At 40.2% G+C, this 283,770-nt stretch overlaps 23 protein-coding genes, 1 long non-coding RNA gene and 1 other non-coding gene across 44 annotated transcripts in view; 15 read left to right on the forward strand and 10 right to left on the reverse strand.

The window, feature by feature from the left end:
• Positions 1-34,404: 34,404 nt before the first annotated feature.
• cks1b (CDC28 protein kinase regulatory subunit 1B) lies at positions 34,405-37,212 on the reverse strand. The gene is made up of 4 exons (XM_038725185.1): positions 37,058-37,212; positions 36,728-36,795; positions 36,430-36,557; positions 34,405-35,637 (listed from the first exon to the last, which is right to left on the reverse strand). Exons 2-4 carry the CDS (start codon positions 36,784-36,786, stop codon positions 35,588-35,590), a joined length of 237 nt encoding a protein of 78 aa, XP_038581113.1. The 5' UTR covers positions 36,787-36,795; positions 37,058-37,212; the 3' UTR covers positions 34,405-35,587.
• A 2,031-nt stretch (positions 37,213-39,243) lies between these two features.
• Positions 39,244-50,164, forward strand: pbxip1a (pre-B-cell leukemia homeobox interacting protein 1a). 3 transcript variants are annotated; one of them, XM_038725476.1, is made up of 11 exons: positions 39,244-39,566; positions 40,397-40,524; positions 41,653-41,737; positions 41,881-41,948; positions 42,708-43,344; positions 44,881-45,114; positions 45,494-45,517; positions 45,913-45,956; positions 46,139-46,234; positions 46,392-46,572; positions 46,738-50,164. In XM_038725476.1, the coding sequence occupies exons 2-11, from the start codon at positions 40,453-40,455 to the stop codon at positions 47,763-47,765; spliced, it is 2,469 nt and encodes an 822-aa protein (XP_038581404.1). In that variant the 5' UTR covers positions 39,244-39,566; positions 40,397-40,452; the 3' UTR covers positions 47,766-50,164. The 3 variants fall into 3 exon arrangements, with proteins under 3 accessions (XP_038581404.1, XP_038581402.1, XP_038581403.1); XM_038725474.1 differs by lacking the exon at positions 39,244-39,566 and adding an exon at positions 39,597-39,809; XM_038725475.1 differs by lacking the exons at positions 39,244-39,566; positions 45,494-45,517 and adding an exon at positions 39,599-39,809.
• A 918-nt stretch (positions 50,165-51,082) lies between these two features.
• On the forward strand, positions 51,083-53,168 carry s100a11 (S100 calcium binding protein A11). Its single transcript, XM_038725479.1, has 3 exons — positions 51,083-51,241; positions 51,346-51,492; positions 52,839-53,168. Exons 2-3 carry the CDS (start codon positions 51,364-51,366, stop codon positions 52,971-52,973), a joined length of 264 nt encoding a protein of 87 aa, XP_038581407.1. The 5' UTR covers positions 51,083-51,241; positions 51,346-51,363; the 3' UTR covers positions 52,974-53,168.
• A 1,173-nt stretch (positions 53,169-54,341) lies between these two features.
• s100u (S100 calcium binding protein U) lies at positions 54,342-61,776 on the forward strand. Its single transcript, XM_038725477.1, has 3 exons — positions 54,342-54,498; positions 57,149-57,279; positions 57,613-61,776. Exons 2-3 carry the CDS (start codon positions 57,160-57,162, stop codon positions 58,129-58,131), a joined length of 639 nt encoding a protein of 212 aa, XP_038581405.1. The 5' UTR covers positions 54,342-54,498; positions 57,149-57,159; the 3' UTR covers positions 58,132-61,776.
• A 150-nt stretch (positions 61,777-61,926) lies between these two features.
• Positions 61,927-64,889, forward strand: s100s (S100 calcium binding protein S). The gene is made up of 4 exons (XM_038725478.1): positions 61,927-62,061; positions 63,407-63,453; positions 63,806-63,959; positions 64,194-64,889. Exons 2-4 carry the CDS (start codon positions 63,440-63,442, stop codon positions 64,383-64,385), a joined length of 360 nt encoding a protein of 119 aa, XP_038581406.1. The 5' UTR covers positions 61,927-62,061; positions 63,407-63,439; the 3' UTR covers positions 64,386-64,889.
• A 3,499-nt stretch (positions 64,890-68,388) lies between these two features.
• Positions 68,389-80,181, reverse strand: LOC119907798 (SH2 domain-containing adapter protein E-like). The gene is made up of 6 exons (XM_038725480.1): positions 79,208-80,181; positions 76,502-76,628; positions 72,120-72,350; positions 71,441-71,675; positions 71,046-71,165; positions 68,389-70,175 (listed from the first exon to the last, which is right to left on the reverse strand). The coding sequence occupies exons 1-6, from the start codon at positions 79,691-79,693 to the stop codon at positions 69,992-69,994; spliced, it is 1,383 nt and encodes a 460-aa protein (XP_038581408.1). The 5' UTR covers positions 79,694-80,181; the 3' UTR covers positions 68,389-69,991.
• A 737-nt stretch (positions 80,182-80,918) lies between these two features.
• Positions 80,919-86,060, forward strand: pygo2 (pygopus homolog 2 (Drosophila)). Of its 2 annotated transcripts, XM_038724519.1 has the most exons (4): positions 80,919-81,129; positions 81,896-81,960; positions 82,570-82,622; positions 82,761-86,060. In XM_038724519.1, the coding sequence occupies exons 2-4, from the start codon at positions 81,909-81,911 to the stop codon at positions 84,414-84,416; spliced, it is 1,761 nt and encodes a 586-aa protein (XP_038580447.1). In that variant the 5' UTR covers positions 80,919-81,129; positions 81,896-81,908; the 3' UTR covers positions 84,417-86,060. The 2 variants fall into 2 exon arrangements, with proteins under 2 accessions (XP_038580447.1, XP_038580448.1); XM_038724520.1 differs by lacking the exon at positions 81,896-81,960.
• Positions 86,061-87,299: 1,239 nt separating this feature from the next.
• Positions 87,300-108,743, forward strand: cgnb (cingulin b). 2 transcript variants are annotated; one of them, XM_038724518.1, is made up of 20 exons: positions 87,300-87,491; positions 92,049-93,195; positions 93,287-93,375; positions 93,479-93,548; positions 97,103-97,200; positions 97,397-97,529; positions 97,833-98,045; positions 99,472-99,599; positions 100,771-100,891; positions 101,083-101,295; positions 101,497-101,595; positions 102,323-102,580; positions 102,673-102,843; positions 103,392-103,553; positions 103,789-103,878; positions 104,011-104,094; positions 104,206-104,324; positions 104,548-104,656; positions 106,959-107,122; positions 107,392-108,743. In XM_038724518.1, the coding sequence occupies exons 2-20, from the start codon at positions 92,065-92,067 to the stop codon at positions 107,537-107,539; spliced, it is 3,600 nt and encodes a 1,199-aa protein (XP_038580446.1). In that variant the 5' UTR covers positions 87,300-87,491; positions 92,049-92,064; the 3' UTR covers positions 107,540-108,743. The 2 variants fall into 2 exon arrangements, with proteins under 2 accessions (XP_038580446.1, XP_038580445.1); XM_038724517.1 differs by having other exon boundaries at positions 87,300-87,467.
• LOC119906998 lies at positions 101,205-113,400 on the reverse strand. 2 transcript variants are annotated; one of them, XR_005445068.1, is made up of 10 exons: positions 113,336-113,400; positions 112,978-113,090; positions 112,852-112,901; positions 112,601-112,759; positions 112,411-112,505; positions 112,285-112,318; positions 112,100-112,201; positions 104,179-104,274; positions 102,244-102,559; positions 101,205-101,314 (listed from the first exon to the last, which is right to left on the reverse strand). It is a non-coding gene; the product is annotated as an uncharacterized LOC119906998 (long non-coding RNA). The 2 variants fall into 2 exon arrangements; XR_005445067.1 differs by lacking the exons at positions 112,285-112,318; positions 112,411-112,505 and having other exon boundaries at positions 112,566-112,759.
• A 773-nt stretch (positions 113,401-114,173) lies between these two features.
• On the forward strand, positions 114,174-119,555 carry LOC119907453 (integrator complex subunit 3-like). Of its 2 annotated transcripts, none has more exons than XM_038725217.1 (6): positions 114,174-114,644; positions 115,762-115,836; positions 115,959-115,993; positions 116,301-116,413; positions 116,541-116,695; positions 119,097-119,555. In XM_038725217.1, exons 4-6 carry the CDS (start codon positions 116,360-116,362, stop codon positions 119,287-119,289), a joined length of 402 nt encoding a protein of 133 aa, XP_038581145.1. In that variant the 5' UTR covers positions 114,174-114,644; positions 115,762-115,836; positions 115,959-115,993; positions 116,301-116,359; the 3' UTR covers positions 119,290-119,555. The 2 variants fall into 2 exon arrangements, with proteins under 2 accessions (XP_038581145.1, XP_038581146.1); XM_038725218.1 differs by having other exon boundaries at positions 116,393-116,413.
• Positions 119,556-123,534: 3,979 nt separating this feature from the next.
• On the forward strand, positions 123,535-142,977 carry tuft1b (tuftelin 1b). Of its 5 annotated transcripts, none has more exons than XM_038724827.1 (13): positions 123,535-123,770; positions 125,210-125,269; positions 136,698-136,778; positions 136,880-136,978; positions 137,086-137,160; positions 137,346-137,411; positions 138,062-138,151; positions 138,884-138,994; positions 139,999-140,219; positions 140,649-140,754; positions 141,082-141,165; positions 141,396-141,490; positions 141,639-141,780. In XM_038724827.1, the coding sequence occupies exons 1-13, from the start codon at positions 123,660-123,662 to the stop codon at positions 141,709-141,711; spliced, it is 1,272 nt and encodes a 423-aa protein (XP_038580755.1). In that variant the 5' UTR covers positions 123,535-123,659; the 3' UTR covers positions 141,712-141,780. The 5 variants fall into 5 exon arrangements, with proteins under 5 accessions (XP_038580755.1, XP_038580756.1, XP_038580753.1 ...); XM_038724828.1 differs by having other exon boundaries at positions 125,213-125,269; XM_038724825.1 differs by lacking the exon at positions 123,535-123,770 and adding an exon at positions 124,930-125,106 and having other exon boundaries at positions 141,639-142,977.
• Positions 142,978-142,981: 4 nt separating this feature from the next.
• Positions 142,982-146,023, reverse strand: LOC119907178 (protein C1orf43 homolog). Its single transcript, XM_038724830.1, has 7 exons — positions 145,658-146,023; positions 145,460-145,561; positions 145,217-145,325; positions 145,060-145,113; positions 144,406-144,572; positions 144,232-144,290; positions 142,982-143,791 (listed from the first exon to the last, which is right to left on the reverse strand). The coding sequence occupies exons 1-7, from the start codon at positions 145,718-145,720 to the stop codon at positions 143,584-143,586; spliced, it is 762 nt and encodes a 253-aa protein (XP_038580758.1). The 5' UTR covers positions 145,721-146,023; the 3' UTR covers positions 142,982-143,583.
• Positions 146,024-147,909: 1,886 nt separating this feature from the next.
• On the forward strand, positions 147,910-180,686 carry ubap2l (ubiquitin associated protein 2-like). Of its 5 annotated transcripts, none has more exons than XM_038724879.1 (30): positions 147,910-148,009; positions 149,336-149,473; positions 150,355-150,432; positions 151,324-151,434; positions 152,465-152,639; positions 154,031-154,132; positions 154,278-154,323; positions 157,206-157,250; positions 158,112-158,218; positions 158,555-158,614; positions 158,713-158,765; positions 158,891-158,976; positions 159,564-159,744; positions 163,519-163,717; positions 163,873-164,198; positions 164,310-164,482; positions 165,005-165,107; positions 166,910-166,949; positions 167,087-167,276; positions 167,427-167,493; positions 167,778-168,108; positions 169,351-169,439; positions 169,565-169,618; positions 169,738-169,819; positions 170,344-170,561; positions 170,921-171,026; positions 172,313-172,438; positions 176,223-176,290; positions 176,461-176,655; positions 178,939-180,686. In XM_038724879.1, the coding sequence occupies exons 2-30, from the start codon at positions 149,378-149,380 to the stop codon at positions 179,032-179,034; spliced, it is 3,603 nt and encodes a 1,200-aa protein (XP_038580807.1). In that variant the 5' UTR covers positions 147,910-148,009; positions 149,336-149,377; the 3' UTR covers positions 179,035-180,686. The 5 variants fall into 5 exon arrangements, with proteins under 5 accessions (XP_038580807.1, XP_038580806.1, XP_038580810.1 ...); XM_038724878.1 differs by lacking the exon at positions 147,910-148,009 and adding an exon at positions 148,018-148,188; XM_038724882.1 differs by lacking the exons at positions 147,910-148,009; positions 172,313-172,438 and adding an exon at positions 148,018-148,188.
• Positions 180,687-182,535: 1,849 nt separating this feature from the next.
• Positions 182,536-184,792, forward strand: hax1 (HCLS1 associated protein X-1). The gene is made up of 7 exons (XM_038725506.1): positions 182,536-182,707; positions 183,065-183,321; positions 183,706-183,926; positions 184,026-184,089; positions 184,169-184,302; positions 184,493-184,613; positions 184,696-184,792. The coding sequence occupies exons 1-7, from the start codon at positions 182,643-182,645 to the stop codon at positions 184,767-184,769; spliced, it is 936 nt and encodes a 311-aa protein (XP_038581434.1). The 5' UTR covers positions 182,536-182,642; the 3' UTR covers positions 184,770-184,792.
• Positions 184,793-188,577: 3,785 nt separating this feature from the next.
• aqp10b (aquaporin 10b) lies at positions 188,578-193,509 on the forward strand. The gene is given in 8 exon segments (XM_038725576.1): positions 188,578-188,616; positions 188,618-188,709; positions 188,711-188,798; positions 189,581-189,707; positions 191,366-191,503; positions 192,668-192,786; positions 192,961-193,178; positions 193,299-193,509. Coding segments are annotated over 8 exon segments (993 nt in total). The 5' UTR covers positions 188,578-188,592; the 3' UTR covers positions 193,486-193,509.
• Positions 193,510-195,183: 1,674 nt separating this feature from the next.
• Positions 195,184-205,332, reverse strand: znf687b (zinc finger protein 687b). Of its 4 annotated transcripts, none has more exons than XM_038725581.1 (10): positions 205,251-205,332; positions 202,161-204,509; positions 201,118-201,380; positions 200,840-201,024; positions 200,316-200,492; positions 200,014-200,176; positions 199,272-199,628; positions 198,931-199,031; positions 198,352-198,439; positions 195,184-197,148 (listed from the first exon to the last, which is right to left on the reverse strand). In XM_038725581.1, exons 2-10 carry the CDS (start codon positions 204,493-204,495, stop codon positions 196,540-196,542), a joined length of 4,278 nt encoding a protein of 1,425 aa, XP_038581509.1. In that variant the 5' UTR covers positions 204,496-204,509; positions 205,251-205,332; the 3' UTR covers positions 195,184-196,539. The 4 variants fall into 4 exon arrangements, with proteins under 4 accessions (XP_038581509.1, XP_038581505.1, XP_038581508.1 ...); XM_038725577.1 differs by having other exon boundaries at positions 201,118-201,413; XM_038725580.1 differs by lacking the exon at positions 205,251-205,332 and adding an exon at positions 204,817-205,051 and having other exon boundaries at positions 201,118-201,413.
• Positions 199,789-199,925, reverse strand: LOC119908209. Its single transcript, XR_005445236.1, has one exon. It is a non-coding gene; the product is annotated as a small nucleolar RNA SNORA13 (small nucleolar RNA).
• Positions 205,333-205,599: 267 nt separating the features above from the next.
• Positions 205,600-209,995, reverse strand: LOC119907890 (26S proteasome non-ATPase regulatory subunit 4). Its single transcript, XM_038725584.1, has 10 exons — positions 209,899-209,995; positions 208,922-209,062; positions 208,693-208,807; positions 208,471-208,557; positions 208,246-208,314; positions 207,890-208,105; positions 207,373-207,481; positions 207,130-207,261; positions 206,968-207,020; positions 205,600-206,099 (listed from the first exon to the last, which is right to left on the reverse strand). Exons 1-10 carry the CDS (start codon positions 209,922-209,924, stop codon positions 205,929-205,931), a joined length of 1,119 nt encoding a protein of 372 aa, XP_038581512.1. The 5' UTR covers positions 209,925-209,995; the 3' UTR covers positions 205,600-205,928.
• Positions 209,996-211,496: 1,501 nt separating this feature from the next.
• Positions 211,497-223,596, reverse strand: LOC119907889 (phosphatidylinositol 4-phosphate 5-kinase type-1 alpha-like). 2 transcript variants are annotated; one of them, XM_038725582.1, is made up of 16 exons: positions 223,442-223,596; positions 222,951-223,113; positions 219,188-219,222; positions 218,889-218,975; positions 218,277-218,407; positions 218,019-218,136; positions 217,575-217,727; positions 217,184-217,483; positions 216,879-217,087; positions 216,658-216,741; positions 215,694-215,742; positions 215,514-215,598; positions 215,030-215,188; positions 214,704-214,893; positions 214,076-214,163; positions 211,497-213,982 (listed from the first exon to the last, which is right to left on the reverse strand). In XM_038725582.1, the coding sequence occupies exons 2-16, from the start codon at positions 222,997-222,999 to the stop codon at positions 213,977-213,979; spliced, it is 1,743 nt and encodes a 580-aa protein (XP_038581510.1). In that variant the 5' UTR covers positions 223,000-223,113; positions 223,442-223,596; the 3' UTR covers positions 211,497-213,976. The 2 variants fall into 2 exon arrangements, with proteins under 2 accessions (XP_038581510.1, XP_038581511.1); XM_038725583.1 differs by lacking the exon at positions 223,442-223,596 and adding an exon at positions 223,252-223,337.
• A 1,388-nt stretch (positions 223,597-224,984) lies between these two features.
• Positions 224,985-226,871, reverse strand: LOC119907891 (extracellular matrix protein 1-like). 2 transcript variants are annotated; one of them, XM_038725585.1, is made up of 4 exons: positions 226,711-226,871; positions 226,359-226,615; positions 225,494-225,699; positions 224,985-225,341 (listed from the first exon to the last, which is right to left on the reverse strand). In XM_038725585.1, exons 1-3 carry the CDS (start codon positions 226,781-226,783, stop codon positions 225,496-225,498), a joined length of 534 nt encoding a protein of 177 aa, XP_038581513.1. In that variant the 5' UTR covers positions 226,784-226,871; the 3' UTR covers positions 224,985-225,341; positions 225,494-225,495. The 2 variants fall into 2 exon arrangements, with proteins under 2 accessions (XP_038581513.1, XP_038581514.1); XM_038725586.1 differs by having other exon boundaries at positions 225,484-225,699.
• A 3,351-nt stretch (positions 226,872-230,222) lies between these two features.
• LOC119908103 (IgGFc-binding protein-like) lies at positions 230,223-240,234 on the forward strand. Its single transcript, XM_038725848.1, has 12 exons — positions 230,223-230,338; positions 231,403-232,653; positions 233,257-233,603; positions 233,704-234,286; positions 234,384-234,985; positions 235,078-235,911; positions 235,991-236,332; positions 236,504-237,071; positions 237,632-237,831; positions 238,583-238,954; positions 239,376-239,647; positions 239,987-240,234. Exons 1-12 carry the CDS (start codon positions 230,233-230,235, stop codon positions 239,994-239,996), a joined length of 5,487 nt encoding a protein of 1,828 aa, XP_038581776.1. The 5' UTR covers positions 230,223-230,232; the 3' UTR covers positions 239,997-240,234.
• Positions 240,235-244,844: 4,610 nt separating this feature from the next.
• Positions 244,845-255,577, reverse strand: LOC119908172 (IgGFc-binding protein-like). The gene is made up of 13 exons (XM_038725941.1): positions 255,438-255,577; positions 255,067-255,128; positions 254,281-254,558; positions 252,624-253,200; positions 251,497-252,092; positions 250,074-250,641; positions 249,727-249,986; positions 248,355-248,699; positions 247,121-247,688; positions 246,825-247,024; positions 245,850-246,224; positions 245,458-245,765; positions 244,845-245,190 (listed from the first exon to the last, which is right to left on the reverse strand). Exons 1-13 carry the CDS (start codon positions 255,455-255,457, stop codon positions 245,181-245,183), a joined length of 4,167 nt encoding a protein of 1,388 aa, XP_038581869.1. The 5' UTR covers positions 255,458-255,577; the 3' UTR covers positions 244,845-245,180.
• Positions 255,578-265,848: 10,271 nt separating this feature from the next.
• hcn3 (hyperpolarization activated cyclic nucleotide-gated potassium channel 3) lies at positions 265,849-275,440 on the forward strand. The gene is made up of 7 exons (XM_038724058.1): positions 265,849-266,649; positions 270,375-270,804; positions 270,933-271,094; positions 271,915-272,133; positions 272,687-272,833; positions 273,441-273,681; positions 274,391-275,440. Exons 1-7 carry the CDS (start codon positions 266,174-266,176, stop codon positions 274,591-274,593), a joined length of 1,878 nt encoding a protein of 625 aa, XP_038579986.1. The 5' UTR covers positions 265,849-266,173; the 3' UTR covers positions 274,594-275,440.
• Positions 275,441-276,413: 973 nt separating this feature from the next.
• Positions 276,414-282,607, forward strand: ndufv1 (NADH:ubiquinone oxidoreductase core subunit V1). The gene is made up of 11 exons (XM_038725032.1): positions 276,414-276,493; positions 277,999-278,108; positions 278,198-278,280; positions 278,495-278,665; positions 279,229-279,412; positions 280,331-280,520; positions 280,711-280,923; positions 281,295-281,461; positions 281,550-281,631; positions 281,735-281,880; positions 282,344-282,607. The coding sequence occupies exons 2-11, from the start codon at positions 278,004-278,006 to the stop codon at positions 282,425-282,427; spliced, it is 1,425 nt and encodes a 474-aa protein (XP_038580960.1). The 5' UTR covers positions 276,414-276,493; positions 277,999-278,003; the 3' UTR covers positions 282,428-282,607.
• A 345-nt stretch (positions 282,608-282,952) lies between these two features.
• LOC119907279 (zinc finger protein 354A-like) overlaps positions 282,953-283,770 on the forward strand; it is a 3,273-nt gene continuing 2,455 nt past the window's right edge. The window contains exons 1-2 of the mRNA XM_038725033.1: positions 282,953-283,031; positions 283,501-283,636. Coding sequence (XP_038580961.1) covers positions 283,537-283,636 — 100 coding nt within the window. The 5' untranslated portion in view covers positions 282,953-283,031; positions 283,501-283,536. The remainder of the gene's footprint in view (positions 283,032-283,500; positions 283,637-283,770) is intronic.

The following is a 283,770-nucleotide window of genomic DNA, read 5'->3' on the forward strand; positions in this document are numbered from 1 at the left end:
GGCGCGCTAGGCACAATGAATTCACTGAATCTTAGTCATGTTGTTTTCATTTTCTCCTCCTCTCACCCGGCCCTTCATTGGCTCTGTCAGTCTGTAAACGACGACTGAATGTGTCTTTCCACCTGCTCCTCTCATCATCAGCATGTTATCATCGCCTTAACACTCATTGCCTCCTTTCTCTCCTCTGTCTCTCTTCACTTGTCCTCAACCAGTCCCTCTCCCTCCTTCCTCCTCCCCTCTTTCTCTTCCTCACCATTTTCTCTCCCTTTATTCCCCTCATCTTTTTTGCCTGAGCGGCATGTGGTGGGCAGGTAAATAAATCACTAAGCAGCTCTGGAGAAGATAACGAGGCAACGGGGGATACTCTGCACTCTGCAGATGTGTGCAGATGCTTTGCCTGGAGCCACATGGAAGAGGACCATGCCACTTGATATATACACACCAAATATCTGCTACGCCCCTAGAAAAACACATGGTCTCTAATCAGAAGCTCCAAATAAACAGTGTTTCGAATGCATGAAGCGTAATATTTTGCTGGCCTGCCTGCATTAGATTGGGAAACATTTGGAGGGGCAGCAAAGGGGGCAGAGAAAAGGAGGGATAGAAATTTGCCCATATTCAACCTTTTCTTTCATGCTCTCTGCATTTACCATTCTCCCAAAATAATTCATCATCTCCCAACAGGAGTCCAAGGAAGCCAAGAGGGAGGTTAAGAGATGGTGAAAATATGCCCAGGGTGAAATTTCACTCTGGGTGATTTTACATGCAGCAGATACAGAGAAAATCACCAACACGCAAAGGCCCAATTACATTTTCTGAAAAGAAGAAGAAAGAGACAAAACTGTGACGTTAGGATAATGAAGGGAAAACTTTGCTAATGAGAAAGAAAGACACAGAAGGAGAGAGAGAGAGTTTACTTCCATGCTGGTTTAGTGACAGACAAAGGAGCATAGTTCAAGAACAGTGAAAGACTCAGAAGAGGACTTTTAACTTGCAATTAAATCCTTGCTTTGCAAAATGTATTATTCTAGCCTTGAGAGAAAGAAAGCTATAGCTTTCATTTAGAAGAAAAAAAACAGCGGGGAGACGAGGTGGGAAATATGAGGAGCAAAGTGGGGAGTAAAGTCTGCCATCAGAGAGATATCCTCTTACCAAATGACACTAATAAGCAACACAGAGAGCTGAGAAACACAGGGACAAATAGATCGATTGTCCAACCACCGACTGAATGTTGGGCGAGGAAAAAGATAAATGAGTGAGGAAATATTATCACAGCACATTATACAACACACAGTTTGCCATGATTGCATTATAGTGTTATAATTAATGTTGGGGTGGGTCTCCAATATGAAAAGGAGGTAATTATTGCAGAAATTGCCAGGGTATGTGTGTGTTTGTGTGTGACGCTGCACATAGAAGTTTATGACATTGAGGAGTTTTCTTCCTGCTGATTAGGCAGGTGAAGTGCTACAGTACATTAGGATTTGCTCAGCTAAATGCTTCATGGCATCCAGACAATGGCTTATTTATTAACACTTCTGCCAACCATTGGCAAAGCAAATGGAAGCTCAATTAAAGCGAATAAATTAGGATTAACGCAGAAATGCAGCGCATTTTCATTTTAATTAAATGTGTTTATTATTTATTTCCAGAGGCGTTGCAGGGGAGAAGCAGGGGGAATCAGACGCCTCACTGCTTCCTTACAGGATGATAGACTGAAGGAGAGTTACCCAGGTAGAGGTCTTTGTAATCAAAGTGGCTGCTGGATGATACACATTGTGCACTTTCACATTTTATGACAATATGATATGGTTGTCATTATAATGATAGAAATTCACAGAAAATTCTCATCCCACAGCCTGATCCAAAATGCATTTATGATCCCTGCAATGCGACAGAGGGAGCCGAATCAACACGGCCCTTCCATTTCATTCTTTTAAAGTTACGCTTGGCGAGGTTTTATGAGCTCCTACACAAATCATATTAGACGAGTTGCCACCAAGTCATTTCTTATATATTACTGCACCTCATCACATCCCCAGAAGGAGAGAAGGCAAGAAATACAGTGAGGGCCCCACACGGAGCGCCACATCTCTAAATGGCAGAGAGACAGCGGAGGGGTGACACATGTCGTGTCATCGATGTCACGGCAGCGCATTCCCGCTGTCTTGTACGGTATAATCTAACCAGCCTGGGTGTTAGACGAGCTTTTTCTGCCATGCCAGCATGGGTTGTTGGAATGGAGGTGCAATGACAAGACAGACAAAATCAGGGACATGATGCAGGCAGATGCACAAACAGACAGACATAATCAGACACACACTGTATATCCACCCACACACAGACAGTTATATCCATCTCAGACTGAATTATGGGCCTCTGTTGAATGGATTCCCAGAAATTCCATGCCCATTATGTAGATTGTTGGCATATTTTTCTTCTATTTGTGGACAAATGGCCAAACATAATTGGTATAAAATGACATTGCAGTGCTGCTACAACTAAGTTTAAAACCAGAAATGTTTTAAATTTCACTTAAACTTCATTAGGTCTTGAAGACAGCCATGAATCAGCTCTGTAGAATCAGACAGCAAGGTTCTTTTTTTATTTATTCACCATTTCAATTTTTTTATGTAAGTTCAGCATAGAAAAACAGTATTACTACAGTGCAATTTTCTACAATTGTGGAAATAAACTTGAATACAATTCACACAATATATTCTATATTCTACATATTCTATAATCTATATGATTAAGAGACTTTTTGGAGAGGAAGTATTCCCCCTTTTCCTGTTACCAAATTTCACTTTTCGTAATCACTTTTCCCAGCTACACATACCTATGAAACAAACAAAATGAGGACAAATGATTCACTAGAAATGTGTCACTGAATGCAGACAAGTACACTTGAAGTGAAGTAAGGGTGGTGTAAGAGGAAAGCAGATACAGCATTCATGTAATTTACAGTGTATCATCAAAAACAATTCTTGAATCAAAATCTTCATTAACATATAAGTAAATACCCAAGAATGGATTTCTTTTTCTTGGAACTTACTTCACACACCTCTTCTTCTTCTTTTGATATTGTTACAAGGCGACAGTCTATACCCACAATGCTCAGTTTGCTTTACCTTCTACACATAACACACCCAGATTGGTACACTGTAATATTGCCAGAGTGAAAGTGGTATTGGACAGATAGGCAACAGACGGAGGCATCCAAATCTCTGGTGCAAATTCCCCAAGCTGCAGGGGAGAGTGACATTTTACTGAAATGACCAGAGCATAGCCAATCACTATCGCTGAGCAAAATCTGTCAAAGAAACATGCATAGTTGTACATGGTCGAGGGTCCACCCTACAAATGAAAAGGGCATCCTCTCAGTTTAGTTTAGTTTAGTTTAGTTTAGGCTAATTGTCTTTTTTGTTTAATTTTATACAGGAGTAGTTTTTCAAGTGAGAAGGGTTAGGGTTTTAGGACTTTCACTATAGCTGTCACAATTCAAGACTAGTAAATGTGTTTTTAAACAAACTCAAACTGGAGATAAGTGTTTCACTTGGAGCTGGTGGAGGTAGGTTGCTTATTACATAATTACATAAAACGTAACCCTTTGTTGTGCATTAGCTCCCCTCCACACCTGAACCCCGTAGGAGTAAAACTGTAGCCTCAGCAGCACTTTGCTTTGAGTGGTATAAATACACCTATACGTCCATTGTCTTCTTGGATAGATACAAGCATGAATCAGCTCTCCATTAGACTTTCATGAGGGAGCAGAAGGACAACCCACAGCTTTTATTTCGTTTACATTACCTTTCCGGTCACAAAGGTAGAAGGGTGCTTTGCAAACAATGACATATGGCACATACCCACACAAATGTATTATCATAAAGAAGAGCCCTACAGTTATTTATCACAGGAGAGAGCCCTGAGACAGACAAAGATCAAAGCCCTGTGGTATTCTAAACACCAAGATTGGGAGGCTGTCTGAATAGAGCCCATTTCAGTATTGGGTTAAATTAGGTATTAATTCTGTGCAATGAGACTTGCATATCAAGTCACGTTGACAGAGGCTGGCGACAAAATTAACAAAATAATGAGATTTCAACAAAGAGAAAGGAGAGAAAGGGCAAAAGAACCGGATGGAAGGGACAGATGAAGGAGAAAGCTGTGAAACAGACAGACAGACAGAAAAAAGGAGGAAAGAAAAAATAAAGATGTCATACAGAGGAGAAAGCAAGACAGTTGCGGAAAATGAGGAGGTAAATGCAGTGAGAGAAAGGGCAGAAAGGGAGCCATAAACTGCATTTATAAACACGTCTCTATAGTAACCAACTGGTAATTTCACTAGCGGGAGTGCGGGGGAGGAAGAGGGGGGACAAACTGGGCCACCATTTACCAGAATCACTAGAATCAGGCGAGTTATTACATTAAAGAGACACGGAGAAGGAGAACACTGGGAAAGGCTGGGCATTAGAATTTAAACAATAAAACTGACTTAGAGGTTGTTTGGAATCAAAAAAGAAGAAGAGGAAAATCCTGGACTTGCAGATGGAGAAAGAAAACCGAGGGACGCTCACTCAACGCTTTTTTCTTTAAAAACGAGCAGAAAACAGGTCGTGCTCCATAGGTCTCCAATATTCTGTGATTGGTCTGCAGTTTTACCCTGCTGGGGGAGTGATTCCATCCTTTCCTTTTACTGTGAGCAGCTTCCAGGGTGCTCTAAGCCGCGCTGTGTAAAATCACATGCAGTTACAGCCCACCTTTACTTCAGTAGGTAGGTAATAATGTTGGCAGAGTAAAGACAAAAAAAGGTGAGACTGAACATGGAAGGTAGAGGTCATTTTTCCTGTATCAGTACGTGCTCCACATACTGTACAGAGCTGCAGCACTTTCCTACTATGTACAATTACCCTTAAGCTGTGTGATTGCACATAGTGATTACTAGGTTTCTGTGCGCGCAAATGTGCATGTGTGCAAGTGTGCATGTCTTTTGCTGTTGTTGTTCTTTCATTATTGAGGCTCTGCTGCCTGAGCCACAATGTTTTTTAATGTACTGTAACAAACAGCCATTCCCCGGTACTGTGTGTGTCTTTTCACCTCCCCTGTGACTCTGTCTTTGTCTCCCTCAAACACACACACGCTTGAATACTGCACACATGAGACACAGATCATACAATACACCATTACGATCAGCATTAACAACCACTTCCACTAGTAAATCTCAAAAAACGTGTCTGAATGAAATCTTCATATGCCAACCCTGACAAGGTGTTACATCTGGAGTGACTGATATACTGTTGCATCGAGGTTGCTATCCAGGACACTCAGACAGCAAGAGAAAATTTTTAATCTACATTCAAATTTATCACAGTTTCCATTGACCAGGATTATTTGAGCCCGAGGGGATGAGGCAGTATTCCTATACTTTCAATCTCTCTTTGCAAAGCTGGAGTAAAGACAATCCCCATGCCCCATCCCTCCCTCTAACTCCTCCCCCTATTCCCTAGCTCCCTCTGTCTTTCCTGACAAGACTGCAGATAAGACAGCAGTGAACAACAATGGGAGCACGGTCTCGTGCAGCCCACGGTGTCACCAGAGACCAAGGAGGAGCCCCCCCAGGGACTAACCAGGGAGCAGATAAATAACAGTGCATGCTTGACTCTTTGGACACCATGCAGACTAGAGAATTAATCACCGGCAGTGCAGCCACTCCTTGAGCCCTAAAGACCAGCTGAGGCGTGCTTGCAGGTCCTTGACATGCACTACATTCATTTACACGCATATACTGTCAACAACCCAGACAGGGACAAATACACACACAGCAACACACAAACATGTGCACACAAACAAACTTGTGCATGCATGGTAACAGAGGGCAAAGCAGCATTAGTCTCCCCGCATGACTGTCCTTGTGAGTGACGGCAGTGGCATATATGGCCTCAGGTGAGGGTAATCTCACCACTTTACAAACTCTGCTGGGCTATAATATGGCACCAACATGGCTAATAACATGCAACCCCACCCCTCCTCTTCACAGTTCCACATCTCTCTTTCTCACATTCACACTTTGGCTCTCTCCCGCACTCGTGTAATTGCTCTCCTCCCATCTTTCACTGGTCTCTTTCTGCTCTCTCGCTTCCTCTTTGCGGCTTTCTGCTTTGTACTTTCTTTTTCTCCCTCTTTCTGTGATTTCTGTTACAGATAAAGTACAGGAAATCTGTTCCACGGGGGACCCTTGAGGCAACATGCAGAAAAATGAATGCCAGGACCATATCACACAAGATGCATATAGATATACAGTACTTAAGTTGAGCAGTGTACAGCACACAGGCTGCCATAGAGGACTTATGGGGATTTTGCCTGCAACAAAGCATCTGCACTCTAAATGCCTGTGTAAGAAATGTACATAATGTTAAAAGAACAAGAGAAATTTAATGTCCTCAGAGGGAAACATTGTGTTAAATCAGAGGAGCATGGGGTGCAATGACAGTGTATCATTAATGCAGTCTCACATGGCCGATCAACCAAATAAATTACTGGTTTATGTTAAGGCCACCTACTTTATTTATTCTTTTATTATTCATCCTTGCATACATTTCTAATAATTCACTGATTAATAGCAGTGTTTCTTCTCAATATCAGGACCGCCAGTTGAGAATCAGATTATGCAATGCAAATTCATAACACTTTATCAACGAGACCCTGTGAAGCGCTGGAGCTGAAAGCAGGAAAATTCTCTTAAGGAGAGGAGGTGAAAGACCTACTTATGGACTCAAACTAGAATTCATTGCACCTGACAGAAAAAGCTTGTCCATTTTATCATCGATAAACAAATACAGGAGGGCGAGACGTAGTGCTGAACCCAGTCCTGAGCAATGTTTCACTGAGACAATGCTGGGCCCCCGTTCATCTGGTCCCTGCACACAGGTCCAGCTGCCAGATTTTGCCTATCTGTCCAGGAGGGCCCAGTCCTATCACTGCTGCGTTTGGGCTAATCCAGCTAATCCTGCCTATCCCCACAGACACCTCGTGTCTCTTGGCTCCACTCCTTTGATCCAAAGTTGCAGGAGGAAAAAAAAGCCTCCCTTTCTTGTGCGTTTTGTCTTTTGCACTACTTCTCCACACACACGTCCACTTGGAGGAGGGGGAGGAAACTTGGCAGTGCAGCTTCCCTCACTCTCTCATTTCCGAAAATATCCTGTTCCCTAATCCGGCTGGAGACGAGGGGAACAGAGCAGGTTGTCTTCCAAGGTGGAACATTGGATTCTGCCTGTTGCCCATCGCCATTCTGCAGGGACCAACTTTGCGTGATGAGTAATCAAGACCTAACAGAGAGGAGATTCCCTACTACAGCACTGCACAGTTCATGATAAACACTACAAACTGAAACAATGACACCACGGCAGTGATACTATTATACTGTCGTGTACAGCCCACATATTCTCACCAGTCTGTGAATGTTTTTTTCCACACCACACAAAAAAGAAAAACTCTCCTTGAAGACTGAACGTTAAGATGACTGAATGCTGATTTTAGACACAAAGAAAAATGTTTTTGAATAAACTAACACCACAGAAATGTCATGTCAGCCACTGGAGTAATTGCTTGTTTGTGCACTGTTGGCTCACCTATTTTCTTCCCAGATCAATGCATACAAATATAGAGCTGGCACACTCACATTTGCAGTCCATTTTGACAGATGAAGTTAATGAGGAGCACTCTGTCATCATTCAAGGATCAAAGGGCAAAATCTAATTTTATTCAGACCTTGAAAAGTGTAAATCCAATCAATAGCATTTGTTTTTCTGTGGTATTGTACGTTTATTTCATGTTTACGTGAATTAAAGTCAGTCTGTGAACTGTGTAAGCTTCCATGCGCAAGTGTATGTGCATTTGTAGATGCTTTTAAATGTGTCTCGCTGTATGTTTGCTAGTGTATGTGTCTGGGATTGTGAGGGACAGTGCGATGTCATTCAAATAGCGCACTATGAGTGCTGTGAGGCTGCGATAAGCGTAAAGATCTGATTTCACTTCTTAGTCGGCCTACCGCTTCGGCTAATTTTCATAATTAATTAAAAAGCCAGTAAACATTACATCATGCGGCTGATAAGGTTCCCTGTTGTTCTTCTTGCTTCCCATTAACTGTGCAGTGTGCAATGTGTTTTGCCTCTGTACTTCACCACTGAACTTCAAAGGAGTGATAGTATGGACTAAATGTTTGACAAAACAGTGAATTGACACAGTGTGGCCCCCATCAACCTGTCAATCAATGTGATTAGATTGAAGCTGGCACCGAAGACTTCATAACATGCCTGGTAGATGGTAAATATACACTCACTGGCCATATTATGCAGATAGGCCCATTTTGTTTTCCATCAGCAGCTTAATGTTCCCTAACATTAACTTGTAAAGGCTTAAAAGTTGATATTCCCTCAAGATAGAGAGAAATTTATTCACAAATCATGTTGTGTTATTATCGGCTTCCTTCACATCCTTTCATTAATGAGCAGGAGGAGGAGGCTTCCATTTACACTGTGTACGTTTACTGCAGAGAGAAAAAGAAGAGGAGTCTTTTTTAATGTTATTTTTTATTTTAATTAAACTTCATTTTTATCCAAGTTACTCCCACCATGATCTAGGATCTCATTTACAAGCCAAGACAGCAGCTTCACATTGAGGCACAAACAAACCAACAATAAAATAAATAAAATAAACAATTCATAATAAGTGACATGCAATCTAAGCAAAAGGAAGCAGGCGAGCAAAGACAGGGGGAAGAAAGATGTTAGAGAGGTTTCAAAATGATGTGCTAGCAGCTGCCTGCTGTGAACAAGCTCTCTCAGCATCCAGGTCCTCATTGGTTAGGATGACTTAGAGTGGCGCCACGGGCCCTTCACGCTACTCCACCACCATCCTCCATCTCCGTCTTCTCCTTATTAATCTTTCACTCATATTCCTTCTCCTTCTTCCCCTTCCTCTCACTTCTCACTCTTGAGTCTTTTCTACTCGCTCTTCATCAGCCAAGCATCCTCTTCACATTTTCCCTTTTCTCTAAATATCTTTATCTATCTCTCTCTGTGGGTGCCATTACACTTGATACTAATCTAGATTGCCTTACTGCTTTATTACTCTCTCTTCCTCTCTCTCGCCCTCTCTCTAGCCCCCACACACTGCTCTAGCTGTCAGCCTCACCCACCCGTAGCAGCTGCAATGTTTGCTTTGGGCCTTGGGCGAATAAGCAGGTCTCCTGTTGTTCGTCCATCTCCCCGTTGCCCTGTGTGTGGAGTGTCGCTGTCAGGATTAAGGCCTCATAATGAAGAGCAGAGGGAGAGCCACGGACCTGAAGGTTGGGTTAGAACAGTACTCCAACGGATTAACGCAGCACGTAAGTGTTTGGTTGCACCACAGATCGTGATTTGACAAACTCAATCCCAGGGAAATACTCTCTGTGGGTTGCTGCGAAGCCAGTAATGAACACAGTGAGCCTGAGTGAGATTGGCACATCTAGAAAAACAGATCAATGCCATTACAAAGAACAACCTCTACATGTTGATATGGTTTCTTATTTCAACACTAAGCTCGGCTGTAAAGCAATCCAGGAAGATATATGATATTCTGTGGCATGTCATCTAATTGTTTATAGGCCATATGCTCAAAATACTACTTCATACATTAGTGGGAATGCCTACAGAGAAAAAGATTAGGGAAATAAAATGTGCTAATTCCCCCAAGATGTCCCTCACACATACCTGGAGGCAACAGAAAAGATGGCATGGAGCATCGAAAAACTCCAGAGTCCCTGAAATCCGGTGTAACCCTAATAAATTTGGAGCCACACGGCGCAGAATAACTGTCCACTTTAATTGCACATTTTCCCACTGTAATTGACGGAATAATTAAGACTCGGAGGAGTCACCGAAACCATCTGTGCAGGTAAAGAGAGGATGTCCAAGAGGGGCAATGGAGTGGAGAGAAAGAGAAACAGTAGCACTAGCAGAGAAATGAAGAGGATGAGTGTGCATGAGAGAGACAGATCGAGACAGAGGGCAAGACTAAGGAGAGAAACAGATAGAACAAGAGTGCAAATGTGGAGCAAGAAGGAGACGGAGAGAAAAGAGGAGTGGAAGAGATGAACTCATTAGTTTCAGTGTTATTCACAGTGGAGGAATGCTCTGCCAAATTCAACTTCCGCCAAACAGATAAACCCATGATACAGATAGCTGGGTAACGTTTCCCTGTAGGTGTGTGTTTGTGTGCATTCTTATGCGCATGAGTTCATTAACGTACAGTATGTGCGTATGTCTGATCATCTTGTCTATATGTGCACATATATGTGTTTGCATTGGAGTTACAGGTACTTGTGTCAATATGATCAATCAGCTTAGAGGACAAACACTGGGACACACCAGACAAGCAAGAGAGCACAAACAGAGATATGAAGAAAATAGAGGAAGAGAAAAAGATACAACCATCACTCTTCTGATGCCTGTTCTGATGTCTCTTCTTCCTAGCTTGCTAGCTGCTGGAAACACCACTGGTCTCTCTTTATACATGCTAGTTTTACAAATTCTTTGGCAGTGGCCGCTGATCATGTCACAGCAGACATGCCTAACATCATAACTTGCTGACAACAATATTAAATAGATTTGCTTTCCACCATGTTACGATGTTTGTTTTCTGTTTTGTTTTTCCTTCTAGGCTCACCCCACTGTGCATTTGTGGCTACATTCATATTGTCAGTATTTGAGATTGACAAGCTATTCACTAATGAGAGTAAATTTCAATCTGTGGTGCAGAGCGGAGCAGAATGAAATGAGAAGTGTGTGTGTGTGTGTGTGTGTACACGTGCAGGTAAACTCAGTTAGCTCCCTTAACCAATGAATAATGCCTTAGCTGTTATTAAGGTCTGTAACCATGGCAACGTTTAGTACAGACTAAAGAAGGTGGCTTCAGCAGCTACAGTATTTTTAACTCACCTGAGCAGCCAAGCTATCAGAGGAGTGTGCATGTCCATCACGTGTGACACTGACCCCAATAAAAAAGTGAGCTTTTTTTGTCCAGTTAATTCATCATTACAGTGTGTAGTCCACAGAAATGGTGGAACCACAATGAAGTGGTATAAATTGTCTAGCTGTCTAGTGCAGATCTAATACGCATTGCAGATAACAACTGAGTCGGCACTCAGATTTGACACTACCTGAAAATTTCAGGTCCAATGGAGTTGTCACTCTTTTCAAAGTCCAAACTGTGTGAGAACTGGATCAAGCACAACCCAGAGGAGTGACAACTGTATTTAGCTGTGGTGTGAATATACTGTGTGTAGTGTATTGTTTGTAAAGCTCCGAATCTCCTAAAATTTCAAAGATTTTATACAGAGTGAATTTTTTAATTTTGTATTGCAGTTTTCTTGGATCATTCAGATTTTAGTTCCCTAAACTTGCCACTAACCTTAACCAATGTTGTTTTTCACACACTGATGAAAAAAAGGCTCATCCAATTTGTGCCACTTTTCATAATCCAAATCATACTATTGTCACATAATCCAATTTTGGGAGCAGGAATGTAATCTTGGCATTATTCGGATCCACAGCACATAATCTGCATTTCAGTTTTATGAGACTGTATTCCACTATGTCCCCTCTCTCACTCTCTGCCTCATGGTGTCTCTCTTACAGTTTCGCGGAACCGAGACATTAACCCACAACAAAGGCAGGAAGAGTGAATCAACAGGGGAGGAAAAACATTATAAAAGGACGGGTGGGGAGGTAGTCAACAGGCCTCAGCTCCCACAACATCAAGGAAGTCCCAGGAGTAAACGAAGAGGAAGGGAGCCAGGTCCATAGAGGCCTGCGGGGAGGGCCAGAATACATTACTGTCATTGATGGCACAGTTCCCCAGACTCACAGGGCTAAAAAGTAGTGTTGAAAGTGAGGAGAACGCAGAACACAACGGATTCTATGGAACTACAAAGTGTTATAGCTGTCACTGTGGTTGTGAATGATGTAGAGGACGGGATTTGGGGGTGTTTGCATGTATGTGTGTGTGTGTGCTAGTGTGCAGTATAGCCACGTACTGTAGGCTCATAGTAATGAACGACAATAACAAATATGATCTCATTGATGAATTAATGGTTGAATATCTGAATAGCTTTCATTTAAGAGTGTCTGCCTTATTTCTATAGCATGAGAAAAATACAGATACCATTTCAAGCAAGTAGAGACAGAGGCGTAAACAAAATAACCTCATTCCTGCTCCTGCTCAAGAGCCCTTGAGCAAAACTTAGAATCTGTACTAGCTCCAGTGGTTTGCTAAAGCTTAAAGCAATAGTTAGACATCTTAGGCTTCACTGTCTTGCCAAGAGTTAGATGAGATGATCGATACCACTCTCATATCTGGCCATTAAATATAAGGCTACAAGCTGTAGCCAGTTAGCTTAGCTTAGCACAAAGGCTGGAAACTAGGGGAAACAACTCGGCTCTGTAAAAAGTTACATTTACAAATGAAAGTTTTTGGTTTTATGGGGGATTATGCACCAGATATATGCCTTGCACAAATCTTGGTCAGGAGCTGAAGGCTCCGCTGTTTGCTTGGCAGACTCACAGAAAAGAGCGAAGACTTAAGGAAGTTACCGCTACTGGCCAAGACTGTGCTTAACGCCTCATAAAACCACGTGTCATTTTTACATGTTAATTAGTGAGCATCTGAGATGCCAGTAGGCAAATTTTGTTACCCTTGGACAGAGCATGCTAAACTAAGCTAACGGGTTGCTGGCTCCAGCTTCATATTAGACGGTCAGATATGAGAACTGTATCAAACTTCTCATCTAATGCAAGGAATCGAATAAGTGTGTTTCCTAAAATGTAGAACTATTGCTTTAAAAGAGCACTCCACTGAGCATTGCAATCCTACTGTAGTGGAGCTAACAGGAATATGCTCTGGGCAACAGTACTTAATAAGACTTACTTGTAACCTTTTTTACACCTATAACATTGTCATGATGGACAGTTGTCGGAAAAAACTATACAAATTAATGCATCATCCTTTTTTTTTACATCACTAGAGGCAATTTATCTGTCTTTGTGCAGCTTTCTGTGGAGTCGCTTTTTAAAAAGTTTTTTCACATATGTAGACTTTGATGTGTACAATTGGTGGAGTTCCCCTGCACTCTGACTATAAGTGTCACATTAGTCTTAATATGGCAGGGAGCAATTTAAATTTACATTGTGGGATACTACAGCATATTGTTAAACTGCCAATCAGTCCAGCTTATTAACTGATGAAAGTGTCTGGCTGCATATGACACTTTCTTGTAGAATTTTCTTTTGTTAATACTCTCAGCAGGTATTTGAGATATGATATCTATAATTTCATTACAAACTCATTTTAAAACTAGAAAGATGAAAGAGACAGGGCTACTGAAGTGCTCGCATGTCCTTGTGCAGCTATTATTAACACAAGAAAAATGAATATAGAACTTGAGATCAATGGGATTAGTGTCTTAACGCTGCTCTTTTCAAACATTAGCTAGATCCGACAGTCCCTGCCCTCTCCAGGTTATTAAATTGCCCATTAAGGGCATCCATCTCTTCTGATAATTATGAGCTGCCTGGAAAGATCTTCCTTTTATTTAACAATTACATGTCTCAAAGACAGTCTAAGTGTAAAGATATATTTTCTCCTGCCTGTGCCTAGTTCTATCTGGCCCAGTTTTCAGCTGCCTGCTCCTCTCAGATCTAAAAAGCTCCAGCAACAGAAGGGGGCTGTGAAGTCTTTAAAGCAACTCTGAATCTCAGAATGTCTAAAGAAGTAGGGAGCACCAGGAGGAAGAGAGAAGGGATAGAGGGATAAAGTAAAGGAGAAGTGTACATGAATAAAAAGGATTGGGAGAGGAGTACAGAGATACAGAGATACACATACAAAGCGTGTCCGTGAGAGATGGGGAGAGGGAGGGTTCAGCACAGTCAGGGCAGGGTGCGGTGACTGTGAAACTGCTTAAATAAACACTGGAAGAGAGCAGGAGGGGCAGAGGGAGGGGGAGGGACTGGGCCCCTCCGAAGGAGAAAGAAAGAAGAAGAAGAAAGGGAAGAAAGTGGATGCAGGCTATTTTTTAAAAGAAGCAAGAAGGAGAAGAAGAATAGAGCCATTAAGGAGATGGACACAGAGGTAAAGAAAGTAAGGTAGATGCTGCGTGTCACCAAAAAAAGAGAGATAAAGAGGCAGATTACAAACCAGACCGTAGAGGTGGAGCGTCTTAAAAGATGGAGGCATTGATGGTGAAATCCAGTTGGTATAAAAGGTGAACAGGCAAAATAGAAGGAAAAATAGTGAGTGACTGAGGAGAGCGAATCGATGGAAACAGAAACGATGACTGCCAGAGGGGGGAAAATGCCTCAGGGACCACTTCAACCTTAGCTCATATAACGCTGCTGTGACAGAAAAACCTTTTATCTCCAATCACTGTGATTTCCATATTCACTTCAGCCAGTATAAGCACAGTCTGTTACGTGAGGAGCTAGTGTCATGACTCTACGGGGATTATACAACCTATTTAAACTAACTGACATTTACAAAAACAAATGGTAGTTTAACTGAGAGTGCTGTATAAGGTATGAAGCTCTTCATCCAGCCCAGAATCTTTTTGCTAGCGTTCTCTGTGGTGCTTTCGGGGCATATATGGTTTCTGCATTAGTCCTCGCAGATACAGATACATAAAATTATGCATGTATTTATAAAGTAAAGAACATTGTTTCATACACAACACATGGATTATTAATGAACAGTCGACTGTGTATATGCATGGGTTCGTTGTTAATTCAGAACATATGAAGTCAGTCAAGTATTTTAATGCAGATTTCAAATGATGCTAAAAGCCTTGATAATAATTGATCTTTTCAGCTAACTTTTACAAATCCCAAAGTGGATTCTATTACTATGGCCTCTTTCCAGACCTATGAATTACTAGCCACAATTTATATTTTTTTAAATTTGAAACATTTTCGATCTTTGCTCTCAGTGAAGGCTGTTTTCAGTAGTTGGGGAAACAATTGACCAATCAGCAGAGGTTAGTAGGCGAAATTAATAACAATGACATAATGTTCCTACATACCTAGCTAGCTACTTGGCAACATTTGTGAAAAATAGAAATAGAAAATGATGATTCTTGACAAGTAAACAAATGTATTTCCCAAAATGTTGAACTGGTTCTTTAAGGTTCTCAATATGACCAGATAATACTTTTCCTTTCTCTTGTCGGTAGAGAAAACTTTATGCATTATCCTTGTTGTAAAACTATGGCGCCATAGGAAAGACAAACTCAGCTCATTTTCTCATTACAATGACAAAAATCTCTCATGAGATACTTTCACAGTAAAAAAGATTTTTTTTTCTTATTTCATTTTAACAAGAAACCTTTTTGTTATAACAAAATATAACCTTTACAGCTCATTAAAGCTATTTGGATGAAACGTAATAAAAAAAGAATAATAGTAGAACGATAGTAGAGACAGGAAATGTGAGGGAGAGAGGGGATGACACAATGTTTGTGCAGGAGTTTTTAGTGATTATTCTCACACCTCTTAATCATGTAGGAATTTCGGGCCTCAGATATTTATGTGTGATTTATTTGAACATGTATTTCCTTTTCTTTTCACACAAGCCTGCGCTGGGTTGAAACACTGCACAATTAAAACTGGCTTAGTCACAGTGCAGTTATTGCTTTTACAACACTAATTAGAAGCACAAGAGGAGGAGGTTTGTAACATTGTCTTAATTTTAAATATTACATCATATGTTCATACACACATTTCTTTTATATATGGTACTCCTATATTATAAGGCAATTGTACACACATTCATACACAGATGATGCAACATCTGAGTGTGTGTGTGTGTGTGTGTTATATTGGCTGTGTTTCTGTATATGTATATGTACCCATGTGTGTATGGGCGTTGCTGCTCCAGCTGCCATTTTCTGTCTGCTGTCTTTGGACCAAAGGTCAGCAACTCAACTGTCACATTTAGTCCATCACAGGAGCTGCTCTGTCTTACAACAACGGTGCGAGGTTCAAGCTCCGCTGACAACACTCGACACTCCAGCGTGGGCTGCATGTGAGCCGGGGCCAGAGTGACAGGGCCCGAGCTGAGAAATGGCAGCTGACACAGGGGTCACGGAGCCAAAGGGCCATGAAGAGAGTCACAGGGATGGAGAAAACACAGGCAGGGTGATGGGACAACTTCTCTGGGTAGCATTTTTTGTCTCTCTCATGCTCTCTTGCTCCGCCCATATTGCTCTCATACATACCTGGCTCTGCCTCTCTCTAACCCCACTGCCTTTGTTTTGTGTTTCTCACTTTCTCTCTCTCTGCTGCTCGCTCTACTGCTCTGTTGGCTTCAGGCAATGCTGTCCGTTCCCCTCTCTCACTCTGTGATGGAGGGATGGCTTGTGGAGTGAAGGGGCGATGAAGCGATGGAGGCCTTCAGCACAGTGAAACACACGCTTCCTTCCCTCTATTGCCGTCTTTTGCTGCCCCTAAACATCATTCTGATAAATTATTTATTTTCTGTATGTCAACCTTCAGAATATCGCTTGTTACACTAAAGGGTCAGTTCATCCAAATAACAAAAAACATTTTCTCTTTTACTTCTAGTGGCATCAAGCCACAGAGATTATTTTGGTTTTATTTGTCCAGGTTTTGAGATACGGGGGTCTGAGATTTCTGCCTCTATAGAGGTGAATGGAATTTTCTTTGTGGTGGTCACAGCACTGAGAACTCTTACCAGAAGCAATGTCTGGATAATGCACAGAAATGTGATCATAGGAGTTGTCTCCTAGAAACTACTGGTACTGGTGAGAACAAACCAGTTTGGTGGGAACAAAGTACCATATTCTCATACCAGACAGAGGCTAAGGGAGGTGGTCAGTGTGGCTGGTGGGTGTACAAAGCGCAGGACTATGACCTCGGACACCAAGATTTGCATCCTAAGTTTGGTGTGTGGTTAGGTTTAGACAACAACAGCCCTTTAGTGGACTTTAGTTGTGGTTCAATTAAATGTTAATGAGGTAAACACATTGTGTCTTGTTCCTCAAGTCACTGTTGATTTTTCTTAATATTTAACAAAGAACACAATCTTTCCGCAACCTTAACAAAGTGCAGTGTGTTCTTAAACATAACAAAGTTTTATCATGCTATTATGTTTAAATGCTGGAAGAGGATACTAAATTTCAAGAGCTGATATTGTATGAAAGAAATTTAAATACTTTTTCTGCGAACATTTTACTGATATGTTCAGTATCAACATTTTGCGCCTTGCCAGTTAATTAACAACATTTGCTAATTATATTGATAAAAAAATGCAGCATTACCTCAAAACATTTTTGCTGATGCAAATGAGTTGTATATAACTGGTAATATTTTATAGGAGACAGGGCTGAATGGGGATTTTTGCTTTTATAGAAAAAGGTGAGGAAAACATTACTAGAAATAACTGATATTTGAAAACTGGTAGTGTAATTGTAATTGTGTGTGTGCGTGTGTGTGTGTGTGTGTGTGTGTGTGTGTGTGTGTGTGTGTGCACGTGTGTGTGTGTGTGTGTGTGTGTACGTGTGTGTGTGTGTGTGTGTACTTTGCATGGTGTTTGCATGAGTGCTATTTACACATTTCTACCATGCTTTGTTTTCTCCTCACACACCTTAATGAGCCAGTTCTTAAGGATTGGACCAATTAGTCTCAGTAATCTAGCCATTCTGCCTTCTCCTCAGGGTTTTTAACTCCTTGAAATCACGCTAACGCTCTCCCATTCGATGGTTCAGCATTGAATGGGGTGGAAGAGAAGGAGAAGAGGGGTTTGTGTGGAAGTGGCTGTGGGTGGTGATAGGAGAAGGGGGGAAGCTATCGGCCGTTCGATATCATAATGGTGCATTACAGCTCTGAGAGCTCCCAATGCGCAACGGCTAGCTACACCCGAGGTCAGACAGAGTATCATTTAGCTTTGATAGAAGCATATGCAATTGGAGCAGCGGGCCTCGCTCTTTCTGTCTTTCCATAGGCATTATCGTTTAATTGCAGGTGTGGCGGGTACACAGGGTTAGCAAGGGTTATCCGTAATGCGAGGCATCGTGGTTAAAACCATGTATCACCATCACTCTCTTCTCCATTAGACTGAACCAAGTGCTGGGTTATCGATCTTCAAGCCTCAATTACATCCAATAGGCTGCACAATTATCAGAGCTTTAATGAAGATTTTAAATCTGCATCTGGATCTGTTGTGACCTCGGCAACAATACGTGTGGTCCATTGCCTTATGCACCTTCGTAATGACCCTCGCTCCCCTCTGTCTCATTACTTGGTGACATCTGTGCCACAAGCATAACTTCAATCTAGCATAATTAGCTCCTACCTATAATTAAGGCACCTCTTGTGGCTCTTCAGTGTCTGATTGTTTTGCTTTGGTGTTATTAACTTTGCAGGGGAAAAAACTCCCCAGCTCCTGTTTCTCTGCTGATTGTCTCTTCAGTAAGGTGCTTACTTAAACTTAAATGCTTCTGGCGTATATGTTTTGAAATTCTTTAATATACTTGTTTCTGGTAATTTACTCTCCTCACCTGTGCACATGGCAAGGAGAAACCAAGTATACCAAAGGGATGAGTGAAGAGGTAAGGTATAAAAGGTATAATTCCATTAAACAATAAGATATGAGTTACTTCTTAAATCTTTTTGGGTCCAGCGGTTCTCCGACACATCGTCTTTCACTCTGCTGTATTTTAGTTGTGCATTATTGACTCTCTTTATCAAAGTGTACAGTGGAAAAAATGAGCAGTTAATTGAGATACAGAGTGTTTGTCTTGGACTGAATACACTAACATCATATCGATCGCAAGGCCTTGTTTATGTCACATTTGACTGAGCATGATCAATTCTGTCCTGGCACTTTGATTGATCACCAATATGCTGTCACAAGTATTGATTAGGGCTATGGTTAGAATAATGCCACCATCTTAAATGGGAAGGATGAAGAAGAACATGCTGAACTGGCCTGATTTGTTTCTGGACGGTCCCTTCTCCCACTAGAGTCTCATTTCTTTTTTCCTCTCTGTCACACATTTTCTGAATGTGCTTATTTTTGCATCTCTCTGCACACATATCTTCCTCTCCTCTCTAAATTCTTTCCAATAAACGTCCTCTTTTTCCGCCACATCTCCCTCATGGCCTCAGTCTCTCCCTTTTGCACACAACCACACACTCCTTCCTCTCTGTCATTGCTCATTATCCCTCCGTCCCCAACTTCTTGACTTGTCATTTTTCCAAAGCCTCTCCCAGATCTCCTCTGTGCATCTGTGAATTGTCTCTCTCCATGGCCCTGCCCCTGTACAGCCAGACTCTTCACTCCATCCATCTCTGTCTTTCTCCTGCCTCTCCCCACTCCCCTCATCCATCTCTCCTGCTCCTTTATTCATATCCTCTGAGCTTTCTCTCCTCTCGTCTTTGTTGCGTGTCATGGCAACCAAGTTTCTCCTTGACCCTTTGCAGCACACACAAGCACAAGCACACGCACATGCACACATTACTATGACATACGTCAATACATATAATACGAGTATATAATTTATTTTAAAGTTATGTATTTTTTATTGCTCTCAGTGTTACATTATGCTACATCCATTCACCTATCCATCTATATTTACCACTTACCACTATCTATCTGTCCCACCTACTACTAGCTTACTATACCACCTACTACCACCACTTTCTTCTATACTCTATACAAATAGGACAAAATATGTGGACACTCAAACATTACAACCGTAAGTAATTGTTGAACATCTGATTCCAAAACTAAAAGCGAAGGGAAGAGTTTATCCTCATTTTAACACAAATCTATGCAGAGTCAAGGGGTTGCTTAACAAGCCAGTTTCAGTAGTGTCTGACTCAGCTCAGTTATGTCAAGTTACACAAAGGGGCTGAGTCCAAACTTATAAATTCAGAACTAAACAAAATACATGTGGAAAAGAGTGTAACCATACTTGTGATCCTATAGTCTTATCTATCTATGTGTAACCCTGAATTCTTGATTGGTAGCATCAGTGCTAACACAGGAAGTCAGTAAACACCCAACTTCCCGTTCTCAGCATTCACATCAGACTCTCGATTCTACTGTTACATGCACAACTGTGCCCCATAATACAGCACATCAGAACTAAAATTTCCCTGACGCAAGGGGACATGACTGATGAACTACTACAACGTTTTTCAAAATTCTCTCATTCGCTTTGTTGCCAAGAATTGGATGAGACGATCAATACCACTCTCATGTTTGCACGGTCAAAATGAAGCTGCTGCCAGCAGCTCGTTAGCGTACTGTAGCTTAATTTTAAGACTGAAAGCTAGCTTGGCTGTGTCCAAAGGTTAAAAAAATCTGCCTACCAGTACCTCTAAACAGTCTAATGTTTGATATGTGCAAGAAATGGACTGGATTGTTCTTTATGCTAAGCTAAGCTAACCATCTCTTGGCCCCAGTTCCATATTTAATGGTCATATATGAGAGTGGTATCAATTGTCTCATCTTAATCTTGGCAACAAAGCAAATACGCATATTTCCAAAAAAGGCAAACAATTAATTTAAACGGTATACATAAACAATAGCAATAATTATAGTGCTGGAATTGATGAAATAATACCTATTTAATAATACAACTCTGCAACAGTGTACTATATAGTTGAATTATTCCAACATAATCTACTACAGTATATTGTACTGCTCCATTACAAAACATAACATAGTAAGGTAAACTTAAATAAACTGTAATGAGTACAGTAACTAAGGTTACATAGCTCTGTGAACAAATGCATACACAACAGCTTGCTCATATACACATGCAGCCAAGCAGACAAAAGTCCAGTCATTCCTTTTCCTTTTCTTCTCCTCCCTCTTGTGTCTGTCTCCTCTCTTACTAGCTGTTCCTCCTTCCCTCCCTCTCCACAGAGCAGGTCCAATTAGAGAACATCCCGTGTTCCTTCTTGGCTCAACCAAGACATTCTCCAGGGCCGCTAATTAAACACAAACCTCCCCCCTTTCTGTCGCTCTCTCTCTCTCTCTCTCTGCACTCACACCTCTCTCCATCTGCCTCACATCCTCTTGCTCTCTTCCACCCTCCCTTCCTCCCAGCAACCTCTTTCCATCAATTCACTCATGTTTCCCTCTTTTCGCAACTCTCGCCTGGCCCTTCATCCCTTGTCCTCTTTGCCTATTTGTCACGGTAGAGGTTTGATATTCACATTGGGACAGTCTTCAGAGTCAATCTGTACAAAGCACCAGACTTGTTATTCTCTTTTTCCAGTGTTAACCATGCGCCCTGTGACCTCAGCCATGTACACTTTAGGAGAATGTCCAGATCTGACAGTGCTGCTCATTTTTAACAATGTTCCTCAGCACCTACTGTTGCCCACTGTCCACATCTGAGCCTGCTGACACTGACAACCAGCCCTGTTAATGGGCCAGTCATAGTTACCCGCTGTATGGCTTTCTCTCTCAGTCTCCTTTTTTTCTTTTTTCCCCCCATCACTTAATGTCAGGGCACAGTATGAAGAAATTACATGCAGCTTCATAGAAACACTCACCTGACTTGGAAGAGTGTCAGTCAGGTCTCATACCTGTAAATTTTGGCATTGAAAAACAGAAGACATCTAACATTACCATATGTTTAGAGAAAGGGTTTCATCCAAGAAACTTGATTAGCCAAAAATATGATCCAGCCGTGGTGTTTATTCCCACTGAACATGACTATTTGTTCTTGTTTTGGCTGCTATGCAAAGTCTCTAATAACAAGGGAGCTAGTTAGCAATATTTCTTGTTATCTAATTTTTCCTCTTATATCTATACAACTTTGAAGAAAACTTCAGACAACACAAATTGCGTCATTTTATACCCTCTATCAAAGGAAAGAACACCCTGTTGAGCACTATTTCTATGTTAAAGGCTCCCCTGATGGCCTCAATAAAAGGAAACAAATATCTCTCAAGCAAATCTTTAATTTCCAAGGCAAAATAGGAGCAACAAGAGATCCCTGCCAACTGAAAAAGGAACAGCTGTAGATGCTCATTCTGATTCATGTGCTGCAAACTAGTAGCCTAACTTGTTTTGGACTGATGGAGGTAATTAGTCATGATTCTTAGGGATGGGTTATCTCCAGAAAACAATATAAATTTGAATCTGCAGATGAGGTGACATGTTCCATCTTCTGGTCAGTCACACTCTGTTTTACAAGCAGGCATAAAATTAATATATAACAGTGGTTCCCAACCTGGGAGAGGAAAAAAACATACATCTGCCACATAAGTTTTCAGAGGTTTCTCTCGTTTTTTCTGTTTTCTTCTGAAATGCTGGATAGCTTTACCATTTCACTTATTCAAAATAACAACAAGAGAAGGCAAAAACTCAAGTTACTTCAAGTTATCATAGCTTATAAAAATATTCACAAGCCAACAAGACTAAAATGCTAGAGGATCTGATTCTTTAGGTTAAAGGTTAATGTCAAAATGCTAACTTGCTCACAATGACAGTGTGCTACGATACTGATGCTAAGCAGGTATAATGTTTACTATGTTCACCTTCTTAGTTTAGCATGTTAACATGCTAACATTTTGAAGTTAGCACTTAACAGCTGAGGCTAAATCCATTAGTTTTACAGGTGTTCAGTAGTCTTGAACGGAGATATGATTATATATACGGGTTCTTGGTCACTGACTGCAGGTTCAACCCTTTTATTTACCATGGCATCATTAGTCATAGAAGTGTGCTGCCACTGACGTCCGGTAAATATACACATCGAAGAGGGTCGGGAGTGCTGGGTGAGAGTGATTGTTCTGGGTCTCACTTTGTCAACAATTGATTGATAAAAGGTTTTGTTTTCATGACGCCACCCAGATCACCCAACTCCCTTTCCCTCATTCAATCCCCAGCCCCTGAAGCAAAACTAATCCTAACTAAACTCCCAGGATTCCTCCCATCTCCCATCCCACTCCTCTTTCTCTCACTCCCCCATGTTCTGTCATTCCTCAAGTGGCACTAATCCTCCCCCCTTCTCTCTTTTTTATTCTCCTCTTTCCTCCCCTTCGTGTTTTTATGATCTGTCGTTACCAGAGCAAAACTAATCCACCCCCCACCCCTCTTTCCGTGGTGGCTCCAGTCCTCCTTGCCCCCTGCTTGTAGCCTCTTAGGCTCCCTCCCTCCTTCCCACTCTGGACTCCCTCTTCTTCCTCTGACACCCAACTGTTATTCACCTCAGACCATAACTGTATTTACCTCGCTCCCCGCTCCCTCCCCACCACAGCACATATCTCCTACTCTCTGCGGGCAAAGTTATATTGACAGCCAAGCCTTTGGAAAAGAGGCTCAGTTGAAAGCAGCCGCCATGTATGTGATGTTCCCCCCACAAAAAAGCTTACACAAATTGACTTCATCTGACACTTTGTATCCACCAGCTGCACTAGAAGAAAGAAGATGTACCATGTAATAGTGTTCTTCCACCTTTCAAGTAGGAGACTGTGGCAGTGCAGCAGGAATAAAAGCAGAGGCAAAGATTTTTCCCAGACACACCCGCAGCCTTGCTGGATTCAGACATACTCCGACATCTCATTCATATACTGACATACAGTCACGAGTCCTAACAATGCAGACACACTCAGAGAGCAGCACACGCAAATACGCATGTATTTGTATTGAAAAAGGCCCAGCAGTTTTAGCTGCATCTCAGAGTCCGTGGAGGGAGAGTGGACATAGAGAGAGCACAAGGCTGTCAGCTCATTCTTCACATCTCTGCCACAAATGTGTATATCTGCTGTAGCAGCATAATTACAGAGTTATCAGAGCCTTTCTCAGGTCCTCAGCTAGCGACAGCATATGAAAAGACCCCAATTAAGCAATTATCTTTAAAGGTAGAGCCTAATTCAGTCATTTGAGCTCCAAAGACACATTGAGAAGGAGACCACAGTGGTTGACAGCTAATTCAGAAAGTGGAGCTAAAAGCATTAAGGCTTAGATAAAAATTGAGAGGGCTTGTCATCATGTAATGCTCTGAAAAATTGCTATAGCAGCACCAAAATGGCAGACTATTGCCAAAAAAGATTATAGTTTTTGTATGCATGCCGTGGACATTCGCGCCACTTTATCATACATTGTCCAATACTGTGGCTCTTACTCATGGAGTTCAATTCATAATTCACCACATTGGACAATTCATTATGGAGATTCATTTATTTTTTTGCTCTTTAATGGCGACTCAATAAAGTGCCCTTTCTGCAGCATGCCACCTTTTAGCTCTGCTGTTTAACAGTGGCTAAATGCTGCTTTCATTTTTGCAATTAGTTTCTCACACTTTCTCTCCTTTCCCTCTCTGTCTTTGTCACTATGGCTTATGTGAGAAGTCCTCCTCCTAATCACTGTCCTCACACTGTAATGATCCTCACACATCACCACCACTTACGCAATTCTGTCTTATCAAACGAAAGGAGAAATTGTTACAAATGTGTGCATTTTCTTTATACCCATCTGCTTTTCGCTTTGTCTAATGGCTGATGTGATCATTTGTATCAACAAGTCTGTATTTCACTTTGCGTATTCTGGTATATCCACTCCTTCTTGATCAATTGAGCCCAGTTGTCCGTAACAGAGCTTTCGTGAGAAGACAGTGCTGCTGCTGTGGTCTGCTTTGTCATGTCCAGAGCTTTCTGTGTGTCTCTACGGTTATATCAATCTCAATTGTCTGTGTTATACTGTTTGTCAATGTGTCTACACTACTGGGGCAAAGAGAAATGATAGACGATTTGACTACCTCTTTGCCTCTTGAGCTTACAGCATATGGGGAAGGGAGTGACAATTGCAGTTCTGACTTTTTATAACTTTCTGGTATTGTGCTACAGGATTGGAACTGCGAGAGACTGACAAAGTATATTTTGCTGTTGGATGTAGAGCTAGAGCTGTGTTGAATGTCTTTTCATTTCAACAACAGCGCTCTGGCTCGTTCTGACAATAATCAACACAATGATAGCCAGACATATTGTGATGCATTATTCATTTTTGTCTGTGTCTGATTACCCGCTACCATTTGACAACCATCACACTCAAATGTGTTTGGATTACAAGCAGTGAGGAGTGAAAAGGGGGAAATGGCTCATATATTGCCTATCTATCATGCAAAGAGGGTCTTTTGCAGCATCCAGTGAGCAGAAGTAAAGATTCACTGACTCACTGGGAATATAGCTCATAAGCACAAAGCTCAAGTTTGACACAATGTCTATCCTGAGGGAGGGTAAGTGGCCTCACAAGTGGTCAATAAGTCAGACAGTGCTCCATAATCCACAAAGATAAATCCACAGTACCAATGCAATTCATAACATTTGAGTTGTGTGGGGTCATTTAACCATTTCCATTGATTACTGTCATTTTGGGAGTGTGTTGCCATCAAGGGGCCTGAATGGAGAGGCTACTTAAGACTCGACATGCTGATCAATAGTGCAGTCTCCAGGTCCAGACGGCCTCTCACACATCAAGGCCATGTGGAAGTCCTCCCCAGCTGGATCAATACGCCATGTATACCCACAACAACACACACTCCATTTGCTCATGATTTGCTCAACATCCCAACAACAGGTGCAGTTTAATATGCCTCATTTATACATGTGAGTCACTGAATCAGCCTAGATTGAGTCGCCTTGTTCTACATAAAGAGAGTAGTCAAACGCTTCGACCGCCACTCGCCAGTGCAAGAAATATACTAATGTTTAAAAGACCCCTAAAGGATCTGCCAAGGTTGAAAATCAAGATAAAGTGCTCAGTCGATCCTAAAATTGATTTATAACCCACCTCTCACAACGAGCTCTTGGAAATACATGAGCCAGTGCCACAGTGTTTAAGGCTGATTTCATTTTGAACTGTATTCCCTTTGAATAGATATTGCCTGAATAGAGTCTCAGGACGTAATCCAAAAATATGGTTGGATAATATTTCTGTCAGCCTTGAAGCTACCTCTGTGGGAATGATGGAGAGGAAACTAAAAGACCCTGAAATGCTGTGTATTGTGTTTACAGTGCAGCATTATAAGGACAGGCAACTTGACCCCTGCTGCTCATATCGACAGACATTACTGATTTTTCTGCTGTAGGACTCAGTGTGCCGCTAGAAATCCCAACAGACCAGCTCATGAAAGAACTCTCACTGCCAATCTCTGTATGCTTTTCAATAGGGCCAACTCATAGAACGACTCTTACACAAATACGTCATAAAGTCCAGTGAGCAGAGTCAGGTTAGATCAATACAGCTAAACAGCAACGTGCCGGTGACCAAACATCTTAAAATCTGTGTCACCAGAGGTGCAAGAGTCGCTCCTCAGACTGGATCAATGTCTGACCGGCTGACTCCATTAGAGGACCATTTTATCAACAGGAATGATTGGTGGAGGTGGATGAGTTAGAGCTGGCGCAGGCACTGGCTCAGGCTTTAACCTCTTGCAGAAGGTTTCTGTTGCACTTAAGTAGATGAACTCATTTGAGATGTTGGTGGAACTCCTGCCTGTTTCCCAGCTAAGCTCAGTGTTCACTGAAAACAAGGACAAGAAGATGAAATGGTGAGGATGCGGTGTATTCAACACGACACCTGATTCTGATCCTCACAGTCAATCGGATGGATTTCTGGCAGGTTAGGGGATTAGCATCAGAAATATAGGTTGGTAATTTGAGCCTTTCCATGGTCTACTTTCCCACATGGCTACTGTAAAAACATCTCTTATAAACTGTAGTTGTTTAATATTAATAGTACATATGTATTTAATTATTCTTGTTTTGTTGTCTCGTTTGTATAAACTTTATTTGAAATGTCACCGCAAAAAACCGATCGGTGGTTCTGTGCTTACTTTCAGTGAGAGCACTGCGTCGCCGGTAGATTGATCCTTACAGATTCTGGCTGTGCGGAAAGTCTGGTTAAAACATAACATACAAGATAAACAAAAACACACAGTGTCTGCACATCTTTACACACAAGAAAGTTTCAATCTGTAAATAAAGCTGCTCTAATCAACATGTTTATATTAACAACTGGATCAAGTCACATTGCTCCACAGCTTTATAGTTTTTTAGCCTCTTTCCGCTCATTGTTTTGGGATTACGGACAACAACTTCACTGTTTTGGTTCGCTAACACCATGCTCATCAACCTAAAGAGACAGTTATTTATCTTAGGAGTTGGCAGAGACAAAAACAAAGCTAAAGGAGAGTGAATATTGGACTTACATTCGTCAGGTGACCAGAAACTCTAATAGAATTGCTTTATAAACTTCAAAAGATGATGATACGTCATGTTTACAGCTTGTTGTGTCATCCCTAATCAGCCAAAAATCCAATGCAGGTTTAAAAGGCTCAATTACACACTATAATACTAGAAGATATCAAACCTTAGTCAAAGCAGTTGATTAATATATTGATACTTACACCAACACCAATCTTTTATTTTGTTTGTTTTGAATTAAACAGCCTCTGCTTGACCATATTTACAGACAAGCATCTTACCAGGAGTAAAATGGGAACCACATATTTTTGGCATGAAAATTAAAATTTTAAAGACACAACAGTGCTGAAAATGTCTGGGCATTGGAAACTTTGTGTTGTGTGATGCACTGTACTGGCCACAGGGGAGTGTTCTCCACTTAGCTGGAGGTGAGGTAAGATAAAACAATTACTGTGAATACTTTTGTAAATGTTTCAGATGAAATGTAGAATGACTTCAGAAGCCTTAGAAAATATTTGACTGAACAAAATGTCATTGCCTTTGCTCAGAGGTCTCTGTATTTGCAATGTGGCTCTCCCCTTTCACTCAGTTTTTACCGTATTGCCACGGTTCGACAACATTAATGTGGTGTTAAACACAGCTTCTTGGAAGTTTAATTTATGTCCTCATTTAGTCTTGCAGCACTAATTCTCTGTAAAACTGGAACTGTTAAACACCAGACTGAATCTATGATTAGAGAAAACTGTTATGACAAATGTGTCTTAAGTGTCATTTTAGCCAAAGAGTAGGGTTGAAATTTGAGCAACACAAACTTGAATCAGGTTCCAAAGATTACAAGTTGATTTATTATGTTAACAATTGCCTAAATAACTGACTCACACCATATTAGATACACTACTTTGTCATTACATTTATTGAAACTTGTCCACTGTTACATTTGGACAGGGTTTTGGAAAAAGATTAAGCAACTTGTGACAAGGTTATCTAAAACTTTCATTTTGTAAAAAAAACAAAAAAACAAAAACAAACCATGTATAAAGTTCACAGTGGGGATTTTTCATATATTGTATTAAGATTTGAAGCAAGTTATTTTCTATTTCTTTTTGTCTTCTATAACGTGCTCAGCGGTGTGCCTTTGCCTCTGGACAGATCCCACCAGGAGCTTTAATTTATTATATGACACCCATTTTTTTCCCTTGCTCTTCTGGCACCATGGTCTCATGTCATGTGTCATACGGGGTGGGAGATCATTTCATATTTTCATTTTCCCTGACAGTATCAGTCTGAGGCAAATCAGTAAATCGCATTAACTAAATTATACATTTTGTGAAATGTATTATTCAAAGATTAATTTATAACAGACAGTTTGTTGTTTCGCAGAATATTAACCTTTGAATGAATTGCTGGTTTTTTTTGTATACTTTGATAGATTAGTCTTATAAATTATTTTGTGCTGTTCTAAAATTCATTTTTAGAATATGATTCTCTGGACAGTCTAATGGAGCAATTTTGGGCTCTTTGTTCCATCAGCTGTCTCTCAAACAGCAGCTCTCTCTTCTCTAGCACTCTGTATCAAACTTGGCTTCCTTTTAGAAGGCGTCCCGCTGTGCCGACGACACCCAGACATAAATACCCCTTCTCGCCAGAGCACTTTCCATCTCCCTGTCTGACCTTCTTTCTCTCCTCTCTCTCTCCCAGTGCCTTTCTCTTTTTGTGTTTCTGCTACCTGTAAAGACTTTTGCCCTGTTTGGCTCTCTTTGTCTCACCGCCTTTTTTCAGTGTCAAATTTCCCTCTGTCATTTCTCTCCTCAGGTCCTTAACTGAACACATCTTCACACCCCGTTATCCTCAATCACACTTTCTTCTGAAGGCTTTTCATTTTAAATTATTCATATACCTGGCTAAAGTTAATAACTCTTCAGAGTTTTCTTTATTGAATGGAGGTACAATGTCAAGCACCAATACCAAACTAGAACAGTGATACAGAACCAAACCATGATTCTTTGTCATGCTGTATAAATGTTCATAATGTAAGTTTTGGGGTTCGAACTCTTACAATACAATGAGTTCTCAGATTTTATGGCACACAGCCACCACAATGTAGAATGAAATGTCTTTTAAGCTTTATTACTAGTTTACATAAAAAGGATTTACAAGACTACAACGAGATTAAAAAGATTGTTAATATGATTGCATGTATATGCGCTCTGATGTTGCACTGCTATCAAGATTCAGGTTAGCGATTTAATATATAACATGTAAGGAACAACACAAACAGAATTTTTTTAAAGGGAAGAAAAGTGAGATGTCACTAAGCAAAACTGTTCTCACAAAGGCTAGAGAGCAAGATGTCCATCTGAGAGCCTTTTGTTCGTAAAAGCTTTAGGTTGCATTTCTCATTTGCACAACATAAACTTATGAGAACCATGCATTAAAAAGAGTGTTGTGTTTCATGATCAGGTATTTTGAAATGACGCAATAGCTGGCTGTGACCACGTGACACAGGTTACATATGTACACATACTGTATGTCAGAGAGCTCAAACAAAGACTTGAGGAGTCTCCCCTCTCAAACAGTTTAATTTGAATGATTTGAGTCCTGAAGATCTATGAGTCTGCAATATTTTGTATAGAGAGCAAGGACTGGAGAAAAATAAACTTAATTTTGTGTAGCCGTTTCTATTTTCTTGTTGATCATCGTGCAAACCTTAGGGAGGCCCAGAAACTACTAATAAAGATAATGTTATTTCAAAAGCTCAACTTTGCACTTTTTGTTTCCACAGTAGATGAACATTTAATTGGTAGGGAATACAGTTTTTTTTCCTCACTTCCAGTGGCAGGGGTGGTTTAAAAAATACTAATGTAAATTGGTTTAATTATCTTCCTTCATTTGTTATATTCATTCAAGCAATCTGTCAACCAAAAATGCCAAAAATTCATGAGTTCCAGCTTCTCAAATGCAAGAATGTTCTGCTTTGACTATTTTGTAGACTAAACGATCATTTGATTGACACAATGATCAAATTAATCAATAAGTGAAATAAAAATGTCAGTTAGCAGCCACATTTCAAACATTGTTTTTATTCAGCATCAAACATCCCTCTGAAGAGTTTTTTTTAAATGAGCATGATGGTATTAGTAATATAAGTGAATAATGCTGATTGGTAGATTTTCAATAAAAAGGTAATTAGGCTGATGAACTGGTTCATTATTTTTGCTGCACCTAGCTATTCTGTAAATACAGATTTAGGTTTTCATTTACCTTTAAGGCTTCAACAGGAACCAGTTTTCAGCATGATTCATACATACCTCTGGCAGACGCTCAAGCTTTTTTCCACCTTAGGCATCAAACATCTTATTCTGCCCACCACACATCTCTGGATCTCAGCAGGAGGCTCAGATTGCTGACCACCACAGCCTAGTGATTACCTCGGCAACATTTCCCAGAAAATCTCCCTGTGATTCACAAAACATTTCCTTCCTCCATTACCCGTGACTCCCAAAGTTGTGCAGTTACTACCCGCGGTGTCTTGACTGTCTCCACAAGCTCTGCTTGCACCCACTGTTGGTGTGTGCGCATCTGGGACACACCGACTAACAGATTTCCTTTTTTTAGATCACATTAAAGAAATGTTTTTACAAATGTGAGAAAAATGGAAAGCATAGATTAAGTCTTAACATAAACATTTTGTTTACATTTTGTGTTCAATGCAGCATATATGCAGAAAGCCAACTGAATTCATGTAGATTGTAGCCTCCTTTTTCGTAGTTGTGTTGTACTGCCCTCCACAGTCTAAAGTGTGAAACTCTTTTGGGCTTTGTTTTTAACATCCTACTGTAGTTTGGAAGGGGAATTTTAATTTTTGCATTCAACCGTTTGGTCTCACTTTTGATTATTAGTGTCTAGAAGCATTCAGCCTGAGGCAACTGGACATGCTGGCAAACAGGAAGTCTTCTTTCATTTACATATTCTACAACCACAAATAGTATAGTAAGACAAATAAGCTCTAAGACATTTATCCCTTTTGGGGTTGGACTAATTTGAAACAAACTGACTATTTTTGATTGCTAAACCATTCTTATTCTGAACATTTTACTCTTATATTGTACCTGAATTATTACGGGGCATTATTTTAAAAAATGACCAAAAAGACAAGAGTCTACTCGTCTTTTCTACTCTTTTATACATTTAAAACATGTCGATATTCATATAACTTTTCATAGTACAAGCAGTACACGAAAGTTCAATATTGTGGAATGGTGTAAAAGGGTAAGTGTGACGCATCTGTCTTAATAACATGGCCAACATACACCATGATATAACAAAAGAATTACCAATTGGTACTGTATACCTACTCTATATCCCACAGCAAAAAATAAAAATAAAAGGCAACCGGTTTACTCCAGCAGTGGAATTGAGAAGCGATGAGATGACAGACTGCAACACTGGGACCCCCACCCTGATGAAATGAACTGAGTACAGTATCACCTCTCCTCTCTTAACAGCCTCCTCCAGCTTGAAGTTCAGTGAAAGTATTACCCCACTTTTTGTCCCACTTGCAGCAGCCCAGCCTCAGCTCCCACAGCATCCATGTTTTATGTAAACTGGAGGTGCTACTGCTGAAGCAATCTTTAGAAGTGAACTACATTAATTACTTAAATGTCCGCTTATAAATTGCTAAAATATAAACAGTAACTAAACCTGAAACATCTGACAGAGAACTTACAAACATTTTGTTTTGTTTTAAAAAGCTAATGTGTTAAAAATTAGAACTGCAACTAATGATTTTAATTATCCTGTCGATTATTTTCTCAACTAAATTGATTAGTTGTTAGGGCCATTTTTTTTTTTTTTTTTTTTTTTTTTTTTAAATGTCAGTGTCTCCCAAAGCCCAAGGTGACATCCTTAAGTCTCTTTTGTCCACAACCCAAATATATTCAGTTTACTGTCAAAGAGGAGCAAAGAAACCCGAAAATATTCACATTTGAGAAGAAGTTGAATTCAAAATATGGACTTCTTTTTAAATTAAAAAAGATTCCAAGGAATTCATTGCTTATTTAAAAAGTTAATTTAATAGTTGACAACTAATCAGTTAATCTACTAATTGATTAATTGTTGCAGCTCTACTGAAAATGCAGTGGTTCCAGCTTCAAGTGTGAAAATTTACTCACTTTTAGTCTTATATATAAAATATTAAACTGAATATAATTTGGTCTGCGGGTCAGACAAAAACAAGACATTTAAAATGTGTCAACTTTGTGAAGACTTTACAGACCAAATGATTAATTAATAATAAAAAAAAGATTGGATAAAAGGGAGATAATGCTGGTTACAGCCATAAGAGGAATATTACATTTCAAATTCTTGCTTTAGTCAATGTACAGTGGCATGTTTGTGTTTTAAGTGGAATAATTTGTTGTGCCATTTGCTGTTGTAACATTTTTATGAGCATGTGGCTGTTAAAGAATTTGGCCTCTTACTAAGCAACTGTTGCAGCTTAAGTTAGTTCATAGACAACTTGCAGGGTTAAAAGAGGGCTAGACACCTTTTTAATAATAAGTCTTAGAACAAACGTTAATTTATGTAGAGCCGAATAGTGTTTGACACCTGAACCAATATAACATATCCTTTCAATTACGTTAACCTCAGTGTTTGTTACTGGCTGTTCGTTAAACCGGCAGTACAGCAATAATCCACTAATCGTTTACACAAAGTATAACTTAAATGTGTGGCAGATGCTGTGCCTGCCATCATAATGACTTGCCCATCCAGTAAAACATTTTGTCCATTAAGCGCAGAGACATTTACCGGTAGATGAGACATATTGCACATGAAATGGGAGACAGTGGAATTGTTAGATTGGCAACATCACAGTCAACGAATAAGAAAATCAAGAGTCCGGTCAGTGCCAGACAACAGATGCAGTATCAGTGTGCCGCTGGAAGAGCACCTACTGTGCACCACAATCACATTCATGAGGTGTGCTGTCTGGCATACACAGCCGCGTGTTTTGTCAGTTCACAGCTTCATCCCAGCAGGGCTCACATTATACTACGACAGGTATGGTGATGTTGCCCCACACCTGATTATTGTATACATGGCCAGTTTTGGCTCACACTTATTCCAGTAACACACACATGTTGAGTTGTAATGAAGCTGTGAATACATTGCTAATCGCTTCTGGGGTCATCCAGGAAAGTAGTACATCATTAAAAGCGGTATTGGACCCCCAGGGGTCCTTGAGGGGATTCCAAGGGGTCCCCAGCAAAAAGGTTTCACTGCATTTCCATCCATAACTAACACAGAATGTATCGCTATTCTGGTCATGGGTTTCATGATCCAATTTGTCAGTTTAGGGGTCCTTCACATGAAAACGTTTGCAAGCCACTGATTTAAAGCATTGTTGCAGTAGGACTGATTGAATTTCCTGTGAGGCTTCTTCACAGATCACACCCACAAGATTTTAAGGATTAAAGCATGAGACCGCATGCGTTACGTGACTTGTTTCAGTCTGCATAGTAGGTGCACGTCAATTCATTTATTCAATGGTTACTTCGTCCAGCATGGATTCATCATGCCATGCAGCTCATGAATTAACAGAATAGTTGTTGGTGTGATCTAATCGCTTTTGAAAACAGGCAGTCAGGAAGGATGCAGAGAAGTAGGGGTGATTCCGGTCACATTTCCCACACACACACACACACACACACACACACACACACTGTGTGGAGATTAGAGAGACAGAGCCACTATGATTCATGTGGTGCAATAAAACAAAAGTGAGCTGATGCTAGCAAGACTATTTTGCCAACCTGAATTTTATTTCAAAAAAAAATCGCCTGCGTTGTTAATAAAGCCATTTTTTACTGGGTTAAGGATAAACTTGGGAGGGAGTGACAGAAAAAGTTTGGGAACTATTGAGTTAAGTAAATGTTTCCATTTCGATGCAGCCATGTACCGTTGCATTGCAAGAATGGGGCGTCGTCAATTCCACACCCCCATCTTTGTAATTTAATATTCGGGTGTTATAGTCCAGTGACTAAACAAGGTCAAACCTCATCTAACATACGTTTAAAAAGGTACAGGATTTTGTCAAACACCCATTTCATTTAATCAAAGACTGAATGCATCATAACTTTGCCAATATTGATTTTTTAATAATTCTGAAAGGTAGAACAGCTTTATACCTACACGTGTAATACCTGACAAAAGGCACAAGTTCACAGAACAACTTTTCAAGGCAATATTTTAGCCTCAGTGACAGCAGAGCAGCTCAGCATGTGGTAGTAAAAAGGGAAAAGAAGGTACACAAACATGTCAGAGTGGGTAAGTATTCAGGAGTTTGACAATGAGTGTCTTAATTCAATATTCCATATCAAAAAGAAAAAACCAAACCCACACAACCCATTTCCCCAACTTGTCATTCAATGATCCAGATTTATTCTATAAGCATGTTTAGGGTAGTGTCTGCCATCTATGCTATCAACTGCCCCCCCGATTTAATTTCAAGTGGCGCTTTAATCGTACAGCAGTTGCAAACTTCCAAAACTGCCAAAACCCAAGTCCACACTAATAACATTTAAAAATCATTTATTTCAGAAAGGGCAACACATTCATAAATACTGAGCAGCTCACTGGTACAAATCAGACTGTTGAAAGGGATCTGTCTGAAGTAGGCCAAAGCTAATATAATATGCCCTTATGGAAAAAGGGATCAAAAGTAGTTTCTAGGAGACTCCTAAAGATGCGGCTTTCCATACACATGACAAAAATTGTTAAATGCCAATTTAGAGGCCATTTAAACCAAGCAGCAACATGTCACTTAAAACCGCAATTTGATGTTCTAGAGTCAAACTTCATTTAGGATCCAACTATTCTGTCTGGTTTGTATTCTGACCCGAGCTTGACCCAGAGTCCACTCCCGTTAGAATTACTCAAATGTTTTGAACAGGTTTCACTCTCCACATCTTATAACAATCTAAAAAGCTGAAATATCCAAACAGGTTCAGCAAGTTGGACAGATAGGTAAAGTCAAAAAGACAGTAAGATGATTTGAAGGTCTAGCAGACAGCGTGTCGCTGTGAACACATGAAGAAGTCTTTTCCCTAAGAGAAGGGTGAGGATTTTCTTTCTTCCATCAATGTATACTCCACAACCACTGTTCATAAATGTGATAGTCCTTCTCCAGGTCCAACATGATCAGCCCAAATCACCTACCACACAAGAGCTTGGTAGTTGACAGCATGATCCCTAGTCGAGTTGATCTGTGGCACATAAGTAGGACTGATCTTCCAAGGACCCAGAGAATCTCCCCCTTATGATTTTTGGCTGGGCAGAGGGCGCCGGAACAGCAAGATGTGCGGCTCTGCGGGGGAGGGGGAGAACAAGGTACACAATATATAAGCAGAGATAATGATACTGAACGGCTGTGATGCTTGATTCCTTGTGGGGGAGCTTGACTCCTATTCCATTATGAAGGGTGCAGCTGGGTTTGACACCTGCCGTCCATATGCTTGTGGTCACCAAGTCTATTGAACCGTTTACCACTCATTTGTACCAACTCCTCAAAAAAGGTGTAACTTTATCCATTATAACATCACACTCCGACAATAGACTTTGCATTTTTCATCTTGTGTCTGAAAGATATCATGGTGGGTCACCATAGCAACTGCGCCAAGTAAAAGGAAGGGGGCAAAAGGCTCCAACTTTCAAATTACCATGTATACTTCTAGATTAGAATCCCATTTTCACACTTAATCACAACAAATGCATTGGGACATGCTTATTTAGTATGGTAGTGTACATTTATGAAACCCAATACATACATACTTAAGAATCTAACATTACAAATAAAATTTTCCATCCCGTACCCAATCAGGTCCGTCTTGTCTACTGTCAGTGTCACCAGTCCCCAAAATCTCAGTCTCAACTCGTGGGTCACCGATACTGACAGTGAAACTAAGTTACCACACCCACAGGTGTCCTTTCATGAATGATAACTTAAGCACACATGCTGAGTTTTCATCTCTGCAGAGCACAGCAACAGAAAGAGCTACTATTTAGATATTCATATGTTTAGGACTTCCTTGTTTACTACTGGTATCTTTTCAAGTAGTGTTGAAGACGTTGTCCCTGTTCTGGCAACAAGATAATATACCTGGCTGGTGGATCATGTAATGCACCCATCCTTGGCTCTGCTGGACCCCAAGGTTCCTCCACTCGGTCTCCGACATCAAATGGGTCTTGGGTACACGTTTCGCTATTTCTTTGGGCAGCATCACATGCCTGTAGACAAACCAAATAAATATAACTACGATGCATCGTGTTACATAACTGACGACAGTTTCGATACAATGCCACCACGGTAAGATTATTAAATTCGTCTTAAAACAACATTAACACTGACAAAAGTAAAGTACATGGTGTAACTTAGACATAAACATGAGCCTACACACCTGTACTCGTATTTCTCATCGTCGTATTTGTCAGAGTAGTAGATCTGTTTGTGAGACATGACAGGAACCTGGAGAAGTTTTTTGTTTTTTTTTAATTAGTCAACATTTAGAATCAGATATAAAGCACATTTGGCTAAACATTATAAAGGCAAACGCGACAGCAACCTATAACGTTAGTTTGCGTCGCTAAGCGAGTGAGGCTAACAGTTAGGCTAACGTTGCTCAAGTTAGCCGAGAGCGAGCGTTATCTTTGACAACTTACATTTATGTAAACACCAAACTAGATGTTTCTCCTGTTGTGCGATGCAAACACTTAGGTTTCAAAGTTACCTTATATGATTGTAAAAAATATCCTGATGGTGGGGGGAAAGTCAATTACTCCACTTCTTTTTGCGTCTAAGCGTAGCGAGATGTCCACTCCTTCTTTGTTTCCCTCTCGAATGTTTGCAAGCCCGCTTTTCATCGTTCAAATAGACAAAGTCATATCCTATTGGTCAATCGAGCTAAAGAACTCTCTTACCATTGGTCGGTTCTGTCTGTCTCAGGATATCTGCGTAAGTGCAATGGAGCCTTCTAATTGGTTAGCAAAGAGTCCCCCCCAACTTGTCTTACAGGAAGTCTGCAAGACAGTCAAGCGAAACTGTCCATCCATCGTCAGCCGCTTATCCTGTGTACAGGGTCGCGGGGGGGCTGGAGCCAATCCCAGCAGACATCGGGCGAAAGGCGGGGTACACCCTGGACAGGTCGCCAGTCCATCGCAGGGCCAATCGAAACTAGACATACTTAAATGTTGTTGCATAACCAGTGACTGTTTTCACTGCATCATCACATTCGTAGATTTTATGTGTCTTTAGTGAATTTTGACAATGGTTGCATTAGAAAAACTCTTAGTTCTAACGCTCTTAAAGCTCTTAATACAGCCGTGAGTTTGACACTGTTTTGTAAGGTCACAGTATTAATATTAATTATATATTATATTAATCAAAGAGACAGAAAGGATAACATGATTCTTTCAGAACAGGTAAAGTTGGACTTCTAATGCAATGGCTTCCATTTTAAACTGATGACAACTTTGAACGTTTTTATTTTCTTTTAAGATCGGCTGATGAAAAATTGTAATTAAAGTAAATTACAGTAAAATGTCCATTAGTTTCAATTTACAACAACAAAGGGGACTGACAGTCACAGAGTCTGACTGTAATACTGAGGATCCATAGCCATACCAATTGTGAAAAGTCACTAAATAAGCCACATACTTAGCTCATGTATTGTGTACACTTCCCTTCTTTACTTGTGCTTTTCCTTTTTATGACACTTCTACAGTTAATAGTAACTTTTCAGATTGTTTACAGATGTCACATACAAAATGAATATGCTCATCTTAGATAGTGTGAAGCTCTGTTAGATATAAAATGCTGCTTACACATTAATGCATCAGTATACTAATAATTAAACATTAAAAATAATATACAGAATAATATTACACTTGCCATACCTTTACTTTTTGCTTCCATTTAGGAGTGATATATAACACTGTGGTATGTCTATTACTCCTTTATGTAGCCTGAAATGAGTCCATCTTACACCACTGCAATCTACATATAAAATAATTTATCTGGAGCCATAGAGACTCCATTTCTCTTTCATGGTGTTATTTCATGTTTGTGTGGGTTCTCATTTCAGAAATGAATCAGAATCAGCTTTATTGCCCAAGTTTGAGTATGTACACATACAAGGAATTTTACTCCAGTTTTAAGTTGTTCTCATTGTACTTACACAAAGAACAGTTTACAAGATAAAAATAGACATAGCTGAAAACAAGGAAAACAGAGCCGAACAAAGATAAATATAGGCTATACAGTATATAAAGCAACAGAGACAAACACCATACAATATCTATACAAGTCAAATGTTGAGTAGATTGTAAACAAACACAAATAGTGCAAAAGAATAAATATTGAATGTGTAAAGCACTAGATTACTTTATATACATGAAGTGGTTGGTTATGTACAGCCTATATGCATGCAGGTCTGTGGTTAATGGTTGAAGTAGCCTATATTTATTTGTCATTTTACAACACAGAGCTGCACAATGAAAGTTGTAGTAGGCCATATATATGAAGCATGCAGAGTTTATAGATAGTGATACAAGCATGTTAAACTGTAAATATATTATTATATAGGCCTATAATTTGTACAATAGGCTACTAGTGGATGTTTTTGTGTTACAAGGTTAGTGATACTACATCACATATGCGCATTTGTAAAAGTAAATGTGCCTCTCACAGACAAAACACTTAACAGACTCTAATTTTAGAAGAAAATAAGCCAGATGATGAAATAAATGTCCACACAGGAGCAACCGGAGAGAAGGGGTTGTCCGCTGTGTTAAGTCCCGCAGTTCAAATATAGCTCTGCAGACGTGTCAGTGCACTGCTGGTCCTGGTAGCCTCTGCCCTCCGTATATATAGCCTATGTGTGTGTGTGCACGCCTGTATCTTGAGGGATAGGTTCAGAAACTGTATTATTAAAAACCATGGGGAAGGATCTGCGTCCATCACCTTCCACGTTCACCTGCGGGCGTCAATCATGCTGGGATGTGCGTCGTTTCCCAATCTGACACGACACTTGTATCTGATTGGTCCAGCTTTGCTTCAGGGGTGGGAGCTCGGTAGCCTCTGCTGAAATCCCATTGGGTGGAAAGCGCCTTGGTTGACGTGACGCAGCTTGGAATTCCCAAAGTTCCCAAGTTCAGGGGAAGAGAGGAGCGTTGTTCATACTAAAAAAAAAACGTTTTGAAGGGGAAAAACAACGAGCGACTGAGGTGTAAGCAAGTGGGGTAAATAAACCGTCTTCTTTGTGTTTAATTTACAGTCGAGCAGGTGTTTATAGCGCTTGCGAACATTTGGGCCTGATTGAAAACGCGGAAGAGTGGGAGTGGGAAAAATAAGATACTGCCTACCATCCTTTGTTTACCATCACGAGTGAGCCTTTAATGTGGTTGCCACAACAATCATAGCGTCTTTATTTAGTTTCTTACATATGCGAAAAAGAAGCTTTGCGCACATACTGTTGTCGACAAGTGAGTATTAACCGCTGCTTGCTAGTTTCTGGATCAATGGACTGCTCGTGTCTGGGGTTTTGACCATTTTTGGTCATTTAACTGCCACACAGATTGAGTGAAAGGAAGGATCTGAATGAATGGTTGGCTGGAAACAGCGGCGGCGGTGAATCCAATCAGTTTCTTCTGTCTGAACCCTTTGTTTTACTGCGCAGCAGTGTAGTATGGATGCCACTACACCGTTACATAACTTGCATCTACGACGATCTTATCTTTATCCAATGCGTTCGCTATATTAGGCCCCAAACTGTAACGTTTTGGCATCATTGTGTCCTCTTACAATGCTATCTACATAATCACCACTGAAATACTGCAGAAAATTACACCTAGATTGACATTTTGTGTGTATTTTTTCACATCGTTTTGTGTATTTTACATGTTCAGAACTGTGCATACGTGAAATTTAGGCCATTGACCTACATTTAACTGTAACAATAACCAGGTTACAGTCAGATTATTACATCTAGATCATTTTATTAACTCCCGTAAGGCGTATAGTGTATGCTCCAGACAGGTTCAATGAAGCACGTTTCTGTCGTCGTCTGCAGAATTTCATAAAGCTGAATCTGCACCGCGCTGTGCCAAATTGAGCCTGGAGAGGGCGATGTCTGACAACAGCAACAGCACAGGCAGCAGCGGATCCTCAACCAACAGCTGGACCCTCCTCTCCCCCGAGGTGAGCCAGAGAAACCGGCTCAGTAAACTCTGCTTGAAGCTCTGTATGCCTGAATGTATTTTGGAGGAATGTTATTTGTCTTGCTCAAGACATAGAATTTCATTTAAAATAGAGCTTACCGCAAATGTAAAGTACCAAAAAGTGGTGGAAGAAGTACTCAGAGCATTCATTTAAGTAAAAGTAGCAATACCATAGTGTATAAATCCTTTGTTACAAGTCCTGCATTCAAATTTTTACTTAAGTAAAAGTATGAAAGTGTTAGCATCAAAAGTACAGAATTACTCATTAGGCAAAATGGCTAATTTCAGAATAATGTGAATTATATTATTGCAGCTGGTAAAGGAAGGGCTTTTTCAAAAAACTATAAATACTTTCTGATAGTGTGTGGATTTCACCAAGTGATCAATATAGTCTATCTTAACCTATGATAATACATCATCATTTATTTGTTGACTATTATTATTTTGATCTATTAATCTGGATCTGCAAAGTAACTATAGGTATTAAACAAATGTAGTGGAGTAAAAACTACTATATTTCTCTCTGAATTGTTGTGGAGTGAATATAAAGTAGCATAAAATGGAAATACTCAAGTAAAGTACGTGTACATTGTACTAGTAAGTATTGTGTACTTTCCACCACTAGTACCAAATGATGACCCATTTGTCAGATACTGTTATGTCTCGATTTATTTATGAATGTGTAAGGCACTGGCTCGTCTCTTCTTCCACAACTATTGTCTGTTCAAGTTGTATGTGCAAGTATTTGTGGAAGACTGTATGTCTGTTTTTGTTCACCTCATTTATATCAATGAGTGTAGACCTAACATGACAGCTGTGTATGCATGTGTAACGATGACATCGGACAATAAATGATTATCAAGTATTTCAGAAATCATTATGGGAGAAATCTGACTCTGTATCTACTTTATTGTTACTTAAGACAACAAAATGGCACATCACACGTTAAACACGAAAACAAGATATATTGTCGTGTTTTCTAGCCTGGGCTTGTGTGCATGTGCATGCATGCTTGTCTTGGGTGTGCTGTAAATGTCAAGGGCAGTGTTACCAATGAGGTTACTATAGATGGTGAAGCCTGATCTCCTGGGATCTTCTCTCGCCGCAGGAAGCTGCCATTGAGAATGTTGGGTTGGTAGACGATGGCACAGAGAGCCTGGGTGACGTCCCAAGTCTCTCTGAGGAGGTGACAGGTAAGTCAAGATCTGTGGGTACTGGTTGAAGGTTGTGACGTAAATAAGAATTGACTTTTAAGGTAGAAAAGGTTGCTTTTCAACCTAATCTTTGGTTTCATGTTTTAGTCTTTTTGACAAGCATTGTTTGAATGTTATTTCAGGAGCTGCTTTGGAGTTCAAACCAAGTGACATGTCAATAGAAGCTGTCCTGTCTGAAGAAGGCCACCAGGTTGGTATACAATAAACTATGCAATTATCCAATCAAGGCTTGTGTTACAAAAATAAACAAAGTCATATTAAGATGACAAAAATCCCCCTACATCATATTGAAATTGGGGATGTATTACTGTGTCTAATTCCTTGTTTGATGTTGTATTTCTTTCTTATAGACCTCATGTTCTCACTTTCTGCCCACATGTAGACAATGTGACGATATTAATTTCCAGCATAAGCGCAGTCGAGTTTGACAGAACACTTCAGATGTTAAACATCAATTTCATATCCCTGCCTTTGTTGCCACTACCTCAGAATCAGGAAGCAGCTCTCTTTCTATAGTAATCATTTTACAGCCATGTTTAAGAACCATACAGGCTGAAATGTGTCACACAAGTTGTTGTGTAGCGATACACTGAAGGTAGCCTCTACTGAGGTGTGATGATTTTAGCCATGTCAGATGTTTTTTTCCCACTCACCTTACTGAAAACGCAACTGCCTCAGTCTTATATTGCCAATGCCTACGCTTAATACAAATTGAGAAGTTGAGACCTGTTCTCTTCAAATTGTCAGCCATCACTCTGGGCAGCATAGGAAGCCATTTAATGAAAGAGAAGTACTGCAGACAATGGGAAATGGATGAGCCTGAAAAACAAAATGATACCACTTTATCACAAAATAACACCTTGATTGCAATGAATATGACAAACAAAGATTACATGAAAGTATAAAAGTATTCACAGATAAGTTTCTTTCTTACTGCCCTTACTTCTAGGTGTGTCAAGAGACTTCTCCAGAGTCTAGTGAGGGTCCCGTCCCTTCTAGTCCAGCCCAGATGAGTCCTCTTCCACACATCTCTCTTGACCCTCCAGACCTCGACACAGAGAGTCAACCGCCAGTCATCCATGACATCGTTACTAGCTCCCCCAGTGACAACGAGCACCTAGGAGCCACACCCTTTGTCACCACCATTGATTTGGGGGCTCCGCTCGATATTCCTGCTGCTGAACTCCTGCCAGAGGAGCCTGAGGAGTCCTGCTCTGCTCCTCCCCTGACAGAGATCCCTGTCACTGTAGAACAAGTGCTTGACATGCCTGCTGATAGTGGGTTGATTCCTGCCAGCCCTGCTGGGGAGAGTCCTGTCTTCCCTGCTGAACCTGAGGTCAACATCCCCGCAGAGACCCTTACAGCCGCTGATCCTCCCTCTCATGTTGAAGCTGATATCAGTTTTGCTCCAGAGAGTCCAGAGCCGCCAAGCCAAGTCCCGGAGAGCCTGCTGACAGAAAGCCCCATCAGTGATAGTCCTGCACCAGAGACTGTTGGTTCAGTAGGGGCAGAGGAAGAGGCAGCTGTGGAAGAGAAGATGGAACCATCTGAGACAGTGACACAGGATGAGAGAGAAGAAGAAGAAGGTATGGGATCAATCTCGATCATCGCAATGGGTATTAGGGATTTTTTGTACTTTAATTTTTGATTTTTTCTTATAAAATGTATAAATGTATGCTTTCAACTCTTCAGGCCTTCAAAAAAATTTCAGATGAAACAATGAGAGAAGGAAACGGCACAGTTTTGTTGGGCTGCTCATAACCCGCGTCAAACCTAAGGCCGAAGTCTGTGACAATAGTTTCAAGTAGACATTGCTCTGTTTTAAGAGGTCTCCTAAATTTATATAGACATTCCTCTAACAACACTAAACATCTCTACTTTCTGTTAGCAGCCCATAGAGACCACCATGGTCAATACACTGTACACCCCTGGCAGTTTGGCCAGTAGTTGTTGCGAAATCTTGCTCTGCATCATAGTGTTGGACAAGCCCACATCACCATCCTCACGCTTCATTACTAGCTGGACAAAAGCCCCCCAGAAAAGACGTATGATAGTACAATAAAACAAATGCCTGACAGGAAGGTTATACAGCATGTCAATGAAACAAGAAAATGCAATAGAACAAAACAAGTAAACAAATAATCCATCATTCATAAACACCAGCTCAGTTAGCACTGGAAAAATGGACAGCAGAGTCCTTTCTGACAGTCGTGGCTAGAATATCCTGAAAATTAGTTGCTGGGTTCCTACTAACCCCCCATTTATCTCATAATCTGTGTATTGTGTACAATTTTTCTCTGCTGGCCACTGGTGGGCTATGTGGTAATATGACTAAACAAAAACTAATTTAAGAATATGCACCATATAAGCATATTAGCTGAAATAATGAGGGCTTAAAGCTAGATTTTGACACAGGCCTCCTCTTTAAGACAGGGCCTTGATATCAAGTAATAAAGCAAGACAAATTTAAAGACTGGGTCTGAGGCTCCACAGCAGTTAACAGCTTTGCCCAGTTGGTAACTCATCTCTGGGGAAAGTAAGTGGTTTATGGCTCTTTGTAATTAGTGCTAGTCGATAGAAGCAGAAAACGAGAATCCTCTTGCAGAAGAATTGGTTAACATGTTTCTTATCTGTGTCACTCTAGCAGCTGGAAAGTGATTTATCAGAATGACACTGAGGCGTACGCCCCGCTAAGAAAATGAAGAAACCCCCATGCATGAAATTACTGTTTTTGTAATTTAGTGGGAAAATGTCATCCAGTGCCACAAGCAGCAATGACTTTCTGTCAGCCTCTTTTCACATGCTGTTTACACATTGTTGTGTTTTGCTGTTCATGTATTCACTTAGGTTTTTGGTATTTTGTGTGAGGTAGTCTGCCAGTAGATAATTATGATTTTGGAAATATCTCCAGTTCTGACACTTTTCTAGCTAAAGATGTCGGGATGATTTGTTGAAGTGGCTCACGGCCACATTGGAATACATGTGGTTTAACTTAAGGCTCAGAAGCATTGTCTTTCACAAAAATACACTATAAAATGTGACGCCACTCTGCTGTCTTGCCATTGCTTTTTGAATTTCGTGTTTCATGTGTTTTCCTCATGCTATATTTCACCCTCCCTCAGCGCCATCCAGTAGTTTTGATTTGGGCGACACAAGCAGCTTTGATGACGGACTGAGGAGGAGGAATGCTCCATCCTTCGAGGCACCAAGACCAAGAACATCAGATGAGGAAGACGAGGAAGAGGATGTGGAGTTCAAGCTGGCTGAGAAGAAAAAGGAAAAGGCATGGCTCTCCTTGAACAAATGCATTGCGGGAGCTCTGATCCTGCTTTTCTTAGGTTCCCTCTTCCTCTCAGGTAAGTTCCTCTAACACCTGACTAAGCCTACTAGCTTGCTTCCGCTTTCATGGTCAGTGCAGTAAAATTAAAATCATGTTTATAATATTTATTACCTAATAAAGATGCTTATGTTAGAAATATCTTGAAATGAAAACTTGTGCTTACTGCACAGCATCTTTTAGAAATCAGATCACAATATGCGCACCTGCTTACACCTGTTGCATCAGAGGTTTAAGTTGTAGGGTTCATTGTAAATATTGTCAAAAAATAACAGTATTACACATTTGACCGTAATACCAGTATTTACAAATTACATGCAAACATTTATTCCCAGTTGTCAGCAGTGGACAGATGTCTGTTTTTAGATTTTGTCGACTAAGCTGTACTATGTCAACAGGTTTCCTGTCTGACCTGGATAATGGTAGGTCCAGTACTAAAGATAAGACAGCAGTGTAAGCTTCTGCGCTAGGTGGCTAATGCTCAATAGCTTGTCCAAGCGCTTATCTGGCCTGACACTTCATGCAGTGGCAGCAGAAAATGGCTAATAACACGCATTCTGACTTGTACAGCAACACTCTTTATCACTGTGTGGAAAGACTCTGGATGTTGAGGGTGCTTAAGTTGGTGGCAATTTGCTTGTTTAGGTAAAAACTATCACAATTTTGGAATGGAATAAAAATAAATAATAGAGCTTTTAGAATGCACTTCACAACAAAAGCATCTTTTGCTATTGTAAAATAGCTCGTCAGCTGTTTCTCAATAAAAATGCCTGTTGTAAGACTTGTGTGAAAGATGTGTTGTTTTCTTGTCTGACAGGTGACTTTGACGCCTCTAATCTGAGTGATGGAGAACAAAGCCAGGTCTGTTCCTACCATCGCTCACTTCCCTTACTCAATCTCAGTGTTATATGTTGTCCAGCATTTGATTCTACTATAGAGTATTATTTAAAGAAAACTCGAGTATTATAACTCTCTTGCAATGCTAAAGATAGGATTATTTAAAAATATGTTTTTTATTCATTTGCGAACGATATTCAATCCAGGACTGGCTTAGCAGTGATCCACAGGATATGAAAGAGCTATTGGATAAACTGACACAGGAAAACCAACAAATAGCTCAGCTAGAGGCTCAACTACAGGTCAGTATAACAGATAGATTGATGCTAATGATGTTGTTTTATCCTTCCATGACGTTTTAATGCACTGCAATATAGACGGCGCATTTTTTTAATACATATTTCCTGTTATTGTGAAAGTTGTGCAGAACCCAGGTCCCTATTTGTCTTTATGTCTTAGTCTCAAAAAGAAGAACTCGACTCAGCTCTGATGGCAGTAGCAGCGAGCGGTGATGGAAAGCGTCAAGCTGATATGGAAAAAGAAAACGCGAAGCTGAAGGAGGAGCTGTCATCTCTGCCTGAGCTGAAGAAAGAGCTGGAGAGTCTGAGGGCCAGGGTGACCGAACTCAGCCAGCTCACAAGTACGATTGTGCAAACGTGAATTAAATCTGTGCTGCTGCATATTGAATTCAGTTAATATTTAATGATTTGATAATGCATATGGACAGGCACTGTGATATAAAATCTTTTGACCATTCTGATCTGATTAACTACCAAAACAATAATAACTTTCAAATCTTTCACAGCTGATGAAATGCCTCCAGCCACCTCAAGCTCAGCCCCTCAGTCTGGTGACCAAGATGGTCAGAGTAACCAGAAAGCAGATGGACCTGAGAGCAGGAAGGAGGGAGGAAATCTGAAGGAAGAACTCCAGAGGCAGAAAGGTCTTTTGGAGGAGAGCAAGAAGAGACTGGAAGGGATGAAAAAAGATGGAGGCGGAAGGAAACGAGTGAGGGATAGTTTGGAGGAGATCCAGAAGACGCTTTCTGAGAAGGTTGAGATGTGGAGTAAGAAGAAGCCAGAGGAGTCCAAATGGAAAGGGAACAAGGGCAAAACCAATGAGCGGGACCACTGGAAGAAGGAAGAAAAGAAAGAGTGGAGAGGAGAGAAAGATTTGAAACACAGAAAAGAGGGAGGATGGAGGGACAAAGACGAGAAGAAGGAGAAGGAGTGGAAGTCTCAGAAGCAAAACTCTCACAAAGAGGCGTGGAGGAAACACCAGGACGAGTGGGAGAGGAAGAAGGTGGAGCGCAGAATGGACAGAGAGGAGAGGAGGAAGGAGAAACCGTGGCACAGCCGGCCTGGTAAGAACTCCCATGACCATAATGAGCACCAGCATCACCAACCCCAGCCCCGTCAGCCTCATCAGCACGACCAAAACAGCTTCTGGAGAGACCAGGAGCAGAAGCTCAGACGCAACGTCCGACCCCAGCTGGGCTGCAGCTCTGTGGAGGACTGTGCCAGCAAGGAGGGGCTCTACCCAGTGGAGCTGTCCGAGTTTGAGGAACTGCTGGAGGGCTACCTGAGCAAGCTTGAAGGATCGTCATCTGAGGGCAAGGACAAGATCATGAAGCTGACCGCCGAGTTCTTTGAAGACGGCGTGTTTATCCACGACAGGGTTCTCTTCAGTGACTTTGCGGAGGACGTGGCGGATATTCTGGAAGACATGGTGGACATTTTGGAGGATGGTGGACGGAGGGACGACGACTCCCTGGAGGAGGAGATGGAGGAGTTTGAACGAGAAGCCCTGTGGAAGTTTGCCGCCACAGCTTAAACAGACAAAAAGTGGAAAAGGAGTCAAAAACAACACTAAGACACAGCACAAGTGGTGTTTTTTTAGGACATGTCTTGCCTACATTCTCCTCTTCAGAGCTGTAATTGTAGTAGCTTCTGGTACAGAGTGGTTGTGCCTCTCATAAACGTGTCCCTCTCAGTCTTTAATTATAAGCTAGACTTGTACTTGTCATTTTGGACTTAGTTATTGTTACCTACCTCTGTCAGGTCATGCTTCTAACGCGAAATCCTTCAGTAATGTGTTGTGCGGATTTTCTTCTGCTGTATAGTGTTTTCTCAATGCGTAGTGCATGTTGCAGTTCATGATGTAAATTCAATTTAATAATTTAATAATATTCAGCTCACACAAACAAACTGAGCTTGAAAGAGATGGTATTTGCAAATAGCACCAGCACCAGTGCAGTGGTTAAATATATTCATACAATTCTTACAGTATTAGATAAGCTGTCATTTAAAGAAAGACATGTTAAACTGACGGTTAAATACTTTTCTGTCATTTGATTCTCTGACCTCTATGTGAACACAACCTGCCACTCAAAACAGGTTTAAACAAATGCTGAGAAATATTTTGCAGATACCGTTTGCTTTATTTCAGGTGTAACTGTCAAATCCCAGAGGATGAGATCCCAGTTCAGTCCCAGCCAGTCCAGTTTTGTGTCAGCAGCTTTTTAGTAGATTTGGGCAAATGCACACGGTGCAATTTGAGAGCCCTGGGCATTTGGTTTCTCGGTTTGACAGACTTTTCACCACAGACTCCCAACTGTCAGATTGGTGAAACGTCAGTGCTGCTCAACAGCAAAAAGCAATAGGACAAAGTGATAGCCATAGCTAAATTCATGACCGCTAAACCACTTTAGCACTTTTCTCAAACATTCACATTTACATCAACATTTTTCATCACTTTTCACTTATATTTGTTTTTTAAGACCATTAGTTATCTAACATTTCTTATAATGTAGCCATGGGGACCTCCAGTACATGATGCTGGGTATCCCAGAGCATTCACAATGAAGAAAGTTTAGAGTTGCGTGATCAGTAGTAATCTCCGAAGTGTTTCATTTAATGAATTTGTTAATTTGCCATAAATGAGATGGGCAACCGAAACAGTATTTCTTTTTTCCACTGTCCTCTTATTTTGTTAGCAGGTTGATATGCACAGTGATATATAGTATAGAGTTATTTGGTTCAAGAAAATGAAGAACATTTTAAGTGGAATGAGCTAGACAAAGCCACGTCCATTAAAGCTGGGGTAGGCAATTTATTTCAGAAGCATTTTTTGTTATATTTGTTGAACTTGTCTTTACAGCCCAACAATAATCAATAAATCAAATGCTCTGACACATAAGAAATCTGGTATCTGTGGCTTTCACAGGACTGTAATAAGCACTGGCCTGCCTACCTACCTGCGTGCAATCTGACCTTGCACTCACTGCGCAGGTAAATGTTTTTGGAGGAGTGGCTCTGAAGGGGGGTGGGGTTTCTTCAGTTGGATACTTTCAAAATCTAGCTGTCTGGCTTCTCCAGCATTCCCTACCCCAAGTATTTCAAAACTGCTTTGCTACGGTCAGGTACTTTGAGACAAAATAATTATTTGTTGTTTGTTTTGTTTTAGTGTTTGATTCTAGTCATATTTGATGATGAAGTGTTCCCTCTTCGGGGTGGATGTGAAGTTCGACAGATAGTGATTGTTGGTTCTCATTTTTCAGCAGTTGAAAGAAGCTTTGAAGTGTTTCATGTTTATTTATTCAGTCCATACACTGCAACTCTTTTCCTTATTTTTTTACAAGAAGAACAAGAGACTGTGTCCCGGGCCACACATATTGAATGTGCGAAAATGGTGAAGTTTTATTTTGGTTTTCAGAAATTTAGTTTGCCAGCTACTTCTTACGTGCCTTTATTATTATAAATGTGTAAAACTGGACAAGAGATCTTCAATTTCAATTGCTTCTGCAAGATTGAGAAGAAAAGGAGTTTACACCACTTGCAATGTAACTGCTGTTCATAGGGCAGAGAGTGAATGTCATGGGGTTTACACATGAAGTGTTTTTTTGTTAAACATCTCCTGCTGTTTGTATAGAGACATTTGTTTTGAACGTTTTTAGACCAAAGGGATCAGAAGAAAGTCTAATTTCAACAAATGAATACTTTAATGAAACACATAAGTTTAATCAACATTTAGTTATTTTTGTCTTCGTGGGACAACAGTAGGGCTCTGTGCTTACTTATAATGTGGGAACTGGCTCAGATGTGCATGTAATTGATCCCTGGACAAATATATTGATAAATCTGGATCATTTTTATTTTTTTCATCATCAGTTATGTCCTCTTTTGGAAGGTATTTGTTAATTTCAATAAATGTTTCACCATTAAATATGTAAAGTTTGTCATTATTGAAATGCTTCAGCTGATTCATATATTAATTAAAATTTGTACTGAAAAATGTACAATGATACCTAGCCACGTGTGACTTGTGACATCTGACTCACACTCTCACAGGACATGGAAGTGTTGGCATGACAGGCATCTATTATCACAACTGTGATGCCAGACTAAAATATTTACATCCAGATTAAATACTCAGAGCAGAAGCTTACACGTTCACAGGCACGAACTCCCTTTCAGCCTGTACGTGACACATGAACCAACCAGTGTGTTTCTGTCATTGGCCTGAAATGCGGATGAACAAGAATGTAAGCAATGATTGAGAACAGTCATTATGAAACTGCAGAGGGAGCTTGTCATTCTTTGAATTCTACAAACAAGTCACCTAGCAAGCATTTCTGTATTTTTTGTACTTTCTTTTTTACATTAAAAAGCCAGATGAATAAACAGCTACAAAATATCCAACAGATAATCTTCCGAAAAGAAATCAGAGTAATGTTATGAGATGTAAAATACTCAAACACATTGCTAAAATGTCAGCAATGTCATCCTTAAAATGCAATATTTTCTTTGTAAATGTCTGTAGATGTCTAAGTTTTCCATATGTATTTACTCCTGCAATTGGAAAGACTTAAATATGAGACAGCATGTTGTCCTGAAGGCCGTATTATTTGTGTCATGTTTTATATAAACGAATTACTACTTAGACAGAAATGCTTCAGCGGCTTGATTAGAAAAGCCTGACACAAATTCCGTCAGTAAATGCCTCGCTCTGTAAACAGATGGAAATCTATTTTGTGCTATCATCAGTACAAATTTGCCCTTTGTAGGACAGAATGGCAGTTTTCCTGTTTTCTACATGTGGTTATTTGTGTATGTGTGCAGATTTGTGATGTGTGTCCACAGCGTAGTGGAAATCAAGCAGAGATAAGGTCAGCCTGCTGGAAGGGAGAGAAGAGCGCAGGTTAAGCGTTTTCCGCTGATGTCTGCATCAGTGAACGGAGATGAAGCATATATATTTGGAGAGGTGGTAGTCAGAGTGAAGGGACACCACACAGCATCTCAACACAAAAGGTGAGTCTGTTTTTCAGTGCAGTTCTGCCTTTGACTAGTTTCTTGTGTGAAAGATGTTTGCAGCTTTGTTGAGGCTTTTGTTTCTCTGTTCATTTGCCATCCAGGTCACAGCACTAATCATCATGGAAGCTGCCATCTGCACCCTTGTCACGCAGTTTAAGATGCATGCTGGAAGTGAGGGATCCTCCAGCACCCTGAGCAAAGATGAATTTCACAAGCTGGTGGCCACTCAGCTTCCCAACTATGTCAAGGTATGTCTCGGAAGTTGTTCTTAGCCACTTTGCTTGCAGATTTGCTACCTACTTCTCATCCTGACAACATACAGATAGACATTAAACCACCACAGTATCTAAAGCATCTTGAGATCTCACTGTTATTGGGACAAATTACTGTAGATATATTGCTTTTACATAGCTTCATAGATAGTTTAGCACAGTCTCACAAACATCATCATGTGTAGGCCAGTGGTGGAAGAAGTATTCACATTTTTTACTTAAATAAAAGGACTAATACCACGCTGAAAAAATACTCTGATTCAAATAGAAGTGCTGCATTTAAAATGTTACTTAAGTAAAAGTATGTAAGTATTATCAGGAAATGTACTTAAAGTTAAAGTACTCAGTGCAGAAAAGTGTGACTGTTATACTATTATTATTATTATTATTATTATTATTATTATATTATTATTATTATCATTAGATTATTATTGCTCATGCATAGATGTTAAAGCAGGATTTTACTGTTGTAGTTGGTTGACCTGGGGCTCATTTTAAAAAGTACAATATTATGCAATGATATGCTTTTTATGTTGTGGTTTTCTGTTAGTGTAAGACAAGTCAAATTATGTGGTCTCCTGCTGCAATGAACAAAACAGTATACTTGGACTACAGCTAAAGCTAATTTTCCTGTTTATCAACTAATTGTGTTTTCCCATTTCTGGATTAATGTATATGAAAATGTATCAAATGTAATGCCCAATCTTAAATTAGCATTGTATGATGTCCAGCATGCGGTATTGTCTTGAAATTATTCAGTTTGTCTGGGAAATTATTAAATTCACAATGAAGGAACAAAAGCTAATACCATATTTGATCAGCTATAACCAAATCGTTTAAATTATTAACAGATTATCAAATGTATCACCACTTAATTCAAATTTGTAAGTGCAATGTTGGATTGCATCTCTATGAAAGTGGAATGGAAAAGATCACATATAACAAATATGTCAGACGCTGCATAAATGCAAAATATACTAATTGCACATTTAACAAGATGCATTATTTAAATCATGTTTTATAATGGCCATTGTAAGTGATATGGTTTGAGTTTCCCTACTGTTGTCCATCAATAGCCTATATGTATAGCCTATAACATATAATCAAACACAGATGAAATACAATTCAAACACAAATTGAATATGTGCTTTTGAAGGATTTCATCATGAGGAAACTTAGTGGCTATAAAATGAATTTACGCCTCAGTTCTATTTGTTGCTACACTCAACCATTAGGTGGCAGGACAGTCTTGCAGAGTAGCTGCAGCTCAGGGTGATCTTGTAACGAACGAGCAGGTCCACTTATATGTGATCAACCCACAGAACGCCAGCGATCCTGGGGCCATCGACCAGCTCATGGGCTCGCTGGATGAAAACAACGACGGGGAGCTGACTTTCTCCGAGTTCTGGCAGCTGATTGGAAAACTGGCGAGCAAACAGGGAGGCTTCACTCAGTAGGCTAGAGCTCGCCGTCGTCTGTCAACCGTGGCTTTGGAGAAGATTGTGCAACAACAACAACAATCGACTCAATTTAAGCTTTCCATCTGTAAACTCAAATGCACAATTTTATCAATCCACCACTGCCGCATGTGTAACTCTTTAGTTAAACATTTGTTGAATGCAGGGAACTTTGAAGTAAACTCTTCACCAATGCTCTTGTCTCCTGTCATTCATTCACCGCATTATATGATGTCCAACCACCCACACCTGAGAGGGAGTGTATAACAGTCTTGATTTGGGGGGGTCTGTAATCTTATATGTGTTGCTGCTGCCACACAGCATCTTCACCATCCACACCATATCTTCTTCCATAGAGCTCCATGAGACATCTGTATAAAGCTGCCTGTCCAAGCCTGACGCAAAATCACTGCCTGGTCTTCACTGTCCGTCAATGAGGTCTCAGAGGGCATTGTAATGGGGATATGTGGACCAAATGCATTCATCCATTATGTTCGGGAGGATGTATTGTTTTTGGAGGTTTGTAGTTTAATTGCACTGTGCTTGTTTGGCTGGTAAATCCTGGTGTAGCGGTCACTCTGTGTTAATTCTGATGTCTAGACAGAGTTATGTGTGCTGGCTTGCTCCCCGGCTGTTTTATAGCCTATAGGACTGCTTTAATTTTGCAAAAGAGACTTGGTGCCGCTATCCAAGGTTGGCAACGCGGATCCTTTCAACAGATAAGAAAATACGAGCTTTGTGTCCAAATTACGCATGCTGAAGGTGCCAATGTGGGAGAGGTGGTGACGAGCAACAAAGCCAGCAGCAACAACGTGAGACAAAAAAAAGAGCAGGGCGCCAAGATTCACTTGTCAGTTGGAGAAACATTGGGCTTCCAATATAAGTTTTAACTTTACTTTTGAAAAGTATGCTTTTGTTCATGTTTGGAACTTGTATTGGCGCTAAGCACAAGGAAAAACGGACACATCCTCTATAAAAAGGAATCTAAGACTGTGGAAAATAGGCTATCTTTTAAATTTCAAAGTGTTGTTTTTTGATATGTGTACGTTTCAATTAGTGAAATACTTTTGAAAGCGATTGAGCCTTGTGCAGATGAGGTAATAGCACCCGCCCTGTCCCCACGTCCCCGCAGACGAAGCCGCCCCAAGCCACAAGCCTGGTCAGTTGGCGTGAAACTGTGCAAATCACATATGACGCGAAACAGCTGGTCCATGAGCCAAAGATAATTCCAATAAAAACGAAGTATCAGTGTTTTGATACACTTCCACTCCCTTTTCCTGAGACTTAGAGCTGCGCTCTTCCACATTCCCAGTTCTCCCTCTCACTCTCCCAGGTACACGCCCTTTGACTTGTCAGGGGGGAAAGTTTTAAGGAAAGAAAAAAAACCAATCACGGAAGAGATTCTGCTGTCCTACTAGTTTGGCAAGTTCTCTAGGCTCAAAGCAGCGTAGAAAGGCGGAGAAGAGGGCATAAAGTCAATTTAGCGCACATTTATACACTTCTCTTGTCCCGCAGACGGTATACGGTGAGTCGATTGCGTCTTTTTGGATTCTTTTAGGTTTCTCCTGCGTATAAGCATTGTATTTGTTCATCGTTTATGCCACGTTTCGATATACTCTTGCAAGAGCCGTCCCATGAAACTTGACTGCAGGACGGTTTCAATGACCAGCCCTCAGAAGTTTTAAGGCTCACGTTGCACATTTAGAAAAGAGTACATGACAATAGTTGGTGGCTATTTTGCTTTTATTTGAAGTTCCATTATTCGGTTTTATTGGCTGTGTTTAATTACCATAATCTATCTCTTCTCTTTATCTCGGCAGGTTATTTTATATTTTAGTAGATCAGTTGTCAAGTTGCAGATCAAATGCAAACAATGCATCAAATATTTAAAACATTAAAGTGACTTTGGATGACAGTATACTGAGCTTAAATGTAGTAGCCTATATGGAGTGGGCATCCTGGTCGCACGTTAAAGCGCAATTTTGCGCATAATCAACATTTTGCGCACAATATGGTTGTTCTAAAGAGGCCCACCAGAGTGGCTCCCTGAGTGGATTTTTGGATTTGGATTTGGATTTTTGTGGAGCCGTTTATGACAGATTCTCTCAATACTGTTTTCGATATTTAAAATTGTTGGTGTTGATGATGAATCCGGTTAAACCCGATGCTTGTTCATAGTATTGCGCACGCGGCTCAAATTTCAGTTCTCTATTTTCAAACCTAACTGAGGGATTGGATGAAAGACAGCCGCTGTATGTCTACTCATCGCAATTTACAGCCACAACCTAACTTGTTCCTCTGTTAATATTTAATGCCACACGAGCGGTAGTATTGTCATTACTCTGCGCACATACCGTATCACATTCGCCCATTTGGAAACGCAATACTCAATCTCCTTTGGGCTTTTGGGGGAAAGGGGAAACCTCTAGTTGTGGGCCTGTGTATTTAATTATTTGCACTGTTTTTTTGGCCTTTTAAGTAATAACGATGATTAGTTTGTCTCCTGAGTGGGACGAGATAAAGCTCTGACGTTTGACGGTGATGCAAGTCTTCAATTCATTTGTCGAAAGTAGGGCACGTGTTTGGACTCTGTCCAAGCAGGAAATACCACCTTGAGAAAGGTCACTAGGTAAATAATGAATGTGAGAATGGACAGAACAGAAGAAATTTCTTTGCTGAGTGTTTTTGGACAGGATGCACTGTGTGTACTCAGGCTGAGGAGGGTGTGTCACCTTACAGGAAGAAGTCCCCTAAAGTTCCGGTCTATAATATAACAAAAGCTGGCAAAATTCATGCTCCAGGGATGAAACTTAAAAATCAATAATACATGTAATTAAGATTAATCTGTATTTGAATCCGTGCTCATAACATTATGGCAGCTGCATTGACAATCAGATGAAATGTGCTTACTCTACTACATGCAAAGGTGTGGTTGTATTGTGCTCATGTGGTGGCAGAGTGCGTCACAGCAAATGACAGTTAGTTAGAGATCAGTAGGTCAACCTGAAAGGTGTCGAGTGAAATTTTAAGGTTTAATGACCCTATGCTTACGGTGTCAGAGCTCTCTGCCTCTCATGGTATAATGAGACACATTCCCTAATTGGCCATATATGCTTGTGGTGAACGCTGTAGAGAAATTGTTTAGCTGGAGGGTGTTGGAGTGTGACATACACTTCAGTAATGGAGATATTTGTTCTCCGTTCATAAATTACCACTCACCTGACATGAGCAACAGGGCAGAGTATTTTCTCACCAGCATAAGTTGTTGTTTGTTCTGCAACATTTGAATACTGAAGCGGACAGGCGAGTGGGTTCTCCTTGAATATGATCCTCTCACTGCTTTGGGGCAAACTAGTTTGGAGTTGGCCAGTAAATTCCTGTCTAAGTGATCTCCACAGAGAACTATGAATGGAATTCTTGCAAAGATGTGTCACCAACTGCCGTGTTTTACACTTTGGGCAATGTCTGTAGTTTATCTATACATCTGTCAAGATGTAAGTCTTTGATGGTGTCTCTATCCAGTTCATGAAATGGCAAGGTAGACTTTTAAAATATTTCAAACCTGTAGGAATTTGCGGCTGGTGTGTAACAAAAGCTTTAAAATGCTTGAGCCTCATGGTCAGATGTGTTATGTGTATTTGTGTACAACAGTGTGACAGCAGTGGCTTGAGGAAAAGAATAAAAGGACAACTAAGGAAAAACCTGGATTAGACACTGACATGCAAAGGAAGAGAGAGGCAAGCACGGCTGGTAAGAGAGAGAATAAGAAAGAAAGAGAGAAAGAGAGAGAGGGAGAGAGAGAGAGAGAGGAGCAGACAGGGACGAGGTAATCCCTTAGGTAATCTGAAGCCCAGTCCCCTTGGTAGCTTCAGTAGATCAGATTACCTATCAAAAATCAGAAGTTCCATTGTGCATCACAGCTTGTCTCTCAATCAGACTCCATCTCACCATCGCCACTTATCTCACGTCACCCTCCCTTATTGCGGCTCTAGACTCAACACCTGAAACGAAAAGCCTCCCAGGGGCATGAGGAGATCCTCTGTTTCATTTTCCACTGGATGTGCCCTACCACTTTACCACCAGCACCTGCAGCAACAGCAATAAGTTTAATCACTTCTGCAATGGCATCTATATATCTATCTAATACCACTGTCTTGACTTCTTCCTTTTCCTAGAGAGAGGAGTCATGGAGGCTGCCATTCAGACCATGGTGAAGGTCTACCTGAAGTCATCCAAGGGAAAGGAAAATCTAGGACAGAAAGAGTTCCAGGGCCTTGTCAAGAACCAGCTCTCCAACATCCTTTCGGTTAGGAAATGTTCATTGAACCTCTCTGAAATGTAACCAACCTTTGCATTATGTGACTACCTCACAGACAAAAACACAGTGGTCTTGCATTATCACTGTCCAGATTGTGAACATGAGCACTGTAACCAAAGGGTGGTGTAATATGCAATATACAGCAGGTTAATGGGGAAAAGTGATCCAATATGATAGAATGACATTCATCAGCATTATAATGCAAATAGAGACACTGATAGAGGGTAATTTACTAATCATGTATGGTGATTTCACTAGTCCAGGTAGAGTTACTCATCATCATGCTTGATTGTTTCATGGTTGTGTGTGCCTATTACCCAGGACACAGACAGCAAGGAGGCGATCAAGAATATGAGCCAGGGACTGGATTCCAACCAGGATGGCAAGGTTGGTTTTGAGGAGTACCTAAAGCTGGTCGGCTACCTAGCAGTCTCGCTCAGCGAGCAGCGTGTCCTCGCCAAAGAGGAACCTGCCCAAAATGCTGCGTCCGGACAAGTGGCACAAAGTGCCCCGGACAAAGTGGAGGAGAAGCCAGAGGGAAACGCAGCGGCAAAGCCAGAGGCAAAGGCAGAAGCAACTGGTGAAGTAAAGGTAGAAGCAAATGCAGATGCAAAGGTAGAAGTAAAGGTAGAAGCAAAGGCAGAGGGGCAGAAGGAGCCTGAGGCAGCAAAGAAGGAGAACAGCCCAGCAGCAGCAGTGGTAGCAGCAGTAGAGCCAGCAGCAAAAGCCGTGGAAGTGGAGAAGCCAAAGGAAACAGAAAAGGCGAAGGAAGTTGAAGAGACGCTGGCAGCAGCTGTGGAGGAAGAGGGGGAGAAGAAGACAGAGGAGGCGACCTCATAGGGGACAGTCCATTCTTTTACAACAAAAGAATCACAATACACGCTTACATTTAACACTAAAAAACACCAAAACACAGCATTCAATGCCAAAATAAGTTGGTAAGCCACCTAAGCTTTTTTTTCAAACACTCACAACTTTGAAATACAAAATATATCGGTAAAGGTTCAAACACTACAAGCCCAACTCTGAAGAAACCCCATTCCTTATATATGATAAATAATACATGTACATGACAGTAGAATTATTGCTTTGTACTACTAGTTACCACTATGTTCATATGTACAGCATGTGCCTCCCACTATATAGCACATTTACCTCACTATGATCATATACTTTGATAGCATGCAGATGTCCACTATCATATGCATGCTGTATCCCTGTGAAAACTTCAAAATATGATTTACCTGCAGCAGCACACTGACACGCGTGACCAAAGTGTCACTGTATCTTAACACACCACTACAGCCAAGATGTTTAGTTTAAATCACATCTTCTCCCCACTTTTGTCTTTATCTGGGTCTCTTCTTCAATTCTTCTACACTACTTACTGTAGCTACATTGGTCTTTGGTAAATCATCAGCAGTGAGCACTAATGGTTTAAAGCAGTGGTTCTCAAACTTTTTCTGCCACGCCCCCCTTCAGAAGCCAAAAAGAGTTCATGTCCCCACATCCCAGCAAAAGTGGATTAAATTTTTATTAATCATTAACAATACAGTCGATTGAAATAAACAGGATTCAGGTTAGCAAAATAGCCTTGCTAGAATCCGAGCCCTTTTGTTTGTTCATGTCAGTACATGAATCATATTCATGCAATTTTAGGTCTGCTCAACATCCACAATCCCCCTGAAGTGGCTATAGGCCCCCCAGGGGGTTCCCGCCCCCCAGTTTGAGAACCACGGGTTTAAAGAAGTAGTTTGAGCATTTGAGAAATATGATCATTAGCTTTCTTGCCAGGAATTAGATGTGACAATCAAAACCACTGTTGTATGTGTCCATTGCATATGAAGCTATAGCCAGCTGCCAGTTAGCTCATTAATTAACATGTTACAACTGGGCAGTTTAATCTTGTTTAGACTGTTTTTTGTGTGCATTAAACAAATAAGATACAGCGTGTTAATTAGAGGTTCTAGTAGGTGGATTTTGTTGCCTTTGGAGAGAGCCTCTGTTTACAGTCTTTATGCTAGGCTAAGCTAACCTGCTGCTGGCTGCATTCAGTTTTAACGTAGGCCTACAGACATTAGAATGGTATCAATCTTCTCATCTAACTCTTGTCCAGAAAGCTAATAATTTACCAAAATGTAAAACTAATCCTAATACGGTTGCATGAAAATATGTCTATAACACTACATAGAATTTTTACATTCTTGTCTTTCAACTCAAAATGCTATGGAGTGGTTTGGCATGACAATAAACAAGCTGTTTTGCTGAAGCTTTGCATTAATTCAACTCATCGTGTACTCATGCCCCATCACGCCCTCTTCTCTCTATCTTTCTAGTCTACCTTATGGGCTCTCTGTCCCTTTGCAGTCAAAAGGGAACCCAAAACAGTCCCAAAGAAGTGGGTTAGTGACTAGAGTAGCAGGTCAGAGAAGGTGTTCTTTTAATATAATCCACCTGGATTAGAACTGGTAGAGAAGAAAAAAACACAGTCACTTTCTATCTCAAGTACTTTATGATACAATTAGTGCATTTTTATTTGGTGCGTGTCTTCCAAATCATATGGTATTTAAACAGTCAGGTTCTACTTATTGATCCATAAAGGTGCTGGACGGTACATTATCTAGAGTGACCACTCGTAGCCCTGGATTGACAGAAACTTGGCCTTTGTTTTGGAGACTCTCTTAAATTGTAGCATGTTGTTTTCTGTTGGTTTTAGAGCCACTTGATTAGGCTTGCATGTGTTTGTGTCACACCCTCACACAGAGACCCAGTTTGACTTGCAACTGGATCCTTGAGTCCCAGACATTGGGGAACTACTGGATTAGGTATTTGATGGGTAACACACTCTGGGATACAAACAATTACATGAAAGTAATCCTGGGCTCTAGTGACCCATCCCATTTCTGCTTTTTTTGGTAAAATAAGAATACTGACCCATCAATATGAATCTATGTGGTGCGATCTTTTACAAGAGATTAATACATATGAAATTGCATGATATCAGAAACATATTTGCGAGTATTATAATTGTATTGCAATTATTGTGGCCAAATATTTAAGTTCAACATGGCCTCTTTATATTGAACTTTTTAACCTAAATCTTCCTTGTTTGGACCACTATGGAGATCACTTGAAAACGTACTTTTTTTTTCAAATTATATGCAATTTGTCAATAACAATTTAATGATTTGTAAATTGTCTCATCAAAAATAATGCAGCCGTGACAAAAAGGCTTGTGTTGCAGGCCTGCTATGTTATAAGTCTACCTGGCCAGCAGCATAGTGCTAAGGTACACACATTTTGGGCACATTACCAAATGTGCACCTTATGCACTGTAATAGCACCTGGCACTTCAAACTGCTCAGCAGCAAAATAGCCAAGACAAATAAACCTGAGTCATGTGGTCACCCTGCCTCACTGCGACACTCCCATTGCAAATACTCTCTCATTTACAATCACTCAGTACTCATTGTACGTTGTGTTTCCTGCATGCTCTCTAGCTAACAAACTTAATGGACACTTTGGGCTATATACACTATATTATTAAGTCTTTTAATAAAACCTGAATCATTTTTATATCAAAACATTTTCTAATCATGGTACTTCCTGTGAATAATGGAAACATATCACTCTCTTGCACCATCTACAGCCAGCCTTCTGTTCAACATGTGCATAGGCCGCAGGCACTTGCATCTTGTGTATACATATACTGGTAAGCTGCATACTTTATTTTCTATTCCCCATAAACCATTTGTGCATCTTTGTGTTCTTTGTTTGCCCTCAACCTATTATTATAAGAAAAACATATGGCAAGAAGAAACTGGATAAAGTTTGTTTAAAATTACTTGACCTGCACCACCAAAATATTTAGAGTGAACAGTCCTGGGTTAAATATCATCTGGAAATGATTTCATTTCAGCTATTGCTTTCTTTTAACCTATTTGGAATAGCAGGGGGACACAGTGAACCATAAGCATCATGTTTTCTTTCAGAAAGGTTGAACTGTCTGTACAGGCACTGTCCGATAATGTAAACCCCACCCAATGTTAACTCCATCTAGATTAAAAACATGCTGGAACGAAACACAGCAGATTTGCAGCAGGGAGTGTTTGCATTGCCACATAATACATCTCATTCATTCTGTGACACAGTAGATGAAGGTACAAGCCTGTGTTAAGAATCTTCAGAGCAGACATACCGTACTAAGTGTACATGCAAGTATATGGATGTGCTTGAAAGGCTCATTGGGTCAAAATGTTTGTGATTATGGGACCATTCCCAGGATATTGTGCAGGCTTTCATCATGGTGCGCTGATGTGTTCATTTCCTGCCAAGTATTAGAGGGTGTGTTTAACAGTTCAGTCCACTGTCATGTCCAGTAAAGTCCACTATGCTAGTATTTCAACTTCATATAACGCTGTATCATTTTTGCTTATTCTATGTAACATGTAATGGCTAGTATTGAATAAAACTGTGACGATAACATATTTTTACTTGTGGCCTGCTCTGTGCTCGGTTACTTCCAAGAATCCAGTTGTCATGCATGTGTATGTGTGTGATGGGGAAAGGAAGGGAAACAAAGCACCTGCGGGGGGGGACGACACAGAAGCACAGAGTATGTAAGTGGGTGAATGAGTTTGGGGCGGGGGGAGGAGGGAGACGGGCAGGTGATATTTAAGCCACTGGCAAACTCTCTCCCCATCCATCTCTGCCTTGGCTCAGTACCCTGCACCTCTTCAAAGACAAAGGAGGCCCTCCATCAGCACTCAGGTAAGACAGACAGCTTGGAGGGGTTGCTTCATTGTACTTTCTCCGCCATATCTGACGAAGATTTCCTTGTAAAAGCAAAGAAAATTAAAGGATTTTATCAGCTGTGCAACAACAGAAAAAACCTGTAGAATCAAGAACCTTTAGAGCACTGGGTAGTGGGTGCTCAGCAGAAGACTTGAAAACAAAGGAGGGAGGCATTTCAACATCTCTTGTTGAGGTACTGTTTGCTTTCTGTTGATGACGTAGAACATGACAGGAATTTCAGTCATCAAACAAATGAAGCCAATAGGGATTTGTAGCAAAGCAAAGCAGTGTTAAATAATGACAATATGCTGGGATTAATGTAGAATGAAGTATTTAAAATGTTTGAAAAGCAACTATAAGCATTGCATGTACGTACCAAGCCATTAGTAAATCAATATTTCCAGGACTAAAAAATAGATTTATCCTTTTTTAACCAAATTTTTAACTGTATACATCCCTCAATGTGGAAATTGTTCCATCATTAAGTTTGCACAGTGCATATTCATTATAACAATACTCAATATTGTGTTACTGACCGCATTTCTGACTCCATGGTTTCCTATTGTATTGTATCAGTCTGTGAGACAGATGACCCCTATAGATTTTCCAGTTAGCCAGCTTTGGTGTCCACTCGCCTCCTCTTTTGTCTCCACTGCCTACAACTCTGACTTCTCCGTTACAATGCATGATGAGAGGCAATAACCAGTGACTGACATCAGCATCCCCTGTCTCCTTTTGCAATAGCTGATAGTTACTAAATCATGCACAAGGAGATTGACATATTGATTGTGTCCCTCTGTATTTTGCTTGGTTTTGGATTAGCCTCAAAACAATGCAGTAAACTTTTATTCTTATATGGGTAGATCCCTAAACTTTAAACTTGAGCTTGAAAGTTGACCAAGTTTGAGCAAGTGTGGAAGTGAATGAGTGCCCTCATCTGTATGCTCAAGTGAGTGTATAGGTTGCCAGGTTACTCGGCCCCTTAGCTTCTGAATGTGAGTTTTGTGTTTCACTTCTGGTTTCCATTTTGAATGACAAAGTTATTCCACGATCAACAGACAGATAACATGTTTTACATTGAAACCACTGTTCACTGATGCCACAGGGTTAATTGTTGCCCGCGTGACCAATTCAGCTTACACAAGCGATAACCCAAGATGTTGATTACCAAAACAGCTCAAATGTTCCTCAAACTATCTTTTTTATAAGTAGCACATGAGGTGACATGAAGTGGGTTTTATTTTCACATTGACGTAGAAAGCTCTTCACACACTTACTCTGCATCATTGACAGTGACTTATCTGTGTCCTTGTGTGCACAGTCTCTCCACGAATCCAGCACAAGAAGCTCCAAGATGCCGGAAACAATGTGTGTAAGATTGCTCAAAAAAAGCTTTTCCAAAGCTATCTTCCATCTTTCCATCCAAACATCTGAAACACAAAACCCAGTAAGGTCACACACACATAGGGACCACACTGCTTAAATTAGAGTCAGTAATAGCCTCTGCCCTACACGCAGAGCATTATTTGACCTGTTAGAAGTAGGAAAACCTCTCTGCTTTGGTTTCCTCCATGTTTCCATCCTTCCATCTGCCTGTCCAACTATCACTTTGTCTTGGAGGTGGCTTCACCCTTGATTGCTATGTGACCGCACATGCAGCTGGGGGCTGGAGCGGGCATTTTGTGGCAGAGTCTGACCTTTTGACCTGATACCTTTTCAGCATGTCCAAGGAGCCCAGTTCCAACCTGGAGAGTGCCATGCAGATGCTTATAAAGACCTTCCACAAGTACTCTGGGAAGGAGGGCGACAAGTACACGCTGAGCAGGGGTGAACTGAAGGAGCTGCTACTAGAGGAGCTGGGGACTTACTTAGGGGTAAGAGAATTAGTGTGTGAGGAGGCAAATATGTAGTTTTTACACTAACACACTGGGACACTTAGCAAATATGCAACACAAAAGTAAAGGTATGTGCTGACATACTTACACTCACAAGTTCAGACAAGTTTGTGCAATGATGTATGCCCACACACACACACACACACACACACACACACACACATCACAGAGAACACATTACAAACTCTCTCGCTCTCTGCTCCTCACTGACAGACCTCCAAAGATAATGAAGCAGTTGAGAAGGTGATGAACGACTTGGACGCCAACAATGACGGAGAGGTGGACTTCACCGAGTTCATCATCCTGATGGGCGCCCTCACTGTCGCCTGCAACGACTTCTTCCTGGAGTTCAAGACAGACGAAAAACCAAATGACGAAAGCAAAGGCAGTTCAGCTGCGAAATAAGATTGATTCACTGTAAGAAGGAAGGGTGGGAGGGCGAGGTGGAAAGAGGGAAAAGAGGAGAAGAGGGGAAGGGGGGAAACAAGGAGGAGGGGAAAGAGCTGTAAATCAGGAGAGATGGAGGAGAGAGTTGCAACGGATTTTTGTCTTGTGCAATTTGTAAACATTACAACTACACATGAGGGGAGCGGTGCAGTGAGCGACTTCACATATACAACAGGGTATATTTCAACTTCTTCCAACTCAAATATAGCAGTTTTAACAGACAAGATCCCAGAAGGGAAGGAAGTTAGAATTTTGCAGAACGCACACCAGCATGTTTGAGCATTTCTTGCACATGATTAATTACCAATTAACACATACTAAGTTACAGATTATCCTATTATTGTATGTACTCAGTGTTGAAAAATAGAATATGATTTATCCCCTTTCTTGCGCCTATTTTGTAATCCTTTTTGGTAATAATCAATGCATTCTTCAAAATATTAAACATGGCATTTAACCAACTATTAATTGTGGTGTGTTTGGTTTTCCATACTTAAAAATCCCTCATGTTGCACAAGTATTCATCAACATGACGTGCAGGAATTGCTGCACCTGGAAATCAAGTTGAATGGTGCAGACAGAAACAATGTCAGCAAACTGTGAGTGTGTGTTGGTGTGTGAGCGTGTGTGTGTGTGTGTGTGTGTGTGAGCGTGTGTGTGTGTGTGTGTGTGTGTGTGTGTGTGTGTGTGTATTGGGGATTCCCACAGAGTAAACTGCTCCAGCTCACACATCCTGCCAACAATATCCTGCAAGTCTTGTTCCACTAGATATAAGCTGACCCAGATGTTTGACTTGAATCTGCATGGAAAACTTCTTCAAAACAGAATGACAGAGAGAGGAGAGGGAAAGAAAGAAAGAAAGAAAGAAAGAAAGAAAGAAAGAACAAGACGGTGTGATGGAAGACAAAGAGTGTGTGTGTGTGTGTGTGTGTGTGTGTGTGTGTGTGTGTGTGTGTGTGTGTGTGTGTGTGTGTGTGTTTGTAAATGAAGGAAGGGCAGCAAAGGTGACGGGACTGAATCCAATTTATGGAGTACATTAGTCAAGTATGTAACTTGGAAAGCAGTGGTATAATCACAGAGGAATGTTCAAGTTGCCATGACTCTTAGCACACTTAGTGTCCCTCAGTGTCTAACCCACACACACACACACACAGATCAGTAAATCAACACGTCTTCCTACAACTCATTGGCTTTTACAGCTGCTCGTCAGTTTTAAAATATGACTGAGGAAGAAATGCTGAGCAGCTGAAGAGCCTCTCCTTCCAACCAGAGGGATTTCTTTCTACTTCTGGGTGTAATTGTGCTTGAGCTTGACTGCCTCCTCTTCTTACCTTCAAGCAAAATGCTGAATACAGGTCAGCCAGCATCTATGGGCGGGGTTCCCCCTCAGGCCACTGTGTCCTCTAAAGGCGTCCTCTGATTGGGTGGTTTGAATACATGAGCTGGACATGCTCAGCCTGCAGATAGGTAAACAGTTCAAAACAAAACAGTGTCTGTGACTGTTAACCCTGTTGTAGCTTGAGGTAAAACAAACAACCTGTACGAGCCTCAGATACCTGTTTCCTTATTATAAAGGACCAGTAAGTCAACAGTTTTTATGTAGGACAAAAGAGGGTAGACAAAATAATAAAAACACCTCACACATAAGGAGAAGGAAGGAAGATTAAATGGCAACATTTGTAATTCATAAAATGTGAGTTTACTTAAGTAAAAGTATCAATACAACAATGTAAAAAAGTAGTCCATTACAAGTAAAAGCCCTAATGTTTGTTTTGGCTAATGTTTGTTCAATGAACTATGGGTCTGTATCTGAGGTGTTTCCGTTGTGAACCAGGGCGAGACAGACATCCTCCATGAGTTATGCTCTGGATCAGTTATTTAATTCTCAGTCACATGGCCTTTTCAACCACTCTGGGACAAACAGTAGCCAGAGTACATCATGTAAACACTAACTAAAAACACGCCTGACCTTACCAGGTCGACACAAACTAAAAGGCAATCTCTGCTGATGGATCACACAAGGCAGGTGCTGCCTGTGTGAGGAAAGGAGATGAGCAGCACAAAGCCAGGTCATGTCACTGGAACCGAGCCTGAAGCATCTAATAAGGACGACAGGAACACTTCGGTTACCAACAGAGCAGGTCAAGCGACACCCAGATGTCAAGCCACCACGTCCATCAGACACAGTCAGGCAATGATCACGTCAAGCTCGAATGCACGCCTGAGGGGGGGGGATTGCATGAGAGTAGGCTGGCATGCATATGAGAACGAAATGAAATTGTTCATTCAAGTATACAGTAGCATAGGTGGCTCCAGGTCTATATTGTGTGATGAGTAATTCCTTTCCAGGTGTGGCTCACTCTCTCTTCGGTAGAATTTGAGAAGTCTCGCTTTCCTCAGGTTCATGAAATCCATCTTAATACAAGACTGCAAGGAGACTTTATGCCCGTAGCACACTGCCAGAGAGGAGTCAGGAGACATATGAATTACAAGGTCCTGGCACATCTGATTCATAAAGAATAAGCTTTGATGTAACAGGCAGTGGCGAAAAGTAGCTAATTACATTTACTCATCTGTAGTTAAGTACAGTTTGATGTACTTGTTTACTTGAGTATTTCCATTTTATGCTACTTTATACTTCTACTTCGCCCCATTTCAGAGGGAAATGGGCCTGCTGTACTTTTAACTCCACCACATTTATCAGACAGCTGTAGTTACTAGTTACATAGATTTTACATCTGAAAAACAAACAGAATACACCACATTGTTAAAGATTAAACCATGGTTCCTTATCTTTCTTTGGCTTGTGACCATGCACTCACAAAAAAATCAGTGTGTAGTTTGGGCCCCTTGTCACGTTTCATATGTCTGTGTTCCACAAAAGAGACATTTCCCTTCATTTTCGAGTGGCCTTTTATTGCGGCCAGCCTAAGGCACACCTATGCAACACCCATGCTGTCTGATCAGCATCTTGATATGCAACACCTGTGACGTGGATGGATTATCTCGGCAAAGAAGAAGTGCTCACTGACACAGATTTTGACAGATTTGTGAACAATATTTGAGAGAAAAAGGACTTTTGTGTACATAGAGAAAGTCTTAGATCTTTGAGTTCAGCTCATGATGACTTGGGGGAAAAAACAAGTGTCGCGTTTATAATTTTTTTCAATGTATATTACATTGTTGTATTGGGACTTTCACTTTTTTCTTAAGCTAAGTGGGTAAAAGCAACCAGTCAACTGCTGCAAACAGCTATCCATGAGATAACACAACAGGCATGAGAAGATCTCTGGTTTTAGAATAATGATACCTAACCTGTGGATCACTTGTCTTTGTAAATTAAAACACAAACTCTTGGCACTAAACAGACACAAACAGTGACAGTGTCCACCCTGAGAGTCAAGGAGAAACAGGTGACAGACAGTTATCAGCCTCAGATAACAGAGTGACGAAGGTAAAGGAGAGGGGCGAACGATACGTAAGAAAAGGAGGGAAGGGCGGTGTCAGTTGCTCCTTTTTTCCCTTCACATTAAGTGTCCTTGACGCTGGTGTAATGATACAACTCTTACTCTTTGTTTTTAGTATCGCATTTACCTTAGATCTACACACAGCACAGACTGGGGTGCTCCTTACGGGTACGTAAGATGTTTGTCCTCAACATGATCCTCGCCTAAACCTAATCTCACCACTAGACCTTTCCTCCTAACCTTTTCACTCTAGCCTGGCATATTAACTTATTCCCTTTTAGCAAAATGGAGTACTAAACTTCCAGACAAATTACCAAACCGTCGAAACCACAATGAAGCTCTGGCAGTTAAAAGATTCATTATGCTCATAAAATGCCCTCATTCAGTCATTCCAGCATCTGTGAAGAGGCTGGTTCCTCATGGATGAAAAGACAGTTTGATACTTTGATCAGTCCCTTTCAGAGCACACATCACTGACACAAACACCCTCACACTTTGCTGTTCATGTTGTTGATTTATTAAGGATCAGAGAGAGGCTCTCAGGGGATCTCCAGCATTGAGATTCAGGACCTTTTTATTCTAATCTGTTTTACATTGTTCAACATCCACATATCAAAAGACAACAGAGGAAAATGTACAGCCGGTGTGTCTCTTCGTACAACTTCTGCTTTAGCGCCAAAAACTACAAACGTAAATCTTTGAAGAGACATGGAAATGGCAGGCCTCCATCAGTATATAACATTAGACTAAATTTAACCTTAGTTATACCACATTTTATTGATATCCTGGTGGCTAACATCAAGCTGTGTTGCAGATCAGTTGTCCAAATGATATCAGCATATCTCTAAATTAAGAGTACACATACAATGTCAAATGTTTTTGTTACATTTAGAGTATATATATAAAAAAGACTTCAGCTAATATAATATAGTTACCGCTTCTCAATTTGGTGTTCTGCCTTGTAGCACCATGGGTCATTAAACCCTAAGGGAGAACGGCATTACTTTTTAGGATTCTGAACAATATTAAAAGAGATAGGCTATGACAAGAAATGCTCATATTTAAGCATTTTAAAAGTTTTTTCTTGTTTACTTTATGGCACTTTATATCTATAAATGATCCCCATTTGTAGAGCTAAACCAATTTGACATAAGACATTCATTTTATAACTTTTTTTAAATAATAAAAAATAATTTTCAGGTTTATTTTACAGATTTTAGTCAGAATGAACAGGCTTGTTTTGCTGAAAACTAAAGATGAAATGAAGTCTCAGTTCTTTTCATAAAAAACATTGACTATTGTAAATCCATGGACCTTCAAGCACATTGCAGCAGGGTGAATCACTCACTTTTCACAGTGCAGATAATACATTAGAAACAACGCCCTCAATCACAGTAAAACTGAGGAAATCCTCAAGGGACAGTGGTTAGAGTTTAAGAGCATGAATTAGAAATATGCTGCGAGCATATACAATAGCTGCTCTTTGTTCATATCTTGATATGCCCTGTGCATGGATTTGAGGAACTATTAATGCTGAAGCAAGAAAGAAATTCTTTGTTGGCATGTTGGTGTAGTGTACCAGCACGTCCACCAGAGGGAGAAAGAGATCTACAAACAGAGTTTCAAAAGCAATTTCTGCTTCATAATAAATTTCACTTGGTAACAATAACAAAAATATCATGTGTAGTTTCTGACACATTTGAAACATCACATCTGTGTATGAGTCTTGGTCCCAATCCAACTCCAAGTCACATTTAATCATTAAAAGTGCCTCATCTGCGCTGTGCTTCTCCCTTGTTCACATGCAAAACAGCAGCTTAGATGTTTTGCATCATCTGTACATCAAAGTAAAATTAGGAAAAAAAAGACAGAAGAAGACATCCAGGGTTTCTGTACATGGAGTCAGCTGTAAATATTTTCTGATGATCAAAATTAAATCATGAAAATAACACAAAGTAGGCTCGAAGTAAGACTTTCTGAAAAGGACAGCTCATTAGTACACATTGATCAGAGGTGAGGTGACTTTTGGAAACATTTTGTCCATGCTGGCCCATAAGGGTGTTTGTTTTTGTATACCTAAGCTGGGCTGGGGTGGAGTCAGTGGATGCGAGGCACCGGATGCAGCAGAGTCATGTGCTCAGCGCCGTTGAAAGGCAGACGCTGAGTGCAGTAGTGGTGAACCACCTCTGGGATGCTAGGGAACACGCAGCTGCTCTGGTCCAGGGTGTAGCTGTTCTCTTTGGTCTGGGCAACAATGATATGAACACAACCTTGGCTTGTCCTGAGTCACACAGAGGGGAGGAAAAGACAGACAATTAACCAATTTTTCCTGCAATCCAAAGCTGATACAAGATTGATGTAAATTCATATATTCTGGTGTTGGAGACGCATCGTAAAAACAGAATTTTGTTGTGATATTTAAACATGAAACATTGCTGTGTATTTTAATTTGCATTAATGCAAATTAAAAAAATTAAAGGATGAAGATAGCATTATTCCATATATCTAATGGTTATTGCTGTCCACAAATCTAATGGAAAGAGCAAAACCAACCAAGTGTTAGTCTGTTTGTTGTTCTCAATGAATGATGTTGTGAATGTGAATATTTTAAAATTAGTCACAAATATATACTTTGGATTTAAAAAAAGGCTAATTTCCTTAAACAGCTGGGAACTGTAGTTTTTAGCAAATATTACTCAAACATGAGTTAATAATAAATTTGTAAGGGACTGTTTTCAGCTGCAGATTGACACTGACATTTTGTCCTCTATTGAGTATTTAGGACAGCAGGAAAGTGTATCTGGGATTGACTCAAAATAAACAACATATTTATCATAATGAAAGAACACATTACCCAGTGCAACAGTGTGGCTTACTGACAGAAATGTATTGCTAGCTTTCAAGTTTTGAAGATATTTGTTGACAATAAGAAACATATTAAATATTAGCAGCCTTATCCTTATCCAGCTTATCCAAAAAAGTTAAATGGTAAATGTAAAAAAAAAAAGAAAGGTAATTGTGAAATAAACCACTTTCAACTGTTGAGTTTACAACTGGACCATTAACTTTTACATTTCAATGACTACATTATGTGATCAATAAGTAATATCCCAGCTATCCCACTACAGATGCACTTTCAGGCTACACTCACTTGAGGGCAATGGAGTACTTGCTGTTGTCCGACTCGCTGTTCCTGACCAGGAAGCTGGCCTCTTTGCAAGACTGCAGCTGAAACTCCGCCTCCTGACGAGTCACACAGCCATGGTACCAGCTGAGACAGAGGGTGGGAGTGAGCGGAATTACATTTCATGTGCTACTGATCAAGTGTAGAATCTCATTTCATACCCTTGGAAATGAGAATTGCTGTATTCAAATTATGGAGTGAGGTATATAGCAAGAATAAGAAACATATGCAGACACATTCTGACATACATAATATGTGAATGCCTTTTAAAATAGTGTGAGTATTACAGCATTAAATATCTTCAATTTATGTAGCAACAGGGAAATCCCAACATTGAGGTGCACTCTTGATTTTTGCCGCACCTCTGTTTTTCCAAGGGCAGGGAGGGGTCAACACAGCGAGCCTCAGTGTCACGGTTGCTGCTGGGGGTGAAAGATGGGGACAGGGTCGGAGGAGAGGATCGCAGGATCTTCTGGGTCCAGCTTTTCTGTCTCAGATGTTGATGCTGATGCTGCTGCAGCTGGGCTGGTGGATGTTGCGGCTGCCTGGTGAGTGTGGGGTGGGGTGTCTCATCTTTGGCAGGGCTGTCAAACTGTGCTGGGGTGGGGTGGGGGTGGGGGTGAGAAGAGAAGATATAAATTTATGTAAAGAAACGACTCTATGCCATAGTTTGAACTGGGTGCTGAAGCCTCCAGTAAACATAAAATAAGAAGACAGCAGTTTGATGATTCATGCAAGATGTTATTCAGTATGCTGTTGGTCTATGCAGCATATAAAATATAAATGTGAGAGCAGGCTTGAGTTGCGTTTTGAAATAATATACTTCATGTTGATCCAAGGCAGAGAAGGGGCTGGGTTGGAACTCTTTTATTGTATTACGGTATTAAAGTGTTGCTATTTGAGGTATAAAGATAAGCACAAGAAAAAAAACAGAAGCAAACATTTCCTCACTTTCCCTTTAAAAGTATACCCAGCATTAGTGCTAAGCCTACTCTCAGATATCATTGTGTCTGGATGTGGTGTAACAAATGTCTGATGTACCTGACAGAGTTCTGACAATGTGCTCCTTCTTCCACTCCCAGGGCAGCTCGTACTCAGTGGAGGGACGAGGATCCTGCTCGGGCTGTGTGACTGCTGTCTTGTCATTGTCACCACCTCCCTCATACGGGACGTCGTATATCTGCACAGGCTGACCTTCCTCCACCGTTCCCTGGCCGGCCTCCATCAGCACACACACCTTCAGCAGGTCCTTGGACCCCCGACGTCTGATCTCTTTTAGGCAGAAACAAGGGATTAAAGATTAGCGGACGGCCAGGGAAATATTAAGAAGGGCACAAGGTCTGGATTAAAAGACTATTGACAGGCTCCCAAGATTCAGTAGCCATAACAGCAGCACTTTTAATGGCTTTTTCAGTGGTTAACATATGTACTAATGTTTAATAGATCAGTTACAGGCCATTAATAAAAACACATTTTGTGCTGGCAGGTTGTGATGACCCCATTTGCTTGTGTTTACCGTTTTCTATTTGGCAATAATGCTGTTAAAAATGTTGATAATGCATTGAATGCTAAATAAGTTTTAGATTTTGGTCAAGAGGATAAAATTTTTCTTATTCACGTCTTATAACTGATCTAGTTTGTTTTGTTTTATATCTGTCTTTGTTTTTGTTTGTCTAAATTTGTTCTCGCCTCCTGCTTCTTATACCCTCTTATCTGTCATATGCCTACTTATTTGTGAGTTATTGATTCAATTAAAGGATTGAAAGTCATTCATCTCAACATCAGGAGCCTTGCTACTAAAATCGATCTTCTCAGGGTATGGGTGGCTTTACATAAACCTAATATAATTACTATTTTTGAATCACGGCTTCACAACAAAATCACTAATGATGTTAGGATTATCAAATCTGATGTTTTGTCAGACTGCTTTAGTGACCATTCTATAATATACTGCATCTGGAAAATTTAAATACAGAGTTCCCCACACAAATATATCACAATAACAATGTAAAAATATTAGTGTTGATTATTTTATACGTGATCTCTTAGATATTAGATGGGATAGGCTTCAACTAATTCCACTTATGGAAGAGGCATGGAATTTCTTCCATACTGAAGTTAAAACTGTAATTGATAAGCATGCTCCTGTGAGAACGATTAATGTCAAAGATAGGCATTTACCATGGATAAACTTTAAATTACTTCAACTATTCAAAAAAAGGGATAAAGCTTGGATTAAATATCGCTTCTCAAAAGATGACTCTGATGGGACAATATATAGACAGGAACGGAATAAATGCAAAACTGAAACTAGGAATGCCAAATCTAATTACTATAACTCCAGGCAATTCTGGAATCATTTAAATAATATTCTTAATAAAAATAAAAAACCTTCTGTGAAACAAATATGCATGGACAATGATATATTATCTTGATCCTTTGCATATAGTTCATGCCTTTAATCATTATTTTTCATCCATGTGTAGTTCAAAATCTGTTTTCTCTGATGGTTTGGCATGGTCTTCTAATTCTTCCATGCCTGTCCTTCACATTTAAAAAAAATCATGCCTACTGATGTCTATAATGCATTATACGACTTAAAATTGAAAGTGCAGTGCAGGTCCAGATGATCTGGAAGCTGAGTTTATCAAACGTGCAACCCACATATTGATGTTTCCTCTTGCAGATCTTTTTAATCTAATCCTTAACTACCTGTACTGTCCCACAAATTTGGAAAGCTGCAAGAGTGACACCTCTTTTCAAAGGTGGAGACCAATCTAATGTGAATAATTATCGCCTGATTTCTATCATTTGTGCAGTAGCTAAAATATTTTAGAAATTCATTTTTAATCAACTAACTGAATACATTAATAAGTATAACATTTTAATTTAATAATGGTCATTTCAGTGGTGGTTATCGATCTCTCAAAGGCCTTTGACATGGTTGACCATTACCTTCTACTACATAAGCTTTACTCTGTTGGTTTGAACCAACATACGGTGCTCTGGTTTAACTTCTATTTGCATAATAGACGTCAGTGTGACGTTTACCAAGGATTCCAGTTAGATTAGTTAAATGTGGATAAAGGTGTTCCTCATGGTTCAACTTTAGGCCCCTTTCTTATTTCCATCTTTATCAATGACCTGGCACAAGTTTGTACTCAATGTGAAGTAGAGCTTTATGCTGATGACACTGTCATTTATACCTCACACCGGGATTTGCTGCAAGTCCAAAGAACTCTTTGATAAAGTTCAAGAGTGGCTGTTCATTAATAAACTTCTGTTGAACATGAATAAATCCTGCTGTATGGTGTTTTCCACAATGCAAAATCACCAATGTGTTTCTAGTTTTGAAATCAAGTTTTTAGATGGGTCCCAATGCAGAATGTGGAGGAAATTAAATATCTGGGCCTCTGGTTGGACCCCAACCTTACCTTTAAGATACACATTGACAGTATCATTAGGAAAGTATATGGATGTCTTGGCACTGTTTTTCAACTCAAGTCAGAAAAAAAAAAATTCTCAACTGGTAATACCAATCATTGATTATGCAGACAAAGTATATAATAATACTTTCGAGTCCAATCTTAGACCCCTTAATGTTGTATTTAATTCCCTTTGCAGGTTCATTTTGAACTGTCCATTTAAAACCCATCATTGTTTTATGTATGACTCACTAAACTGGTTGCAACCTAAACCACGTAGGGATTACCACTGGATTCTGTTTATCTTTAAATGTATTTATTCCAATTGTCCTGCATACCTTAAACAGAATTTAATTCGTTATTGCTCAACATACTCACTTTGACACCTCCAATGTCCAACATTTTTTACGGTACCATGGTTATTTTCTGTAACTGGTAGGAGAGCATTTCGATATAAGGCCCCTCAAGACTGGAATATCCTTGCTCTTTTCTTGAGATCTATTTCCACATTTGGTTTATTCAAATCCTCACTTTTTTCTTTTCTTAAAACTACATGTTCTTGTTATTAGGGGTACCAATGGTGTTACCTATATATAGTTTATGCAGAAAATACACAGTAGTAGGTATATAATCCTGTTTTTCTTCAGACATTTCTATATGAGATGTGAACAACGCATTAGTTGTGTAATGCATTCTGCTGTTTATTTTGTCAATGGACTTCATTTATTTGCTATGTTAATTGTGGGGGTTAGGGCAGGTGAGCGAGTTATTGTTTTGTATATATGTTTGTGTATGTATTGAGTTTATGTATATGTATTGTGTGGTTAACATTATATATGTGCTGCAGGACCCCCTCGAAAACGAGATGATACATCTCAACGGGTTACCCTGAAATAAATTAAATTCAATCTATAAAAACACTAGTAAATAATTCATTAACTATTATAATTTAATTATTAGCTATTATTGGAAACATTTCATAAAATTTTAGACTGTTAAACTGTTCATATTTTTGGGATTGTGTATATTTTGAATTTGCAACTTTGTGATATTTTTATATTATATGTTTTTGCACTCTTCTGTCTTATCTTAAAAGGTGCTTTATTAGACAATGAATGATGTGAAATTGTGATGACTCATTTTATCAGCTTGATTATAATTCTGGTACTGTTGGGTGCTCTCACTGTCACTAAATTATGGTTAGACTGTGGTATTAACAAATTATTATGTTGTTCCCCCTAAAACATTGAGTTTGACTCTAGTAAGTGACGTCATCGGCTAAACAGAACGTAATAATAATGCTGCCCTGCTTTTATGGCCTTGCTTATTGAGTCACAGTGACATCAGAGTCTTGCTTATTTCCTCAGTATGATTTAAGCCTAATAAATTGACTCAGTTACATCATCACATCCTCTGTAGACTTCTTTGAGGTGGCCTGGAAGTAGCACAGGCAATGATTGAAGTAAAGTCTACTAGAGAGCAAAACATTTTCACATTCACAGCAGGCTATTGTGTAACCCTTTTAGTTAAAACAATGGAGAGATGGAATGAAAGGTCAAGAGAGCATGTGATTGGACAACGGACCACCAGTCTTCCTAGATGCTGGGAAGTTTTGATAAATGGTCAGACAGGTCCATATAGGGGGTTACACAGAGTTGCGTCCAAGAGGAGGTGGGGGGCACTGAAGGCCAACTTCCTTTCTAGAGAATAGCACCAGGAAACAGAGACAGGAAAGAGGAAGCAGGGGCAGGAAACTGCACCCATTGTCCGAACGCAACGTGGTTGCCATGGCCACCCCGTGGGGTACAGAGAGCACTGGGAGTGAGTTCATGTTCTCACTGTTCGGCCTGCAGAGACTGAAAATGGGAATGCTGTCGTTCACACAGAGGCTACGTGGTCGAACGCAGCTGTACAGATTCAGTGATCAGGGAGTGTGCCGACCGCTAAAAGCCGACAGCTACAAAAGAGGCAGTGAGAGTATATTGATGGAAGCCTTACCAGTAATCATCTGCTGGGCATCGTAAGGCTCCATATAACCATCGTTCTCCCCAACCCTCTCTGCCTGCCTTTGCTCTCTGGTCTTCTGAGCATCAAAGGGATCTGCGTAATCCTCAAGGATTATCACCTGGACAAAAAAAATACACAGAAATCAATATATTTTTTCATGCATAATTTGGACTCTGAAAGCACAGTTTTGGATGCCCAATTAGGGACATAAGAAAAGGTTTCGGGGTGGCTCAGCTTATAATTAATTGTGTTTGGGAGTAAAATAAACAGAGAAATTACAAACATATTCTAATCTTTACTATACTGTGCTCACAAAAAACAGTAATCCACCGGGTACAACGGACTGACTGCACAGGACACACTTTTCACCAGTGGTAAGAAGACAGATAGTTGACAGATATAGGTAACAGTAATGGACAACTGGCTGAATTGTCCACCTTCTGCTGCTCTGAGAGATAGTTGTGCAAATATCTTAACAAACCTAGAGGGGAAAAATAACCATGGACACTGTGTGGAACAAAAAATTTTTTGCTACATTATTCACCTTACTATAATTAATCGTGTTATAAAATATATATATATATTTGGAATTATCACCAGTAATAGGGCTACAACTAATGCTTATTTTAGTTATCGATCAATCTGTTATCAAAATACTTGCCAATTCATTTTCGACCGACTAATTGATTAATTGTTTCAGCACTAGTTTAAAATCAGTTCAAATGAAAACATTTGGAACATGACGGGTGGTGTTTACGCATGGTGTATGTCAGATAACTTAAAGATAAACTAACTGCATAAAGCTACAAGGCAGTCTTCAGCTAATCAGAACAATGCCTTACACCTCATTGTGTCCAAAAGAGGCATTTGTTGTTGTAAAGCCCGATCTCTTCACATTCATGTCTCCCTGTTAATAGCCTCTATTCTACAACACCAGTCATGCCTGACTGTCTTGTCATCTTATCAGTGCCATGTAATTTCTTGTTTATTTTACAAGCAGCTGGCCAAAAGACAATGGTAGGCCGTATAATGAAACTGCTCCTCTCTAATCACTGCCAGTTGTGTTCCTTCACCAAAGAAATGTTGGTGTTTGAATAAAGTAGCAGATGTTTGACATCCGTCATCTATTTGTTAAGGTGTTAGATTTAGAGAGGTTTAGTGGAACAGATGCAGACGACAACACAGATTTTTTTTAAACTAAGAGGTAGACATATAACACACAGTAATTTGACCAATCAAACATGGAGGCTGCTGTAAATAAGAATTTGAGATCCTTTCTGAAATATAAAACTCCCATTTTATTCTTCTCCCCTTTTATCTGTCTTTTTTCTCACCGTGGCTCCACTATCACTATCCCTGACTTCTCTATCTTTCTCCTTTTTTGTCAAAGCCAGGCTGGAGGGGACTTGGGTTAGCGCCTGAGTGTCAAATAACACGCTGCTTTTTATAACATGATAGCCTTCACCAGCGGGGCCTGAATCCCCTGAAAGACAGGGACGAGGTGGAGGGAGGGGTGTGAAAGGAGGTTTATACTGAGCCAGATCACATACAGGAGAGGAAGGTAAAGCCTCATGTCCGACCACTGCTTTGTATTCAAGGCGGATGGGTTGTAAGGGCAAGGGGTGCAGAGGAAGAGAAAGAGAGATAGAAAGACAGTCTGAGAGGAATGGACACAATGGATAGAGCGGAGACAAAGGGAAGGGAGCAACTGAAACATTAATATCACTTTTCAGAGCTTGGACTGGGTCATTTCTACTTCATTGTCAATAGTATTGATGACAACACATTTTTATTTATTTTTAAGTAGAGGGTGTTGCACTGCTGCCAGAATTAGAGTTGCCAGAGATAAAAATTAATTATGTTTAACTTCACATCCAAATACCAAAGATCAAGCAGCAGTGGTTTACTTGTGTATAAGCAGCAATAACACACTGTGGAAATGCTCAGTTAAGTAATAGCGACAACAATATCATTGTTATGTTTGAGTATCATAATATTATATCATCAGATGATGATAATCAGTGGTGGAAGAAGTATTCATCTTTTACTTAAAGTATGTGAATGAATGCTAATAACATAATGTAAGTAATTATAAAAGTATTGTCATCAAAATATAGCTGAAGTACCAAAAGTAAAGGTACTCATTATGCAAACATTTCACCACAGTTGTTTGATGATATATTAACATCTGATTTGCAGTAAAGCTCATTTCAACTGCTTCTGTATGGTAAGTAATTCTTAACATTGTATCATATTTATAAACTAATAATAGGTTTTCTACTGAATGTACTGTGAAAAGTAAAGTAGTAGCTGTCTGTAGCTGTACTAGAGTAAAGGGTGCAATATTTCCTTCTGAAATGTACTTAATTAGTAGTACAACATGTACTGTACAACCACTGTCGATAAGGGTTCCTTGTTATAACAACAATAAAGCTTTATCAGATTTTAAAAGATGAACACTCAAACTAAGTATCTAAAAATATGCAAAAAAATATAATCTCGGGTGAGTGAATGAAAATATGACAAACATTAAATATTTGGTGCCAAATCTAATCTTTTATCCTAAAAGCCTCCAACAAATGACATCTGACACCATATAAAAGTCAAGAAACTTACTAATAGTGAGTCTCATCTACAACATCATAATGTTAAAAGTTAATTTGATCTTTTTGGGCTGAAGTTGTATAGGTTACTCACTGTTTCTGCCTTGCACTGGGCTGGTTTCTCTGCTTCAGGTTGACCGGTGATGGTGGCGAAGTTGAGGCTTTTGTCCAGTTTGTCCACTCTAATCAGCCTGTTGATGTAAGCATTGGCAGAGCTTTTCAGAGGTCTGTGCTGCTCCTCAAACACTGGCTCAGTTTTGGAGTTTTTGCGACTTTTCCCTGACAGGAGGTTGTCCCAAACTTTTCCATCTTTCGGGGAGCTCACACTATTTCTACCCAACTCTATGGCAGAGTTTTTGCGGTTTCTTCCGGACAGGAGAGACCCAACTCCTCCACCACCTCCGCCTGTGCTGTCAGCAGAGGAGGTTTTGCCCGTTTTGGAGCCTGTTGTTTTGGTACTAATGCTGGCCACCAGTCCGGGTTTGTTGGCTCTTGGTTGTGACCCTGATTCTGAGGCTGACCGGATCCTGTCGGTACCATTCTTCAGATTGATGGGGAACTCCTTGAACCACTTTGCCATTGTAACTCAGATGGAAACCAATAAACCTCTGTGCCTGCTCCGACACCTTTTAGCGCCATACACCAGGGACCCAGAGATGCACCTTTAGAAATCACAGCCTTTCTAACAAAAGACTTCCGTTGCTTTATTCTAGGATAAAGCCTGTGTGGACAACAGGATCTCCACACCTCAGTTTAAAGCAATTCATAAACACTTTCAAAAGTCAATGGCTCTATTCTTAAACCTCCAACTTTAAAAAATGTTTGTAAGTAAAAACTTACAGGCAACATGCCTATTTGGCAAAAGAAAGGAAAAAAAACAAATACCACTACTTTATCCCATTTGTGATTTTCTGACACCTGTTCCTTCTTCTGCTTAGAGGAAAAGTTTATTCCCTTTGGATGAAAAGATGTCTTCGAAGAGGGAAGACCCGAAAGAAGGCAAAGTTCTTCCTGCTCCTCATATGTGGTCCCATGCCCAGAGTGTTGCAATGAGGCTTCTGACTGTGCCTGGAGAATAGAGGGAAGGGGGTATCTGAAGTGAAGAGGGGGGAGGCAGGACCAGGTGGGCGGGGACAAGTTTTAATTGTATACACCAGGGTAGGATAACCATTTGGGGAGTTCAGTATTCTAGTTTAGACTGACCTATACCCAGGTACCAAGGATAGTGACACCTTTTTTATTCCTTGGCTTTACAATTAATGCAGTGTCTGTTTTGAACTGTATTATCCAAATGACTATTGAGAAAAAAACAGTATATAAGCCTCCTACAATTCTGATATTTCTATAAAAACCTATTAATAGATTACATACAAACACCATATATATATGTGCACATTTGCCTATCTCATTCATGCTAAAGTTCTTTCAGATAACGACTTAAATTGAGGTTGGCAGCTATATTAATATTTTGATGTTGGATGTTAATTCAATATGAATCATAATGTCACTTGATAATGTGCCTAATTGACTGTCTAATTAATGTCCACCCTTGCTTTAATTGTACAGGGTATCTTTAGGAAATGGTTTGCTCTGAGCCGCTCCACATATACCAGTGAAAGGTATGACACTAATTGTAAAAAATGAAATAAATACTGTGAACGACGGTGATGCTGGTATTTTTTTTCAAAATATAATATTATAATGTTGTGCATTATACAATACAACCTGTGTTTAGTAATTATCTGAAAATGCTTTTCATGTTCAGGAAGTATACTTGTCAACACCCCCGTTTTTGCGATGAGATGTAACCTTCCATGGTGCGCGATACTCCTGCTTGTCCCTCTTTGTCCGGTGTCGATAGAAGGCCATGATAATTATGGCAAAATTTGCGTTTTTGAATGAATTATAGTTGAATGGTGGATCAACACGCATACACCGAGTGAGGACTGGTTTGCTGGCAATGACACACCAGAGAGTTTCAATTTAAAGGACAGCAGAGCAAGCAACGGAGAAAGGGTACAGTTTGCTTCCAAGACAGTCTGCAAGATGGCTAGCTATCTTCAGTGGCATGCTAACGTTAGCTAGCAAGCTAATGTTAGCATAGTAAACAACAGTTTTCAAAACATGATCGATTGCTTTATCTTTCAAATGCTGTGACAAGTGAAATTAAATGCACATTTCACAAATGAATGTAGAAAGATAAACACAATTTCGGTTAATGTTCCGGTGTTAACGGCTACTGGGTGAAATCTCAACGTTGCTAGCTAGCCACATTGAGTAACGTGGCTATCTAGTTAGCCAAGGTAGTAACTAGCTTGCATTAGCTAGCTGGTCGAGTTCTTGGCTACACATCTGTAAGTGATCATTTTTTAGAGAGGGAGGTTGGGTGCTGTGTAACTTGCTTTTGCTGGCAGCCGAGCCAGATAGCAAGCAACCACTAGTTAGTAGAAACTGGATTGCAACAGGATGAACTTGTGCTAAAAAAAAAAACGTGAAACCAGCTCAATTTTTACCTGACGTTTATTTGGTGACCAAATCCCGGCGTGACAGACACCGTGGCGAAAGATTTGCAGCTGGAAAGGACTTTGAGGACCTGGGCCGGCGTTATAATATAATCTAGCTTCCCATACGTGTTAGTTATTGCTGTGATGATAACCATTTTAGCGTTATTGACATGACCTGAAGGCAGATTCCACCTACTCGGATCAAAGCCTTCAAGACGTCGTCATTTTTAACTTTTTTTTTCTTGCATATGAACGGTGATATGCCACTTCACCGACAGTCATTTTAACTAAATGGCTGCCGAATCGGGGAGACTACTGGCGGGACAAGGAAAACGAAGCAAAGGTAGGAATTAATTTCACCCATCTCCCAATCAGATCGGAATCATCCATTACTGCGCTGCAATGGGCTGCACTGGTGCTGTTAGCAAACCCTTCTCGCCTCCCCCATATGTAAACTTCACGACTGTCTCCGGTGGTGGCTGTTTCTCACAGAGTGGATCTGTGAACGGGGTTCATGTCTATCTTGCTATAAATGTACCTTCAACTCCCGTTTCCTCGTTCTCATGTCTTCGTCTTTTCCTGTCTCCCTCATTGACCTTACCTCTTCTGCCTCTGTTTGCGGCCTCTTTCCCTCTCGCCTGGGTCATTTGGTCTGCCTGGGTCATTTGCGATTCAAGGCTTCATAACCTTGGTGATGATAAAGCCTGGATGTTCAGCATCTTGTCCTCATGCCAGTCTATGTCCCATCATTGAATCCATCCCAACTGTTGGACTTGAAAAAGAGGCCCTAGGTCTAAAGCTGCTCCACTCTGTCACTAAGGGGTATTGGCCAATCCAAATGTGATGCTGCACTTGATTGGTGGTGGACCAATTGCATGAGATATGGAGGCTTATTTTTATTTTGGCTAATATTATATTTCCCTCTCTCCACCCCTTCCCTCCATATTTTCAGCTTCACAGATGAAGAGCCCGGAGAAGAAGAAGGCAAGGAAATCCACCTCTCAGGTAATAGTGGTTTTTGGAAATCAGATTTTCTACCTAAAGAAAATCAAGTGAACCTCCAAGACTACTACAATAAGAACTTAAATGATCTGGTCTCATAGAAGCAACATTTAGTCTGTATTTTCTTCTCCTTTGTTTTAGGCGGCGGGGTTCTCCCACCTCACTGAGTTTGCACCTCCCCCAACCCCCATGGTGGACCACCTGGTCGCCTCCAACCCCTTTGATGATGACTTTGGGCCTCCACCCCGACCTAGTGGGACAGGTGGACCAGGTAGTGCTCCATTTCTTCCCAGCCCAGGTGCAGGCGGAGGAGGTGGGTATGGAGGCGGAAGCAGAATGGGCGGTGGCATGGGCTTCATGGGAGGCCCAGGAGGCGGGCAGCCTGGACGGAGGCCACCGTTCGGTCCTCCATCCAATGCTGGACCTCACCACCAGCTAGGCTTTGGAGGAATGCCTGGCTTTGGAGGTGGCGGTGGGGGCGGCAGTGGGGGAGGAGGGGGTGGAGGTGGATTCCCGCCTGGTGGCCCTTCTCAGTTCAATATGCCACCAAACTTCAGTCCACCCATGCACCCTGTGCCAGGATTCAATCCCATGTTGTCTCCAGGGGGTATGGGAGGTCCCGGTGGAGGAGGACCACCCCACCCTCGGTTTGGCATGCCTCCACAGCAGCAGCACGGACAGGGTGGACACCCATTTAACAGCCCACCTTTGCCCGGTGGTGGAGGCCCCAGAGGGCCCCCGCATGGCCCCTTGCCTCCCATGGGAGGAGGCATGGGTCCTGGGATGAACATGATGGGTGGCATGGGTGGTGGCCCTGGAGGAAACATGGTGGGAGGGTTGCCAGGTATGCCCCCTCAAGGACAGTTTCCTCCCTCACAAGATGGCCCCTACCCTGGCCCCAGTCCGCCAGGACCAGGCAACGATGATGGAAAGAACTTTGGTGGAGGAGGTGCACCGCCTGGGCCGCAGCAGCAGCAGCAGCAGCAGCAACAGCTTAACTTAAATCCCAACGGCCCCCCTCCAAACAATACCACTCCTGGCCCTCCTCCTAACTCTGGCCCACCACAGTCAGGGGGAGGCTTCCCAGGCCACCCTGATGTCCAGCAGCCCAACGCCAATACACCTGGTCAGCCTCCTTCGGCACCACCCCAGCCCAACCCCAACTCTTCTCCTACTGGTCCCATGAATGGATCAGGCCAGTCCCAGCATCCACCACCCAGTCAGCTACAACCCCCCAGCAATACAAACACCCCCAACTCTAACAGCTCTACCCAGCAGCAGCAATCCACTCCACCTAACTCTGCCCCAGGCTCCACCCCTTACAACCAACAGAACAACACTCCTGGTGCTGCTGGTACCATGTCAAATGCAGCCCCCAATTCAGGTCAGAACAACATGACCAACAACAACGGAGGCAACACTCCTGGCAGCAACCCTAATCCCCCCTCTAACTCCACTTCCACCCCGAACACCCAGTCTCCCCTGCCCCCCGGTCCCGCTGCCCCTTCAGCTGGGCCTGGTTCTGGCCCTGGAAAACTCGGTGGCCCTGGAATGGTCTTCCCTTGTGGCCTCTGTATGGCGGAGGTGCATGACGATCAGGACGCCATCCTGTGCGAGGCGTCGTGCCAACGTTGGTTCCACCGTGACTGCACAGGCCTGACAGAGCCAGCGTATGGGCTGCTGACTCGAGAGAGCTCTGCTGTTTGGGCCTGTGACTTCTGCATCAAGACCAAGGACATCCAGGCTGTGTTTGTGCGCCAGGGATTAGGCCAGCTGGTTGCAGCTAATGAGAGTTGAGGAGTGGATGACAAAACAGCAGCGCAGAGGTGCGACGCATAGGGACAAATAAAGACATTGTTTGCTCTGATCTAATTGAATGACCTGTGTGTCATGTCAGATACTTGCCCAGATATCTTTCTCTTGACTAGCCCTTTACTTGTTCACTACACAGAGAAACACACTCATCGACATTCATGCTTATCTAGCACTTTGAGTGACTCTAGGCAATTGTTTACCCCCCCATCACGATGAATGTTAAAGTACACAATCCTTCAAACATCTAGCCTGCCAACCAGCAAAGCACTGACACCAACACACTACCTCGCACACTTTGTGACTGACTGGCACGGAGGCTCCTGCACTGACTGACTGGGATTGACTCTCCACACTTGTGCACAACTTGAGTATGATGATATTTAACACATACACAAAAACCCACGGTAGACGGGGAAAGTAATGTTGAAATATTCCCCTACTGTGTACTGGTACAGTGATTTAAAGCATCAACGTTGTTCTCTGATTTTCGTGGCTTTAGATTCAAACAGACATGATATATGAAATCTTTAAAATGTAAAAAGAAATATTGAAAGAGTGCCTGGAAATCTAAAAGGGACGTTCATTATTTGATTCACAGCTTTATTTGTCATCAAAATACTTAATTTTAGCAGTACCCTATCACATTGTTAGCCACAGCAAGCAAGTGAAAGAAAAGCATATTGTGAAACAAATAACTGTGGCAAAACATCAATTCATGAGTTATTTTTGTCATTTCCCACACACATGCATACATATACACACTTTGACCCTGTATTTGTAAATGTTGTTTTGTACCCAGTGCTGATTAATCCAAAGGAGACCCGGGCTGAGATTTCATCCACACCTCGCAGAGAGGATTTTACCACCAAAATGCTTGTAAATATTTGGACAAAACATTTGTCAAGACATCAGTTGTGAACATGCCAGAGAGTTGACCAATGAACAAAATAATAAGTTGAACTTATGTGTCTTGGTTGTAGACAGTATGACGTTTTTGGTTTTTATACAGTACATTTGAGTCAACAGTTTGTTTTTATCTCTGCAGTACACATGAATTGTGAAATCAGTGCTTTTGGATGGTGTTGGCATAGCAAGTAGTGACATCATGTCATATCAGATGTGCATAGTCCTTTTTGTTATTATTTTTTAAAGAGGGGAGGGGGTTGCATGTGAACCAATGCAGTAACTGTCTGATCTGTTTATGTTTATATTCTGGCCTCTGCACTGCAAGAGGCCTTGAAGTAGACCAAATAACTTATGAGCGAAAAATACCCATTTTTCACACTTCTGTCACGGTATAAGGTGTTTATAACTATTCTTCCTCCTCTCTTTACTTATTTTTCCTTACTGAATGTCCGAGCTGCCTTTCTTTTCTTGCTCCCTCAGCTGTTCCTTTTTTGATTTTGTACTGGTATTTGTGCTGTGCTCTTGCTCTGCTCTGGCGCCTCCTGGTGTAACCTGGAGGAACCAGAAAGTCCCACACCAGGTGGGGAAGGGAAAGGTACTGAACTCTGAAGTAAAGACAGATTTTTTTGTACTTGTCCATGTCTGTTTTTATTCACATTTTTTTTATTTGTTTGCTAATTGTTGTATTAAAATGAAGGTTGGAAAACCTAATGAAACAGATAATGTAATTTCTTTGTGATAATGTTCAATTACGGTACATTTGAACTTTATTTACTGGGGGTTTTAAGTCATTGTGTTAAACCATCGTCAGTGATTTGCTGAAGAAGGTTTTCTTCTCAGTTTATAGTGAAATTCATTTGAAAAAATGAGACATTTTGTAACATTATTATTTCAAGTACATGCCTCTGGAAATCAAACTTGAGCTCTTAAACTCATTACATCTCAAAACGAATTAGTAGCAAATTACGTAGTTCTTTCCAAATACTTCAATAAATTATTAGGAGATCATTTGGATTAGGGCTGGGCGATATCTTAACAAAAATCTTAACAGTAAAAGATTTCATATCATTCGATATCAACGATAATTATCATGGTTAAGTATGGCTTTAAACTTTTCGTCATGGTCAGAACAAACACTTGATGTCAAACAGTGGATCACTCAACAAATCTGAAGTAGAACATTCATAATTATGATAAAATCTTTTTTTAAGAAATATGCATGTGAACAATAAAGTAAAATATTTGTTCTGTCCCTTTTCCTCTACAAAAATAAATATCTTAAAAGAAAAATTAAGTGCTAATTTGTTAGTGATTCAAATGAATTAAAACATTTACTGAACATCTGTTATATTGTCATTAAGGAAAATTATATTGCTATAATAATCGTTTTATAATTGTTTTATTGCCCTGCCCTAATTTGGATATTTCAGAAATTGTGTGAAGGTCTTTACAAACAGTTCACACAAATGCATAAATGATACTTCCATTTATCTGATATTAGCCTGTTGATATATTAAGATAAGCTGATAATTTATTGTCAAAGCTGAGTGACTTGCTGTAAATTTTTTAATGTCAGGTCAATGATACCATTACAAATGCAGTTTAAGGGCCATACAGACTACAGTTTAGCTATAAAATCGAAATTACAATGTTTAACTAACTGGAATTGCCTTTTCCTTATTAATAGTTAATTCGTTTTGCCCCAGCAGGGTTCAGTTTATCTCGTTATCTGTATTGGTGGATATGATTTTTGGCCCAATACTTGCATGCAAACATTTTAAAAAAATTATTGAGAAATGATTTCCATTAACACCAGTGTGGAAGTGGGTCATACACTCCCTGTACAGAGATGAAACTGAGCCCCGTGGCAGGCACCGCCTCTCGGGGACCCTCCCACCAATGAAGTCGGTCCTGAGGCGGGACGATGACTATCCGATGTGCTGGCAACAGGTTGCACTGGCAGCGGGGGAGAATTTCCTCATGCCCTCAGTTCATTGACTAACATCTTCTCATCCCACAAACACAGTACAGAGCTGCTGCTGCTGCTGCTGCTGCTGCTGTAAACCCTGACACGGGAGCCCGGACTGAGGAGGGGGGAACATTTGGTGTTTTGGATCATCTTTACAGGTGCAGTAGAATAAGTATCATAGTGTGAGTATTTTCTGTACATTGACTTGTGTGGGGAAAGTGCTGAGAGTCTGAGCGATACCTACTGTAAGCCCTAGTTTTGCTGAGCGGGCATTTTACAATATTTGGATAAGCAGAGATGGACACCTGTGGCTTTGAGATTTGGCAGCGGTCTTTCCATGCTCAGCTTTTCCTGCTCACGATAATGACCGAAAACAAGCATCGGGGGAAAAGCCTTTTGTTGTTTGGTTGCAGCTCTCTGTGTGTGTGTGTGTGTGTGTGTGTGTGTGTGTGTGTGTGTGTGTGTGTGCCCGCTTCTTTCTATAATTGGATCTGACTGCGCTGCGTAAAGAGGATATGAGGGGTTATTATTGAAGGTAAAGGTTTCAAATATGATGCGACTGCGTCTCTTTGGGAGGCAGGTGCGTCGGATGTTTACATTTACCTTACCTCTGCTCGTGTTACCTCTGGCTCGAGTAAACAACCCCCGTGGTGGTTTCGACGCGCAACGATACTGACTGACCGGATAGGTGGGTGTGACGCAATTAATCCAGGAGCACACAGGTGCTTAAGAGGTTACCCTGCTACAATGGTTTCTCCCATCTGAGGCATCTTTATTTGACATATTGATGTACATTTGAGCGTCATTTAAGTGTCAAGCTGCGTGAATAATCCCACGTCTGCAAAGAAAATACACTGAAGGCTTTGTGTCGGTTAGAGGGTACGTGGCTGTAATGAAAAGTGAGATAAGCGTCATATTCTCGCCAACATTATAGTTTACAAGTGATAACTCACCAGCTGCTTGTGTTCCTTGATCTTTTTCAGTTACTTTAAAATAATAAATTGCTCCAGAAATTACCTGGTCTTGACCTAAGATGTGGGCCACACTTCAAGCTCACTTTCAGGTGTAAACATGTAGCCTACCTTTAATGAGGGGCTAGAATTACAATGTGTTTTACACAAGAGAACCTGCACCTACCTCACCAACACAGCCCACAATAACTAGAATACCGTGCATAGTCTGGCTTTTCTCTTGTGTAGGCTATGTACTATACTCACCCAAATACTAAAGCTAGGTATTGCAAATATATGTGTTGTGTAGTATGTGCTTAGTGATAGTTAACATTTATTGACTTTTATTGGAGCCATGTGTTCATATAGTGTGTGTTTTACAAAATTCTGTTAGCTAAATTATACTTGAAAACACAGGTAGTTCATTAAAGTTGTGTTTTGCAGGTGCGAAGAGTTACATCTGGTGTAATAGTCAAACACAGTTGTACTGATCATTTTATATTGATTATATTATATGATTGTGCATATATTGATATTTGACATATAATGATTTATAAACTTATTTCAGAAGTATATTCATTAAGGCCTCCTAATTGTTTGTTTTGTCCAGCAGTCCAAATCCCAGAGATATTCAATTCACATGGATATAAAACAGAGAAAAGCAGGAAATGCTAATTTTTAGAGGCTGGAACAAGAGAAAGTTTAGAATTCTTGCCTGAAAAATTACATAAACAATGATATCAATTGTCAAAATAGTTTTCAATTATTTCTCTGTTTATTGATTAATCAACTTATCATTTCAGCTGACACTGATTTCAACCAAATCACCCGGCCCTACTATCAAAGTAGTTTGTCTTCTTGTTCAGATATCAAAGTGCGAGGGAAACTGTGGGAGAAAGTTGAACATCAGACGTGTGGTAGGAGGCAGAGGTGGCTGCAAGAACAGGGCCAGAGGAAAATTAGGAGCCTGCTTGGTAAGAAGAAAAGGAAGAGTAATAGCAGAATAGCCCGTTTGGCGACATTTCTGTCTCTGTTGACACAGCCATTCCTTGTGACAAGAGAGCGAGAGAGCACCAGGTTAGCTAGTTGTCACAAAGCAGTGCTTGGCTACTGGTTGCTGAACGTGTAAAACAACTGAGCCTTTGTTGAACTTTAACCAAGGAACATATTCACACCTGGGGGCTTTCTGTGTGACCAGTGATCAGTGGATCAGAGGGTAGAGCACCTTGACAACAGTTAGAACATAAGATCATATCATCTTCTTTTAAAAGATTTTCCCACATAGCTCAGGAGCAGCTGTTTTTTTTAACCTTCAGATCATTCTTTTGATGTCCAGTGTACAACATGGTCTGCAAACCTGGTTGCTTGTTGTTATGTTAGTACAGGGGAATTAATTTGTTTTGCTGTATTTTTAGTCTCCAGTTTGTCATATTTTAATTAGTCTGCTCACTTTTTGTTTACTGCCTGTGTGGACAGTTTTCCTGCATGTGTAGGCTTTACATGTAACGCTGCCCTAGTTCTCAGTTTCCTCTTAATCTGTACTTATTAATACAAATGCAAACCACGCGCAATGCCAAGTGTAAAGGGAGCGTCTGGAATCCTAAGAATGTTTTTAGGAAAGACGACGGCTGACTTTGATTCACTAATCTAACCTCATTGCCAGTCAAGGTGCTTTGTGTTACACTATAACTAGCAGTCTGTTAGCGTAGGTTACATTTTAATTCCTGTGGGAGCCACATCTGTAAGTGCTGTAGGTGTGGGCAAAGGAAACAGACTGGAATTGAAGCACAATGGTGAGCTCTGTAAAGCTTTAGCAGTGCTTAAATACAAGAGAGTTAACACTCGCTTTTTATGTGATAATGTGACAGCAGTAACAGAAGTCTTTTAACATAATTCCACATTACTTATAGAGACACTGAAATGAGCGATGCTTAAAAGATCAACTACCTGCTACCAGATGGAGAATGCACAGCAGGTTTGTGCGTATGTCTGTGCACACCCTTGCTGTACGAGGGTGCATAAGCTGTGTGTGAGTGCCTGCAGAGCTCAAAGTAAACAGTCTACGCCTGAGTGACTCTACTCTAAAGTCTGGTGACTGGGGAGAGTCTGGCAAAGGCAGAGAAAGAGAGAGAGGGGAGGTCCATTCCTGACATAGCCCCCAGTGTTTAATGCTCCACAGAGCCTGGACAATAGGAGGAGTATTCACCTTCTTATAGTGTTGATCACCAAGCTCATTTTCAGAGCACACAAGGTGGATGTCCTTAAGTTATACTACTAACATTGTAGCTGACTGAGTTGTTAACTGTAGTCTATAAACCAAAAATTCATCTGCAAATATTTTTCAAGCAAAAAGTGCTAAAAATATACTGGTTTTGGCTTCTCAAATGTGAGGATTTTATGGTTTTCTTTGTCATATTTAATATAATAAAACATGTTTGGGTTTTGGACTGAGAAAAGGAATCTGAACACGTCAACATTGACATTTATAAAACAACTAATTAAGAAAACAATGGGCAGATTAATCGATAATAATATAATGTTAGTTGCAGCCATATTTAAATTTAAAGCAGTAATAAAGATTCAATGTCATTTAAACGACAATTCAGTATTTCATTTTCAAATAGTTTGAGGACTCCCAAGAGACAATATTTAAAAAAAAGAATGATCAAAATAGAAGCAACAGAGATTAACATATCCTGATTATCCTGATTTTAAATCCCTGATATGGGTCAGGCTCCAAAATGCTGGATCCTACATTTCCCATCATGCAATGAGTAGCTCTCCCTGTCTGGTAAATGCCCAGGTCTTCCAAACTCCATGCCCCTGATTTGTAACATAGACAAGCTGAGATAACCCCAGTGACATCAACAGGGGCCAGACTTTAGAAAGCTCCTCCAGAGACACAGAGGACATAATATAACTTTTATCACAAGCTCAGTAGTACTCTTCATGACTAGTAAACATTTGCTACTGTGGCCACCAGTCATCCACTCATGTCAAGTCAAACACCTAAACAGTACAAACCTTGTTCCTCTTATTTGCAATATAGTTGACTTAGCAAATAAGTCAAAAATACATTTACATCTCTCCCTCTCTTATTACCACCTATTTGAATACATAGAAAATACCAAAAACTCAGAGAATGAGTCAACACAGTCAGCATGTCTACGTAAATTAGAAGCAACATATTGATTACTTAGGTTTGTTTGTGTGTCTCAAACACACCCATTCAAACTCCTATTCTCTGTTTTCCCTGCCTTTCGAACACACCCTCTGGAAAAAGTAGGCCTTGACCTGTACAAAGAGGTTCTTAGTGCCCCATTGGCATATTTGTCATGAGATGAATACACTTCATTCTGGTTCAGTAGGAAATAAACCTGTAGAGCAGCAAAAGATGATGTCAGCTTCATCAAGATAGACCAGAAATCTGATATGTTAGCCGAGTCAGAGTAACTCCACCTGGGAAGATGATGGACATTTACACAAAAGCTAATAAAACTGTAGTAAGGAGTGGCATTGGTACATGCAGGTTAAAAGGAGGTATCGGAGGGATTGATTACATTTTGTAAAGCCTGGAAACAGCAAAAGCGTCAAGGACTAAGGCATGTCTTAACAGTGCAACAGCTGAAACAGCGGGTCTGAGAATTTAATTCGTATCTGTGGAATAGATTTTTTTTTAAATACAGCGCCTTCATGCTCAGTGTTCTCATTGCTTTTGTAGCTTGTTCCACTGATTCACCTGTTTTGCATTTCTGCTGTTTTCCCCTCCCTGTCTGGCTGCTTTCACAGGAACCAGGAAGTCAGCATGAGCACTCTCTCCACTGACAAGAAGCCTCTTGTGGATTACGGCGTTCAGATCCGCTTCATCAAGAACCTCGATGACACAGGCGGAGGTTATCCTGATAAATCCAAAGGAAGCAGCAGTGCAACTCCTCCTTCCAATAAGTATGGGGTGGCAGTGCGGGTTCAGGGAATCTCTGGGCAGCCATATGTGGTCCTGAAAGATGGCCAGAAAGGTGACTCTTACGGAGTTCAGCTAAACACTCCCACTCCCAGCTCAGGGCCACCTTCACCTTGCAGCACCCTCCCCAAAATTAATAAAGAACCAGCTGAATTAATAAACCCCTATAGCCCTGCTGTAAATACAGCTCGCTCCCCTGTTTCTGCAGCAGAGGATGTGGATGGGGAGATTTTTGGGAGCCCTCTTAAAAGACCTCCTGGGGACGGTCAAGCAGGAACCCAAGGGGAGGAGGAGGGTGGAGCTGGCAGAGAAGGACTGGCCGAGAGGTCGAAAGCTAAACCCCAACTCAAAGCAACAGCCAGTGAACCAGATATAATCAGAGGTTGGACTAGTAAGGAGTATAATGAAGCAGGGCTGAAACCTGTCAAATTAAATGGTGTGGGACTCAGAGGGGTAAAGCAAACTGGCTCTTGTTTTACCGGCTCTTTGGGGAGATACAGTGGGACAAAACAGGTTCAAGATTTCCGTTCACAATCATTCCCAGAACCTCCAGCATCAACTGATGACGAGCCCGTCCCAGCAATCGACACTAACTCCCTGGCTCCCATCAACAAGCTCATCAGTAAGTTCAACAGTGGAACACCAGACAGCGCCCCACAGACGAGAGGCCGCTCCGGAGCGAGGCAGCGACTTAGGTTTGACGAGCGCAGGCGGTCCAGAAGTCTTGATGCTAGGAAAGATGCTGAGCCTGAGGTTTCCCCTCCCTCTCCTAGCTCTCCAACTCCGAATCCCTACTCTGTTCCTCTGTCTACCTCCTCCAATTTGTTGACGTCATCTGCCCCAGCCAGCGGTAGCCTGGGAAGGAGCCCTGCATCTGTTTCCAAGGTGACAGCACTCGAGACGTCCAAGCTGAGTTTTAAGTCACCGGGGAAGTTTGTTGCCAAGGACACCGCTCCAGCTGTAGCAAAAAAGCCTGTAAGTACCAGTGATTGAGATGTTATGAGTTAGGTGCAGGTATTAAATTGTCTCTGACTGTTTTCTTACTTTGCTCACTCTCAATTTAAAGGAGATACCTCTGCAGAGTCAGAGCACAGAGGTCATCAATGGGGAGGAAGCTCAAGTTAAGCAAACTATTCACAACATCCTTAAAGAGGGGTAAATTACACGCATGATATAATGAATGGCTAGAGTCATTGTTACTGTATATGGATACATGTGTTCTATCAATCTAATCCTCTGTCCACTGTTTCCTGATCAGCCCAAGTGAGAGCGAGCGACCCCTCAAAAGAAAGGTCAGCCTCGTCAATGACACAACTGACAGTTTTAAGGTACGGCAAAACATTAAAACATGTGATTTGTTTTGACCACATACAGTAAATGAGAGGTATTTTCACATGCATTTACACATCATTTTACTTTTGTTGAAAAACTAACCTTAGCAAAGAAGTGAAGTAGTGTAAGTTCATTCATGTCAAATAATGTCAACTCAAGGGTCCGCTTGCTAGCCTTGATTTGCATCTCACCATCTTCATCAGTCAAATAGATCTAGCTCTGGTGTTTCACACTTGAATCACACTTAAATGACACCTAAACCTGTTCCATTCACTGATGAAGACCAAGAGATGGGGTTGAAAGCACCAAAAAAGCTTGTAAATGGAGCTGTGAATCGAGATGCAATATGACATACAGTATATAGCAATTGTAAGTGGCTTTGCATAAAAGCTAAATGAATGTAATGTAATGTAATCCACGTTCCCAGGGCTCTATGCTCCCAAACACAATATCCTCTTAATACGACATACTAAGGAAACCTTTCAAAGGGTTTTATGTTCCCAGCAATGTTTTCCCTAAGTCAATATGTTGTTTGGTGTTATACTTGAAACCTATGCCCTCAAATCTGTGGCCAAGACAGTCTTCCTGACATTAAACATTGATATGTGGCTGAATGGACCATTTAAACTCCAACGCCCATCTCCCTTTGGTTCTTCTGCAGTTGGAATTGCGTAGATAGCCTTTACCAATATCTTACCATGTTAGTTTATGGGAACATAGGACCCTCGGAACATCGGTATGAGCCTGTTCAACATTCTGGGAAATTTGCTTCATTCTTGCAGAGAGTTAGATAAAAGGATTGGTTCAACTTTAATGCCTGTAAGGTAAACGTTTAGTGACAACGATCAGCCTGTTAGCCCAGCTTAGCATAAACACTGGAAACATGGGGAAATAGCTTGCCTGACTCTCTCCAAAAGGTAGCAAAATCTGCCTACCAGCAACTTGGCTGTAGCTTCATATTTACCAAACAGATAAGAGATTGATTGATTAATTAATTAGTTTTTGTTTTGCGTGTATCTAACCTAAAAAAATGCTCGGTTGTACACACATATATAAAGCTAAGACATTGCATACATTTATATATAGCTCATAATCCAGTTGGCTTTTGTGGTGTGTCGGTTAAGCATGTTGGTCAAACAAAAGGCTGGAAAGTAGTGGGGTCTGGGTTGGGTGCATTCTTCTTCAGTTCTTGTAATGAAGTTAACAGATGGTTGGCAGCCTGTCCTCTTTTCTGAGGATATGAAGTTTCTATTTCATTCACTTTGTCTCCCAGGATCCTCTTTTGGCAGGCCAAAAAATGCGAAAATTAAGGAGCACGCTGAGTATTCCAATTTTGGTGCCATCTATGCTCCTTTGTGCTCCTGTGACACCTTATTAAAATAGATTGTAGCATGGCTTTTATGAGCACGAGCACACCACTTTTACATTTGCATCCTTTTGCATAAATCTCCATACAGAAGTTATTCCTTTGTGTCCTTAGCTTCTTATATTACATGCACTTGATTATGTATGATCCCTTGTTATGTACTTGTGACCATGGCTGCCCGTGAATGATTTGCCCATCTTGTCTCTTGGCAACGATGCACCTGCAGAGGAAAGCTGCTCAGTGTGTGTTGAGGGCGCTGTCATTGAGAGCCATCAATAATTGAGTTGGACTGGAACCCTGCACCAGCTGGGGGTTGGCTTGCTAGATGGGACAGATCCTTCTCAGAGGGGTCTTGTTGTACAAAACCTCTGTTTTTCATGGCAGTAACCATGCTGCCCACTTTAGTAGATTTAGTTGCTGATTTGTCTTCCAGCAATCATCTCAGGCTGTTCAGACAGCAACTGAAACATCCACAGCCAGCATCAAACTGCAGGATGAAGGGGTTTACAGTGGTGTGTTTTTTTTAGCCCAAGGCTATTTCTCCAGCTCGGTCTCTAAACCAAAACATTGCTTTTGTCTGTATAAAGCCAAAACATAAGATCAGAGCAGGATCAGATGAGTGTGTGATATACATAAATGACTAGAGCACTGGCTCTCACCCCTTAAAAACAATGTTTTCTTGTGATCCGTCATGAGGTTGCACATGTTTACAAATTGTGACCATTTCAACCAAAGAGGGATTATTCCTTCTCAGGTTGTTACATTTGAATAGATTTGAGAGCTAGGAGGAACTGTTTTGATGCATGCTTACATCAGCATGAAAGTCATCACAATCACAGTTGAATTATCAGTCCAAGAGATCAATAATTGTGTTAGAAAATTTCTGGTTCTTTGCTAAAAATTTAAAAGTGTGTACATATAAAACTTCAGGGGCCTGGTTACTATTACCATTTTTTAAATTCGCTCCACTATGTTGCAGGACTCTAACTGGCTTCTTCTCCGTGGCAAGGCTGGCTGAGGCTCATGGATGTTGTAGTATTTAGACCCGTTGACCATGCCAAACTGACAAACAAAACATGATTTCTCAGAAATACAGTTGAGATTAAAATATAAGGCCATAACATGATCCTATAGGATTACATTACATCATCCAGGAGACTCTTTAAAAATGTTAAGTTACATTGAGGATATCATTTATAAAAAAAAATATTTGAATAGGTTTGAAAAATAATTAATTTTGCATGACTACAGATTTATCTAGCGATCCCTTAGGTGGGTTCTGACCCCCATATTGGGAACCACTGGACTAGAGGCCATGAAGACCAAACCAGCTGGTTAAATCAGGCTTTAATTGGATCTTCTTTTACATTATCTAATCACATCATCCTCTTCCCCAAGTATTTTGCTGAGGCTGTCTTTTTATTGTAGATGATTAATACACATAAGGACACAGCTAATGCAATTCACTCAAAGTGCTTAAAAGAACTTGTACTCTTTCTCGAATATGTTATCTTCTGTTATCTCTTTGTGAGGAAAGAGAGAAACTGAAATGTCCCAGAACGGGATTATCTACAAACTGTCCTGCAGGGAATGAGAAGAAAATTAAACAAGTCTATACAAAACACATCTTCATAATCCATCACTGATAAATTACAGAAATGTGAGGTCCCCTTAGGAGCACAACCGTCCGTGATCTTCCCTTTGTCTCTCTCTTCTGTTTCTGTGTGTGCATCTCTGTAATGACTGTGTAGGAGGATAAGAGAGGTTTCATGGGCAGGCTGCGCTTATACCTCCTTTTCATTGAGGGGGAGCCTTGACGAATGGCAGAGTTGTGCGGGGGCGACGTCGCTCCGGCTTGGCTCCCCTGCAGCCTGTCAGAAAGAGTTGTTAATGTGGTCTTTTTTGATGATGTCTGAGCACACTGGCATGGCCTGTTCTCCCAAAGATTTTTTGACTGTCAGAAACTAGGGCGAGGAATCCAAGGCAGGGATTTTTTCTTTTTCTTTTAAAGTTTCAGACAATACAGAGCACATAATGTATTTGCAAGGTCGGCAGTGACACTCTGTTGCAAAGTTTTCAGTCCTCCTCTCCGTGTCTTTGTGCTTTCTCTTTGTCCTCTTTCTCTCCATCTCACCCTCAATCTCTCTCACACACCCTTTCTGTGTGTGTTTGTGTTTCCTACAGAAGGGGGGATCTGATGTAAGCTTTAAAGTGGGGAACCTCGAGGAGCTTCAAGAGCAACTCAATCGCTGCAAGAAAGAACTGCAGCAGGCCCATGATGAGTAAGGACGTGTGTGTGGTTCTGCTTGTACAGTGTGTGCACTTAACAGCCAGCAATGAGCTTCCAGTTATTGCTCCTGTGGCTTTTTTGTCAGAGTATAATTTCACTGTTGCCTGATTGATGGGCTTGTTAATGAGTTTGGCGTTGCAATATTGATAATGTGTGTGTGTGTGTGTGTGGTGTGTGCATGCACGCAGACTGACCGAGGAGCGTATAGTCAGAGAGGGGGCAGAGTCTCGCCTGCGCCTACAGGAAGATCTGCTGGCTGAGCTTCAGGAGGAGCTGAGGAGGGTTTCAGAAAACTCACCTCACTCAGACACACTGCAGACGGTAAACACAAACGCACACATCCTTATACTTCTATAGTTATGAGGACCCTGATTGACATAATGCGTTTCCCTGGACCCTTTCTAATTCTACCCTAACCCTTAAAACCAAGTATTAACCTTCAAACAGCCCTTTGATGTTGTGAGGACCTGCCAAAATATCTTCGCTTTTCTTGGTTATCTTGTTCTGGTCCTCACTATGTAGGAAGCACACACACACACACATACACAGAATAAAACATTACACTGCACACATTGCACTTTTGCTTGTGTGCTTATCTGACTATCTTTGTCCGTGCTTCTGCAGGATGTGATAATGTTGCAGGCTGAGTTGGCTGAGGCTGCCATGTTACGTCAGCGCCAGGAAGAGATTCTACACCAGCGGGAACGGGAGCTGACAGCCCTGAAGGGGGCACTAAAGGAGGAGGTGGAGTGCCATGACAGAGAAATGGAGGATCTGAGGGAGCAGTACAGCCAGGACATGGAGAACCTGAGAAAGACCATGGAGGAGGTCACACAGGTGGATGGCATTATCATTTGAATTTTGTGCATATAGTCAATCACACAAAACATGTGAGTTCTGTTATCAGCTGCTTTATACATGCTTCTATATTCTTGACTCACATACTACATGTACAGTTACTTTGATGTAAGATGAGGGAGTAACCTGTTCAATGAAACGAAACAATGTTGGTTTAGTAACTCTGATGTCACTGAACCAATACGTGTGATTCAATAAGCTCAACAAAGAACAAACAAGACACTAATAAATACCAGTTAGCTACATCTCCATTTTATGTGTGTAACAAAATCTATTTCAGCATTTCTTTCTTAACTTTTACTACAAAGTTTTTGTGCTCCAGAAAGTCTTATAAACCATTTTTTCAGATCATTAATTGACCCAAAAGATTTCTGCACACTGTCAATAGGTGATCGACAGTGTGCTGGATGGGCTTTTTTCAGCTTTTATTTCTTTACAATTTTGGTGACTTAATATTTGTGTTAGTGTGCAACACATTTTCACGTTTTTTCATGTGATTATGCTTATAATATTGATTCAGCTACAGCAAAACCTGCAACGTAGGAATCATAATAAATATTTCTCTGTTTCTGATCACTGAAATAATTTTTTTTGTAACATTACAAACATTACATCTGCTAGTGCACTCCCAAACATTCAACTGCATTTGTTATTAAGATGATTGCATCCACAATATTATACATCCAGGCTTTTGGCTTGTTATTCTGTTTTATGTGTCAGCATGCAGTGAATGTTCAAAGGTAGCATAAGGTCAGGCTATGCCTAGAGCGCATACTTAGAAAAGATAATTTTGCTACTTGTGTTTGCAATGTAAAACTTTTCCAGTTGAATTTCCATTGTAAAGTTTCAGTTTCTGCCAGTTGACTATTTCTGGAGCGCTGTACTGTAGGATGTGGTGTAGAGGAAGTTTGAAGCATATACGTATTTACAGGAATAGATCATTATGCAGATTTTGGAAACTGTAACAGCGGTGTCAGGAAAAAAGTTACATGCAGCCAGAGAGAAGGAAATAAGCAGACAGGTTGGCAGCTGCTTTTGATGTGGTGATTTATTTGGCGAGAGGAGGATTAAAGTAGATCGCTGTTTGTGACGACTATAGCATGCTCTATCTTGTCTGATATTCTCCAGGTGTTATTTCTTATGTAGAAGTATTTTTTAGAGGCTGAACACATGCTGATGAAGGCATAAGCCCATCCCAATCTCAGTTTTTCTGTTCCCTTGTGCTGAACATTTGCTTGAAAAAAAACAAATTGAACTAAAAGAAAATGTGATAGATTTGGGTGTGTGAACTCCTTTTGAAACACGTCATAGTAATGAAAAGGATAATTGAATGTGAGGAATAAATCTGTTTTATACACTGACTCCCGTGACAAATTTTTTGTGTGTTTGTGTGGCTGTGTTTCAGTCCCAAGAGCAAATAGAAGAAGAGAGGGAAAGGGTGAATGCCTCCGTGCTTACCCTGGAGGAAGAACTGGAGAACTGCAGAGATCAGGGAGAGCAGTGGAAGACACAGCTGGAGACCACCACACAGGAGTTAGTGTCTATAAGTCATGTGTTTTTATGTAATTATGTTTTGTGAATTTTTGTATGGATGCTACTCGCATTAGAAGCCTCTCTAAATTGTATTAATTAATTGCGAGGTTGGAATACACACGCTGTGTCTTTTTCAGTGCCTAACTTCAAAGGATTAAAAAACAAAACAGCATAAGCATGAAGTAACGTTCAAAGACCGTGAATATGTGGGAAAAAACGATGTTTGTTTTAAAGACTTCATATTGAAGCTAATATTTCTAAGTTCACATGCTGAACCAAACTGACTATGAAGCTATACTATTACTTTGGACAAGACAAATATACACATCAGCAGTACTGTATCACTGGAAATGGGTTTATATTCACAGCTATGCTTTATTGCTTTGAACTTGCATCACCACACTCCATCCTTAATAAAGCATCATGCACACTCATATTTGATATTTTTCCGTTAGTGCTCACTAAAAACTGTAGTTCTCGGAAACTATAGTCCACTGTTTTTTTGGTTCAGACCTGCAATATTACATTATTTTTAATGCATGCACTCTTTCACTTGACTTTTCAATCGGCAGGAGCGGGGAGCACATCAGCAGTCGAATGTGAGAGAGAAAATCTATCTCACTGTGTTTGGTTTGTGTAGGTTTAGCCTAGTTTAAAATGAACATCATCTGATATTCACTTCAAATTCACTTGAAAAGCTCAAACATTAGATATCTATTTTGATCATTAGGTCAGTGAACCCCTTACTAACAACAGTAACAGTAAAAGTAGCAGTAGTAATACAGTGATAATAACCCCAATCATGTCAGTCATTCAAACCAATCAACATTCAGATATTGACGTAACTGATTTTGTTTTAATGAGGTCATCCCATCTCATTGCCTTTCCCGATTTAATTGCTAATAAACATAACTGATTAAATAAGTAAGTCCTGTATCTCTATTTAAGGTACAATGAAAGTCCTTATTGTCAAACAAAAGACACATTGTGGATGCAGTGATGTTTTATGGTTTAGTGCAGTAGTTTTACTCCCTTGTGATTTGTTTGTTGCTGCTATCTTTGGTTTGTGCACGTGTGCTTTTGGCCCTGCAGTGTGTGTGTGTGTGTGTGTGTAGTTTATAGAGCCACTGTTACCACTGTGAGTTCTTCAACATCTACTTTCTCTCCGCAGGCTAATGAAATCCCGTTTGGAGAAGGAAGAATTTGAGGGCAAGCTAAAGGATCTTCAGGATTCTCTGCTCACCATGAAGAAACAAATGCCTGCATCTGACGATAACCGTTCTTTAGCAGAGGTAATTCACACGTCAGTCACCAGACAGAACACCGATTAGGCTCGCTGTGTGGGTGGAATACCTTTACAGTATGTTATTTTTCTAAATCTGTCAGAACATTACAGCATCTAACAATAACACATTGTTATGTGCCCCTGCTCATTCCCTCTTACTCAAGCATGCATTATCCATCTCTGATTGTTTATCCTAAGGAGCTTCGCCGTTGCCATGATGATCTGAAGCGGGCTTGCACCGACCTGGACAAGCAGAAGTGCGAGTTAAACGAGAAGAAGGAGGCACTTCAAGCCCTGAAGAAAGCGAGTGGAGAGAAAGAGGCTGAGCTTCTGTCTGAGATCAGCAGGTTGAAGGAGCAGTCACAGAAAGACAAAGCCGAGCTGGAAAAGGCGCTCGAGAAGGCGAAGGAGGTGAAGCGTCATCTGGGATCTATAGAAAAAATATAGATAGAACAACTTAAGCACATTTGAAATTGATTTAATGTATAAAACAAACAGGGGATTAGAACTTTCATTTAGATGAATGTCACCATTTTAAAGGAACGTTTATAATATTGTATGCCCAGTCGCTAAATTCTGCATGTTTCTCTCTTGATCCACTCCTCTCGACAGTCATCAGCTGAGTCTTCGGGGAAGACTCTGGTGGACCACGGCACCAACCTGGAGCTCCAGGAAGCAAACACTCGTCTCAGAGAGAGGCTGGCCCGCATGGTAATGCAGAAAATAAACCCCCCAAAAAACGCACAGCTGTAGACACACATCCCTGCAAAATTGCATAAACAGACATACTGTACAAGAACAAAAGAAATGGCCTCCCACACAGATTCTATTTTCAGCTGAGAGATGGGAAGTAAATTATATCCAAAGAAAAACTCAAACACGTAAGATCAGAAAATAATCCCTCCAAGATAAATTTGCATAAGATGCGCATTGCGCTCCATGTACGTTCGAATAGCGATGTATTACAGCTGTTTTAAGTGCTATAATCTTGTTACTTTTGATGGGAAATAACCATGTGAAGAGCATAGGCATACACAAATAAGTGTAGGTGTAAAGTAAAATACAAATCAACATATGTCCAGGACACAGTGTAAAATTCTGGACTGGAGTTTGTATGCAGTGGCAGTGGAAGTTTATACTCTTTGTTCTAGTTGTACTTTAAATATGAAAAGACTTAGAGCACTTTATTATTTGCCACCCCCTCTATTTTACATACCAAACAGATATAACAATACAGAGGGCAAAGGCAAATTATGAAACACTGGAAAAATGCAAATGAGCAAATATTGCTCTCTTCTTAACACGGCCTCATACAATTCAAGACACATAAATAACCACTGTAAAGTGACTTTTACCTACAGCATGATGGTGAAAAAATGCAAATGAAGCCACACGCTGTAGGCCCATGTTCATCAGTGGATATTTTCTCATTCTCCAGACAAGGCTTCACTCCAGTGTGCCACGGAACTCGGAGGCCGAGGAGGCGTTGGAAGCTCTGGAAGATGAAAACCGCTCCCTGAAGTCTCAACTGGAGGAGGCCAAGAGAGGAACCACCCGCCTATGCAAGGAGAGGGACGAGCTGACTCGGCGGCTAGAGGAGAGAGATCTGGAGAGGGAAGCTCTGAGGAGGGGCAAGAGTGACTTGGAGGAGCAAAAGAGGCTGCTGGACCGAGCCCTGGAGAAGATTAACAAAGAGGTGTTTGTTAGGGTTAGAACAATGTCTTGGTTTGTTGATGTGGAGATATTTTCATTCCCCAAACATTTCTTTCTGTCTCCTCCCACCCTCAGATGGAGGCGATGATGGAAGATTCCCATCAGTCTGTGGTTGCCCTGCAAACACAACTAGACGACTACAGGGAGCGCTCGAGGAAGGACCTGCTGGAAGCTCAGCGCAACAGTAAGGATAGGCTGACAGAGCTGCAAAGGGCTCAGAGCAACCTCAAGACACAGCAGGAAGAGGTGAGGACGAATGGGTTGAAAAACTGAAAGGATAAGTGAAATTGCATGTGAAGAACGAAACCCAGAACCTCTGAAATATTATATATTGTGAAATACTAGACCATTCTAGCAAAAACTGAACTGTCAGACTGTTTTTCTTCCTTTGAAAGTATTTTTTAGCCATGCACTAGGGTTGACAATATTGGTCGGTTGGCCAGTGGGTCGGCCCACCACTTTGGTCCAGACTGAAATATCTCAACAACTATTGGATTAATAGCTATGGAATTATGTACATACATTCATGTTCCCCAGATTATGAATCCTAGTTCATTTTGTGACCCCTGACTTTTCATCTAGTACCATCATCTGGTCAAACTTGTCCAATACCTACCATACCTAGTAATAGGATGTGTTAAGACTTGTATGGAAATACATGTATGTAAATATATATGGGGAAAGAACATGCATGTCCAGCAAACTTTAAGTTAGGGTTGGGGGGATTTTGAAGACAGAATATGCATGAAAATGAAAAAGTCCATGCATTGTGGTCCCCTCCATGTTGTCTCCAGGTTTCCCGTTTGAAGAAGGAGCTGCTGGTGTGCAGCGAGGAGAGAGACAGCGCGCAGTTGGAGAGAGATCTCCTCAATAACCGTCTCAAACACTTAGAGAGTGAACTAGAATCAGAGAAGAGCACCTACACTGACCGCACCAGGGAGATCAGGGGCCTGGAGGTGAGGCTTCCAGGTCAAAGGTCATGAGCCGGGGAATCTAAAGATGGGTTGGAGTAAATCAGGGATACAGTGTTGTGTCACCAAATAGTTTTTAATGTTTAAGAGTAAACATGCTTTGGGAGTCAGGCATGTGAGGTTTAGATATCAAGTACCTTTGAGTACAAGAGGATTTAAAAGATAAGCTCAAAAAAAGAAATATGTTAGGGTATGTATTTATCTGTTTGTCTGTCCACAGGATAAAATTAAGACGTTGGAGATCGAACTAGATGAGGAGAGGAGCAGTATAGAGCTTCTCAACGACCGCATTACACGTAGCAGAGATCAGGTGCCACATAAAAAAATATTTTAATACACATGCAAATAAGCAGGAAGCATTTCTACGTAATGGTATATCTGATGACAGGGTTACTTAGACTGCCTCTTTGGTCCTTTCTCCTATCTCACTTTCTCCTCTCAGGTTGACCAGCTACGTTCAGAGCTAATGCAGGAGCGCTCAGCAAGACATGACCTGGAAATGGACAAGAGCGCACTCGAGAGACAGGTACTGTTCGTTCATCTAGCACCTTCACATGCACACTAATTCACACACACAACGTTAGAACTGCTTTTTCAGTAGTTTATTCACCTTCAATTTTTCATCATCCCCTCCCAGCTGAAGGAGTTGAAGAGTCGTGTGGTAGATATGGAGGGACAGACTCGGCCCTCGCCCGGAATCACCCTGCTGGAAAACAAAATTCAAGAGTTGGAGGAGAAAGTACACAGTGAAGAAAGGTATGGCTGAACACACACGGGGGGTCAAACAAGAAACAATTTCTCTATCTAAATATGATGTCCTGTGTGTTACCCAGCAAACAACCATCCATTAAAAAAACACCTGAAAAGGGGCGTTGGATGAGGTTTTAAGTACCATAACATACTGAATTAAATTAATTAAAAGTGTGTCAAATTGTTGGAGGGTTCTTGTATTGTGTGAATTCTGGATTTCTCCATACAGAGAGAAGGCCAGCATCCAGGCTTCTCAGCGACGAATGGAGAGGAAACTAAAGGAGCTAAATGCCACGTTAGACCAGGAGAGAAGCCAGCATGTTGAGCAAAGAGATCAGGTACATATCAAGATTTCTACAAATTATCTTTAGTGTTTTGCTATAGTGTTTGCTGGTTAAATACGGAATTCTGACGTTCAAACCGGATCTAACCAGTTAGTGGAATAGTTCGACATTTGTTTGCTCTCTTGCCTGGAGTTAGATAAGATTGATAACATTAGGTTACATTAATTTGACAGACGGACGCTTTTGTCAAAAGCAGCTAACAATAAGTGCATTGGGAGTGGATCCCTTTTAAACAAATAACTAAAATCATGTTCAGTGCTACAGTACAAGTGCTTACAGATGGATAGGAATGCTGCGTTCCAAACCACTCGGAACTGGGAAATTTCTGACCTCCAACTAGAAGAGGTACATGTTACGTTCAGTGGTGGTTATGGCAGAGTTGAGCAAGTTGGAGGACCCAAACGCAGGACACGTAGGCTAGCAGGTAAAGTTCAGATGGTTTATTCCAAGCAACAAAAAGCGAGCACACGTTCAAACTGAGTGGCTGATGACAAAGTCCAGAAACACAAAAGCTGTCCAAACAGAAATCCAACGGTACAGGGAAACACGACGAGTAGGCAGACAACGAGGGATCATAACGCACATAGAAAGTAATGACCCGACAAAGACAAGCCAGAAACACCAGGTATATATACACACAGGGAGTAACGAGCAAGGCGGGAGCAACACAGGTGACAGAGATCGGGGTTAGTGAGGGACAGGCAGGCAGGCAGAGAAAGGAGAGAGAGAAGGGGAAAACAAGGACAGACATGCAGAGGGATCACTGGGGTAACAGACAAGACAAGGTTACTGAATACTAGACAAGCAGACATTGGGCAGAGAGAATAACCAATAAGACAGAAACACACATGTACAATGAACAAGAACTCAAAAGGAGAATACAGAGCTAAAGTACCAAGGAGACTAGACCCAAAATAATGTAGACAAGGAACCTAAAGTAAATACTAAAACAAGAACCAAGGTGCAGGAAGAAGAACTAAGATGAGAGACAAGACTACCCTAAAACATGGAGATTATGGACTAAGACAGACCATAATGAGAAAATACAGAAGAACACTGATAAGGAAAACACTAAACATGAACTAAAGCACAGGACCAAGTACTAAAATGAGCGATAAGACAGTTACAAAGAAAACCTTAAAGCGAATGAGCCATAATAAACTAGACTACAAAACTCCAAACCCTGACAATATCAAATAAACACAGGAAAAATAACAGCACAAAACCAAATCCTAACAGTACAATGCAACACCACTACAGCTGGAGTTCCTACTTGTGAACTCAGAGCGAAAATAACTACCCGGACTTCCAGGAACAATGGAAGCACATATTGTAACGGGTAAACCATAAACCAAAAGGCGACATATAGTATATTTGCCTGTATTTAATCAGAATAATATCTATCATACTATCATATAGTAAACCTGTGTTATTACCAATATTACCAATGTCATTAAGTAGCCAGTTAAGGAAAAAAATAACTGAACGTCATTGTAGTTTTTCAGGAAAACATTAAAAAGGGGGAGAAAATGTTAAAAATATGCTGGGTCATATACTACATTTACTGAGTTTAGCACATTACCAGCTGATGTAGCCAGATGGGAACAAGTAACATATTTATGTCACTTGTTTTCATTGAAACTGCCATCTTTATCATTTACACCAAGGGCACTAGCTGTTTCCAGTTTTTGTGCTAAACTAAGATAACCGGGAGCTGATTCTAGCTACAAATTTACCATACAGAAGAGTGGTATCAATCTTCTCATCTAACATTAACTCTTGGCAAGAAACCAAATATGTGTATTTTACAAAAGATTATTTTAATATCAGAAGGGTGAAATTTTCTATTCCATTCTTAAGTTATCAGATGCTTTACTGTGGGTGTCTCAAGTTTCCTGACTCTGTGTGTAGTCATTTACCAGCTTGACACAGTTTTAATTATGTAGTAAGAATTATAGATGGATATTGTTTGACCTACTCCTGCTGTTTAATCATTAACACAGTTCAAACAGAGCTTAATTGCTTCTTTGACAAAAGGACTAATCTCATCTGTACTTCTCCTGACCCAAACCCAACCTCACTCGATCACCAGAACTCTCCCTGACCTCACTATCATCTTCTAGCTGCCTCAGCCTTTCTTTATGTAGCTGTAGCTGCTCCCCTACAAATCCACGCACCCGTCAGACCCTCTGCCTCTCCTGCTTGGTCCCCTCCGCTCCCTCAAGGCCCACATCTTCACCTGTGACCTCCTCTGTTCCCCCTCTAACCCCCTGCCTCTCCCTCTCTCCGTCCCCAGCTGTCTCTGCGTGTGAAGGCCTTGAAACGGCAAGTGGACGAGAGCGAGGGAGAGGTGGAGCGCTTGGAGGGTGTCCGCCGGAAGGTTCTCAGAGACTTGGAGGAGCAGCAGGAGCTACAGGAAGCACTGCATGCCAAAGTCACAGCCCTGGAGAGTGAACTCAAGTAAGACTGAAGTTAATGTCCCAACTCTATGAAATAATGTCACAAAAAATGTGTTAAATCCAACTTAAATTTGAGAATGTAACCACACAATGTAAGATGACGTCCTTAACTTTCAGTATTTGACAAGTAACCAAGTGTGTCTTCTTTACACTAGGTGGCACTCTCTAGTAATTAGCAGGGCCCATGCCTGTATTCACTGTGCTACAATGTATGAAAGTAGAAGAACTGAGTCAATGTTTTTGGATTTTCTGTTGTTTGCTATTTATCAGGCGGAAATCACAGCAGCCACATCGTACAGGTCTGGGCTCCTCCGCTTTGAGCTCCTCTGCTTTAAGCTCTGAGGATGAGGATGGTCTCTATGACTCCAACATCACCTCCATCCTGAACGAGAGCCAACTTCAGACCTCCAACTGCTAAAGGAAGATGGCGGCATAAATACAAACAAAAAATCTCCAGAGCAACGCTGCGCTACAAATCTGCCTTGCAGTTGTTCTTGGTTTTATTTTTAGTGCAGCAGTCCAACAGAGACAGGTTGTCAGGATAATTAGATTGCAATTTTTTTTTAGCCTTCAGCTGTGATTATGATTGCTTCAGTACTGTCATGTTTTATCTGTCTTGAAGTCTTCTGTTTTTCCGTTATGTTGAAGAGAAGAATTACACTTAGAAATACAAGGTTTAACTTCATGTACTTCATCTTTAATGTGAACTTTAACTGTAATGTTCACTTTGCTGCGTGTTGTGTTTGACTGTACTTACTGTACACTACTGTGGTAGCATAATACTGTGGCATGGTTTATTTCCAGAGGTCATACAGTAGACTTAAACCAAAAAATTACTTCCATATCTTTTAATTGTTCTTAATTATTTTAATCTGTGTTTGCTTGCGCATGATAATTTACATCTGTCAGTGTTGTTAGCAGCTCCAAGTGTTTCTTTGAAAGTGATGTGTGTTTTTTTTAAACCTTTGAATGTGACAATGATGGGTTGTTTAAACTGAGCCTATATTTTTACACTGTAATAGTTGTGCATACTCGTTCTCAAGACAATCAATTATACATACTGTAGCACTGTGTGTCCTCAGACATGAATATGCTCCCTATACAATTTTCTACTTTAACCACCATATTTCTAATGTAGATTAATATATTTCTGTGTTAAGCTTGAATCATGTGCATGTTTTCACTCAAATGCCTTAAACATTTGCTTTATATCTTTATTTTCACTTCATGTTGTCTCCGCATGTGTTCTGTTTATATGCTGCTGCAGTAATGATTTAAATAATATTTCACATGCTTGCACCTCCTGTACATTCCTGTTGAAAGAATGATTAGGTTAAATTTGGAAGCATTTCACCTTTCTCTTTGTTGCACCTGGCTGTTATGAATGTTGATTATAATCTCCAAATTACATTTTGATGGTGTACATTTGAGACATGTCACTTTTAAATGTGTATTTGGGTCTTTACAACAAAGGATGCTATTACATGTGGAATATGTTTATTAAGCTGCTTGTAACATTTGATATACGGAGCAGAGCTTTGTAAGCTTTGTCCTAATTTGACAGATATTTTAAGAAAATTTTTGACCATGTGTACAATAAAAAGAGATATACGTTTTACTCATGTTATTTTCTTTTTTGATCTCTCAATATTTGATACTGTACAATATACATGTTTTTAAACATGTATTAAATTAAAAGTATTTGAGACATTTTAAGTTTTTATTACAGACAGCAGAGAGATGCAACGAAGGGTCCCGGCTGGATTTGAACCAGGGAATTTGCAGTTAAAAGACAGATTAACAACTTTTTCAACTCTGTCTTTAATTATCCATGCGAACATGGAAACTGATTTTTCTTGCTGTAATCATTTCTCATGTTCATACTGGCCATGAAATAATCCCTTAGTAATGCACTTTCAATGTAAAGGTGATGAGGGACATCAAATGAGGGACGCAAACATGTACGTAGAAGTTTATCTGAAACTGAAATAAGTAAATGTAATTGCGCACAACTTATACTCTGAATGAAATCTACTAAAAAATGTATTGTGCTAGACTCAAATACTAATGGAAACTGACTCAACAAAGTTACTACTAGTAAACTTGAAATTTACAAAATGGCCATTTTCAGATAGTAGTCTTAAAAAATACGAATATGAAAAATACGAACACTACGAGTTACTAATACTAGTTGTCATGATCCTGTCTGTGTGTCTTGTTTGGGAGTCTGGGTTTTGGTTCTATATCTTTGTTCTTAGTCCTGGTCCTTAGTTCATGTTTTAGTATTCACTCCTAGTTCTTGTTTACATTATTTTGGTTTAGTCTCCTCTGTACTCTGTGTTCTAGTTCTGTGTTCTCGTTCAGGTTCTGGCACTTTGTAACTTGTGTGTTTTTGTCTTTGTTGGTTATTCATTTTGCCCCATGTCTGCCTGTCAACTGTTCTCTGTTTTCCCCTGCTCTCTCTCTGCCTGCCTGTGTCTCGTTAGCCTCATGTCTGTCACCTGTGTTGCTCCTGCCCTGCTCGTTAGTCCCTGTATATATAGCTGGTGTTTCTGTCTTGTCTTTGTTGGGTCATTGTATGGTGTTTGCAGTGTTCTTGTGTGGAGACGCTCTGTCGGGATATCTGCCTGAAACCTTGTCAACCTGTACCAGCCCTTGTGGATTCTTTTGGACTCAGCCACTGATAGTAAGTGTGCTCGCCTTTGGTTAATAAATCTTTGAACTATACCTGCCAGTTGTGTGTCCTGTGTTTGGGTCCTCCAACCTGCCTCTCCACACTCACTGCAACACTAGTAACACCATTACTACAATTCAAGTTCTCTTTATTAGTATCTTTCATTTCTACACTTAACTGACACAAAGGCACATCTTGCATAAAGCTGAACAGACTAACTGCTTGATTAGATAATTAACCAGCAACAATTTTAATCAATAGTTTTTCCATTTTTTTGCAATAATGTTAAACATTCTATTTCCAGATTCCATATTTTTTTGGTGTTAACTTGAATCTCTTGAGATAAATAAAATTTCCTTTTACTACTTACTCTACTGTGTTTTGTGGAAAAAGTGACTATGCATAACTTTATTTATATTGAAGTCCCACACTATGCAAATTGTCAGGTAGATGAGGTAATGGAACAATATCAAGGTTTCTGCAGGTTTTACCTGGTCAAATTTAAGACTATTATGAATGAAATTTAAAACCTATTTCATGATTTTAAAAAAGGAAATGCACAAATGCAGTCACAAAATTACTTGCAGGGTAAATCGCTGTATTCAAATTAGGGTTGAGTGATGTCTACAAAATTGGCATCAGACGATGTTAACGATGAAACACCGGGATGGACGATGACTAATAAGCTATGTAATTAGCAAGCTGGCATGCGGTGCACCTGCTGATGTCAAATGGATCACCGGTAGAAAAATCGTAAGGGGTCTAACCATTAGAGCTGTGAAAATAAATTTGGTTGGTTTTGATGCTCTCCACAATGGTTTTATTTATTGCACAACACTAAGAAGTTTTGAGCCTCACTGCCTAATAATGGCCGGAAAACACTGTTAACATGACCTCAGAATCAATACAGATAGGACTGTTCCTGTTTGTCTTAATTTACTGCTTTATACATTTGTAGAAATTGACAAATGGGCATCATGAGAACCAACTCCCTTCTGTATAACTACAAGGATTTCATTTGTACATCAAAATCCAAAAGAATAATTGGGTTTGCATCCCTGATTTGCTTTAACATTAACCTCAGCTCCTCCGTGGTCAACACTGTTTTTATTTGTTTTTTTTAACTATCAAGATGTACAACCTGCAACTTGATTTTGATCTTTTCCTCTGCTAACTTTCACCTTCATTTTCAGCTGCTCCCCATTTTCGCTCTTCCTTTGAAGAACGAGGAGAGGGAGACAGCTCAGTAGGTTTCAGATACGTTGCTAGAGTGGTTTTAAGCCCTAAGATCTATTTTTCCATCCAAGAACCAATAAGGTTGCACTCTGGTACAATCCGAAAGACTTGCGGCAATAACATGAAAGCTGCCTGTTGGTCTTTGTAGTCGTAATACAGCAAATTATATTTGGACTACCGACTAGAACTACAATACCACGGGAGGAAAAAATATTCTTGAGCGCTGCTTGGGCATTTCAATTAGCCTTAGAGGTAGTGTTACATGTACGTTGGAAAATAAATACCCATTTAAAATTTTAAGACCTAGAACTTCAGCAAATTTAAGGCCTTAAATTTTGAAATTTCAGACTTTTTAAGACCCTGCAGGACATCTGACTGTTATCAGAGCAGCTCCTTCTCTGTGTTTGTCCGAGTGACAAAGTGACGGTGAATCTCAGAGGAAAATAATCTGGCAGTAAAAGTATGGTGTCGGTGTCTCTGCTAATAAATTCTTCAGCTTCTCCAGACCAACAAGTCTGTTGTTCCCAAATGGCTGGAGAAGTGAAGCATCTCCCATTCAGACTGGAAGCTGAGCAGGAAGCTAACAGAACGTCTTTTAGTTCAACTTATAGAAAGTAACAAGCAGCTGTATTTTCAGCCTACCTGTCCAGCTGAGAAGATGTGTTCAGCTCTGTCCTGAACAGACTGAACATCCATAGGGTACCATATTTGGGTCACACTTGTCAATCACAAAGTAGCCCCGCCCTAAAGCCTCCCCTGCTTTCTGGTCTATTTTCCTCTAAATGGGACCATAATTTACTAAATCAACATCATGCTGCGTTGAAGACTTGAAACTAGTGACTGAGACCATATACGATCCAGTGGAGTCGCTCCCTGCTGGCTTAGAGAGAATGCAGGTTTGAGGATTCACTTTTCAAACCTGGAGGTTCCTGCTTGGTGAAGACAAAGCTGCTTCGTGGTTGCACAAATCAGACATCAAATTTCCGTGTGGTTTCGAGACGTACCAAAGAACGAGACGCAGATTCAGGTTGTCCTCACACAGGAGCAGGTGGAGGTGTGGGTACGTACTGAGGGACTGCAGGAGGCGGTCTCCTCCTCGTTGAGCGGAAGCGAGGAGGGATGAGCCTTACAGCAGGACTTGGGAGGGTTGGTCTGGAAGTCTTTGTACACCTGCAGGAGGAGGAAGTGATATCAGCCGCCACAGTGATGTCACCAGTCAGTGTGTGTGCGTGCGCATGCCTCATCTTGTGGACCTCGTCACAGCTGGCCTGAACGTGCTGCAGAGGTCTGAGTGAAGAATGGCAGAGACGGACACAATCAGTCAGCTATCAGTTATCAATACCTCCTGAAGCAATCAGTAAGCCTGTGTGTGTACTGACAGCTTTTCTGGGTGTTGCTTAGGCTCAGGTTGTCCATGAGCTCCAGGATCTGTTCCAGGGTGAGCTGAGCCAGTTTACTGCTGGAACTGTGAAGACTGAGACACAACCGTTGTTCAACAGGTACCCAGAGACCGTCCTCAACTTTGAGTTCTCACCTCTGTCCTCATCCATCTGTTCTGTCTGTCCTCACCTCTCTCACGGGGCTGGTTGTTCTTGATCAGCTGGGCCTTGATGTATTCTCCCAGCGCGTTGTCATTGGACGCCCAGTGTCTCAGGATGTTGGTTGTGAACTGGTCCTCGGGGGTGACGGGGACGACTCAGGACCATCTTCACCATCTCTTCACTGGGCCTGGGACACACAGATGTTAATGGGGACCCAGGAGTCTCTAAGACGAGTGTCCAGGTGTGAACCTGTCATACTCTGCGGAGAAGCAGTCGTACCTGTCGTACTCTGCGGAGAAGCAGCAGACACGACAAGGCATCCAGGTGTTCTGAGAACACAAAGACAAAGGAGTCAGAGGACTGATCAGACTGGAGGACAGGGACCCTTTCCTGGACACCACTCACCTTTATATTTAAGGTGCTGCAGGATGGGGATGAAGGTCTCTAGGGGGGTGCCAGTAGCCAGGAAGAGCTGCCAGGTGCTGTACTACTCAAGGTCTCCCAGACCAGAGACTAAACTGTGGACACACGAAGAAGCCGCCATGAGGACAGGTGGACACAGGTGGAAGATTCAAAGACAGGTGTCCTCTGTGCTCAACATCCTCAGTGAGACTCTCTCAGTCCTTCCTGAACATCACCAGGCTCCCCATCATCATGTGACACATCAGTTCCTACAGCTACAACACAGACCTGCTTACTTAACACAACCAGGCTCAGAACCAGACTAAAGGTTCTGCAGAGGTGAGTCCTGATCAGCTGTTACCTGTGTGGAGTCTGACATCTACGATCATGTTGAGTAGCTCACCGCTCCGCAGCGTCTCATCTGGGAACTGAACAGAGACAGAAACATTCAGATCTGGATCTGATTCCATATAAAACATAACCTACTGCTTATGGAGAAACACAGAGGAGCAGACAGGGAGAGAGGCAGGGAAAGCTGGTGTGTTTGCAGGGAGAGACTAGAGGTAAAGGGGTGTGTGTGTGTGTGTGTGAGAGAGAGTGAGTGCAGGGAGAAGTCGAAGCAGGTACAGAAATCATAAAAATGTCCGTGGCGATTAAAACATGCTTTCGCAGTGTGCAAAATGTGGAAGGAAAAAAAAAAAAAGAAAATCCAATAGAGAAATATGCAATTCCACATAATTTTGGAACATTGTTATTACCACATCTGTGAACAACAAGTAGAGTAACATTTTGAATAAACTACACCCAAAAGCTACACTTGCTTAATAAGTCTACATACAGTAACGAGCATACTTATTGGTTGTGGAGCAGTGGATAAGACACATGCCTTTGGTGTGAGAGACCGGCGTTTGATTTTCACTGTGACACATCCATCAATGTGTCCCTGAGCAAGACACGTATCCACTAGTTTGGAATACAGTTAGCTCCAAACTACTGTAACGTTAGTTGATGACAACTTCGCTCGTTACTGTAAGTACGATGCAATAAAACCTTCGCCAGTAATAATAATCTTAATAAGTAGAAGAGACTTACCACAGTCCGATTAAGGGACGTTTGATATGCTTGGCGCCAAATAATGCTGAAACGTGAAGGGGGCGTGGCCTGAGCGAGGGCGCCACTGGAGGAGCTTGACGTCGCCATTGGATGTAGGCTGAATTCAGTAGACGAAACTTAGCAAAACATATTTTTAAACGGAAACGGTGGTGCCTTGAACACACTTGTGTATGTAAGCGCGCTGATTTGTACTGCATTTTTAACCACAGCAGTGTTTGCAAATGTGTTGCAGCTGATTGGTAACTCCTGTGACCCTAACTAGTTTCGAGTTCCAGAGATCCCAGCTTTCTTTGCAGCGCTGTGAAAGTGTTTTTTTGTTTTTGTTTTTTTTCTGTTCTGTGACTTTTATTGTATAACGTTAACCGTAACGTTACACTGGGATGACCGGAGGCAGTATGTGGAGTCAGTTTGCCGCATTCCTGTTATGCTAACGTTAGCAACCGTTAGCTAACGTAAGCTTAAGTAATGTATCACCAGTGGCTGAAAGTTTTCCAGACAGTTGTCATCTGATCGATTTTTCATCTGGGGCTGCTCCTTGTTACGCGAGCTTTGGTCTGGTAAGCGAAAAAGTTCTGTTTTCGGTGCAGTAATATCAACAGAAAAGCTAACGTTAAGTTACTTGAAGTTAGCTGGCTAAGAACACATTGAGGTAACGTTAAATTTCACTTTGCACTGAACTGTTAGTTAATGTTACTTTAGTCCTATATCGTTACTGTGGAGACAGTGAAGCTCTGCCTTCATGTAAGTTAACAAGCTGTTTCTGAATGTAGTGTTTGTAGTAGGATGTAACGTTACACTTGCTCAAAAAGTAAAAACATTCATAATGTGAAAAATCATAGCCTAGTTTCACTGATATACGGTAAATATGAAATGAAAACCCCTCCAGTTGGGAGATTTTCAAGTCAGATCAGTTGGAACGGTGTAATTATGTTTTAATACGTATTTAATAATAATAAGTATTTAATATATTTATATTTAACTTACATCTGTTGTAATCTGTTTTTAATATATCTGTCCTCTCAAGTGAACCTGAGCGCTTAGTTTCCTCGAGCTTCAAAGACATTTCGTTAAGATGTATCCTGAAATAGTATTGATGCATGGCTGAATGTTTCATTTTATCAGCAGTGAACCTAATAAACCCCTCAGCCCTTCAATTGCAGACACAAGTTGCCTCATCTGAAGTGGCTGTATATGTATTTGGAAAGGAAAATTTTTCCACTGTGGTAATGAAAGTTGGTGAGGAATGTTCAGTTTTATTTAAATTTAATATTATTTGTTCATTTTAGCTGATGTAGTTTGTGGTCCGGTTGAACTGTATTGCGTCATCTGTTTATAACGCAATACAGTTCACTTTTATTTAGCATGGCCTCACTGATATAAATGGGATAGACAAAATATCAGAAACACTGGTCCATGTGATCCAAAATGATCATACAGTTGCAACAAAAACTGAACATCGTTATTATGACGGGAGAATTAATTGCAGAAATGTTGGATTAGACTGCATTAAATTTAGCTAGATGTACCAAATAAACTGCTAACTGAGTCTTAAAGACTAAATACATTTATCACAACAATAAACTCTGCCCATATCACGTGTTTGTGAGAAGTGTTTACATGGTCTTTTTTTGTAAATTAATCAGAAGTTGGTTCATATATTGTGTGCCCATTAAGGACTCTAGAGAGTGCTGCTGAAGGAGTTTCATCTTACCCATAATCACCTGACTTGCGAAAGCAGCTCTGATATTGGTGAGTCAGATAAATGATAAAATATTGTATATATTTTTTTAAGAAAATCAGCATTTGTTGATGGTTTTGCTGACAGGGCTACTGGGAAATCTTTATATTGTTTGTTATATTTGCTCTCGCAGGATCAGAGTATTGAGTGGCACTACAGCTATCCAAGGTATGTTAACAATTTGCATATTTCTGCATCAATTGCTGGCTTACTAATCAGACATACTGAGGATTAATAAAAAAAAAAAAATACTACATTGCTAGAACTGGAGCCAACAACATTTCGCATTGGATGACATTTTAACATGAAAGAAGATATTCTAGCCCTGACTTGAGAAGTAGGGGGATATTGTATTGTTTTAGAAAAGTGCATAAATCCAGCTGTCTGAGTTTTTATAATGAATATGTATATTTAGCAATTTAAAATTCTCATACTTTTTTTATTTTTTATTATTATTTTTTTTATAACATTTCAGAAATGATTGGCAGTGATCAAAGCCAAGAAAAACCAAGTTAGATTAAAGAAATTTGCAAGATGACCCTGCATTTTCTTTTCTTGTCACTGCAGTGGTCCATGTCCATTTCTCAGGTAAAAACTATATTCTTTTTGCCATATAGTCAGCCATCCTGCTTAAAACAAGTAATTGATGCATTATGTTTTTCTGTCAAGGCCCAAGTTGGAAACCCTTAATCTGCATACATTTATGTGTTTGCAGGTGTTTGCTGAGTTCCTCGCTTTACAAATGTTGAACCTATGCAACCAATTCTACTGCGAGCTTGAGAGATGCACACCAAAACTGATTGCCCTGTACATGCAGACGGCCAAGAGAGCAGAGGCCCTGCAGAGATCCTCAGGATTTGTGACCTTCAGGTGAGTTTAAGATTATGACAATGTTGATCACATCAGTCAATAAAGATTGGGACCTCAGCACTATAATAGTGAAATTGGATTATGATATTGTCTTGTGATGACTAGGAGGATAGAGCCATCTACTTTCAATTGTCATTTCTCATTTGCATTTATTTTAAGTTTTCCAGTACTCGATCACTTTAAAAGCCATTTACAAGCTTATTTTTAAATTCTTGCGCTGCCCTGAACACACAAGACAGAAAATCCTCAATTTCGTTCAGATTTTATGTGCTGAGCATGACTTTTTATTTTTCTATCTGTCCTCCATCCATGATCGGTCGCCATATGGTCTACTGACAGTTGCAGAGACACAGAGAGAGATGTACTACAGGCCTTCTCCACAAGCAGCTCACCTGCAGTTGTTACCACAGAAACATGGATAAAAAAGTTCAAAACGCGAGCTGTGTTTTTTGGGCAATAAAACATATGGCTGACAATGAAAGCGGACAGATAGCAGCCTGTTTGTGTCCGTTTGCTGTATGATACAGCAAGAAAGAAACTGAAAAGGGCGGTGTAAGCTGGTGTCTTTGTGCAGCGTTGTGAGGGACAGAACTTCAGGTGCTTGTGCAAATCTCCACATCCCAAAATTGAAAACTGAATACCAATATTCGGGTCCAGCCCTACTGCACTGGCTTCCAAATTTCTTCTTGTATCATGTGTAAGGTTATAGTTGGCCTCTATTTCTCACCCATTGTTTGAGTCACTGTGTTTGTTTAAATTTGACTCTGATGTCTTTTAGTAGTTGCAGCTGGATGGATTTCTCAGGCAAACAAGCGCTCCGCGAGGTAACCACAGCAACAGCTTCTGTGTAACTGGCGCGATTACGTGAAACTGTCGTGGTCGTTCTCGTCTCACACACGCGCCCGCCCGCTGCCAGAGTTGAAATGTGAAAACTTTCTCCTACAGTTTATCAATAGACAGAGACTGATCTGACTGTTTGATCTGAGTTTCCTGAATAATATAACTGTTTCTTTAACAGTTAGGCCACCAGGTCTTAAACAGGCAGCGACCTTTGCTGTTGTCTCTTATTCATTAAAAATAATCTCTTCACTTCTACTGAACTAATTTGAAAATTAGTAGTTATATTATTTAGTTATAGAATCAGTTATTTCATGTTGCATGTTGCACATTTAACTGTTGAAGCTTGGTAAAAAATTAATACAAAATAATTATTATAGAGAGGTGGCGATGTCGCAGTGGATTAGACACTTGTCTTTGATTCCCACTGCAACACATCCACCAAATAAGTTGTTGTTGTCATAGGTCCTGCTTTACCATCCATGTTATAATACAGCCGCCGCCAGTATTATCGGGGTGTGGGGGTGTCTCAGTATGTTTTCCTGCTTTTTTGCCCTTTGCCAATCACATGCCTGATGGTGCATGGATCTCAAAATCTAAATTCCACATATGAGGATACATGATTTTAGGAGGCTCAGTTTAGTTGAAACTGAATGAGGCATAAGCAGTCTAGTTAAAAAATTAAATGGATATTGTTGTTACGTCATTGTGTAGATTCACTGTTGGAAGGAAGTATCCCACTGCTGCAGCTCAGCAAGTAAACACACAAAGACTAACTTCTAAAAATACTTACGATATGTTTTGTGGCTTGTCTAAGTCAGACTGCTGAAGTAACTGTTTCTAATGAACTTTAGAATTTTGTCCTCATTCTCTTACAGTTGAGTCAGATTAAGAAAGCCTTATAGAGTCAGAAGGAATCATAACAACCAGCAGTAACTCTTAACATTTTGGCATGTGAAGACGCAAGACAGGCTTGGAAAAAATAAAAAATATTCTTTTAAGTGTGTGGGGGGGCACCGATGAGCATGCAGTGCTAGCTTTCTTTTCTAATTATCCTCATAATTGGATTGTTTGTATTTTGCTGTGCGAAGATTAACCAGACGTTGCTGTCACTCCTCACTGTGGACACTGACACTCCTGGTGCAGTCCGCTTCAGCCCAAGTGAAAGGTGGCTGTGGATGTATGTCTGTTTCTCTGGGTATGGTGATGGAACAGTGGATAAGACACATGCCTTTTGTGTGAGAGACCCGGGTTTAATTCCCCATTGCGACACATCCACCAATGCGTCCCTGAGCAGGACACTTAACCCCTAGTTGCTCCAGAGGTGTTTGACCTCTGACATAAATAGCTATTATGTACATATACATATATAGCTAGCTGAAGTGTCAGCTAAATGTTGATGTAACTCATGTATAAACTCCTGAAAGCACTTCTGAACTGGCCGTTCAGGCCAGCTGTGACGAGGTCCCCAAGATGAGGTACGTACGTACGCACGCATGCACTCACACACACTGATGGGTGACATCACTGCAGCGGCTGATGAAATCACTTCTTCCTCCTGCAGGTTCAGCGACCTGTTTGCCCTGGCAGAGGAGTCCGAGGACTCCCAGACCAAGCCTCCCAAGTCCCGCCGTAAGGCTCCGGCCTCCTCGCCTCGCTCCCGGAAAGGAGCGGCTCTGCCCACCAACAACAAGGAGGAGAGCGCCTCCAGCAGCACCTCGGTACGTAGCCCCACCTCCAACTACTCCTCTGTGTGAGGACAACCTGAATCTGCATTTTGTTCTTTGATAGGTCCGTTTCAAAACTACAATGGAAAATTTGATATTTAATGTCTGATTTGTGAAACCAGGAAGTAGATTTGTGTCTTCACCAAGCAGAACCTCCAGGTTTGAAAAGTGATGCCTCAAACCTGCATTCTCTCTAACAGCCAGCAGGGAGCGACTCCACTGGATTGAATAGAAGTCTGAGAAACTGTAGCTACTTCTCAGCTGATGTATTACCTCAGTAAACACTTTCCTGATGAGTCTCAGTCGCTAGTTTCAAGTCTTCTTCAACACAGCATGATGGTGATTTAGTAAACTATGGTCCCATTTAGGGGAAAATAGACCAGAAAGCAAGGGAGGCTTTAGGGCGGGGCTACCCTGTGATTGTCAAGTTGCTATGTGTGACCTAAATATGGTACCCCATGGATGTTCACTTTTCTTTCAGCTGGACAGGTAGGCTGGAATAAAATGCCCCCGCAGCACTCAAGAATGTGTTTTCCTTCCGTGGTATTGTAGTTCTAGTCACTAGTCCAAATCAGTCCAAATATAATTCGATGTATTACGACTACGAAGACCAACAGGCAGCTTTAATGTTATTGCTGCAAGTCTCTTTCGGATTGTACCACAGATATAAAACGGATTTATTCTTCAACTATTGGGAAGTGCCACCTTATCAGTTCTTGAAACCTACTGTTGCTGCTTAGAGATGAGCACCGCTATTAAAATTTCACACGATCGTTATCATCGCTGTCTCCCTCTCCTCATGTCGTCGTCCATCCCGGTGTTTCATTGTTGACATCGTCTGATTCCAATTTTGTAGACATCATTCAACCCTAATTTGAATACATTTTGTGACTGCATTTCCTTTGTGCGTTTCTGTTTTTTGGGTCGTGATATAGGTCTTAAATTTCATTCATAATGGTTTGACCAGGTGAAACCTGCAGAAACCTTGATATTGTTCTATTACCTCGTCTACCTGACTTAAAAATTTGCATAGTGTGGGAATTTATCTACAATCTTTATTAGCTATCTTTATTTGCTTATGATAAAACTCCACATTTAAAGCTCCCTTTTATATTATTTAAGTGTTGCTGATGGAATAAAAGTATGCATAGTCACTTTTTCCACAAAACACAGTAAAGTAGTAAAAGGAAATTTTATTTAGCTCAAAGGACTTTGCTCAAGAGATTCACTTAATACCAAGAAATCTCATTAATCTTGAAATAGAGAATGTTCAACATTCTTGCAAAAAAGAATGAAAACAAATTGATTATCAAAATTGTTACTGGTTAGTTATCTGATCAAGCAATCAATTACTATTATTATTCTATTCAGCTTTATGCAAGATGTGCCTTATTTTGTGTCTGTTAAATGTAGAAATGACAGATGTTTAAGGTTTTGATACTAATAAAGAGAACTTGAATAATAATTGAGTTGTATTCATATTTTTGAGGACTACTATATGACTAGTAGTAATTTTGTTGAGTGAGTTTCCATTAATATTTGAGTCTAGCACAATACACTTTTTTGAGTAGATTTCCCTCAGAGTAAAAGTTGTGCACAGTTACATTTATTGAGTAAAGAATTAGTGGAATTTAATTTTAATAAGCATCAGTGAATCATTGTAATTTAGTATGTAATTTTTTATTTTTTTATTTTATATTTAAGTTGAGGTTTACTCAAATATTATTACCATTACTTAAAAAGTTTCCACAAATATTTTGAGTATCCTGAACTTATTTGGGTTTACAGTGTGCAGCACACCAGTTTCGATGATGCAGTGATTTATTAAGGATGGTAGCCGCATGAACCATTTTATCCTAGGGGTGCGACCATTGCATCATAACTGCCTGCCTTGTGTACGGGTCTCTGAGGGAGTTGTGTCAGCGGGCCTGAACCCGGTATCAATAAGTCTCATCTCCACTAAACCTGCACTGACTGCATCACTTCCACCACTGTGTCCAAACCATATTTTAGATTTAAAATGCCCACCAATATAGTGTTCCTCATAACAAGATAAATATAAAACTATATACATCTATGTATGAAAGACTAAAATGCTCCCACAGTTGAATAAGTAAGTTTATAAGCAGATTGATATGAACTAACAGCATGGAGGGCTAATCCATGATTAGGGGAATCAGTAACTGGATAATCTTACAGCAGAAGCTGTTAGGGAAACAAGATGTTTTGACTTGCTTTTGTTGTTCCAAGAGCTACCAGGTGCTGCAGGATCTAATGGAGACACAGCATCTTATACATCACATTGCATCACATATTAACAGAGTTGGAAAAGTGAAAATGTAGAATTTTCACTTATACAGAGGCAAAGGCAACATGTCTGCACATGTTGCATCTGGATGTTGGATTTCAAAGGCACAGGGACTGACAGCATACCTCAAACATATACTTTGCATTTACAGCATCAATAAAACTGAGGTACACCTTAAGAGGGATACAGAGAATACAAGATCAAGGCCTGCTGCGGTCCTGCTGTTCTGTCTATGCTGCAGGTTTCATATCTCTTCCTCTTACCACTGCTAACACATTCAGCCGGCCTCATGGTTTACTGTCAAAGGGAATTTCATACTGTGGATTGTCGGGCAGCTAAGTGTCATGGGTCATTCGCAGTACTATCAGGAAACAAACAATGCAATTGTAACTGTAGCAAATGTAAAATTGTGTCATACTGTGTATTTTACATGTAGCCTGTAAAGTGAATACTGAATTTTTAGTGTCACTTTCCCCCTAAGTGTTAATCTCATAGCCCTGTTGGTGGTTCATTATAGTCAATTGTTAGCATTCTGAGCAGGAGAATTAGAAAATTACAGGAAGTATAGTGTTAACCAGTCACAAACTGACACAGACATTGCTGCCTATAAGAGAGGGAATGTGTTAAGTAATATGTCACAAACTGTAGGGTTTTATTATTACATATTCAGTAATCAGTGATAGTCAAATTGTCCCCCGAACACGGTTCTGTTGTTCTGTTTTCTTTCTTTTAGTGTATCACTAACAAGTCATTTGCATGTTCTTTTAGTTCTGGCTGAGTTCCCCCCTTCAGAGACACAGAGTCTGTAATCCTTAGTTGGTTTACTGTAATTACTGAAGACATCAAGCTGTAATCATGCCTCCACCTTATCCAGCCTCCCTGTCGTTCCCCTTAGCTCATCTACTCTTCTGTCTTCCCATGGCTGGGACTTTGCTTTAAGTTTCTAAACTACAAATAACTACAACTACAGCCATGAATATGTTTTTCCTCCATCAGTCAGATGGAGGACATCATACAATTAGCATGGACTCAATGTATTATTGGTACGAAAATACATTGATATGTGAGAAAGTGAGCAGCGGCTTTTACAACTTGGTTATTGGCACTTTTCATGCTGCTGAAATACATTGACAATGCCCTCATGGTTTTCTAACATGTAGACAAATAAGCTAAAGTCTGCATGTTAGCTCAGTACCAAACACACAGAATATACACTATTAATCAAAACCAGTTCTTGTTTATTTTGAGCTGGGCTTTTCAAAATGAGCTGCCTTTTGAATTTGTGTAATTCTTTCTGTTTTCTGTTTTCAGTGATGTGTATAAAGGGAGTACTTTTATTTGGGTGTCATGGAACAAATAACTCTTAAGATAATGTAAGTTATGTCTTAAACCAAGATTCAAAACATAATGCGATGTCAAACAGCGGAAGAACATTGTAGTAAAATAATATAGTAGGCTTGCATGGTTTAATGTGATTTTGGGGATTATAATCTTGCTTTCATATGGTAACAGTCTTTCTTTTCATTTTATGCCACACCTGGTAACAACAGGAAAATACAGTCTGTCATTGAGATGAACCTCCTTGTTAGGACATTTCTGTAACAGAGCTCATATAATATTGGATGAAGGTAATACAAATCTGATAAATGAAATTAATAAAGTATTATATTTGTCTTCTACCAAACTGTTTTCTGCGCTACTTATTTCTTCCTGGTGCGATCCATTATTCAACAAAGATCACAATGTTCTCACACTGTCACAGCAACATTAGTCAAATGCTGAAAGTAGGACACTTTTTTTGGGCTGATGTGCCAGACTTCATGTCACAAAGTTTCAAGCCATATGCCACCAAAGGTAAATGAGTTCAGCCACAGAAGCAGGATAGTAAATAAGTGTGACATGTGACAGGACTGTTATCACACAGGACTATATCCTATTTGCAGGTCCAACACAGAATTAACTGCAGCGCATGGGAAGCAGATCACACTAAGTGGAGGTTCCTGGAGCTGCACTGTTACTGAGATATTGCTGGAAAATGAGGAAGAGGTTAAACAAAAGGTGTTGAAACAAGACAGATGAAGAGAGAAAGCATATGGGATCAATCTGGAAGAAGATCAGGCAGGTGACTGAGCACAAAATGCCGTGGCTCAGCAGCACTCACACCAAACGTCTACCGGATGGAGGTGTCATCAACTTCTCTGAGGTCAGACATTTCAGTCATCTGTGTTTTTCAGTAAATCAGTCTTTATATACAGTACATTTAGTGTGTATATTTTAAATACACATTTCAATTTGGATTTATTCATCTTACTCTGCCCTTAATTTATAGTATATTTGACTGCTTATGGTATCTATTTGTAAAGCTTTTTAGGTTTCATTCTAGGCAGCCAAATATCTAAAAATGTTATATATCTGGCAGATTTAGGGAAACGTTTTAATATGAACTTCCCATGTCAAATTAAGAACATCACTACAACAAAATTTAAAGTTTAATTTAAGATATGATCTAATTGATCCCAAGCAATAAAATTTAGCATTTTAGCAGCACAAAGGAAAGGACAACTGAGGTGGGTAGGATATAGTAAGAAGGAAAACAAATTGTTGTGGAGGAAGTACTCAGATCTTAAGTAAGAGTAGCAATACCATAGTGTATAAATATTATATATTAAAAGTCTGCATTTAAATTGCATATTTTACCTTAGTAAAACCATCAAAATATGCCTAAAGTAAATACCCATGCAGAATGGTCCATTTCAGAATAATGTGTTTTATATTATTGCATTTATAGCTACTGCTGGATAGTTTGTCAATTTCACCAAGGGATCAATATATCTTAACCTATAATCATAATAATGTATTAGTTGTTGTTGTATTTTCTGTTTTGTTCAATTTGCAAAGTAGCCTAGTAACTATAGTTATCAAATAAATGCAGTGGAGTAAAAAAGTATTGTATTTACCTCAGACTAGAAGTAGCATCAAATGAAAATACCAAAGTAAAGTACATGTACCTCAAAACTATTTAAGTGCATCATTAAGTAAAATGTACTTAGTTACTTTCCACCAGTGGAAAAAAATGTTACAGTTATAGGCCTCCAGTAGATTAACCTAGACCAGTGTGTATAAATGTTTTGGCTTATATTCCAGATCAGTATGACATAGTAAAAATACATATTTACATAGAAATGTAGGCCTATGTGGGCTACTAATAAGAATATGTAGGCTATGTTTGCACCAGAACAGATAGGCCTACAAGATATGAAAAATATAAAAGACAACAAAATTAAGAATGAAAACAACTTATTAAAAATGTTTACCTGACCCACATCCAAAATAACACAAAATACCCACAGTTACTTCTGCTACCCACATCCTGATTTATGACATTCCATTTAAATGAGGCGAAGGCATGTTGGACACCTGCAGGCTTCAACTTCAACAGTAACTACCTGGACAGGCAGAGAGTGGGACAGTTTCCAAGTGTCTTCCCTCTGTGCGCTTTTGTTGAAGTATCTAACAGTTATTTGCGAGGAGGAGGAGATGTAAATATTCACACACTGACGGACAGGAGAGAAAACACACAGAATATATCCCTTTTTGTTGTCATGTCTTGGCTTCATGTGACTTTCTGAACTTTCCACTTAGAAGATGAGCGGCGGGGTTGCGCGAAATGTGGAAAATGGAGAAGAGGACAACAAGGCGAACGTGAGTCTTGATTTAAATTAGCTTAAGTGTTTTCAACTAGAGAGACATAAGTCAAATACCTGTCAGATATAACATAACTAAAATATATAAGTCGTACTTATAGTTAAGGTAGGCTAACACTGAACTGGACTAATTCACTTTACTAGTAAAGTGCATTTCTTTGCTATGTTACGTTTCCACGTGAAAGTGAAACTCAGGAGAAATATAGCTACAATTGTCGAAAATTACATTATATCTTGTACACAAAAATTGGTCTATAGCCTACATTATAGCTTACATGTGAAATGAGGTTGTTATGTAATATGAAAAGGAGAAATTTGTGTGAATACAAATTTAAAAAACCCGCACACCTGTGTTTCTTCTTTGGCATCGCAGAATGTAGTGTTGCCTACATTTCAACACAACATAGAAACTATGTGAATGCAGATGCAACACTGTGTCATGTGACCAGGGTCTGGGGTCTGACCAGGGTGGGAAAATTAACATTTTAAAATGTGAACATATGACAGAAATGTCTAAAATCTACCAGCCACTTTCATATTTTATCAGCATTTGGCTGGTAACTGATAACTTCCCACCTTGCATGTGACATATTTTGTGTGTTTAAGCATTAACTTTTTTGGTGTCCCAAAGCAAATTTAATGATCATGGCATGATGATGATGGTGAACAGCCAACATTAGGTTGTCTTTTAAGTTGTGAGGCTGAGGAAGCCTAAGGTCTGGAGTGTTGTCAGTCTGATGGTATTAGTTGTACACTGTGACATCATTTAGTCTTGTAAATCTTGAAGAGGTTGTTGAATTATTAACAAAAGGCAGATTAATTATTTGATATCCATTATCCTCTGGAAGAGATCAAAGTAATGCCACATGGTTGCAGAATTCAGTTGTTATTATTTGGATGTACAACAAAACAAAATGTTATCTATTATTACATATCATAAAATACTCATGCAGGTCAAATAGCAGGAGTGACTGCTGGATTACATGTTTCATAAGTTGAACGTAACAGACTTTACCCACAGTGTGACTGTATGTGTGGTGGCACTTTCACTGGAACTTTAACCTTCTTTTTGTGTGTGGAGCTCATATCAGACCATGTTTAATGTGTTTACACAGAAATGAAAAGCCAGTGGTTGCTCTTTTACAGACTGTAACATGTTTTAAGAATATAGTGATATGTTGAAACAAGTGAGGTCTGAACATCGTACTTCAAACGTCATTAGAAGAAAATTTAATAATTTTACCCCTACACCAGGTTGAACATTAAAATAATTGCAACATTTCAGGCCATTCTAGAGCTGTATTGATGATTAAGATAATTATTTGTTAGTGCTCCACTGAGAAAACAATTGGTCTGACGTTCTGGAATGTGGAATTTACAGAGAATTCCATGCCAGCAGTTCCATTCCAGTGTCCTCTTTTCAGTGGCAGTCATATAATGTTTTTTTTCCAGCCCTGTTCTTATTTATCTGACTCTGTAACATGTGATCTATCTTGTGCAAAACCTCTTTCACAGTTTGTTGCACAGTGTTGTCATTACACACATCCTTGTAGATACCAAAGTGTAATGGCTATTTACCAAAGAGACATAAATGAGAATTTGTCAAAGGAAATGTTAAACATTATATAGCTTTTTTATCATGAATAAAGTCCTAAACCATTGAGGTTGTAATGGCACATGTGTGCCAGGATGGTGACATGAATGAACACATTTGTTTATACAGATAACTTGCAGGAAGAGGTGAAATACATATCATGTCAGGACTAGTACACACGTTGGAAGTGAACTTTTGGCAGCTGCCAGCTTTAGGGGACTGAAACTGTGATAAAACAAAATAAGAAAAATGATTACAGGAGTGTTTTCAGACCCTTTTTTTCTGGCTTTGCAGTTTAGAGAGGATCTTTTTTCTTCTTCTATTATTGACTGTAATAGGGAATATGTCCTCTATGCAAATTAACTGCTCTGTCAACCTGTTCTGCAAACCCTCATTTTCATTGGGAACTCTATCTTATCCCACTTAAGCTTTGTTTTTTCCTGAACTTGACTAATGACATATAGGCTAATGTGTTTTATGTCATGGCGTGAGAACATGCTGAGAAGAGCAAGACTTGTCCGTGCAAGGATATTATTAAAATAGCTTAGCTGGATTGCTGTTGGTTTCTTTGTCAACTCTGTTGCTTGTTGGCTACATAAGAGAGATCCACTCTAAGCCTTTGTGTGTGACACCGACATTGTTGAATGGCTTGTTTGCACTGATCACATAACAACTAAAGGATAAGGCAACTATAAATATATACAAATAGCTTGATAAATAACAGGGTGTTTAGTACACACCTGCACATATTGGAAGTCTTTGTGTGGAACATAAAGAAATAATGCAAAACACAAATATGTAAGGTACATTGTGAGACATAATGTCATACATTTAGAATATAATACACTAGTGATGAAGTTCTTAGTCAATTGTCAAATAAGGTTTTAAGTCACTTACTGTGTTAGTAAAGATGTCAAATGACCAATTGTTCCAACCTCTCAAATGTGACAGTTTCTGGCTTTTATCTGTTTTATATCATCATAAATCAGATATCCTTCAGTTCTGGAATGTTGGTCTGACAAAACAAGCCGTTTGAAGGTACCCCTTTGAGCTCCTGAGAAATAATGATTATGAATAATGATTTTTCTCAACATTTTATTGACAAAACTTAGGTTGCAACTTCATTATCGATTGTTCTGTCTGTATTGTCTTTATTAGTCAAAAATTGTTCTGGTCTTTAGAGTAGCAGAAAATGGTGAAAAACAAGAGCACAAAGTGATATCTTCAAATGTCTTGTTTTTTCCGACCAACAGTCCAAAAAACAAAGACATTCAGTTTACTACCATAAAAGACTATGGAAACCATAATAATAGTTGCTAAATAATTTTTTCTCTACATCGACTAATTGATTAGTTGACTAATTATTGGAGATCTTGGCAAATCAATGAATAATTAATCAGAAAAAGATCAGATTTAAGACAATTTCAGTGATGGAAGCTTAACATACAAAGTTTCAGATAATTAGAGACACACAGACACGTACAAGCATGAACGTATTTGGACTGTGGCTTTTGACTTTTGTTTGCACAGTTTTGTTTACACTGCACACACTCACCGTGCCAGTGACTGTTATATAAAGACTCTTCATTAATCTCTCTTATATAACTCATACCACACATTCCTCAGAGTGCTGCTACCTAACACTGTCGCCATGTGGCAGATGAATGAAACCTTTTTCATTCCACAGAGTCATCTACTTGTCACTTATAATGCTAAGTTATATGTTAGTGTATATTTGCATACATTTACACTGCACCTAAGTGTTAAGGTTTAACCAAGTAACTCATTTACTCTGAATGATTGAGGCTGTGTGATAGAAGATAATAGCCCTGTTCCAGACCTCTGAATTGTTGTCCACGTCTTCCATTGTTTTAGCAATACTAATAAAATCTATATAATATATAAAAGTTTCACACTGTTATGCAGTTTAGATTCACCTTCCACAAACAACTTTTGTTCTGGACTGTGTATAATCTAATGAGAGAAATGTTCCTTCCAGTTCTTTCATTGTGTATTTGGCATTGCAGTCCTGCAGGGGAGGCTAACAACTATGTGCCTCCTTGGACTGGCACTGTTGCTCTCTGACTGGAGAACAATCTGGAGGAAAAGGGGGTTGGGCGGCTGGTGGAGCCTCACCCAGCCATGTAAGGGAAGACAACCGTGGCTTCCCACGCACTTAGTCACACAGACGCAGACAGTCTGTATCGCAGCTGCCTGAACATCCTCGGGAAGAGTCCCGGACAGCTTCGTCTGCCCAGGTAGATATCAGACTGATCCTATGTGAGATAAAGTAAAGGGTTTATCATTTGGGTTGGTACAGCGTGACATGCATGATAGTACTTGCGGTTCTAGTTTTGTCTGCTTTGTGAATGACAGTCAAATTTGTTTTTATGATTCATTTAGGTATGTCTTCTTAGTGAACTTGTCATATTTAAAATAAAGGGATTGATTTCTGCCACATGCGGATTAAACCAGTCCAAATTATATACTTGAGAGTGTTGTACACAAAAAGAGATTAATTTAGTATAGCCCTTTCTTGTATTAGCAAGATGTATGAAGCTGGCAGGGCACTAAAGACATACATAATTTTGTTCATATTCATTATATTTGACACAGACCACCTGGATGTAAACATTGCCTTTGAGTTTGTCAGACAAAAAGCAACTTAAAATCTTTGTAGAGCTACCTCCCATTTGTCTGTTTTCTTTTTTTGCTATGAAAAAGTGACTCAGGTTTCGTTGTAATGGTGGCACATGCTGTTTGCATGAATCAGAAGGGAAGAGTTCATAAATGTGTAACGTGTGACGGTTTTAAAGCAGGACTTGCTGATATCAACAAATTGCCATGTTGGTATAGTGTGTGTAGCTGTGTTCTTTGTTTTCAAAACTTTGTTTTGACTGCCCTCAGAGATGGATGTATTTCACACTTTGCTGTGATCTCTGTTGGAGCTTGGAATAGGAATTTAGATACTGGTGTTGGTGCAAGTGGGGATCTACATTCTGTGAATGCAGAAAATGTTCCGTTCTCAGCTTGTAAAAATCATTTAGTACATAGATTTATTGCTATGTCTGGTTCACCCTTTAGTCATTGTTGTTCTTCAGTATCAGTCAGCCTCTACAGCTGAGTACAGCAGTGATATAATCTCCACATTAGTAAGTCATGGAGGAGTTTGTAGCTCGACAACTAGGATTGGATGGTCCTGTATTGATTTGTGGGAGGTCACTGATGGTATGAGGATGCTATTCTAGCCGGGGCGCTGAGGTGAAGCAGTGATGTCACCTCCAAATTAGTAAACGCGGGTCATGCTGATCTGTCTGAGATAATTAGATATTATCTCCTCTGCTATAGTCCACTTTACTCTGCTCTACTCCCTTACACTATTCACATCTTCTCAGCTCTACTTTAAAACCACATTAGTCTTATGTCCTCAACTCTGAGCTACCCCATATTTGTATTACGCATCTACTCAATTCAGTTCAATTTGCCAGCAGAAAATATTTTAATAATGAGTTAATAATGTTATGTTACACCTGCTAATGTATTTTGTTTTGGTCGCCCCTTGCTCTTATGTATTTCCGCACCACATGTTTTTGTCTACTGTTCATATATTTTATATTATGCTATTTATGTTTTTAATCAGTTTTAAATGTACATAACTTCTGCTTTTACTGTAAATTGTCTTTGAATGTCCTTTAAAAGTGGTATAGAAATAAAATGTATTATTATTATTATTAATTTTAATATTAATATTTTAATAATTTATTATTAATTTAATAATGATTCAATTAATTAATAATTTCTCAAGCAAAATGCTAAACATTATTCTAGTATTTTTTCAGCATTTCTGGCATTTTATAGATAAAACTATTAATCCGTTAATGAAAAAAAGAATTAGAATATGAATTGACTATGAAAATAAAAGTAAGTTGCGTTCTTACTGTAGTTTACTCTGTACGTCATTGATTTGTACTCTACTGCACTTTATTCTGAATACCTTAGTGCTACTACCACCACAGAACCAGCGTTACAGGGGAGTGAAAATGTGTAAAAACGCTGTAGGACTGCTCTGTCCTCCTTCTCTGTTATCTGATATGACAAGAGCAGGACACTAGACAGAAAACAGACTCTCCCCCAGGGCTCGCTGCTGCTGCTCAGCTAAAGAGCTGAGGTATGAAAAGATATTTTGGATATGTGCCTCCCGTGGCAGGTTATTTACCAGAATGTTTATTTTAACACTTAATTTGCACCCCTGTATTTTTCATTTCTGTCAAAATGACATCCAATTTGATATCACTTTGGAGACACTTTTGTTAGGTGTGAGCACAGTATAGAGACTCACACTGATGTGTTAAATAAGGCAACACTGCATCTAAACTGTTGAACATGGTGGTTACTGGCTGCACAGAAAATGAATGTTAACATAATACTGACTCACCAAAATTGGTTAATTGTTTTCATCAAATACAGAGTTTTCATAAATCATACCTAGAGTACATTAAAAACGGAAACAGTATGGATTCTTTGCAGTGCCTACAAGTAAACAGATAGCATGCAGCTAACCAAATTGCCAGCTGTACTTATATATTACTGTGCAAAATATCAGTGCAAGTGTTTGCAATAAATTAATGTTGCATGGTTTTCTGCGTAGTGTTGTGCAAGACATGGTTATTTAACAATAACTTTGTCTTTTGATCTTATCAAACACATCAGAATTTCATTAACATAGATTCATACCACAGAGGGAGAATCTATCAAATGTTATTGAACAACACCTGAACACCTCAGTTACTTGTACTGATATTATCTCTAAAGCAATTCTCTTTAGATCCGTTTAAGATTGGTTGGAGATTGGTTGTTTATGAAATGAGTTTGTATGTAAACGTTACACTCATATCATATAAGAGATATAGAAAACCGAGGGATACCACTTAACCTTGCAGCCTTTGTTTTCTCTGTGTTCTCTAAGTGAATTTGAGGTTACTCCACCTAGAATGGAAATGACAGAAATGGAAATTAAGTGTTCCCTGAGCTGCACGGACAAGCCTAGTGGAGCAGCACTCAGAAGCTTCTTCCTCTTTTTCCCTTAACACTAGAGGCAGATATTGACTGCACAGGGCCGATAAAACTGCTGATGAAATTATGTTCATTAGAAGTGTGAGTTTGCACATGTCTGCAGCAGAGAGGAAATATGAAATAGAACAAAGAAGTATCACGTTACCTGTATGCTCATATTTGTCATTGTGCAGACTGAAGTCTGTTGCGTTTTTCTTGTCAGTACATGAATGTAAGAGCTGTTACGTCAGGACTTGACAAGAGTTAACAGTTGCTCATATGTTAATTGGACAGACTGACAAAATATGAAGTGATTCAATGTTTTATTTCACCTTGAAACATGATCACGTGTAGGCCATCTGGCCTGTAAAGACGCCTAATAAGCATCTTTTTTAGGAGTGGCTCCTAACCAACTTCTCTTTCATCCATAATCATTGGTTGGGACTGTTTTCATGGTGCTGTGCAGTTGACCTCTGCAATTTTTGTCGACTGCAACAAGAACAATGAAGGATTGAAGGATGTGGTAATTCTCAAATTTGGCAACACATTTGATAATATGCAGAGACTGCTTTGGTGGTCAGCATTCAATTTCTGCACCACCACAGTATGTTCCTATAAGGGCAACATTCATTGTAGTCTGCAGTTTCCATATTTCTTTAGTTTGTCCTAAACATGCTGCTGTTGCTGTTTTTACACAGACAAAATGCAGCGCAGGATTTATCCAGGATAAAAGGAAACTCTTCATAGGCATTCATTGCAGCACATGAAAAAGCTTGAACTTGGCATGAGCTGTGGCACTGTCAAGGATTCATTTGCAGATGCTTACATGTAATTTACTTACAGTTTACTGTTGTGAAAAAGCAGATTATGTAACCTATTCAACAGTTGTGCTTATTTTGAAGCTCTGTGCCTCACTGAAATGTAAATATGTCAATGGAGTGGCTTCCAAAGATAGCGTGTGTTGAGGTGCAAAACATTGTGTTATGTGGACAGTAAGCACCTCCCAGGGTGTGTCTGTCCCACGATCCTCTGTGTGCCTCTTCTCCAGAGAAGCCTCGAGCTGTCTCTTCCTCAGATCAGAGTGAAATGTTGGCCCGCCTGTCGCTGCCTCGGCTCTGATGGTTTTCAGGCGTAGCAATTACACCCAAAGAGCTGCCATTCAAACTAAACCATTTAGCCTCTATTTGACTTGCAAACTTGTAACCAAATGTGTTTCCCACATGTGACTTATTGCGTTGCCCATCTTTGTCCTTAAGCCATACATTACTGTATGTGTGTTGACATGACTTATGGAAGGCATGTTCACAACCACTCGATAAACTGATTCCACCCATTCACAAGCAAGTTTATTTTATGTGTCATAGTGGCACACACACATACACACAGGTAAAAACACATATATCAGCATGTATCTACAGTATTTTAGTAATTTTCTTGACATTTGATAGGACACACAACAAACCTGTGCACAAAGGAGATCTCACACAGAGAAATATAAGTCACAGCTTCATACAGACATGCACAATATGTGCACAAACACATGCACAAACACCCACATATGTTAAAGCTCTATGTGATTACTTTTTCATACTAACATTTTGATTTTTACCAGTTGACTCCTACAAGAACCCTTCAGCATTGCCTCTTCATGCTACAAGGGAAGTGATTGTTTCAAGAGTCATCTTGATCTGATGATTTTTAATTGCTTAATATCATGGAAAGTGCAACCGACAGCAGTTATAAATGCTGGGATTCTGTGCAGGCTGTTGCTAAAGTTGTCACATAGATCTATAACAGCTACCCACATTGCTGATGAGTTCCTTTCTCAGTTTGATGTGGCCTGATGACCGCACTGTCATGATGTTCATTGGAAGCCAGATACAATAAAGGGCTTTTCCCAGGAAAGGAGTGGCGTTTGCTATCTGGTAGCCTTGGCTATCAAGTGTGAAACTCAATCTATAAGAAAATGTATTGTTCTGGATGGGATACTTTCTACATTATTAAGTGTTTTTTTATTCCTATTGTTTGTGGTTGTGTATTGATTGATTAAAAGTGCTTCTAAGGTAAACTACATGGTGTCAATCATGTGCGTACTGAAGTTATTATTGCAGCACTGTGTTCACACTTAAAGCTGACAACAGACTGTGGTATGAAGAGAACGTGCCATTGCCTCTTTACCATTCCTACACTATAACCACAGGTGTGATTCACATAGGGAGCAATTAAGGTTATGTGAAGTGGCTTCATGAAGAAAGACATTTGCACAATGACAAATATGAGGATATGAGGGTGTTTTCCAAACAGGTTATACTGCCATAACATGTGATATTACAGAGCAAGTACTGAATGTGAAATATTATGCAGGTGTATAAATAATTCAAATGACAAAGAAGATTCCTGACTACCTTTAGCTGATTTAAAGCAGGGAAGCAACATCTGTTTCTCTTGCGTTTTATGTACCATGCAGGAATATCACCTGTAAAACCTCTCTGACTGAAAATAGACAGCCAGTCCTGAAAAACACATAGCGAAGTTTTAGCTTCCACCAGTGTGACACCGTGGAGCAGTTGCTGTTAATATTATATTCTATAGAAGCAAAACAGCATGCAACAACAATCACTACGCATTGGTTTAGTGTATATTTTAGCTCAGCCAAGTTATCATAATAATAGTGTTTCAGTGAGGATTCCCATCTAGGTCTATAGACCAAGACTTAAACAAAACAAATTCAACAAAGAACTTAAGATAATTACAGTCCAAACATCTATAGGACTGTTTGTTCATATTTCTTTTTGCTTTAAATTATTAAATGATGTGCCACTTGAACAGCTTGGCTTTTGGACTGATTGCTAAGTCACTCTGCAGCTGACGCCCACACAAGGTTTAATTAAGGCCACTGATGATAGCATACAAAGCTGCACCACAAAGAATTTTTAATAATGACTGATAATATCAATTCAGTCTTTACCTCATTTATTGCAGGGTGGAGGCGCACTACACTCACAGACATACTAACACTTAACATAGAGGCCACATAGACGCTTAGAGGTTGGTGATAAGATAAAAATTAACTATGTTACATAACTCACCTGTACCCGGATGGCCAAATGGTTTGTTTTCTTTGCACATTCAGAGAAAAAGCTACACAATTTGTGTGCAGCCATAAGTCACTTAGATGTAGGATTAAGTAAGATTATGTATAGTCAAAGCAAGTATGTGTTTGCTTTGGGGAATGGTTCTACTTTATGTATTAAATATCTAGTATACAGTGTGTTTTCAACAGTCATCTAATATTTTTAGATGAGATATTTTATCTTTTTTTTGTAAACTAAACATTCCTCAGCTAGGCACAGACTTTTTTTACCTTACTATCCCATCCATCCATCCATCCATCCATCGTCATACAGGGTCTTGGGGGGGGCTGAAGCCAATCCCAGCTGACATCGGGCGCAAGGTGGGGTACACCCTGGACAGGTCGCCAGTCCATCGCAGGGCACCTTACTATCCCATTGTCTAATTAGACTTTCTAATTCACTGTGAAATTATTTGTTTGTCTCTGAAACATAAAGTCTGAATTACTGCATTTTGACTCATAGATCATGACAGTTTGTCTTAAAATTATTGAGATTTGTTTTTTTACGATTTGAAAAATGTACGGTTAATGTCTCCATTTTCAGTGGATGATGTGACAAGCTTTTATATAGCCTTTTTAAAACATTAATGATTAACATAGAACAACATGCACTTCCAATGAAAGTCAGGGGGTGTCTTCATGTCATCAGGAAAATATGATACATCGTTAACTGAGAAATAAAGTGGAAGCTGGCTCTCCATCAAAAACAGCTGATGAAATAAAGGGGCTATAAAGAAGCCAGGATCCAAACAAAGGGCACAGTTAAAGGCTAACTTTACAAAATTGAAAGCCATGAATGAGTCATCATAGTGGATCTGAAAGAAATAAACACTAATATTACCTAAGGCTGGTGTAACAGTATCAACGTCTACTGGGAAAAAGCTATAAACGAAAAACATCTCTCGTTCTCTTCCCATTCCCACTGACACATGCACACAGAATAGAAAAAAATAGAGTAGTATACACAAACCGTACCTACAGAATACAATAGAATAGCATAAAATAAAATGGAAAAGAGTGCAGATACCAATAAAACCTGCAGAATAGAATAATATAGAAATACCAAAAGCTTGGAGTAGAGGAGAATATGATAGAGCACCTACAGAAAGGAATAGTACACATGACTTTGGAGTAGAATATAATACAAAATATTTTGTGGTGTTGTTAACCAAACTATTTTCTAGAAATACTCTGTTTTGAAGTAAAGTTGTCTCAGACGTATGACAGAAAATTCTCACGTGATCTGATTTTGTTCTAAGGCGACAAACTTGAGTTGAGAGTGACTCGGCAGTCACTGTTGTTTTGAGTGTTGGTAGTTTTGGCCCTTACTGGACTGGACTGGTTTCATTTTCTCCAGTGAGAGGAGTGGATTGTTGTGGTTATAATCACCAGACCTTGCCCCTGGGATGCAATGGAAATGTCTCCTCAGTGTCGGTTGCTAGGCTATACAGTCTTACCGCGTGGCATCCACAGAAAACTCTAGTGTGGGGAAGTTTTACAGCAAAAAATGCCCGGTTCGTTCCCTGCCCCACCTTTGTTCTCGCAGATGACTTTCATTTGAGCCCCCTCCTCTCTCTTCATTGGTTGTTTTTCTCATAATCCCCACAGCTTCACTTAGTTATCTTATGCTTTCATCTTTCATTTCAGGTTCAACGATGCAGTCGGCTTAGACTCACTCTGCAAGATCAGGATCAGGCAGGCTGTCCCTCAGCTCGGTACGGCAACAAGGTAAAAAACGAGGAAACCGGTTGTGTCATGTCATTTACTCAATGAAAGAAAAGTTAGGAAGATGGAACATTTCATAAACTTTTGTTTTGGGCTGAATGTAGGAGAGCAGCATAGCGGTAGTGCTGCCACATAAACCAGAAAAGCAGGAAGAAACATTTGAGCTCATCACTCCCACAGAAGAAAAAGTTGAAGTCATTAAGGTAAGTGAGCTTGTTTTGGTGCAACTGTGTTTGTTTACAGTTGTACGCATGAACAAGCCAGTCCACATCTGAGATATTTGTGTACTAAACTGTATTATCTAACACAGGTTTACCTTGAAGCCCGTCCAAAGAAAACAGAGAGTGTCAGAATGCTGACGGACGAGGTGACGCAGATTCAGGAGGTCAGTGTGTGACACTTCCTTCAGCTGCATTTAGACAATAAGTCAACATTCAACCACTAGTGGAGAACAGTAGGAGCCTGTGTGTTTCTTTTAAACAACATTGTTGCTGGGTTGAATAAAGTGAACAATAGTAGTGCTTCTGCATCACACACATTTGTTTTAATGCATATTTTTTTGGTTCATAGGTAAGGTACTGTCTGAAGACTCTGAGAGAGCAGATGGCAGCCAGGCAGAACAGTAAAAACCACAAGGTACATCAAATATGTTTTTCTGAATATACAGCTGACAAATAGTTGTAATATATAATATATGTATAGTAATTACTTAAATGAGTTTCTATTACGGTAGCTGAGAGAGCTCACCATGCAACAATTTAAGAAAACATAAGCAACATATACACAAACACAAGCAAATAAAGAATACAAAAAAAGATATAAGTCAACCTCTTTCACCTCTAAACAATGATGTTTGATAACCAGCTAATTAATTTCATTACAGTTTTAACATTCAAATTTTAAGATTCTAATATTATGGAAGATGTTGGCTATGCACCTAGCATTGGCTTTTAATTAATTAGTTCAGTTCCATTTTTTTAAGTAAGTAAAACATTATTTATATAGCACTTAAATTGAATTTCTATATATATATATGCTAATAATAGCAGGAGGGCATTATTTCGGAATTTAATTGTAGACATGCCACAGCTTTTTGGTTTAAAAGAAAGTGAAAGAATATAATGCATTTCAAAAGTTGTCAAAGTGATCCTTCCCTTCATCTGCTCGTGTTTCTTGAAGTTGCAGTGCAGTGATCTCTCTCGGCCACTCTAATATTTGTACATTTTACTAGTAAAAGGAGAAAAAAAAAAGCAGTGACTCCACTAACCAGACGCTGCTCTCTTCAGTATCCCGTCAATGGCATCAGAGTCAACAAGCCCAGCAGCCAACCAGCTGTCACCAATGGCAACACTGTTCTCATCGAGTCAGATGCCCATGTAAGCTAACGTCTTCTGTGTTTGCTGTGGCTTTTATGATCCGATTATCCATCAGTTTAATATGTATGAACCATGGGAAATGACAGAAGCCTTTTTCAGCTGAGCAGTTTTGAATGCATTCAAATTTGTGTAAACAACATTCATAGTAAAAATGTCTGGCTCTTTAGCCTACTGCCTGCTGTTCTAAAGAAAATGGTGCGAGGCTCTCTGAAGCTCATAACAAAGCCTTCCCCACACACGCAGCACAGCACAAGGGCTCACTTACATTCAGACTAATAGCTCACACACTGCCTGCACATACAATATTGTATTTCAACCAAGGAAGAAGTGTCAGAGCAGGGAGGGACTGCGTATGTATTGTGGCTATCCATAGCCAGTGATCTGTATGTGTGGTATGTATTAAACCTAGCGTCAATTTACGCTGCCCTCCATTCTTGGTGGTGTCTGATTATACAGCAATGTAAAGTGCATTGTTTGTCTGGGGAAAGTATTTTGTTCACCTAAAGGACAGCCATGAGACAAAAGATTATCTCTGCACTGTTTAACATACTTCTTGTCTAAATGCTTTTGTTACCTCAGGGTAGACCAAACAACCTGTTTAAACATGTAGCAAATGGCCTTCTTGCAGTCTCTTTTATCAGTTTGTTAGCACCTGCCTTGCCCTCAGGTTCAAGTAAATTGCCAGCTTTAGCCTAATTGAGCATGTCACTCTGTGTCTGCCTGCACGCTCAGGTCGAGGATAATCAGGAGGAGAGTGTGAGGCTCAGGGAGGCCAGCAAGCGTCTGTATGCGCAGCTGAAGGAAATGGAGAAGAGGCATCAGGAGGAGAGGGAGAAACTGCAGGTCTGTAACCCGAGATGAGTAACATGACACGATTTCCTGTCTGCAGCTATGACTCACTCCGCTGCTACTCTCTTGTTCCTTTAATCATCCTCATTATCTGCCATACTTATCTTTGGATTTTATCCTTCATCCTGTGATCCTCCGCTGTTTGGGTCTTTGCTCCACAGTGCATTCATCTGCCAGGTCATGTGGGGACACTGCACACAGACTTTTACCATAGGCTGATCTGTCATGTACTGTCCCTATGGTCATGTACTTAAACCTTCTTTACTGTGTTAGTGGCACCAACACAATTATACTGATACATAATGGCCAAAACTAAACTATGTATACATACATTATGTAATTTCTGCTGCTAGGGGTCTCACACAACAAAATAATAACAAAAGACATATTTTGATGACGTTGTGAAGTAATGAAAATCTATCTGACATGACTCAGGCAGGAAAAAAAAAATCACAGATGAGGTAATATATTACAGTTTTATTCACATTGCATTTAGTTACGTTAGCCAACTTCCTCCCTCCCTTTCTGATGGATCCCCGGACGCGTTTCCACCAAAATAACAGCAACTATGAGGGCAAAGGACATAGGATGCTGCTGATGGGCAACCAGATGAAACACTTCGTTACCTTGAATAAGAATTATGTATTTTAGTTGTTTTTAGACATTTTATTGTGGTAATGTTAGATATTATACCTTTATAATAAGAGCCAAGTTGTAATACACCTGACTGCTGTAAGCCACCTACACTGTTTTCATTTTTGTTGTCTGATTAGACCTCTTCTCAGGACAGTGTGGGCATGTTCAGATTGCACTTGACTGACAGCTACCACATCCTTCTGTTGGTTTTGTTGTACCTATTAAGGTGGGACAGTGTAGCAGCATAGCCCCAAACAACTTCAACCTCAGCAGAGTTTCGAAAACACCTGCAGAGCCTTTAATAGTGTATACATCATGCATACTTATCCTACATAAATCTTACTCTGTGGCTCTTCTCACAGGCTGAGTCAAATGCATATTTCCTTCGTCTGGCTGACCAGTCTGAGCAGCTACAGAAGGCTGAGGAGAAGTCAGAGGAGAGGGGCCAGAAGGTGGAGGAGCTGCAGAGGCTGTTGGGAAGCATGGAGATTGAGAGCGGCATCCTCAAAGACAAGATGGCGGCACAGGAGGCAGAGCTGCAGCAGCTTAAAGCAGATAGGGAGGAAGAGCAGAAGGAGAAGAGGTGAGATGAGAAACAAAGTGATGTGCCAAAGTACAAGAAATCAATTGCACAAATAAGACGTTGTAAGTTTTTGTTTGTTGGTTTGTTTTTTAACAAGCAAAGTCATCAGGAAATCTGAAAATGCTGTACCCAAAAATGTTATTTGTTTCACTTAATTGGACACCTTGCAAATATAGTTGAATCCATCCACTTTTCCTTCAATAAGAGGGAATAGATCCCCAAGTATCTTAGTTAGTTAGTTAGTTTGATTACCTAATTAACAAATTCCTTCCTAGGATGTAAAATACAAATTATACAAATAACATGGCCTCCTCTAGTCAAAATTACAAAACTTGTTCAGTAGTTTTCTTAGTGCATGGTTTATACTCGATACACATCAAATTGTTATTAGTTTGACAGTTTTTTTCTCATATATTTGTGTGTTCACAGGCGTGCAGAGCTGGAGAGGGAGGTGGCCGTCCTGAAGGAAAAGATTCATCACCTTGACGACATGTTAAAGAGTCAGCAGAGGAAAGTCCGCCACATGATCGAACAGGTATTTCTACACACAAGCAGATTGACCAGTAGTGCAAGGTGCACACAGACAACCACACACTCACACATGCAGGTACAGAATGCAAATGAGCTCTCCAGTGCCCACAAATGCACAGGAAGCCATTAATGACGAAATTAGATTCTTGAGGAGGCAGACACGTAAAGCATAATTGATATGAGGGAGTGGAGCCAAGAGGAAACGTGTGGGGAAACTAAACTCGCTTGTCATGAATAAGTGATGGTGCATCTGCTCCTGTTGGAAAAGTGAGCTGTGTTTCTCCTGAGCGTCTCACATTGTTTGTTTGTGTTTGTTTTGTCAATAATATAGCTGCAGAACTCCCGCACGGTCATCCAAGAGAGAGATCGAGTCATCATGGATCTGGAGGAGAAGGTGGCTTTCCTGGAAGCTGAGGTCAGGAGCTTCATATAACTGCACTTAGAATCTGAATGAATCCACTAAAGGCTTGGTCATACTTAGTTATATTATTGCTGTGAATAAATTTTCTTCTGACATTTTATAAATGTTATTCTAGGTGTCCTTTCTTTGCTAAAGCTAAAAGCACCACACTCCAAGCTCAAAAGTTTTGTGAGAGAAACACACAAAGACACAATTAAATGTCTTTAACGCCTTTTTGTCTGCAGAACAGAGAAATGCATGACCACATGGAGTACTTCCTGGCAGGCCAGGACCCTCTGTCCCTGACGTCCACTGAGAACAAGCCAGAGATTGTTTACAGGTAAGTTCATTTCTGTGTTTAATTTGATTTTCTTAATCACAGTATAATGGTGATTTCATATTAGTACTGGTCTGCCTACCAGTCATGCTATAATCAAAAGCACAACCTAATAACATTATTTTGTATTTTTATTTCCCTCTGTCCACAGTAAACCACTCACACCGTCAACACAGAGCAACAAGGCCCTCCCATTCATCAAAGTCATTGAGACCAAGTCCTGAATGGAGTGTCAGCCAAAGGAATGAATACAGTGTACATATATATATATATATATTTTTTTAACCACCTACCAGTGTATTAAACATAGGTCTGCAGTGATTTTAAAAAAAATGGTTTAACAGACCTAATGGTAACAAAGCACATTGTTAGTACCTCATAGTTACTTTTGAGGCTGTTCTGAATACCTTTACTGGCGTCCTCAGTGTCAAACAGAATCTAAAAAAAGGAAAGTTAAGGGGAGTGCCAAGTTGGATCCAGTGGTAAGGGGAATCCTAAAAAGCAAACAAGGAAGCTGTACTGTGGAAATTATTTTATTGAACTTCTCAGATGTACATAAATCTGAGCAGGATGCGCTTTGTCAGCAAGTCTTGGCAGTAGGAAAGAGTTCAGCAAACTTCCAAGGTGTTCCCACCTCCACTTCTCTCCCACTTTAGAATCTGAAATAAGCTGTGTCAACAGGTCAATGTAAACTGTGGGTCCGGATTAAATACTGTTCTGTTACTATTGTAAATGTCTTTGTTATACATTCAGTTCAACTGTGATTTCAGCACATCTTCATCCTATGGCCTGCTTTGCCACAATCCTAAGCAGCAGCAGGGTTTGGGGGTCAGATTCTTCAGTGTTTTGCACCACTTTGCCAATGGCAGGAATGCAGCTGGTTATGTCAATGTTGAAATATGATTTATGTTTCACTTAAAAAAGTTGCTCTGACATTAGAGCGGGTTGAATATAATAAGTGATTATTCTATTTTATATATTAGACTTCTGACCTTATTTGTTTTACTGAAGCTGGAGAATACCGCTGATATCAACATTTAACAATTCTCATCTACGCTGCCAAGTTCTGCCTCAACACCCTTATTATATATATTCTGTTTTGTACTGAAAGGTGGCATATTTAATAACAATAACTCTGATTTGACTGACAAACTTGCTTCCTTATATATTTATGCATTGTTTGTACGGACTTGGCAGATTTTTTTCTGTAAAAAAAACTTTGTTGCAATCTAGGATGAACATTTTTTTATAAATCTTATTAATTGACAAACAATTCACTGTGAACATTGTAGATGGATTAATTTAATTTCATTGTCTGTGTCCCTTTATTTGTAGATGTTGTCAAATAGAATGTAATACCTGGTTTATCAGATTCATTTGTTGTAGCTGTTACTTATGAAGTTTTACAAGCCTAATTTTTATTATCTCTGTCTTTACTTAATAACCTTGTACTGCCACCTATTGGACATATTAAAGACACAAGATATGAAGAAGTGGGTTGAAGGCTTTTATCAAACCACAGAAGTTTACAGCCTTACATAAATACAAATCAAACAACATGACTTAAATAAGGTATGAATGTTCATATAAATATCTTACATCTGTACAAAAAACACTGCACAGTAAATAGAAAGGTACACTAAAGATTTACATTTGGACTTTTGAGAAAAAGTAAAAATGAATCCAGGTGATTTGCAACAGATCTTGCTGGGTTTTTTTTACAAAAATGAAAATGACAACCTTGCCAGGTTGGCTACAATCACATTTGTCCTCTGAACACGCTCATTAGGTCCAAAATAAGAATAAAGGCCTTGGTGTAGCACATACACATGTAAATAATGGCCTTACCATAATAAATGAAAAAATCTTGTGATAGCAAGATTTTAACTATTGTTATAAAATTAGACATTTCTTTGTCTACATAACTCTTTTCAAATACTTGAAAAATATCATGTATGGAAATGCTCACATTAGACATTGTCCTATCTGAATGTACTGTAAGGAGAAGATGTGTGTTTCAAGCTCAACTTGAAACGCACATACACACATGCTCAACACACCATACAAACATTTTCAGCCTGTAACAGCAGTCTCTCTCACAGAGTGCTCTCCAGTGTGTTGTAGTTGTCTTTGAAACTTTTAAGCTCCAGAAAGTGTTTGGGCCTCTTGCTGCGCTGGCCAGTGGAGGGCAGGTAGGTGACCTGGATGGTGGAGGGAGTGCCCCGGACAGGAGAGCCTGTCAGGTCTTTGGCTGCGGACTGGTGCTGCTGGTCCAGGCTGGTGGTGCTGGAATAGGCCTTCACCCTGGAAGGAGTGGCAGAGAAAGGGGGCGTTACACTAACTACTTGGATATTAGTAATGAAATAGCAGCAATAACATTAGTAGTAATAACAGATCATGAGCTCAAAACAAGATTAGTGTAAGTAGGTGCATCTGTAGGAATACAACTGCATACCTACACCATATAATGTGTGATTGTGCTTATAATAAAATAACATGTGGGCTATTAAACTGTAGGATTCATATTTACATGTACTTTTGATGAGAAAAACTAAACTCCAATCAACCATTATGTTTGAACATCATCAAAGCCAGACTTGCTATGTTAAATGATTTGTCTAAATCTTTACACCATTTTTCATTGTAGCATGCACTTGCCCTGTCATGTGACCAATGCAGCCTGGAACAATTGTTCCAACAGTGTCATAACAATTGCAAATCTGGTCCACGATTTCAGCACTTACACATCAGCTAGTTCGTTGAGAGCTTGCTGGTATTCAAGAAACTCAGCTTCCCCAAACACCTGAAACAAAGAATTAGAAGTAAAATCAGTAGCACCACAACACATTTCTTAAGCCTATGATATTCTGTCCTCTTTTCTTCACCCATCAGTCAGACACAAAAACATTATTGAGCACCCCAGTCCCATGGCGAGCGCTGTCATAGCCTTCAAGCAAACGGTCGATGAGCGCGCTGCGGCTGCTCTTGATCAGAGAGTGGGAATTGCGCAACTCCAGCAGCCAGCTCCTGAAGTTGCGTCCTGTAAACGCACTGGGACTGCAGCTTATCTCCTGCAGAGGAACACCTGAGGTCCCAACAGGAAGGAAAGTGAAGGTGAGAAGAGATTAAACTTTAATACTCCCCCATGGGAAAGATGGGTCAATGCCAAAAACATGATTTGGTAAACTCATAGAAAATAATATATAATTACAATAAGATAACAAAACACATCATTTTTGCATATTATGACGCTGAAGTTACCTTCTGACTCACCGCTCCCAATTTGACAAATCTGAAACTGTGTTGTGAAGAAACTTTAGGCTCTCTGGGACATTCTAGTCCAGATTTGACAGCTCTGGTCATAGTGGTTTTTGATCTGGAATTGAGTTGAGTCACTCAACTTTCCCCTTAACTGCAGAATCGGAAGCTTACTTCAGCGTTGTTTGCATATTAATAGAGGTAAAAGAGTAGAAGTGAATTTGTGAGTAATGGACTCAGTTCTGTGATGATATGGAGAATAATGCATCCAACTGCAGAATCAATATGTTTAATATGTAAAATGTGCCTTTCACCTGAGTCTCGGATGGCATCCAGGGCTTTCATTCTGTACAGGTAATTGTAGCAACCTTTGAAATACAAACAGATTTTTGTTACATAAAGCAAAAAAAGCACAATATGCACGTCAAAGAGATTCAGGTGGCAACAAGATGAGCTAATACATTGACTGACTAATCTGTGATCCTTGCTTCAGCCTGTCGTCTTCTTCAGATAGGAGACGAGGTTCGAAACGGATCTCCTGGACCTTGGACAGCCTGGAGTCTATGTCCTCCCTCAAACCCTGTATATGAATTCGTGAAGGAAATAAACAGACTCATGAACTCTTGCACCAACAGCAGCTGCTGCATATTCAACTAGGCTTTGACAGCACAACAGGTAACGTTAAGAGCTCATAAAAGAGGAGATCTACTTTACCTTAGGTGCATTGTGGCCAATCGGTGCATGGGGTCCTCTGCGGGATCTCATCGCGAAACGCATGATTTGCCTTTTGACGAAGATGAACAGCAGCACAAACACCTACACAAAAAACCCCAGAGGTGTCAGGACAGGATTTTACATTCAAAGCACCATCACATGAGCGCATACCAGCTAGCAACCAAGTCTGTAACTTACCAAACTTCCATAAGCCATAACCAGGACAACATTAACACCTGACAGCGGCGACGACTCTGCCATGTTATTTGTCAGTGTGTACAGTTTATCCACAGGTCGATTAGCTAGCAAGGAATGAATCTAAACGTCGTGTTGCTATATTAGCCTGGTAGCTGACAGGCAGTTGTCCATTTTTAAAAAAATGGCCACTGCAGCACAGAACGAGAAATTGTTTATTTCGTTGCAGCTTTGAACTGTCGTTTCTAGAAATAAAAATAAACTATACAGTGAACGCCCTGGTTCTCCTTCTCCTCACGACATCATGCAATAAGTACGTAGTTTAGCTTGGTCGGTACATGCTAGCCGAAGGGGCGACAGCGACAGTTGATTTGCGGCGCCCCACATTACCGTAATAACTGTGTAGCACCTGTCTGGCCAAACAACCTACCCGTCGTTTAATTTACATTTTGTACAATTTAAAAATGTTAGGCTTTGTTTAACGCCAAGATTTCACAAGACTGCTGATCTCCTACAGCCTTCTACTTTCTGTTTTGTATTTTACCGTGTATATTTTGTACAAAATTAGATACATTAAGGATAAATTAATTGGCCTAACTGTTGTGCATTGACACAACCATATAACTGCACCTTGTTCTGGATTATATTACATTATTATGATTTTAATACTAGAGGTAGTATTAGTATAACACTATATTATAAAGAATTACCAGTTTGGTTGCATTTTGTATTATATACTACATCACAATATTTCTATTATATATGCATTATACATATTATTATATCATTATTAGTGAGTGTACATGCATAATATATTGCATATATTAAACTTCCTTATATAGGGGAGAGCTTAGTGAGTTGAGCCAGTTTTTACTTGCAGTGTCTTTAAAGTGAGAACATGACGTAATGTCTCCAACTAAAATATATATATATATATTTCAGGATGTGGTGCATTCCTGGGAATAATGCATTTGGATCTAAAATAAACTGTTTTCAAAATATGGCTTTCCAAAAAAAGTGGACTCTTGGCTCAACTTGCCCCATATGAGGGGTAAGTTGAGCCAAGGGAGAGGATAAGTTGAGCCACATGAGGGCTGGGGACATCAATGTCATTTCATTGTGCCAGGTCCCAACATTTAATTGCACTTGAAACATTGCAGCTGTGTCTCCTAGTGGTTTCATAACAATGTATCACTTTAAAGTCATCCTGTTTATAGACATGTCCCGTGCCACCTGATGAATGGACTTCCCATTTTTGTAACTCTCCCACTACTCTGTCAAAGCCACAATAGGAGTTAAAGCCTGTCTGTGTTCAATTTATAGAAGAATGACATGATTGTTTCTTGTCTAAAATGCATAAGGTCACATCATTTCGGTGATGCATAAGAATGCAATGTAAAATTACAGTAAAATATCTTGCCCCACTTCCCCCAAGTCTTTTGGCTCAAATGACCCCATCCTTGCCATTTTAACAAATATGTGTCATCCAGCTGTTTAAGGGTAATGTCATGCTAATGGTATAGCCTGATATTGTAACTGCCTAAAGCACTAACACATGCTTAAGATTTTCTCAAACCTGTCTGTAATTGTTCAGGACTCCTTGAACATAAAAATAATCACTTTTAACAGCAAAATCCAGTTGTTGTTTTTTTATCTTAAATGTGCCTATCACTTATTCCATGGGCCTCTCTTCATCACAGGGTGAGTAAAATGGATGACTCTTCAAAAATGTGTGGTCACATGACCAATTTTTTTCTATGGTTGCAGAGAGAGAAACAAGGGGTGGCTCAACTTCCCCACAGGCTCAAATCACCCCGCTCTCCCCTACTTAAATATACTTTGATGTTTCCACCAATAGGAACCTTATCTTAATCTCTGTATAAGGATTGCACAATGCTTTGCACAATCTAAAGTATTTTATACAGGTATTGTAATGGACTGTATTTGATGTATTATGTACAGCTTTTTATAATAATTTATACACAATTTATTTTATTTTGTTATCTTCTTCGTTTTTTCATCTGTTTTTTAACCTCTTAATATTGTCTTGTTTTGCTGAAACATGTGAGACCTGACCCTATATCCATACTGACAAGTTCATGGCTGCAACACTCGTGTTTACTGTTATGTTATACATGGGTTTTTTTTTATAAGATCATTGCAAACCCCCTCATCCCTCTGTTTGCCGAACTTTATTGTCTGTATTGTGCATCCTCACCACTGACAAGCCATAACTACGTTGATGATATAAAAGTACTTCAGTGTGTGATCACATGTTGTGGGTTGTGTTTCCTCGAAGCGCTGTGTAACCCACGTGACGCAGCTCTCAGTGGTGTCAGAGTGGAAAAGAAACAGGTAAATTCAGTCTCTCGCTTATTGTGTGAGCGAGTCGGTTCGTTATATTTTCCCAACTTAGTAGTATCAATTTAGGGTTCAGGAATCATATCCTGTCCTAAATCCGACTAGAAGGTCGACAACGAGACCACTTGTCGGTCGGTTGTGTAGCAGTGGCTAAATATTGAGCCGGGTTTCTGGTCAGTATCGCCTGTTATTTATTTTCATTTTAGGGGCCTGCAGGCCTACCTTTAGCCTCGGTGATGTCTATGTCGTGAGCCCGGCCATCAGATATTACTGGGGCCAGAATGGTTTTGAGTGGTGGTGCAGTTTATAAAGCTGCTGCTTTGCTAACGTAGTTAACTGGCTAATGTTGCCTAGCTATGCGGAGCGGCGCTAGTTCATTAAGTTAACATGGCTAACTACCGTTAGCAGATAGCTATGGTAACGAGTGGCATGGGCGTTTTAGGTTTGGTCGATCGGGGAAGCGTCACTGTTAGCTAGTAGCTGATTAGCTTAGTTAACTTGTTGGCTATCAAGCGAAGTCAACACTGTGTGTAACCAGTTGTCGGCATTCGGTTATCTTGTTAGCTAGCGGCTGTTAAAGTTAGCCTCGTTGTCGCCATGAGGCGAGAAGCGGAAGCCCACCGAGACTTCAACGCTGGATGCTTTCCCCTCAACTATTAGCTAGTTGGCTAGCATTTTGGCCATGTGGCTGGCTAGTGGAATTGGATATGTTCGACGGGCCCTGGCTTTAGGCTTGTTTGTGGGCTAGTCTAAACAGGGTTTTGCGTAACGTTTGCAAGATTAAAGATTCGTGCGATAGCAAACAGAGGTGTCGTTAGCTGTCTTGCGTATGTTTGTATCTTGTCTCTCATTTGATGCTCTTGCATACAGTGTAGATCTATTTATCGTAGGCTTTGTGATCATATACTGTCGTTTTATAATGTAGGTTAACTGAACACCATCAAGGCTATTTTGGTATGGACAACGTTGCATAATGTTCTGAGGAGGTAGTGTTTAATATTTTGGCTAACGTTTTGCACTTGAAGACTTGAATGCAGAAGCACCCAGTGCACCGTGGCACTCTTGCTTCCCGAGTCAAACCCTCGGCTAGCTTTGGTTTTAGACCTTGCCCAAGAAAGCGGCTGAAAAAAACCCTTTGTCAACGTCTTCTCAAAGCTGATGGTGCCTTCTTGGTACCGCAGCTGGTTTCCCCCACTAGGCAATAAGCTACCAGGCAGTTTGAGGAAGTAGTATTAAAGTGTAACGTTACTAAACATGTACATGACATAAGTAGGTCATATTCACAGCTCTGTAACGCACCTCTCAACGTTATCTCCACAGGTGTTATTCCTTTGTAAATACTGTTATTTGTATATACTGTAAATGATGACGTCCATGGGCGGGAACCGAGCCCGGGGCAGCTGGGAGCAGACACAGGGGCAAACACAGAGCCAGACACAGCACAAGCAAAGGCCTCAGGTACCCTCAGTCTCACCACCTGTCATACTGTCCAGATGCACAGTGATTTGCACCAGGGTTTAATGTAGGCAAATCGAGTATCACTTAGTTTTGTTACAAAACTATATAGTATACACGCCAACAATCAGGATAGTGTTATTCACAGTGTGCATGCTTTGTAAGAGGTTGTGAAAAATGATGCTAGCTATTACATAGCCTTTTGATAAGTCAGAAATGCACTACAGGATAATCAGGACTGTTGAGATCTTATTCTGACAATCGAGTGGGGAATCCCTGATTATAGGCAGTAGGACTTACAGCAGCTTAGTCTGAACAACATGTAGTCGCTGGTCTAAGTTGACCAGCTAACATCACGCAATTTTGTAGTTCATGGTGTAGTGTTTCAGCAGGTCTTAAAGCATGTGTGATAAATGATTGTAGTGTCTAACAAGACCCCTAGTAGCCAGTGTTTTAAAATATCCAATAAGTTCAAGGTTAAAAGTAGATTCCCCTTCCATATGCAGTGCTAACTGTGCTGGGGAACAAAATTATCTTCCTACAGTGCTATGGTGTACACATGAAGAACAGAAACTATATAAACAGAGCATAAAGTACAAAGACTGTAGAGCAGAAGTACTATTTAGTTGGGAAGCCTCAAGGGGAGGCAGCATCTGTGCGCAACATCATGACAAAATAGCAAAATAAAGTGTTTTCACAGCATAATGTCACACTGTAACCGTAGTAATTGTTGAACTTCATTAGTTATTAATTACTTAAGAGCTAGACCTATATATATTTTTTTAAATGGCTTAATGAGTTTGTCCGTACTGTTTTTACAAGAATGCAAATCTTGTGCTTCTGTTTGTTTGCAAATATTGGATGTTTCACTTGTCTTGGAACAGGCCACTGCAGAGCAGATCCGACTTGCGCAGATGATTTCAGACCACAATGATGCAGACTTTGAAGAGAAGGTCAAACAGGTGAGCAGATCCCTTTGTCCTACTTAGTTTTTCCTGCATATTTACAGTTAAGTACTTTTTAGCACGGATATATAGTATTGTCTGTTTTTTTGCATTGGATGTGTCCCTCAATATTATGCTTTGCAGATATAGTTTGTCATCGTTTGTCACATGAGTCTCAAGAAAGGCCTCATTTGAAATTTACGTTATATCTATAGCCTTAAAGTTTGTTAATTAGCTATGGTAATGATAAAATGCTTTAACTGTGGGTTGTTGTTTTTTTAAGGCAAACTCTCAATTTCCCCCTTAGTTAAGAGAAAGGGGCCAAGTTTCCTCCTCTTGAACTTGTGTTAATAGGTTAAAAATCTGTTGTGCCATCCTGGATATTATTAGCTTCTGTAACAAAATAAATCTCAGCAGTTTCTTATTGTTGACAAAGTAGTGAACTGCTCTGGCTCAACTCTATCATATATTTGATGTGTGCACTCAAGCCAGATAGCCTTTTTATCCTACCCATGTAGCTTTAAATTTCTTTTCAATGTTGTTACACAGAATTTAGTTTAGGATTAAGTCAAAGTTGAAATAAAGACTTTATAAAATGTCTTCCAAGGTCAGAAGGTTCTGTAAGCAGATTATCAGGACCTTGTCGATGATGGTGTGTAATAATTGAGAACATTGAAAGAAGGTTTGGTGTCATAGTCTTTGTGGAAAATTAACCTTGTGTTCAAGCTACTGGAGTGACCAAGATGCTGAATCCCTGCTGGTAGCAGACGTGCTTTTCTGTACCCAACCCTGTTTTCTTATGTATGTTTTAAAAAAACATTCCAAAGGCCTTTTTATATGAATTAGCCATCAGGAAAGTCAGCGTGGGGTCACCTCTGTGTCTCATCATGCCATTCCTTTTTTCCCCAGCTGATTGACATCACAGGCAAGGACCAGGATGAGTCTATGATCGCGCTGCACGACTGCAATGGGGATGTCAACAGAGCCATTAACGTGTTGCTGGAGGGTAGCCCAGACACTGTGAGTATTGGCTTTGTGTGAGGGCTTAGCACTGTGGGTGCCAGTTTCTGGAGAAATCAGTGCCACACTGGGTTAGATAACTATGATACTGAACAAGCAGTTTAGATTGTACGAGTTGGGCTTGTTTAGCATGGTATGAACAAGGACCAAGACAAGTTCACTGTAAACACATTTTCTGTACTTCTCCTGCTGATCAGTGTGTACCAGGTGGTGGTGAAAATATATTTATAAGGCAAGACAGTACTCACAAACTACACAATTTATTTAAAATATATATAATTTCATACTATTCATGACATCCCTAGTATGAATTGAACTTGCGACACAAGGGCAGGAACCAGGACCAACTAAATGAGGCCCCATAGTTACATACAAGCTTTGATTTAAATGTAACTCGTAGAATACGGGGGGGAAATTGAAACCAGAAATAGTGGAAATGCCAGCACATTAATCAGACCTGATAAGGGGTTGTCAGCTACTTGGTCGAGATACAGGCTCAGTGGAGAGACTTTAAAATGAACTAGTTCAATATGGCTTCCTGGGAAATTGCCAACAACAGGACCAGAATTTGTTTTTGTTTTCAATTTGTAATTTAAAGTTGCTGCTGCCACGACTCTCCCACGCAACTTTAAGGTGCTGCATCTTTGAGAAACTCCGCAGTGTAATCAAATTCAGAAGTAGTCAGACGTAGATGTACCACGTGGTGAGAAATTGTAAGACCACCAGAAATAACCAGTTGGCTGACTTGCCAATTAATCAATTTTCTCAAGACAATGCCAAATTGACCTCCAGGCAACACTCAGCATCCAACTTTTTTGTTTCTGAATACATTTCTTTTTGTTTTGATCATATTTTGGTTGGACACACTGTCCTGTTGTGCTGGCAGCGGTCTACAAATACACTTAAATTGACCTTCACTTTTCTTCAGTGGTTGTTTGCTGTCTGGATGACTCAGTACAAAGTGAATGAGTCTAGCAATACATTGACCTAAAGTAACAGAGCTGTAACACTGTCTTTCTTTCTTCCTAAGGATTCTTGGGAAATGGTGGGGAAGAAGAAAGGGGTTTCAGGCCAGAAGGAGACCAGCCAGGCAGAGACCGGGGAGGAAGGAAAAGAGAACAGGGAGAAAGGAGGAGAGAAAGATGTAGCACGTCGCCGAGGCGGTGCTCCACGCAAGGGCCGTGGAGCCAGCAGGGGCCGAGAGTGTAAGTGTTTACCATTCCTTTACTGTGGCTTCACTTTTGTATTTTTTTAAAGTATCTATATAAAATATAAATGTCATGAATTATGCAGCTGGTATTGCACTTTATCTTGATGATAAGTTAGAGGTTGGAAGTTTGTCGACTACTGTCGTCTAGTGCTCCTTATCTCACCAGCTCACTGTAGTTGCACCTTCTTTTTCATTCCTCCCATGCAGCATTTGAAACGTGTCTACTGACTAGATATGTACAAAACTGTCCTTAAGGGAACTCATAGTTAGTGGTCGACGCATGCTACATTTTACAACACAAGATAATTTCCACTGTGAATTGTGACACTGTTTGCTAATCAAAACAAATGTAATACCTGCATGACCATACATGCGTGACACATGTACAGTCTCACAAGTTTTATCCTATTTTGTAAGAATCAGTCATTTGACACATAAGACTTTACTTCTTGTAGCGCCTACTTGTGGGAACAGCGTGGCTACTGTCTGTTCGATGAGGTGAAAGGAATAGCTTGTTTTTTTGAAAGTGGGGTTGTACTAGGTACTTATCCTCATATTCAGTGTATTGCCTACGTCTGTCGTCAGGCCCCAGTTTGTAGAAGTAAACAGGAGTCCCAGCATGTAAGCTAACTAGAAGCAGACACAAGTTCTGGCACAGAAGCTAAGCAATATACTGCTGTGGACCGCGGTAGCATCAAAACGTACTTTAGCCATCAGCAGTACATTGCTTTGCTTCCATGCCAGGACTCCTGTATGCTTATCTAAATCTACTGTAGTATCTCATGTAACCCCACTTAAAAATTCCAAACTATCTCTTTAAATATGAATGTTGCATAGCTGCCACAAAATTTCTGAAAGCAGAAAATAGGGAGACTTTGCAACACCTGCATGAAATTGACCTATTCAGAGTAGAAATGACGAGATATGGTGGACTTGGTTTGGCGTGTTGTAGGTCTGCTCAATTATCCTCTGCCTCGATGTAGCTAAAGTGTGCTATTCAAAGGCTATTTAAATGGTTAATGGTTGCGGTTGTGTGTCCCGTCTGCCAACACAGCAGTAATCACACCTTTTTAGTAGCTTTTTATAATAAAGCTCTTGTTTCCTTGCATGTTATAGTAATGTCTAGTCATTTGCAGCACACCAGTAGACCCTTCTTAGCCCTAACCTTGGTCTTGAAGGGGGGACAGTGTGTGCCACAGTAAATGATAGCCAGCAAGAGATCCGTCATTCATCTTCATTTTGAATGAAGGCTGTCTTAGGCTCTCATACAGTACCACGATTTCTGTTCTCTCCAAACTAGAACATATTTTGACTTTAAATTATTATTTTGACATCTGCATGCAGTGTAGTGTCTATATGTGACGTCGGTCTCTCTCTTCTCTCAAGTTCGTGGTCAGGAGAATGGCTTGGATGGAGGCAAGGCTGGGGTAGCTGGAAGAGGTGCCGAGCGTGGCCGAAGGGGAAGAGGCAGAGGAAGAGGGACTGTCGGTGAGTGACTGTAATCCTCTTTAGTCGAACTCGTTGACTAAAGAGGGGGGTGGGCTGTAGGAGTTTCCTTTAATGGCTGCCATTCTTCCATGTGACAACAGTTGTGAAACCATGAAACTGAAGTAACCTCTTGCTGTCTCCTCAGGAGTATCTGGACGGCGAGGAGGCAGATTTTCGGCGCAGGGCATGGGGTAAGCAAACACCTGCCTAAAACCAGAGGGCCTTTTGTTTCACTTTTACCTGTTGCCATGGTCACCAGAGAGCAGGACTCCAGCCTATTGTTTAGCCCAAATCCAAAGGAGGGAGGATGTGTGTAAACCAATGGGACGGAACAGTGTGGGCTAAATATGTGTCTAAACATTTTAGTTAATGTAAAACTTTGATAGATTCAGTGAGAAGAATGTCGGGGACCAGATTGCTTGACACAAACCGTCTCTGCTCTCTGGCCCAGGGCTACAGCATAATACAGTTGTATTTGGCTTGTTTTGGGTCAGTTTGTGTGCGTGTGTGCGCTGTTAATAAGTCAGTTGATTAGTTGGCATCTTATACTGGCAGCTTGACTAGTAGGCCTCACAACAGAGGAGGTACTTCTCTCAACTATGATGACATTCTTGTCATTTAATGGGTGGCTTGATAGGACTTTAGTTGTCGCAATAAATTTGCTGCCTTTGGCGAAAAACAGTCAGGTGTGAAGTTATTCTGCGGTTATAGATCTTTAAATCTTATTTAGGTCTGCTGAAGTAGCACACATGATATGATGTGGCTTGCTCTAGTGAGGTCAAGTGCTGAGCGGCTTCCTCCCAAGAGAAGCCTGAATGTAATTTTCACTCTTGCTAAAACAAAGTATTGAATGTGTACTTCAAAGGTACTGTCACAGTGCCATAAATATATATTTGAACACCGAAGCCTCAGACCTGAGTTAAACTAAAAGTGTTATGGTGTCATTAACGGAGGTTTGTTCAAGCGGTGGTGCACACAATCACTATAATGTTACAAAACCTCATGGGTCTTTATAGTCTGGGTTTCTCTTGAAAGCAGAGTGAGAGGGTAGAGTGTGGACCCAGATATTGACTTGCATATCTTAAGGAACACTACATTATGCTTGGTTTCATATTGGTGATAATATAAGCTTGTTTTTGGTGAACCGAGTGCTTGGGCTTTCCACATGCAATCACACGCAGTGCTGAGGTGTTTTCATTTTACCTAACCCCACCTCACGCCACACGACAGATCGGTGATTGCTTCCGCTTCTTGCTGCTAGCAGACAAAGTTTACCAGCTTGGCTTCAGCGTCAGTTAAACACAGTGACTAAAATGAAACGCGTGGCTTTAAAGGAAGCGTTCTCAATGAAGATATGGTCTTTAATCAGTTTATTACAGTGTAATAAGTTGGTAGTGGCTTGTGTGTATGTCTCATTGGTACCTTAATACTAGCACATTTAAGATGATGCTAAGACAGCTTCACATCACATTCTGTGTAAAAATGTTAGCATGCACTGAATCAAACTAAATGAAGCGAGGGAAGCCGGTACCACACCTTATTACTAATGAATAAGCTGATCAAAGAGATTTGTTTTAAAGTTGGCATAAACATTAAATGACTAAGATGATGGCAGGAATAATAATAAATAAAATTTCCGCAAATTTTGTCATATTACAGATTGTTTTTATTTTCAAAGACAGACATTTTTAACACTAGCTTCTAGATGCAGAAAACCTCATGGTGCCAAGAATCTCAGACACAAACTCACACACCCTTTCATTCTGTGGCCAGTAGGAGGAATGAGGAGGTGTTTTGTGATAAGTACAATGAGTGATGCTCTCAGGATAACTAAGAAAAAGGAAGTTATATGATACCTGTGTCATTAAGCAAAACCCTTGTAGCCAAGTTAGTACAACTTCACTAAGGCTATATTGACACTGGTAGCCCAAATTGGATTTTTGATATGTTCAGAATGAATTTGTGGACAGATGTGGAAATCATTGTGGTTCCATGAGTCTCAAGGAAATATAATTTTAATATTGAATGCGATTTAGAGGATACTCAACACTGTTTAAGGAAGTCTTCAGTGTTTGTTGTTGTACCATAATAGTTGGAGAAGTAATAGAAACATTACTTTTTTTTTCTTGTGGTTGTCCTATATTTCACCATGTAGGGTTGGTTTTGCTTGTGTATTAAATATAAAAGTGTTTGCTCATCGTTGCTATCCTGGTTTTAAAAACTGCACTGACTTGATCTTGAATCATGGTTATATGAATGTCACATCCGGAGTGGTGTTGTCCATTACTGCAGCATGTAACATGGCTGCATATATCAACCTCCTGCAAAGGATTCATTATGTAGCCAGTTGCATTCATTTGTACCACAGCACTGGCTCACTCATGTACAGAGCTGTCTCTGTGGGGTAACTGTTAGCTGCCTTTTGTATTTGAATTCTGCAGTTAAGTTTGCAGAAAAGAATCCAAGGGAAGAGATGATGTATCCCTATAGGCCTCTGAAAGTTAGCGTAGAATTGTTAATATTGTAGGACACAGCAAGTATGTTTGTCATTTTCAAATTTTTAAGAAAACAGTGAGCTCAAATAGTTGACTTAAGATAGTGATTGCTTTCAAAGGAGAGAGATCAGACTACGTGCTGACTGACCACAGTGTCCCATGCGGCTGTTCAGTAATGGCTTTTAGAGGATGCTACTGTGTGATGAAAGGTACCATTGTGATTCTTGAGGTTGTTGGGGCATAAACTGCATCAGTGAAAAGATTACTGCATTTACTTCTGCCTAACTGCTCTCATGTAGCAACAGTTTTTTTTTGTGTGTGTGTTTGTGGCTGCATTGTGTATACTTATGATGACTTGGGTTTCTTGGACTGTGTATTTACCAACCACAACTAAAAGCACACTGGCTTGCCATGCATTGAGTGACTGACAGGTGTAGAATGTTTGTTACAGGACTGGCACAGGCAGATCGAAGGCATTTTGCTTACGCTGTGGCTCTGGATGGTGGTCTGAAAAACAAAAGCTCTTCTTTTACTTTGTTGTGCTTGTTGTAATTGTTGCCATTATTTTTCCTCTAAAGCCAGATTGATAAGGGGCCCAGATATGATATTGCAGGAGGTGAGAGGTGAGTGCATCGCCTCTGGTGTGTCTGTTATTCTTGTTTTCTATAGGGAGACTTTTAAGTACCATTAAAATAAGAAGATTTAATACAAGGCTTTATCAAAATAGAAAGCAATACTCCTCATTCTGTTATGAAAAGCATATGAAAAAATCTGACCTTCCTGAAATTTGATGTTAAATCTGTTCACGTAAGCCACTATAAATGCCATCAGATTTGCACAGGAAGGATCTTAGACAAATTTAATAAAAGCTGCTTGGCTTGGCTTGACAAAAGAAAATTGTTCATAATGTTGCTAGGTTGCACTAGCTGTAATTTTCTCAGCATACACGGATGTGTCGGACTAATGAAAGACATCCAGTGCCATGAAGGAGGAGTTGAGGAACATCAATAAACGTATTAATGCTTATGCCTCCTTATTTGCATGTCTTGTACAAATTCCCAAACACATTAATGGTTATACTTCAGTCTCTTATTTCCTCTTCCTGCTACAACCTCAGTCACCCCTTTTCTGAAGTGTTTCTATTTGCTAAAAAGCCTAATGATGATGATAACAGCAGTTCTGGGGATTTATTCATACTGTACTGATATTGCAATATGTAGGCACAAATCCAACTAGATCACTAGTGGTTTGATTTGCTTAAGCAGACCCCAGTTCAATTCTTAACATTTTCAAAACTTTGACCTGCAGTAGGTAAGTTCAGAAATGGACCCCAGATTTTTGTGTGTGTGGGCACGCAGCTGTGGCTGATCTTTTTGGTAGTGCTGACAGCCCTTCAGCAGTTGGTCAGTACAACCACTCAATTCTCCACTCAAGCCTCTTATTGCTTTTTTTTTTTTCTTTTTTTTTTTTTTTTTTTCCACCAGAACGTTCAACCCTGCTGACTATGCAGAGCCGGCCCAGACAGAAGAAAACTATGGGGGGGGCAGCACCTGGAACAACACGGGGAGCATGGAGATGGAGGAGGGAGCTAGTAAGTTAATTTATTTTTAAGAAAGGGTGCCCTCCAATGAGAGAAGTTAATCTTATCAATGAAGCATCTGTTTACCATCCAAACAATTGTGGGGATGGGGAGGGATCATGCCCAGCATCCCAAAGAAGCTTCTGCAGGATAGATGAAAGGAAGGTTCACTTGCTTTTTGTTGCTTTGCGTAGAAGCTTTCGTCATCAACCATGCGCACTTATTACAAATACCAGAATCCCAGCCACATTGTGTTCTCCTCAGATCTTTATATACATATGTCTGTATGTCCAGTTAAAGGATAATCATACATTCAACTGATCTCCTCACCTCTGTCTTTTTCTCTAGGGTTGGAATACTCTGCTGGAGAGGGCACGAATTACCCGCCCAAGTTTGACTCTGCTCCTGGTAGACCTGCCACTACATCTGTTGTTTTAATGCATCCCTTATTCAGTTTGAAGCTCTGCCCATCTCAATAGTATTGATCTGTTTCTCTATACTCTCAGGTGCCTGGAGGACTGCCACAGAGGAGTGGGGCACCGAGGACTGGAATGAGGATGTGAGTGTTTCTAGGCTAAACCTCATGCAAAAGATAAAAAATAAATCAGTTATAACAGATTTTAGCACAGTTTCACTGATGGAATGCTGATGTGTATATAATTCTTCTACACTCTTCCTCTGCAGCTGTCAGAGACCAAGATATTCACAGCTTCCAGTGTGGCGTCCATGCCTCTGCCTCAAGAGAATGTTACCATCACTAAAGGACAGAGGTGGGTCTCTTGTGCACTGATTAATATTTTGTTTTATTTCAAGGAAATTGCTTTCCCAGGAGTTGGTTGAGAGCGGGAAAAAAATACGTTTGCTTGGTTTCACTGTTGTTCAGTTGGAGCTTAATGAATTTAACATATCAATGTCAGCCTGTCATTTACCTTGATAGACACTGATTTAGATTGGTGATTGTTGGACAACATAAAATTGATCTGTGAAACAAATTTCAAATATGACTAAACAATTTTAAATGAGGTCTTCAATCATTTACGATTAGTTGATTAAGTAATTGATCAACAGAAAATCAATTGGAAACTATTTATCAGAACATTTGCCAATTGATATCAATTGACTGTTGGTGGGGGGAAAAACCCCAACATGAAGATGTCACCTTGGAAAAGAATGCACATTATTTACTGATGTGTTATAGACCAAACAATTGAGAAAATTATCTGAAGATTAATCAACAATTAAAACACCAGTAGTAGTAGCTCTAAAATAATTAACTTTTACCTGTAGTGAAAATAAAGGTTTATTTGACACACCACATTTTTAAATGTCATTTCTAAATATTTCCGCCTTGCTATAGGATTGACCTTGCGGTGCTCCTGGGGAAGACTCCCCCATCCTCCTCCTCAGAGACAGAAAATCCCCCCATGGAGGCATCCCAGCCCCCATCCTTGCCCCAGTCACTGGTTTTCAGCAACTCCAAGCAAGGGGTGCCACACTCCCAAACATCCTCCAGCACCCCTTACACCCAGCACAGCATGGTGAGTCTCACAAAAAAATAAAGCATTTTTAGCAGGTGTAAACTTAGAAGAGGTGGTCTGTGTTTCTGTCCACAGCTAAAGCCTAGCTCAAACTACGCGATTTTTTTGCCTAATTTGCCGCTCGGCAAGCTCGGCGACCGTCAGGCTGTGATCGAGGGTAAATCAGTGGTCGATTGGCGGTCGCCAGTCGTTATGTGTGAACTATATAACGACGCATCAAAACGGCTCCCCGACACATTTCTGACACATCGCCGACGTCTGCCAGATATCTAGCATACCGACATCCATACAATGAGAGCAGGCAGCTGGCTGTGTGTGTGTGTGTGTGTGTGTGTGTGAGACCTCCTGACACCGATCAGTCAACGTAGCATGAACAGCACAGCGGCGACTTCAAGACTGCCGTCATAAGACGGCAAGTTGTGTAGTGTGAACAGCACGGCCATCGGGCAACACTGAAAGTCGTGTAGACTGCACAAGGCATAATCTTGCATTAGGGATGCAGCGATTACCAGATTTTACTATTAACTGCGCTTTGAAACATCACGGTTAATTAATCGTAAAGGCTTCGCAACACCGAGTGTTTCTGTTGCACGGAACGAAACTGTGGCACCTTGCATAAAACAAAGTTACAGGCGCAGTGCACCAGCTTAAGTGTCGTGCTTAGAGGTTACTGTACACTGGCTAAACTATGGCAGGGGGGGCCAAACTGTGAATCTTTATTTCCACCAAAGAAACGTCTGAAGTCGGCAGTGTGGGAGCATTTGGGGTAGGCTACACCAAGACTGACCAGGGCGTTACTGAAGATGACGGATCACTTGTTCAAAAACTTGCTGTTAAAAGGTTCCTGCTAAAGGAGTGAATAATTACATTAAACTTGATGCAGCACCTGCGGGATCACCACATAGCTTTGAACGACTAAGTAAAGGTAGGCCTAATGACTAACGTAGCAAGTTGGTAGGGAATATAAATGTCACTTACAATCGATGCGTAGCGGTGAGAATCATTCAGTGCAATGTAAACAAACCAAGCAGGTGTAAACTTTCAGACCCACCGCAACGACACCCCCGCTGCGCTACAATACCCTTTATTTTCAATGGCTTAGTTTGTTGGTGCGTCGAACAACGTGCACCGCGCGGCGAGCTCGTGTGCATGCTGCAGTCAAAGTAGTTGAACTTTAGCGCTGAGCAGCTTCCACGCAGTGCAAATCGCTTCTTTTCTGAAAGAGCCTTTATGGAAGACAGAACATGGTCCTCTCAAGACCTTCAGTCACTGAACATTTAATGTTACATCATGTTGTCTTCTCCTGTCTGTGTTGAGAAAATGTTGCCAGGTGTAAAACACTAACATGCATCAGGAACTTATAGACTTTCAGGACTATAGGCTACCAATTAACTGCATTTCAGTTAACACTGCAGTCAATTTCTTTCTCTCATTTTCACTAAAACATATGTATGGATGAGAGTTGATGACAGTAACAGTATAGTTTATTCCCCTCCTTTTATAACAATTTCCCCATGTGGATAAAAGTTAATATTCCTCTTATATATGTGGGTGTGGGTATATATGGGTGTATATATGTATGTGTATATACAGGTGCTGGTCATATAATTAGAATATCATCAAAAAGTTGATTTATTTCATTCAATTCCATTCAAAAAGTGAAACTTGGATATTATATTAATTCATTACACACAGACTGATATGTATGTATGTATGTATGTATAATTTAATTGTGATTAAAATTGTGATGATTAAAACTGACAACTAATGAAAATCCCAAATTCAGTATCTCCGAAAATTAGAATATTAAGACCAATACAAAAAAGGATTTTTAGAAATGTTGGCCAACTGAAAAGTATGAGCATGTACAGCACTCAATGCTTAGTTGGGGCCCCTTTTGCCTGAGTTACTGGAGCAATGCGGTGTGGCATGGAGTCGATCAGTCTCTGGCGCTGCTCAGGTGTTATGAGAGCCCAGGTTGCTCTGATAGTGGCCTTCAGCTCTTCTGCATTGTTGGGTCTGGCGTATCGCGTCGTCCTCTTCACAATACCCCATAGATTTTCTATAGGGTTAAGGTCAGGCGAGTTTGCTGGCCAATTAAGAACAGGGATACCATGGTCCTTAAACCAGGTACTGGTAGCTTTGGCACTGTGTGCAGGTGCCAAGTCCTGTTGGAAAATAAAATCTGCATCTCCATAAAGTTGGTCAGCAGCAGGAAGCATGAAGTGCTCTAAAACTTCCTGGTAGAAGGCTGTGTTGACCTTGGACCTCAGAAAACACATTGGACCAACACCAGCAGATGACATGGCACCCCAACCATCACTGACTGTGGAAACTAAACTGGACTTCAAGCAACGTGGATTCTGTGCCTCTCCTCTCTTCCTCCAGACTCTGGGACCTTGATTTCCAAAGGAAATGCAAAATTTACTTTCATCAGAGAACATAACTTTGGACCACTCAGCAGCAGTCCAGTCCTTTTTGTCTTTAGCCCAGGTGAGACGCTTCTGGCGCTGTCTTGTTCAAGAGTGGCTTGACACAAGGAATGCGACAGCTGAAACCCATGTCTTGCATACGTCTGTGCGTGGTGGTTCTTGAGGCACTGACTCCAGCTGCAGTCCACTCTTTGTGAATCTCCCCCACATTTTTGAATGGGTTTTGTTTCACAATCCTCTCCAGGGTGCGGTTATCACTATTGCTTGTACACTTTTTTTTTTTCTACCACATCTTTTCCTTCCCTTCGCCTCTCTATTAATGTGCTTGGACACAGAGCTCTGTGAACAGCCAGCCTCTTTAGCAATGACCTTTTGTGTCTTGCCCTCCTTGTGCAAGGTGTCAATGGTCGTCTTTTGGAAAGCTGTCAAGTCAGCAGTCTTCCCCATGATTGTGTAGCCTACAGAACTAGACTGAGACCATTTAAATGCCTTTGCAGGTGTTTTGAGTTAATTAGCTGTAGTGTGGCACCAGGTGTCTTCAATATTGAACCTTTTCACAATATTCTAATTTTCTGAGAAACTGATTTTGGGGTTTTCATTACTTATCATCAAAATTAAAAGGAATGAACACTTGAAATTGATCAGTCTGTGTGGAATGAATGTATACATTTATACAAGTTTCACTTGTTGAATGGAATTACTGAAATAAATCAACTTTTTGATGAAATTCTAATTATATGACCAGCACGTGTGTGTGTATATAGAAAATCTAAAGCATTCAAGTAAACTCTGAGAAGTTGGTCTATTTTCTCAAAACAACGCTGTCAATGTTAGAGACCCACCTTCAAATAAGTTATAAGCAAGCATGTTAGGAGCTTAGCTATGTTAACGTATGAATAACATTACAGCTGGGTAGTTGAGGTTGGCACGCTGTACCTAGCTGCTAGTCAATAATTATTTCTTTCATGCTGGCATTTCACGGGCATGCTGCAACGTAACACCGTCACCTGGTGATCAGATTGCCAATCGGTGATCTCAAGTAGCCTTGATTTAGATATGAAAATAGATCGCCCAAGCTTAGTCTCTGCACCAGAGCCTCCGCAGATTAATTCCATGCCCAATATTTTATGATCCATTAAAGTTAGGCACGATATGAGATGAATATATCACATGTATGTGAACAATGCCCACAGACACACGCACTTGGCAGAAATCTGCACTCTTCTAGTCTAGTTATGTGGATATATGCACCCATGCTCTTAGATTTTACATACAGATGCAAATTATTTCGTAACTTTTAAAACTTTCTAACCAGTCATGATCTAATCTACCAACATTGCAGGTCAGCATGCTGAACAAGGGTTTTGGGGATGTGGGGGAGCCTAAAGGCGCCAGCACAGGGACCACTGGCTCTCAGTTCCTGGAGCAGTATAAAACAGCCCAGGCACTGGCCCAGCTGGCAGCCCAGCACTCCCAGACTGGACCTCCCAACACAACCCCTTCATCCTGGGACACCAGTGCCACCTCACTGGGACAATACGGTGAGATAACATCTATTTAAAAGATATCACAAGTTATCAAACTAAATACACCTGTTGAATCACTTTTCCTTCAATCTCCTTGAATATGTTAAGAATAATTTAATAATAACATGGGTATATTTAATAATGTGTTATCTTCCCTCTCCATTTTCCAGATATGAAGACTCAGCCAGAGTCTGCGGTTCATACACCCTTTACAAAGCGACAGCCTTACCAGGCCGCCACCTCAACTTCGTCCATGTTGGATGTTTTCCTGCAGGACAAAGGCCTGCCTCCTTCCTCCTCGTCTTCTTCCTTACCCCAACAAACAACATCCTCACCCCATGTGGCACCTCCACCTGCTTCCTCCCTTCCCAAAATGGCAGCAGTTCCTTCTCTAGGTCAGCAAATTTCTCCGAGTTCCTCAGATGCCCAGAGTCCACTGCCTTTGCAGCAACACAAACTCAAACAGCAGAAGAAGAGGACCTCCATTACAACAAAGGTAACATTTTGGATTACATAAAAGTGAGCACCTGGACCCGGGATTGTTTCTTCAGTCCGAACAAACAGAAGGATTTGGGCCAAATCTAAAAATGCCATTAATCTTCCTCAGATTCCTGCAATGGCGGTAGAGATGCCTGGCTCCACAGACATCTCTGGCCTCAATCTTCAGTTTGGAGCTTTGCAGTTTGGGTCAGAACCAGTTCTGCAAGAGTATGAGCCCACCCCCACCACCACAACACCAGCCAACCAGGTTCAGAACAGTCTCTACACTAGCGCCAGCAGGTTGGTACATGCCAAAACACAACTCTATAACCTTTGCACAACTGTACCGGGAATATTTTAGTAGAGAAGAAACCATATCCGGAACGCTTTCCAGGTTTTAAAGAAGGAAAAACTGTTTTGTAGTAACTTATCTATATGGTATTTAATTGTCCTGACAGTGTCATACATGGTGGCATCTGGTGTTGAGAAGACACATTCTTGTGAGCAAGTCATGTCAGAAATGTTCCTATTTACAGTAGACCTGAAGACTGGATGATCTGAGATTTCTGTTGCAAAGGTTTACATGAAACGGCCTCAAGGCTTTTATCCTTCATATTTGGACTCTGTTTTTTGGAGACGTATGTTTCACCATTTGTAAAAATTTTATTATGGCTGGACATTAAGCAGTTTTCCAATTTTCTTTTTTCTCATGCACCATTTATTAGAAGTACTGAGTTGTAATGATGGATTGAAGTGCATGTTTTAGTCCTTAAAAGTGGTAAGAACACAATCAAACTTGTCACATATCATTACAATCTGCAGTGAGTCGACCAGCCAGATGGATATGTACGATCAGAGAGCGTCTCAGACACGACGCTACCCTCCATCAGTCTCCTCCTCCCCTCAGAAGGATATGCAGCCCAAGGTAAGGCAAACGCTTCCCTCTTTTTCACTTGAACTGATAAGAATAAATGAAGGCCATATAAAATATATTCAAATATTAATTGATGTGCAATATAGCAGATGACCATATTCAAGTTTTGTTATGTTTCCGCTGGTGACTGTTGAGGATTAGTTACGTTTTAAGTCTGTAGCTCAGGTTGCAGTATAATAGTTACTGAAAGTTGTGTGTTGTGTTTGCTGCAACAAAAAAATACATAAAGTCCCTGTTTATATAACGTTACTACAGCGACTTCTACCAACACAGCAGAGTTGGTCCAGATGAGAAAAAGCAAGCTAGTTAGTCACGCACAGGTTACCCACAAAGCCACCTTCCTTTAAAGGGGAAGGCTTGGCCTGTAACACAATGATGCAGCTAGGTTGTGGGTGTGCTAAGCAGAGGTGGAAGAAGTATTCAGGTCCACTACAAGTAAAAGTTCTGTCTAATTAAGCAAAATTGACTTAAACTTGTCATTGTGCAGTTAAATGTTGTTTCTGGATTAATGTGACTGCTGTATTAATGTGCATGTTACATTTGTTTTGTGTAGGTTTATAGTTGAGCTATCTTTGGGTGGTTTATTGCACAGCAATTAATCATATTCGCTATTGTTTGCACTGTTGAGAATGTACAGAGTTATTTTTGAAAAAATGTGTATGAGCCATATCGCCCAGCCCTAGTATAAATGTGTAAATAACTGAATAAGGCCTTCTCAGTATAGTGCTCAGAGAAGTGGCCGATGTGGACAACTTGCTTAAAGATGGGATAAGTGAATCTGGAAAAATTCCATGACAAATACCATGATATAGAGCAAACAACGACACAGCAAGTAATGTAACTGTAGCTAAGTTGTGGGTCGCTAAAGTTGCTGCTGTCGAACTAACACGCAGAGAGGATGAGACTGTTCCAGAGCCAGCACACCAGCTCCAGACAGTGATACTGACAACTCTCCTGCTGCTATAGCTTACATAACAACAGCAGCGTCTTTAAAGTAAGCTGAATGTCCGTGGGCAAGTCATAACGTGACATGACACACACAATCATGGCTAGAATAGGCATGTGTGGTGGGGTTTGTTTCCCATTTACAGAGCGAGGACTGTGTACAAACACTGGATTTGGGCGACATGGCCAAAAATGTTATCGCGATAAAACCATTTCATACCTATCGATAATTATCACAATAGATGTCAAATCATTATTTCTTTCAAGTTTAAAGGAAAACTTTTGCTCCTGTGTGAAAATTTAAGAAACCAGTGGATCACTTCACAAATGTGAAGTGGAACAATTATGATAAAAGCTTTTTTGAAAAAATGTGATTAGTAAATCTTTTTTCTGTCCCTTTTCATCAACAGTGTGCTAATTTGTTCGTGATTTAAATTAATTAAATCAAACATTTATTGACAATATATTGAACATTTGTTATTTTATTGAGGAGAATTATATTGCTATAATTATCATTATTTTATTTAAAACATCAGGACCCCCTCAAGCCAACCCCTTTATTCCTTCATCATTGCTAAACTAAGAGATCATTAACCTGAACTTGAGCGTTAAAATTATAAAGGGAACAGCTGTTCTTAATAAACTGTACACTCCACTTCCAGCTTATTTTATTTTATTGGGTTATGTTCATTGTAATGCACCACTGGTTTCAAACCTGACCTGTAGTTAAAATGCTGGGCATATCAAAAAAGCTTGTTAGTTTCCAAGAGCCCAACACCCTTCAACTTCTTATCAATGGCGTGTTTCCATAGAAACCAGTGAGCTCACCTTCATTGTTGGTTTTACAGAATGGCTTCAGTTCAATGCAAGGAACACAACCTGTGGAAGGTAAGTGTCTATTTACAAAGCTTTTTTTTTTTTTTAAACTTCATTTATAAACCTTTATTTATTTTTTTATATTACGTAAAACCTGAAAGTGATAGTTACCACACACTCACTCTCTGTCTTTCTTTCTCTCCCCCCAGCTGCAGCAGGCTCTGCAGTATCAGTCAAACCGGCCTCTGATTCAGTCACGCAGGCATCGGTCTCCAGCATGGGCACTTTGACTGACAGCCCCGCCTCCTTGTTGACTGCATCCAGTCAGACATCGCTTAGCGCCCTGGGGCACGGTGAAGACCTGCCTCCAAGCACCCTTCCCCCTCCTCAGCACAACAAGTGAGATGCAGCTAAATTAACACACATGATAAAGCAGGAAATTAACTAGTATCTTAAGTGATGACCTCTGGGTATACCTGAGTAGCAGTAAATGTAATGTGACTTGGTGGATGTTGAGACGTGCTCTGAACCTTGCTGTCATTTTTGCAGCTCTCACCCATCACAACAGAACAGCCATGCTCCATCTTCAGTCCGGACATCCAACACAAGCTTACTGGTGAGCTCTTTAAATATTTTTCTTCATTTATAGCTGAGCTGTCAATAGAATGTAGATTTTATTTTTATGAGCATTAAAAAGAGCAGATTTAACTAGATAGAAAACATGAGTTATATGTACGTGCTTACAGGACAGTTTATCTCCCTACATCTCCCCTAGCATTTCAAAGCTCTACATTTCCTGTCATGGCAGACGTACGCATTAGATGTCCATTCACGCTAATGGAAATGGAATCTCATCAATCCTAACCGCATTTTGTTCTCTTCTTCCTTCCGTCTCTACAGCATCCAAGCGTAGACGGTGACTCAAGCCTGCACTCCTCCTCCTTCCCTTCCTCCGTCTCAGCCGTACCGTCTTCGTCAGTCCCTTCCTCTTCCTCTGTGGCCGCTGCTGCCGCACAGGTGTCGCTAGGAGCCCCTCAGGCCTCCTCTGTTGGCTCTGCCACGGTTTCAGCCCCCTCCGGCCTCGGCCCCGTCAGCAGTCTGGCCATGGGCCTCAACACTGCCTCCATGTGTGCCCCGGCTTCTGCAGCCGCCACCATGTCAGTCTCCACAACGGCTTCCATTCCTCCTTCAGCTACTTCCTCATCCACACGCGGCTCGGCAGCATCCTCAGGTTAGACATAAGCACAAACAAGTCAGTGAAAAATACACTTTGTGTTTGATATCCACTCCCTCTAGTGTATTTACGATAATAAGAACATCTTTTTCTTTGCCTTGGGTATTATCCTGATGGTAGCAACTCAAACTCAGACCGGAGGGTATGTGTTTTGTCGGGCTGACGACGCTTTCCTGTGTACAGCTGTGCTGCAAAGGTCATCTGATGCTGCCTTTGTTGGCAGCCTTCTAGCTTTCCTGCTGTCTTAATAATCCTGGTCAGCTTGTTTCTATGTAGTCAAATGAGAATTAAAAACAAGGATGCTCTCTATCAGGCTGACATACACATTTTCCAAAACGTCAAGACTGACCCCTTCAGTTTCGTAAACAGTCTCGACTAGCCCTCTTATCTAGAAAAATCAACATTGTTTATGAAAATAAAAACAGTTGACCATTCCCTCATCACTGATGAGAGTGGGTCTGATTGATTTAGAATAAGTTCCTTTGATTTCCCAACTTTAATCAACATTAAAATTAATTTGGTGTCAGGGTTTCATAGGTCTGATTAACTTGGGGGTAAAGTGGACTATCAGGAATAGATATGCATCCATAGTTGCAGGAAAGCATTAAGTAGAGCTTGGCTGTGGTGTTGATGATGATCTTTAATCCCTCATTTGGCACGGTTTTCTTTTGATATTTGCCCAAGTGATAAATGATCACACCTGTAATCTCCTTGTGCCTGTGTGAGAGCTTGTTGGTGATGTATAGCTGTGTAACTGGTGGTTGTTTGTGTGGACAGGCAGCAGTGATTTTCTGAATACTGTGGCTTCCTCATATTGTATTTTGCAGGTTGTTTGGGGGTTTTTCAGGATGTCCTCTGTAAATTTGTGGCATTATCCCACAGTGATGCAACTATGGCAAATATTTATTGAGAACTGTGCTTATGTGATCATCCTTTTTAATTAAAAAAACAATAACAGAATATGATCCTTTTTTAATTTGTACAAGAACAATGTTTTTGTCTGAATCGGGAATGAATTAATTGGTTTCCATTTCATCACAGTCAATGGCGGGGGTTTTCATGATTCTGACTCATGTCTTGTTCCTCTGAAGCTTTTTTTCAGAGGTTAGATTTGTTTTGTTTTCTTTACTCCCTCTGCTGGTGCATAGTTTTTCACGTGGTGTATTGCAGTCATTTACTGGTGAAGCTTAGGGAGAATAATTTGTGTAAAATAATGCACTTTTAACTATTTTTTTCCAGGGAAAGCACCTCCAAACCTGCCACCCGGAGTGCCCCCTCTACTGCCCAACCCATACATCATGGCCCCTGGACTACTGCACGCCTACCCTGTAGGTTCCTGCCACGGTCAAGTCAGTCTTTGTACAGTCTGACCTTTAACCGTGCTTGCCATAGTTTATGGTATGTAATTCACAGAGAAACACAGTTTTGTGAAACATTCTTTGTTTTGTCTCAGCCTCAGGTGTACGGCTATGATGACCTACAGATGCTGCAGACAAGAATACCGCTGGTGAGTTTTCTTTTGTGGAATGTCTTCAGCTGCTTCAATAAAAACATTATGCCCAAGTCTTACTCCATTGCCTCACAACCTATATTTTTAATTAATAAAATATATTTTTCTCTCTCCAGGATTATTACAGCATCCCTTTTGCAACTCCAACAACAGCACTGACTGGCAGAGAGGGCAGCCTGACAAACAACCCTTACTCTGGTGAGCCGTCCTCTAAAAAATGCGTCTTTTTAAAAATTGAGTTTGTTGTGGACCAAATTTTGGTCCATATCGGACTGTTCCTGGCAGGATGACGGTGCACCTATCTGTGGTCACACCTGGGTTTTATTAGGATTATATGGGCCGCATGTCTTTTTATATATCGATTTAAATAGACAGAAAACCAATGAATAATTTAAGAAACATTTAGAAATAGCGCTTTCAGTATGTCCCAGCTAATAATCCAGGTATGTATCAGATCATGAATGCATACCCTATTACAAAGATCGGAGGCAGTAGGATAACTATGAATCATTTTTGATGACTGAGATTGTTCCATCCAGAGCATGAATGGTTTAATGTCCTATCAGATATGACGCCTCACAAAAAGCCCAAAATCATTTTTGCCCTAAAATTATTTGTGATGTGATTACTTCTTGACCTCTTGTGCAACATTTACACTTAAAGTTGTGTAGTAACTTCCCATTCTGTCCTGTCGACCCTCTTTCCCGTACGTATTTATGTAGGCGACTTGTCGAAGTTCGGGCGAGGTGATGCATCATCCCCGGCTCCAGCCACCACCTTAGCTCAGACACAGCAGAATCAGACCCAGACGCATCACACAACACAGCAGCCCTTCATCAACCCTGCGCTGCCGCCTGGCTACAGCTACACGAGCCTCCCATACTACACTGGCATGCCAGGCCTGCCCAATACCTTCCAGTACGGACCTGCTGTGTTTCCGGTGAGAAAAACTTAAGTCTCCATTAGCCCACTAAGTTGTTTGCTTCCATTAGAGTCCTGCTCCCACCTTGACTTTGTTTTTTTATCTTCTCGAAAAGAACAAACATATTATAATATCATGTGGAAAATAGGTGGCTTTGGACAGAAGCAGGATTGTAACAGTGGCTAGCAAACAACATTTGATGTGTGCATAAATGTTTGACAGAAAAAGAAATGCTTTTGGTGTCCCTGTGAGATTGTAATTTTAAATTAAAATATTTCCTAATCCCACAAGACAAACTTGGGTTACCCTTTTTAGTTTGAGTTTTTCCCACCATGCTGACTTGATGGCATTGAATGCTATGGTTTTGTTTTTTCCAGGTGGCTCCTACCTCGTCAAAGCAGCATGGTGTGAATGTCGGCGTCAATGCATCAGCCACGCCCTTCCAGCAGGCTAGTGGCTATGGTTCCCATGGATACAGCACTGGTGAGGCACTATACCGTACCAAGACGTCATGTTTAGAGGGTCATGCAGGTCCTGCTCTGTATACTTGCATACCGATAACTGTGCTGATTCTCACAATGCGGCCATTGATTTCTCATCGGCGTGGAGTGCGTATTTCTTTTGAGCCTTGCAGCATGTACAAGCATAAACATGATGCTTGTGTAAAGACGTTTGTTTTGCTTCTGTCAAGGCAGTAATGGTTTGTAAAACATTGTCTGTCGACTCTCACTTGAACCGTTGACCTCAAAGTTCAACTAAAGGTTTTCAAATTCACTGTAAGTGGAAAATCTGCATCTTGTACCCGGTTTTCATTGCCTGTATGGACCTTGCCTCAATAATTCAGCTGTTCTATAATGGCAAGATGGCAAAATGTCTTTCTTTCTATTAAATGGCTTTTCATGATAAAATATATGGGACTGCCATTTAAACCGAACAGGAAAAGGAAGATGGGCTTGAACAGTGGCAACTGGCTTTACCAGTTTAAATAACAGAGGGGTTAGATTATCGGTCTCCTGCTGTCTTCCATAGCTTGCTTTGCTCATTTCAGAAAGTGGAGTTTGCTCCAAGGCTTCAGCTTCTACCACATCTCCTGCGTACACATTCATCTTAAACACATCAACAAATGGAGCACCTGCCATCCTCCTTGTATTTCCTAATATGTCTCCACTTTGAGCCCATTTTTCTTTCAGCATTTTCACATTTTCCCAGTGGCCTTCTAGTATTAGCGCCATGATTCACTGATGCTTTATTTTATTTTCATACTTAAAAACATCCACCTTTGGTCACTACATGTGCGACACCTATTTGTTCTAAGCTGCACCATCTGCTGCTTTCTGCCATCACCCAACTCAAGCTCACTCTCCAACCCCCCTCTCCCTCCCACACACACCCTGCCTGTCCCCTCACTTCCCCCACTTCCTCCTCTCAGACTTGGGTCAAATAGTACTTGCAAATGATGTTGGCGTTGATTCTGAACTGCTTGTTGCAGGCTTTGCCAGAGAGGACAATGCATTTAGTGTCAAAGTTCTAATAATAATTACTCTGATAATTCCGATTCTTACAGTAAAGTATCCCGATGTCAGTATTTAGTGTTTCCTAGAGGACTTGACACTATTTGTATTGTTGCAATTTGGTAAAACCTGTCCATGTGGTGCACAGTTTCAAACAAACGCTATGAATGATTTGCAAACGCTATCTGGGGCAGGTCTGCTTCCCCTGCCTGGTGTGTCTAACGCTGTGGGCTGCGGCTGTGTGTCTGACTGTTGCAGGCTATGAGGATGTGGGCCAGGCTTCAGGGAGTGGGGATTTCTGTAAGGGCGGATACGGCACTGCCGTGGCCGCTGCCGCTTCTGCACAAAACAAGCCAGCCAACTCTGTCACCGGGCCTGGAGTCGGTGAGTGCCGCCACATGCCAAATTAAAACAAAAAAGAAGGGGGGGAAAAAAAACCCTGTCCCTCCCGTCTTCCTCCTTGTGTCTCCCCCTCTTTGCTCTCGTTCCTTTGCCTCATTGCTGATGAGCTGTGCCTATGGGAAGACCTGTCGCATTACATCCACTTTTAGACAACCCAGTGCAGCCTGCCTCTCTTACAAGCCCTGTCTACCATTCTGTCTATTACTTGTCTTCCAGGGCAACTCATCATAAATCAAATCTGGCTTGTATATTCCAAACAATTACGCTGTGTAATAATCAGGTTTAGAGTAAAAAAATGTGGCAGGTCACAAGGGCTGCTATAAACTGATGAGTTAACCCTGGTTGATGCTGTCCCATTTTCCCTCTGTGTTGCTTGCTCTTCACTCATGTTGTCATTGCTGGTATGTCCGTCTCCACAGTATTGAGTTTGCTGTTCTGTCAGTGAAGTAGGTAACTACCTAAAAGGGAAACAAAATTTCTTACTCGATCAGACAATACCGTCCTATATGAGGCTGTGAGATTTATTTTTATTGATTTCTCTTTCAGGCACGTGAATGTGATGCCAATTTTATATGTTTATATGTGATGCCAATTTTATATGTTGGTCTCCTGTCTTTCTTCAGAAAAGTCGCAACAACAATCACACACTTGGTCCTAGTAACATTTCAGTAACATTTCTGTAATGCTTATAGCACAGGACATGTATGAATCTCTACCAGATTAATGTGAAGATTACTGCAGCACACAGTGATGGTCTCTCTGCTGGCAAAGGACGTTATTTAAAGCTGTAAAATTACACAAACCCCTCTTCTTAAAGGATAATTTCGGTATTTTTAAACCTGGGCCCTATTTTCACATATTTAGGTGTCAAAATGGCAATTGTGCCTGTTATATACCAGGTGTTTGGCAACATCATGGAAAGGATTCCTTTGAGTGACTCCCGGCGACACCGTAGTTTTGAAACTGAAGTCTCGCTCAAGGACAGTTCTCGCTCTGAAATCTCTTGAGAGGGAAACGACGGCTGTGTGTGAGTCAGAGAGGAGTTTGTTGTGTTGGAGTAACGTTAGGAGATAAAGTCTCCTAACTCCTCCTTCGTTTCTACCGTCACTGACCTGCAACAACTCGCCTCAAAGCAAAAACTGTCCTTGAGTGAGACTTCAGTTTTTGTTAAAAACAAATGGTGTCATCGGGAGCCCCTGGTGTGGATCCTTTCCAGGATGTTGTCAGACACCAGGGCTTAAAGCAGGCTTAACAAACTCTGAGCTTATCCCTGAGCTCTGGGTTGAGCCTGAGATGGGAAACTCAGAATTTATTCTGATCAGCTGTTCTAGAACAGAAAATTCAATCAACTCTGAGTATGTTGAGCCTGATTGAAGCGTGTGCGTGGGGATGGGGAAAAAAAGCCATCATCAATGGATCTCTGATACTAGGATCAGAGTAAATAAAGGCCTCCATTTTAATCGGATGGAGCTATAAATATGAATGTTTGCCAGCGCGGACCATGATTGGCTCTAAAACGCAGGAGTGGAAGAAGGATCAATGCGTTAACATTATTAGGCTACTATACAGCGTTGCTCATTCATCATTTACCAGACTGGAATTTCCTTAATGAATGATAAAGTGCTACAGCCCATACAAATAGGAAGGCTATATTTATTAAGCTGTAACCCAACGGGAGAAAATGCCGGTGGCAATCGGCTACCTGATTATGAAAATAGGTATAGATCAAATATAAGACAGTTTACTCATGAACCTGTGATTGTAAAGTCAGTCATACCCAGCAGGTTAGCTTTTAGCTATTTTTTGCAGTGGAAAATGTGTCTAGCCTATAAGTTAAAGTTTTAGAAGTCTATTTTATATTAATAAAATCTTGCTCATTTCGTATTTTATTAATGCTGTCAAAACACATTCAGATCAGCAGCTAATAATGAAAAACTCGCTTTTAAACCTTATTTAGGCCTATTTGTTTCAGCTGCACCACAGTCATCCTCACTCAGAAATGGTCACATTATCTCCTGTTGATAATGACGATAGGAATGTTCCAATCAGTGCGACTAGCCTACAATATGAAAGATTACTGTTCACTGATCAGTTTTATAGGTTGCACATTAAACAGTGATTACTGCAGTAATGTAGCCAACAGTAAGTGTTTTCAGTGCAGCTGTCCACAGTCGCAGCGAAAAAAGATGGACATAGATTTTATTCTGTACTGAGGATAAATCCACAATGTGCGGAGATCTGTCCATTGATGACAGATCATTAAAGCGGTCAAGATCATGTTTGGGTAAAAACCTAATAGTCTATCTAACTTGGATTGAAGTTTAAGTTTTTAAAGACATAAATGCATTCAGATATGTGCTTTGATATTGACAGAATGAATAAGGAAATGAAACTGGGGAGGGAGGGGAGGAGTCAGAGAAACTGACAGTTTTCCAACTTATCCTGTGAACCTCACCTCCTCCCGAGGCCGGAGTTACTGATCTAGGGATTATCTTATCTCGCTCTCTGAAACGGAAAACCCAGTTTCCCTCATCTCGGGCTTAACATACTTTTCACTAATCCCGCTTTCTGAAACGGGGCCCTGGTGTAACAGTCTGAGCCTGTCAATGGCAAAAAGAAGCACTACTACATAGGGATGTCGCAGTACCAGATATTTAGCAGTCAATACCAATACCAGTAAAATTCCACGATTCTCGATAACCAATTCGATACCACGGCAAAATAGAAAAACAGAAAAAATAAACCCCATGTGCTATAACACACTCCTTTTTAATGTAATAAAAACATTTAACATTACAAAAAACAATAGCGACATGATGCTTCAAGTAGGCTAATAAATAAAAACAGTCCCTCCAGGAGTTATGTTTACATTATGTTAGCTGGCTTTAGCATTATGTTAGTTGGCTAGGCTACACAGCAATGCCAGCGGCCTCAAACAAAAATAATAGTAACGTGTATTTCAGGATAAGGATACGATAAGAATAACATTTTGGATATGGATGTCTGTATGAGGAGCTTCGCTAAGTAGAATGCGTTTCCTCCTTTAGTCAGAGAAGTTCAATGGCACAGTTTTGCATAGTGGTTGTTGCAAATTTATTACTCCCGTTTCCTACAAGGCAGATTGAAGAGTACAGTCATTTTTTCAGAATCTTGGTATTGACTTGGTACCAAAGTATTGGTTATCGTGACATCCCTACTACTACGGCTTAGATTTGGAGTAATTGTGTGTTGCTCACACCTTGCAATCACATCAAAAAATGGATTTCTGTTTACAGGTTGTAATAGTGTTCACACACAAGGTGGAGGAGGAGGAGGTTGGATGTCATGTTAGACCTGTCACTGTACTCACTCACATGATTATTTCGTCATGTTATCAGTCCTCTTGCTCTGTGGCTGACGGGAACTGATTCGCTGCGACGCCATCTTTCTCACCTTCTTCCTATTCATCTCATCCTCCTTCATCTCCTCACCCTGTATCTCTCTCTCTCTCCTGTCCTCACTGAATTATTACGCTGACGTAGATGTTCACACAGATGCTTGAATTGTGGAATTGTTGCCACAAATATGTGTCTATAAAGTGTCTATAGAATTATAGACATTAGATTTTCTGTTGGTACACCATATAGCAATTGTGCTGGTTAGAATCTGAATATAACCATGTGGCGGATCATGGTTTCTTTGGTCGGTGTTCCTTAAGTTACCTTTTCATGCTCTGTTCTTCCCGTTTTTGTACTAATTTTGTCTCCCCTCTGCTCCGTCTCTGCAGGAGTCTCTGTGACATCAAGCAACACAGGGGTACCAGACATTTCAGGGTCTGTTTACACAAAGACGCAGGTAATCCTACATCTATGATAAATATTTCAAGCCTTTCCTCGCAGGGAAGGACTTTCCACTTTCATATGGTGAAAGTGCATTAAAAAGACATTAGTCAGTCACTGAAACTGAGCAAATACAGTTTTGAATAAAGCAAAAATATCTCTTGTTTGTCTCACTTCCTGCTGCAGTCGTTTGAGAAGCAGGGTTTCCATGCCGGCACGCCAGCAGCTTCGTTCAGCCTGCCCTCAGCTCTGGGGAGCGGGGGACCCATCAACCCCCCGGCTGCCGCTGGTTATGCTCCGGCCCCCTTCATGCACATCCTGGCGCCACACCAACAACCCCACTCTCAGATTCTGCATCACCACCTGCAGCAGGATGGACAGGTAGTGCACATGCTTCTTTGTTGTTGTTGTTTTTCTCCGTCTGTTGGTGCAGGTCTCTTTCACACCTGTAGTTCAGGACCGAGAAGATAAAAAGATACTTTTATTTCATCAAATGGACTGACAGGAAGCTGTTTTAGTCACTGTCTTCTTGCATCACTGATGCTACATGGACCACCATGGGGAAATCATATTCCAGTGACTGACAGCAGATCATGCAGCACTTCACTGCACCTTATGTTCTTCTCTGGTGTCATAGAGCTCCCTACAGAAATATGAGCATTGTTAGTTCAGGATGCAACAGAAAAAGGAATGACCAATGGGTAGAAAAAAAACATTGTGGACCCTTAAACATCCGACTACAAGGGGGAGAACTTCCTGTGTGGGTACAATTCATCACTTTTTTCTTTTTTTTTTTTTAATAAATGAGGCACAACCTTAGCACCCCTCTGCTTTACTCCTTTCAACCTTCTGGTGCATCAGGGAACATCCCTACACTCACGTTGAAGGTGCATACTTGTTAACATGGAAACCAAATGTTCTATAAAATACATTCATCAGGTTTTGAATTCATGCTATTTTACAAAATACTGTGGTTGGTCCGTTTTGCTTTCACACCACAAAAAGAAACCCACCAGACTGAGCCTGAACCAAAACAAGACGGCTTTTTTTTTTTTTTTTTTTTTGTTGTATATGCACATTTCAGACACAGGGGCAGTTCAATGTACATTACATAGGCAACAAAAAGGATTAAGCAAAAAATCTAAGATCAGTCAAGATACAATGAAATTTAAAAAAATTGATAAGATGAAATGCAACAAAGGAAGTAAAAGTGTCGTAGAGAAACTAATCAGTTATTCAATTTAATTTAGATGTGAAAGTGTTAGGGCACATTTGTGATCGCCTGGTCCTTTGTTCCATCTGCGCACAGCATCGTAGCTAAAAGCAGCTTCAACCTGTTTGGTTCAGACTTGAGGTACAACCAGTTGACAGGCTGTGTCGGTCTCATTGTTTAGTCCACACCTGAGTTTGATTGACAGCTTTCACACTGGCCTAAATAAACCAAACCGGTCCGCACCAAAGTTCATTGGAAACTTTTAAAGATAAACAATGTTGCATAGCAAAAACTAATGGATAGAATTGAATGTATACATGGAGTGTTTCACAAGTCTCTTATTTGTCGTTTCCTCACTCCTCGTTTCTTGCTTGAACCAGAAGTTGTTGATAAATAAGAGTCAAAACTAAAGAAATATTTAAAATCTGATGTGTTATACATTATAGAGTACTACTATGTTGTGATATGTCTAAAATTTCATTCATAGTGGTCTTCAAAAGGTCTTAAAAAGTTTTAATGAAACCTGCGGAAACCCTGCACTAGAAGTGTCGCACTATTTCAGAAGCAAATCTACAATCACATCCGTCAGCGTAACGTTAGCCTCCATCACTCACCTACTGTATGTAACATTAAACATCCTGCTGTGACCCGAGAGAGTGCAGTGAAAAACTGGATGCTTAGAAAGGCTGGTATGAATGTTTTCATGAGTAAAAGTGATGAGGGCTGTTTTTAATTATTATTCAAGTCATGTAATTGACGTGACAAATTAACAACTCACTGTGAACACTGATTGTGAGAGCTACTCTTCTTAGCTCCGGTAGGCTCCAGTCACCTTATGTTTTGTTCTGTGGTGCTGCAGTGTTTTGAACAGAGGAGCTGCAGAGTGCCCTCTGGTGGGCAAACTATGCAACACTCTTGACCTGAGGGATGGATCTGACTCTTTCTTGTTTAATAGTCATATATCGGCTGTTATAAAGACCGATGCAGATATATCTGCAAGTAGCTAATATCAGCCGATAATATCTGTGAAACGATAAATCGCTTGGGCTCTAGGTCTGAGCAACAAAAGCCCCACAAACAACTTTCTACATTTATTAGAAAGATTTTTCTTTTATTTCTCCCATTAACTTTTATTATGGAGACAATTAAAGTCAGAGAATTGGAGAGTCTGTCAGCAAGAAACACGTTTTACATAATTTGTCATTTCTATTCAGTCACATGTGAGGCTGATCATTCCTGTGTTTAGTCCAAATAGACAACAATAAAACATACTAAAATCGTAGCCTAAGGAGTCGGACTAGTCACTAAACTGCACTAAAGTCTCTAATAGGGCTGTCCTCAACTAAGGATTTACATAGTTCAATCAGAATCGTCAAGTCCTGCCTATAGTCAAATCATGTATAAAGCAGCAGCTCACAGATGAACTCCGCTCTTTTCTCCCCTCTCAACAGAGCGGCACTGGACAGCGCAGCCAGAACGCCTCCATTCAGCAGAAGTCTCAGATCAACAAGTCGGCATACAACAGCTACAACTGGGGTGCAAACTAACAACATCCCCCCCCCCCTGTTGACAGAAGCAAGAAGGGGGCTCATCACTCCTTCTGCCAACTGTCTCCACATATAAACTCCCTCTTCCTCCTGCAGAGATTCCCTCCCCAGTCTCTTGGCCCAGCACTCCTGCAGCTCTGACTGCGGTCAGAGGAGGTGCTGTGCTGAGAGAATGAGCACTGTAATGATGCATGGATGGGGAGGGAGGGAGGGAACAGGAGGGGCTTAGAAGAGAGTGGAGATCGGAAGTAGATGGTTATAGAAATACACCGCCAAGAGGTGAAATATTGCGTGTTGGGAATTTGTATCGTGTTAATCCCCCCCCGACCCCCCCCCACCCCCCCATTTTTCTTTCACTTGTATGTAACATAGAACTGTTTTCTAAAAGAATGAATGTTTCCTGTATGGTCGTCGTTTTTTTTTTTTTTTTTTTTTTTATTCTCTTGCTGATGGGGAGGAATGAAGTTAATATCTGAAGGTGGGGGGACAGGCTGGTTTTGTATTTCTCTCCCCCTGTCAATTTTGGTGGAAACTCTTCCCTCCCACACAAATACCCAAACACAATAATTAGCTTAATTGCTGTTGTATTTTTGTTTTGTTTTTCATTTTTATGTCATTTTAAGTTTGAAAAAAACAATTCTCAAAAATTGGTAGAGTTGTGAAGTTTATTTTTTACCAAATATAGATATATTATATATAAAGACATATAAGCAAGCTCTCACTGGCTTGGACTGTGAGGAAAGTGTGTTTGTCATGTGACTGCGTGCATGTTTGTACACACGGGGGGGCCACGGGTTGTGTACTGTGCTTTGTTTTCTGCCTAGCACAGGATTTTTCATTATCCAACACTTGTACAGTAACTGTGTTCCCATGAATTATAAGTATGTCCCACCCCTTCTGCAAGAGATTTTGAGTGATTTCCAAGGCCAATACACACCCAGTCTGCCTTCCAGTGTGTTTTTATTTTGTTTCTGAGGCCCCCCCACCTCCTCCCTGCTCCACCACCTGTCCCCCATTATAAGGAAACCTGAAACATTGAATACTGATGGACAGAATTGTACTATGTTTTTTTTTTTTTTTTTTTTTTTTTTTGTCAGTGATTTTTTTTTTTTCTTTTTGTACTGTGCGTTTTAAAATTTAAATGGATAAACTTGTCTTGTACATATATAAAAAAAACACAAGTACTGTAGTTCCTGTTTGTTCGATGGCTTTCTCCTTTTTCTTCTCAAATCCTTGCAGACTTGTTAGCTTTTTGTTTCATATATTTTTTTTATTTTGTAAAAATATATAAATATTAAGTAAATAAACAGGAAAAAGACATTTTCATCATTTTGGATGTGAATGTCTTTTAAGAAACTATTTGTTTCTCATGTGGCTTGTAAATACAGCAGCATCTCTTTCAACAGTTTGACAGTGATGCCGTGGGGGTGTGGCTTAAGGCTGGCCTTGATTCATCTGACAGCTTGAAACGTTAATTCACAGATTCTTGATATCGGCAGAACAATGAATTGACAAACTGTGAGGAGCTTGTACCATCAAGTGTTTGGCACAGCTGAAACCGTCAGACTCTGAGGTTTTAGGGGTCTGTTATAGGAGTTCTCCAAGGACTCCAGGGGATCAGTATTACCAAATTAAACTCCAATAATAACCTTTGTGATTGACACTTTACTGCTGAACAGGTTGGACTGGCTAAATGTCAAGGATGTCACCGAAATACGTTCAGATTTCCTAAAGAATTGCCTTATACTGCCAAATGTATATCTTCATTCAGAGTAATCACGTCAACATGCAGCCTTGCTGGAGATAAACATGTCTTTCTGTCCTTAATGTGGGGTTGTAGCAGAGGCATTATCAGTGGTAACTTGAAAAGCAGTGGTGGCACGTTTACTTAATTTAATCAAGTAGGGAAACTGTTATGCTACTGTATACTTTTACTCCACCAAATTTCAGAAGGGAAATATTAATTAAATGTACTGGATTCAAAAAGTAACAGTTGCTAGTTACTTTACAGAATAAGATAAATTTTGAATGTGGCATTAAATAAAGGCTCTTAAGTTCTTTCACTGCTACTGAAAAACTTCACTTTGAGTGACTGATCAGTATTCAAAAAGCTGACTAAGTCAAGAAAACCGATCTGTATTTTGCAAAAAAAGGGAGGTTGCATTCAGTCAAACGTCTGAGCTAAAAATGCCTAATTAACCCATTCCTTTATTCATTTCACAATGAGCTATCACAATGCCGTACGTTTTGTGGTGCACAATCCAAACGCTGCCATTGTGAAATGTATTGGTGTACTGCACTGAACGCTAACTGGTACCCTACAACATTTGATATGCCGAATTATGCATCTACGCATGCATGTCCTCTTTAGGTCCTTTTAAGACACTTTGCTGTGCTCATTGGTCAAACGGCGTTATCACCACATTTACTGAATGTCAAGGAATGGTACTTCTACTAAGTGTATTAAAATATTAAAGACTAAACGTTCATAAAATATATACTTCGAATCATTTAACACCATTGATGGACCCCACAAAGAATATTATAGCGTTTAAAAGCAGTATTTGGAGGTGCATGCAATTCTCTGCAGGCAGGCAAAACTCGGCATAACACCGGCGTTATGAGGCGCGTTGGACCTTTTCGCCGGATGGTTGGCGATTGAACACCGTTGCCAGGAAACCGCAGTCCGGTGGTGGAACAATGTTCTTTTGTATAAATTATATTTTATTTTAATCTAAATTATAAAACACAAATACAAAACTATGGTAAGTCATATACAGAAAGGGTCACACGGTATGATGAACTTCAACATTCAGTAGGTTATATAGCAATAAAACAAAGGACAGTATAATTTACATTGTATACATTGATTTTCCCCTCTAAACCAGATACAGGTGGTGGAATAGGTATTGAGATCCTTTATCAATCCTTTATTTTTACGCTGTAAAAATACTCCATTACCAAGAAAAAGTACATTCAGATTTTTACTGAAGTAAACATTCAGACCTATTACCATCAAAATGTTTAAGGTAATAAAAGTAAATGCAGCACAATGGTCTATTATATTTCACTACTGACCTTGTATAAATTTTTTAACGTTGTAGTGGGTTGAGATGCAGAGTTTATCTGCTATATATAGTTCCATCAACAACAATAGATCATATTTTATATGTTCATGTTTTAATGTAGAAGCTTTATCTGCAAAATAAATAAAGTCAGATAAATGTAGTTAAGTAAAAAGCTAAATTCCCTTTAAAAATATGTGAAGTAGAAGTATCTCAACTTGTATAAACCTACTGTATTACTTCACATCATTGACGACAGCTTATAAACCCGGACAATTTGAATTGTTTAAACCCCTCAACATTTTCCATTGCTAACATTAGCATTTCAAATGTAAAATCAGCAGGCGCCTGAGTGTGGGCTGTTATTTCTGCTGCGTGTTTCTTGTATTGTTTACGGTAACGCAGCGCGCACACGACTGGTTGCTGAAGTATCTGTAACACTTTACGACACTGTTGACAACTGAGGCGTTTGTTGTGTTCAGTGCTGTTGGTGGATCTGTTTTTTTCAGTTATGATTTAGTTTTCTCTGAAAGCTGTCATCAAATGAGTGTTTTTGATTTATTTCGCGGCTTCTTCGGTGTACCTGGAGGCCATTATCGTGGCCGACGGTAAGTTTATGGAGTAAAAGTCAAGTAACGTTACGCAGCTGTCACTCAGCTAAGCTAACAGAGGTTCGCTAATTTGGTAACCTTGATACATTGCACGCTGTTTGTTACCAGTTAGGTAATGAAAACAGCTTTAGCGACAAGATTAGTGTCAGGATGACCACAGGGGTCCCTCGGCTAATATGGTTGCTGTTTTATTTTGGGTAAGAGTGACCTCAGGATTAATACGATTGAGTACTTTTAGATCTATTAACGTAACTGTTAAGATAGTTGACATCACGCTAGCAAAACCAAAGCAAGATTTGATCGTGAATGTACACCACGAATACTCAATCAGTTTTACTTACTGTAACGTATCAGGGACCCCTTCTTCGATGCCATGACTCATGATGACGACGATGAAGATGATGATGATGAAGAAGATGGATTCTACTATGATGGGTTCCGGGGAGACCAGCAGGACCCCTTTGACAGTGCCTGGAGGTTTGGCTTCAGCTTAGGTCCCGACGGGATGAGGATCCAGGAGCCTCCGGTGTTTGGCCACGTCTTCAGAGAGATGGAAGAGATCTTCTCCCAGCTGGGTCGCAGAGACGGACAGCCAGAGTCTGGACACTTCGGTATGAAAACTGAGCCATGATCCAGTACGTTACTGGTTTTCTTTGCCCTAGAACATTTTCAGGGCCTTTAAAACTTAATTTTGACACAATGAACTATCTTCACGACAGGACCTCAAGATCAGGTCTTGAAACAGTACACACCTTTCTGAAGACCCTCATCATGTCAGTTGATATTGTGTTTTCGTGGTGCATTTACAGACATAAATGTTCAATTAAATTAGAGTTAGCACAAACCAGTTTACACACAGTCATCCTGGAGGCCCCCCTGGTCAGTTGCCTGCTTTGCCCTGTCGGTAATCTAGCTTTAAGATTACCAACAGGTCATCAGTCAGTCAATTGCAATTCTCAGTTGTAGATTCAGTCGGTGTGTTCATTATGTTCTAGGTGTTCCCAGTATCATGCCACCACCTCAGGACAGAGCAGAGAGGGGTGGAGGTGGTTCCAGTGGGAACCCCCTGAGAGACTTTATGCTCAAATCTGATGATGACAATCCACAAGGACTCCAAGCAGGGCCATCAACAGAGCCCAGATATGATGGCCGCCCTTTCTATGAGTCACCAGAATTTCCCAGTTCGCCATTCAGCAGCTGGAAGCCTTTTTCGAAGGTGAATAAGATATTCGCTCCTACTTCCAGACTTTATTTCTATGGTAACATGGAGTGTTACTGTTTACTGTTATGTATTAACTTTCTTATGGTTTAACAGTTTAATGATATTTGGAAGAGGGGGCCACAGAAAGCTCCTGAGGAGGAGCGCAAAGAAGACAGAGGTAGGTGATGTTTTTAATCCTTCAGTAAAGTTTTGTTTTGTGTGTTCCAACTGATTTCCCCATTCCTGTCCCATTCTAGATCTGGACTCTGCAGTCTCCTCTGGGGGCCTGGATCAGATTCTGACACCACCTGCTGGTCAGGCACCGAACCAACCCAGGACGCGATCATTCTTCCAGTCAGTCATGGTCAGCAAGGTGGTGAAACCTGATGGGGTGAGAGAAACAGTTTATCTTGATTTTAGTATAAATCATTTATTCATATACTCCCACAGCAGATCTTTAGGGTTCTGAGAAATGATTCTTATATAATATCATATATAAATCAATCTTACACCAGAAAATAAATTAACTATTTATACATTGTGAATTTATGTTTTTTTATTTCTGGTTTGATGTCTGTCAGACAGTAGAGGAGAGGCGAACAGTCAGAGACAGCCAAGGCAATGAAGAGACCACAGTGACTCGCTCAGGAGGCCCTGGTAGCCCGGAGGGACCAGACCATCACACTGGACGTGTCAGACCAGGTCAGTCCATTTATGTTGTAAAGGTATTTTGATCTATCTAATTGCTTGATCTAGTTCTTATGCATTCTTGTGTTTATTTCAGGTGGTCAAAATCCATTTTCGGACATGCGGGACGATGATTCAGTATTCTCCAAGTTCTTTGGAGGGTTTAAATAAAATGCAAAAGTATATTCTCTCGACTGGTTGACTGTAGCTTTTGTTCCCTGAAAACATTTTAGTGTGAGTGTTTTTCCACAGCTGTGAGTTTGCATATTTGTAGGATCTATGTACAGAACACTTGCATGACCTACAATTGCCAAATGAATGTGCTGGAATAGGGTCTCTTGCCAGATGCTGGGGTTTCCAACTCACAACATAGACTAAAAGCTGCCAATCCCGAAGACTAGCAATTTTCACTTGAGACACATCACTTAAACAATTCACAATTGCATATTTTACTTTTGAATTTTCTTGTAGGATAAGCGTGTGTGTGTGTGTGTGTGTGTGTGATATTTCGAATAAAGAGTCTTAATATACAGTATTTAAACCCTTGTTATTTGCCTGTTGTTTTTGACCACTTTCAACACAACTTCTAAAATAAGAAATGGCACCGTCTTAAAAGTAAGTGAATTCACTATAAATAAAAACGCGTGGTTCAATTCAATACATTTAGAGGTTTTGTTGCTACAGCCTTACTACATCTGGGCTTAGCTTATGATGGCTAATGTTGGCAGATTTTAATGTGAGCAAACTTTAGATTTACAGAGTCAGTTTGCCGAATTAGCAAAAGTTAGTGTCACTTTTAACATGATTTGTTTACAGTTATTATTTTACCAATTTTAAGTTAATGCTTTGGTTTCAGGAACTAGCAAACACTACAGTCTTTAGTTTATTTGACAAGATAAAACACATGTATGATCAATGACTTGCATGTGAAGAAATTGTCAAGGATAACGCGAAAAAGTCTAGGACTTATTTCCATTGTGGTCCTTGATGTTCCATCGGCCATAGTAAGGTGATATCAGGTGTCAGAAGTACGGGGCACATATAATTACAATACATACTTTACAATGGCTCCTTGAACTGGCAGCCATTGTAACTCTTAAAATTGTTCTGATTACACAATGTGAAATACATAATCATCTACTATTTAAATGATGTCAGACAATTTAAATTCACATTAATATGTAATAGAATGAGCCTATAGCATGGGACAAATAGGAAGCAAGTCCCAAACTATTTTGTGTGTATGCATAAATGCTTAACCTTGGATTGCAGATCCTGCCTTTGTACTACTACTACTTAACTCACATAGTCCAAAAAGGGCAACCTCATCCAGTTTCATTTATATTAATTTTATTTTTGTAGCCTTGTTTTGCGGGGGACGATGTAACTTAATGATCGGGTTGGGGTGTGTGTCTGTCCTCCACCTGTAGCTTTTATCCTTCCCAGTAACATTCAGTGATTTTTAGGGGAATACAAATATGTATATATGTACACTCAGACAAATGCTATTGCAGTGTATGATTGTGGTCCATTGTGCCAGGATAGTTTGTGCAGCAAGGACAGCTTTGTCAGCTTGTGGTATAGAGAAGTGAAACAAAGTGGTTTGGACAGAGCAGCTGTAAAATGTGTAGTGAATAAACTGGAGGACATTGAACAAGTTGGTTTAGGTTGAATTTAAAATACAATGTTTACTACTGTCATATTGCCGTACTGGAAGGAATTTCAAACATTTGATGCCAGTGAACTGAAGTGAAACGTGACGTAATCAAAACACTGACAGTAAACGCAGCTTGTCCAGTTCTTGTCATTTCTTTGCACGCCATCCTGTTTCTACCAAGCTGATAACAGTCTTGATCTCTCCAAATTGGAATTGAGCCTTATCAGCCGCTCATCACTTAAGCTCTTTTATCAAAGCGTGACTGCATTCCACATCTTCTCATCTCCCCATCTTATTTAGCTTATTCCCCTTCTTCTTCTTCTCCTCCCCTGCCCTTTCTCCTTTCTCAGTCCTTCTCAAAAATGGACCTCTATATAAGGCGTAGAGGCATAGGTCAGGTTTGTGGTTTCCACATGCTTTATCTGAGATGTCTTTGATACGGAAAGAACATTAACTGATGTTCAGTTTAAAAGAAAAAGAAACATACTTTCATGCGTGAGATATCAAAAGGTCTCATTGCTCTTGTCGTGTTCTGTCAAATCTGCCCTCATGAGGGGAGTGGAGATAATTGTAGTTTTGAGTTTTGCTTGGAAAAATAGGCAGTACACTCTACTTCAGAAAGAACCGTCCTTGCACAACATTTTCATAAACATAGGATTTATACAACGTAGTATCCTCACGCAGCTACTAACATATTTGTGCTCCTGTGTGGACAGTAAAGCATTAAAAGTCATCAATTCCCATTAATAAGAATTTCCAATCTTTTACAGGTTCAGCTTTTTCAAGGTGAACCTTCCCTGCTATCTAAACTCATTTCCATCCTCTGCCCTAACTTTACAACTTAATCAATGATCTGAGGCCTTATAGAACTAGATAATGATATCTAGAAATCATTGTAGATAACAGAGTCCTGACACTGGCTGAACCAAAGAAAGGTGCCTTTAATTTTCAAATGTTGTATGAATGTAGCAGAAAACAGGGCTTCCAAAAGGCCAACATAGAAACAACATAAAGAACATTTGAGCAACACACCTGTTTTTAAGCCTGTAATGTGCAGAAATCACCAGAAAGTGCAATCAGAAATCAAGATGAGCATGAGGTGGGCTTAGATTTACATGCAGATAAATAATAAAAAAAGATTTATTAGCTAATTCCAGTGTTAGCATTTTTCTTGCTGCCTTATGTAGTCCAATTGTCCCCACTTTATTTGACATAGATACCTGTATCCATGTCAAATAAAGTGTTCAGCTTCAGCTGTCAGTGGATTTTTGACAACCCTTGATTGTCATTAATATGTGCCCATTTCTGTATGAGCACTTTTGTTGATTTATGTGCATTCAGCTGTTTCTTGGTACCTGTTACTAGGTTAAAAAAAAAAGAAGCTTGTGAATGATCAGAAAGTGCAATGCAGGATGCATGTGTAGCATATTCATGCTGTTTCCCCTTCATTCACATTCTTCCTCTGGTTTTCCCTTTTAGAAGGTAGGTTATTTTCACAGGTAACCAATAGGTTTGTAAGACTTTTAAACTTATTCTACAGAGGCTTTTAGACCATAAAGTAAAGATGAAATATCTTTTATGAGACTTGATTATACTATACCTATACATGTCATCTCCTATCCTGTGTCATTAATTTGATGGTCATACCTGAACTGAACTAAATTTGCAGTGATTTACTCCACTGTTGGCACCAGTTGAAAGGTCCAACAAAATTGAGGGTGTATAAAATAGATACACTTGATATGAATCACATGAATAATAAACATAAAAAATCTACAGTATAAATGTTGTTGCTTATCTGTTTCATGTCTGTGAGATAAGTAATGACTCTTATCACAACTTACAGTGATAAAGGTCCAAGCATGTGGTTCTAGCCAAAGAGAGATCCAGCTCTCATCATCTTTATTATTCTGTGGTAATTTATACTGCTGCAATGCTGCACATAAAACATGTTGTTACAAATAAACAAAATACGTTGTGAATCAAGAAAGATATATACTTTGCTTGACCTTTTGTAAACACTTTAGGTTTCAGATGAAGAATGCTGAGCTGTTAGGGTCAGATCCTGTTTGCATAAAAAAAAATAAAATAAAAATAAATGTATTAACCAATCAAATGATAAGAACAATCAGAGCCAATTCCGATCAGGTGAGACCACAGCAAACTGACCGAAGGGTGCAAGGCCAGTTCTGTGTAGAGTAGAGGAGAGTATTTTTCATCCAGTAAGGATCAGGATATCTTACAAAATAAACTATTTTCCTCTCATGCATGCTCACAAACACCACCACCACCTCCGGCCGATACCATAAAGTGTGTGACGTATCCTACAGCTCAAGTATGAAAGGGCAAACTCTGCTCAGTGAGGCAGGCAGACTGTGCAGTGCTGTGCGGGTCAGATCCACCTGATGACAGCGTCCCCGCTCTGAATGTTCACCTGTGGCTGGATGGTGCAGAGGATGGAGAGGCTGTTGAGAAAGTGTCAGATCAGAAACAAACTGGTCAGGGAGTGCATGGCTGAATGCCTCGGAGTCTACGTGCTGATTGTGAGTATTTAAAAAAAATCTAAACTTAAGTTAGTTGCATGAGACACCCTTAAGGTATATTTAAGAGAGGTTGACCATGTGTATCTTTTTATAATGCATGCACTTTTTACGTAAAGCAAAAGATTCACTCTTTAAGTCAATGCCAATACTTAGTGTGCTTCAGTATTTAAAATGCCTCAACAAAAACCTGCTGAGGCAAAGTCATAGGCTAGTAGATGCAGCCTTTTGCATTTAATTGAAGCTGTAAAATGCAGAAAATGTGATTTTCTTCTCTACCAGTTCATCCTGTAAGTCTCACTTGTAAAGTAAACTCAACATCAACAGAGTTTTTTCCTAAAACAATTACATGCTCACTCTCCATGTTTTGTTAGTTAATCCACACAATGGATAACCAAGGACTTTGGCCTGAAAGAAAGAGAGATACAGAATGAAAGAGGGGGTGCCAGTGAGCGAGTGAGTGAGTGGGAGGATGGGTAAGGTGACGGGTGGAGGATAAAGAATGAGGGTGGCGAAAATGTTGCTCATCAGTGATTTGTAATAAGCAGGGATGTTTGTTCGTCTCTGCTGGCTGGAAAGTGAGCATTTACAACACAAATCATAAAGCAAGTTCCTTAGCAATCAAGTTCATAAAAAAGGAGATTATATTCCAAGGCAACGCTGTTTGTTTTGCTTATCTGTGCCAGAACTTTTCTGTGTAAAGCGTAAATAAGTCATGCAGATTGTTTTTCAGGTTGGTTTATGTTTCTTCCACTAATACGGCTCTTCATCTCATGTAATTGCAGCTGTTTGGATGTGGCTCCGTTGCCCAGGTGACCACAACGCAAGATAAGAAGGGGCAGTACCTGTCAATCAATCTGGGATTTGCTCTGGGAGTGACATTTGGGGTCTTTGTATCTCGTGGAGTCTCAGGTGAGGCATTGTATGAAAGTTATTTGAGAGGTGAGGGGGGCTAAACCTTCTGTTTCTACTGTAAAAAAAAAAAAATCCATAAAGACTAACTCCACTAATTTAACACAACAACGTCTGTTTACAGGGGTTGTGGAGTTACTGCAAATGTGAAATATGTAAAAAGCCTTTTGTGGCTCCAGAGGGAGCTGTGTGAAGTGTGATAAACTACACTGCTCAAAAAAAAAAGAAAAAAGGGGAACACTAAAATAACACATCCTAGATCTGAATGAATGAAATAATCTCATTAAATACTCCTTTCTTTACATAGTTGAATGTGCTGACAACAAAATCACAAAAATTATCAATGGAAATCAAATTTATCAACCCATGGAGGTCTGGATTTGGAGTCACACTCAAAATCAAAGTGGAAAACCACACTACAGGCCAATCAACTTTGATGTAATGTCCTTAAAACAAGTCAAAATGAGGCTCAGTAGTGTGTGTGGCCTCCACATGCCTGTATGACCTCCCTACAACACCTGGGCATGCTCCTGATGAGGTGGCGGATGGTCCCCTGAGGGATCTCCTCCCAGACCTGGACTAAAGCATCTGCCAACTCCTGGACAGTCTGTGGTGCAACGTGGCGTTGGTGGATGGAGCGAGACATGATGTCCCAGATGTGCTCAATTGGTTTCAGGTCTGTGGAACGGGCGGGCCAGTCCTTAGCATCAATGCCTTCCTCTTGCAGGAACTGCTCACACACTCCAGCCATATGAGGTCTAGCATTGTCTTGCATTAGGAGGAACCCAGGGCCAACCACACCAGCATATGGTCTCACAAGGGGTCTGAGGATCTCATCTCGGTACCTAATGGCCCACCGCCAAACTGGTCATGCTGGAGGATGTTGCAGGCAGCAGAACGTTCTCCACGGCGTCTCCAGACTCTCTCACGTCTGTCACATGTGCTCAGTGTGAACCATCCTGGATGAGCTGCACTACCTGAGCCACTTGTGTGGGTTGTAGACTCCGTCTCAAGCTACCACTAGAGTGAAAGCACCGCCAGCATTCAAAAGTGACCAAAACATCAGCCAGGAAGCATAGGAACTGAGAAGTGGTCTGTGGTCACCACCTGCAGAACCACTCCTTTATTGGGGGTGTCTTGCTAATTGCCTATAATTTCCACCTGTTGTCTATTCCATTTGCACAACAGCATGTGAAATTGATTGTCAATCATTGTTGCTTCCTAAGTGGCCAGTTTGATTTCACAGGAGTGTGATTGACTTGGAGTTATATTGTGTTGTTTGATTTGATCTTTTTTTAAACTGCACATGGTGAGTCCGACAGTGTTATGAGAGTAATGCTAAACTGATGGAGTACTCCTTTTAAAGGAACTTCCAATGTGTGCCACAAATGTATACATTAAAAATGCATATGGCACTTTTAAGAACTATGGTCTTTTCGATCTATTTATTTAAATATTAACTATACAGCAGGCAGACTAAAATACAAATGTAGGACATTAAAAACTCTTCCAAAATAAGTTAAGATTAACCTGCCTGCAGCCAAAAGGAAAAAAAAGAACAACTCCCTCTTTGTCTGACCCCTTCTTTACCCCTAATAATGTTGTACAACAACAGAAATATGCAGATTGTAGATTATCGGTGTGTTTTCATCCATAAGGCGCCCATCTGAACCCGGCTGTATCTCTGAGCTTGTGCATGTTGGGCAGACACCCCTGGATAAAGCTACCTTTCTACGTCTTCTTTCAAGTGTTTGGAGCATTTCTGGCAGCAGCCACGGTTGGCCTTCAGTACTATGGTAAGTTTTCAGCAATGCTGCAATAAGAAATGTTCTATAGGTTCACAGTTAGAGTTCATATTGGGTTGCCACTTTTTTTCTCATTGTCAACAAATCTCATAAAAAGACCAAGACCAACAGTTTTGCAGTGTCTGTGGCATTCAGCCCCAAGCCCATTCTTTCCTACTCAAGAAAGACAGGTCACAAGTATTGTTTAATTCTCTGAAAAGGCAAAACAATTTCCAAAAGCAGATAGGCACTGTAGTCAGCCTGGACCCTCACCAGTTTGCTTTCAGAACCAATAGACACACAGAGGATGCCATCTCCCCTGCCCTCCACTCAGCCCTCACACACCTTGACAAAAACAACACCTACATCAGAATGATGTGTGTTGATTTCTGCTCAGCGTTCAACACAATCTCCCCCATGAAACTGATCAGCAAACATAGCACTCTGGGCTTGAGTACAACACTCTGCAACTGGATATTGGACTTCCTCACAAGCAGACCCCAGATAATTCAGATTGGCGGTTACCCCCTCCTCTTCATGCTGTACACCCACAACTGTTTTCCCTGACATGGAGAGAGCTCTGTCGGGAAGTTTGTGGACAACACCGCCATCATCGGTCAGATTTTTAACAATGATGAGACTTCATATCAAGAAATCTCACATCTCTAAGAGGCATTAAAAAGTTGTCTTTGAAAAAAATAAAGCTCAAAAACAGCTGTATTTCTTAAGCAAAATTCCTGTTCCAAGTTCTTGTTAACTTTTACAATACAAAACATCACTAACTGGTATGTGCACAGCCCAGAACCGGAGGGCTCTGCAGCGGGTGAATAAAAACGCTCAGAAGATCATTGGTACCCATCTACAGAGCATCAGTGATATCGGTGAGGTGAGGTGCCAAATGACAGTACCCACCCTAGCCACAGCCTGTTCACCCTGCTGCCATCTGGCAAGAAATATAGAAGTATCTGCTGTCATACCACCAGACTTCAAATAGTTTTATTTCTATGACTCATTATATTCAACCATCCACTGTTTATCATTTGTGATTAAAAAAATATATATTTGTTGACAACAAAAATATAGAATATCACTAGAAATGTGCTTTAATGTTAGTGTAGTATGAATAGATGTCTGGTAATAGTACACGTTTGTATGTGTTTTTGCATGTGTGATGAGATGCCATCTGGGCGTACAGCGGAGGTGAGCTGACAGTGACGGGTCCCACTGCCACAGCAGGCATATTCTCCACCTACCCAGCTGACTACCTCAGTGTGTGGGGAGGGGTTGTTGACCAGGTCAGATACAGTCACTCCCATCAGGGTGAAGTAATTTTAAATGTCACTTGAATCTGTCGAGCCAAAACACCAAAACTCAGTCAGGTTTGAACATCATAAGTTATGTACTGGAACTTGATCTCACCACTATGCACACCAGTTCCAGTGTGTGAATACTTTGGCCCTGTTATTCAGGTGATAGGCACAGCTGCGCTGCTGCTGTGTGTCCTGGCTCTCGGGGACCAGAAAAACAGCTCCCTCCCTGACGGTTTTCAGCCTGTACTGGTAGGCGCAGCAGTGCTGGTTATTGGCATCTCAATGGGCTCCAACAGCGGCTATGCCCTCAACCCGGCAAGGGATTTTGGGCCTAGATTGTTCACGTACATCGCCGGCTGGGGAGTGGATGTTTTCAAGTTAGTCGTTTTTGGTATTACAAGTATTTAAACAATGGAATTATCACTTTGTTGCCCCACGTTAATGGATTTATTGATTGATATCAAGTCTGATTGTTATATCACCCTATTATTTTGCAGGGCTGGAGGTGGTTGGTGGTGGGTACCAATAGTGGCTCCATGTGTCGGGGCAATGCTGGGAACATTGATGTACGAGCTGATGATTGAAGTCCACCATCCTCCCTGGCAGGAGGCTACAGAGGGGAGAACAGGGCTCGAGCTGCAGGACCTGGAGGCAGACTGTGAAAAACCCAGTACTAAAATGTAGTGGTAAAATGACATACACACACAGTGAGGAAAATAAGTATTTGAACACCCTGCTATTTTGCATGTTCTCCCACTTAGAAATCATGGAGGGGTCTGAAATTGTCATCGTAGGTGCATGTCCACTGTCAGAGACATAATCTAAAAAAAAAATTAAATAAAATCCAGAAATCACAATGTATGATTTTTTAACTATTTATTTGTATGATACAGCTGCAAATAAGTATTTGAACACCTGAGAAAATCAATGTTAATATTTGGTACAGTAGCCTCAAACGTTTCCTGTAGTTTTTCACCAGGTTTGCACACACTGCAGGAGGGATTTTGGCCCACTCCTCCACATGGATCTTCTCTAGATCAGTCAGGTTTCTGGGCTGTCGCTGAGAAACATGGAGTTTGAGCTCCCTCCAAAGATTCTCTATTGGGTTTAGGTCTGGAGACTGGCTAGGCCACGCCAGAACCTTGACATGCTTCTTACAGAGCCACTCCTTGGTTATCCTGGCTGTGTGCTTCGGGTCATTGTCATGTTGGAAGACCCGGCCTCGACCCATCTTCAACCCTCCTTCCCTCTAACTGAGGGAAGGAGGTTGTTCCCCCAAATCTCGCAATACATGTCTCCGGTCATCCTCTCCTTAATACAGTGCAGTCGCCCTGTCCCATGTGCAGAAACACACCCCCAAAGCATGATGCTTTAGGATAATAAATGGAGTGGAAGTGGACATTTTGAAGGCAGACTAACAGGTCTTTGAGAGTCAGAATTCTAGCTGATAGACAGGTGTTCAAATACAGCAAAAATTATTTGCAGCTGTATCATAGTTAAAAAATCATACATTGTGATTTCTGGATATTTTTTTTTAGATTATGTCTCTGACAGTGGACATGCACCTACGATGACAATTTCAGACCCCTCCATGATTTCTAAGTGGGAGAACTTGCAAAATAGCAGGGTGTTCAAATACTTATTTTCCTCACTGTATATAGTAAATACTTTTTATGGTGTGATCCCCACTGAAGCTCTCTTTGTAAATGTCTGTGATTGATTTTTTGGAACACAGATTGGTTCTGATGGCAGAAAACTAGTTTTGTAGCGTAATTACACATACAACTAAATCTAGTTTCCATCAATTATTGGATGGATTGCTTTGAAATAATGTTCATGGTCCCTAAGAGCATGAATCCTACTGACTGTGGTGACCTCTAACTTTTCATGTAGTGTCACAGGTCAATGTTTTCATCTTATCCTATAAAATTAACCATTTACAAGATGGATTGGCATTAAATGTTGTACAGACATTCCCCAAAGGATGAATCCTAATGATTTTTGTGGTCCACTCCAGCACCTTTAGGATAAATTATTTTGACTTTGGTGTTCTCCTGACTTTTCATCTAGCTCCATCATCTGGTAAATACATTCAAAACGAATGACATTCCCATCAGGCTCAGCTGTACTTTATGAATAGTGGTAAATAGCAAATTTTAAAAACTAAACTAAGAATGAACATTGTATAAACATGCCTACTAAACGTCGGCATCTTAACATTTAGCTCAAAATACCACTGTGTTTAAAGTCTTATTCATCAAGAATATGAATTATAGGTGAATGCAATATGAACTGTTTTCCAATTTGTAAACAAATAAGCTGCAAACACTGCTCCAAATGCAATACTAACTCTGCAGATGAACCTGCTGCACAAGTCAATCGTCTCTTTTACACATTTATTTCGAAACAGCACAAAAGTGTATGGCATTTCAGCAAGCAGACCACAACCATGGAAAAGAAAATGACATGAAATTTCCACTATTGAGCTATATAAATATGATAGTGACATATAAAAGATACAAACAAAAGAACATCCACTCATAGGCCTCCATCCTGTGACCATGAATTTTGAAAACATACAAAAGTAATGTGAGTACGGCAAGCACTGATTCTGTAGATAAAAAAAGAACTGTCTCAAAGAGATAAACATTTGTATTCATACACATTAAGACAACACAACCCCCACGCTCTCCCTATGCTTTGTAATTACAATGTATAGCTACCTCTGGGGGGGAATTCTTTTTTTCTGTTAAACTTCAAATTGTTTGGAGAAAAAAAAGGGAACAGTACAAGTACAAATACTATACGTATTCACATTATCATAGCAAGTTACTAAAACCAGAACGCTTTCTTTTAGTGTAATATGTATTTACATGGCAAAACTCGTACACTTAGACTACTGGCAGGAAGCCTTACCTCTCTTCTTCTAGCTTAACGATTAACAACATCACATTATTCACACTACACAGGTTACAGACCTTCAGTAACCTCATCTCCCAACGACATGCTTTCAGAGATTCTCATGTCTCTGTTGCAGGCCAGTCGCACCATGTCAAGTAAGGTTTGACTTACACAAATACCAACAGCAGTGATGTGTTTTTGTATAAATAAATATAGCAACTTAAAAGTCAGTGTCAAATTCTTCAAACACCTCCCTTTCATGCTTCAGATGTCTTGGTATCAGGTTTACCAGCCTCGAGAGCTGGTAAAACTGATCTCAACATACAACTGAATGCCGGGGAAAATGAGCATGGACTTGAAGCAAACAAGTATGAATACCATGAACAATATAAAGTACAAAACTATCTGCACTACAGCTGTCAGGAGTACAGTGGGAGGTGCATGTATTTAAGTGTTAAAAACAGGCAGGTGGCTACAGTCAGTGCAGAGTGAGTGATTGGAATGAAAGGACTAGACATATTAGACACGATATGGCTGATATATAAATGCTTTACTTGGGTAGGGGGCTTTTTCAGAGAGCCTTTCCACTTAAGAGTCCATCACAGGTGTGTTCAGTCAAGTGACCAGTAACATGATCAAACATGCAATTACAATTGCACAGAAGAGGTGCCATAGATAGAGTTAAACTGTTTATGGTGGCTAAAAAAACTGCACAAGAAGCAGCTCTGTTTCATCTCGGGATCAACATTCATATCCTACAGCTTCTCTCCTCTGCCATGACCCTTGACTCCTCACTGTAGACGATCTGTTGGTCTCAAAGGACCCGCCCCCCACCCTCTACTGGGGCTTGTCTGTCTTGTGTGCGGTGAGGAAGGCCATGCCGTGGGTCCTGAAGTGGGTGTTGAGGTCCGAGGCCTTGTCGAAACGCCGGCCGCACACCTTGCAGCTCATATTCCCCTCTCCGTCCTCGCCCTGCGCCTGAGGGGAGGCAGCGGGCGAGCCGTCAAGAGAGCCATGAGCGCGTGGGGTGCTGCGGTCTGCGTCGCTCTGGGTGTCCCGTACGCGGTGAGTAATGAAGCGGTGCCTGCTGAGAGAGCCGGCCGACGCGAAGCAGACGCCACACTGCAGGCACTGGAAGGAGGCGGTGTCTGCCCGATGCTGGGGGATGTGGCGCTGAAACTCCGCCCCGTCCTCGGTGGAGAAGCCACAGGGGACGCAACGGAAAATGTTGTCTTCCTCCTCCAGCTCGTTGGGTGCCAATGATGTCGACGCAATGGACGCCCTTGTTCTTTTTGCAGGACCTGCACCTTCCTCACCATCCTCGGTGGCGTTTTCTTCCTCGTCTCTTGCCCTGCCTCCAGGAGGTCCGCCCTCACCGTCTTGTTCTGAGGAGCTACCTGGTCCCTCTCCCCCTGTGGCTGCACGCTTCCTTGTCATGGGGGGACCCTGAGGACACAAAAAAGGAGACATACTTTATGTATACAGTATGCTGTTTCTGCAGTTAAAATGAACAAATCTACAGTTTTGTAATAACAGAATCAAACATTTTAAAGGTTAAGTGTGTACGTTTCAGTGACATCTAGTGGTGAGGGTTGCAAATTGTAAAAAACTCCTCACTCAACTCTGAACTTCCATGCTGTACTGTTTTATTTCCAATAATAATCAGCTGATTGTCTCACAAAAGGTAACCGGCACATTTATGCCCACGTAGCAAAACCAAGACACAGTTAAAAATTACAATCCAAATAACAATTTTTTCTAGGGCAGTAAAAGTTTAGCTGGCTTATCTGAGCCTCCAGCTGTAACGTTAGGTTACGGTTTCATTGCCAATTAATCAGCTGATTGTATCACGAACGTAACAGACACATTTATGTCCACGCAAAGCCAAAGCCTGGAGAAACTTACGTTGTAATGTTACATTACAATCCAACTACATAGTTTTTCTACAAAGGAAGTAAAGGTTTAGCCAGCTGATGGGAGCTTCTATGCTGTAATTTACGTTACCATTTTATAGCGAATTAATCAGGTGATTGTCTCACGAATGTAAGCGGCACATTTCTGTCGACAGCAAAGCCAAAACACACACTGAAGAATAATGTTAATGAAATTACAATCCAACTATATATTTCACAACACTCTGAGAGGGGAAACACGTCACCTCTCTTGGTGATTATGGCCAGCTTCTAGCTAAAGCTATCAAACAACAGCTTTCATTTGCATCGCTAAAGCATTTTGCATCACTAACTTAATTACCTGTCCAGCAGAAAACATCAGAGCCTTCCATCTGGGAATATCCACAATGATTATATGCTTTATTTCTGCTGTTATCTGTCTGCATCTGTCCCCACATGTCTGGCTTCATCATGTTTTTACTTCTTTGATGACGAAGATCTATAGCGCTGTTTGTCCGTTTTCGGCTACAATACAAACAGGACGACCTCCATGGAACGGGGGACCCGCGGTTATGTAGATAGAAATGACTCATTCTAAGCTAATAAAAACATAACTGTTCATTAAGGTCTTTACACACCACTGAAAACATAGTTATGTATCTTATATTGTATTTTCCAGTGTGGACACTACAAAACCTGTTTTTGAATGTCTATGTATAGTTGGTACACAGATTTATACTACGCTGTCTTGACTCACCTGTCCATCTGAGGTTCTGTGATGGAGCCGAATATGCTTGTCCAGTAAGAACCGACTGCCAAAGGTTCGTTTGCCTTCTGTGCAATATCTGAAAAATGATTAAGCAGGGTTAAATCACTTCATCCAGCACTGACATTGCGTCCCATTATAAAAATTCTACACCTAAGTAATATATCCTAATCAATACTGCATTTTTAAGACCTATACTGATATCAATATAAATTTGATAACCTATCAGCCAACAGTATTTGTTTTAACAAACACTTAACTTAAACACCTATTTTCATAGGAATCCCTTACATTTGTTCTTCTAAAGAATTACGAGCAAGATACATACTGCACTTTTCAGTGCTCACGTTTTCTGAATGACCTCAACCTAGTTCAGCATTTCTCTACTAAAATTTCCTGTTACTTATTGGTCAACAATATACACGATACAGGTGTATCTGCAATAAGCTAATATGGCCAATCTGTCAGTCTACCTCTACTGATTAACATACCTAAATTGAAAAAGAGAAAACATTTAAAATCATAGTTGAACTACAAAACATGTATCTGATGAAAGTTCAAGTGACTCACTGGCAATGGAAGACTCTCTTGTTGCCCTCATGAATGACGCGCTCGTGGCGTCTCAGGCTGGATGACGTGCTGAACGTGCCTCCACAAATACGACATGGGAACTTTGGAGTTGGCAACACACACAGAGAGGCAGAGGGAGATAAGATAAAAAGATAGTAAGTCTCAGTCAAATGTGCTACAGTACGGACAGGAAATTAACAACAGCCCCCATCCAAGCATGGGTGGTTCTTTTTCTGCTTTACCATCCACGATCAGAGGTCATTTTAAAACAGCTCAAATTTGGTGCACTGAAACCGATTCAGCACAATCAGATTAAAGTAAATAATAGTAGTGTGACACACCTTGCCGTGCTCCATCTTCACATGACTCAGATAGTCTTCGTTGTCAGTGAAGGTGGTCTGACACTGGGGGCAGGTCCACTCAGTCTGGGCAGGGGGCTGAGTGCTGCCCCCCGCAGAGGCCGGCTGATTCCCCGGAGCCTCGTAGTCCTCGTCTGCGTCGTCATCGTCGTCGTCTTCCTCTTCGTCTTCCTCCTCTTCCTGTTCCCGCCCCCAGTCTTCTCCATCAGAATTATCAGGTTTTCCAGAGGATTTTGATTTGACGCCAGAGGGGCCAGATGCGTTTGCCGGGGCTGAAGCAGGGTTGGACGCATCCGACTGAGGCTCTGTCTGTTTGGCTGATTGTCCTCTGTGAGCGGTCTGAGGGGGAAGACAGTAAAGTGTGAGAGAGCACAAAGATATACAGAGTATTTATAATTCATTCACTTACCTTTAAAAATATCAACAACTCCTACTACTACTGCAACTGGCACACAAAAAGATAATCTGACTCACAAATAATTCCCATTACTAAAGTAATTACTGTACTTGGTATAGAACTTAAGACAAGGTCACCGGAGAGGAACCTTGCTAAGGCCGATCCAAGAAATTGCTGTATGCCTTTGTTGACACCACATTCACTGTAGAAAGCAATGAATGGGCAACACATAAAAGGCAAAAAGGCTAATTCATGATTTGCAGTGACAATATGTTGCATCTATTCAACTTCTAAATTCTATGATCTCTGAATGTTTACTCATCACACCTTAATATGCTCCATCATGGATCCTTTCTGGGCGTAGAGCTTGGTGCAGTCAGGACACTTGAACACATGCACTTTTTGCTTGGCTAAATGAGTGTCAAAGTGCATGTAGAGCAAGGGTTTTTGAGTAAAAACCGTATCACACATCACACACTTGTAGATCATTCTGCAAAAGGAGAAAAAACATATTTTAGAGGGTCTATTTGCAAAACTTGACTACACTTTTCAAACATCCTCTGAGGAAACTTCTCTACACGTGGGTTGTAAATATTACACATATGTTTTGGTAGTAGCAGAACACGTACTTGGCCTGCCCTCCAGTGAGCGTTGGGTGCTGGGTGCTAATGTGGCTCTGGGCGCTTGGGGAAGACTTGAAGGCCATGGGGCAGCTGGGGCACTTGTGGAAGACCTCGCAGTGAGCAGTCTGAATGTGGGACTTGATGGAGTTCAACCCTCCGAACACGACCTGGCAGCTCGAGCACCTTGACAAAGACCATGGTACATGCTATGATGTACTCATATACAGACACATTTTTATACAACTGAATTTTGACTTGATATTCAGTGATCACTCCTTCTCAGATCTGTCTTGGATGTGCAGATTAAGACGAATTCAGACTCAAATTACATCAGTTGACAGGAAGTGATTTGTCACCTAAAAACAATACTGGTCTATCTGAAATAAATAATGGTCTTTCTTGTTGGGGCATCAACTCAAGGCATAGACATCACTTACTATAACTATGTTATAGGATCATTTAGCAATTATTATAAAAATATGGGTTATGATGGCTGGTCTTAATGCTGGTTTTGGGAAGCGTCTCCACACCTGTATCCAATGCGCCTGGCAAAGTGCAGACAGGCCTCCTCCAGGTGGGTCTGGAAGCTGGCCTGCCGGGCGATGCCACCACACTCAGGACAGACATGAGGCGCTCTGTGTTTATGGATCCTCTGGTGGGCGGACACGGCACACGAGTTAGGCAGCATCATGGGAGGCGTGCATTGCGTGCATGTCTGAAACAGAAGTAAAGGAAAATCATTCAAAACAATCGACGACCACCGGCATTTCATAACTGCAGGTATCCGCAGCACAAAACATAGACTCACTGAGTTGGGAGCAGCTCTGATCTGCTGGAAGTGGGTGACCAGCTCAGCCTTGCCTGAGAATTGTGTTTGACACTCTGGACATTTGAAGTTGTTGTACTGCAGCCCCTCAGCCTTCTTGCAAGGCAGAGGCATCAGTGCCTGGGGGCCCTGAGGTGCACGGCGGACCGTTCGAGGCTGAGCTGCTGCTGGAGACGAAGCATCCTTCATCGGGCTGGAGTTGGCAGAGACAGCGGGGCCCCCTGGTGTGGTAGAAGGAGAGGAGACTGGAGGAGAGGAGGACGAAGAGGAGAGCAGGCCTGGTCAGGCAAAGATGGAAATCAGAAGACACACATGGGACGTGGTCAATGGAGATGAATCACAAACAAATGATGCATGTTTTTTTTCATGAATTATTACCAGACCACCAAGTTTTCTGTGGTTCTCTCATGACTCTATACTAACAGAAATAAAAATGTATGATGTAGAGCTGAAAAAGATTAGTCGATCAACCAAATTGATCTGCAACTAGTTTGATAATCAATCTTGTGTCATTTTTTACGCAGAAATGCCAAAAGTTGTCAGGTTCCAGCTCCTCATTTCAGTTTTTATGCCAGTAAAGTGAATATCTTTGGGTTTTGGACTTGTTCGGCTAAAACAAACGATTTGAAGACGTCACCCGGGGCTCTGGGAAATTGTGATGGATATTGCCATTTCACAAACCAAAAAATGAATTGAGAAAATAATTGTTGGATTGGAGCCCAGATGTAAACAACACAACTGAATGTAAACATCAAACACACTTCATGCAGAACTTATACTAGGCCTGCAATGAATAGTGGATTACGTCATTAGTCTCATTAGTTCCCTACTCATCAAAATGGGAGAACTGAAAACCTAGTTTTATCTCTGACTTCTAATCAAAAAAACAACACATTTTCAGGATGTCGCTCTGGGAAATTGTGATTGTGATGATGTGAGTTTACTGACTTAATGATTAATCGATTAATCATGAAAATAAACGACAGAATAACCGTTAAATAATCGTTAGCTGGAGCCCTACTTACCACCAATGGGTGTTATGTCCTGCTGTCCAATCATCTGCTCTACAGTGACAGGCCTCATGACCAGGTGTGAGCACTGCATGACCAGCCCACGCTCCTTATGCTCCCTGGCATGCAGCAGCAGGCTGCACTTGTTGAAGAAGGCCAGCCTCTTAGCACAGTGGTTGCAGGTCACCTCGATGCGGAGTGATCGTCGGTCGTAGTGTCGAGCCAGGCTGCGCTCCAGGGCGAAAGCATCACCGCACTCCAGGCAGCGATACCCTGTGGCTGGGAGCGGGAGACCCCATTCAGGTGGTGGAGGTGCTGAGAGGTCAGGCTTGTAGCTGGGCAAAAGGTTCTTACTGTTTAGGATTTTGTTGAACGCCTCCACCAGGCTCGACTGACTGCGGGAGATGACGGCACCTGTGCTGTTGACGATGGAGGCAGGTTTGTTTGGCTGGAGGGCGCCGCCTATGATGGTGCTGTTACCTCCGTTAGCTGTCTTATTAGTGGCTGTACGGACGCTGATCCCACCAGCAGCAACAGAGAACTTGGGAGAAGAGGCCACAGCAGGAGTTATAGGCAGGGCCGCAGATTTAGTGATGCTAACGGCAGTGGCAGAAACCTTGCCCTTGTCAGAAGCAGCCATTTTGTTTTGGACCTTCGTGGCGGCAGCTAGCATGACGCTGCTGGCTGCGAGTGTAGACACAGGGAGAGAATTGAGAGCACTTACTTTCTGGGACGTTGTTGTCATGTGACCAGGTGAAGCTTCTAGTTTTTGGGCCTTGTTTCCCAACACCTTACGTTCCCCAGTTTGAGCTTTAGGGTCCAAACCTTTCCCTGCAGCACCACCTTTAGGCGCTACCCTTGTGACAGTTCTGGTGATTCCACCTGTGGAGGTTTTAATTGTTTTTATTCTGACTTTGAGGGGTCGGGATGGAGCTCCAGAAGCAGCCGGTGCCGCAACGTGTGCTTCTGCTCCATCAGTGGAAAGAGGTTTAGGCTTGCCGTCATCTCCATCCAACTTGTCCTCACTTGTTCTCGCATTTTCTCCCTTGTCAGCTTTGCCATCAACGACCTTCTCTGTACCGTTCCCCACTTCCATCTCTTCCTCCTCCTCTTTGGGCTCTCGCAGTTCAGGAGGAGGTGGTGTGGAGGCCAGTGCAGGGCTGGAGCACCTCTTAGCTGCGACTTCAGCAGTTGATTTTGGCATCTCTGGTTCAGGACTCTCTGGTGAGTCTCTCTCCTCTATGACATGTTCTGGATGCCTGTCCTCCACCCGGGGACTCTCTGTTGAGCCAGACTGAGGTGTTGATGAAGTCAGAGATGCCCCTGAAGGGGTGTCCCCAGGTTTAGGGTGAGATGCAGTAGAGGATGTGGGCTGGGTTGAGACAGAGTCAGACTTGTAACGTCGGCTCAGCTGAGTGCAAGTCGGGGATTCTGAGTTCTCTTGGATCACCAGTGGACTTCCTAAATCAGGGTCAGAATCATCCTCATCCATCTGCTGATGCTGAAATCCAGCTGGGCCACCTTTTGAAGCTCCATTAAAAGGCTGAGATGAGTGCAGCGGGTGTGATGAAAGAGCAGAAGGTGGAGTGGGAAGCAGAGGCTTGGAAGGTGGAAAGAAAGGAGAGGCTAGTCCGACAGGCCCGCCTGCAGCCAGGGGAGACGACCCAGCTGACAGAGAGGAAGATGAAGGTAATGACGCTTTGACCCCATCTGCCCTCTCTTGGCCTGTATCCTGCTGCTGCTGGTGCTGCTGCTGTAGAAGCTGCATCTTCCTGGCCCGGCCCACTGGATCTCCAGACCCCTGCGCCACAAGCGGTTTAAGTCTGTTGAAAATGTTCCCGCCCTGCTTGTGAGACTTAGCCGCACCCGCTGCTTCTGAAGACACTTTAGGGGTGTTCAGTGACCACGGCCCTCCATTAGACTGGGCCTGGCTGAGGGGAAGTGGCGTGGAGACACCAGTCACCCCAAAACCATTGTGGTTGAGAGCCACAGATTCAGCCATTCCAGGGGCACACGCGCCTAGTCTGGGGCCCACATCTACCCCTGCGATCACATCGATAGGGTCCTGGTCTGGTTCTCCCTCTCCTCCATCCACAGTCTCAAGGCGTACTTTATTCTTCACAATCACACTAACAATTGAGGTGTCCGCCTGGGGGTCAGAGGGGCTCGGTGGTCTCAAGGATGACCCAACTCCCACCACGTTATCAGACTTTCCCAGAGATGGGCCTGCAGCTCCATGGGGTCCCTCTGCCTCATCTGGGGCAGACTGGATGGCCTCTTTGGCGTCTATGTCAGGAATGTCAAATGCTGCCAACAGGTCATCAAAATCTGGGGTCTTCATGTCCCCCATACCGGGATTGACTCCTGCAAAAACATAAATTCAGACATAGTAGCAGAAAGTAACAAAATACATTAGCATGTCTCTGCCTGTGTTGTTGTCCAAAAACCTTAGCTCTGTCTTGCTAGCATAATGCCTGCAACAAAATCTCAGCATGCAAAATATTAAAATCCTCAATGGTCGCAAAATGTTAAGTTATATATTTTCGAGATAAATTCTGCGTATAAAATTTCATGCATGCACCTTCTTTTTACACAAACACAAGAGCTACAGCAGGACAGCCTCATATCAGGGAAGCTAGCTAAGCAGCAAGAATCCTGCACTAGCATTTACATTAGCCAGCTAGCGCGTTAGCGACGGCGTTTCTGCACCCAAACCCTCCTCTTGTAACAGGTTCAGCACCAATTTTTCTATGAATGGGAAACACTGCTTCAGTTATCTGGTGCACGCCGCGCTCTGCAGCAGTGACCATTTCAGAAACAGTTCATCCGGGAAAGCGTTTTCTAGCAGCGACCTCGGTTATTTTGAGCTAACGATATTCCTTCCCGACTGAGGCTGACTAGCTGGCCGCTGAGCTCCAGCCAAGACAGAGAGGGGTCATTTAGCTAACTAGCTAGCGCTCGCCATTAAAAAGCAACTGGAGCGGTTTGCTGAGGTAGGGTTGGACAGCGGTAACAATCCGGTGATCGTTGGGTCGACGATGTCACAGAAGAGGATGGTTGGGATGGGGATTTTGGTTTAATATTTCATGTATTTTGATTGTTTACCTGGATATGCGATTCCCGACTATCCTAGCTCGTTTTCAGCTGAAAATGCTTTGCTTCCCGTCACATGACCAGAGATATCCTATCAGGCTGTGAAAGAGCTGGAAAAATGTATGGAGGATGCTGCAAACGACACGTATATTTATTTCTACTGTGCAAGACATAAAACATTAATTAATGTCATTATCAGACCGTTTTTAAACACCACGCGAAGTCATTCTAAGTTGGGACAGTGGTTTCTGCATAAAACTGAAGGTTTGCCAGGATCACACATTCCTTCTGTCTTCCCAATCTCCTCACAGCAGTCATCCCTGAGCGGTACTAAGTGCAACAAAAACACCAAAAGGCAAAATATTTACACGCAGTTTTTATTGCAAAAACACAAACACATGACAGGAGTGTGGTTAACTGTTTAGTTTAAGAGCCTGTCATCACAAATTCTTCTCTTCTGATCAACTGTCAGCAATTACGTCATGTAGAGAAAATGCAGGCTAAAGAGCGCAAGATAATTTGAGTAAATCCAGATTATATTAAGATTATATCAACTGATTTAACTGCTCAGTGAGATTTTACACTAAATAGGCATTCAGTACAGAAGGTTCTTCTTGTATATAAAGTAATCCTGCATTAGTATGCAATTGTTTGGGTTTTTCTAGTCGATGTTCGAAGTCTCTTTGTTCCTCATTTCTTCTTCTCTTCATCCTTTTTGCCATCTGGCTTGTTTCCTGTCTGGGAGGCCAGGGAGCCCATGGCATTGCGGATAGCCTCGTTGTTTGGGTCGACACCAGGCAGGTTCTCCAAGACGCTCTGAAGGAACTCTGGGTCTTGCATCACATCATAGTCATCTTCTTCCTGTTCAATTACAATACAGGATACAATCAATTAGGTCTTCATTTAGAGATCATGTTCAGTGGTGATCAAGCTGGTATGACAGATGGGGATCACATTATACACTAATATGTTCCTCTCTGCAGAAATCTGACTTTAAAGATGTGCTATGGCTATTAACTTATCTATAAAAGAATCTCTTATTGTTGCTTTTTTTCCTTTTTACTGTTGATTTCTCACTTTTTTTAATGTTATTTTTTTGTTTCTTTTGGAAAGTCCTTTGTAATCTATGCTTGGCAAGTGCTTTTCTTATGAATTATATTTTAACCACTGCTGCCTGAAGACCAATAACTGAACAGCCTACCAGCCAGCAGTGACTAATATTTACCTTTGGACAATAATTCAACTTACTGTATCATTATTCAGAGTTACGGTCACTTGAATTATTATTATATGTCATCCAACCTGTGCTACCAAGTGATATGACTCAGAACAGCCAGAACATAACAGAGCAACCGCAACATAATGTAAAAATAATTTTCCAGGACGTGCTAATGCCTTGCTTATATACACATATGTACACAGGCCTGTACCTTTGACTTTTTCTTTTAATCAAAGAACCAGATATGTTCTAATGCAATTGCCCATTTGTTTGTACTAATGACTCAAGCAGGATAATTTCATGTCCATTCAGGCTTAGGAAGTGCTGCCAGTCACCTAAAATTTGTCTAGGCAAAAAAACAAAAACAAAAAAACAAACCCAACTTATACTTCCAGTATCTTTGATACCAGAAACATTCCTGCTCCTTTGCAACTGTACTGAGAATAGGGCCAGGTGAGCCCCATTTTACAAATGCATTAGTTTAATTTAAATCATCATATGATGACTCACCTTGGCTGATTCTGCGGTGTCCATGGGAGCTCCTGTGTCCATTTCTCCATACTCTGTTCACAGAACAAGAGAACTTATCATCTTAACAGATATAACAGCAAATATAAGAGGGACCATAAACAGTAAGAGCATACATTTGTATGGTAATCAAATAGAACTCACCTCCTCCGGCAAGAGACATCTGCATGGCATAGGCTATCTGCTCCTCCTCTGTCATGCTGCTGAAGTCAGGAAGCGCTGCTGCACCGCTTTCGGGCTGAGATACTGACATCTTCAGTAAGGCTTCTTCAGATTCTGTGAGGGGAAAAAAATAAATAAAAACCAAAACATCATATTTCTATCTAATCCTAACTATCATTGTAACCGTCTCGTAAGTGAAAGCAACTACTTGTAAATTCAAATTACCGTCTGCACTAGGTGTGGGCACGCCTGCCTCAGCTGCAGAAGCAGCAGCAGCTCTGCGGGCCTCTTCCTCCTGCCTCTGTCGCTGCTCCTCCATGGATACACGCAGGGCCTAATGGATTACACAGTGAGAAATAAAGGCAAACGGCACAGCTTCTAACTCGAAAATGTACTTGCAGCATCACATGGGCTTTCTATGTATGGATAAGTGGTTTCTAACCTTAGATTGGTTCCAAGGAGCTGATACACATGTATTTACAATGTAGACAACATCTTACCCACTGATGTTAGCATAGGCACGTCTTGAATGTCTGAGTTTCCTCCTCTATTTGCACAACTACTGTATATTAGCAGGGAATAAATAATGAGTGCTATGTTTTTGCTTTTTTGTTGCTATCACAACAAAAATTCTTCTCTCTCAAGTATAAATATTTACTATATCTAAGCCAGTATTTATGATGGGTACAAGTATAAAAAGTTTGCTGGAACTTGACACACATCTACAGTATACATGGCTTACCAGGGCTAGCTCTGGATCAGCACTGGGATCCACACCAAACTCAAAGTCACTGGCACCAAGACCCATCATAGAACCTCCTTCCCCGGCCAGGATGGGAGAAGAGAGGAGCGCATCAGCCAGACTGGGCCCTGGAGGGACTGTGACCAGATGGGAGCCTGTCCCCTCCTTCCCATTTAAAGTATTTATAAAAGCAGTCAGCTTCTCTGTGTTCACCTCCTGAATAAAACAGTTGGAGAGAGATGGCAAGGTCAATTGAAAACTCAGTTTATGAATGGGAAGAAGTGTCAGATATGGAAATCAATATCATACTTTCATTTACTCTGCAGTAACATGAAGATAAACCAAGAATTCCTCACCTCTTCTCCAAAGTTGATAATATCCACATTCACTTTCTCTTTTTTTAAGCGCTTGGCCATCTTGACAAGCTGCAGAATCAGCAGGTTGGGATGTGAGCAGGACGAGACAAGCAGAGAGACATATGGCTGACAGGTTAGTGTGTTAAACTTACGATACATCGGTAGAAAAATAAAGTTTCTCTCTGTTGGACTTGATCAAAATGTAATACAAGACTTCAAACTCACATCTTTCTCATTATCCTCCACAGGACTCCCAACAAAGGCAATGATCCTCATCTTGTGGTTTTTTCCTTGTCTGTGTTTTAGGGCCAGCTACGCAGGAAAAAAAACATAAAATTATGGCCACTCAAACTCTGCTGCTGCAAAAAGTAAACTTACCAATTAAGAAATCACTAGGTATAGCCCTCCTTTAAAGTTTATTAAAACCAAAACAACCAAGTTACATACATGAGCCACTCTGATGCCTGTGCAGAAGCAGATCTTTCCTTTGGGCTGGACAGCGTGGAGTTTGGACAGGATGCGGCCAGAATCTGGTGTCAGTGTGGTCAGTACCTCACAGTTACTGCATGGAAACAAAGACAGGCATCAACGTTCGTGCTATGAAGTGCTATTGAAGTTATATGAGGATTATCACAACTTCTGACTACCTTTGTTAAATAAAGAGAGAAGAGCTTACTTTGCCATGGTGATGAGGCCCACATTATTTTCTGGGTTGCTCCGTGTTTTGGAGTGGCAAACAATGTTAACAGCATCTTGTTGAGCCTGTAGTCTCGTTGGTAGAAAGTCTCCATTTCTCATATATTCACTGTTGTCCACACTGCAGGGAAATTTTCAGTTAAATGTGGCTCTGATGTATTTGACCAGCATTTAGACAGCTATGTTGTTGTCTTTTTGCTTTTTTGTATACACACATCTATTTTCACCTACTTGTTCTATGTTTACATATCTTTGTTCTTTGTTTTTATGTCTATTTCTACCTTTTTGCAAATTGTTCTTGGAACTATGTATTAGCCCATTGAGAGAAACTTCCTTATATGTGTAAGTGACACATATTTGGCCAATAATAGCTGATTTTGATTCATCATTTAGCATTTAGCAGTTGACATGTCATTTCCATTTCAACCAAGAAACCTATTTCAGTTTCAGACATATCCTCTCCTATTCACCACTGTTTCCCTGTGGAAAAGCCTGTCCTCTTCACCGGGGAAGAAGTTAACATGTGTTTTAACAGCTGGCGTTACATTATTTAAAAAATACAGCATTAGCAAGGCTTGCTAACGTTAGCAAGTGGTGACACCACATTATTCCGCTAGTTGAAACAATCAAATGATCGCGGTTGTCAGTTGTCAAGTGTCGTCATAAAGCACTAAATTGTGTAAAATTAAATTAACAAACGTGTTCGTATACGCTACGGTTACAACAAACACTTAATTAAGACAGCAAATCTAAGCTAACTTTAGCTACAATGACTCAGCCAGTCGACACTGCGTTAGCCGGCTAGCCGTTAACGGTCTATAATCAGCCCAGTTAACTTGGGCTTCCTGCAATTTCAGGTCTATGAACTACCTAATCGAGTAATTTTTGTTTTGTCTTCAAATGATCCGCCAACAGATCAAAAACTACACCAAAAAATAGCATCTGTAGAGTTCTTACCAGACCATAGTACTTTCAAGCCCCATTTTGGAAACGTCTTGTTGCTCTCTGTCGTAATCTTACAAGCTCACAGGCTATTGGACAAAGACTGAACAAGGCCAAATATGATTGGCCAGGTTTTTTAACATGTAATTTAGTGATGAATAGAACAGGTTAGAATAGTTTGACAATAAAACTCCAAACTCAAGGTTGTTTAGTTGTCATTATATAGCACAAGGTTGTATAACGAAACGAAGTTTGTAGTACCTTCATGCTACACACACAGAACTTAACATATAAGCTAATTAAGTGTATATTAAAATATGGTAACATATACAATAAAATCAAACAATATGTACAGTTATTTATATACATATACTGTATACACCCAGAACATTCTGCAGTGTAATTTTTTTTATTTGTGTCTGGGGAGAATGTCACCAGCAGCAACAAGATGATAATATAGTTTCATCTTTGCATTAAAAAATCTGACATTTGGGAAACTCAAGGCCCACTTTCAAGCTTTCTATCATCCTGAACTTTCTACTGCTTCTTTAACAGCGGATGGAATCTGCTCATTTGTTGTAAAGATAGCTCAGGATAAAAATGAAAAATATATGTTGACAAGATAATGTTAACTAACACTTAACTAGCTTTTCTTCCCCAGATTCTCACAACTTTTCTCAGCTGATACACCTTGCTAAATTGTCACTGACAAAGCTTAGATTGAAATAGAACAGAATTTGTACAATTACAGACTAGGACTGAGCAACATCATCAATCAAATGTAATTTTAAGCATATCTTGAGTGAGAGCTATTGATAGAGAAAATAACCAGGCAGGTGTCTCTCTTTTTGCTGAATCCATCATCTTACAGCAGAAATTGAAATCCAACATTTCCATAAACCAGTTGTGTTATTAATCTGCAATATTGCCTGGGAGTAATATATCAATAAATGCAAATGGGATAACTACAAGGGTGTCACCTTGTGTTGAAAAGTGGTGGGGACATAAAGATTTTTAACAATATTTTGAAGAAATCTGAAATGCTGAAATATATGAGCAGGGGTCTGAGTGTCCTCCCCCAGAAGATTTTGAGCATTAAACATTTCATTTCCTGCATTCTGGAGACAATTTCTGCTCCAATTTATGGGGGAAATATCTTTATTTATATAAAGAGAAACAAAAAAATCATAAATATAAAAACATGACAGAATATGATGCAGTAATCAGCAGCTTGTTTTTTTTTTTAGTTTAAGTTACTATTTTTTGGACAATGCACATTTGTTTCTTCTATATTAAAACTGCAGTGCATGTTTTCTTATTGTGCAAATAAACCTTTTCATAAGAATTTTCATTTGTTAGTTAACATTTCTTGGTACAAGCTATTTTTCTGAACATTTTCAACAAATGCTTTCAAAAAGTGATGGGGACAAAATTGGCCATTTCAAAATGTGGTGGGGACATGTTCCCAGTGTAAATGACACCTATGGACAGCTAACTCATTATTAACATTAAAAATGTCTGATGGTTGACGAAGTAATATCATCTTGCAGTATGTATCACAGTCAAATTGCATTACACTATTAGAGACATAAAAAGTTGTTTTAATAATGAAATGTAATCAACACAGTCTTTTGTCTTTATTAACCTTAGGCACAAGTGCAAGGGTACAAAAACATGACATCACCGAAAGAGGGAAAACTTCTAAATACATATTGCATGAAAAGGCATTGTTGTGATTCTTGTATATAGGTATGCACACATTTATTGTGTTTAAATCAAAAGGGAAGTGAAGACAAATTAACAGGTATAGTGTACAGGAAAAAAACAGGGCGAGTTAACAGTTTTTAAATCAAAATCATCCCCAAAGAATAAAGGTTTTCTCTTTAGATTTTAGAGCTGCATGCCATGACACAGGTTTGTTGTGCTAAAGAAAGACACATTTTGAATCCATCATCTACATTAATAAAAATCTTGGAAACCAGAGCAATAGATAAAGTAATAAATACTATACATAAGTCATATGACTATTTACATGTTTGGGTCATAGGCTGCATGTGTAACTGCTTTGCAATAAAGGCACAGTTTGACTTTAATTATTGGGTTACCTGACAGTTTGATATAACAGCCAACAGAATAAAATAACCTCCACATATAATTTATAGGATGTGTTAAATGCCCAAATAATGCTGGTTTACATTATCCTGGTTGGAAAATTGTCAATTCATTTAATGTATTGCACAGTCTATTCATTCAGGAATAAGAATGGAATAAACAAAGCATTTGGTTGCATAGCTGAAACATATTTCAAATGACACATTTATTTTATGGTGTCATCCTAAAAGCTAATAATGTATTTCTGAATTTCCAAAATTTCAAACTAGTTAAAACATTGCACACCCATTTTGAGTACTAAAACCAACTTGAATCGAAGAACAAAAACTACATCCACCAGTATGTGTTTACAAAAAGTAAACCACCAGTTCTGTCTTTTTTACTTTTACACAGCAGGCAGCCATCACCACGTTTTCGCTAGGTAAAAAACAGCAACTATAACATAGATGGGGCCTGTCTCAAAAATCTCTCAGTTATCAGCCTCACTACACCAACACTGATGATTCTTGACAGGCACACAACTGGCTCGGTTAACTCTGCGTTACCAAACAACAAATCAATGAAAGTGAATTTAATCAGAGATAGGGGTCAAAATGTTTACCCTTTTAGGGAAATTGCAGCAACAAAAGTTCTATTAATGATATCATTAATATAATCAATTAAAATGATAAATGTTTCTGAAATACTAAATGCACCACTCAAATACAAAAAGCAAGAACATGAGTACAAAAAGCTGAAAATAATTTAACAATCAAATAACATTACATCATAAATCAATGGGAACACATTGGCTTTAATATGTGGTTGACATGAGTAGCCTCAAGTGGAAAGTAAAAGATTACTAAAATTTGAGTAATCACTAATATACTGACTTTATACATAGCTTTTTACTTCTAGCAGCAGGCTACTGCATACAGTGGAAAAAAAACTTTAAGAAATGCAGTACCACCCAAGTTAATTGGTCAAATATTCAAAGTCAAAACTTCTACCAACCCACACTGCTAATTTTTCTTTTGGCCTGTGCCTCCCACCCTAGTATGTTTCTTCGGACAAATACATTCTGCCCTCCTAGCTAGAAAGGCAGACAATAACACTCAAGCAAATCTTGCTACTCTATTCTACAATATATGTTCCAATTTACAAAACTCTTTGAGTGGTGAAGTCATAAAATAGAAAACAGCAAACGCACACACATAGTAGCGCCATCCAAAAAACAAAATTGCTCATTGGCTGTAAGGTGGCACTTGGGCCAAAATGGCTGAAGCGCTCTTTTAGAGGCTTTGCTTAATAGCAACAGTGAGCCACCTCACATTATTATGTATATATAGATATAGATATAGATATAGATATAGATATAGGGAGAGGGAGAGGGAGAGGGAGAGAGAGAGAGTGCAGCAGTCCGTTGGAATTTGAGCTCTCATAGAGCCACTTCACTGAAAACTTTGCTGACTAACTCACTAGTCTTGCTTCGTGAGACAGGCCCCAGTTCACGTTTTGTTATGTCCCCATACTAAACCTCACCTTTTCACCTGAACATGAGAAGTGACATTTAGGATTCACAGTATTTGTGGTTAAATAGAAACCACAAGTGGAGGACCACCTCTTTTTACAGCATAGTTTGCATTCAGAGTAAGCCAAGCCAAAGTTTAAAAAAAGCTTTTGTTGTTAAACAAGGCAAAGTCCTCATGTTACACTCTACATAGTGTTCAATACCCACGGCATTAATGTACCCACCGTTACTAGTGTCAGAACACCGCCCACTTACGCACTCATACCATGTTGAGAGTTGTAAATCAAAGTGCAAAACCAACATCAAAAAACATTTAAATATCCCACTTCATCTTTGCTGATATACTGTAAAATGTTTTCAACTGTGGTACCTCAAACCACACCAAGGGAGCTTGTAACATTTCATCCATGAATCGCAATATCCTCCAAGTTTGTTTCAGTCCATTTTAGTCCATTTTTCTCTTTCCCACATCTACACCTGTAAACCCAAAGCAATGAGCCTGGTTAAAAAAAAAAACACTCAGCATAGTAAAAGTGTCACAGAAAATCTTGAGAAATTCTATCAACTTACAGAACATTTGCTTGCGCTAGGAACAATATCACCGAGAGAGATCACATCATCAGCACCGATACTTTCTTCAAGAGTCCCAAGCTGAGCTCTGCAAACCACAAAGGAGCAGTGTTAAATGAGATACAACATGAAACACTGGGTTTGTGTGTATGTTAAAAATCAAGTGAAGATGAATTTAAAAACTCAAAATACTAACAAGGCTTTTATGCTTTTCTTTAAAAAGAACTCAGAATTACTTCCAACCTGTTTTCTGATCTTTGCCACTAGATGGAGATTCTAAAGATGCTGCACCACCTTCTCCCATGCTGACTTTCCTGAGTTTCTGGTTCAGTTACATTTTTGCCATTACTTCATACTCTCAGGCCACCTTCACTCCCAAACTGTGTACCACCCACAACTGGTTTCAGTTGGGTTCAGTCAACAGAAGATTAAGACGTTTAATTAAAGTTTAGTTATCGACTAATCTGCTGGAAATGTTCTTACTGAATTTATAATATACAGATTTATCTATATAAAATTGTAAAATTCTAGAAAAAAAATATATATTATCAAATAATAATTACACTACACATTTAATCATTAGCTATAAGACAGTATCATATTTTACATACAATATTTTCCCTCTTACCTCTTGAGGGGGCTGTGGTGATGGTCTTTGCTCAGTGTGTTGTTTAAATCCACTCCCGCTGACCTGCTGGTATCCTGAGGCAAAACAGGGTTTCCCAAGGAGGAGGAGACGGCCGTGTCTTTAGCATTGCCAACAGCGTCCCTGGGTGGTAAGGTCTTTGGGAGGAGGTCAGGACGACCTGAATGCATGACTGGGAGGAACAGGAGGAAAAACTGTTAATACAAATGCTGATACATGCCAGGAGACTGAATCTCCGCGGGTATCAGTAAACAAAATTTGCTTTCAACGCTCCCGCTGAAAACTTTAATCCCATTTCCAGTTCTTACCATTGTCACCTTCGGTGTCTTCTTTGGTCTCAGAGCTTACTTGATGTTGGAGTAAAGGGTGCTGGCTGTTATGGGTCAACAGAGAAAGCCCAGAGCCAGCTGTCTTTTTCAAAGGAAGATGTGCCACTGCACGGCGCTTCTTACACGGGGAGGGTTTTACTGGATACAAGGGAAAAATGGTTGCATGTAATCAAATCTAACTGAATTCAACTTTAAAAGTATTTAGACCACATATTTAATTCTACTTTATTTTCAAATATAGCACACAGTCATTGTAATGACAAATAAAATCGTGCACAATTACTCTCCACAACTACCAATGCTCCATGACAGGCGAGCCATGCATTTTAAAGGAAATAAAACAACAAAAACAACAACGTGCTTGCCCCTGGCCCGTATCCAAGTGCGCCACACAAGCCTGTTCACAAACAGTCCTAAAGTGCATATTCATGTTCATGCACACATAGATACAGTATATACTTACATAAGATCTTCTTGAAGACTGTATTTAGCATGAACTTCTGAAATCGTTCGGCGTAGAAACTCGGCCTGTGTACTGACACAGTATCCTAAAGAGAAGGAATTATTGAAGGGGTTAGACATATATGTTTTAGTTTATAACGTAGTTTAACGTAGTTAACTGATGCTAGTAGAGGTTCCATACCCCATCATGAACCAGAGCTTTCCACGAGTGTTCAAGCCTCTTCGCAAACCTGAAAAACAACAACACACAGAGCCTGGATTACTCAGAGAAGTTTCGCAATCAAACATATTTGGTTTCAAATAACACATTCACAACAGAAACATTAAACTGACATCCACTTCAAACTTCATCATTGTGGCTCATTCACAAGCATCCAATCATAGTCATGCATGGCCATTACAAACGGACACTTATGATACTCTGATACTCTTATGCTAACACCACTTCAGGCTGCAGCACCCTCCACCATCCTGACCGCCTTCTAATGCGCTGTATTTTTGTAAGATTTAAGCTGATGATACCCAGAGCAACTTTTAGAGCAATCGTGCAGGGCAACGTTGCCGTCAATGGTAATGAGTAAAGATTACTACCGTAATCCCCTTCCCCCACCACTCCGCCACCCATCGCCGCTATCCGTTCAAAACATAGTCGGACTTGCCACTAGCAAGATTGCCCAACAACATTGCTCAAAAAGTTGCCCCATGTATCATCAGCTTTAATCTTCATGTATTTTTCTTTTATTGACAAATCTAATTTTGTCTGACCATTTGTGCAACATATTATGCAACAATACAGGAGGTCGTCTATCTACTGCACGCCTGATGGAACAGATACGTCTCTATTTTAATTATTTCAGCTGTCTACACAGGACATGTAAAAGCTAAACATGTGCTTAAGTATAACCAAAATTGTATTTTAAGCTTCATGTCTACTTTACTTCTGCTTTACTGCAGTGATTGCGTGTTGGGCTCTGAGTGCTGCTGAAATGCAGGTGACCTACACTCAATACTGAGCCTGAAAACATCTTGTGTAGACATACAGAGCACTGAAGCTGCTGTTCTGCTTACGTGCTGTGTAGACATTGTGTAAGTGTCACTGACTAAACAAGTGGTGTATAGATACACAAAAATGTTGGACTCTTTACCTATAAGACTGCAGAATGTCAATGATACCAATATACACCAGCAGTCTCTCGCCTTTTGCGTTTCGTGCTGGAATTCCTCCCGTTCTGTAAAACAAAACAAGAGGAAATCATTATTGAGTGTTATTTCTTTTCGCTCAGTAAATGCTTCTTTGTCAGAAACCGTTTCAAGGAAGTTGCCTCACACATGACCTCTCTGTGGCCACAGAAATAGTGTCACTCACTTGTCCTCCGTGTCCAGTGATCCCATGCGCCCTGCCTCAGCCTGGATGGCCTCTATAGCAGTGCTATACAGGGACTTTTGGCCTTGCGGCCTCATTTGGTCCACAGCCCCAGCTACGGCCTCCTCACTGACCTGCTCTCGACAGGCCTGATCTACATTGTGGATTCCCACCAGAAGGCTGTAATCCATTATCTTAAAACTTTGCAAAACCTAAATGGAAATCGAGAAACACAAGTGCTGTGATATATTTTACTACTAGACCATGTGTGCAATTTGATCTAAAATGCAGTAAACTGAAGTTCTTACCAGACAGTCTCTGTGGATGGTCTTGGAAACAGCATTGTACGTGTCCCCTTCCATTAACAGGCCCTCAGGCATGTCCTGGATAAAATCCAGGTCCTTGTACGTGGGAACAGCCTTTTCTCTCTCTTTAGCTGAGGCTCGTCGCTTGTAGGTTGAGCCCTTTAGATCATACTTGAGGTGCATTCGTACAGCGCTAGGGAGCAGATTGTTCATGACTACAATACGGATGTTCTTACCCGCTGCCTGGACACAGTAGAGTCCATAAAACTTTGGTAGTAAGGTACGCTTGTTCTGGTTCAGGTTCTAAAGGAGAGCAGAGAGCATAGAGGTCAAATATTAAAAAGACATTAAAACAGATACCAACTTGTACCAAAAGCCCTTCACTAAATCTTACCATGAAGTATCCAGGAAGCAGTTTCTGCAGAAATTCCGCCTCTTTGTGTTGCACTGTCTTGATGATGTACTCATCATCCCTAGAGAGGTAGAACAGAGATCCACTGGCCCCGGAGTTTGACAGCTCGATCAGCGGCTCATTGCACAGAGAATACTGTAATCAGACCAGAGCACAGTGGTTACAAATGTGATAGCAACCAAACAAGAACACAGACTTACAGGTTAAAAACAGGAAAATCAATAGTCAGCTGTGCTTTTACATCGTCAGCCGCCCCACCTCAAGTGTCTCACCACTTCCCTAGTATCACTCTTTCCAGTTCCTCAATCACAACTTTCTTCTCACACTTCACACCTCTTTCCCTTTCTTCAGAGCTTTACTGTTATTCAAGCTGGGTTTTTTTTGCACATTTACTAAGTGTAAAAGACGCTGAGTAAACAAGAATACCATGTAGTCATCAGGCCGGATGCCAAATATCTCCCTGTAGTAGCGAAAGGCCATTGGGGCATATGTCTTGAAACGGAAGTCTCCATAGTGGTGGGCCGGTGTGAGGTTACTGCCCTCACTGCCAGAAAAAGAGAGGCTGAGGATTAGCTACACCACATACAAGGGAGGTTAAGTCATGGAGTATTAATTTAGTACAGACAAAACTTCCTGTTACAGGAAATAAAGCATACATGTAATCACCTTCATAGCACGACTCACCTTGGAAAGAAGATGCTTTCCATCACTTCAAAGTCCTGCAGCAGCACGTCTCTCTCAGGTTTCTGGGTTAAGCTGCCCACCGTGTGTGTGATGCCTAACTGGATAGCACCTTTCAGGGCAGATGATGTTGTCTGGAAGACAGAGAAAACTGACATTTATCAAATGACAAATGCAGTTTAGATCTGTCTTGGGTAGATAACCTGGCCACACTGGCAGATAATTTTAGCAGATTATCAGTTGATTATACACAGCTTTAAATGATCACATGCAGTTACAAAGTTTGAGTAAGCATGCTTTAAATTTATGCACAGTGGCTGATAAAAGAAATTGCACAAAAACAAGCTGTCTTTGATGGATGAGCTCTAAGGTCTATTTCACACATTCGCACAACAGATCCATCAATATCTTGTAGCCAATCATAATCAAGCCCCTACAAAAGGATTTGACAAAAATTTCCATTACCATTTGTAAATTGTGACGGACATTTTTAAACTATTTCATAGACTAAGCGATTAATCGAGAAATTTAGCAGCAGATTAATATATAATGAAAATAACTTTCAGTTGCAGCTCTAAGTGAGTGAATGTCAGTCAGTGATGGCTGATTTCCCACCTTCTTGTATGTCGTCTCCCCTTTAGGATCAATTCCACGATGGCCGATGGTCTTTTTCATGGTCTGAGACATGCTAGTGCTTGGACTCTGTCAGTACAAACACGGTGGAAGGGAGAATTACAAGATGAGGATTACTAATTCCAACTCTACACTTTTCTCATGTTTCAAAGAGGAAGTAATAGAGGCTGTGTCAGCTAAATATCAGCAATCTGCTGTCAGAGATGAACACAATGAGTGTTTCCTAACTGACGCAGAGCTAGACTATGCATTTCTTCCAAACAAAATCAGTTATTTCTTACCTCGGGAAAAGCATTTTTTGGAGTCCCAGTCGAATCTGCAGGGAGAAAAGGGATGAAACATACAAGTTACACAAGAAATACACTAAGACATTAGTTAATGAAACAACTGCAATTCTCACATTAGATGCATTCATATCAAACACAGCTTGAAAAAGCTTCCCACCATTCCCTAATTTTGAAAACAGCGGAGTGCAGAGGCGCTTTGAAACAATCATGCAGACGCACCTTGTTTATTACCTCTGAGAGAAGACAGTCTCCTCCAGAACTGACTCTGCAGGTCTTTGGTGCAATGGGAGGAATTAGATAAGTATGCTATTACTATTAACGTGAGTTTAAACAGGGCCAATGAATGTCATGATCTCTTTAATTGAAAGTAATGTTGGTGGAAGTCCAAAGTCGACATTTCACCTAAATAGTTTACTGTTGTCTTCTAAGGAACACACCCTAAAAAGGGAAACGACATAATGGTGTCATACTTTCAGTTTGATTTCATATTATGTATAGTAATAATGGTGAACTCCAACGACACTTAAAACATAAGACAAGATAATACTTTATTTATTTTTATTTATCTCCAGCGGGGGAAACTCGGGTGTTACAGCAGCAAGTTACAGGATAGCTGCACATCGGTAAATAAATAAATAAAATAAACACAACAGAAAGTTGTGGGTATTTACCAAGCTAGGAGTGTCTAATAAAAATATGATATTATTCACATTATGGGAAACATAGGCTTGACACATACCAGGGATTATGACATATATATATATCTGGACATTTATATATCATGTTTTTACTCAGTCTTTGGTGAATCCCACAACTTTAAGGAAGTAGAATAGAAAATTGCTGGAGTTCCCTTTGAAAACTTTTTTTGTTGTTGTTAAAAGGTGCCGTAGATTAAGGCTCATACTTCAGGGTTTCTACTAGAAAATGTTTACATGCCTTAATGTTCAAAATACACATTATTTCTCACACTGTCCACTGCTTCAGCTCCTCTTTTCACCCTCTGTCTGAACACTCCATTTTAGCTCCTATCTCTTTAAAAGTCCCCCTCCCTGAAAGCCCACTTGCTTCTGATTGGCCAATGTCCCTGAGAACAGCAGGTGCACCGGACTTGGCTCCACAGGCCTAACTGATTACTGAACAAAAACACAACTTTATGGCTGTGTTCACACTGCAGGCCAAAGTGACCCAAATCTGAAGACTCAGACCTGTTTATTTTTTACAACATTGTATACAAGTCACATGAAATCTGATCTTTTCCAGTTCAGATGTGGGCCACTTTCGTATGTGGTCCAAAACCGAGACTGATCGGAATTTTTGAAATGCGACCTCAGTCGGGACAGTCAGATCAGTCAGATCGGAATTCATGCAACTCTATTCTCACTATCTGGCCCTAGACGTAGCCGCATTGAACGAATCTCCACAAAAGCCATTATTAGACATGTGGCTCTCTATCGTCTTTACCTCACTATCATCTGTTCACAGATTCCCTTATTTCGACCTGAAATCTACCGGTTTGCGACCCATCTTCTGAGTCACGTGCATGCTACTTGTCCAAGCGTACACAGTAGGGAGAGAGAGAGAGAGATTATGCGTTGTACAGTGCCCGAAACAGATATGAATGTAATGAAAAGGACAAAAAGTTGTAAACACTTTATTTTTGGGAGAAATGTGACCAAGGAGGAAACTGAGACAGGGCAATGAAAAACGTGAATCTCCCCCTGAAAATCAGGAGCGTTAACTTAAGCCTAGTTCACACGATTTTTTACCGATTTGCAGGGCTGTGTTCGGGGGTAAATCAGCGATCGCCAGTTATTATGTGTGAACTACTCAACAACACATCAAAACGGCTCCCCAACACATTTCTGACACATTGCAGACGGCAGCCACATATCTAGCATGGCAAATATCTGGAGGAGTCGGCCGACTCAACATCCACATCCAGCCAATGAGAGCTGGCAGCTACTTTTCACTGCAAAACACTTTTTACTCACCTCCAGCTCTCTCTGTAGCACGGATTATCCCTGCTACCTGCATGTGCTAATCCATTATTTCACACATATTCTTTGTCTTTATAATTGCTAACTTTATAATAACAAACAACAGCTGTTTTGTGTGTAGGTTTGCGTCATTTCCTGTTTCACGTGTTTTCTTGACAAAACGCGGATTGGAGACCTGCGTCAGGTGACAGAGCCGCTGTCAACTCGTGTAGTGTTTGACCCTCTGTCACCGATCAGTCACGTAGTGTGAACGCCACGATTTCAAGACGGCAAGTTGTGCAGTCCGAACAGCACGGCGATCGGCCAACACTGAAAGTCGTGTAGTCTGCACCAGCCTTTAGCAAGTATCAGCTAAATGGAGCTGACCTCTGTGGCTTCTTGTTTACTTCTGAACGAAAGCCTGCTCCAAATGGCATCGTTTTATTCTTCTGAACATGCGGGTCACACTTAAACAATAATTTGAACTGTCAATCAAAAAAAATCAAATGTGGGCAATAAATCAGAATTGAGCATTAATGCTGGCAGTGTGAGCGTAGCCTATGATTTATTTAATGGTTTTGGTGAAACTGGATTTTCTGGGTTTCCCTCTGATGTTCTCCGGCTGCTCTGCATCACATTTTGGTGATTTACGGAGTTTGTATGTTACCAGTTACTTTAGACACTAACTACTGCTAACAGTAGCTGCCGCTTGCCACTCAGTTAGCAGTGCAGCCAGATGTCTTATTACTGATTCTGACTAGACTGGAAACTTGGGGCTCTGGGGGTTTGTTGGTGTTTACACCTAAAACATTAGTACGGAAGCTTTGGACCACTGCTTCAGAGCCAGCTGATAACAGCAGCTACAGTTATCAGCAGCTAACGGTAGCTGTAGCGTTAACGACAAGTAAAGGAACTTCATAAAATACCGAGTTGAGGCAGAGCAGCTGGAGTACATCAGAGAGGAAACCAGAAAATATTTACCTTTCCTTCATAATCATAAAAGCACTTTCTGTGAGACATACTAAACAACCTCCAGCTCTGGCTTGATAAGCTTATATGACCACTGCTTTAGTTTATGTAAATTTTGTGGGCATAAACATTTGTGATCCAAGATGTTATGGAACATCTAGCACTTGTTGGCATTCACCCGTTTTTCCAGGGAATTTTGCATTTGCAAGATTTACATATGAAGGAGGAATCAATGGTGATGGAGGCTCACGGTATGTCACTTACATGTACTTAACTCTTTCTATTCAACTATGCCAAGGTTAATGCAGTTTTCCATTCTATGGCACCTTTAAATGGCCCTATTTCCTGCTGCTAATTTCCACTCAGTTGCCAGTTGTTTTTTAAATAAACCTAGCTAAAACTATTGCAGGCTCTATACTGAGAAGTGTGTTTGACCACCACATTTATTTAAGTAGTAAAACACCTCTCAGTACAAGTTCAACACATTACAGTCTCAAAAATTACTATAAAGTTGAGTCAACACATGTCCTCATCCTCAGACATGCTTAGACCCAGCAGTGAAGATCATCTGAGGATTACATTTATGAGGTGCACACAGGTTTTGTATTGAGGAAGATGAAAGTGAATAAACCAACTAACTTTGAGTCTGTTAAGCTGCTGACCAATAAGTGTCTGCCACAGGACCCATAACGAGTCAATGTTCATGTATCTGTATCACTTAAGTGGACAACTCATTCGACCTTATGTCAAACGCATCTGATTTATCTTTTTCAGGGAAAGGCGGTGTATAATAATACAGTAATGTTACTTACAACCAGAGGGGCTCTGCAGCCCTGGAGGCTCCTCTGCGGCTGCGGCCATTCAGACCAGAAACAACACTCAGACACGGTTGTGGTGAAACTCAGACCCCGACTCACTCCTGGACATCCACAGTTGTCAGGCTTCTCTTTGTGAGCGTTTCAGGTAGATGGGGCTCTGTGTAAGTTAGACAAAAATACCTCATTTACAGCAACAGCCACAATATTGACAACAACCACGTTGACTGGCTCTACTAATGGAGCTGATCTGAAAATAAAAAGGCAACTGACTGATGACTAAGGTACGTTAACTTACGGAACTGCTAATGTATGGTAAGAGCAGTGCATGTTGAAACATGTCGGCATGAAAGTTGGCAAAATGTCTGGATTGCGACATATACTTAAACAGAGGCGAGAGAGTTAACTGCTAAACTTTTCTAACTTTAACCCGAGCTAAGTCCGTGCGCTAATAAGTAACCAAAAAACAACACAAACGGTCAACTCACTTGAAAATCTTGTGAAGGAGTTCTCGTCGCTTCTAGAAGAAGAAAATAAATAGAATAATCCCCTTTTTTTTTTCTTAAGGCACTGTTTCCCCCTAAAACTAATAAACAAGGAAGCAGTGCGGAAGCAGTGGTTTTGTGTCAAGTTCTTCTAGCGCGAGCAAGGACAGAACTTCCGGCTGAATTTATTTTTCAAAACAAAACTACTAAGGCCTTTATTCTGTACAGAATGTGTCCATTATATTTATTATATCTGTACGGATTGAAGTATTGATTGTGTGTGGTTCAATTAATAGGCTATATTTCAAGAGATTGAGATCTAAAACCACATTTTGCAAAGTCACAAATAACTACATCTGATAAAAAGGAAAGTAAGGTGACTGTACTACAAAACAGCAGTTAAAGAAGAAGTGTTAAGTGGTTTTAATTAAGTAAAAGTTTCCACAATGTCAACATACTCTGTATATCTGTCAACATACTTATTTCTTTATTATAATCCATTATATTTTAAAATTTTGAATTGTCACCTGCCACCTGAATTTTGTGTTTCCCTTTATATAAATAAAGACATTTCCAACATACATTGGTGCAGAAAATGTCTCCAGTATGCAGGAAATTAAGTGTCCTCAAGATTTTTAGATCTTCTCATCCTGTTCTCATGAACCCAATATTGTGCATCGTCACGTCTCTTGAGCTAAGTGCATCGTCACACCCCTAATCGGAGCCCTTATGTCCCCACCTTTCAACACAGAGTGGCGCCCTTTAAATTCTATAAATGTACAGAAGTATTGGCAGCAAAATGGAATATGAAGTATTTAAATGAAGTATTCATTATGCAGGAGAATAACTCCTGTCAGTGTAATATTATTATAGATTATATTAAAGTAATACATTAACATGTAAGCAGTATTTTCAACTTTATAGTTGGTCGAAGCTGAGCAAATGTTACCCTCTTTATTTACTTTGGGTAGTTAAATCTATAATAAAGCATCACGTTGTGTAAATTCTTCATAGGTTGCATACGTATTTAACTTTAAAATATCTAGTAACTATGCCTGTTAAATAAATTCAGTGGAGTAAACTATCATATTGGCCTCTGCAGGACAATATAGTTAGATGCATGAAGGGTGGAAGTACTCAGGTAAAGTACAACTACCTCAAATTGTACTGAAGTAGCGTAAATGTGCTTAGTTACATTACAGCAATTACACTGCAGCAAAACAGTACCTCTGTAAATGCAACCTCTCGATACTGTGCACACAGTAAAAGGTCTATTTTAAACAGAAAGCGTGATAGAAAACAAAATATTTAGCAACACATACAACCATAAGTAGAAATGCCCCCATTTGATTGTATTTGGGTTTTTTTATTATCACAAATAGTATTATTTCTTTAAGTTTCTGCAGGTTTAGGTTATTTAGATTTACAATATTGTCTTTTATTTTGAAACCAAACAGAAAATGTTCTGCTCATTCTTCTGGTTGTCGTGATCTGCAGCAAATAACACTTAATATATAACATCTCAGTCAAACAGGGTTAAGATTTGTTTTAAATGTTTATTTATGACTTTTACACTTTGCTATTCAGACTAAGCAGGACAGTCAAACTTTTCTTAATGATCAACCTTTTTCTTATTTGAAGCAGCCAATGTGATGTTTCTCTATAGTTATGTGAATATAGCTTGTTGAGTGACAACAGAACTTTCATGTATTTATTTCACTTTTATTTCTCTAAAAGAATACTACAGCAAACTATGAAATCCACTCAGGACACAATTTATTTGAGTTATAACAGTGAACAAGTGGTTAAAATACAGAGCTGTCAAAATAATCACCGACTTCAGCTGTTATCATCCTGTATTAACACAATCAGCATGTCCTGTCCTTCTCTGACCATCTGTGATCTGCAAGATGCACAACAATATTAGTTCAGCATTATCTCTATTAGCTTAATCACACAAAAATCATTATTTTATCACATATAGATACTTTTAGATAACTGTTTTGCTGTGTTTCTCTTTATAATGTATAATATTTACATTTTACCGTTTTCTACCTTTAACAAGCATTGGCATTGAAGATGAATCCTGGCTCCTGGGGGACTAGGGGTGCAGTGTAGCCTGGGATTGGTTCATAGTTTGGGTTTGGCAGCTGGCTGTCGAAGCACTTCCACCGCACTTCTCCTGTTTTTGCACAGCACTCATATGGAAGAGTCATGGTGGCATATTCTTCCATACAGAACTGGGACAGGGCTTGTTTCCACTGCAAGAAAAAGGTACTTATTGTCTTGTTTCCCAAGAGTCAGAGAAAAGCACACCTCATCCTCACAAATTCTCATCACCCTTTTTTCACTCAGTAGATGTCTTTACAGTAAATGAGACTAGTAAAAGGTATACAGGAATTCCTTAAATACTTTTATTGTCATTTATCTTTTAATCTACTGATGGTGATTCTGTAAGAACTGAGAAATTGAGGTATCTTTGTCACCATTTGTCTTTCCTAGTATGAAAAGACCTTTTATTCAGTTTTTGAATTATGACTAAAATAATCTTAGGTATATGAGGGAACCTATACATCTATTAGTTTATGTAGAGGACCCTACAGAAAAACAAAATGGAAATAACAGGGGGGAAATAACTTAAAACTACTAACTCTGTGAGTATTTGTGCTTGCTGTTGAAGGTGAAAATGCACAAAATGCAATAGCAGTTTTTGATAAGTGATTAGAATACTTTATGATATATAATTGGAATACTTTATCTGATGTATCTCACTAAAGCAGTCAGGCTTCCTCACCTTGAATATCAACTTTACTATTCATAATGTTTGTTCATTGTCAGTTGTGTCTGTCTTTATTTGTCTTTTGGATCGGGAACTGAGTTTCTCCCCAAAACAAACACAAACACACAAGCAGAGACTCACAGCTTGTTGGGTGCAGCAGAGGATCTGGTAGCTCTGCACTTCTACTTGCCCACTGCAGCACAAACTGTACCACGACTCCAGACGGTTGATGGCGTCTCCACAGCGGCGGAAGAAGCTGGCACCGGACTTCAGGAAGAAGCTGGCTAGGTATCTGGGACGACCCTGACTGTAATAGCAAATGGCAGCCAGGTTCTGAGCCGTGGGGCGGGCAGGCGGGAAAGGGACGTCAGGCTCGTTTAAAGAGTTTCTGTGGGTCTCTGGGGAAATAGAACATAAAGCAGCACAGAAGTTAACATTGCAGTTTGAAGAGTACATTGCATATAAAATACTCAAAGAATGTAGAAGAAATTACCTGCCACATCGGCACCATGAAGAGTCAGCAGTGCAATTATCCAAAATCCTGTGAGGCCTCCAATTGAAATCATAGCTGTAGGGTTCTAGTAGAAGTGTGGATTTGGAAAAGGCAGATTTGTCTCCAGCAAGTTGATCAAAAATATTATGACTGGCTCAACCACCAGCTTATATGGGTGAGAGGAGTGACTCTGTGGGCGTGAAATGATTGGAAGTGGGGGTGGATGGGTCGAGAGGAAGTGGTAGTGTCTGTGTCAAAGTGTGTGCGTGTGTGGTGTCAAGATAAACACCCAATTCACTGTGAAGCCAAGGAGTTTATTCAGATCAGTGTAATGGTAAAAAAGCAAATTATAGGGACACACTGGAGGAATCCAGGAGAGCCCTCTTTTCAAGAATGGCTCACGGGAAAAAAAGTGGCATCATATGAACAGATGTCTTTAAGGGTAGGACGAAGAAATATGTGGCAAAGTGGGAAGACTACTTGTACACTAGACTACATTGTAAATATGGACAGACCTTGAAGTACAGCGCACAGATGCTACATGTGTATCAGAATGAATGTGTGAATTAGATTAGATTATAGTGATTTGTTATTATTAGTATTATTTTATTTATTACTTTTACTGTTATACATGTATGTGTATGTATGTGTATATATGTTATTAATGAATCCGTGTTTGTGTGTATATATATGTCCATAGAAATAATTTCATTTGTTGAGAAAGTGACTATGCTTATATCAATAAAATCAGTAAATGAAAATCTAAAAAAAAAATGCTAATTACAAAAAAAGATAAACACAAAATGTGTGTTTGAACATGCAAAATAATTTTTACAAGAAGCTCTTTGGCCAAGGTCATTTAAGTGTACATTCATAGGCGATATAATTAATCAAGTCCATGTTGACACATGTTCTAATAGACCTTTTGAATTATCATTAGAGGAAAAGTACAGGTGTTACTAATACATAATCAGTATGTATAATGTATCAGGTGTATATGATCCTTGATAACATTAACAATGGCTCTGTTCCGTTCAAGTGTCCCATTAAGCCATGACAGTGTGACAGTAAACCTGCATGAACAATACCAGGACCAGGAGTTACACCTGTGCTTTTTCTACTGACACGTGAAAAGCAGATATCATATCACCACACAGAACTCAAAACCTTATGCTATGATTTACCACACAGCAGGAATCCCACAAGACAGCAGGCCGTCCCTTTTATTCTTACACCAAATGCAAATGCATTACTACCAAGATTACTTATCTCAAATTAAAAAGGCAACCGGACACACACAAGCACTTAACAAAAAAAATCTTTTTGCCACTCTTGAATGTTTGGAAAAATACATTAAATGTATTCCAACATTTCTCTGTATCAACTATTTGTGATCAAATATGAGAGTATGTTTTGCTCTAAAACCTTTTCAGGTAAAAAAATAAAGCCTTAGAGTCCCATCAAGTATAGTAATAATATAGTAATAATAATAATAGTAATAAATATTGTAATAAACCACTTTTTGGGATTGTAATAGATAAAGCACAAGTCTACTTCAAAGCTAGTAAAACTAAAACTGTAGGCCACCTGAACTGTGAGAAACACATGTCAAAATGTTCACTTTCCATGTGCAACATTTCATTTAGGATGTAGTAAATGAATGCATGAATTTGGACTTCTTTTTTTTTAAGAAAATGAACTAGTAGAAAGAAAATCTATCCCAAATTTATCTTGAGCACTTTGTTTGGCATGTCAGTGATTCTTTGCTGACTTGATAAAGTGGGGGAGGAACATGGCACAGAATGGCATGTTTATCAAAACAATACCAAAACTGAACCGACATTAAACCTTCTGTTTTCAAAAACTGGCTGAGTGTGCATACTGTTATCAAAGGACACTCACTAAAAATGCTGAACATCTCGTCTCATGTTGTTATCTACAGACTGTGTTTTGATTTGCTATGTGAGAAAAATGAAGGATGCACTCAGTGAATCACTTTAATAGTTTTTCACTCCCTAAAATTCAGTCTCGCATAGTCATCCCTGCTGTCTGTTTTGTGCCCTTAAAAAGGTGGTGGGTGGTGATGGTGTAGTGGATAAGACACATGCCTTTGGTGTGAGAGAATCAGGTTCAAATCCAAATCCACTGTGAAACACCAATGTGTCCCTGAGCAAGACACCCCTAGAGGCGTGCGACCTCTGACATAAATAGCAATTGTAAGTTGCTTTGGATAAAAGCGTTAGTAAAATGTGAATGATTGATTGGATAACTACCATTCTTTTCCAGCTAATATTAGAAGCATTTTTCATATTTGTTTAATCATTTATTTCACAACATGAATATGTGCTCATCGGTATTTAATTGGTTTGTTTTGTGCTTCAGGTGTTTCTTAGGGTGTGACTTCAGATATGACCATTCTCCACCCTTAACGTATGCACCATTATCACAAATCCAATCTGCAAATGTCAAATAGAGACTCATTGGATTTTTATCCTTTCTCATACTGCACAAATGTTGCACTGTTGTAACCCACATTTTATTTTGTTATTTGTTTTGTTTTTTGGTATCCAAGGCCCTTACAATAGAGAGAGAGAATAGAAAGATTATTTATGCCTCACTTATCTGTAAATGTTTAATATTTGAGGGCAAAAATCCAATCCCATGCAGGGCCTAACAGTCTATTAGTTAAGTCAAACTTGAATAGTCTGAACAGGAAGCTAAGCACAGTCTTAGACATTCTCCAACATCTAATTTAACATTACAGTCTGGTGAAAACCTAATGTGTGTTTTCCATCCATTCTCAGATACAATTTAAATTCAATTCAGAATTTCAAAATTCAGGTAAATTCAATTTAAATGAGACGAGTCTTCCACCTGTTTACATACTTTAAGCAAGGTCCTAACAAGTCAACACGTGTTAGATGTCCACATGCAAAGAGAAAATGTTGCCATGTGATTAATCAGATGCTGACTTGGCATCTGTGCAGGCAGCGTGACACCTTCTCCCTGATTGGCTTCCTCTGGATCACCTAGACAAATAAAAAGGCCATCAATTGAGATGCCATTTAGCAGATCCTTGGTTTTCTGGTGCAGGTAAGGTTGATTTGCAAATTTAATAACTATAAGGATGATTGTTATGTTGCCTGAAGGACTGACATCGTAAAACACATCTGTAAAACTCTTTGAATGGTAAAACTGTCTTCAGCCTCTTACAGTGATTTTGGAGCAACATGTAGGCAAACTTGTGTGTATCTCAAACCTAAAATATGGTTTATTGCAATTTTCAACTTTGATGAGTTAGTCTATTAGTTGTAAATGGAAGTCTGAAGAGGTCAAAAACCCAGCAACACTTGTAGTATAAAGAGTTACTTTATTATACTTTCAGTGTTTCTGGGGTTTTGACCTCTTAAGTTCTCCGTGCACTGTGGAAGTGGGCGAACTTCTGCCAGATTTTTAGAATTTCAAGAGTGAGATAAGACTAGAAATTGTATATTTGTCTCCAAGACCAGTGTTTGTGAGTCTATGTGTGTGTCCTGTTGTCTTCAAACTATTTTCGAATGTGCTTGCATTATTTCAGGTTTAACAATGACAGGGCTGGTCTGCTGCCTTGTGGGATTACTGCTGGGAGGTAAGTCAACTGACAAAGTCAACTTATTACTAATTTCCATGCACTTTCCTGGAAAATCTCTTACTATGTTATATTCCAAAATTCCTATTTTCACCTTAAACTTTGGAAACTGTCAGAACAATTTTATTTTTGTTAACCATTAAATAAACTAAACATTTTCTTCCGTTTATGCTACTTAATACTTATACTCCAGTACATTCATTTGATAACTTTAGTCAGTAGTTACTTTGCAGATGCAGATTATTAATACAAATATAATTAAATTATTATGTTTTATTATAGGTTAAGCTAAGATAAGGCTTTATTGATCCTGGGGTGAAATTCACAAGCTAATCAGCAGAATAATTAAGTCATTAAGTATATTAAGTCAAATTAGCCCCTTTACCAGCTGCACCATTAACGTTTGTACATATGAATATATCAGTAATTATCAAGCAATGACATAATTACATTATTCTGAAATGGGCCATTCTGCATGATGAGTACTTTTTCTTTTACTTGAAGAATATTTCTATACTAATGCATTTGTTCTTTTTAAGTACAATTCTGAATGCATGTTTTTTACTTATAACAGTGTATTTCTACACTGTAGTATTGCTACTTTTACTTGACTAAAATACCTGAGTACTTTTATCTAAGTACATTTACTCAAGTACTGTACTTATGTACAACTTTGAGGCACTTGTACTATTTTCTTTTCTTACCACTTCCTGCTCGATCGATTAGTCGATTAATCAATCAGTCAATTGACAGAAAATTAATTAGCAACTATTTGGATAATTGTTATAAGTCATTTTTAGAGTAAAATCATTTCATGGTTCCAGCTTTACAAATGTGAACACTTGCTGCTTTTCCTTTTAATTATTTGAATAACATTAACGTATTGTCAATAATGTTGAGGTCTGGACTGTTGGGTGGACAAAACTAGCATTGTGAAGGTGTCACAAACAAACTATTAATCAATTCATGGAGAAAATAATCTGCAGTACTTTAACTTGTAACAGAGATTTATTATCCATCCACCACTGTTCACGCTCTACTCTTCATCCTTGTAATTTTTCCAGGGCTCTGCTCTGCCTTACCAGCAGGAAGAGAGTTTGCCACATCTTTCATGGAAAACCTTGGGAGTGATGGTAGGGATACTCGTTTCTTGGTTGAGGTTGCAGCTCTGCCCTCTTCACAAGGCAGCACCAAGGTCAAGGTGACTGCTGTGGGTGGGGTCTATGAGAGGGAAATAAATCCTGGTAAGAGTGTTTCCTTCAAGCTACCCGACAGTGTAGAGATGAAAGGCAGCAAGAAGTCCCGTCAGGCTGTGCTGATCGAGGCTAGCCAAGATGTCACTGTAATGTCTCTCAACTATAAGAAATTCACGGCAGACACCTCTGTGGTTTACCCAGTGAAGGACTGGGGGACTGAGTATGTCATATTCACTCCCTACAGCTCTCAGACAGGCACCTTTAAAGAATTTTCTATCACCAACCACAAGGCTCCCAACTCTGTTGAGATTTTCCTGCAGGGCTCTGTCAGATTCCAAGGGAAATATTACAGGAGAGGAAGCAAGGTGACCATAAAGCTAGAGGCATTTGAGACTGTTCAGATCCAGAGTCAGGATGATCTGAGTGGTACTAAAGTAGTCTCAATCCTTCCTGTTGCTGTCACCTCTGGACATAGCTGTTTTCAGAAGTACACCTCCTGCAACCATGTGTATGAACAACTTCTTCCTGTAAACAGCTGGGGAAAAGAATTCATTATTGCGCCTTTACCTTATCATAACTTCTTTACCTTTTTACACGACAGTGTTTTCGTCCAAGCATCCCAGCCCACCAAAATTAGCATTAATGTTAATGGACAGGTCCAGAATTACACTATGTTAGCAGGAAAAACTGTCGAGCTCTACTCTCAGTGGCCCCATGCTATGTATTTAACATCTGACAAGGGTATCCAGGTCCTATTTGAATTCAACGGTGGCCCTGAAGATTCACCACAGTATTTTGATCCCTTCCTGATGACGATAATGCCCACAAAACATTTCAGCACTTCCTACTCCCTGGCGGGACAGGGTGATTTCTACAACAACATCATAGTTGTGGCTCAGACCAAAGACCTGGATGGCATCAATATTGACCCCAAGCCACAGTCTGCTAACTTCAAATGGCAAAAAGTAGATGGGACTGATTTCTCCTGGGCTGAGATATACTATAGCACTGGGGAAAACTCTTATCAGATCTCTCACCCCAGCTCTTCATTTGGAGTCTACAGTTTTGGTGTTACTTATGCTAATGGCTATGGATCCCCTGCAGCTGCAGACCAAGCAGGTAGGTTAAAAGAATTACAATATAATGTAACAAAGCTTATAGAATAGCACAGCATAGTTTAGCACAGAGCACTATATTAAAGGACAGCAAAGCATAATTGAGCATAACACAACATGGTACAATGTAGCATAGCATAGCATACCATAGCATAACATTGTGTGACACAGTTAATATTGTGTAAAAAAAGTGTAGTAGGACGTAGTAGAGCATAGTGTGGTAGAGTATAATGCAATCAGAACAGCGCAGTATAGCATAGCATAACATGGCCTACAATAGTATAGTATATCACAGCAGAGCATAGTACAGTATACAATATAGCATAGCATGGCATAGCAGTAGCATTGTATGGCATAGTTGAACATATCATGGCTAATGTGCTGAACAACCACAGTACAGCACAGTACAATACAGCATAGCATTAACATGGTATAGCATAATAAAGTGTAGTATGAATCAGAATATTATTTCATAGCACAGTAGAGTACAGTACAGCATACTCAAGCATAGTATAACATATCAAAACATAGTATAGTACATTATAAAAAAGCAAAGTATAAAGTAATTATAGTATAGTATAGTAAAAATTTACTCTCATTGTGTCAGTGAAACATGACTGCAGCACCATAAAATGTTCAGAGGATGAAGTGTGCCAGATGAAAGGAAACTCCCCAGCATGTGTCAAAAAACCACCAGCCATTAAAGCAGGTACCTGCTGGGCCATGGGCGATCCTCACTACCACACATTTGATGGCAACTACTACAACTTCATGGGCAATTGCACCTACACGATGGTCAAGAACTGCCATGTTGATGAAGATCACCCAGCTTTTGAGGTTGATTCTCAGAATAATAAACTTGCTGATTCAAGGGTCACATTTGTCGGCAAAGTGACGATCAAGGTCTACGGGTACACTATGACCATTGTACGATCAGAGTTTGGACTTGTCAGGGTAAGTAAGGTATTTTAGGAAACTGGAGTACTTATGTTATTCACGGAGAAGCTCTGCTATTTATGCAATTAATTGAAAAAAATCTGTGGATATGTTTTAGATGAACTACACATTGTGGAATCTCCCGATCAACCTGGACAATGGCAAGGTGAAGCTATACCCAAGCGGCCTCTCTGTCGTTGTTGAGACAGATTTTGGCCTGACAGTGCAGTATAACTGGAAGGAGTATCTTGTCATCAAAGTCCCGGGAATTTTTTCTGGCAAGGTGTGCGGCCTGTGTGGAAACTTCAACAGCAAAAAAGAGGATGACTTGGTGACTCCTACTGGCTCACAGACCAGCAGTGTGTCAGCCTTGGGCAGGAGCTGGAGGGTTCCTGATGTGCCAGATGATTTTCAGTGTCGAGATGAATGCGCAGGCCAGTGTGAAACTTGTGACAACAACAGCTTTTTTGACAGCCTGGCTGACAGGATGTTCTGTGGTCTTCTCAGCAAAATCATGGGTGGACCGCTCAGTGACTGTAATGCTGTCATTGACCCCAAAGTCTTACATGAGATGTGTATGTATGATGTGTGCATGGGTGAGGGGATGCAGAACTTCCTGTGTAACACCTTGCAGGTGTATGCCGATGCCTGTCAGAGGGCCGGCATCAAAATTTATGACTGGAGACACCTTGCCCGTTGCTGTGAGTAAATCCATTGAAAAGAGAGAGTACTTTTTCAGTTTTTCCTGCATTCTTTAATGTTAACATGTTGTTGATGATATAATTTTGTCTGAAATAGCTCCACCCTCATGCCCAGAGAACAGCCATTATGAGTTCTGTGGGAATGCCTGCCCTGCCACCTGTGAAAACCCAGATGCTGCCACCAAGTGCAACAAAAGCTGTGTGGAGACCTGTGTCTGTGATGAGGGCTTCCTGCTTAGCGGCACAAAGTGTGTCCCTAAGGCCCAGTGTGGATGCGTGTACAGAGGCCACTACATAGAGGCTGGAGCTTCTTTCCTTACTGATGACCTATGTACAGCGAGGTGCACATGCAACCAAGCTACCAAGGAAGTTGATTGTGAAAGACCAGGTTGTCACCAGGGGTATGAGTGCAAGAAGGACGATGGCCTTATTGGGTGTCACCCGATTTCTTATGCTGAGTGCAGCATGACTGGTGGCCCTCACTTCAAGACCTTTGATGGGCATGATTACAACTTCCACGGCACCTGTGTGTATCAATTGGCTGAGGTCTGCTCAAAAGATTCTTCCCTGCAACAGTTTGACATTTTAGTGCAAAACGATGCCAGTGGCAGAAGAGTTGGCTCTGGTGCAAAGTTGGTAGAGGTCAAAGTTTATGGATATTCGATTGTTGTCACAAGACAGCACAAAGGCTCAGTCCAGGTAAGACTCACTGTAGCTAATTTATCACAGTATGATGGATTTTTAGTCATGAAAATATGTCCAGTCCTGAATTAAACAATTTTGTTTTGCAGATAAATGGAGAACTTACCAACTTACCTGTCAAACTCAAAAACATCACAGTCTACATGATTAGTGACGCTGTTGAGATAAAGACTGAATTTGGGCTGCAAGTCTCCTATGACTGCAATTCAATAGTACATGTCAAAGTTCCCAGTACATATGCTGATGCCATGTGTGGTCTGTGTGGCAATTACAATAGCAATTCCAAAGATGACCTAAAGTTGAAGAATGGCACCCTGGCGGCGTCTGCAGAGGAACTAGGAAAAAGTTGGAGGGTCGCCGAGATCCCAGGCTGTGTTGATGGCTGCAACAACAACTGTCCCAACTGTGACATCACCCAGAAAGAGATATATGAGACCGATAAGTACTGCGGTTTAATACGAAACCCCACAGGCCCCTTCCGCGAATGTCATGCCATCATAAGTCCTGAAGGCATTTTTAAGAATTGTGTGTATGATACTTGCCTTTACAATGGCAAGGAAGGCTCCTGGTGTAGTCATCTCCGCAGTTACACAATAGAATGCCAGAAGAAAGGAGTCAATGTGTCACAGTGGAGGAAAAACAACTTCTGTCCCATATCTAACATGATGCATCCTAACAACAGTGTCTATGAACACTGCGGCGATGTTTGCCATGCAACCTGTGACACCGGGTTGCCTCCCATTGGTTGCAGGAGGCCCTGCCAGGAAACTTGGGTGTGCAAGGAAGGCTTCCTACTCAGTGAACACCAGTGTGTGCCTCTTAATCAATGTGGTTGCCTGTACCAAGACAAATATTATAGGAAGGGACAGAGTTTTCTGTCATCGGACTGCCAGCACAACTGCACATGCACCTCTAATGGCATGGTAAGCTTTTTATACAGTAGCATGTCATATCAATTTTTACTCTACCTTTTTAGTTCTTAAAATTCCACTGTTACGTTAGGTGACTTGTGAGAAGCACTCTTGTGGGCCATTTGAGAAGTGTATGCTTACCAAGCATGTTCGCTCATGTCAACCATTGGGAAATGGAACCTGCACTATCTTGGGTGATCCGCATTACACAACCTTTGACAACCATCACTATGACTTCCAAGGCACCTGCACCTACACCGCAGCTAAATCATGCCACCTGGAAGGCTCACGGCTCAAAAGCTTCTCTGTGGTAGTGGAGAATGAGAAGTGGACAGGGACAGACGAGCCAAATTTGTCTGTAGCCAAGCTTGTTGCCGTGGAGGTGTACGGCTACACCCTGGTCCTCCGAATGAATCAACTTCGAACGGTCATGGTTAGTAATAATTTATAGGGGCTGTTGACTAATGTATTACTTCTTTACTCATTCATTTTTTATCCTGACTTTCTAGTGATAATAGAAATTCCACTATATATAGCTAATAGAGCAGTGATACATCTCAAAGTGAAGCTTAACACAGCTGATCCTTTTCTTTGTGTTCTCCAGCTGAATGGCATTTTGACAACCATTCCACTTAACCTCAATGAGGGAAAAGTGGAAGTTTTCCAAGAGGGCTTTCATTATGCTATCACAACCGACTTTGGCCTGAAAGTGACTTATGATATGATCTACAAAGTACAAGTCACTGTTCCTGGAAGCTACAAGGGCAAAACTTGTGGTCTGTGTGGAAATTTTAATGACACCAACAAAGATGATTATGAGCTACCTGACGGAAAAAAGACCAACGACATCAAGGCCTTTGGAGCAGCCTGGAAGGTGGCTGTGCCAGGGGTGGTCTGTGATGATGGCTGCAGCGGCAACCAGTGCCCCAAATGTGACAGCGCACAAAAGGAAGTCTTTGAGAAAGACTGTGGAATTATCACAGATCCTAATGGTGCCTTTGCTGCTTGCCACAGCCAACTAAGTCCCGATTCTTACTACAAAGACTGTGTCTATGACGTGTGCATGTCTAAGGGAGACCGCAACGTTCTCTGCCACATCATCTCAGCGTACATGACTGACTGTCAGACCATTGGAGTAAAGATCAAAAACTGGAGGAAGCCTGATTTCTGCTGTAAGTAATTGTTGATCGCTTTGCAATCTTGTCTCTGTGATGAATGATGGCTCCCTTCTCAGATGCAAAATGTTATGATCTTCATTTCCATATCCATCACTTTTCTATCTCACAGCATCATTGTAGGGACCCAAAAACATTAATGGTATCGTGTGGTGTTTTTGACCACTAGTAGCACTATGGAGCCCTGTCTTTTTGTTTGGATGTGATTTCATTCTATGTTACAATGTTTCTACAATGAAATAAAGGCAGTGCAGAAGAAGACTAGATAGCGAACATGGATATGAACATTGCAGTGCAAATCATCTTTACAAATGTTGACAGAAAAAGCAAATGCACTTAACATGTTTGTTAGAAGGCAAGGATAGAATTTGTTTTGGTGAGAAGCACTACCTGTAAAAACAAGGCACCTTTACCAACTCATAACTGTCAGTAACTATGTCAATTTTTAATACCGATACAGAGTGTAGTTCTGTAGTCCGTCCATCTTTTTATTGTCCAGGAATTTAGAATTATACATTTGTTGCATTAATTCATCTTGATATTCTTTTTATTTGAAGCTATTCAGTGTCCTGACAACAGTCAGTACCAGATCTGCTCTGAAACCTGTGCCTCTCCGTGTCCTGGTCTAACTGACACCATCACCTGCCCCACCACTTGTACTGAGGGCTGTGTCTGTAATGAAGGCTACTTCTACAATGGGACTGGGTGTGTTGTCCTGGAGGATTGCAGTTGTTACTACAATGGACGTACCTATAAGGTATAGTATTAGTAAACGTATCCCTCAGTCCCCAGTTTGACAATACTCTCGTATTACACTGGCTGACGTATGTTTTTAGTCATTGTATTCATTTTAGAAACTTAATAGGCAAGCCATCGTAGTGAACACACTGGCTAACCTGTATTATTTTGTTTGGCCACTTGTGAGCGGCGGAACAAGCTGTAAACGCGACATTGACATAGTATCAGAGTTGCTTTGGTGAAAGAGTCAGGAAACAGTTTCCTATTCACACATTGAGCAGTAACAGTGCAACATTAGTATTAATTTAAACACGTATTTCTGTCCATCTAGCAAAGTCCAATTTCCATTTTTCTTTTAGCTCTATTTTGGTTTCGACAAACTCCTGTTGCAAATATCTTGCTCCTTTATGCAAAAAGTAAAATTACTGAAGCTCAAGCTAGTGTCAAGTCTTTCCATGTTCATGATTTCTATAGCATTTGGAAATGAATGAAAACCAGAGACTCAAACCACTGTTTCAACTCAGCTGACTAACTCATCTCACCCATACCTTCGATATATGTACATATACAAGCATTGCATCATGTACACCCACTAAATATGCACCGAATCTACATACAGAAAGCCAGTATGAAAAATAAAATTAATACAATTTCTCTATCTGATAAAAAGAATATGCTTTTTGTAAAATTGAACAGCATTGTAATAAATGTAGGAAAATTACAATAATATCAGACTCATATACTGTTAATTTCTTTACTATCTTCTGTAGACTGGCCAGTCTGCACTATCTGACACCTGTCAGCAACGCATCAACTGTACAACATCTGGTATCCACGTTGAGGACTTTTCATGCAGAGCTACAGAGAGCTGCCAGTTCAAGCATGGTATCTTTGGATGCTATCCCATACAGTGTCGAATGGAGGCAGGAGGCTCCATTACTATTTTCAGTGGGCAGACCGGTACTATCTCTGTCATGGGGGCTTATGATATTATTGCACACTGTGATGAATTATCTGCTGACTGGTTCAGGGTTGTGGCCATGCTTCAAGAATGCACTGCAACTGGTGTGAAGAGCGTTGTCGCTGTTTATGTCTACTTCAATGAGCTGAGTGTCACTGTTAACAACAAACAGGAGACCTGGGTGAGTATTTTTAAAAACATTTTGGCAAGTGAGCTAATTTTCTTTCTTGTCAAGGATTAGATAAGAAGATGGATTAAGTGGATTATTTCTTGGTTGGTAGCAAGGACATTATGGAGTCTTATTGTCACTGTGAGGTTTCAGAGACTCCAGGAAGTTACAGCTCCCAGCAAATAAACACACACTTCATCTTGTGTACGGGTTTAAACAAATGAGAGAACGTGTCAATTAATTAGTGAGCTTTAGAGGTGCTGGTAGGCAGATTTTGTTAGGGTCTTCACATCTAACTCTGCAAGAATCAAATTTTCTTATTTCCCAAACTGTTGAATTTACAGTAGATACTATATGAACTACACCAGATATCCAGATATCTGAACATGACCTCACATTAAACAATAAAATATAAATTTGATGCTGTTTACAGGTCAATGGTAAAAAGGTGGTTCTCCCAAGCATGCACAGAAATAATATCTCTGTGAGACCCAGTGAGAAAACCATAGTCATCGAGCAGACGTCACACTTCCAGCTGTTTTACACCAACACCCAGGAGGTCATTGTGACTGTTACTGACAGCATGGTGGACAAGGTGTGCGGAGCATGTGACAAATTCCTCCCCTTCAGAGACACCATGGGGTTCTCACAGGAAACAATGCAGGAGTACATGGGCTCATTTTCTGCACCAGACTTCCCTACCTGGTGAGTAGGATTCAGGCTGGTCCAAGCAGCCTCAGCCTTGAGTTTAGTTGCTTATATATGTTTTGAGCACCAGACGTAAGGTTGAAATGAGGTCTACATGTGTGACAGTGGACTCAATGTCAGAACAACCTTTTGAAATAGTATTTCTATTAATATTTGGTTTATCACGGTGCAGTAAAAAGTAATGTTTGGCATTCCATGTAAGAAATAAACAATAACAAAACATTTCTGAATATAATTACAAAATGAGGTCTGGTGGACCTCACATTAAATAATACATGTAAAAAAGAACTGCAACACATTTAACACAATTAAAATAATTTTTTTGTCTCTTTGCAGTGACTTGTGAAAGAACGATCATCTTCTCAACACTCAGAGATCAATGCAACAGTATCATCATCTGCAAAAAATTCAAAATTAAATCAGCTCTCAGAGATTTATTCAAAAAATGTTAGTTTTAATTACTGTCCTTAAGCTTTAATGAAATGGGTTTGTAAAATAACTGCAGTGAATAAAAAAATGGCTCTTCATTTGTGACTCTGTATGGGTTTCGGGATGCATCAAATAAATCATAATACTCAAACATCGAAAATGTCTTCTGGCTGATGAAATGACAAGCAGATCTAGAAAGTTGTAGCTAGTAGAATGAACTATGGTTCTTCTTAGAATCCCATTGTTTTTAAAAATCTTCTTCAGGTTCAATTATACCCTTTATTTTCACCCGTTATTTTTGGATTCTTTATTTGTTTTTCAAAGTAAAGATACAACTGTTTAAAACATTGGGCACAGAGTCTACTTGCAATCAAAATGAATATATAATCTCAGGTACAATCTTACTGTCTGTAACATTTTCATTTGCAGTCATGCTGTCATATAGGATACTCCATTACTTGTTTTTGCCTTTGAGTCCATTGAGTTATTTTTGGTGAGAGTTTTTGACCTGGTCTTTTATGTTTTGCTAAAATCCCTGTTGTACTGGACAACCCCACAAAATATGGGAATGATAATAAAATAAATACTATTAATGAAACAGATTGGACAGAAGAGATTCAGCAGGCCTCAGATCTTCAGGAGGGGAGTTCCAGAGCTGAGGGGCCCTTAATGGATAAAAATATGATCAATCAACATTTGTATTTAGTGTTTCAAATGAAAGGTGAAATATCACACCCAGGTTTCTGACAGGTTTGACGTTAGAAGACAAGGATCCAAGATGTTCCTGTAAAATAGGGATGGATTTTAGACTAAAGAGAACTCTTTCTGATTCATTCTTTTGTTCAGGTGGAAAGATTTTGGGAAATCCAGCATGCACTTTATATATTTGTGTGTCCTCATGCCAACCCACTTTTGAAGGCGATCCAGTAGGATGGAGTGATCCACAATGTCAAATGCAGAGTTCAAATCCAGAAGAATTCAAATCAATTAATCACCAGTGTCAGCTGCAAGTAAAAGGTTATTTTTCACTTTGATGAGAGCAGAGCTGGTGCTATGCATGGAAGCCAGACTGAGATTTAAACAGTATTCTCTAAATCTTTTGATGACGCTACATACTGCGGGCTTAAGGCAGGACAGAACGCAGCCAGCGGACAGAGAGCTATTTACAATTGATCAAATAATGGGACTAACACTGTTTAAAACCTCTTTAATTTGACCATTGTGTCCATTAAAGTGCATAGTGTTGTTGAGCAGGGCAGTGGTGTTTGCAGTGTGAAGAATAAGGGTAAACCGGTGTAGTTTTATTTAATCTATTTTGGTTGTGTTTTGTGAACAATAAGAAATTGCTCACTGATCAATGGGGTGGCTTCAGTTTGTTGGCTAGGAGGAGAGCTCATAAAGAATTCATTGGTTTTGAAGAATAGTATTTTATACTTTGATATGAAACCATCAAATGGTCTTTTCTCGATTTCCGCTCAGCTTGACAGCATTTTCTTTTCATTTCTCTTTGACGTTTTGCATTTTACAGGTGCTCTGGAGTCAAGTACAGCTTTACATGTTGAAGTTTAGTAATTTTTCTGTAGACATGTTAGATGTTTGATTAAAGTTTGTATTGAGAACACGACAAGAAACATACACAGTAAAAAAGGATTTTGGAGGGTGGTAAATACAACCCATACAAATGACTTAAATTTTACTGAAAGTAAATTAGTCAACAAGGTAAATATATAATATGGGTAAATTCTTGCTACATTACCTATTTTTTAAAAGTAACAATTGCAACATAAAAAACCATAATAAAATCTATTCATATTGATATAAACAAGACCTGACCCTATAGGGATAGAATTAAGACTGTTTTTGATGAGGAAGGTGAGCAGTTGTTAAGTCTGAAACTGTTTGACTATTATGTGACTTAGTTTGAAAAGATCAAAATGCAGAGCAAATTGAGAAGAGTTAAATTTTTGGTGTAAATTTTTGAGTAGATGTGGAGTTAATTCAGGTTTCTCTTGCAAAAGAGATTTTAATCTCAAGGAGACTCACCTGGTTAAATAAAGGTTAAATAAAAAAATTAAATAAAAAATACTCCGATACCGTCAGATCCTTATATTTGACTCTTAGTTGATGAGTGTCAAAACAGAGTGTAAAAACAAAGTGTTACTAAATCAAACCTGTAAGTGTAATTGCATAGTATTAACTCTGAACATCTTACTCTAACTCTGATCTTGGCTTTTACACTTAAAATGTATTGATATTGCTCTGCTGGCACCTGGTTGTTTTGCAGTGTGAACCACCATGACTTAAGCCTAGTTCACACTACACGATTTTTAGCCCGATTTGCTGCTTGGCGAGCTCGGCGAGCATCAGGCTGTGATCAATGGTAAATTAACGGTCAATCGGCGGTCGCCAGTCGTTATGTGTGAACTACACAACAACACAACGGTTCCCCGACACATTTCTGACACATCGCCGACACCAGCCACTTATCTAGCATGCCAAATATCTGGATCCACATCCACATCCAGCCAATGAGAGCAGGCAGCTACTTTTTCACTGCAAAACACTTTTTACTCACCTCCAGCTCTCTCTGCAGCAAAGATGATCCCTGCTACCTGTGCTAATCCAGTCTTTCACCCAAATTTTTTGTCTTTATAATTACTATCTTTATAATAACAAACAACAGCTGCTTCGTGTGTAGGTTCACGTCATTTCCCGTTTCACATTTCACGTGTGTTTTCTTGACAAAACGTGGTTTGGAGACCAGCAGTCGGGTGACACAGACGCTGTCGGTTCGTGTAGTGTGTGACCTCCTGTCACCGATCAGTCATGTAGAGTGAACGCCACAACAACTTCAAGACTCCCGTCACAAGACGGCAAGTTGTGTAGTGCGAAAGGCACGGCCATCACCAACGCTGAAAGTCGTGTAGGCTGCACAAGGCATTAAACTCATGTCACCACTTTATTAGGAGCCACCCTAATAGGCTGTTTGAATAAGAAACAACTTGCATCATCAGTGTCCCTTTTGTGACATTTTTTAAGTAAAGCTACAATTCCCTGAATAAGTAATAGTTGGTTAGTTATTCTGTACATTCTTTATATAGTATTATTATTATTATTATCATTATTAGATTATTACATATATTTTATTAAAATCATTACAATCAAATATTAAAATTACTAAATTTTTATAAGTAATCAGTTGTATAATGAATAAAAAATGTTTAGGTAAACTTTCCCTAGTTTTTTTAGTCTGTCATAGTTATTACATTTAGGTACCCTCACACACAGAGTGCAAATTGTTACCTCATGTTTGCTGAGTAAATTCTATAGGTTGTTTCTTACAGTGTAGGTAGCCACTGTGAAAACAGGAGATGGGAGAGATCAACACTATCGAGACTGAAACTAGAAGACAACAATGTTCAGGCCCATTACGTGGGTGGGACTTTCATATATCATATATATATCCTGTATAAAATCCTCAGGTACAGCAGAACCAGAAGCACAGCATAAAACCAGATTTAGATTTTGGGGGATTAAAACACAAAGTAGTAGGGCCTTGCCATTTATCATAAAATCAAGTTTCAAATGAGGAGAAGTTTTCAAGGGAGTACAATGAACATTTAAAATTACCTGTGAAACACAGTCAGTCCAACTCACAACCTGAAATCCGAGTCTGCTGAAAATTAAAACCACGACTACAAGCTTCATTCAGCACAACATAGTCACCTGGACTTATCCAGTAAGTCTCAGGAAACATAAAGAAAATGACAAACTATGTGCCAGTAATATTCAACAACCCAAACACTAAGTTGTAAGATGGAACAGGACTGAGGTAAAAGGAAGGATGAAGTGAGGCGGCAAGGTTGACAATTATTGAAGTGGTATTAGCTAAAATAGATGTTCCTGTATGATTAGATCAGATACAAATATAAAACCAGCATCAGCAGGACCCGCACTGTCACAGCCAGGATCCTGGGCATGGTCTTCATCATCAATCAGATCAATTAAGGCTAAAAACAATAAAGTTAATCAGATTCCCGAAGTCAATGTTTGTGTTCCTTTTCTGTTTGATTGCAACCCATCATATTTAAATCCCAATAAGCACAGATTAACGAATAAAACATTTCTTCTTAGAGAAACAACAAAGTGAATAACAGTTACAAAACTCTAAAATAGCGACATTTGGCTTCCCCAACTTATATATTGTTTATGTGATGCATTATCTAATGACCAAAAACAAACTACATCAAAGTGTGCGGGAGAAGCTGGTATAATGTATTGCCTCAGTGTTTAAATGTAAAGTCCAACTGAAATGAAATGTTGTGTTTTTTTCTGCTACAGAATACATAGCCTATGTCTTGTTTGAATCACAGGTCCCGTGTTCTCCTTTGAGAACAAAATCAGACCAAATAGCGTTTTCACCTCAAATCTCTTCATTTTAAATCATATTTGCATAAAGCAGTAACGTCAGCATTGAGTCATTGACAGACAGTCACACCGACTAAAATGTTATTGTGTCACATTTCACTGATGTTGATGTTAGCTTTACTTTTTGTTGAAAAAAAAACTGAACCACTCATTTCTGATTTTAGTTTATAATGTAATCTGTGTAAGCAGTGGTATATAAGGTAATCTTATAAAACCACTGCTTACAAAACACTGTCTGCACATGACATGTAGGCTACAACTGCTCTGTCTCTCTTTCACCTACTGGGGCTTAGCCTGCCAGATGCCGTCAATCAAACACAGACACCAACACAGAGTATTACTGATATTTCCCCAAAGACTTTATCTTTCTCCATGTAATAATAAAAAAATATTAACATACATAAAACACTGACATTATTTTTAATTGCAAACAGGGATCACTAAATGGGATTTCAGATAAACTTTAAGCAAAAAGCAGAGAGATTAAGATTATCAAATAGACAGTTAAACACAAGAGACAGACATCATGTGTTTATTGAGCACACCGTCAAATGCATATGATAATTAGTGGTTGAGTGGTTGATATGTTGGTATTTTCAATGTTGCTGTCCGTTTGGTTAGTGCTGAAGTACGTTGATCGATGCAGTTGATAAAAAGCTGGCAGGACTGACATTTACAAACCACTGAAAATGAAACAGGGAAATGATTTGTGAAATTGTGAAGTTGACATATCTGCTAAATTTAAAATGATAATTGTATAATCTGCATAGAATAGTCAAGGAGGAAGAAATAATAATGACACCTATAATAATCATGTGATTTGCATATAGTCCCTCAAAACAATATATGCAGTATGATGTCCTAAACATTTGTATAAGAGCAATGTTGCCTATGTCTGCTCCTTTTGTGCTTCTAATGTTCATTCTTTAGATGTAATGTATGTGACTTACCACTGGGGGAAATCAGGAGCTGTCCATTGTCCAGCATTCAGCGATGCAAAGACAGTACTCGGACTATGAAGAGAGACCAGCAGTCTCTCTCTCAGATCTCGTAGTGTTGTGTCAACAGGCCTGAGTTTCCCACACGCTCCACATACCATGTCAGCCACGTTATCACTGACACTCAAGGTGAGTTCATTTGTTGAACTGAAGGTCAGCTGAAGGCTGGAAGGGCTGTTGATTGTCACTGTGTTGTCAGAAACCAGCACTTTTACATTGTTTTGGGAGAAAGTGGTTTGAGTCATGGCCATTCCATTTATCTGTGAACGTAGATTGAACACTTAACAGCAATACGTTAATCTTATAAAGTAAGATGATTGTCATATCTTTATACAGACACTTACAAAGACTTCATGTTTGTTGTTGACTGTGACCATCACTTCATTGAAGAACACGTACACAGCAATAATACTGTTGACACCAGGAGTGCACATCTCCAATTTCACCACCACCCTGAACCAGTCTGATGTCTGAGATTTTTTGCAGTTCTGGATAATCTCATAAGCTCCTGGCACTGTTATGGTACCACCTTCGCCATTAAATGGAGTGAGGGTCCCATTGCCGTTCAAAAAGCACTGTTGAATGTAGCAGCCCATCACACCGTTCTTGACCAGGCAATTCTCGTTGAGGTCACATGTCATGTTCTTGGAAAGAACTACTCCAGAGCTCTGGCAGGTGTGGATCCTGTGACAGCCATCACTTATAATGGACTCTCCAACCTGCAAATGACAGAAAAAAAAACATTGATAGGTTAATGCTTAAATAATAGTTTCATAATGTTTTCAGTATGTTGTAGTCAATTGAGGCTGATGGGGATGTCATTATTTTTGCAGATATCTGATCATGTACAAATAAAAAACCTTGAACTGATGATGGTGCTAGATGAAAACTTAAGAGATCAAAATGTTAAGTTATGTTTGCATGGTCAATATGTTGAAATCACCCACCTACAGGTACTGATGATACTCCTTGAAATTTACGCTCTCACATTGCTTGACTATAGACATTGATATCAGATAACAGATTTTTACTATTCAAGCTGCATGGGAAACGTCCATCTCCCTTTCTTCTGCTTGTTTTTCGCAAAAAAATTTAAGAGTTATAATTTTATGCAGCTAGTACAGCTTGTACTTTTTTGGATCTTTCAACTTTTTTTCTAAACTAAAATGTTTAAAATGTCATGGCTGCATTCATAAATGTAATTTGAAGTTGTGCACTTGTAACATACCATAAAACCATAATGCTTTATCAATAGACTGAATAAAGTCCGGGTTCTTTATCAGATCTACCTGTAAATTATTAATATCTTCTCTTCTTACCCTGTAGGTTTGGCCATTGTAATAACAGCTGCACTGGTCAAAGGGCACACAGCCAGTTCCATTGTAGTGGTACCCTTTATCACAGGCGCAGCCCTCAACACAAGTTGTGGTGCACGTGACAGTCTCAGCAAGACCAGGACATGGAGAGGTGCAAGGCAGTACACAGGTGTCATAATGGCTGCCACTACTGCATGGGAAAGCTATAAACAAATAACAGCAATTAGGAGTTGTTCTTACAGTAAATGAAGAGATGAATATTTCAGTGTACAATAGCTAATAAAAATGTGCAGACTCACGGCATAAAGAAGGACTTCTCCAATCCTGAATCTTTGCACCAAAGTCTTGGCAGTCTAACATGTATGCAGCAATACTGTGACACAGCATGCTTTGATCACCTTTGGCCAAGCAAACATCATAGACACAGTCTCTGAAGTAGGAGGCAGGATCAATTACATCATGACAAGCAGCAAAGGGACCTGTGGGATTAGTGATAATTGCACATTTTGCCTCCATCGCAGCTTTGTCAGAGCTGTCACATTTAGGGCAGAGGTCACCACTGCAGCCATCATCGCAGACCACACCAGGCACGTGCACTTTCCAGGCTGCTCCAAAGGCCTGGGAGTCCTTGGAAATGATTCCGTCCGGCAGCTGGAACTCATCTGTTTTGTTATTGTTAAAATTGCCACACAGACCACAGGTTCTGCCCCTGTAGTTTCCAGGGAGAGTGATAGTGACGTGGTAGACCAGATCATAAGTGACCCTCAGGCCAAAGTCCGTCACAATGACATCATTTGCCCCCTCCTGATAAACCTTCACAGCACCATTGTGGAGGTTTTGTGGAAGATGAAGTAGGACCCCATTTATCTGCAAAGAATAATTAAATTGTTTTGATTATCCATCATTTCCTCTAATTTGACACATAGTCATTCAGTTAAATTTAATAATAGCATACTCTTAAGACCTGCAATAACTGATTGCTTTGGCCACTTAGGGACAACAGAAACAAGTTGTGAAAAAAACACTGACATAATATATCATTACCTTTTAAGTTGATATGGTCAACTTGTTAGCAAACAAGTGCATATTTATACATCCAGTAGCAAGGGAGCAAAATGATCCCTCATTTGGAGTTGTGTTTCTGGTCACATGGCAAGCATAAGTCCAATATTCACTATGTTTAGCTCTGTTTTTGGTCTCTACCAATTCCTGAGGGAAACATCTGTCTCTTTAGCTGCTAAATGCTCCACTGTGTGCTAGTCTGTACCTGTGTCAGTCTGCTGTTTGGTGCTGAACAGGTAGTACAGTGGGTGTCAGAGTTTTTCTACTGAAAACAGCTACCTGCTGCAGCCAAAACGAAGCTATAAGAACAGAAACTTGCTTTAAAGCTCCGTAAAGCAGAGCAAGCTTCAGATTCAGGTCATAATTCATTGTTGGTTCATCACTACAAGCAGCTTTCACATTGTCTGATGCACTGTTAATGTAAAATATCAGTTATGGCTGACTAAAACAATGACAATATTAGAGACATACCCAAACCATTTTAGCTTCGTTCCTGCGAAGTATCAAGATGCTTCCGTAAACCTCTACCACAACAACTTTGGTCACTGAGACCTTGGGATTGGCAGACAAAGCATACCACTTCTCGTTCTCCACCGCCACAGAGAAGTCGGTGAGCCGCATGCCGCTCAGGTTGCAGCCTTTAGCTGCGATGTAGGTGCAGGTGCCTTGGAAGTCATAGGTGGCATTGTCAAAGGTGTTGTAATGAGGATCACCAGAGATGGAGCAGACCCCTTTTCCCAAAGGCTGACATGATCGCACGTAATTCTTCATCTCACACTTTTCATATGGACCACAAGAGGACTGTGTACACTGCACCTAATATGAAAGACATACCAGTTTGATTATTGTTTAATGGAAAATGTGTTATTTATTAGATAGCAATGAAAATGCTTAATTCATCCAAATCACACACACTAAATAATTTTTTTATTTTAAGGATAGGTATAAAATCTTTCTTTCTTTTTAATGGCCAGTATGAACGGGAGGAATGACAAACTTTTTTCACTGTTCATGTGGGCACCTGACTATTGTTTTAAGAAAGACTATCCTTTGATTCCAGTGTAATCAAGCCATGCAGACAGTTTTGGTTGTTATGTGCTCAGAGTTTTGAATGATTAACCTTCGGCAAATGGATGTGAATTGAAATGAGTGAATCTAGTTCAGTTTATTTCATTTACATAGCGCCAATTCACAACAAAAGTCATCTCATTGCATTTCATATAGAGCAGGTCTAGACCGTACTGTTTGTAATATTATTGACAGAATCCCAGAAATTCCCACCCTGAGCAAGCACTTGGCAACACAGGCAAGGAAAGACTTCCTTAAACCTCGAGCAGAACCATGACTCAGGGTGGGCAGCCTTCTGTCTCTACCAAGTTAGTACTGCTCAAAGCACCTGTGTAATGTAATGTGATTGTATGTTGTCATGGGGTTAGTATTAGGGTTAGGGCTTAACTGCTTGCACTGAATGTCTTGCTTAACATGTTTTTGTTTTGTGTTTGTTGCTTGTATCATATTTCCTACTCTGCATGTTGCTGTTAGCTTTTTATCCTCTGTCCTTCCTCCTGTTATGATTTTACACTTTGTTTATTTTACAGTAAACGGCTAATTTAACATCAGGCCAAGGGAAAACATTTGAAAATTTGCATTTAGCACATTTACAGTCCTGACCAGTGCGGTTATTTGAAAACATATGATTTGGGTCAAGCGACACTAAAATTTAGAGTAATAGAACGGCAACATTATGCCAAGTGGGTTAAGCATGAGGAAAATATGAGTGCTCAAAATGCGTTGCTCCCTCGCTCCTTCGTAGTTCATAGTCCCGCTCAATTCCCGTCCTTACTGTGCCGTTACAGGTGCATTCCTTCTGGCAAAGGGCATCGGGGTAGAAAACCTGTCCATCCTGGTAGTATTTGCCTTCAGAAATGCAGCCACACTGGTTGGCAGGCACACATTCATCTCCACTAAGAAGGTAACCCTCATCACAGACATAACCTTCCATGCACTGAGATCCACAGTTTGATAGTGTGGAGTCTGCCTGACATGATCTGGGACATCCGCTGGTACAGAGCTCATAATGGCTGTTTGATGGACACTGGGCATCTACGAACAAGGTAGTAACAGAAATGTGGTTCAAGAAATTCACAAGAATATGTCTTGACTGACTTGATAAATAGTAGATGTCCTTACCACAGAACTGAGATGACCTCCAGGAGTATACTATGGCACCTTTTAACTGGCAGGCGGCTGTGTAGGCAGTCAAAGTCTTGCACTGCATGTTCCCGCTACCTTGGTAAAGACAGACATCATATATGCAGTCACTAAGAAAACCTGCGGGGTCGACCTTGGAGTGGCAGTCACGGAACGGGCCTGCAGGGTCGCTGATGAGGCCACAGTAACTGTTGCTGTTGTACGTTGCTTTCTGAGTGGCGTTACAGCCAGGGCAGGGGCCACTGCAGCCATCCATGCAGCCGGGGGTTGTGCCGACTTTCCAGCTTTGACCGAGCTCCTGTGAAGTGGCGGCTTGTTTCCCATCTCTCATCTGCATGTCGTCTTTTGGGTTGAAGTTGTAATTGCCACAAAGGCCTTCCATCACACCCAAGTACGTACTGGGAACGATGACAAACGCCACGCTGTTCCAGTCGTAGTACACCTTCACTCCAAAGTCTGTTTCAATTACAGCAAACCAACCACTCATGTAAAGGTGGAGTTTATTGCTGTCCAGCATCAAAGGGAGACTGAAGAGCTCATCATTGACCTGGAAAAGATAATCATGAAATAGAAAAAGGTTCATAAAGAAATATGAAAACATAGAATTCGTACATAATTACTTGTTTTTAGAGCTGCAAAAATTATTCAATTAGTTGACTGATGGAACATATTTTAATACTCTATTAAAGGTCCTAAAAACATATTTTCTCAAACAGTTTCTTACTTTGAGAGATTGGGTCCTACATGAACACATTTTCTGACAAAGTTTTGGTTATTTCACTTGAGAGAATTCTGTATTTTCTTTATGCTCCTCTCACTGGTTTAAAGTGGGCAGGGCTCCATTGGAAAATGTGACGTTAGCAACATTTGAATCAAAATGTGATGACATTTGGGGGGTTGTTGTTGATGTTGTCAGCATTGTCAAACAAATATGATCAAACCACCCCCACACCGTCCTGATGAAGCAGATCAGATGAAGAGAAAATCTAAATAAATAATGACAAAAAGCTTTGTTGCTTATTTAGTTATTTAGTTAAATCTATATAAGCATAAGTATATCGTATACAGTATAGTATATAGTATTTCTCTACAGCATATTAAATGCTATACAGAAATACTTATATATTTGTGCTTATATAGATTTGAAACCAAATTTTCAGGGGCTTCAATAGTTTAAATTCATTTTTCAAGCTAAAATGTCAAACATTTGATAGTTCCAGCTTCTCCAATGTGAGAGTTTGCTGCTTGTCATTGCATTAACATATAAAGTCTTGAGTGTAAACTGAATATCTTTGGGTTTTGGCCCGCTGGTTAAACAAAACAAGGCATCACATTGAGCTTTAAGAACTTTTGATATATTTGATTGTTTTCTGGTGTTGTTAGTTTTTGGAAAATATGTTACCACAACAGCGCCAGGATGCTCTTTGCTGATGACAATGGTGTACCCGTACACATTGACCTCTACCAGCTTGACAACAGACCCGATCTTCTTATCTTGGCCATTGTTCTGCAACACAACACTAAAATGTTCCAGGCTGGTTTGATTGGAGACACCAGCCATCTGATAAGCACAAGTGCCCTGGAAGTTGTAGCGCTGCCCATCAAAGGTCACAAAATGTGGGTCACCAGATACCATACATGTAGCATAGTTGACAGGATAGCAACCTCTGATCCCCTGGACCACCTGGCACTGCTGCCCGGCGGGACAGCTAGTCTGATTCAAAGACAAACTTCCACCAGCAGAGCATGTGTAGCGCTTGGTGCAGCTCTCACCACCCCAGAAGGAGGCTCCGGCTTCCACATAGTGACCCTCGTACATGCAGCCACACTGAGACTTGGGGACACACTTGGTGCCACTGAGCACAAAGCCATCATTGCAGACACACGACTCCACACAGGTGGCGTTGCATTTTGTGGGAGTGTTTGGGTTTGCACATGTAGCAGGGCAGGCACTCCCACAGAACTCATAGTGGCTGTTTTCCTGGCACTTGGGTGTAGCTGTGTGGAAAAAGGCAAGATAGTGTAAAGTCAGTTAACATACTTGGTAGTGGAGGAAATCCTTAGTACCTAGAAGTACTAATGCCACACTGTAAAAATACTATAGTACAAGTAAAAGTTAGTTGTTGTATAATCAGGAAAATGTACCTAAAGCATTAAAAATAGAAATACTCACTGCAGAAAAATTTCCTCTGTGATACTATTTAATAACGGTAATATCATTAGATTGTTATTGCATGCATTAACGTAAAAGCAGGATCTTAATGGTGTAGTTTGTTGAGGTGAAGCTAATGTTTTTTTTACTATTTTGGATAGACTGCAAGTAGTTATTTTCATTATAGATTAATCTGCTGATTATTTTTTGATTAATCAATCAGTCTTTTTTGTCCAACCAATGTTAAGATTCAAAATTATTAAAATAATTAAATTTGTACTCATGTTAATTTTTTAAGTAATCCAAGTGTATTAGTAACATTCTACCACTGCCTTTATTAACATTAATTTCTGGTTATTAAACTTTGGATTACTCACGACATTGAGTAGAAGTCCTCCAGTTGGGAACTTGGACCCCAGACCTCTGGCAGATGTCAGCAAAGCCTTGAATAGTGTTGCAAAGATACGTGTTCACAGCTTCACCCTGACAGAGGTCAAGCATGCAGTTGCTTTGAAAGACACTGGAGTCAATTTGTGGTTGACAACCTGCGTATTCAACAACATCTTGTAAAAGGGCGCTACAGAAGATTTGGTTTTCTAACTTCTGAACTTCACTGAGAGGACAGTTTCCACACTGGCCAACACATTCATCCTGGCAATGGGCTTCATCTGCCGCACCGGGAACCCGCCAGCTCTTTCCCAGCACTGCCACACTGCTGGCCACTGAACCGCTGGGAGTTGTGAGATCATCTTCCTTTTTGTTGTTGAAGTTGCCACACAGGCCACACACGCTGTCAGCAAAACTGCCGGGCACTGTGACGGCGAGGTACTCGTTCCAGTCGTACTGCACCTTCAGGCCAAAATCTGTCTCCATGATGACAAACAGACCTGTCTGGGAAAGCTTCACCTGGCCATTGTTCAAGTTGATGGGGAGATTCCATTGTTGATAGTTCACCTGAAAAAAAAATCACATTTCACATACATAGCTGTAATCATTTGATTCCAGATGTTTCCATTGCTGTGTGCTTTTTTGTTGCTTTTTGTTTGACATAAAAATATCTCAAAATTTGTATAGATTTCATTGATGTTTAGTTGAAACTTAGGCAAGGAACAAGTGATAAGTTGTTGTGGTGTAGCTGATTAGTTGGTGGTGCAGACAGGGCTGTAGCCAGAAAATACTGACATCCCTTCAACACACTACATTTTGACCAGTAACCAAAAAGAAGTTCTCTAAATTTGTTTAAATATTTGGGGTTTTTTGATTTATATCCCAGAATGAAAATATCAGCTTCCACACACTACCAGAAATAAAATGTTAAAGTCCTTTACTTATTTATCATTTTGTTAACCTAAAAATAGTCTTAGTAGATGTTAGATAGTAGATCTAAAATTATTTTTTTTATCAGACATTCACATATAATATTTCCATTTCATCTATTTATGTCAGAGGTTGGAGCAACTAGGGGTTAACTAGGGGGTAGGTGTGTGACACATTGGTGGATGCGTAGCAGCACTCTAAAGGGATGTGTCTTATCCGCTTTACCATCACCACCACTTAAATTATCGATCAACTTTTATCCCCCAAAAGCTGTCTCAAAGCCCTCATCATGCTATCAAGAATAAAACTTATTTTGGTAGCATTTAATTATTTGTTGGCCTAACTGTAATCAGATCTACATATTTAAAATACTTTAATCTGCCTACAAACAGTGTGTAAATTTTTTTGAATACTGGAATGCAAACTTCTCCCAGGTTGCTAAAACCCTGACCTAGGTGTCCTCAATGGTAGTTACGGCCCTGGGTGCAGACATTTATTCACGTATAGCATAGTGAAAAAGAACATTTTAGCTTTTATCCTTAATACATGCACTAATATGTATGGTAGAATATAGCGTAAGCACCCCATTCATGTTCTATTATTACAATAATAAAAAAAATTGTTTTAAACTAGAATTCATGCAAAGTCATCTTGTCAGTTTGTTCACAATACCAACACAATGAATGTGACACACCTTAACACAACTCACTGACTCACCCGGACAACACCAAACTCAGAGCCAACCATAGCAATGTTGATCCCATAAACATTGATGGTGACTGTCCCTGCTGATTGGACCTGTATGTTACCCAAGTTGTTTGTCTCCACCTCAAAGGCCGGGAGGGTCCCACTGACATGGCAGTTCTTGGCCAAGGTGTAGGTGCAGTTGCCCATGAAGGTGTAATAATTGCCATCAAAGGTGTAGTGGAGATTGCCCATGACCCAGCAGGTGCCTGACTCAGGTGTTAGAGTGGCTAGTCCTCCTCTGCAAAACCCTGAAAAAAAACAACACATGCAGTAACATAAAATCCAGAGTGACATTTTCCTTCTCAGTGATTAGTCTGCATATTTTTTCCTCACAGTTGTTACTATTGGATTACACACATAAATTCAGCACACATCAGAGTCATATTATCAGTAACTGCTGCCAGTGAAAAAAATCAGGTTCTGCAAAAAACAATGTAAGCATGCATGTCCATAATTGAACATTTAAATATATCCATTTCTGTGACATTATTAAATTTATAACAATAGAAAAACAAGGTACATTTACACACCTTTAAACCTTCAAAGATCCCACAATTGATGTCCACAGTCTTGTTGTGAAGTTATTGTTCTAAGGTTTATATTAATGTAGGTCTTTTTAAAAGCTGTTAATCTGTATTGATTTATTTTGCTGAAAGATTTGAATAAAATCCAATCTGTTTTTTATAGTTCAGCTCATATACCGAAACACTTCATCATCATCATGCATTATCATTAAAGTAATACTTGATAACTTACCACTCAGCAGAAGAGCTGAAAAGATTACAACAAACAACCCCATGTTTTTCAGTGGAGAGGACCTATTGAGCAGAAAGGAGTTTTTGGACATAGTTGGACACTTTTTAACTTAATCTTTTGAGCTTTTTATTATGATGTTTTCCAATTACAACAACAAGTAATTGATACTTCCCAATAACTTTAATGTATACAGATCTTGACACATAAATACCAAAATGTAAAAGAACAAAGAATAAGATAATGTTTTTACATCAACATCTGGAAAAACATCAAGAAAGAAAATATAAAATGCGCCCCCCAAAAATTACACCTTTCACAAAAATAGCTGGAAACAAAATTAGTAAATGGTTTCCTCAATATTTCAATCTCACCTGAGCTGGTCAAAAGGCATTCCAGGGTTCAGGTGCAGGATTTAAGGATGCTTAAATACTTTCTGACCTTCACTCATGGACCAATCAGGTTCTTGGTGGCTTTTCCCAGAAGTGAGCAAACAACTCGTCACGTGACACTCAAATCATGTGACGTAAAATCATTGCTGATGTGACAAGAAAAGAGATGTTAATGGACTCAAATTTAAAGTGACCTAATGTGACATTTGTTATCTCCTTTTTTGGTTTTAAAGCTTAAATGTGATTGTTCACTGGCTTTGTGCCCATTCATTTGTCTTTACAGTGTTACTGGAACACATTTAACATCTGAGACTTATTTGTTGACACTGTGGCCGATTGGTCAACACCCACAAGAGTAATAGATGGGTGTGAGTTGTTTAAATGCACAATTCTTTATGCTCAATTCTTTTGCCTCAATGCTATCGTGACTGTATCCACAAGGATCAAGTGGAACTCTTTTCTGCTGTCCTGGGAGCAGTGGACATATGGGGATGTGGTGGTGTTGTTTCTTAATTGTACCACTGCTGTGTGTCATGTAAAGAGATAAAGATTTTATCTGATGGTTTTATTTAATGTGTGGGAACACAATGCAAAGGTAAACGTAATTGTTATAAGGTCATGCCCAATACACAGATATGCCAGTGTTAGCTTCATACTTGTAGATATTTCTCATATATTGCTGTCCTGTGAAAACTATGTATCTCCAAATGTCAACTTTTAATGAGCAATAAGTTCTGAAAATGTATTATTCAGATAATCCAATGGGATTTTCAAAAGGTTTATTTAACAAGTAGGAGATTTTTTTCAATCCTTAAAGAAACACAGAAACCAGGTGCATCAGAGAGGCAGTGACAGCGTGTGGGGTCAGAATACTTTTTTACATCTAACATGGTGAAATGAGGATTTGTTTCAACCAAACCAAAGCTGGGGTGTGTTGGAACAGTGGAAAACTAACCACAAAAGGTTTTGGTGAGTTTTATTTTGTGTGTTTTACTCTGAGTTAACAAAGCGATTAGCTCATCAAAAGAGAGAAACTTGAATTCAGAAGGTGTATGGTTGTAGTTCATAAGAATAGTAAGTGGAAAAATATTTCCTTTCTTGACATTTTGTGAGTTTATTTTGTTTATTTGTAAAACTATGGAGTGGATGCTGCAAATGTTTTTTTATTAATGTTATTTTGTGGTTCACAGGTTAAAACTATGGCACAATATTTCTAAATGATATTGATGGATGTGAACACTTGACATACATGTACATATTTTTACTCAAGTAACATTTTAAATGTAGGACTTTTACTTGTACCACAGAATTTGCACAGTGTGGTGTTAGTACTTATTAGTCCTTGTAGTACTTTCACTGAAGTAAAGCATCTGAATACTTCTGTTACCACTGATTATAATATTGAAGCTTGTCATCATTGGGAGAGAGAAAATGAGAGAGAGATAATGGCAATGAAATTCAATCTGTAAATACATAATATATTATATAACAACAACTGTCCCAAGACTATATTCCTAGCTGTCAGTATATTAATATTTTACTGTATTTAGAATTGGAACAATCATGGAAGATAACAACAGCTTTAACAAACAATGAAGTGGTTAACTATCCCATCCATCCATCCCCCCAGCAGCAGGCTGTGCAGGCTATTCCAGACATCCCAGATGGGATGATATAATCCCTCCAGCAAGTTATTGGTCATCTGTGTTCTAGGGGAACCTGTTAACTAAGTAAACAAAATCAACACTGCTTCTAAACATGGCTACTTTTCTGGCAAGAAGTCTGTTGTTCACAGCTTGTTCAGGGATGGCAAGCTCCCCTGTAGGTAAAGAATTTTGGTCATAAATTAAGTTTTTACACTTAAATCAACATCGATATCACATCTTGCAAAATGATCATACAGTGGAATCAGCTTTCCTCTACAAATCTAAAATCAATAAAAACTGAATATTGTAGTCTTTGTGAAAGTAGAATTAATTGCAGGGCGGGTGTCCCTAATAAATAGGCAACTGTACTGTGTATAGTGTACATATCCTGTTGAAAAAAGTGTCTCACCTAATCCAAGTTCTTCCACTCAAACTCTGTTAGCTGGTGGACAAAGGACTCACTCCAGTTTTTGCGGTGCATTTGGTTCCATCACCTGGGTTTATCCTCATGAAGAATCTTTAGGGAAGAGAAAATATTTAAACAAATATTTTTCATTTTTATGTAAAGATAGTATTTACTGCAAAAATTTGTCATTTTTCTGTGTTTTTTGCCTAGAAACTGAGCCAAAGCAACTAATGTAAGGAAAACTACTTAACGTTAATTTTTACATCTTGAAGATAATGAGATATTTTAATTTGTTTTATATTCTATGTCACACTACAATAAAACATGAACATGTAACATATTCACTTTTATTTTAGTTGTAAGATATTTAGAATAGGCCTATGTTAGTTATAAGCTAACATATGAAATGTACAACAAATGAATGCTAAAACTAGAAATGTGCCTAGCTATCACTTAGTTTACAATAATGCAATTAACCGAACTGACTTCCAACTTACAGTTAGTCTCCTTATATTAGCTAGCTTATTATCGATGTGAGCTAAACATTGCTCTTGACATAATACATTTGATTTTAAAACTCAAAGAGTCTTCTGTAAAATTAAACATCAACTTCGTTCATTTTGACAAAGTTAACGTTAAGTTACCAGTTTGAGAGCACAGACAATAACTATCTTTTTTTCAAGTAACATACTTTTGAAATCATTTTTTTGTTTTGTTTTTACCTTGGGTTTGTCGTCGGTAGTTCTCTTTCTTCACCACAGGTTAACTTCCACTGGTGTTGTCTTAGATGTGTGTGGCTGAGCTTCCACCCCGGCGGTGGTGAATGACAGATAAAACTACTGATGCATCTGTGCCAAAATGGCAGTTAGGGAAAATATGATGATGTATACATCAGATTTTTAAATTACAGTAAACGTGTCTGACGTCACATAAAATTCCCATAATGCAATGGAAATTACAGTTATTTACTGGAAAGAGGATATACAGTATTGTATATGGTGTTATGTGGTTAATAACTGTAGAAATTACAGAAATGTCTAACAGTGTAGGACAGGGTCGATGCAGTTATAACTTAGGAAATTCTTCTTCATGCAGTTAGAAACCTTGTTTCTATAATACCAAAAATCCTAAATGTCATCGTAACTGAGAAAAGATTTCCTGATCCCATAAAGCACAGCTCTCCCATTACAGTAGCATCACTTTATTTACTTATGAGGGCAAAGTTCACCTTTGTTCTTTATCTCTGACACAAACATTTAGGCCACACCAGCTGCACCAACTGTTAAATGAGTCGCTCAACCTGTTTTGACTCATACAAAAAGCCTGTTTTCAAAAAGAGGGAAGAGGAAAAAGTGAGACTAGCATGAACTGACACTAGCAGATCAGGTGAAGTCTGCACCTTGTGTCTGGGTGGTTGTTTGTTCGCCAGAGAGACTATATACAAAGAAGGTAAGAGGACTTAGGACTCAGAAAGTAGGAAGTCAACTGGTTTTTGTTATCACACTGTTAATGATAAGAGCTTGACTGTGCACTGCTTCTGCAAATGTTTATCTCTCTCAATTTTGTCTCTTCACTCTTACTGTATCACAGCATCAATGCAGATACATTGGACTGTGTCGATTTTATCCATCCTGATGTCCATTGGACTACTGATGATTGTTATGGGCCAATATCAAGTGCTGTTACTCCTAAACAAGAACAGTGAAAATCTGCAACTGGAGTCAGAGAGACTTGGCAGTCAATTAATAAATCAAAACTTATTTAAAGCCACGGTGGAAAAGCTTCTGGTGCAGGGGGCAAAAGTAGTGGAGGATCAGGAGGCGAAAGGGGCCCAACTCAGAGCAGAGATGGAGAAGATGACCACGGAAAATGACGCCTGTCAAGCAGAAAAGGTGAACCTTTCTTTGCAAAAATATCTTTGGAATGTTACCTGACCAGTGAGGGCAGCTTTTCACCTATTCTGATTTATCTTGAGAACCATTATTGGAGCGTAACTGCTGTTGGAAACCACTGGACTAAACTATCTAAGTGTATTTAAAGTAGCCAAAACTAGCTCCACCTCTGACAGAATATAACAGTAAATGCATTGATGCATCAGTATTAACAATCTACTGATGTAATATTGAATAATATCATAGGACCCATTTATCTGCAGAACAAGTACTTATACATTTGAAATGTTGCTGATAATACTTTTCCTTCATTAGGATTTTGAATGCAGGACTTATATTTTTGTTATAATCATTAATTTGATACTTTTGAGTATTTTTATATTGTTGCATTAATACTTTTGTTGTTTTTACATTGTTGCATCGATGCTTTTACTAAAGTAAAATATCTGAGTATTTCATCCTCTTCCCACTCACCCTGTGTGTATAACATGCCCTCGTGTTAGAGCCCTCACTCTGCTCTTACAGGTTTGAGGTCAGTGAATTGTGTGTAAATATTGAGTGGTTTGTGTTTCAGGCCACTGTGACTAATGTTTCTCCCACACTTATGTCATAGAAAACAAAAGCTGATGAGCTGGCCAGTATGGAGAAGGAACACACTGAGACTGAAGGTATAATAACACTAACTCAAAGATCAATGATGCTCTGCCGCTTGTGCCTCCATGTGGTGAAACACAAGAATTACTTTTAGGTCTGAATCGTTCCTTCTCTTTCTGTCTTTTTTTTGTTTCACTAAGCTACGTTTAAAGCAGAGTCTGACAGCTGGAACCAAGAGATCACTACTCTGAAAGCACAACTGACAGGATATAGACCAGTATGTGATTATGTGAAGAATGACTCACAGTAAGTCACAAAAGATCCTTATCGCAAGAAAGCAAACACTCGAGAAGAAGAATGCATTATATGAATAATTATGATTGTGTCTTTTAGGAAATTGTGTGGCACCAAAACATGAGCCTCTACTCTAAAGAAGATGAAGGAAGTCCCTAGATTTTGGACATTTTTAGTGTAATTCCTGTTACTGATGTTTTAAATGTTATTGATATGATGATGAGCTAAAATGTGTACCATAACACTGATAATAAAACTGCATTTTTACTAAAAATTTTATTCTCTGGCTTATTTCTGGAATGTGTGGCACCTGTTTCCCTACCTATCTAGGATTTCTTTTTAAATCCTTTTTGGAGAGCAATAATTTTACAAAATTAAAGGAAAGTGAGAAGGTTTGACAAACAACAAAGTTTCCCTTTCAGACTGGGGATTTGAGATTAAATAGCTGACTTCTTATGGCCCTGAGCTGCAGTACAACCGCCTCATCTGGTTTTGGTTTTATACAACATGCAAATGTTCTCACTTCCTCACTTTACAATGCAAATGCTGTCATTATGGCATTGGTTTGTTTTTTGTGGTATTTCATGAAGGCACTACACAGAGTACAGCTACAATGTTACAGTGCACATGGAATACACAGATCACTTCACAGATTAGTTGACTGAATTGAAACTCTCCTATCCAATCACTTTCGGATTCAGTGGCACTGTTTGAGCAACTTATATATTCCTTATTCATATTTCTTTGTCACACGACTCCAGTTTCTCTCTGCCTGAGGGGTTGGTGTCACAGGTTATATTAAAAAAACATGCAGACTATGTTTCCTTTTCTTTTTTTTTGTCTCTGTCTCCTCATCTGACATCTTCACATTACCATCTGTGTGAAAGGCCAACACATACAGCTCCACAAACTATTAAACTTTATTCAAATGATTGAATAATGACATTTTTACATGTGATGGTGTGGAGTGGGGGTATTTTCTTAAGATTAAAAAAAAACTGTAGGTTACCAGGACTATAGCCAGGATTTTAGAAATCATGAGGGGCTGAATCCAAAATCGCCTGCCCCTCTTTGCTGTTGCTTGTTTAGCTTTCCATTCTGACACAACTCATAGTCTACATACTTAAAGTGATGGTAGCAACAGACTTACCACAAGAAACACAAGTTGGTTATTTTCAAGTTGGGAAATGCTACATACAGCACTGCCCTACAAAGGCAGAGAGCTGTAACTGCAGAAAGAGTGAAGATGAGAAAAAAAAGTGTTTCAAGTTTTCAGGCTGGCTGACAAATCTGTGTAACAGATAGAAAGTTAAACCTCTTATTTTATCAGACCACTGTTTAATTACTTACAAATTCCTATAACTGGACTACATACCATTCGGGAAAAAAATCCTATAGGCCTACTAGATGTCTATCTGATAGTGCTGTAGCTAAATTCCATCAGCATTTAATTCAATACCATGTCTCAAAATAAGAGAGGACTCCTATGCTAACTTCAGTCCCAAATTGGTCATATTGTTAATAGTGCTGTAGGCTCAATGACACTCGACACTCTAAAAAAGAACGTTAGCTCCACGGTGTAGCAAATTAAAAAACTTAAAAGGAAATGGCGTTCCACAGATCTGGAATCTTGTTTAATCTGGCAAGATAATCTTAAAACATATAGGAAAGCCCTCCGTAATGCCAGAGCAGCGTATTACTCATAAATAGAGGAAAATAAGAACAACCCTAGGCTTCTTTCAGCACTCTAGCCATGTATTCCTATAGCCCTAAGTAGCAACGACTTCATGAGCTTCTTTAATGATGAAATTTTAAGACTAAATTCATAACCTCCTGCCTTGAACTGGTACTGACTTATCTTCAAACTTAGGAACCTTGGAAACCTGATGATAATAATAACTTTATTTGTTAGGGCTTTATCAAACAGAGTACAAAGTGCTTTCACAGAAGATAAAGAACAATTAACAATTAAATTAACAATTAAAAAAACAGTTAAAAAGACACCATTGATATAAGACAAAGCACGCACAAATTAAAATGAAAATAAAACAATAAAACAGCTAGCCAATCAGATAAAATCAGAAAACGCTTTCCTGAATAAATACGTTTTCAGGCGAGACTTAAAAGAAGACACCGACTCATCTCGTCACCGACTCGTCATCAGGCAGATCATTCCAGAGCCTTGGGGCCCTTACCGCAAAGGCTCTATCTCCTCTAGAATTCAGCCTGGCCTCAGGGATGCACAGGAGACCCCTGCTGGAGGATCTCAGGCTGCATACAGGTTCGTAAGGGGTTAAGAGGTCACAAATATATTCTGGAGCCAGGCCATTGCGAGCTTTAAAAGTAATCAATAAGAACTTAAAATCAATCCTAAAACAGACAGGGAGCCAATGTAATGAGAATAAAATCAGAGTGATATGGTCATACTTCCATCAGCTGAGTTCTGCACTAATTGTAAGCGGTTCAAAGTTTTTTTATTTAGACCTGAGAACAGACTGTTGCAGTAGTCTAGGTGAGACGATATATGATATATAGTATGACTGTTATTCTCCTAACAATCTTAGACCCCATCCCAAGTAAGCTGCTTAAAGAAGCTTTACCCTTAGTCTGCACTTCTTTATTAGATATGATAAATCTGTCTTCACCAACAGGCTATGTACCACAGTACTTTAAAGTAGCTGTAATTAAATGTCCCGGTTTTGCCTCCCAGGTTCAGGAGGTAGACACCATCTCCACATGTAAGAGTAGGCTTTAGACTTTTGCCTTTGATAAAGCTTATAGTTAGGACCTCCATAGTTGTGCTGCAATAGGCCTAAACTGCCAGAAGACTACCCATGATGCACTGAGCTCCTCTCTCCTCCTCTCCCTCTCCATTTGTATGCATTTATATCCCACTAATGCATTTTAATAACTCAACGTCTTCCTCCTGCCGTAGTTTTATGCTTTCTCATCCCTCTCCTCTCTCCTCATGTCACTTTCTGCAGGTGTTTCTGCCTCAGGAGCTGTAGAGCCTGGATCTGTGGTTGCAGGCCGCCTGCTGACCTCATGTCCCTTCTCGACACCCACCTCTACAATTATTTTTATTAGTCTTATTGCCATCATTATTTTTACTATTTTTACTATAATTATTGGTGCTATATAAATAACATATTATTAACACAATACATTACAACTGTATTGTCAGTTTACACTGAAATTCATTTTGCATCCTTGGGCATTTCTGCTCAAGAAATTTCTATATACACTTCCTATATATAGTAAACTTCTTGAAGATGTACAAAACACACCAAACAATCATGACACTTATAGGCCTACATATCACATTATATTCTTTGGTATCAGAACACTTCAGTTCAGTCATCCATCTTGATTTTACTTGATATTTGTGTGCCTGCAGGACTTTTTCTGTGCTGTTTGCACCCACATTGCAGTTGATGTTTTGATTGTACTAGTTTTCCTACTATATAGTGTTTTAAAGAGAGAAATTTTTAAAAAATGTAGTGTTTACTGACAAACTGATGACTGTGACATCTGAAACACTACACTAAAGTAACTGGCTTAAAGAGTGACCCAGTAACAGTGACTGCAACTCCTACTGCAAGTATGCCTGTTAGAGTGTCGGAGTTACTGGTGTAAATGTGAACATGACACCTGCCACTTCAGAGAGTGCATGAGCCTATAACAGTGAAATGTGATCTAGTACGATAAAGATGTCTATATAATAGAGACTAAACTGGTCACAGACAATTATATATCTATATAGGTTAATCTAGGTATATATTATATATAAATTTGAATATTTACAGCATTGTTCTTCTTGTACTTTTAGTAAACAGTATATCCATTAAAAAAAATAATTAACATAGAATTCTAGTTTTCTATCAGGTTCGCCCTCATCTGATTTTACGTAGCAACAATTAAAACATATAGGTCTAACTAATTAACAATGCATTACAGTATTTCCCTCTAACAAGTGGACTAACTGATTACATTTTCAAGGTACAACTACCAAACAAAAACAAGTTTGTCCTTTTCCTTGTGTCAGCGTACCAGAATCAGGTCAATCATCCAAAAATGTGTGAGCCTGTGATTTCTAGTTTTAATCCCCAGATCCACAGAGTTGCTGGAAAAACCTGGATGGGGAAAGAGCAGGAGTGACACCGCTGTAAAGGCAGTGAACCCCCACCTTCAGCTGCTCACTGCAATGGTGAAGCATTGTTGGAAAGGAGAAAGTGTCATCAGTGAAAGCGTCAAAAGTTGGAAAGCCACTGGACTAAACCAATAATGAGATAATAACAATTACAAAAGATAATTAGATGAGAAGGCTGATACTCCCCGGAAGTCCCAGCCCCAGCTTTTCTACAAATTAAACAAACAAGATATGATATGTTGATTAGTGCGCTTTTCAAGTGCTGGTAGGCAAAGTTAGTACCTTTGGACAGAGCCAGGCTAGCTGTTTCTAGTCTTTATGCTAAGCTAAGGTAATCGGCTGCTGTCTGTAGCTTCATATTAACCATACAGGCATGAGATTGGTGTCTATCGATCACATCTAACTCTGTCAAAAAGATAAGTGTAGCCTATTTCCTAAACTGTCAAACACTTCCTTTTAGGAATTTATTAATGGTTTGGTTAGCCTCTGTGGGGATTTCCTCCCCCGAATTGAGGGTCCATTAAAGCTAGCCTAAGGTTTGAAACTTTTTTAATTTAAGAAACTAGTGTTTTAAAGACAAAACAATTGTAATTATTGAATGAAACATATTGATTACTTTGTCACATCGCCTACGCTATGGTGTTAGCCAATTTAATTTTAGCTAGTTATTAAGCACACAAAAGGCATTAAAACCCCTTATTTTATAGTTATAGTTATAGAGTTAAGTCAATTTAAAGCCCAATATTACAAATAGAAAATTGGCCTCAGGGGGATTTAGGCTACACTCTGTAGGCTATGGCATAAGACACCCTCTGTTTTTCACAGTTTACACTTTCTATTAGCCTATAGAAAGGCATAAATATCCCAGTTTGATCCAAAAAATAAAAATAAAAAAAGTAGAATTAATGTAGGCCTACATTGCTTAATGATTTACTCCCTTAACTACTGAAGGGGTTTTGGTATAAATGAGGCTACATAATAAGGTAAAAGGAAATAAATAAAAAAGGAGAAAAATAACCGCGTGTAGTTTTTTTCACGAAACGTTTGAGGATAATTCATTGTGTTTCAGTTGGTGCTGGCCAGGAGGGTCCCGGTCAAGGCTGCGCAACATGACCCGCAGCCGGACCGCCAGTCCGGGACACGTCCCAGAGCAGGGAGGGAGGGCACTTCCATCGAGAGCAGGAGGGAGGAGCAGAGAGGTAAGGACGCAGTTATGCCAACAAGCCGATTATTGAAGGCTACTGAGCCCTCTCTCTCTCAATTTGCGTCCGTCCTCTCATGGTCGAAGGACACAATGCATCTGAGGCTGATGCTTTTGTTGTTAACGGGGAGTGGGCTTCAGTCATCACGGAGAAGTGCTTTTTTAATGCAACTTTTTATGGATTTATTTTGAAATTAGTCGTGTGGGGAAAGTCATTGTTTCTGTCAGGTCTATATACGATTTAAGTGTTGCGATGTGTAGGCTATGTGATACTCTGTAGAGAACTAAGAATGACGTGGTAGGCTACTTTTTTAGTTTCTGTTGTGTCACTGTTTTATAGGCCTTTATAGGTTTTTATTTTTACATCCTGCTTGGAAGTGTTTCAGGATAGTTATTTTTTGTAAGAGAAGTTAACCCTTACACCAAAAGGAAATGGCAGGTGCAGTAAATTATATTAGTAAGTGAACTTTACAATCAGGGCCCCACAAGCCAAATCACAGGGACAATAGAGCCCTCTTTGCTTTGCCCACTTTAAATGCAAGGTGTAAAAATGACCAGCCTCTCCAGGAGTACAGATGACCAGAAAGGCATCGGTGAGAGCCCAGCTCACAAACCGGAGACCCCAAAGTACCGCAGCTGGAGCAGCCTCCGGTTCTCAAGATGGAGAAGTGGCTCCCAGAGGACGAGCCCCCCTGGCACCCCTTCCCCAAAGACAGACAAGAAGGGGACCGATGTGACCAAAACGCTCTTCTCCTTGGTCCAGACTCACAATGACGACTACACAGCGGATCCCGATGGCCTGCTGGATGCCAGTGTGGATGGCGAAGAAGCTGAACAAGACCTCCCACAGGACCAGTCCACCTACTTCCAGAGACAGTTTGGAACCATGCTGCAGCCTGGGGTCAACAAGTTCTCCTTGCGCATGTTTGGCAGTCATAAGGGTGTTGCTGCTGAGCAGGCCAGGGTCAAAAGCTTTGGAGTTTGGATCATCCATCCCTACAGTGACTTCAGGTAATGAAGAGGCTGGGTTATATTCCCAAACCTCAGTTTCCTATTATGTTAAGTGATGTTTGTGAGAATTTGTCTACAGGAAATTCATTTAAAAAAAATTCAAAGAAATGCAGAATCGTTGAAACACAAGTCAGTAACCTTTTGTCAATACAAGAGTCCCAATTCATCGTCTTTCTTTCATAAACATCCCATGGAAGCATCCAGGTTTCAGCTGACTAAACAGCCTGCAACAGTGCTCAGATTTTCCAAGGACAGGCTGCAGTACAGCAGTCATGGTTCCTTGCACATGATAAGGCGATGAAGGGATTTGATTAGTGATACAGTATATAGGACAAGATCATCTGGATTAATGATACCACTGGTGACTCCCTTTCACCTTGTTAATGAGGAGGCAGAACTGTAGTCATTGATCCTGACAATTTAAGTGTTTTTTAAAAATGCAATAAATTCTTGCTGTAATTTTGCCTCGCCTTTGCAGGATTTGTCCGATCATTCTGGGTTTTTTTCAGATAAATTACATCTAAGCAGTGATGCCCAAGCAATCCATCTGTGCCGTCACTAATAATAGCCGCCATCAAATTTAAACAATTTTTAAACATCAAGCCTATGCCAGACAGAGAGGATAAACCCGTGCAGAGGGATTATTGCCCATAAGAATCTCTATAATTCCAATCTTGCTCTATTATGCAATAATACACAGACAGCTGAGGGGGGGATTACTGAAGGCCTGCTCTCCTTAAACCTTATGCTCCAACTTCCCCTATAAAATGAGTGAGTTGGAACAGCAGGTTTTTGTTGCTCAGCTTTCCATTTAATATTTTGAATCCAATTTAAAGTTGGTAAATAAGCACATTTGTCGATCTCAGAGTCTCATGACCCTCTTATAGAAAGAGTGCGGCATATTTGACTTTTATTCAGAGATGGATGATAGAGAAGTGACAGGAAATGAGGGTGAATGACATGCAATAAAGGCCCCACGCTGGAATCCAAAATAGGGCGTTATGATCACATTAAATTATTTTTTCAATAAAATTATATAGTAGGCCTACAATAGGCCACCTCTTTCTCACATCTTTATCTCTTCCCTTTTTGTTTTTATAGAACATTTAGGTGGTCAAAAAAACACTTAGTCCACTTACTCGCTTGCTCTGGAGTAATGGTGTGACATGGTTTTCATCAGCAGATGGACTTTGCTCAGTTGTCAATGAGCTGTAGATGTGTTGAGATAAATGCTCAACATCAGTATGCCAACTTACGGAAGCCATGTCTTGGTTTAGCGTTATAGTATGCTAACATTTGCTAATTAGCACTAAAGACAAAGAGCTGAGGCCGGTGTCTTCAGTTTTGCAGGTATTTGGTCATAAATCAAAATGTTGGACAAATTACCATTTTGACCCGATGACGGCGCTGGATAAAAGTCAGGGGATCCCCAAAATGATTATCATCCGGTGGAAAACATGAATGTCTGTACCAACTTTATTGGCAAGCCATCCAATAGTGAGATATTTCAATCAAAATCATAAATGTCGTTGTGGCACTAGAGGAATTAGTCATTGGATCAACCAAAGTCACTCATTCTTTGAGGAAAACGAATTTCTATACAAACATTCATGGCAATCTATTCAATAGTTGACATAATTCAGTCTGGACCAACATTGCAGTTATGACACTAGCATGACTAAAAGGTTCAATGAAAAAAATCAAATATGTAACCCACCTGTCAAAACCTGTTAGTAGTTAGAATTTTAGTTCTTTGAATGTCAGATTTTCTTAGTTATTTATAACTTTGCAGCTTTAAGAAGGTACAAACTAAACTTAGTGATAAGTGGATTCAGATTCAACATAAACGCTATCAAACCACATTCCTATTGCTGTTCCATCCCCACTGTTATTAATAGCTCATCTAAAAGGTTTTAGAATTAATTCTGCTTCTCTCTCACACACTCATACTTTAGCACTCATATAGTGTACATGCACACACACACACGTCATGTAAACAGCTATAATGCCAGAGTCCAGAGTCTTTGGCTGGGTTATTAGCAGCAAGCAACCACTAATCTGTTGCAACATGAGGGGAGATGATAAGTAGTGATGTAAACCAGCGTGTAGACACAGAGGACATGGATGCAAGAGATTGACGGAAGGATAAACGCGAATGAGAATCAGGAACTTATCTATCAGTTCCTGTATCTCTGCTCTGATTGGCTTAAGAAGAAGGTTGTTTTCTCGCAGGGTTCATCTTGCGATCAGTGAAGGTGTGACGGTAATCAAAAAGAGTCTGGTTCATATCCTGTTACCGTGGCTGTAATGAGAGCACGAGAGAGACCCAAAATGATTGACACAAGGTGGAAACAATCTGTAAGGAAACCCAAACTGTTCAGCCATGGTGTACGAGACACTGGAGAGCCAAAAGAAAATGGGGACTTGAATGACAAGATGATCAGTGCAGATATGTACAGCACAGACTCCTGGGATTCCACCTCCTGAATCCGACCATTTAGTGTCTTCTATGATAGTGTATTGAACCTGATGAGGTAAACACCATACATATTTAATGAGAGGGGTTCCTCCTATGACATGAGTTGTTATGAGAATAAGGGACACTCTGAAATGGGTCATTCCCTGGACGGCACACTGTCCTCCTGATTGGATGACTTCACTTGACCTAGTTGTTTCAAATCCCCTAACTTCAAGGAATTGTTTTGACAGGAAAAAAGGTTATTTGCTTTCTTGCTTATAGTATAATAGAGTAGAAGATCACTCTCACATCTATCCAGTAAGTGTGGAGCTACAAAAAAGGAGACGAAAACCCTTGTTTATCGTAAAGACCAGAAAAAGGGTTATATAACTAACCTGGCTGCGTCTAAAGATAAAATAAATTTCCTACCAATTCATACATAAACAGAAATGTAAACATGAAAAGTTGTGATTTAACAAGGAGTAATGGCTACCAGTTAGGCAATGAGCTAAAGTAAGCTAAACATCTCTCGGTTCCAGCTTCATAATTATCGCGCAGACCTGAGAGAGGTTTCAATCTTTTAAACTCTTTGTTACTTTCAGTGTCGGACTTTGACAATAAGCCTTATGCTACATACAGGGATAAGGCCTTTAACCTTGGCAGAGCTCTGTGGGCGATTTGATTACAGCATCAATACCAGGATTCGCTCATATCCACATGCACATGTATGAACCAAGAACACTTAAATGTGTAAGCCAGTAAGAGGACTTGTTCCTGTGTTTACAGTGCTTTCAGTAAGTTTGTAATGTATTTGATTTGTATGTAAAGCTTGCACATGATTTATCACACACATTTTATTCATTCTTAGCTTTCAAATTTTCAACTGATACAAATAGGAATATTTGATTGTTTCTTTTACTAATTTCCCTCTGGCTTTCTTTGAAAATTATCATTTACCAGAACAATTTAAGTGTGTGTTTAGGTTTAACCACAATGTGACAGCTACTATTGTTTTGAAGGAGAATCAAACATTTTGAGTGAACTTCACAGTTACTAATAATCCACTACTGTTTTTGTCCATACACACACCAGCTGTCACTCCTTGTTTTGTACGTAACTATAATAAGAATGAACTTGACTGTATTAACCAGGAGCATAAACCTCAACTTGTAAGTTGTTAACAGAACCTTTATTGTTTTATTAATAAGGAGCAAAAAGTTCATTTTTAATTTGCACTCTGTACAACTGCCACGTCTGTTCTTTCCAGGTTTTACTGGGACATCGTGATGCTCCTGTTGATGATGAGCAATCTGGTCATTTTGCCCTGGGGAATCACCTTCTTCGAAGACCAGAACACCGTACCCTGGATCACCTTTAACGTCCTGTCTGACACACTCTTCCTCATGGACCTGGTTTTCAATTTCCGCACGGGCATCCCAGGTGAGGACAGCCACATCCTCCTGGACCCCAAAGATATCCGCATGCACTACCTCCGCACCTGGTTCTTGGTGGATTTCATCTCCTCCATCCCAGTCGACTACATCTTCCTCATTGTTGACCTGGAGTCCCGACACGAGTCGTCTGACGTGTACCGCACCGCCCGCGCCCTCCGCATTGTGCGCTTCACCAAGATCCTCAGTCTGCTGCGTCTTCTCCGACTGTCTCGCCTCATCCGCTACATCCACCAGTGGGAAGAGGTAAAGGAAAAGGACATGTGCTTAGAAACAGGATGATAGAGAAAAGCTCATGACATGCAGAACAGTACACATCAGTCCAGTCCAGTATAATGTTGTTCTTTTCCTACATACAACTTTCTCTGTGTCAGATTTTCCATATGACCTATGACCTGGCCAGCGCTGTGGTGCGAATAGTCAACTTGATTGGCATGATGCTGCTGTTGTGCCACTGGGATGGCTGCCTGACCTTCATGGTGCCTATGCTGCAAGAGTTCCCCCAAGACTGTTGGGTATCTAAAAATAATATGGTGGTGCGTACGTGTTTATTAATATAATGCATCTCACACTATATTATATTTAAATCTGGTAAATCTTTGCATATGGGGTTGTAACAAATTCCCATGAAGTGTCCTGCAAAAATTGATATCCTAATTATGGGGAAAGTTCATTTTTACAGATAAAATTCAATTAAGCCTAAGTAAATACCCGCACAATACGATGTTCAGCTGACCTTGCTGTGCACTGACTCTAGGTTATACTGACAAGTTATTTGAATTAATTAATTAAAGGATTATTTTGCCATTGTGAGAAATATGTTTCTTGCGTTCTTCCTGAGAGTTAAATGAGAAGAATAATACAAGTCCAATGTTTCTAATGAAGTTACAGCCAGTTAGCTTAGCACAAAGACTCGAAATAGGGGGAAAACAGCCTGGCAGTGTCTAAAAGTAATAATCTACCTACCAGCACACTTGAGGCTCACTTACGAACACATTATATTTGTTTGTTTGAACCCTACAAAGAACAAAGTATAAAAATGACCCTTTATGGTTTTACATAAATGCAGGACAAGCACAGTAACTTCCCGGAATCTCCTTAGAACAGAACCAGGCTAGCTATTTTCTATCTTTGTGCTAAGTTAAGCTAACCTGCAGCTGGCTGTTGCTTGAATGTTCATTTTCTTAATAATATCAAATTTCATTAATTCCAAAGAACCTAGCAGACCTTTATCTGTAAAGTAATGTAAAAATAATGCCACTTACTCTGCATTAATTTGTCCAATTTAATTATAATCATAGTAAAGTATATTTTCTCATTTCTCTGTGTCCTGTCCCCTTTGTACTCTATCCTCAGAATTCGACATGGCACTTACAGTACTCCTACGCCCTGTTTATGGCCATGAGTCACATGCTTTGTATAGGATACGGTGCCCACCCTCCAGAAGGCATGACTGACGTTTGGCTCACCATGATCAGTATGGTCGTGGGGGCCACCTGTTACGCCATGTTCCTTGGTCATGCAACTACCCTGGTCCAGTCCTTGGATGCATCACATCGGCAGTATCAAGAGAAGGTAATCATCTCTGCACTGTCGTGGAAAGATTAACAAACTAAAACATTTTGATCTATAGCATCAGTTGTTGTGTTTCCCAGGAGCTTCAGGTAGATGCAAATGTGATTCTGGCGTTGAGGTTTAATATCACAGCCATGTATGTAGCTTATATCATAAGCTTGCTTACTTGCTCGTACTTTATTCGTGGAAACTGTGCCAAATGCCGAGAGAATATGTGTATTATCTAATGAATTGTGTAACCTTACTGTGACCTTTTCCATGGGGATTTTCACAAGATAAAGCAGAATGGATGATAGACTAATGGCGGCACCTTTGTTCTGGATCACTGTTTGCTAATGCCCATTACAAATGAGTTTGTAATCCACTTAAAACTGGAGGCGGGGAAACCCTCCAAAACAAACAGAATAATGCATAATTATTGTGTGTGGAAATAATTCAGCAAACACATGGTAGGAAATGTGACTAGATGTGACATCTGACATCAGCCCTGTGGAATTTCAGATGTGCCCCCTTGAAGGTTAAATCACCATGTGTTTTGTACAAATGTTTTCAGTATAAGCAAGTGGAACAGTACATGTCGTTCCATAAACTGCCAGCGGATGTGAGACAGAGGATCCATGATTATTACGAGCAGCGATTCCAAGGCAAGATGTTCGATGAGGACAGCATCCTCGGAGAGCTCAGTGATCCGCTCAAGGAGGTTTGTTGTTCATCAAACCTTTGATTTGACTTTCTCTTCCTTGTTCTCTCTCTGTTTCTCTCTTTTATTGACACATGTCCACACAGATGCAAATGTAGGCCTGAACAATGAGATTGAAATCAATATATCAATGAATCTGCTGGTCATTCTTTTTTTTTTCAATCAGTGGTTTAGTCAGAAAAATTTCAGAAAAATGCTAGTCCAAGGTTACGTCTTCAAACATCATGTTTTGTCCAACCAACAGTCCAAAACTCAAAAATGTTCAGTTTACAATAATATAAAATCCTCACATTGGAGAAGCTGGAATATTTACTCATTTTTCAAATTTATTAAAAATGGCTAAAATGATTAATTGTTTGCCAAAAAAGTTGCAAATTATTTTATGGATTAGTCAACAGAGCAAAACTGTTTGATATATATATTTATATAAAGAGATAGTATCATATAAGACCAAGAAAAGCAGCAAATCTTAACAACTGAGGAGTTGACATTTTTGCTTTAAAAAATATTATGAAAATTGTTGCCTATTAATTTTTAGTTTGACTAATCGATTGATTTCTAAACATTTCTTTAATGTCTTCCCTCTTCTTTGTCTCCCACCATGCAGGAGATTGTAAGCTATAACTGTCGTGGACTTGTAGCCAACATGCCACTGTTTGCCAATACTGACCCTCATTTTGTGACAGTCATCCTGACCAAGCTGCGTTTTGAAGTCTTCCAACCCGGAGACTTGATTATACGAGAAGGAACACTGGGTCGGAAGATGTACTTCATCCAGCACGGCACTGTCACGGTCATCCCACGTGGAAGTAAAGACATCACGCTCAATGATGGAGCATATTTTGGGGGTAAGTTCAAAGTTTGGCAACAAAGGGGAGGCCTTCAACATTATGGCTGATGATGTATTTACTTTACTTTCTTGGAAGACTTGGACTCTGTTGAGTGACTACTGGATTAATTGTTTCAGCTCTAACCAGAACATCCCTACTTTAGGGGAATTAAAGTGCACCATTTAACACTGTATTGATCATGGATTAAGGAGTAATGAACAACACTTAATTCCCTCTCTATAACCCCCCTAATCATTATTATGTTGCTATTTTCTTTCAAACTGAGTTGCTTCAGTTACAGGCTGCATGTCGCACCTTATGCATTTCTCCTGTAACTCCTATTTCTTTAGCTTGTAATCAGTGTTAATAATACACGATACAAGTAAAGGAGCACTGGTAGTACTATTTCTACATTTTGGGGGATACGCTTCTTCGCTTTCTTGCTGATATGAGGAGGTTGATGCCAGTCACATATGTGCACTTAATATGAAGCTACGGTCAGCAGCCGATTATTGTAGCTTAGCACAAAGACTAGAAACAAAGGCTACCCCGACTTTGTCCTTTATGCTAAAATAAGCTAACCAGCTGTAGCTTAATCTTTACTGTACAGACATGAATGTTATCAATCATCTTATTTGACTCTTGGAGAGAAAGCAACATAGCATGTTCTTCAATGCATCAGACTGTTGCTTTAGAGGTTAAACTGACTCTCTGTTCCTTGGTTTAGAGATCTGCCTGCTAACCCAAGGACGACGCACAGCTACCGTGAGGGCCGAGACCTACTGTCGCCTTTACTCCCTGAGTGTGGACAGTTTCAACGAGGTCCTAGAGGAGCATCCTTTGATGAGGAGGGCATTTGAGAGTGTGGCTGTGGACCGACTGGGCCGGGTTGCTCGCAGACCCAGCTATCAGCCTCCCCCACCTGAGTGACTTCCTCAGTACTGATGGAGAGAAGACTACAGCCAGAAACATATTTCACGCTTTGAATGAACTTGACTACATGACAAAGAAACCTTCAATGTAAATTTGACTGATTGCTGTTTACTTTAGTGCTTAGTGATGGACTTGGTGGAAAATATCGTACCTTCAGCTGATTTAATTTTGTTACTTGAATCTCAACAAGCAATATGATAATTTTTGTGTTAGAGCTTTGTACATTTTTGTGTTAGATCCATTGTGTAGTTTACCAAATCTATGTACTAAAGCTAGCTTTTCGAAATGTAAATACTGCTTTGACAACCATTTTTATTTGCCTGTATGCTTTCTGAGACTGCAGTTTCATCATCCATCACATAATTGATACCAGATATTGGAAGCACACAGGAGACCAGCTGGGCAATAACATCATGCAGCTGTGTGAAGCTTTGATTCAAATGATCCCTCAGGTCTGTAGGTGGGTCAAGTCAGGTTTTAATACTGCCCCAAAACTGCTATGATGTAATAATAATAATGTAATGACATAACTATATAATCTGTTAAGATTATACAGTTAAGTCATTACATTATTACATTATTATATATATACGTTTGGAATTTGGAGAGGTAATCTGAAAATCCAGTATTAAAAGGTGTGATTTTTTTTTACGCACATGGACTCACTTTACTTTTAAATTGCACCTTAATCTGTTTTAATTTTCTGATAGCAGTTAATTTGCAAAAATAATTTTGGCTTTTTAAACATTATTTATAAAAATAAACCTTCAGTAGGTCAGTCAGCAGATAATAATGAAGAATTTAATGTCTGCAATAACAAAAAAATTATTCGGTTTGGCAAACAAATCAAATAACGTGTCTGACTAGCCGATAGGCGAGCATTATGACCCGTATTTTCTTGTGACGTCACCAGAAAGCGGAAGAAAAGGCTGGACTACAAACGAGCTGTTTCCAGGCAGTTCAGAGCGGTGTTTTCTGTGGGGACTTTTTCACTTTGCAAACCTATTCCATTCACAAAAAAGGTATATAACTCAATAAAGGAGAGGGGAAAAGCCAGTAAGGATAATATGACCTCTTTAAAGTTAATAATTTCACCTTTGATTTTTCTGCTACTATGTCAAAAGTTCAGATGTGAAGCAAGAAAAGCAAGATTTTACATCAATTTGTTCAATTTTAACCACATTTCTTCTTTCATTATTTTAACTTGATGAATGATCCTCATACTGATGATGCCATGTAAATATAAATGTCTTCCCTTTAAACATAAATACAAGATAGTATTTTTGTCAATGCAGTTTGTTTCTAAGATGTTATTTATAACATGAGCAAGTGACCTTGCGCACATACAGAGTTATTATATTTTAAATATAATATGTATGTATTGCAATATATTATTGTTAAAGCATTAACAAGTAACAAGTAATTTAAAGTTGAATCTGGTTGAGGTGAAGCTAATTTTAACTACTGTATAAGCACAGTGTGGAATAGGTTAATCTACATAACAATGTATGACCATATATTTAGTATATTTAATGTCTTATTTCTGCAAAGCAATTAGTTAAGTATAGCTTTTAAATGGAATGAAAAGTATTTCACTCTGAATTGTATTGTTGAGTAAGTATCTTTGCAAAATGGAAATACCCAGGTACGGTAAAAGTTCATCTAAACACACACACACACAAACACTGACCTTTAGGTCTGAGGAAATACTGTTGTTATGAATTTAATCTAGAATATCTTCTTAAATGCAAAAAGGTTGGTTCATAGTCGGCATGTTGTGCAGGCAAAATATTTAAATAATCCTCCGCGGCGCTGCAGCTGTGTTGTTGCTGACAGTTTCCGGCCGTGTGCTCATGTACTTCCTGTCTATATTTCATAAACTCGGGACGTAGAGAAGGTAAGAAGGACTGACTGTTTGCTAGCTTACAAATAAACGACTCTTCGTTTTATTGCTCAGCTGATATTAACGAGTTCATTCATATGTTGTCTGTTTGAGATTAGGAGGCGACGTCGATAATCCGCTGCTTGTATTCTGACATTACAAGGTTAACCGCTAGCTAATTTAGCTAAGCGCTAGGCTAGCAGCAGCTAGTTGTATGAGCATGGAGGTCAGTGTGTAACATCACACTTAAGCAAAGGCAGAGGAGTTTATATTAATCCACAATTATGCAATTTCTTTACACTTGTGTTGGCCTAAAATATTACAGTATTGATAAAACAGCTGGCACTCGCCTTCACCTTGGTTAAGTTAGCTAGCTAACTCTGAGTAACGTTACCTCTCTGACATAACAACATCACGTAAGAAGTTACACAAGGTCTCTGTCAAAGCTGTTCTGCTACCAAAAGATATTTCATTAAAATATCTACTTGTCGCCAACAAAAAATTAAAGTTAATCTAGTGTTAGTTAAAGTTACCTTTATTGTGTTGAAATAAAATACTACTGCTAATGAAACACAACCAGCCTCGGCTTTCACTCACCTTGTTTTGATGCTGTTTATTGGTTTGAAAAGATGTTTGGTAGTTATCGCAAAAGGTTGTTATTACAGGAAATTACAGCTTGACACCTGTATAATAAAACGAAGGCCATTAAGATACATAAGACAGTAATCTGTCTAGATCTGTAGTATCATTTATACACTGATTGGTTGATACTCTGGTGCTATTTTAGCTAGTAGCCATTCTTCAGTTTTGCAAAAGAGTATATATACTAGTACCGATATTTACCATACCCGAGTTTTTGTATCTCATCAAAATTATACTTCTTTTCCATTACATTATTTGAGAGATACCATGTGCACCTTTCTCTGTACTAAACACAAACGAATTTAGTGTCTCCAATGTTAATGGTTGTCTGAACACAAGCATATGGACATGATCTTTTGACAAATAATCATGCAAAACTTGAAAAATAGACCTCAAAATTCAGTGCCAGCTTACTGAAAAGTACTGAGGTTCAATACCCTGTCATCATCTCACTGAGAGAAATGATTATTTTCTGCTTTAACTTTTACGACTACAAGGGAGACACATTTTGCTGTGATGTGTTTGAAAATTATATTTGGAACAGAGCTTAGTCAATGGATATGGCTACAGCTTTGATGATTAATAATTCCAGTTGTCTGGTTCCAGCCTCAAATATGAGGAGTTGATGCTTTTCTTTATTGTTTTTTTGTTATTGTAAAGTGAATATCCTTGGGCTTAGGACTATTGGTTGGACAAAACAAGCCATTTGAAGATGTCACCTTGGACTTGGAAAATATGATGGGCATTTATTGACTGACATTTTATTGACCAAACAATCATCAGTTGCACCACTAACTATGATCCTACATTTCTTTGTAAACTTAAGTAACCTAAACTATCTATTTGACTTGTCTTGTAATGGTCCGTCCTCCCTGCAGGAAGGATGCTGTCCCTGACTCGAGCAGTTGTGTGTGGGGTGGCCCGTGCTCCAGCTGCTGTCAGTCAGGGCGGAGTGACTGCCATCACTCGATTCAACAGCACAGCACAGGTACCTGGCCTATACTTTGTTAACAACTCAAAATTGAAATAGTAACAATCTGGTTAACATCTTTTTGTGTGTTTGTCTTATTTTCCCAGAGTGCCCCGAAGAAAACAACATTTGGACCTCTGGCAGATGAAGACAGAATTTTCACAAACCTTTATGGCCGTCATGACTGGAGGTAATACCCCTGATGTTATTCTCATATGCTCTGTAAAATCTAAAACATAATATCCATATTGATTTGATCTTACACAAAACAAAATGATGTGATGAGGAGTAAAAGAAGAATTCCTGTCATTTTTGACATGACATCTTTGTTTAATTTAAAACTTTATAAAAATTTCAATAAAAAAACAGAACACAGTTCTCACTTTCACATATTTGTGCTTTAGGCTTAAGGGGGCTTTGAAGCGTGGTGACTGGTACAAAACTAAAGAGATCCTTTTGAAGGGAGTCGACTGGATCCTCAACGAGATCAAGGTTTCTGGCCTGCGTGGGAGAGGCGGAGCTGGTTTCCCTACTGGCATGAAGTGGAGCTTCATGAACAAGCCCAGCGATGGCAGGTTAGTGACGAGAGAGACATCTAATCTTTTATTTGCTTGATGTTTTCATGTCATTTTAACAGATTTTTATGGAAAGACACAAATTGCTTACAGAGTCAAATTCAAAAATTGGAGCTACAACCGTGAAGAGTTTCGGTTTTTCTTAATGTGCTGCATTTGCACTGGTTTCTCAAAATAATTTTAGGTGCTTTGAATGGTTATCTGGGATATCTTAGCACATGGGTGATAAATTCAAATAACTGACGGTTGTTTTTACAGTGAATGTATTGATTATTCATTAAAAAGTAACCAAATCTTACAATTGGCAAAGCTAAATTTGATTGATATTAGCTTGATATTTAAATAAACCTTTCTAAAAGTTTATTTTTCATAAATACTATCCCCACCAGCCTTTTATAAGAAGCTATTAAAATCTTTAAAATCTTGGTTGGCTCTAGCTGGATCTGTCTGGATTTATTTGGCAGGTTAACCATATTTAGATGGTTGCTTGTAGCTAAACGTTGATTTGGGGAGGGGTTAATTTGCTGTACCCTATTTAACCCAGTTCTAATTTTTTGCTTTAGGCCAAAGTATCTGGTGGTGAATGCAGATGAGGGAGAACCTGGCACCTGTAAAGACAGGGAGATAATGAGGAATGACCCACACAAGCTGGTGGAGGGCTGCCTGGTTGCTGGCAGAGCCATGGGGGCACGTGCTGCTTATATCTACATCAGAGGAGAGTTCTACAATGAGTCGTCCAACCTGCAGGTGAAAATGGACAGAATTAAATCTGAGACATAAACTTTAACATTACAGAGTTTAAAATAATTGTACATTTACTCCATATATCTTTAGGGATGCACCGAATGTTCGGCCACTGAAAATAATCGTCCTAATACATCAAAAGACCAAACAAATTTTACCAAAAAGTTACGCTTGCATGTCGGCAGTGTGGAAGCATTTTAAAAAGTCAGAGAAAGACACAAAAATCACTGTTTGCAGACACTGTTCTGCTGAATTTTTTCCCAGCACATCCACTCCATCTGTGGCTGACTTCTTAAAAAAGGCAACAAACGGTCTGACCCGCTTTGAGTGTTTCTGTCACTCGTTTCTGAGAAAGCGATTAAGCTAGCTGCACCTAAATTTGGATTGCACACGTATTCAAGCCTTTATGGTAAATCCACAGAAATGCCGACTTTATCCTGTCATTTTCTCTCTTTACAAAGACAAATGTTGCAGTATGAGAGTCTGACCTGAAGAGAGGCTATGAAGTCTTCATGTTACGCTATACGAGAATCACATACGACATAATTTATTAAATTGGACACATGTAATTTACTTTACTGGTCCCTCTTGGGCCTCGGACCCATCCGCCATAGTCTCTCCAGATCCTGTAGGAAACACTCAGTAAAAAGCACATTTAGACTATTTAATTTATGCAATGGTAAAAAAGGCAAAATAAAAGGAAAATATGTGAATGTACTTGTTCGGTATTCAGCAAATGTTTTCATTATATTTGGTTTCATTTCGGTCCATCCCTATATATCTTGTGTGTAACAAAACAATCTGAGCAAAGTTGCATTTGATGTCTTCACATATTGTTCTAACAGTTCAAGCAGAAACACTATCTTCAAATCCAAATAATTTCATTTCATTACATACTGTGTTTTTATTATCTCTTCTTAGGTGGCTATCAATGAGGCCTATGCTGCTGGGCTCATTGGAAAGGACGCCTGTGGCTCTGGTTACGACTTTGATGTGTATGTGATGCGTGGTGCTGGAGCGTACATCTGCGGAGAAGAGACTGCGCTTATTGAGTCCCTGGAGGGGAAGCAGGGGAAGCCCCGACTGAAGCCCCCATTTCCTGCTGATGTGGGTGAGTTCCAGTGGAAAACATGGAAAAACATTGATCTTAGTAGTCCTTTAGCTTGTATCACACAGCACATTTTCATCAACCTACTAGTAATTATGATCCGAACACAGGGCGCTACTGCTGGACTGTTGTTGTTTCCGCTAAATAAAAGCAGTTCTGAAATATCTACCTCACCTCTGCTGCTTTCTTAAAGGTGTGTTTGGCTGCCCAACAACTGTCGCCAATGTGGAGACTGTAGCAGTGGCGCCCACCATCTGTCGGCGTGGAGGCACGTGGTTTCTGGGCTTTGGCAGAGAGAGAAACTCCGGCACAAAGCTCTTCAACATCTCTGGCCATGTTAATCATCCCTGTACTGTAGAGGAGGAGATGTCTGTCCCTCTGAAAGACCTCATCGAGAGGCACGCAGGTACAGACTAAGAAGGTGTCACAAAATATATGTAATGTTGTAATGAGCGACAACATTCTTGAGTTAATAATAACACATTGGGTTTCACACTAGCGCATAGAGTGAGATGTTTGTGATATTTTTATGATATGAGTTGTCACCCAAGAAAAACCTGGGTGGGTTTTTCTTGTGAATTGTTATCCCCCTTCTGTAAATAATGAAATGAAGCTTGTGTAAAGGGAAAACCTGGAAGGCATCATTTGTTTCTCTGCATGCGTTTTCCTGCACTGAGGGGGTCATGGACAGAAAAGATTAAGATAGCTTAACGTAAGCACAGCCTGAATGAATGCTTTTTTTTTTTTTACTTAATAAACCAAACATCTGTCCGGTAGGTGGAGTGCGCGGTGGTTGGGATAACCTGCTGGCTGTAATCCCCGGTGGTTCTTCAACACCCCTCATTCCCAAGAATGTGTGTGAAGAGGTGCTGATGGACTTTGACGGCCTCATCCAGGCGCAGACTGGCCTGGGGACAGCTGCAATTATTGTCATGGACAAATCTGTAAGTTTGCCACCTCGGCAGCATAATTACTCATGCATAAAGACGCCATTAAACGTTTATTACATTGTTGGATGCTTTGTTTTTGCAGACTGACATTATCAGAGCCATCGCACGCCTGATTGAGTTCTACAAACATGAAAGCTGTGGCCAGTGCACACCCTGCAGAGAAGGTAAGTTATTTTATGCATCGACAGCACCGACCTTAATGCTACACACATTGTCTGTACCTCTTACAAACTTATAAATGTGTCCCCCTTTTGTCTGTTTCTGTAGGAGTGGACTGGATGAATAAAATGATGTGGCGTTTTGTGCAAGGTGATGCACGGCCAGCAGAGATCGACATGATTTGGGAGCTCAGTAAGCAGATTGAGGGTCACACTATCTGTGCCCTGGGAGATGGTGCGGCATGGCCAGTGCAGGTAAACATGTCATAATGCATTTCTATACTAACAGGGTCATTGGAAGAATTAAAAGGGGCATCTGGGAAATTGACACCCCCATTTAAGATTACCACAGAATTCAATCTACACCTCGTCGCCAGCAGAGTGATAAAAACTGAATATAATATGCTTCCATAAAGGAAAGATTTATTGCTGGGCTGTTATATTGGATTTCATTCAGTTTAGCTAGTTGTGGCTATGAAGAGTAAACTCACAACCACAAAGCATAACCTCAAAACAAATGTTCTCTAGGTCCTTTCTCCTTTTTAACCTTAATATTAAAACTTTACCAGTTTTCTTCCAGGAATTAACACCTACAGTGCTTTTTTTTGTAAAGATATACAGACATACTGTTGTAGTACAACCTCTGTTATTGTTCTATTTTACATCAAGCAAAATTAATGTACGATTTTCCCTTTTATTCTCTTTTCTGTTTTCTCAGGGATTGATCAGGCACTTCAGACCTGTGATGGAAAGCCGTATTTCTGAATACCAGAAGCAGCAGCAGCAGCAGAGCAGGGCTTAAATGGCTCCTTCCCCTCCTTGAACTATTCTTCTGCCTCATATGCTGTCTAACCCTCTGCTTGTGTCACTGACAAATTATTTAAAGCGATAATGTGCCGTCTTATCACCTCATCATCAAGTTTAGCATTGATGCGTCTGCCTTGTGTGGTTAAACTACCAATAAAATTATATGAACCTTTAAGTTAGACTTTGTTTTGTCTTTGTAGTATTTTAATCATTGTCTGTTTTTGTGTGTGTTTTTGCATGTAAAAATGTGTTAATTTGTTCATATTTTTAAACTGATAGTTTCAGTTTAATGTAGTTTTTAATAATTTCCACCAAAAAATGCTACTGTATATGGCATTTGTTTTGTTACAAGGAAGCCGTCTGTAGTCTGAGCCCATCTAGGTATTAAATGACGTAAACAGTTTCACCTTTAAAAACTTATTGGTGGGGAAGGTATTTGCCCTGGAGGATAGTTAAGCCAATCTACAAACAACGCACACAAACATAACCCTGAGAGAGCGGCAGTTCCATAATCTCGCGATAACGCAGCGGCCTTTCCCGTTCCCAAATCACGTGATGCGGAGAGAATCTTCACCGCTGCCAGATGGACGTTTCGCACGGTAAGACATGGATACCTTTTTGAATTGTTTACAAAGCCTTAAGTCAAAATTAATGAAAGAGATACAGCTTTAAAGCACGTAGGTACAACATGGAATTAAAGCACAAGGGAGCACAAACTAAAATATTGTAAAAATATGTGAACACAATCGTTTCGCTTGTAGTTGTTAGTTGAGTTGTACATGACAACCACTGCCCGTTGCCTCCATCCTTCTGTCAAGTAGCTCAGGCCTGTGGTTAGCGGTTTTGTTTTGTCTTTATTTCAAAATTAATTTGGCCGAAATAAAATAATAAAAACGCCCATGTGGTGTGTATTTATTTTAGAAAATTTTCTTTGTATTCAGTTAGCCGAAATATCGCCATGTCTCGTAACGTTACGCGGTTTAACTTCGCCTGGTCTGCCACTGCAGTCATCTCAGTTTCGCTTTGCCCGCTAACAGCACACAACATCTGTGTGTCCCTCTGTTACAGCTCCATGTGGCCCGGGTAGTTTCTGAAAGCATCAGCATGGAGATGATGAAGATAGAGCAAGTCATTGTCGGGGGTGAGAAGAGATCCACCTCAGCGGAGATCAAGTCTGAGCCCGCGGTCGTCCCTCTGCAGTCCTGTAAGAAAACATTTATATGCATCACGATCACATGAGACAAGCTGTAATGGTCTGCAGTCATATTTATCTATCCCCTACTTAGTTGTAACTAAACATCCGGCAATAAATAAATGCTAAATTTTTATGAAACACCT

This window comes from Micropterus salmoides, unplaced genomic scaffold, assembly GCF_014851395.1.
Source record: "Micropterus salmoides isolate LMB-PRFRI ecotype aquatic unplaced genomic scaffold, ASM1485139v1 Ms_hic_scaffold_17, whole genome shotgun sequence".
NCBI classification, from domain to species: Eukaryota; Metazoa; Chordata; class Actinopteri; order Centrarchiformes; family Centrarchidae; genus Micropterus; species Micropterus salmoides.

Bases quoted from the DNA above. Each gene is read 5' to 3' on its own strand.
- pygo2 (XM_038724519.1), top strand. From the start codon at position 81,909: ATGGCTGCCGAATCGGGGAGACTACTGGCGGGACAAGGAAAACGAAGC. The intron at 81,961-82,569 runs GTAGGAATTAAT...CCATATTTTCAG, and splicing joins ACAAGGAAAACGAAGCAAAG to CTTCACAGATGAAGAGCCCG. The intron at 82,623-82,760 runs GTAATAGTGGTT...CCTTTGTTTTAG, and splicing joins CAAGGAAATCCACCTCTCAG to GCGGCGGGGTTCTCCCACCT.
- LOC119908103 (XM_038725848.1), top strand. From the start codon at position 230,233: ATGTGTGTGTCCTGTTGTCTTCAAACTATTTTCGAATGTGCTTGCATT. The intron at 234,986-235,077 runs GTAAGACTCACT...TTTGTTTTGCAG, and splicing joins AGCACAAAGGCTCAGTCCAG to ATAAATGGAGAACTTACCAA. The intron at 237,832-238,582 runs GTATAGTATTAG...TATCTTCTGTAG, and splicing joins ACAATGGACGTACCTATAAG to ACTGGCCAGTCTGCACTATC.
- znf687b (XM_038725577.1), bottom strand. From the start codon at position 204,495: ATGGGGGACATGAAGACCCCAGATTTTGATGACCTGTTGGCAGCATTT. The intron at 200,177-200,315 runs GTACGTGTTCTG...CTCCTTTTGCAG, and splicing joins CTCACTGGAGGGCAGGCCAA to AATGATCTACAAGTGTGTGA. The intron at 198,440-198,930 runs GTGAGTCACTTG...ATCATTTTTCAG, and splicing joins AAGAGAGTCTTCCATTGCCA to ATATTGCACAGAAGGCAAAC.
- s100u (XM_038725477.1), top strand. From the start codon at position 57,160: ATGGAGGCTGCCATTCAGACCATGGTGAAGGTCTACCTGAAGTCATCC. The intron at 57,280-57,612 runs GTTAGGAAATGT...CCTATTACCCAG, and splicing joins AGCTCTCCAACATCCTTTCG to GACACAGACAGCAAGGAGGC.
- ubap2l (XM_038724879.1), top strand. From the start codon at position 149,378: ATGATGACGTCCATGGGCGGGAACCGAGCCCGGGGCAGCTGGGAGCAG. The intron at 149,474-150,354 runs GTACCCTCAGTC...GTCTTGGAACAG, and splicing joins AGCACAAGCAAAGGCCTCAG to GCCACTGCAGAGCAGATCCG. The intron at 164,483-165,004 runs GTTGGTACATGC...TACAATCTGCAG, and splicing joins CTCTACACTAGCGCCAGCAG to TGAGTCGACCAGCCAGATGG.
- s100a11 (XM_038725479.1), top strand. From the start codon at position 51,364: ATGGAAGCTGCCATCTGCACCCTTGTCACGCAGTTTAAGATGCATGCT. The intron at 51,493-52,838 runs GTATGTCTCGGA...ATCAACCCACAG, and splicing joins AGCTTCCCAACTATGTCAAG to AACGCCAGCGATCCTGGGGC.
- pbxip1a (XM_038725474.1), top strand. From the start codon at position 39,770: ATGCGAAAAAGAAGCTTTGCGCACATACTGTTGTCGACAA. The intron at 39,810-40,396 runs GTGAGTATTAAC...CGTCGTCTGCAG, and splicing joins GCACATACTGTTGTCGACAA to AATTTCATAAAGCTGAATCT. The intron at 45,115-45,493 runs GTAAGTTCCTCT...CTATGTCAACAG, and splicing joins AGGTTCCCTCTTCCTCTCAG to GTTTCCTGTCTGACCTGGAT.
- cgnb (XM_038724518.1), top strand. From the start codon at position 92,065: ATGAGCACTCTCTCCACTGACAAGAAGCCTCTTGTGGATTACGGCGTT. The intron at 97,530-97,832 runs GTAAACACAAAC...GTGCTTCTGCAG, and splicing joins ACTCAGACACACTGCAGACG to GATGTGATAATGTTGCAGGC. The intron at 99,600-100,770 runs GTTAGTGTCTAT...TTCTCTCCGCAG, and splicing joins CTGGAGACCACCACACAGGA to GCTAATGAAATCCCGTTTGG.
- LOC119907178 (XM_038724830.1), bottom strand. From the start codon at position 145,720: ATGGCAGAGTCGTCGCCGCTGTCAGGTGTTAATGTTGTCCTGGTTATG. The intron at 145,114-145,216 runs GTCAGTCAATGT...TGTATTTCAAAG, and splicing joins GAAGCAAGGATCACAGATTA to GTTGCTACAATTACCTGTAC. The intron at 143,792-144,231 runs GTAAGTGCTGAA...CACTCCTTCCAG, and splicing joins CTCAACGAACTAGCTGATGT to GGTGAAGGCCTATTCCAGCA.
- s100s (XM_038725478.1), top strand. The intron at 63,960-64,193 runs GTAAGAGAATTA...CCTCACTGACAG, and splicing joins AGCTGGGGACTTACTTAGGG to ACCTCCAAAGATAATGAAGC.
- LOC119907891 (XM_038725585.1), bottom strand. From the start codon at position 226,783: ATGATTTCAATTGGAGGCCTCACAGGATTTTGGATAATTGCACTGCTG. The intron at 226,616-226,710 runs GTAATTTCTTCT...CTATTTCCCCAG, and splicing joins TCATGGTGCCGATGTGGCAG to AGACCCACAGAAACTCTTTA. The intron at 225,700-226,358 runs GTGAGTCTCTGC...TTTTTCTTGCAG, and splicing joins TCTGCTGCACCCAACAAGCT to TGGAAACAAGCCCTGTCCCA.
- ndufv1 (XM_038725032.1), top strand. From the start codon at position 278,004: ATGCTGTCCCTGACTCGAGCAGTTGTGTGTGGGGTGGCCCGTGCTCCA. The intron at 279,413-280,330 runs GTGAAAATGGAC...ATCTCTTCTTAG, and splicing joins ATGAGTCGTCCAACCTGCAG to GTGGCTATCAATGAGGCCTA. The intron at 281,462-281,549 runs GTAAGTTTGCCA...TTGTTTTTGCAG, and splicing joins TTATTGTCATGGACAAATCT to ACTGACATTATCAGAGCCAT.
- LOC119907889 (XM_038725582.1), bottom strand. From the start codon at position 222,999: ATGGCCGCAGCCGCAGAGGAGCCTCCAGGGCTGCAGAGCCCCTCTGGT. The intron at 215,743-216,657 runs GTAAAGAGTCCA...GTTGTTTTTCAG, and splicing joins GACATTCTGCAGTCTTATAG to GTTTGCGAAGAGGCTTGAAC. The intron at 214,894-215,029 runs GTAAGAACTGGA...TGTTCCTCCCAG, and splicing joins AGACACCGAAGGTGACAATG to TCATGCATTCAGGTCGTCCT.
- tuft1b (XM_038724825.1), top strand. From the start codon at position 124,945: ATGACATTCCATTTAAATGAGGCGAAGGCATGTTGGACACCTGCAGGC. The intron at 136,779-136,879 runs GTAAAAAACGAG...GGCTGAATGTAG, and splicing joins CAGCTCGGTACGGCAACAAG to GAGAGCAGCATAGCGGTAGT. The intron at 137,412-138,061 runs GTACATCAAATA...TGCTCTCTTCAG, and splicing joins AGAACAGTAAAAACCACAAG to TATCCCGTCAATGGCATCAG.
- LOC119907798 (XM_038725480.1), bottom strand. From the start codon at position 79,693: ATGGCAAAGTGGTTCAAGGAGTTCCCCATCAATCTGAAGAATGGTACC. The intron at 71,166-71,440 runs GTGCGGCAAAAA...CCTCTGTCTCAG, and splicing joins CTGCCCTTGGAAAAACAGAG to CTGGTACCATGGCTGTGTGA. The intron at 70,176-71,045 runs GTGAGTGTAGCC...TGTGTGACTCAG, and splicing joins AAGTACTCCATTGCCCTCAA to GACAAGCCAAGGTTGTGTTC.
- LOC119908172 (XM_038725941.1), bottom strand. From the start codon at position 255,457: ATGCCTTTTGACCAGCTCAG. The intron at 255,129-255,437 runs GTGAGATTGAAA...TCTGCTCAATAG, and splicing joins ATGCCTTTTGACCAGCTCAG to GTCCTCTCCACTGAAAAACA. The intron at 249,987-250,073 runs GTAAGGACATCT...CCTTGTTCGTAG, and splicing joins GAGGTCATCTCAGTTCTGTG to ATGCCCAGTGTCCATCAAAC.
- LOC119907453 (XM_038725217.1), top strand. From the start codon at position 116,360: ATGACCCTGCATTTTCTTTTCTTGTCACTGCAGTGGTCCATGTCCATT. The intron at 116,414-116,540 runs GTAAAAACTATA...ATGTGTTTGCAG, and splicing joins GGTCCATGTCCATTTCTCAG to GTGTTTGCTGAGTTCCTCGC. The intron at 116,696-119,096 runs GTGAGTTTAAGA...TTCCTCCTGCAG, and splicing joins TCAGGATTTGTGACCTTCAG to GTTCAGCGACCTGTTTGCCC.
- hcn3 (XM_038724058.1), top strand. From the start codon at position 266,174: ATGCAAGGTGTAAAAATGACCAGCCTCTCCAGGAGTACAGATGACCAG. The intron at 271,095-271,914 runs GTGCGTACGTGT...CTCTATCCTCAG, and splicing joins TATCTAAAAATAATATGGTG to AATTCGACATGGCACTTACA. The intron at 273,682-274,390 runs GTAAGTTCAAAG...TCCTTGGTTTAG, and splicing joins TGATGGAGCATATTTTGGGG to AGATCTGCCTGCTAACCCAA.
- cks1b (XM_038725185.1), bottom strand. From the start codon at position 36,786: ATGTCTCACAAACAGATCTACTACTCTGACAAATACGACGATGAGAAA. The intron at 36,558-36,727 runs GTGTGTAGGCTC...GTTTGTCTACAG, and splicing joins GATGAGAAATACGAGTACAG to GCATGTGATGCTGCCCAAAG. The intron at 35,638-36,429 runs GTATATTATCTT...CCTCCCCCGCAG, and splicing joins TTACATGATCCACCAGCCAG to AGCCGCACATCTTGCTGTTC.
- LOC119907890 (XM_038725584.1), bottom strand. From the start codon at position 209,924: ATGGGGCTTGAAAGTACTATGGTCTG. The intron at 208,808-208,921 runs GTAAGCTCTTCT...GTTTCCATGCAG, and splicing joins GGCCTCATCACCATGGCAAA to TAACTGTGAGGTACTGACCA. The intron at 207,021-207,129 runs GTGAGTTCTATT...TTCTGTGAACAG, and splicing joins GATGTCTCTTGCCGGAGGAG to AGTATGGAGAAATGGACACA.
- hax1 (XM_038725506.1), top strand. From the start codon at position 182,643: ATGAGTGTTTTTGATTTATTTCGCGGCTTCTTCGGTGTACCTGGAGGC. The intron at 182,708-183,064 runs GTAAGTTTATGG...GTAACGTATCAG, and splicing joins GGCCATTATCGTGGCCGACG to GGACCCCTTCTTCGATGCCA. The intron at 184,303-184,492 runs GTGAGAGAAACA...GATGTCTGTCAG, and splicing joins AGGTGGTGAAACCTGATGGG to ACAGTAGAGGAGAGGCGAAC.